A 288,358-nucleotide genomic window follows, 5' to 3' on the forward strand; every position below is an offset into this window, starting at 1 on the left:
GGAACTGGCTGAGCATCGGTCGGTGAGTGCTGAGAAGTTGTGTTGTGCATCACTTGGTTTCTCTTCTCCCTTCCCTTTGGATTTCACACCTCTTTCCCCTCCCTCCTTTTAATTATAGCTGCTGTTGTTGTTGTTATTATTATTATTATATTATCATTATTATTGATCTTTCACTTTTATTTCAATTATTAAATTGTTCTTATCTCAATCCTTGAGTTTTACATTCCTTTCCAATTCTCCTCCCTATCCATCTGGGTGAGGGAGGAGTGAGCAAACAGCTGTGCGGCACTTAATTACTGGCTGGGGTTAAACCATGACAGGGGTTTATTCCAAGCCTTGTGACTCAGTGGAATGGTCTCCCTTATTCTTTACCCTACTTTCTACATCTGTCCCATTAGACATAAACTGTTGACCAAATCAGAGACTAAGATTGGATCTAGCCATACCCAAACTTGGTGAGTTTAGAAAGCAAGAGGGTCCACGCCAAGCCTCGTGGGTCAAGAGATCTCCTTTACCCTCTTACACCTTTGATCTTTATAAACTATTTCTGTCTTGATGCTGACTTGACTTCAGCTTTCATTTACTTGTGTGCATTTACTTCATGTAATAATTAATAGAGTGAACCCTGCTGTTGAATCTTGCGCAGTTGCATTTCCACAAATTCATATTAAACCTATTTCACTCAAACTGGTCATAATTCTTTAAGCAACTTGAACTAAACCACTCTTTCTGTGACACAGAGCATGCTTTGTTACATCAGTTCCCTGCTGATGAAAAGTGTTACCTTGCAGGTGTCCTTAGCTGTTATGCACTCATTTCCTCTGCAGCCTCCAACAACTAACTTATCTTTGTAAAACTACAAACAAAACTCCCAGATTTCCCTCTGAGGAATTACCTGCTTATTCAGCGTTTATGGATTTTGAAAATCTGCAGAAGAAAAAAAATGCAAACTTTGCAAGATGTTTGACATTTATAATTATTGTAACTGCAAAACACAGCACATTATTTGTTCCAATAATAGGTCTCAGCAGCAATAAAGTGTATGCCTCTCCTCCACGTTTCAGTTGTGGGAAGTATTTTGACAGTTGGATCCACAGTGTGTAACTACATGTGGGCAGAGTTGTGTTTTCTTTTTGCTGCTGAAGAGAGGCTTTCAAGTTTCCCACAAATCTCGGGTGTATGAGCACATTTTTGTACTAGAAAACCTTCCTTACACTCTGTTGTGTTAAAGGGGATGGAGTAATGTAGCAGGAGATACACATACCCACCCCCCCACCCCCCCACCCTGCCTTCCAACTCTCCTCACCGAGGTGGGACATTAGGTGCGGCTAGGGTTAAATTCTAGGTGATGTCCAATATGTATATTAAGCGTCTGGATACGCTGATAGCAGTCTGCGCTGCCAGTCCAGTCGTGCTCATGAACTAGCACAGCCCCACTCTAGGATATGGTCGCGGTCAATGAGAAACTGTGACGACCAGCTACTACTAGCTATTAATAAAATTGCAGTTTTATTAGCAACAGATATACAGGTTCTTGGATTGCCGGTGATAGTGACTGTCTGCAAAAAGGCACATGCAAATAAAATGTTATCAAGTATAGAAAGCGCAGAAGAGTTACAAACAATACAGCCTGGCTACAAATATTAAAAAGGAACTCTCTAGACAGATTTCTAAGTCTCTGGAAGCAGCACCTAGTTTCAGTCTCACCCAAGGCGTCCCAAGGTGGGGAGAAGCAAGGCTTAGCCTGTTGGCCAGTCCCAGGAGTCTGTCTCGTTGGTATCTTCCCTTCACTTGTTCTCAGTGGTGTCTTCCCCACTTGTCCCCCCACTCATTCACTTTTTATACTTCTCTTTACTCTCAGGTGGAGCTTGAGTGACTCTAGCCATACATTCCTTTATTATGATTGGTGCAAAGTTCTCTCGCTTTCATTTAAAGATACAGGTCATTGTAAATTTACTGCCCATGCTCCCAGAGCGGGGGATTCACTCTCTTCGAGGGGGGCATTTGAGTATGAGGTCATGATCTCCCACTGCCACAATTATTTTACCCTAGCATCCTTGAGTTTTATCTCTTCAGCAGTTTGTTTTCTTTTAGCAGTTAGCATGCCCCTGTTAGAAAGCTTATCTCTTCTTTCAAGTGCTGAGGGGGCCTAGTTCCTGACCTTCTCTCACAGATAACGAGCCTCTTGCTTGGTCTTCACCACAAATTGTTAGCCCAGCAGCAGACATTTTCTCATGTGTTTGACAGCCGCTATGAGGCTTACCGGCTGTCTGGTACCACCACGCTCCCAGCCCTGCAGGGAGCACAGCACAGCCTGGCCACCGTGTCTCCACTCCGCTCCACTCTCCACTGCTCCTCTGGGATAGCAGGTGTGTGGCTTAGGGAACTGTGGTGGTATAGATTCTGTGTATGCCACCGTCCTGAAGGCAATAGCTGTATTTTACCCTAAAAAGCTTTCTGTAACACTATGCTTCTATTAGGACCCAATTTTTCTCTACTTCCCCTCCTCAGGGTGATTTTCCCACACACTCTCCTTCCCTTCGGAGGGAAGGAGGTTGTTGATATCCAGATTTGTACTCAGTAATATCGTCCTCTGGAAATGCTTCCTCTGCTCTTAGTGGGACACTGCAATGTCAAATACAGCTTACTGTCACAAAGCTGCAGCAGCTGGGACTGTAAGATAAAATTCCCTTCTAAGCCTCAAGCCAGCACGCAGCTTGCACACCCCTTGAATCGCTCAGGCCCCTTTGGAGGCTCGCAGCTCAGCCACTGAGCTTGTCTCAGGCGTTACCAAGGACAGGTTTCATCCATTTCTGGCATTAGCTGCTATAAATCATGACCACTGGAACAAGGAGAGCAACCTATCAACTGATAACGTTGCAATAAAACCTCTCTGACATACCTTCTTCTCTTGTTCGGGAACAGAGAGTAGGTCATGATCTGCACTGACATCCAGCACAGGCACCATCAAAACCAACTCCAAACCACCACCGCAGGAGCTGTGACAGCTCCTGTTGGTGCTCATGACCTAGAAACAGAAGTCAAACCTAAACCCAGTTCAGACCTAGAAGAAGCTGAAGGAAAGTATCCAAAGAATTCAGCAGCAGCTTAGAGAAATCCACCCTCAAGAAATCTTGCAAACCGCAGAAGTTTCTTTGTTTTGACTCTCTGTTTACTTGGAATCACAGGGTGCTTCACTTTTATGCTCCTCAGAGTACAGGCAGCTACTGTTCAAGGATTCATAGATAATGTTATAATTTCCATTCCCTTCTCTGAAAAGGGGCGATTCTAGAAAAAGAGATCCACTTTCCCCCCCACCCCAGTTTGCGGTTAGAGTAACTATAAATAATAGCTTTCACTGCAGTTTAGAGATCCTCGTGTCCTAACATCAAGTAGCTTGGTGGTTTCATGTGGTCTGGTTAAGTGGCCTACATTTCAAAGCTTTTCCAAACACTGCTGTGTTGGGAAGATCATGAGCTTAGACTTCCCCATAGTGGTTGAGCAATTGTGTTTTCCCTGCTGCAACTGAAAAAGGAGGAGAAGAGGGAAAATGGAATTTCAGTTAACTTTGTTAGTCAACTTCATCTTTTTGTTTATTTTTCTAAGCTACTTACGGTAGTTATTAATATGCAGACCTTATGGGTACTCACTTCTGAGTACTCATATACTAACTCACTCACAGGCTGAGTATAGCAGTCAAGGGAAAGAGTCACTCTTCATTTGTGGAATGGATTTTATGTGCCATTTCACAATATATATTTTTCCAAAGTTTTTCAGGGTTATCAGGTCTGTTTTAATCTTAATGTCTGCAAAAGACATCATATTATGCAGGTAAGGACTTAATTTATTTTAATAATTGATTTTTGAATGACACTCGGTAATGTGTTATCTGAATTGCTTGGTATTCAGGCTGTATTTTTTACAGGCCAGCCTATGTTTTGGCCCTTCCAGTTCAGCAGAGATTATGTCAATGATGGTATAACTGCGCTTGTCAACTTGGTGTAAGGGAACACATTAACACATGGCTGCTTAATTGCATGGTAAAGATTTTGTTCTGTGCTTCATTTCTGGTATAGGAGCAATTTGTTGTTATTCTTTCTGAGCCAAAATAAATATTCTTTTTGCAACAATGTTAAAATATAAGTTAAACTGTTTGATGTTGTATTTCCCACAAAGCAAACAGGTAGGTTGAAAAGTCTGTTGCGTCTGAAAAAGAAAAAAAATAATCTTTGTTGATATTTATGTTCCCAGCCAGCTTATGTTATCTATTAGACTCTACACCACCATCTGGCTGCATTAATGACTTGTGAAACGTGCCTTCTAGATGACAGACATCACAGTGTGACATTTTGTAAGACAAAGTTATCCATCTCCTGTGTTTCTTCTCAAGAAAGAAAACTGCTACTTCCTCGCCTTTCAAATGTTTCACAGAACTAACCTCGAACGAGAGTGAAAGTGTGGTCCCTCAACTGTTCTTAAAGGGAATCACATTTGAACAAGTAACTTGTGAAAAATAAGCACAACAAAGCTCCAGGACTAAAGAGACCTCTGTGTCCAGAGTCCATGTGACCTGGGTTAGCACTGGGGGGGTCATATTATTAAGTGACAACTGTGAAAGAGCTGCTGTGGTCTGGGATGCAAAGCACAGCTGAAGTTCAGCAGAGGGGTGTGCAGGCTGCACTAGCCGTGGTTCCCAAGCCCTTGATGGCTCGCGCTTTTAACCATGTTGTTGACATCCTCTTTGGTTAATACTGCAGGCCTCCGTGTGAGGCCACCTTCCCTCAGAAACCTTAAGTCACAGGATACTTGCTTCACTGGTGCTTTGTATTGTTGCCCGGCACACACAAAAAACCAACCCACTGTAGTTTTTTTCAAGTTTCATCTCTGTCCTTCAGCAGACAATCTCTGTGCCCAGCCTTGCTCTTATTTTCATCATACTGGTGAAGAAATAGAAGAAATTTTTGTTATTGTTTTCCCATTAACCAAAGTTTAAATTGCCTGCCTGGGTCCCGATGAAGTGACGCTGCACAACTTCAGAGGCCTTAAAGAAAAAAAAATCCATAATAAACTTGAAGCACTTTGCTCATATTAGCTGTCAGTGCATCAGTGCATCCAAGAATTTGAATTACAGCTGAATTTCTCTTTAATGTGTGTCCTACAGCACTGCACTAGGATTGAAGAAGCCTCTGTTACAAATCTAGCTCAGTCATCAGCCACATCTTTCCAGATTTCTGTTTCCCCTGCTAAATAGGGACAAAGGTAATGATAACTCTCAGAAAAAACCCAAACTTCTGGGACCTACTTAAAAACACCAGAGGGGTACTGGTTCTGGTTCCTGTGTATGTTACTATATGCATATTGCTACTGTACGCAAGTATGTTTTAATTAATATATTTGGAAAAACTCTTCTGAAGCCAGCATGAAAATATTGCCCTAAATAAATGGGCTAATGGAAGACCTGTAATGGAAACCTGACACACGACCTGAACTCTGTGCAGAACTCAGCAATTTCTGCACTGGTTCTGCACCTGAAAGCTCATCTAGCCAGGCTGTCTGATTTCCCATCACCGAAGCCTTGCCTTTTGCTCTGTTTTAAGTCAGGTTTCCATTTCTGCTGAGACCACTGCACCCTTCAGAGCAACGGGTCATCCTCAGGGTGCAAGTGCTTGCCAGCAGCAGCCAGGGAGAGCAAGAGTGTTTGTGAGGCTTCCCCGTAGGTTCTTACCTGTCAAGGCTTCGAGAGTGGCAACCATCCTTGCTGAAACTTCCCTTTAAACACATGTCTGCGTCGCCTGTTTTTGCTTCACCCATTTCTCCATCACTTTTTTCAGGGTGGACAACTGAATAAATCACATCATCTAGATCTACTATTAATTCTCACCTGGTCTCAGAAGCAGAACGGGACTTTTGATGCCTCATACAGATTCATGCTTCTCCCTAATAAGAGCTAAGGATCGTTTGTCACAGGAAGAAAAGATGCATCATCATCAATTTTTTTCCCTCTCCTCTGCTTTCCTTCCATACACTTCATGCTAGTCTAGAGGGATTACTTCCTGCGGGACCAAATCTATTATATCCCCCTCCGTATCAGACATGACCTTCTCGTGACCAGGCGTTCTTAAACAATGCTAAATTATGAACGACGGCTTCCTGACAGCAACAGCTCAGATCGAAATTTCGGCAAATGTCAGACATGAGGTCAGAATCTGTTTGAGTCCCCAAGGAAAAGGAACTCACCTAACAAGGGAAGTGCCTGCTTGCTTAAGAGATGTTCTTGGAGTCTGTGTGTATGTACATGTTCCACTGTTAATTTAATACGCATTTTATTTCCTTTTAAAATGGTGCATAATAAAATAGGACCCCTCCAGCCACAATATTTTTGGCATGACAGTTCTAATACATAATTGATACTCATCCAGCAAGTCCCTTACTCTACTGGGAAGCCTTTCTCTTTCTGAGTAAACCCCTTAATACCAGCACAGCTTGCTCCCATGAGGAAGGACAACTCACAGAGCTGCACAGGGGTTCGGTTTCACTGCGTCTTGTTCACAGGTGGTTTTCCCTATGGAAGCCTTCAGAGAGGCTGCTGAACCCATCTATCTCCATTAATGTATGTTCATATGTGCATTGTAAATTTTTTCTGTACAGCTTTACAGCTATTCTTCATAATTGATTTCTCAGTTTGGAAGAAGAATGCTTTATATTCAGAGCTTCTTTCTAGGCTCTGATGTTTTTCAGTAGTAACTGATGTAGTGGTCTGGGCTAGAAACGTTTTTTTTTACCTTTGTTACAACAGGACCCAATTGTGCTGAACATCAAACCCTTTAAGAACTGTAATAAACTTACTGTGATTTATGGATACATCTACTTCTATTGGATAAAACTATGCCAATTTTCTGAGTATCTGTATCATGGACATGAGAGGAAGACTTGGATGCACACTGTGATAGATGCTGATTTTGAAAGGGAGCTTCTTGTAGTGCACATGGCAGCAATGTCACCTGGAATTTCACTGTACTTCCTTTCTTCACCTCACTGGTGCTTGTACACATCCATGCCTTGCACGGGCACTTTTACATATATTAAAACATGCTAAAGATGTATCCTGAAGCCAGCGCTGTAGAACAGAAGTCTGGTCTTTATGGCTTTCCTAAAGATACTATAATGATGTACAGTAGTGATGGCAAAGTTGTCAAAAACTGCCTGTGCTCCTCCATTTTATGAGAAAAAACATTTTGGTTTTCTGTGCAAAACCAAAAAGCAAAGTGCCTATGGCTAATGGCTTGATACGTCTGTGTTACTCCTGCATGTTTTCGCTTATTCTTGTTCCACCTTGTTACCAGCTAATATCACGGTTGCATAAGAGGACATTTTGAAAGTCCTTTCAACACTGCTCATAAAAGAGGTTCTCTGTTTTAGAGAATGAAATCTGCCTTTCATCAGTAAGATCCTTTTTTCCTCTTTTATGCTTCTTCCTTGTGCATTCTGACTCCTCGCTGCAGCTGGAAGGATGACTGTAGATGTTGTCACAGTAATGATATTATTAGAGCATGACAGCTGAGGGGAAAAAAACGTGGCAAAATTTGTCATTTTTTTTTCTGAAGGCTAACTGGTACAGCCAGGTGAAAACAGATTAGCTTTTGGACACCATGCCTTTACAGAAATGTTAATTTGATGTTGTAGTTATAATTCTCCCCCTCCAATAGGATTATATAAAACTGCCTGTCATATCAGGGGCTTAAAATGCTTTATCAGTGAGAATACACATTTGTTGGTGGTTTTAGTGAAGCTGCAGAGTAAATCCTGATAGGGAGAAGCATTATAGGAATCTGCCAACAGGTCTTTGTATGGGCAAGAGCGTGTCCGTTCACAGAGGTGTTCATGCTGTTTACGTTACTCTTACAGAGTGAGGTTCAGATGCTAGTTTTTCAAACTGTGTCAATAGGAGGAATGCAGAGAAATCAGCCTGTTCAAAGCTAACCACACAAAAGCTGGCCTACAATAATATCTCAGACAGGTGACGATTTCTGAATGGTTTGCTGTTGTACATTTGGTCAAAACACATACCAAAGAAACACTGACTGTTCATAGTAGTGGCCAATAAGGACTGCCGTTCGACATGTAACACCAATTGGTTTGTTTTTTGGTGCTTTTTCTTCAGTTCCCTTCTGCGTTAGAAAAAAATCCAACCTTCACGTAGACTCTACTAACGGAGCATAAAATAGTTGCAGAACTGAGGGCACAGCATAAAACAAAGTATTTTAGTCAGGTGGTAACTGAGTGCATTTGGAAAGTAACAGATCTACCTTGTAGGTATATGGTGCAATAGTATTTTCATCAGCTGAAAGGACACCATAGCCTGAAAGCTGATCCCGGTGCCACTCCTCTGCCACTTCTGCAGAGCGGCAAGCGAGTAGGATGCCGAAGTGGAGGGGAAAGCCCTGTTATTTTGGAAGTGAGAGGGCTGGAAAGGTAGCAAAGACAAGGTATACAGGGGTGCATGCAGGAGTATAAGATTCTCCAGATGAAAGCAGGCAAAACCTGGATTTTTTGAAGGATGCAGCTCTGATCTTTGTGCGTGTTTTGGGCTAGGGGTAAAGGAGAGAGGAAGTCCTGCTTTACCACGCTTGGAAAAGGCCTTTGCCCTGGGCTTTCTCAGGCACAGCAGCGGTGCAGGGCAGCCGGGCAGGGTCTTGGCTTCTCCCACATGGGAAACACGAGGCTGGCGGAGCAGGTGGGCAGCTGGCACACAGATGCACCCACTGTAAGGGAAACTCTTGCTGTGGCTGTGGTGAATAAACAGGCAATAGAAAGTCAAAAAAGAGTTCTGCCAGTGCACTTTAGAGTGAAACCACAATGCTGTTTTCTTTCTGATCGGTGGACAGTCACGCTATTTCTTCTCAGTGTTTAAAGTGTGTGTTTTTCTGTGTTCTCCCTCATGGCTGTCCTCTGTGCTGCTTTTTAAAGGCACCTCTCAATAACATTTTTTGGTTTGTGGGTTTGTTTTTTTTTTGGTTTTTTTTTTTTTCTGTAGTAGGGCTGCATATGAACCATGCCCTGAATAAGTGGCCTTTCTAGCTGATGATCTTATGTGGGACTACAGTAACGGAGGCGAGATTAAATCTCATCACTCAGAAGAATTGTGCCTGAATTTCAGTTTTCTGCTTTGATTTAAAGACATGGATTGTTGATCACTACATCTCTATATCTTCTCAATGATTGCAAATTGCCACTGAAGTACTTAACTGTTTGCTTGTAAGCAAGATTCATGTTTGGCTGTTTATTCTTGCCTTCCTGAAGCTGTTATCCTCAGCAGAAAGCATCGATGCCCTTCTCTTCAGGGCTCACTGACAGAGGTAAAGGGCAGAGGCTGATAAAGCTGCCCAGAAACAGATTTGACTGTAGAGTGAAAGACCAAGGGTTTAAGCTGTACCTAGTGTACCTGTAATTTCCACCTGTACAAGAGCAGAGCAAGCCAGGCATTTTCAGTTCACCGAAACAAGTCAGCAGCAACGTAACAAGCTCTGCCTCATCTCTGTCTTGATCCACCTGGCTCCTTGTGGATAGCAGGCAAGACACAGGGATGGATTTACCACCACGACACTAGACAGACCATGGGCTGTTACAAATTCATTGAACAGCCTTGGGGGCTTCATGCTGAAATATATTCAGGAAAAAAAAAAAAAAAAAAAGAGAGGAAAGGCTTCAGAACACCTCACAGGTTCACAAAAAAAGATATCCCAAAAGTTTGTGTCTCATTGTACAAGAGCAAAGGCCCTTTATTAAAGGGATATTCCCTCTCTATTTTACTTTGGGAGGGATTACATTACTGAAGAGATTAACAAATAATTGTATCTGGTTTATTTCAATTAACTACAAGCAACTTAGACAGTGAAAGAATAACAGTCATTCCTACTTTCTCTTGCTCTTCTCCACTTTCTGGTTTCCTCTCGCAGCACTCTCCAAACTGGCCAGCTGCAACAAGGTCTTTTACCATCTCATACCAACACACTTTTCATACCAGTCCTTCTGCTGCCTTCTTTTAAGTCTCTCCTCATCCAGCACACACTTCTTCCTCCTCTCTCTTCCTCAGCTGCTCCCTCTTCATTGGCTGCCCAACCTTTTCACAGAACCAGCCACAGCTGCACCTTATCCACATCAGCCAACCCTCCGCCTCTGAAGCCAGCCCACAGCTGTATATTATCAATGCTAATTAACCCACCTTCATTACTCTATAGTTTCCCAAGCAGTACCGGGCCTCTGGTTTGTCTCTTCTCAGCTAAAGGTGAGCAAAAAGGCAGAAATTAACTTGGGATACAGTTTTGAACATTTCAATAGGGTTTTTTTGTTTTTTTTTTTACTTTTTATGAGTCTAGCTACTTATGTTTTGAATTAGTCTCAAGAGATCGAATGGTTCTGTTTGTTTTTAATAGCAGTGACTGAATAGATTTTGGTTTATTTTTGCTGTTTGTAAATAGCTTCCTCACCAAAGTGAAAATATTTATCCAGCTCAAAATACTTTTTTTTTGGCCAGAGGTTGGCTAAAATGCCTTGCTCAGTTATATTTCCCATTTTATTAGCAGAGAAGAGCTCTAATGCTCTAGACTGCTTTAGCATATCAGATAAGAAATAAACCGTTCCTTAAGCAATTACAAGTTTCTGATAACTTGTGTTCATTAGGCATCATCACGTTGATATTCCATTTGTCTGTACATTTCTACACAGCAACACATAATGAAAGAGAGAATGTTTTTCCTCCTCTAAAGTACCGAAAGTATGTGGAGATTGCCAAGTTTGTTCCTTACTGAGAACTAAGAAGTATCTCTTTGGGACCTCTAGCTGAAAATGCTGTATAAACAGCCAATTCATGATTATTTTATTGCTACCTTATGGTCAGGACACATGAAACCAACCATGTCAAACTTTCTTCTTGCTTTTCTTCCTTCACCCAAAATTTTTTCAATGCTTCCTTTAATCATTAGTACAGGGGAATTTCTGGACATTTCCCGAAAGTGCTGTGGAATCTGGGGTTGTCTATTTTCAAACTCGGAAGTTGTTTGACTGAATATCGAGCTGCTATGGTGAGGATCTGAACCCACAGATATTTTTCTGCTGCCCTTTGCTAGGTGACCAAGGGCAGCCTTCCATCACTGCGCTTCGGACAACTTCAGCAGATGAGCTCGGTGGTTCTTCCTTCCCCACCACCCGCCATAGTCCCGCCATAGTCAACCCCTCTCTGCAGGATGTGCTGTGCTGGCCCGCCTGGAGCAGGGCAGATGCTGTCCTGCACGGCTCTCAGCATCTCCTTGACACCTGGAGTCTCCCAAGCATTCAAAGCCATCCCTTGGTTACCACACAACCCAGAGGGCCCCTGAGGTAGCCAAGTCTCTGTGTGCTCCTGAGAGTCTGGAAAGTAGATGGCTACTAACTCCTCTTAGGGCTGCCCGGGAGTCCGCAGCGTTCTGCCGTGGGTCTGGGAATGCTGGACGCGAAGTGGTGGTGCCAGCCCAGGCTGAATTTGCCTTTTCTGCCACAGCCGGGGACCAGAGACCGGGCTCTGAGCGTGGGGACCCCCCCTGAGGTCCTCACCGGGAGATGAACAAGTCTTCCAGGTTTCAGCCCACCTGATTACGGCAGAGGGGAGTGAGTTTCTGCTGCCGCGACGGGGTCCCCTCTCTCCGCGGGTTCAGGCGGTCTGAGGGCCGTCATGGCGCCCCCCCCGCGGGGGGCTCCCGCTGGGCAGCCCCACCAGGTGTGCACGGCTCACGCTGCTGCTCCGTGCCCTGGGGGCGGTCTCTCTGCCCCTTCCCCACGCACTGGGCACCGCGACCACAGCCCCAACCGGGCTGGGACGCCCCCGCTCTGGCCGCAACCCGCCCCCGAGGTGCAGCCCCCGCGCATCTTCCTCCCGGACCCGGCGCCGCCGGCGCGGAGCCGCTGCTCGGCGGGCAGTGCTGCCGGCCGGGGCGCGCTCCTCTTCTGGGGTGTCCGTGCCCCGCCGCTGGCTGAATAATCCCAGACCTGCCTTTGCGGGGCGGCGGGCGCAGCGGCCCCGGCCCCCGGGCTCCTGACCGGGCCGCGGGGCTGCCGCGGGGGGACCCGCCAGGCGCGGGGCGGCGGGTGGGGACGGTGCGGAGAGGGAGGGGGCCGATGGCCGCCAGGGGGCGCTGGCGAGCGGCGCGGCCGCCGCCGGGGCTGGCGGCAGAAAGCGGGGCGCCGGCGGCGCTGCCCGCAGCGGCGAGCGCGGAGCGGGACCGACCGTCCCCGCTCCGTTCCGGCACGGCCGGTGCCTGCGGGTCGAGCGGGAGAGGCGGGGGGCGCGGGGCCGCAGCGGAGCCCCGCAGCAGCTTGCTGCTCCGGCCGCCCATCTCTCCCTCCCTGCCCCCCTCCTTCCCTCCCGCGGCGGCCGGGGGGCGGGCGGGCGGCCGGGGCACCCCGCATCAGGGGCGGGGTGGAAATTTACCGGGGCCGCCCGCAGCGCGGCGGCGAGCGGGGGAGAGCGCGCGGGCTCGGCGGGAGGCGGAGGGAGGGCGGGGAGCGGCGGAGCATCGTCTGGCGGGGAAAGCGAGGGACCAAATGACCGTGAGGAAGGGCGGCAGCCGCCACCGCCGAGAGAGCAGCCAGCCGCGGCGCAGCCCCAGCCCCGGCAGGAGACCCGACGCCCGCGGGGCCCGGCCCCCCCCCGGCCGGCGGGGCGGCGATGGCGGCGGGCGGCGGGCGGCGGGCGGGCCGCCGGGCTTAGGGCGCGGGCGGCGGCGGGGCTGAGGCGGGGCCCCCCCCCGCCCGCGGGCGCCGCATGGCGCGGGCCTGATGCCGGAGAGCGGCCCGGCGCGGCGGCGGCGCTGCGGGAGGAGGATGGCGGGGCTGGCGTGGAAGTGGCCGCGCACCCGCCTGCCCGTGGGGGCCAGCGCCCTGGGCGTCTTCGTCCTCTGCTGGCTCTACGTCTTCCCCGTCTACCGGCTGCCCGACGAGAAGGAGATCGTGCAGGGGGTGCTGCTGCAGCAGGGCAAGGCGTGGAGGAGGAACCAGACTGCGGTCGCCCTGTTCAGGTAGCGCCGTGCGCGGCTCAAGGGCGGCCGGGGGCGGGCGGCCGGGGGTGGGCAGCGGGCTCCGGGCGGCAGGAGCCCCGCCGGGCGCCCCCCACCCCGCCAAGCCCCAACTTCGTTTTCCCCGGCGCGACCCTTTGTGCTTTCGCAGCGAGCGAGGGGCAGGCAGGGCCCCTCTTGCCCAGCAAAACTTTTTTGGGTGGCTGTGCTGCGGGGGGGAGAAGGGCTGGCGCCGGGCATAGAGGCTGGTTTCTCCTCACAGGGCTGCGAGCCCGTCTGGGACGCCTTGCCGGGGGGGCTGAGGTCCCCGAGGCTGGCAGCAGCCTGCACAATGGGATGCTTCTCGCTTGCCGGGTAGCGGCTGCAGCGGCGGCCCCTCCGGTCGCTAACAAAGCGAGGGGCTCGGTGCTCGGGGCCCGGTGCCCGGCATCGCCCGGTGCCGGTGGCAGCCTGCGTGCCAGCCACAGCCGAGCTGGCGGATCTCCCTGGGGTGCGTAGGGGAAGGTTTGCCTGGATGTTAATTCGTGTCAGCATCCCCGCTCTCAGGAGCACTTTGGGAGCTGCGTGCTGGTTCCCGACTCTCTGCAGTTTATCAGAGAAAACACGTGAAAAGGCACCTTTTTCTCTGCGTTTCTTTTGACGTGGCTGGGAAATGGCGATAATCCTTGGAGCCCTTGTCACCTTCCACAGCTGCACAGGAGGGGAGGGGTGTTGCAGTCAGGGTGCCACATCTGCTGCTGGTGGAGAGCCAGGTCCCTGCAGGGGGGGGGGTGGTGGTGGTGGTGTGAGGATTTTCTGAATGACCCCGGCTTAAAAGCCTGTGCAGGGGGGACTTGCATCCCCTCGAAAATTTCTCACGTGTCTGGGTAAAATACAGACAATGGGAAGAGAGGCCCGTTTCCCTTCCTTTCCTGGAGGGAAGTTGGTTTTTCTCTCTATCCTTTAAGTAGCAAACGAAAGATCAGAGTGAGTGGCAATCAAAGTGCCTACAAAGAGGCCCTCTTTCTTTAGCAAATGCTAGAAAGAATTGGATCCAAATTCAAAGGGACTTCTTTTCCTTTTCTTTTTTTTTTTTTCTTTTTAAAGTGGTGTACAGCTTTATTTGATGTTATTCAATATTTTTTGAATGCAGCTCAACTTGTGTTTGTCATGAACTGGAGCTGGCTTGTGTTGTTTAATATCTTGTCTGCTGGGATAACAGGAACTTTACAGTTCTTCAAAAGCGCGTTCTTCCCTTAGCCCCTGGAGCTTGCAGGAAATAGGAGCAGTGAGAGGTGATAAGCGGCGTGTGTTGATGTCATCTCATCGGGTAGGCCTGGAAGAAGTTCTCCCTTAAATACAGAGCTAGCGATAAGGTACAGATGCAGGATCCTTTTCGAAAAACACTAACAAATACTAGAAACTAGGTTGATCTTCTCAGTTTCTAATTAATCTTAATCCTGTTATGCCACAGATCCTAATTTTTGGGGGTAGATGAATCCAGATTTTTTTAAAAAATTACCCTGATATGTGATGTAGGAAAGAGTTTGATGTATTGTTCATGTTTGTAAGCCAAATTTTGTTTGAAGATATTGCTGCTGCAGCTTTGGTTTAAAAACCAGTTTTTAGACCGTTTCCACCACATGGTTTAGTAACAAAAACTCTGCTGGCTCATTAACTATTCCACTTGCCCATATGTTTTTCCACTTCCTAAGCATAGCGATTATCTCAGAGATGCTATTGAAGAGAGTCTCTTGCAATGAAAGGAGCTATTATTTCTTGTCTGTGTCTCTCGATGAGTTGGTGCAGTGCTAAATACTATAAGCTTTAAATCAGTTTGCTTTAAAAAATAAAGTTTTGAAGAGGAAATGGACACTTGAGATACGTACTGAGTATACCATCATATTCAAATAATTGTGAAGTGGAACTCTATTTTTGTTGCTGCATAAATTTGCTTCCCTTAATACTGGTAGAAGGTTATGAAATTGAAGTCCATGTCAGGTAAGCTGCTGTATGTTGTGAGGTGATTAACAGAAACAATGTCTTGCTCTTTGCTACAGTCCTGCTGTCTCTGTGCAATAGCACTGTAAAAGCTCCGAGTTTTGGTTTCTACTGGAAGCTGCCTGTGAATGCGAGTCTCTGTTTTAATTGGGAAGGAGGTATAGAGCTTCACAGAAATCCTGCGTGCGGACTTGGAAGTAATATGGCTTTCCGTAATAGCCTAATATTAAGTGGGTTTTAATATATTATTAAGAATGACATTAATTGCCGTTCCCTCTAGCCCCCCTGCCACATTCTGGTTACCAAACAGTTTTGGTTTTACTCAGTTTTGGTGAATAAATTTGAATTTATGTATGCTAAAAATCTGTATGAGAAAGTGCAAACTTTCATATTACTGCTTTGTATATACTGCAGTGGCATTTGTGGTACTGTACAGGTGTTTGAATAGCCAGGTTCTTGCCACACAGAGGAAACATCTGATGGTTTTGTATCTTTCTCCTCCTATAAACTTACTGGACTGCTATCATTGAAGTAAGATTATTGTCCCTGAGTAATTAACTTGATCAAAACATACTTTTAAGCCTCAGAAGTGCTATTCCCCCTTTGCCTTCTGTACCTGGATCAAAGACAACTTCACTAAGTAATTTGGCAAGGTCAACGAAAATGTCTGGGGTAATTTGGGTTGAACCCTGGCAGCCGAGTGCCACTAACTCCTTGATCTCCACTGCTCTTTCCTCCTCCTCTCTGTACAGCCAGAAACTTCATGTAGAGACCTGGCCGATGTAAACTCTTGCTTATTCAAGAACCAAGGCTGTCCTGGTATTTGTGGGATGGTTTACATGAGGGTTTTGTGTTTGAATATGGAGGTGTGGAATTTGTTTTCAAACTGTAAATAGCCAAGGATTGCTGCTTTTGAGGTGTGTGTCGCCTTGCTGCAGCTGTAAGGATAGTTTATGGGAGTAACAAAATGAGCAGGATTAAGCCTTTGACTCCAGTGCGAGTCTGTGTTTAAAGCGTGCTCTCAGCCTTGACTCTGCGTACGTTGCTTCCGTGAGTAATTCAGGCATGATGAGCATTGAGTCCCGTGGCCAGCAGTGCAGTGGGTGTCTGTGCAAGAGCTGCCAGGGTTCTTGGGTGGAAGGACAGATCCTGAAATGCCTGAAGATACAACTGATGTGGTTAAAAGAGCTCTTGGTCCAAATCCTTTCCTCAGTTGGAACGTAGCTTCCTTTAAAGTCCTTGAATTCTGAGCACTGGGAGTTGAGCGTAGCCTACTAGCAGGCTATGGCTATTAGCATCCTTTACATTTCAGGACACTGGTGGCTGTGGGTAGTCAAACTCTCTGCTGTGGAAACATCTCCTCACTGATAAATACTGAATAATAGTCTGTCAGTCAGATGGTAAACTGCTCGATCCTGAGCTACAAAGTGGTCAGAATAGGAACGAGATGGTCAGTAGTGTTACTGATGGCTGGTATGTCTAATTTACCTACGATGTAACGGCTTGTCATCCTCTGAGATGGTTAATGTTATTGTGCCCTAATTGTTTTTACCGATTACATAGTGGTTTTTTTTTAAGGGCCTAGTGCTGCTTAAATTATTTTGCAAAAATGTTGTTAACTGTTGTTATTAGTGAAGTAAATGACATACAATAATACCTTTAGGGTGATTTTATTTAAAAAGATTGCAGTTGATTGAAGGCAGAGCTGGACCTTTTCGCCTGTTTTACAAGCTCCATACAACCGCAAATCCCAAGCAACTGTATGTTTATCTGACACTTGTCCTTCATTTGTTGCCCTGGGTGGACCTCCTCTGGGGAGTGAGTATGCTTGTGGGGGGCAGTGGGCTTTTGGCTCTCAGGACTCCCACCAAAAGGGTTTGATGGCAATTAGTGACTTAGGTTAGAGGTTCTTTGGGAAGAGATAGGACAGTCTCATCTGCAAGGCAACAAAAACACTGCCGTTGAGGTTCAGATTGTGTTCTTGCTTCTGCTGCAGCCCTTTTCTGTGATGGTGAAAAGTCACCCAGCGTTTATTCTGCGGATGGGTTGGTTGAGCTGGTGGCAGATGTCTCCTGTGAACTCACTGTTTGTGACCTGCCTCTAGTCCAAAGAATCTGCTACAACTTGGCTCTGCTCCCCAGTACTGTCCTCTCTGTCCCTAGAGCCAAACCCACCATGCCTATCTTGGCGGGTGGCTTCTCCACTCCTTTGTCGTCAGGTTTGACCTCTTGTCTATTTTCCAAGGACAGAGGGGAGAAGATACTGGCCTGAAGTCACACGACAGGGTCAGTGACTGAACTGGACGGAGTATCCAGGTGTGGTGGACTCTGGTGCTTGCAGTGTGGGTGTGGACGGACTGTGTGCCTCTTCTACTGTGAGCCTTTGCATGCCTTGAAAAAACAGTGCTGGAGGGGGTCTTCCCACTGTAACCTTCTCTGCCAGCTGTTAATGCCTGTACCTAGAGTACAATCACAACATGCGCTGAAGAACATCCTCTTGTGCAAACAATTTTTAATTCTCGTTTGTATTAACAGAGAACTAGAATTTCAGGTCACTTCCCTGTCTGGGTAAGACAAATGCTGTTGCCAAGTTAGGGAGAGTCTTTAGTTCAGATGGCTTTTTCTCCTCTTTTGATGTGAGCATTGCAAATTATATGAGTGTTGCAATCCTTACTGCAATATTTCAAGGCAAATCTGAGAAGAAACTTCATATTGCTCTGGTTGACTAGATAAAAGTTTTGCCCTGCTTAAACAGCTTTATCAGATACTGAATTATTCCTGATTCTTTCACTGAGATGTGTGAAAAGTGGAGTTAGAATTAGAGCTGGGAGATGCTGGGTTGGCTTAATTCTGTCTGTGTGGCCCATGAATCCCTGTCCTGAAGCCATCGGATATGCTCAAATGTTGTGCATTGGCAGTGGCCAAATCCAGCTCATTTTGCTCTCCTGAGCAGGTGTCACTGCTGCCTGACTGTGTTTGTAACTCTGTTACAACTGAAAAATGCCATTGAAAATGTTATTTGCTGCACTGGTGATAACTGCATATTTTTAATTTGTAGTACATTATCAGTGTCTCCAAGAGCAGGTTAAAGGTGAGAGGAAAGAAATGTTCTTACTCCATTTTATTATTTGGAGGCTGTAGCAAAGAAAGCAAGCTGTAGAGAGATCTGGCTCCATATCTTCAAGGTCTTTTGGTGTCTTTGGATACCTAAATTACATGAAAGAGTGAGAATTAGTTATCTGAGTTAATTCATGGCAACTTCGCAGATGAGGGCTGTGGTGGCACAATAGAAATTGACTTAAATTCCTGAGTTCCAGCTCATGGTATCCTCCTTCCTTGCCTCTATGTAAGATTTTCGTACAGACTTGGATTCCACCTTCCTCACGAAACAGACAGTCGAGATCCCTATTTCTAGTATCTGCTCTTGCAAAGTTTTGCATTGCTGCTTTCCTTTGAATTTTTAAAATCTCTGGTGCAGCCAGCATTTATGGGAGGGTGTAGCCAACTCCCTGAGGCTCTTTTCCTGTTAGCTGGGAGCATCCAAAGGCCCAGAGCCAGGCAGTGGGGAACAGGAGGAACAGAGACTTTGCTGGAATTTAGGTTACATGACTAGGGCCCTGAAATCTGGTATGTACATACAGAGACACTGCTGGATGTATGTATTTTCACATCTGTGCTTTCCCTTTTACTGCCTTATAGTGGATGGAATGGGCACTGAATCATGCAAACAATACAGTAACCCATGATTTATTCCTCTACTTGTAATTTTCATCCTCAGAGCAGCCAAGAATGTTGCTTCCATTTGATGTGTGGTCAGTGACATATATAAAAAGACCTATTTTTGAGGCTAGTTGCTACTAGATATATGCATGGAAAATGAATTGTCGTTCTCCTTTTAGTATTTATCTTCCTACGGTGAGGAGGAACCTCACTGAACTAAGGCGGCTGTTTGGACTGCAGTCTTCTGCTGTTCGAGTTTTTCAAGCACCAAAAAATACTTAGTTTTAAATCTTTGTATATATATTAATCTTTTTCTGTGTGCTGCATGTGGTTCCCAAAGTGCAAGAAAATTTCTCCTAATGTTAAATCATTTTAATATAGCTGCATGGAGTTAAATTCATACCGAAGCATGTTAATCTGTATTATGTAGCATTTGCAAACCTCAGTGGAGATTCAGGTTTTGTAGTGTCAAAATTTTTACATATGGAAGACCAGAGACAATTAGTCTCCTAAGTCTTGGAATCTAAACTGATTACATAAATAGAGGGTGGGGTGGGACATGTCACTGATAAGTCACTTAACCCTAGCAAAAACTTTGTAAAGTAATTATTATGGAAGCTCTGGGCTTCGTGAAGAAGCTGTGCGTGCTGCCTTGACCTTAGCGGTATTTGAAAATTTTAACAAGGTGAATTACGCTGTGGAGAACAATATCCTGGCTTTAACTAGGATTCTGGAGGTCAATTTCCCACTGCTCCCTTCAAGAAAAAGGTGAAGGCTGTGAAATTAGATTGTTATAAAACATTTATAAACATTATAAAACATTAGATGTTATAAAACGTTTTCTGGCCAGTAGAGTGGTGGTTGCTTTTTTGTTTGTTTGTTTTATTAAATCAACGGATTGAATTATTTTAACTTCCCATATTCCTTCTGCATGCAAAATGCCTTCCTGAATTTCTTGGTTTAGAGATTCTCTTTTCAAGTGGAGATGTGGCTACAATGAGGCTTTTAAAGCTTCAGGGAACAGCTGAAAAGAAATGGTTAACTTCTTTGTCGTCCATGTTTGCTGTGAGCTTAATTTAATTTCCTGAAAAAACATTTTGTTTATCTTTTTTTTTTTTTCCTTTTTTTTTTCTCCCCTCCACCTCTTCTTCAGGCTCTTCCCATTCTTAAGCTGCTTGACATCCTTCTCAGCTTTCAAGGGAGCCCCAGACTCTTTGGACGGCTCCTTCTGTGGTTCTGTAATGAGCATTCATAGCAGTGATGTAAAGAACTTGTGTGAAATTATTTACTCCTTTATCTCCCTCCCCTACTGAGTTGCCAGTCACCTTCTTCAGAGTCATGCAGCTCCCGCTGAACCTCAGGGCATCTGTCGTTTTCCCTCCTCGACATGCCAATTGTTGGCTATCAGCCTTTCCAGGTAAACTGCAGACTTTGCCTTAATGTAGCAGTGAGATAAAGTCTCTACTTATCAGGTTGCCTTTGCTCTGAGGATGCACAACCAACTTTAATTTAAAAGCTGCTGTATAGCTTGCCTATATTTTAAGGAGCGCTAGGAAAACAGATCAGTTACTTTGCTTGGTTTCTTGTGGGAAAAATTTGCTCTGCCTGTTCCTGGAATGACTGGAGTGGCCATGGCTGTAATAGATGATTAACGGCTTTGTATTTCCTGTCAAAGATGAAAGACAAACAAACAGAACACTATTTATTTTTTTTTTCCACTGTGAAAAGATTTTAATGTTTTCCTATGTGCTCTGTCTTGGCCAAATGTCAGCTCTGGTCATGCTATTTCATCTGCCTCCATGTCTGGAGTTTCTATCGTGTATGATGTTCTACTTGTGCTGTTGGTCCATCAGTGCGGTATGTCTCAGCGCAGAGTGACGAAGTATCTGCTGCTGTAGGCACTACTCAGAAGTGCCACAAGACTTGAGAGAACCAGTCCATAAGGCATTCAAACGTGCAATGAGGGGGTGATGCTGAATCCAGAACTCTCTCAGTGGAAGTTGGTAAGGCTTAGGCTTAAGGGCAAATGGGATGAAGGCTCCCAAGTTACTCGGCTCTGTCTGAATCTTTTTACTTTTGACTGTCAGGGGAGAGGATTCTGGTTCCCCAGATACTTTTGTACATTGCAGGAAATGGCATTATAAAGGGAGTTAAAGAAACTGTGTCTCCATGACATGGTTATCACTTGTAAGTGATCTTCAGGTCTAAGTCACCGCTGAAGTCAGTGGGGAATTCTGTGAATAATTACCACTCTGTACATAAATTATCATTTATATGGTGTCATAAGCTTGCAGAGAGATGTTCCATGCTCTGAAGGTTTTTCAGTCCACACTTGTGTAGTGAGATTTATCCCAGCTGCGTAGATTAGGAATTTTGATTAATGGAGTGGGTTTTCCCTCTGTTAGTACAATTTTTAATGTGAAGAAATACCCAGGCTTTTTGCTAGTGACAGGCTGCCTGAATGTTCTGTGGAAGAATGATCCAGATACTTCTGCTGAGGGTTTGGTGGGTGCTGGTCTTTGCTACTGGTACCTGGAGGTACCAGCTTACTACTTGTAAAGTGCTTAATGCTTTTGTGTAAATTTTTGTCTTCTTTCCGTGGCTTCCACTGAAGCGTTAATCTATTCAAAAGGGAGTGGAATAGCTCTTTATTCCACATGTAGTATTCACTTGAGAAATTAATCCCTGTTCCTGGATAGTAACTTACAGCTTTACTTTGTTTTCCCTAATGAGTTTCACTGTTAGCAATGCTTGTAGAGTCTTCTTTATTTCTAAATGATGATAAACTTTTAATTATTGATGGGTAAATATTTTCATTACATTTCACTCGCTTACATTTGTCACAAATTCTCCCCGGTATTTAAATGATGGTATGTTACCATTTGTAATAGGTTGTATGCTCTGTCTGGCACAGTATTTAAAAGCATGTGTGTGGGATCAGGCACGTGCCTTTGTAAGGTACAACACAGGAAAGGATTCCAAGAAGGTCAATGGGATCCCTGGGTGCATTAGGAGGATCACGGCCAGCAGGTCGAGGGAGGTGATCCTCACCCTCCACTCTGCCCTGGTCAGGCCACATCTGGAGTGCTGTGTTCCGTTCTGGGCTCCCCAGTTCAAGAGAGACGGGGAACGACTGGGCAGGGCCCAGCGGAGGGCTACCAGGATGATGAGGGGACTGGAGCAGCTCCCTGCTGAGGAACGGCTGAGAGAGCTGGGCCTGTGTAGCCAGGAGAAGGGAAGGCTGAGAGGGGACCTTACCAGTGCCTACAGATATCTCGAGGGCGAGTGTCCAGAGGATGGGGCCAGGCTCTTCTCAGAGGTGCCCAGGTGTGACAGAACAAGGGGCAACGGGTACAAACTGCCACATGGGAAGTTCTGCCTCAATATAGGGAAAAACTTCTTTACTTTGAGGTGACAGAGCGCTGGAACAGGCTGCCCAGAGAGGCTGTGGAGGCTCCTTCTCTGGAGAAACTCAAAACCCACCAGGATGTGACTCTGTGCAGCCTGCTCTAGGAGAACCTGCTTTAGCAGGGGTGTCAAACTAGATGATCTCCAGAGGTGCCTTCCAACTCTGACCATTCTGTGATTAATCATAATCTAAGGTTAATAAAGGAGCCAAAGAATTAATCTTCAGAGACTGGTGAAATTCAGATTCTCTACTTTTGACCACAATTTTTATGCCTCAGGTTAAGCAACTGTTTCCTTAACCATTGTCCTTCTCCTTTAGCTGCTCTTCTTTGTTCCCTATTCTTTGCATTTGTCTTATCTTCTACCTAAGTCCTGTCTGGGGACACAAAGGATGGCTATCACACAGCCTGTGTGCTGTTTGCTGCCGTCACCCTGCTCAGCTGCCTGGTACGTGCATTTTCCTCCCCCCTGCTCCCACAGCCAGGTCTGTCGTGAGTGTTCATTCTCTGTGATTGACTCTCAGCACCTACTGAACAATGCTGCCGGCCAGCAGTGTGCCCCTCGGCTTCGTGCCACCACAGCGCATTCGCTGGCAGCCCCCAAGCAGCAGCGTTCCCTAATGTTTCATGTGATTCCTCACGTGGCGTTGTGCGTTGGGCCCTACAGCATTGCCCTGTGTCTCAGACCCATGTGCCCCACAGCAGAGGGATCTTCTGGTCCCCTACACACTGGCCCCATGGCAGCACCTCCAGGTCATCCTCAGGTGGTCCTCAAGACTTTTGCTGCAGTCATGGGAGCCAGGGGATAAAAGGGTATTTGGTGAGTAGCCACTCAGAGCACAGTGAGAGCCGCTTGCGTGGAATGGGAGGAAATCAGGAGCTAAGGATTTGTTACTCTTTCTTCCTGAAGCATCTTTTCAGCTGGTCTTTATGTTCTCTCATGGTGAGCCTGACCCATGGGAGTCATTGACTTGGTGTGTTCAGTCTCTGGATCATGTGAAAGCTTGGTGGGAGCAAGACAGCTGGGAGCCCTAAGAAAGGTGGGAGCTGCAAGACCTGTCACACAAGGGCTCTGTCACTAGACTGCAGCAGTGAGTGCTGCAGTAGACATCCCTAGGTAATTAGAAGTGTGGTGTTTAGGCTGCAGTCTTTAGATTACCCGTGCTTGTTCATGGATGATTTACTGCCATCCACTCAGGCAACATGAGCTTATTTGTCTGAGCAAGGTTCACACTCTTTGCAGTCTCCCACATTGTGCCATTTACTACCTAATGACAATGTAAAAGGCATGAGAATAAACCCATATAGGGTATGGCCATAATATGGGATATAAAGAAAATGCAATATTCATGAGGCAATAGCGGAGGAGTGCTGTTGGATGAGATGAGAATGGGAATGATGGGGAGAAGTTGCTTGCTACAGCTTGCTTGAAGTTCCGTTGTAACCATGCACGCACAACCACATGCAGGGCTCCATGCCTCTCCTGGCCTCTCTCAGATGGCAGCCCTAGGGGGGGCAAACAGTGACAGAGCAACTTGTGTAACTATTAACCCTGAAAACGAGCGAACGGGAAGCAGACACAAAGGGCTGTGAAGCGGGGAAGGTGTTGGCTTGTTTCTTCTCCCAGCCTTTACGCACAGGAATGGGCAAGAGCAGTGCTGTGAGGGCAGTGAGGTGGTGCTGTTCTGAAGCACAGAGGATGCTTCCGTGTTACGTTACGTAGGATTCTTTGTGATGAATGTGACAGCCTGACATGGGTTAAAACTTTGCAGTTTTTTTTTCCCCAAACGTTTGCAGCAACTGGGGAGTCTAGGTTAGTGTGTGTGTTTTTGATGGGTATGATGAAGATAGCCATGTCTGGAGTATGTGAGTGAACTATCAAGATGCCTGTATTTCATGCTAATGCTTGAATAAGCCTGAGTGAGAAATACAGACTTGCATCGGTGGAGAGCTGTACGCTTCTGTGTGATCCAGATGTTTCTGTAGGGCAACAAGATTTCCAGAAAAGTCAGAAGAAAGAAAGTTTTTAAAAGTGAGGTGAGCTAATAGGGAGAATCTTCTATGAATTTAAGTTGTGTCTTGGGCAGGAAAAAGAGGAGAAAAATGCTTTTCGAGCAAGAAGGGGGAAAAACCCTAAAAAAAAAAAAAAAAAAAGGTTCTGTGTGATGCATAGAAAGACCATGGGCCGTGCTGGATCAGTTGATTGCAACCCAGGCTGAGTGAAAAGTAACTTTGAAAGAAATACATGCTGGATTTAATTTTTGTTTGGTTTTTACTAGACCTGCGTAATTTTTGTGATATTAATCAAGGAATACCAGTGGGATGAGAAATTTCAGTCTGTCTGTATACATCTGTCCTGCATTTCTGAAGAGTTATCTGTAAACCAGATAGCTCACCTGTAAGTCATGACAAAGTTTATACTTCACCCACAGCTACTTCTTGGTTACGTGGAGCTTAAAATTTATCACTGTGAGGGTCTAAATTGAGGAGTGTTAGGAGATCTTTGCCAAGAGCCATGATCCCAGGTGTTTTCAGGCTTTGGAGCTCTGAGGCTCAACAGTCCAAGGGATGTCCACCTGTGAAATTTCACCTGGCTTGGTGGCGGTTACTCCTCTCCCAGAGCAAAGCAGGAGCAAATGCTGAACTATGTATGTTTGAGGTTTGAACGATGTAGGGGCAGTTAGTATGACTTGGGGAATGCTACAAAGTCTGATATTGCCCATCCTTGTAATAGCTGTGCCAGCTCCTGCATTTAGGTGAATGTGTGACTGTCCTGAATTCATAGAATAAAAATGAAAAAGGAATATTTTAGTCCTCATAGCTGAAGTGAAGGGCTTGAAAAGATGACTGGTGGCTTGTGCCCCAAAAGGCAAATAAAAATCCATTGTGGGTTGTTTTCCAGATGCCTAATTTCTGTGCCTTAATCATAATTTTGGGGGCCTGACTCATGATTTTTAAATGCTAGGGATTGCTATAATGAGAATTACGTGTCAGCCTATAATTAGATGGATTTTTTTAACTAAGGAAACTGCAACAGTGAGGGGAATAGGAGAAACAAAACCAATCTGGGAATTTCTTTATAGGTCATATTATTAATTGAACATTTTGTCTTGGCACCCAGCAAGCATCTAGTACAAACACACTTGCTGAGCCTTATGGACAAATGCTGAACATCTCCAGGGTTTAGCATGCCCAGTTGGATGAAGCAGTAAAAATGCACATGAGATATTTATTCTTTCTGTCCCACTCCGCTCATTGCCTTTAAATGCTTAAGCCTATCCAGAAGGAAATGGCAGAGTGTGGAACTTGAGCTGGCTGATCCGAAAATGGTAACAACAACAAAAAAGTAAACCTATCATTAGAGAAATCATGTGTTTTGATAGTTCTGTTTAGACAACAAAACAAGTGAAAACACTTATCTAGTGTAGCTCAGTAAATACTAATGGGTCCAGCATGTGATAACATGTTTATTTTTGCCTTGGGTCTTTGATGAGTGAACATAGTGCTTCCTGTCATTTTGTTTTGTGCTTCACTTGTCAAACAGGCCATTGCTAGTGAAAGTCTTGTACTAAGAGGGTTGCGTTTGTTGTTCTTCCACACCTAATCTGTGGAAAAATGTGTTTGCTGGCCTTGGTAATTATACTGGCAGTCGGTTTTATATGTTTAGTACAAATTCTGCTTTCTCTTCTGCTGTGGAACAGCACATCTACATCATAGAGAAGAGCAAAGTTACCTCTGCTGGCATGGTGGCAGACAGGTTGGTAGGGGTTTCCAGTGGAGTGCATGCTTTCTTTGGAGCATAACCAGGAGCATGTGGGTAGTGTGCTTTCACTTGAAATCATGGGTCAGCTGAGATGAATATGAGCATGCTTAGGTGTGGCACTTAAGTTCTTTCCCAAATTTGACTTAATCGTTTGGTTTCAGGTGGTGTGTTGGTGTCGTGTGTGGCTGTGCAGCCTGTCTTGTGTGACTCTTACTCCTTTTCATTTAAAATAGATGACTTATTTTGCCTTAGTGAAAAAGAAATTCTAAAAGTACTGAGAAGTTGTTTCTACTCCTGAAATGCCCCCAGTCTACACGTATTTTTTACACAGTTTGGTAACTGATAAGAACAGATTAGCTTTCAACAAGTTTAATGATTAAATAGCTAGGCTTTGTCATTTCATTATCATCTTTTTGGGTCTAAACTAAATGGGTTGCATGTATCGATGTATCGGGGTGGGGGGGGAGTCTCCCAAAACACACTGGCTCTGGGCTAGGCATCAAGCACATGAATCCTAGAATCATTTAGGTTGGAAAAGACCTTTGAGATCCTCAAGTCCAACCATTAACCCAAGACTTCCAAGTCCATCACTAAACCATATCCCTAAGCACCACATCTATGCACTTTTTAAACACCTCCATGGATGGTGACTCCACCACCTCCCTGGGCAGCCTGTTCTAATGCATGACCACCCTTTTAGTGAAGAAGTTTTTTCTAATATCCAATCTAAACCTCCCCTGGCACAACTTGAGGATGTTTCCTCTTGTCTTGTCACTAGCTGTCTGGGAGAAGAGACTGACCGCCACCTGCCTACAATGTCCTCTCAGGTAGTTGTAGAGAGCTATAAGGTCCCCCCTGAGCTTCCTCCTCTCCAGGTTAAACAACTCCAGTTCTCTCAGCCGCTCCTCATCAGACTTGTGCTCCAGACTCAAGTCTTGAGTCAGATGAGACACCAGCCTCATCACCTGTCTCTGGACACGCTCCAGCACCTCTGCATCCCTCTTGTAGTGAGAGGCCCAAAATTGAACGCAGTATTTGAGGTGCAGCCTCACCAGTGCCAAGTACAGGGGGACAATCACTGCCCTAGTCCTGCTGGCCACATGACTTCAGATAGAAGCCAGGATGCTGGTGGCCTTCCTGGCTACACTGCTGGCTCATGTTCAGCCGGCTGTTGATCAACATCCCCAGGTCCTTTTCCAGCAGGCAGCTTCCCAGCCGCTCTTCCCCAAGCCTGTAGCATTGTGTGGGGCTGTTGTGACCCAAGTGCAGGACCTGGCACTTCTCCTTGTTGAACCTCATACAATTGTCCTTGGCCCATTGGTCCAGCCTGTCCAGATCCCTCTGCAGAGCCTTCCTACCCTCTCAGATCAACACTCCCCTCCAACTTGGTGTCATCTGCGAATGAAAAGTATTTTTAAACCAACTTTCAGGCAGTGTTCCTATCTTAAGATGCCTTGTTGAAGGACTAAGTAGGTTGAATGATTTATTTAATGAATTTTTACTTTTATCCTCATACTTAGCACATTCCTTGCATTAATTGGTTGGAGGTTTGTTAAGGATTTTTGCTTGCTCTTTTTAGCAGCATCTTTTAAATATTGATGCTGTAAAAGACCGTGAAACTTAAGAAAGTTGATTCACAGTGAAATGTACTTTGGGTAGTCTGGGCTTGTCCTTCCCCTGAGGAAGCTGGTATGCCTCCTCTCAAGAGTACTAACATTTCTTTCCTTGTATGTCAAAGTTTGTATGACATTGAGTGTCTCAATAGCAGACTTGCACTGGTCCACTCATTCATTTATTTTAAACTGAAGCAGTTAATGAAGACTCTACTCAAAAGTTATTCTCTACAACCAGCATTGCTGTGATGCCCTTTCTACTTGCCAGAGCCTCCTCTGAATGCTGGTGTCTGCTGCTGTTTTAGCAGGTCTTTGGTGGAGAGATCCAACACTGTCTTATGCCATATCTGCACCCTCCCAGTATTAGAAAGGGAAAGAACTGTTGCAGGTGTGCTGGTGGGGAGGTGCCCTTAGGGTTCCTTGCTTCCTTTCCCTTGTCATGCCCTCGCGTCCCTCCCTGCCTGGAGGCCAGGTAGGTACTGTGGGTACTGTCCCTTGAGAGCTTACTCGCAGGTGACATTGCAGGCGCGCCAGCTCAAGAGTAACTTGTGCCCTCGTGGTTTGGAAGCGGATTACCTTAATGCTTTGGATCAACTCCAAAACTATCTCAGCTGTCAGCAGCACCTCCTTCCACTTTAAAGAGTAAGTTCTCCTATAAATAGCAGTACTAATTAGGCTCTGTTTGTGTCCCACTTCCCTTGAGTCCTCTTGTCCCCTGTGCCATGACTGGGGCGAGAGGCAGCGGGTGCTGACTGAGCAGCTGGCTGTGCTTGGGCAGGGTGCACAGCTCTGCTGACGTGGGGCTCACAAAATTGGGTCTCCCTTCCACCCAAGTTTTCAGACTTACAGGATCTTAATCGTATATGATATTTTCCCTCTTCCCTGTTCAAATGTTGCTGAAGTTAACCAACAAGTTCAGAAGTCCGTGAGGTGGGCAGGATGGCTGTGTCAGCCTGTGCCTTCACTTAAGCTTTGTTTGCTGTGCCTATTTAAAATACACCCTTTTCTCCCCAGTGCCTTCAGAACTTGCTGGCTCTCTGGCTTCGTCAGCCTTTCTGGGCTGGGCCAGCTCAGCCCCTGCTCAGCAGGCAGCAGCATATCGTTTGTGACTAAGGGCAGGCAGCTTCCTGCAGCTGCCAGACCTCTGTCCTCCTCCCAGCTCCCTGCTGGGAGCCCAACTTGGACCAAACCATAAACCATTGTGAGCTGTCAAGCCAGGAGCAGACAAATTCATGTATTTTCAAGGACAAGAGTGTGCTCTTTCCTGTGCGTGACAAACTGCATACAATATTCCTTCTGCCCTCCCTGTGTTAGCCTTGTCCTGGTTGCTGGCTGTTTAAAGGGATGGGATGTCTTCATATATTCTTATTCTTTCTTAAAAAAGGAGTTTTCTATTCAGAATTGTGTCAGAATGCTCTTGTCAGATAAGAGAAAGGGGTTGTGGAGTAGGGTACTCTAGAAGGAAAGAAAATATATGTGCTTGGAGGGCAGGGTGGGAGGGAGTGATGGTAAGGTGGTGAGATAGTGGGGCCTTGAGGGCTGGAAGGGAGGTGGAAGACTGGTAGGGTTTAACACAATAGAGGCAAGTAGTTTGTAATAGCAGGAGTGGTGAAGGAGAAGAAACAATGTTTCTTCACTATTCTGTTATGTGAAGCAGTATAGCAGAGAAAGAAAGACTGTAGTTAGGAAATTTGAGAACAAATACGTGGATAAATCAGAAGGGCAATCAATTAAGAACGTTCGATGAAGTGGACAATTTAAGAACAGCTCAGTTAAGCAAGATAACCCAAGGAGGTAACAATTAATTAAAACAACTTGGGTTAAATGATAATCTCAGTTTAAGAAGATCAGGTATCAGATGGAAGCAGATCACTTGAATAAATGAAGGTTCAGTTTCAATGGCCTATGTGAGGTATAAGAGAAGCTATGAAATTGTAATAGTAGACAACATTTTCATGCCATAAGATAGGAGGAATGGGAATCATTTTGCTCTAGAGATGACTGTTTAAGTGGTGAGATTTGGAAGTAGAGTGATGAAATGTGTGGAGTACAGCCCACTCACTGCAGCTATCTCTGGTACCTGTCCTACTTAAGAGCTGTGGTAGGGAAAATGTCCATATGGTTAGCAATAAGACAGGAAAACAACATTTGTTGCTCTGTTTCTTTTTCATTCTGTGATTGCATGTTGCCAACTAGACAATCCACAGACTTGGCATCTAGTGAACTTTGTTTGCTGCGGTTTTGACTGTCCCAGTGGCACATGCTTGGGAGTGATGAATTACAATGGGCAATTCTTTGACCTCCCATATCTAAAACTGGAGTTGGTTACTACAGTTTTGGGGTGACACTTTAAAACAAAGGCACTCTTTATTCTGACTGGATGCCACCCAAAGCATTTTGCCAAGATGACTTCTCACTTGGTGTTCTAGTAGGGTCAGATACGTGATGGTCATTAAATTAATGCATAGATAACATGTATTTAGAAACAGGGACTCAAAACTGCACTGTGCTGAGGACATTCAGCTACTCCAGAATTCCTTGGCCACCCGCACTTGACTAGCTTTGATTCCAAACTGTGAAACAGCTCTGGGAAGGTGAGGGATTTGTGGGGGCAGGCATGGAGCTTCTATGCTTCTGGGTGGCAAATGCCAGCACCTTCTCCAGACTGATCTCACCAAGCAGGAGGCAGAGTGGAAAGCAGTGAAATTATGTGTCTCAGGTGTTCTCGCGCTCTCTCTCTCTCTCTGTGTTACTTGTTTTGCTACATTTTCATCATCCAGATTCTGCCTCAAATATATCTGCCTTCCAGTGGATGTGAAAATGCACCCTTTGGGGATCTGCAGGGCAGATTTGTGATAAATGTGCAGCATAAATCGATTGATAACAGACTTTTATTACAGTGCATAAGAACACAGAAATATCTTTAGTGGGACAGACTGCTAGATCAGGTCCATTTAGTTCAGTATCCTATCTCTGTCAAGGGTTGGCACCAAATGCTGCAGGGGAAGTCATGCGATAGATAGGGATATGTAGTATAATCTCCCAAATAAATCGGTGTCTCAGATTCTTTGAGTTACGAGGCTTACCCTTCATTACCTTAGTTTTAATACCTCATGCAAAATTACTGTTGTTAATTATAACAACTTTCATATTCTTGGTGCATACATAAACAATCAATCCCTTCTTAACCTTCATTATGCTTAATTTAGGAAATGCAGGTGTTCTCAGAATAGGTAGTTCTTAAATATATATGTCTCAGTCTTAGATTGGTGGTTAATCACTTTAAAGAATGTATTTCCTCTTTGGGTGGTATATTCTTTTTGTACTATTTTGCTTTTTTATCTGATTTATTTTTAGATTGTAACATTGTACCAGAAAACAAAATGTTATCACACTGTTGAAAACTAAGTATCTCATCTTCAGCCCTAACGTAAACAGTTTAGTTACTGTGGAAACTGAATTACTGGTCTTTAAAATTGTTCAGTTATTGCTTCTGAAATACAACTCTTCATTCTAAATAATTAACTGCTTGAATTTCTTGAGATGAGTAGCATAGACCAATTGAAAGACATTTCCATGATTAAATATAGCTCTATAACTTGTCACACATTCTTGAGCTGCAAGGTGAATTTTCAAGATGAGTTTGAGACCTAGAAAGCTGGCAATTGGACTGCCCGGTTGCTGGATGCTCTCAAATGCCGTGTGACTTTTCACCAGCTAGTTTCAGGCCTGGGAGCCCTGAATGTAATGAAAGGCTCAGTCAAAAGCTTTCCTATAAGCAGATGTTGGGTTAACTTCTGTGCAGCGCGTTTCCTGTGGGTATGGATGTGAAAGTGTTCTCATGCTGGGCACAGAGGCTAACATTTATCTGCCTGACAGGACACGTTTCTCATGTTCACTCAGTAGCCGGAAGAAAAACCGCAAACCCAGCAACTGTGTTGGAATCTGTTGTTGGTTCGTCGTGCCATCAGTCCTGTGCTACCCTGGCAAGCTGGAGAGGAAGGGGTCAGAAAGGGAGAGCATCCTGGGTGACTGTCTCTTTGGGCCAGGGGCTGCCTCTGCTCCATGTCTCTGCTGTGGCACCCTTGGGTTTGACACGTAGTTTCCACAATACTCATAAATGATTATGAGTTACTTCTAGTCCAACCTGATGCATTCAAGATCAATTGATAAATTATAGAATCTGCCGTTCCTCTTCCTCATTCCCCTCAGGATCTTCAGTGCCACTGTTTCATGGTCCGAGGCTTCCGTTGATTATCACATTCCCCACTAGTGATTCCATGTTAGTGAATAGTAGATCCAGCTGTAAGTTGACCCATCAATACCTGTATCAAAAATTATCCCCGACACACTTCAGAAATCTCCCAGGTTGCTTGCATCGCTTTGTGTTGCCCTTCCTGTAGATGTCAGGGAGATGCAAGTCTCCTCATGGACCAAGAGTCTGTGATCCAGAGACTTCCTTGAGTTGTTTAAAGGAGGTTTCAGTTACCAGCACTGTGCCTCACTCTTCTGGAACTGACAACGTGGATGCCTCTGTAGAAGTAAACTCAGGTTACTGATCTGGAGAGATGGGGAGTTGCTTAAGACCACCTGCAGCTGGAGTTGAAACAATAGAGTATGAGAGGCAGAAGGTGGATGGGAAATGAGAAGATGGTTCCTCCCTTGGGCAGAAGAGTGCTGCTGGCCAGTGGTTAAAGAGTGCCTCTGCTGTCTTGCAATGGTTTGTTCCCCATGGTGATGACCTGGTGTGAGATGAAGGTAGAAGGTCCGAGCAGATGCACTATACTTCAGCTTGCTGCCTGTTCACTATGGGAAGGGCCCTGGTTGTTGGAGCTCCAGCTGTGGAGAGTTTGCATAATTCTTTAGTAGTGGCACAGCTCCTCTTCCCCTTTCTTGTTCAGTGGGATCGCTTGGACATGCTACCCTGAGAGACTTTGCATGGCTGTGAGTTTTGTGTCTTGTTCGTAACTGCTGGCTTATAAATTCCCCTCTCAGCAATTTTCAGAACCTAGTTCCAGTATGTTTTATTATTTAGATTTCTTTGGGTTATGAGTAGTCTGTGAAAACTAGAGTGTGGCAGCTAATTAAATGCAGGATTTCAGCAGTCCTTCAAGCAACAATAGTTTTCTGTGATATGCGTGGCTGTATGTGTCAAGCGCTTCAGGTTTCGCTTTTATTTAGAATTTCATAATGCTGCACTATATACAATTCTTGCAGGCATTACAAGGTAGCACGTTTTGCATCGCCATAGTATGCCAGGCAGCCGTCTAAACAGCAACATTACTACCTGAACTTTAATGAATCATGTAGCTGGGTTTTTGGGAATAAAGAAATCTAAGAAAGATGGAAAACTCTCAACCAGTGGAGCAGAAAGAGGAGGAAAAGCAAAACCCCAGACTTGAATTCTGACAGGAGCGTTTCCCATAGCTGTAGGGAAGCTGTTTTGCAGCACTGGAACACTCAGGTTTCCCAAACCCGCCTGCTCAGCATGTGTGCCTGTGCAGAGGAGGTGCGATTGTGTGGCTGGAAGCAGGTGCTGCAGATGGCAGGAGAGGTAGATGGAAAATAAACATCTTGGCAGAGTTACGTAGGAGTCATAGCATGTAGTAATCTCTGCAGTTTTGCATTTGACAGACTTTTAGGAATTCTTCTCTCACGTTTAGTGTTCACTTGTTAAAGGCCACCAGCTTAGACAGAGGGGTAAAGTTGGATGTGTTGCTTTTTTTCCCCAGGACTTCAAACCTAAAAGAGCTCAGTACATAAATCACGTTTATCCCCAGGGAAGCTGTTTGTTTGCTGCAGGTAATGGGGTTTGTGCATTCCCAACTTATTCCTAGCAGCACAGAGCATAGCACAGCAAACTAGTTAGGATAGACTCAAACACGGTTCCTGTTTCCTCGCCTCTTCTTTTCCCACTGCCAAGCAACTGCCTGGTTTCTGCTTCTGCTACTTCTTCTATGCCTGTTTAGGTGACCTCCCCACCCGCAAGCCCCCAAACCCAAACCATTAAATGTTGTGGTGTGTTGTGAAACTCTGTGTTTGCAGTGTGTGCTGCCAAGTATCTGTTATTTAATGGTAATGATAAAATAGCGTGCAATGAGTTAGAAGCTAGAGTTGTAAATATGTGGTGACCTTGATGGCTGAAGCTGTTTGGATTATTCTAAGGACTGTTTCAGAGCCCTGCCAAGATGTAGTGATGTGCCTGTGAAATTCTGGGAGCTTTGGAAATATGAGTTTTGGAAGCTCTTCTTGCAGTGCTGTGTGAATATTTGTCCTGAAAGCTCAGGTTTATGTTCCCTGATTACACTAGCAAATTCTTTCTAGCTGGTTGGAGGAAGTGTTCAGGGGAATCCTGCCAGCCTTCTGACAGTTTGGAGTAGTTCAGATGATAAGCCTCTGTGTGTCCTTTGAAGGCAGCAGCTGATAGAGATGCAGAGTACATGTTTAGAGGAAACACGGAGTGCTTAGGTCCTGACTACTTAGGTCTAACCCAGGAAATTTGCTGTGTTTTGTACACCCTGGGGTCAAAGTGTACAGTTGTGGTGGTGAACAGTGCATTGGTGCTGTGACTCTAGCCAAAGGGACTTGGCTCAGGGTAGGTTGCCAGTGGAGGAGTGGTGTGACTCAGAAGATGTGAGTGGAAGGTGAGAAAATGTCAATTGGACTCTTCCTTACCTCCTGTTAGGTACTAGTCAGGTTGCTTTGCCGTAGTGAGCATTGGTGAGAGTGGAGGTCTGAGCACATTTTAAGTAATCACGAGACATGTTACATAGAGTTGTCAGTGAGCTGGCAGCATTGTTGAGAGCAAATGGCAGAACTTCTGCATCAGCACTTTATCCTTTCTAGTGAGGTGCTAGAGAGACCAATGTATATGGCAGTTTTTGTTACTGAGATATGTTCAGAAAAAAAAAAAAAAAATTTCCTGTGATTGTGTTCCTATTGTCTAGGCCAGGGGATAAGCAACAGATTTTAATGATGTATAGTCACCTATGGATATAGCAGGTAGAGGTTCATCACACTTATTTCAACTACCTAAAAGTTAGGTTTCTCTGTTAGTACTCCTACCGTAATTTCCTCCTGCTATAAATAATGAACAGGCAGAGGTCCTTGTGGATACTGACAGCTCTCTTCTGCCTTAGATACGTGTTGTAGGGTAGGGTAAGTGTTCTGTTTGTGGAAAATCTAGATGACCAACACAAAATAGATGCCTCACTGTGTGGTGGCTGGGCTTTGGTAGTATGAGCATTTTAAGAACTGAGACTTGAAGCACACCAGTAGACTGTTACCAGACTGTGAAATGGGGCTTCAACCACTAAGTGCTCCTGCATCATGAATCAATTAATACAACACACAACTGTCACTCAGCCACCAAGAATAGAAGTAGGAGAATTGCAAAAAGAAAAAAAGGCTTAGCGCTTGCTTCTGCTTTTACTTGACCAGAGTCAAGTAAATGAACAGCATCCCAGTTCTGCAGTGTACCCTGATGATCATCAATAAACTTGATTTCTTTATTTTCTTTTTTTCCCCTGGGCCTACAGCAGAGCAAGCTGTGAAGACAGAGAGGGTACATTGCCTCTTGTTCCTAGGACAGGTGTTTGGAGATGACTAGTGAAAGCATCTCAGCTGACCTTCCCTGCAAGAACAGATTCATTCCAACTCAGGGCCGGTGAGATCTTTTCTGATTTCAGTAAGTCTGTAGAACAGGCAATATCCAGAATTCAGATATGATGGAGTTAAAGATGAGTGCAAGATAATGCCATTTAACTTTTTTCTGCTGGTTCACCAGAGGAAAAGAGACTTAAAAAGATTTGGATTTAGAGCTTCTAATGAAAAGATGTTCCAAAGTGGATGTGCCTTTCCTTTATTTTAATCCACTTACCGCATTTAGCAAAGTATTTGCATCAATGAACCTGATTTTACAGCACCTGGTACTCGGGCAAGATTTAAAACACATTAGCAAAACTGCTTCAGAAATGAAGCTTGTAACCACAAACAGTGGAAATGCAAGTTCAGGTTATGTTTCAAGTTTTAATCTGTGATAATTTTACCGTTTGTTTTCATCTGTTAGAAGCCATCTGTCGGTACACAGAAGAATCACTGAACTCAGTTCAGAAATATCTCTGGATACTTGGCCAACTGAACATCAGCTGTTTTCAAAAGCGATGTTGATGGCTGGAGCAACTCGGGCTGTTAAGTGAAGTCCAGTGTCGGTGCTTGACAGTGCATTAAATCATGGCTTTCTTCCAAAATTGGACTATTACAGTTTAACTGGTATATAATTCTGGGTATACAGGGGCAACAAAGAACACAGTTTTGTCAATGTCCTTCTCTAGAAAGCTAAAGCATGGCATTATTTGGCATTTATTGGATTCCACTCCACCCACCCAGCCAGTAGGAAATGTGACCTCTATGACTGCAATCCTAATCTTAATTCCCCCCGCTTTTGTCTCACTGGGTGATTTCATCTAAACTAGAGAAATAGAAGTCTTCAAGGTAGTGAGTTCCTACAGGTTTCATGAAAAACAGCAGCTGCGTAGAAGAGAGGGATCAAAACTGAGGTTTCCTCTTTTGTTTGTCCTCCTGTTTGGCTGATCAGCTTGCCCTGCTAGCTGGCAGGGCGTCAGATGGATGCTTCCCAACCGGGCAAAACTCACTCTGTCTCCTAAACAACTGATAGTTCTGAGATGTGGGAAGCAGTTTCTGAAAAGTGGAAGAAACAAGTTTCTCTTCAGAATAGGGCTTCCTTCAGTTGTAGATCTATTCATATGTTTTTGATGGGTTAAAGCTTGCCCCCAAATGTGCAGCTTTTATGCCTTTGAAAATATATTCCTCTTTCATGCCTGTTCATGTGATACTTTTTACATATTCTTGTCTCCATTGCACATGTAGGCAATGGCTGCCTGGTCACCTACAGGTTTTTTTGCATCAAAAATCACTCTACTGACCAGTGGAGGATTATTCCTCCCCTCTTTATTTCTGTGGTCTCAGATCTTAGGCATTTCAAAATGTTTAAATCTGTGTAAAGGGGGAATTTTTTTTTTTTTTCTTTCTGGCCAGTTCACCTTCTGTGAAGGGGTATGACTTTAACTGATCAAATTAGTAAAAAGCTCCCTATGGACTTTCTTGGATTGGAGCGTGGGGGCACTGTTGTGAGGAGCGTTATATAATACTTTCCGGGCTTTTATCTGGGTTGCAGAAGCAGGTGGAGAAGTCACTGTAGTGTGATAATTGGCTGCTTAGATCTAGGTGGTATCTATCATCGCTCTAGATATTACAAGCACAAATGTAACATTAGAGCTGCTCGATTTATTTTTAGTAAATCTCCTTCTCCTGGAAGAATACAGCTATCCTGTGCCCTTGTTGAAGCCAAATGTTTCTTTGTGCTTGTAGCAGTGCAAAGCAAGGAGCAATTTTGCTGAAAGGAGTAAGGGAAGTGGTAAGAACAACTCGTTTCCTCCCCACCCTGCAGCTGCAGTGTCGTGTACTGTAACTTTCTGTCTGGGTTGATAGTTCTGCTATTTTGCAAGGCAGCGATTCATTAATTTAACCTCATCTCTGTGAAAGCTGCTCTCCTTCTGCCAGGTTTATAAGATTAAAAAAAGAATAGTGCATAAAGCAATTAATCTGTTCCACCTGCCCCACTCTGCTTTGGCTCTGAGTACTCTCTGACAAAACTTCCAGTTCATGCAGTTCTGCCATCTCGCCTTTCTGACAGCCCACTCTGAGGGCTCTATGAACAGAGCTGGAAGACCATCAGCTGAGGCTGCTGGCAAATAGCATCCTTCTGTGACATGCTGTAGACAGACAGAAGACCTACAGTCCCTCCCTCCCAGCTCACATTAGCTGGAGAAGCCTTGCTAGGCTTTCTAGGGTCTGGAGCAGCAGGTCTGGCTTTGTGGACTGGAGTTAAGCTACGAAACATAGATGTTGCCAGTTGCCATCTGAGGTAGTTGGTCTCTTTATGACCTCTTTGTGGAGAGGAAGTAGGTATCTGTTTAGTTTGAGATGAACCACACCCTAAAAGAAGCTGTCTCTCATAAAGAAGCCTCGGAGTGACTTGGATAGAGGTGTTTACATTTCAAATACTGTAAATGAAGTGCGATGAACCCTGTGTCTTCCCCAAGATGGGCCCTCAAACACAGCTGTCATATTAAGGGGCTGGTGGTGGTGTCGTTAGCTAAGTGAAGGAGCAGTCTGGTGCAGTACCGGGGAATTCCAGCGTTGTGTGAGATCATTTCTCTTGAGCTGCTGGCCAGAAACCATCAGCTCGTGCTCAGGTTCATCACTTCTCAAAGGAACGTGGCTGTTTGTTGCAGTTCCTAGGTGAGGTGACGAGTCACCGTTGTCTCTCCTGGATGTGGTTGGAGTTTCATTGGGAACAACACAGACAACCCAGAGGCATCCTGCTTTCCAGTAGATTTTAGTGCGAGCAACAGAGCAGCGCTATGGTGCTGGTTTTGCTATTACAGGTTACAACTTGTGGTTTCCTTTATATATAGCTCTTTATACATCTGATATGAGTCTCAGAACTTAGTCTGAATGCGTACTAAAACTCATACATTATAATTCATACATTATAATTTGTGTTTCAAAGCTTATAAGCAGGCTTTGTGCGTAGCAGTTTGAAGCAAGTTTGCATGAATCGAAATGTATTCTCTCTGAGAAGAGGCTGACAATTCTGTGTTTCAATAGGTTTCCAGATCAAATCTGCTTGGTTTGTAGGTAAAAGAATTGGCAGGAGGAAAGGTGAACTTAAGGCCTGTCAGATGTGCAGGCAGACTTCCATTCACTGAGAAATATGCTGATTTCTTCTAATTCATGAACATTGTTCAGTAACAAAGACAGTCCCTGGCAAATTTTGGGCTCATCCGTACTTCTACAATTTAAATGTTGCACGGTTCAGTCCTCCTTTGTACTTGCACTGCTAATGAAGATACGGAATAAATTGATGCGATGCTAGTAAAAGAATCATGTCTGTTTTCAGTGGTAGAAAAGTATATCCTTTCAATTACTTTTCTAAAAATGCAGGGTTTTGATCAAAGAGAGAAAGCATAATCAACTAAAGTAATTGTGTATCTTTATTACACTATCTGAGATTTGCTTTAAATTCAAAGGAGAAGCTGATAGAGATTAAATAATCTGAAATCATCTGAAGATTCAGAGGCTGATCTGAGCCACAGTTCAGTTTTGAGGGAACAGAATTTAGGTAAGTTTGGGGAATTCCACGGTGAATCATATAATACTGTTGCTACTGCTGTCTTCTGAAAATGGATAAAAGATTTAAGAACCTTGAAATTTTAAGTTTCACTATGTCTGTCCTTGTTTGGAAGGAGGGTAGAGGGGGAAAAAAAAAACATTTTCTGTGATACTATGAATGTTTCTGGAAAAAAGATATCACTTGTACGTTTCCCCAAAAAAACTCTCAAAACCAAAGGGGGGTGAGGAGGGGAAGAGTTGGACAAAATCAGTCACAGATTAGGGTGATATGCTGCCGTGGCTGACAGCTCAGATTTTGCCTGCTGCAAGGCAGCGAGGTTTGTTTGTACCAGGCCAGGGTAGCAAGGAAAGGGAAGCCCAACACACAGGAGATAAAAACTGTTATATATTTCTTTTGCAGCCTGGAAAACTTAACTGCTAATTGTACTGTGTAGACGGCACAAAATGTTTTGTTCAGTGATTTTAAAATGAATAATGAAAACCAACAGGTACAATATTTTCAGGTTAAATGAAATACTTTGTTTCCCTTTTGGGTGCCTAAAAAAGACCTGAAAGAAAGTGCTGAAGGAAAAAATACTGATGATGCAGAAAAGATGGAAGTGCTTGATTTGTAATTCCCCTCCCACCCCCACCTATTAATTTGGCAATTTGTAGCAAATTATCCAACAGTTTATAGTTAAAATTTCTTACTCACTTTAAAAAGTCACATACAGCTCTACTGCTAAGCTCATGAAGGTGGTTTCCATGAATTATCTTTATTCCAAGAAGTGTCTATGGTCTCTGCAACCTTTTTCCTTTCATGCAGGTTGCAGCACCAGGCAGTTCAGTACCTGATTTGCTTCTGCCTGTGACCTTTTTATTGTCCTGATATCTTTCCTCTCTTGAGGAAGATGGGGATATATTACATGATCCTTGTAAAACCAGACACCAAAATTGCTGCAGGAGGCATTGAAATCGGCCGAAAGTTCATAACAAGAAACAATATAATAATAAATGTGAAGAGAAAAACTGTCATGACTTTAGTTTTCATAAAAATCTTATCATATTGCAGAAAGCTTGGCAGTAATCAGACAATCAGTAATCAGCTAATCTTGCTGTTCTGCTCTGCCGTGTCCACTCTATTTATTTTTCATTGCATTTAAACTAATTCTTCAGGTTCAGGTAATTGGGGGATTTTCACAAATGAACTTGTGCAGAGCAACATATTCTTGATTTAGATGTTTTTGGCAAAGGTTTTAATTTTACTTAGAGCTTAAACTAGTACTGCTTTCCCAAAAAAAGAGTTTGGTATGATTTTGTGAATATCAAGAGGATTTGCATTGGTGGTTCTCTTATTCTTCTGGTACTTGTCCATGATGTTCTTAGGAGGGCAATTTTAAGGTCATATTCCCGAACAGTTGTGCTAAAGGTAGTTTTAAATTTCATCTCAGGTGGGGTGGAGTCTGCTGTAGAGAGGAGTGGTGCCAAAATACTTGACAAGGCTGAAGCCAGTATTTTATTTTGATGTGCAGGAATAAGACCATGTGGCTCTGTGTTTTGTGACCAGGAGTTCATTCAGTGTGTCCCTTAGCTTCTGACGGTTGCAGAAAGGTGACAGCCTCTCCCCTCCATCTCCCAAGTAAATTCATAGCAGTTGCTCGTGTTCTGCCCACAGCTTTGGTACAGGGGCAATTAAGTGTTTGAAGCAAGAGTCTGATGTGTGCGATATCTGCCCTGGTAAGAGAAGAACATTATATTCCACTTTCAGTTTCCATATTGCTGTCTTCTGCCCTGCTTAAGGCGCAGGCTATCATGCCTTGAACCACTTGAATACTAAGGTACTTTAAACACCATGAAAACCTCAAAGCCTCAGTGACTTCTTCAAGCTAACCCCCAGTTACAAGTAGTATATTGAGCTCTTTGGGAACGAGAAATTGTGACTGTGACCAAGCCCAACTAACCATGTTTTAACAGACTGTCGGAAGCCAAATGCCAACTGCAGCTACAAGCTCGTGTGACCATGCTGACTTTAATTGAATCAGTGACTTTACTGTTACTGAACGGGTTCTGTAGCCTTCTGTAGAGCCATAAAATTCTCAGGCTGCCAGCTTGGAGAAAAAAATGGCCACAAGTATAGTCATTATGTGGCTATATGAGAGGGCTGCCTTACAGCTGCTAGCATTAGCTACTGCCTACTGTTGGAGATGGGATATGGGTTAGCTTTTTTTACTGTTCTTGGATGGTGATGGTCATTGGATGGATGAATTCAGGATGTGTCCAGGTGTGAACTTGCTGATTAATTACTGATCCTCTGCATTTCTTTTATCAGTGATTTGCAAGACGACATTACAATATTGTTGGTAAATTTTCCAGATGAGAAAAGGAACAGGGTGGCAACTGATGCAGGCGACAGGCCCAGGAGAGAGAGCAGCCTGGGTTTCCTGCTGCGCTTCCTGATTCTCAATAGAGCCATATGTGAAATCTCACATTTAGCAAACCAGAGTGTAGGCTGCAGTTACAGATAGATGTCCCTATCCTGGGAAGCACTGGCAGTGAGAAGAGTGCTAAATATTTAATCAGTTAGATGTGCTTTGGCCTTGGATGTGGGATGCATGGGTAATACCAGAGAGGTCGTTTTGTCCCTGTAGCTGGCAGGGGTTGACTACTGTAGAAATGTTATTTCCAGGCTTGGAATATTTAGAGGGGAATTTTGAAAAAAAGGCAATAGCCACAGGAATGATGGAAAGGGTAAATAACTTTGTTCAAAAGTGAGAAATTCGGGAAACTCCAGGTCTTCCACTCATCAGAGGGGAGGCTGAAATCCGAGAAGCCAGGGATCTCTGAACTGGGTGGGGGGTGGTGGGGTGGTGGTGAAGAGGGGAACAGATAATTTAAAAAAATCAGTCAGAACCTGAAGGGACAAAAATTCAAGCTCTAAACTGAGTGCTGATCTTTTAAAGGCACAATTTTAACCATTAAGCAACAGTTGTGGTTTCTCCCCTGCCACCAAAACTTATTGCGAGAACATGTGGAAGTATTATTCTTGGGGAAACATTACACTTTGAAGACTAAATTTAGAGATTTTTCAGGAATAGATTTTAGACTCCTCATGATGGAAGTGGTCAGACCAGTTGCGTTTCAGAGCCACTGTTGATATTAATCACTAAAGTATTTCTGACAGGCATGTTAGCCCGGGGTCTCTGAAGCGTGCATGTGCTGGGATATAGGTGGTGATTTAGTTGAGGAGTCCCAGAGGCTCTTGATGGGTCCCCCTGCCTCTGCTCAGGGATATGTAGATGGAAGCAATTAAGCAATTGCACCGACATGGAGCTGTGCAAATCTTCCTTAATGAACCCAAGCAACCACCCATCCTCTGGATTTCAGCAGTGCCACAAATCCCTGGTTGTGGGTGATGGCCTGATGATTTTGGCCTGACACCAGCTGAAACTCCAAGGACAGATTCATTTTTTTCTCTGCGTGTTCAGATTCATGTGATCCCAAGGCAAAACATGAGCAGCTGAGGTGAACATGGACTGCAATGTAGAGAAAAGGAGGTTTGTGTTAGACCAAATGCCGAGTGTTGTGCTGTCAGCTCCTGGCTCTGATTCGTAGTCACCAGACAGAAGCTAGCATGATGACCAGCTAAATCCAGGCAGCTGAGCAGAGTCTGACGAAAACAGTTAGTTTGACCGATTATTTTTATCTCAAACTGGAACCTGAACCTCAAGTCATAATTTTAATGCTGCCATTAAAGCCAAACTGTAATGGAACAGTAATAGTAAGTTTAGTGTTACGTTGAGCAGTGGTTGAATCGGTGCCTTTGTTCCATGTGGGGACTGCTGGTACTTGCTGGGACCTGCAGAGCAGCATCAAGCTGTAGCCCCTCCTGTCCTCTCCCCCTCCTGTGTGTGCAGCATCATCCTTCATGGGGCACTGCCGTGCAGACCTCGATGGGGTCCTGCACAGTGCAAGGTTCATCAAGTGTGTGTGATGTGCTATAAAACTGCTGCCTCCTTGGGGCAGAAGAAGGGGTGTTGGTAGTGTTACCAGTGTCAGGGCACCGGTAGGTCTTAATAGCCCTGACCAGCCTCACCTTGGACCCTTACCCCTGTACCCCACATGCTGTGCCATGCCACACACTCTCTGCCCGTCGGTCCATTTATGATCAGGCTTAAGCCTTCAGTCCTCCTTCATGAAGTTGCCCTCCTGTTGCTGCTGCCTGACAAGTGGTTCCACTTCAACCTGATCTTTTCCTTATCCCCCTGGTATGGGTTTAAAAGGAAAAATCTGAGAGGAAGGACTTTGCTCCCCCTCGCTTTCACAGTGCTGGCAGCACTGATGTGCTCCATGTTGACCAGCATCACAAGACGGGCATGGCACAGAGAGCTGGAGAAGTGGTGGTGTGCTGGGGAGGCAGGACCTGTTCCACCTATGAAGAAGAGATATCTAAAGGGCTATAAACTCCTGACTGACAACCCATGCTGTGGAATTGCCCATTTCTGCTTTTAGATGTTATATTTGCCCATCTTAAGCCATATGGGATGTTTGAACTAGCTATTGAGTCATTATTGGCTGGGACTCAAGTCAAACCAGAGTGAGATTAAGTATTAACTGGCTGCAAACAGAAAAAAGTTCATTAAGGTGAAGAATAAGCAGTTTGGGATTTTTATGCAAGCTCTTTCACTGACGTTACGTATGAGTTTAGGTTTAGACTTCTCAAGGAGGTCTGGTTTCCTCTCTGCTTTTAGGTGGAGGAGGGTGCACCTATATGAGCTCTTTGATCAGAAGTGGGCTTTTGAGGCAAATCTCCTGATTGTCACAAGTTACTGCACTTCAGTAATGCACTTTTTGCTACAGCCACTCACAGGCTTTTTGTGGAATCAGACCAGAGTTAGTCTGCAGTAAATACCATGAAAAGAAGGTAATGTGGGTATAGGAACCTTGGCACCAACTATTCCACTCTGCTTCTTTCAATGTGCAATGTCTGCTGGTATAACCTGAACGAAGTGTACTGTGGGGATACAGCTCATGCCCCCAGACTGCTGCTCAGCTCCCGCCTGGCGCTTGAGCCGATGAGCGGAGCCACTTCAGTGCTAATGCTGCCCTGTGGTTAGTCACCTGCTTGGTGCCCAGTTCTGGCTGAATCTTAGAGGCCTGAAGTGAGAGTCTCAAAGTAACTTTTCTTCTGCTTCTGTCACAACTGGGGATTTGTCCCTTAAGTGCTATCAGGTCTGAGGGCCCCCAGTGCCTTTTCAATACCAATATTAAAGTTATTTAATTCCTCTCATACGTAGGTCTCCCCTGAATTGGAGATAACTTCGAGTCAAAGGTATATTTTTTATGTCCTGTGAGTGCAGAAATGCTTACAGTGAACTGAAATCCTTGGCTAAGAGCTGCTGCAGTTTTGCAAATTCATAACATTTTAGCTGTATGTTTTAATCTAGCTACTCCCTGATCCTGCAAAGTACCCTGCTTTAGATTCACCTTTGAATCCATTCTGCTTTGTAATGCATGTTTTCATATGGAGCTTTTCTCACTTTGGAACTTTGGGATTTGGATCAGAAAGAGAGACTGAATGATGTGAGACTTTTAAAAATTACTCTTTTCTGACAGAAAGCACATGTGAGTGCACAAGGTTTTTGTGCTAATATATACAGATGCATACTTGAACTAGTGATCTGCTTATCTGTGGACCTTCCAGGAGGTACTTGCTACTTTTCATAATATGTTTATCAACAAAGGATTTAGTGGGAACTGGAAAAATGCATTTTTGGGGAGGGAAAAGAGTAGGTATATATATCTAGCCTGATAGATGGCAGGGAGGGTGGGAGGAATCATACAAAGAGATACAAAGAGCTGTTCCCTAGCTCTTCAGTTTACCCTGGCTAAAGAAAGGGTCATTAATATGAAACATTCCCTAGATACTTTTCCACTGAGATGTCTGTTATTTTTGTGCTTTTTCCTCTGACCAAACTTCCAGAGAAGGTATGAGTTGCAAGATTTCACTTGGAAATTTTAGTTTTGTTATACAGTTGTATAAGAAACAACTATATGTAGAGTTGAGCTCCGGCTGGTCTTGGATTACATTATGTTTTCTTGAAAAAGTTGCCATGGGGATAGAAAATACAAAGAAAAGGAGAGGAAAGATAGGCAAAAATTATTTTCTTTCCACTTGACAGAGCGAGTGAAATATTTTTCCAAAGGCTGCATACTGGAGTTTGTGGACAGCCAGAAAAATCTCCACTCTCAAATCTTTCATTTGGAACAATATTTCATGACTGTCTGAAACTGCTTTGCAAAGGTTATTTGGTAAGAGGTTTCAAATTTTCTCTAGTCTGATTTTCACGGTTCTGTGATGAAGGCTTTATTTGGGCATCTACGGGAGGATGATGTGAAGCCTTTCTGTGGTGGATATAGGTAGAGCCATTGGTGTTTCTAGGAATGGAAATTGCCACTCTGGCTGACACATTGCTCTGTTCTGCTCAAAGAGTGACAAACGAGCTCTACAACAGGCAGTCTAAAGGAAAACACAGTTCCAGAATCACAGAAACAGAAGTGTGAAGGTGCCTAGAATGATCACCTGGTCCAGCCTTTTGTGGGAAATGAAGTCTAGCACCTTGTCCAACTTCATCTTGAAAACCTCCAGCGATGGGGACTCCACCACATCCCTGGGGAAGTTGTTCCAAGGGATGATTGTTCTCACTGTAAAAAATTTCTTTCTTATATCAGGATGAAACGTCTCCCAGTGCAGCTTGTACTCATTGCTCCTTGTCTTCTCTGTGTGGCTCCTTGTGAAGAGAGAGCCTCCATCCCCTTTATAACTGCCCTTCAAGTACTGGAAAACTGATGAAGTCCCCCTAAGTCTCATCTTCTCCAGGGAGAAAAGACTTAACTTTTTAAGTCTTTCCCCACAGGGCAGGTTTTCCAGCCCTTTGATTGTTGTTGTGGCCCTTCTGTGGACCCCCTCCAGTCTGTTTTGAGTCGTGGGGTCTAGAACTGAACACAGTTTTGTCCTACACTTCATTAGTTTGGGATTGACTTGCACACCAAAGCATGGCGATTTACATCTTTTCTGAAATACTTCTCTATACGGACGGAAGAGCGCAGGTATGTATGGAGAAAACACATGAGAACAAGTTATTGCTCGTAGCGCTTCAGCCTGAGCAGCAGCACGCTCTGCCCTTGTGAGCCCCTGTACCCTCACACTGGGGGGTCTGGGTATGTGGTGGAGCCTCATGCTCTGCAGTGCGGCACCATTGTCAAATGGACGACATGCTGAAATTTTGAGCCATGTAGCACCCTGTCATAAGCTTCTGATTTGAGTCTTCATAAAAATCCGTCACCTCTTTGGCTGCCTGTGGGGACAGAGCGGCTGCTCAGCCTGTTACAGGGGGAGAGCTTATCTTGCGGCTCCTTGTAGAAGCTGACTCTTGATTTAGAACAAAATGTGATACCCAGTTTCCTTGTGTAATTTGCTTCTTTTTAACAATTTAATCTCCCTGTGTGTACGGGCAAAGGATACACTCAGGATACACCTGCTTTAGGAGAAGAGTGCACCTCCTGCCATCAATCCTTGCATCCTTGCTGTCCTTTGAGAGCCTTCTTCCACGTGAGCAAGTGTCCCAGTGGCCTGGGGTGGTGGTGGTGGCAGCGCTGCCCTGGAGCTGGGCCAGAGCAAATAATTGAATTTCCCCAGTGGGGAAAGCTCACAAATAGCACTGGCACCGCCAGGTTTCCTCTTCTGCTAAGATTACAACAAGTCAGCTCTAGCGTTTTCATCAAGTTTTCAGTTGAAATACATATGGAAAATAGTGGCATAGTTGCAGAAAACTATTAACTGATGGCAAAATAAATTTTTGATAGGGGAAAACAATGATTTCTTTTTAAAAAATCAATTTTTAGAGAAGAAAACTAGCTGTAAAGCTTTAAAAAATGCTAAAAAAAATTTAAAATTTCTGTGAATGACTTAATGGTTTTGCATAAAATCTCCTCTTTCATACAGGAGAACATTTTAGTAGCCACTAATAACTGATGTTTTTCTGCCTGCCGCTTGCAACTCTTATGCAGCCACTTGAAATGGCATCAGTCTCTTTAGGATTCCCTTTAAAATAAATGAGAAATTTATGTAATAATGTATCAATGTACTGTAATGGCATAACTCTACAATGTATATTTTATATATGTCTATTTCTTATAAAAACTAATATGAGCGTGACCCTTCGTATAGAGAGCTAATCCCTTGCAGCTTCAGAATGACAGGATATTCCTGCCCTGCAGATGCCTAGAGTTTTTCATCATTCTGTATTTTAGGGAATTAATTGCTGAGTTTGCTGTGATACAGAATTTTTGCTCAGTATAACCTTCAACCACCTCACCAGCTCTCAAATTTCTGCTCGGGCTGAGTAATAAATGTTTTGGGGAAGTGAGCGTGTAAGAGGATATGCAGTTTCAATGAGGAAACAAGAAGCATAACATCCACACTATCTATCTGTCTGTCTCATACTGAGATGACTCAAATTGAACTTCAATTAGAAGTCAAACTCTAATACTGCTGTGAATATAGCACAAGGGTGTTTAGTATCTGGAGAGAGATGCCGTATTTTTTCCATACTAAGTTATGTAACTGGGGGGGGGTTAGGAGGCCTGCCCTTCATGAATAAGGTGTGGGATTGAATTTTCATATACCTTGGATTTAATTTTCAAAGGAGCTTCTCTGATTTCTTTACGTGTTGAAGGCCAGGTTTTTATTCATTTGAATGGGTTGTAAAGGATGGAGGTTTTTTTTTCTGAATCTTGGTTCTACCTCTATGCCACTCAAAAGTGAATGGAGGTTTGACATTTTTACTGTCTGTTTCTAAGGTTTTCTGAAACAAAATCAGGTTTTCTGACCTTTCTGTAAGTAAAAAAGGGTCACCCTATGTTCATCCACTGGCTGGGAAGATGAAGGGCTTGCTTTGGAGCATCTGAGAGTGGCAGATCTCAGGTGTGAAGGGTGGTTGTTGGAGAAGGCATGCCAAGGCTCCGATTAATTAGTGGCTCTTTATCTTTTGGTTGTCTTCACCAGGAAACTGCTGGAAGAATGCTGTGACCCCGGGCAGCTCTTTGCGATGACAAAGCTGAACTCCCCAATGGGAAAGAACCTCTGGTTTGATGGGGAATTTTTATATTCTGTCACTATTGACAATGCAACTTACTCTCTCTTCCCACAGGTTAGTAACCTTTTTCTTCTTTTCACTTTAAGTATTAATATACCATATGGTAACGTGGTACAAATGAATATGAATAGGCTGAATGCTCATCAAGAAATTGTATCTTCATTTCTCAATACAAACCAGTCTCCTCTTTTTTTACTTCTGTGTCCTGAAGATTATAAAACGTTTGTATGCATGTTATTTCTGTGGCCACTTTTCAGGTGTGTACATAAGGGATGAGACTGGGTGTTTTAAGTTCTGGCTGTTTTAAGAAGGCGATTTCTGCATTACAGTCAGTGATCACACTCACTGGGAGCTTGAGCCCTCATCTGGGATTGCTTCGGTTCAGATCTACTTAGCTAAGATGTGACAGTACTTTGTGTGAAGTTGTCCAAGTTACTTCCAAGTTAATTAAGTTTACTGATGGCAGGCAATGTGAGCGCAATAACAGAAGCCGACAACTTGACCTTGCCGATTCTTGCTGTGTTTTGAATATCAGAAGTGGTTTGTTGCTGTTCAGCAAAGGTGTTTTCTGTTAAGTGCAGGGTTTTTGAGTGCTGAGAATTTGTGATGCTGATCTAGGGTTCTTGTATTTTTAACTAATGTATGAACTGATGTTAAATAATCAATTGATTATATTGAATGTTGTATGTGGAAGGAGAGTTGTTTTATGTGGCTATGCATTTAAAGAAAGCTAGACATCTGGATGTATTAATTGATTTTTCTCAAATTAAAGGCATAGGTATTTATTAAGCCTCCCAGTCAATGGTGAGTCATTCGCATGAGGCTTTTCATTTGTTGCTGTTCCCCTTAAACGTGTAGCAGAGTTCTTAGCTGTTGAACTCATCCTGCAAACAAAACATCAAAAAGGTTATTAGTAGTTTCCAGATCTCAACAACAGACTTATGGCTTTTAATGAGTTTCAGTGGAGAAAGAGTGAGGGGAAGCTGCAGCACAGGGCAGAGGAGATGGGAACAGCTGCTTCCTGTGTTAAGACATCATCTGGAGGAGCTGTGTTACAGCTGCGCCTGGCTTAGGCTGCCAGCCTGCTGCCGTGTCACTCGGCTGTGCCTGGTGCAATGAAGTGGTTAATGGACCTCTGCTTCCCTCAAGCTGCTCCCCAGCTGCTGTGTCCCTGCAAGTGAGTAGATGCTGAAAGGTGCGTGGGGAGTCTTTTCCTGCAGTACAGCTGGAACAGGGCTGCCCAGCTGGAGTGAATTTCTCTTCCTGCCTTTGAGACTGGTAGGAAGTTTATGGTGTGTTGCAGAGCAGCAGCTGTAAATCTTTTTTATGATTATTAGTGTGAATTGTTGCTACAATATTGGAGAAAACTGAAATCCTTGGCAGAGCTGTGGACTTCAGACCACACAAAGATATTGGCAGCAACTGCTCAAAATATGTGTGTGCATCCTGTCCAGTGTTTCAGGAAAGCCCCACCTGAGCTGGCACAGGGAGGCCACTTATTTTGTGATGAATTTGGGATTTCAGATTTGATTATCTTGGGATTAAAAACTAGCACTCTGCTGGCCACAGTGGTGTCCTACCTCCTCTCACAGAAAAGAGACTCTGGGCACCTTCAGAGAGGTACATGCTGGGTAGAGAGGAATCACAGTGCAGTGATTCCCAGGCTCCCAAGCCCTATCTTCAAAGTTTATCAGCTGGTCAGATTGAGAGTGAGGATCTAGGAAGCCCTGGAGAGATGAACTGCTGAGGGACAACATAAGCTAAGGAGTTGGGACTTCAGGGTCCCTTAGGCTTGCCGAGCAGGCTGTGAAGAGGATGGCTGGATGCTGTTGTAGGGGTGGTGGTGGAAGGGGTTAATTTTTATGATGATCCAACCCTAGAACAATGCTACAAAGCAGCTTTAGGACGGGTGCCAGAAATGCTGTTCCGTTAATCAATTGATGGGCAGTTCATTTCTAACAAGTGCTACTCACTTCTGCTCCCTCTTTTCTTGCAAGTACCATTGCCTCTGACTTGATGTGTTACTCCTATGTATTTTGCCCAGAGGAATTTTGTAGACCTTTATCACATGAAATCCTGTTAGGCTTAAAAGCTTAGGAAGACTTATTTGCAGTAAATTCTTAAACAAAGTATTTTTCTACCTCTCTCTGTTTCAAAAAAAAATACTCACCTAAATTTTTCAGGCTTCTACTTTGAAGAATGGTGTCTATTAGCATGCTAGCAACCAGCAAGCAATTTTTGTGAAGATGAATATTCCTTTCAAAAGTATCCAGAAGCTTAAAACCACTCCTAAAATATGGGTTATACTCCGAAATTCTCAGGGGTTGTAACAGGAATGTAAAGGGCCACAGCTATGTTGATATAATTGAAGAAATATTTCCTTCAGAATAAATAAAAAAGGCTCTATCCCCATCAATCTGCTGGGCTTAAGCCATCTTGTGTTTGCAGAACATTTCTCAGTCCTGAACCAGTTATTGACCTAAAGGATAATGTAACTCAAAAGTAAATAGGAAACTTGCTGTATTTTATGGCATAGAATAAGCTGGCTATGCATCAATGGAAACATACAGAAACATTGTAAGTATGTCAGAACTTAATATGTAAAATGTCAGTTATTTTTGAATGTGAACAATACAAAATACAATATTTTTTCTTCTGAATAATCTGTAGATAAAGTTCTTAAAAGCTGGCTCAACGTTTTCTGATGAGGTGCTTTTTAAAAATGCTATTTCATCAAAATATAAATTTAGTATCTGTTCATTGATTTTTCAATTTTTCTTTGAAGTTAAAAGGTTAAAAGGTTTTGGTGGTGTTATAAAATTTCATTTTACCATTTTTTGAATGTAATATTTCAGCTGTTTTTTTTAATCAGCTCCATTGCCAGCTTTTTTTTTCCTCAGACTTTGCTTGATTATATCCTCCTCCAAGTTTTTGATTGGCTGAGGGAGAAACCTGCAAAAAAAAAAAAAAAAAAAAAAAAGCTTTTATGTGGCAATAGTAATTTAGTGTTTTGCTTCAGTCTATAAGAACAAAATTTGAAGTTGCAGTGTTTTGCATGAACCAGCAATTCCAGCTGCTGGAAGTTACTCCTCTTACTCTTCCCCTCCCATTTGCCCCCTGATTTCTAGAATTAAAATTTTTTGAAACAGAAATGAAATATTACACAGACTGCACCATCTTTCCCATCCTGTAGAGAAACTGCTCGTGGCTCATTGTCAGTTTTTGCTAGTGGCTAATGGTCAGGAGAAGATGCAGGGCAGGAGGTGGCTCATTACAGAAGGTGGCCTAACATGCAGTGAGGGTGGGCATCCCACCTGCATCTCATTTCCGAGCACGTACTATGGTGGCATTGCCTGGAGTTGTTGGCTGATGAAGTGTCATTTCAATTAAAATCAGATGTTTCTTGACAGCAGCTTTATTCTGTAACTTGCTGTGATCTACAGCATTATTTCCCACTCTTGGGAGGCAAAACGTGTAGACTCTGCATGTAACTGTAGGTGTAGCTTAATACTAACAAGAGGTTATTCCTATGGCTTTTGTAAAGGTTTTTGTGTAGACTTGAAGTTTCAATGTTAGCCCATAATTTTGATATGTGTCTGGTGGCCGTGAGAGTCCAGAGATGCCGGTGACCCTACTACAGCCGAGATCAGTGGCATGGTTGGGTAAAACTGCACAGCCGGGCTGCCATGTCTCAGGTTAACTTGTAAATATATTTCCTCTCCGTTGTGGTCCAACTGTTACACAGAATGTGGAACTGTGTATTGGTGAGCGTTCAGGAGTCCTGTCCCTGACAGGACAGACCTACACTCACCTTGCTCTTCAGTCTGGAAGTTTAGCCATGCACCTCTGGTCCTGCTGTGGTGGTGTACTGAGGCACAACAGAATGGCTAGTATTTTCCATCCCTTCCTGTCTGACTAGGATGGAAGAAAACAGGCTTCCACATACCCCCGCAGTAATTTTAGATGCTGTGAGTAAATGTGATGTAACCACAGGAACAGCTGGGGTGTAACTCAGAACCATGTGAGAGAAATGTGAAATAACATTCATCTGCTTTTGAGTTAGAGAATAAAACAAGGCAGTTTTAAACTGTTTCTGAACTAATTATTCGCTCATTCCTGTCTTTTTCATCCTCAGAGTTTCAAAAGCAAATTTCAGACTATCTTTACCATTAGAGGACCACCAGTATTTAGCTATTTATGCATATAATTGATTTGTGTTGTTTTTTTGGTAAAAGCTTATAGCAAGGAAGAACTGAGGTGAATTTCTGAGATCTCTTTTCCCCTTACCCCAGAAGGTTGAAGAAATAGTTAAATCAAATGAAACTTTTCACTTGGACTTGTAAAATATCATTTTGGAGGATAGAGGAGTGTATACATTTAATAAGAAATTTCAAATGTTAAGCTTCGACTTTTTAATTTGACAAAATAGAAGAACTCATTGAAGAATTTTCTGATTTTGTTGTATTTCACCTGAAGCAGTTAGACACATTTGGTACAAGTAAATTATTTCAAATTACTAAAATGTGATTCCCCAGCTGCTCAAATCCCTTCTAAAGTTTCACCTGCAAAGTGCTGTCAGCTAGAAGAATGGCCACTTGCAATGAGCTGCTCATGAATAGTCATCACAAATGGTGTCTGAGAAATCCAAAGGAAACAGCTTTGAGCCACAAATAAATTTGGGAAAGCTGGCAGCTGTTTCTGGATACCTCATGATCAGAAGAAAGGCATTATTTTCAAAATTATTAATTAGCATTTAAATTCTTGCCCTTAATATTAAGGCAGGAAAAAAGTTAATGGCTCTACTTGTAGGTGTAAGGTGGAGATATTCTCTGACATGTTCTGTGTTGTTGCGGTGGGTGTTGTATTGGGTAGCAGTGAATGATTTTATGATCGTGCTGTGTGATTTGTGGTTTTTATTCAGGGTACCTGTTAGATTCTGGGAGTTTGTTTAATTTTTCTTGGTTGCTCACAACATTACTCAGTTGGACAGAGATTTTATTGTGTCCTCCTATGCTGGTACTCTTGCTGTGTCGAAGCAAATTCCCTGGTCTTACAGTTTCAGCCTGCCGCTAGCAGAATAATTTGTAATTATTTCAGGGAAATAACTCAGATTTGGAAAGGGAGCTTGGTGTAGAGTCTACAGGCTTTTCTCCTTTTTGCGTGACAAAGATTATAGGAAAAACATACTCATTCTGAGGCAGAAAATGGCAGTTTGATTCAGGCAGGAGGCACTGGGAAGGGTTGGGTGGGAGTGCGGCTGCTGTGCCGATGCAGGCTGGAATGTGAAGGTACAGCTGTATGAGGAATGTGGACCCTGTTAAGAGGACAACGTTAACTTGCTTAGACAAACACTGTGTGTTGTTTGGACTGATTTTAGACCCTCATGGTCCAAAAAGTCTGTAAGAAATGGGAAGTGACCTGAAGTGAAGAAAGGCAGGGTTTGATGGACTGCAGTGTTGCCAGGAGGTATGAGTTATTGCCTTTGGTGTTGACTTTGGAAGAACACTGTTAATTTTTGCTTCCAATCTAACTTACTGAAGTAGTTTGTTCTCAGTAAAGCTATGTAATTAATAGCTGCTTGGAGAAATACATTGAAATATTCACTGTCATACATGTCATGATTTTTTTTTTTTCTTGATGTCTTGAGTAGGAGCATGAAGTGCCTCCAGACCTAACATTTATTGAGCAACTCTTATATTTATTTCCACTAATTCTACTGTCTAAATAGTATCTCCCTGACTTCTTTTGAGTTGCATTTAATTAGGATTTGGGGAACTTTCTTGGTGCTATCCCTTTTCTTCATTTGTTTCTCTTCTCTTATTTTTTTTTCTCTTCCTTCCCAAGCATACTGTAATGCAAACTATGTTCTTGATTGGGGCTACATATGTTTCTTCAAAATGAAAATGTAATAAACATTAATTATTGCAAACATGGAAAACGTTGTATACTAAAAGGTGAAGAGGTAGTTACATCTTGTGAAATGACATCTGCATGTTAGGAATGCAATTTATAAAAGATCTTCTGAATTATTCAAGCAATGGTATCATATAGTGCCTTTCATAAACTGAGATATGGAATACTGTCTGTAGTGACCTGATAAATTGTGCTCTTTTGGAGCACTAGTCTTCCCTTCAGTCCTGGATAATATCTCAAGCCATTGGCATCAGGTGATTGAGATAACTAAATATTAAGCCAGATTTTTTTAAGTGAAACCCTACCCTCACTTTGATTCCATAATGAGTAAGAGCTGTGTAATTGGACCATTTTGTGCAGCCTGTTAGCAAAGCTGGAATAGGCATCATCTGTTCTATCTGGTCAGTTAAGCAAAAGCTATAGTCCGTCTGAAACTACTCCCTATAGACAAGATGCAAACATACCTGATGGTGAAAATCAAATTTATGCTAAAAAAACTGACACGCAATGTGTATAGTTTGAAGTAATTAGCTAGCAGATGGGAAACATGCTCTTGTTGAAGTGAGTTAAAACAGACCAAGGAGTGGGTTTCTGTCCCTATTGAACATCAGATGTGTGCTTTGGTCTCTGGGCTTGCTGAAATGTCTTCAGCCAAGCTGCTCAGCCAGGCTGGCTTTGGTGAACCTGGTTTTCTCTAGTTTCTGTGATAACGCAAATGCCAAAGTGGCTTTATTGCAGTCAGTACAAATACATAAATAGATGCTGACCTTTCCAAATGTAACGGAGAGGAAGGGAAGGACTAGATCTGGCTGCAAAGTGTCAGTTTGGCCCACAGGCAGAAAGAAAGTAATGGCTGCCCTAACTCAACCTTTCTATTTCAAATCTAAAGTGACTGAGTGTCAATCACTCTCTTTCCTAGGTAACACAAGAGCTGATCCAAGCACAAACCCATGCCTTTGCTAGACAGACCCTTATGCCCCTGGGCATTCAAAAAAAAACCCCACATGTCAATGCCAACTCTGGGGTTTTGGGGCTAGGAGGATGCAGAAGAGCAAATGTGATCCAGGTTCTGCATTGTTATGGATACTGAGCAGTACTAAAAGAAGTATAAACCCCCGTGGGATTGTTGTCGAGCCACCTAAGACAGAAGGAGCATAGGGCATTTGCAAGAGAATAATTCAGCCATGAGGCTATTGCAACTTGGAGTGATTTTATGTTTGGAAAATGCTTCAGAGAGCATATTTTATTCATTTCTATTGGTACCCAGAGCTGTACAGTTACTGACGGGTAACACGTAAGCCTGTGCATAGAGCAGCTGCTGTGTGAAGAGGCCACGGTGGGGCTAGAAAGACTGGCAAGGCTGAGCGATGTGGTGGTGGTGCTGTCCCAGGGAGGGAGGGGACCCTGTGGAAGAGCAACTGCTAGCAGAGGCAGGGAGGATCTGGTGGCACTGCTCGCTTGTGCATGTTTCTACTCATTAGCTGCACAACCAAAATTTTCTACCTCAAGCAATGTTTTTGAGAGTACCTAGAAGTCACAACTACAGATGTTGTGCTGTGGGACTGTAAACTACAGGGCACAATGGCTGGAGCAAAAGAGGAGCTGGGCTACACAGGCAAAGCCTGCCAGAGAGGCCGGTCTACAGCCCTGGTAATTTTATGGGCTTTTTAGCCAGTCTTCAGCTCCTTTATGGGGACATGAACTTGCTGCTTTAGAAGCAAGAAATGTAAGCAGAAGAATAATTAAAGGAAGTGGTCACAGATGAGAAGCTGTAGGAACAGCAAACGCCTGATGACTACAAGTAACTACAGAGCACATGAGCTACTTGGCTGATGGTGTAAAAATAGAAATCAGGGTGGGTTCTAATCTGCCCAAAGGCAATAGTTAGATTTGTTTTGCTGGTTTTATTGTAGCTTTATATAACTGATAAGATGCTAAAAGGAGGTTCTCTCTCCACACAGGGTTTTACCTTCAGGTGCAAGGAGACCTTTGCTTTGGAAGTCAGTGTCTAAATCTTTAGTAAACTTTATCCTTTATATCCTGGCCACCTGTTAACATTTCTTATTATTTATGAATGTTGTTACTAAAAGTCATCTTGTTCAGTTTATGGACTTGTTGCTGTATACGTGACTATATATTTAAGTTATTCAGTGATCAGATTGCATTACATAAATTTGCTGTATTTGGTTGTTAGCTTTTTTTGTGAGTTACTTCTAAAACAGGTTTAATACCACTGCTGGCTTATTTGAGGCTTAGGTTTGGTTCTGTTTCATGCTTGGCAGTTACCACCTGGCAGAAGAATGAGTGGGAATTGATGAAATATTACATCTGTTTTGCATACAGTTTGGTTTCTTGATATGGGTCATGTAAATTTTACTGGAATGTGGCAGGATATCAGGTTAAGTTCAGAAAATACTTCATCTGGATCAAAGATGTGGCCCTCTTCTCCCAGGTGGAAGTGGGAAGTGTGGCTTAGCAGAACCTCTAGGCTTGAAGAAAGTTGGGGAAGGTTACCACAGAAGCTATTAAGAAGGGGTAGCATGGTTACAAATCTTGTAGGACGATTATATAGTGACTTTCAAGAGACCCTTTATGTCTTTTTAGTTAGAGGGGAGTGTAAGCCCAGCTTCACATTTAATGAGAAATCTGCTGCATTACAGTTCAGGAAAGGACTTATGGAGCCAGGCATGGTTGATTTAAAGTCCTTATAACCTGGTATGGTGTGGAGGGGAAGGACTGTGATTCTCTTCTGGAACAACTTTTATCATCTGAATGGCTCCCATGAAGCAGGCATTGGCTTCCAGATGACTTTTGGACATTGGGAAAATAACACAGTAGTGGTTTTCTTACATCAGGATGTACCGGATAAATCCTGTGATGCTGGACGTGCAGGTGAAGTACTGTTTAACTCGCTGTTGCTCAGATCAAGGATCCAGGCTGTTTTTTTCCTTCTTGATCAACAGAGCTTATGCTTTTTCAGAGTCTTTAATGAGAAATTTGACAATTAAATCTGTGCTGCAGATTGTCTGCTGGCCAGTAACTACCAATCTGAGGTGACTGTTTTGTGTGTGGTGGCTAGAGGGGTAGTCTGTAGCGGCAGGCAGGAGCAAGATAACTGAAAGCACTGGTGTTTTTCCAGCTGAAATGAGTCAGGACATGACATTTAACAGCCTTGTTAATTTGAACTTTTGTAGTATGACTGTGAATCCCAAATGCAGAAAGAAATAGTTCTTTCCAGTGTGGAGATGGTGTTTTTGTCATCTTTTTTAATACATTTTTTAAAGGCCATCTTGGACACTTCCATGAACCATGAGCATTTGGGGCTAGTGACAGCTGGCAGTGCTAGTCTAGGTATGTTGCAGATACTAGCAGCTTGCATATACGCATACCTGGCTTTGCAAGTGCTTTGAAGAAGGAATACTTAATGGCTTAGGCTCACTGGCTTTAGTCCAGTCCATCAATCCCAGGAAAATTGCTACAGGTGTTTGCAGGATATTTTCATCTAGGGTTTATTATTGCCAGCACAATTCTGCATATTTTCCTGGGTGAGCCCGTCATCTGAAACTGACATAGTCAGTTGTAAAACCCTATGAGCAGGGTTAGGGTGGAGGTTTGAGGTTCCTGCATGCCAGCATGGTGGTTGCAGTAGAGCTACCCTAATATTACCTCCTGGAAGCTCAATCTGTATTTTTCTCAGTGTGAAATATACTGGACTAATGGTCTCAATTTCAGAAAGTTCAGATGAAAGACACTGGGCTTCAGATGATCACTTGATCAGGAGGGATTTACCTGAATTATATCCCAAGTATTGCCTCTGAGAGACCTGAAATATTGGGAACTCTCAAGTCATGCAGATGCATTTGGGTACCTTTATTCTCTGGCATGGGCATTGCTTGATAGGTGAAGAACAAAAATTACACATGATGGAGGGGGCCTGGCTTCTCTTTTTGCCCAGAGAATATGCCTTTATTGGAAAGGGGACAGAGAAGTTTTCTTTATGAGTAAATTTTCTGTCTTAGTGTGAAGGAGCAAAGACTGTGATCTGAATAGCCTGATGTGAAAGAGCTCTTGGAGGTCAACAGTCTTAGTAATGGCGTAGCACCCTTGTCCACCTACTGCTGCTACTAGTCTTCCTAGCACGAGAGCTGTATGGTCAAGTGCGAACGAATGAGGGGCATAATTCCTCACATCCTGTGCTTTTAAAAGTGTGAGCTTAGGGTTTTGTTTCTAGATTCATAGAACAATTTGAGCACAGGTATATTACACTGAAATGCAAGTGCATTGCTGTCTCATGCTGATGGGGCTATATAGTGAGCCGTTCAGTCAGATAGGGATGAATGTACTCTGTAATGTCAATAGACCAATTTCTCATGTGTATAACATCTTCTTACTTATGGTTTTATGGCGTGTGACCAAAGTTTTGCAACCTATTCAAGTCCCATGGTAATGAAGCTTTCCTACATTGACCAAAGGAAAGAAGTCAGTGCGGTGAAGGTGATAGTGGTGATACTAATATTACTGCAGCCTTCGGTGGCATGCATGGGCAAGTGGCTCCCTCAGAGATCCCTCCTCGCTCACCTTTACTGTATCGTCTCACTGATTATTTTTTTTGTATCTAGTTAAGGACATGTCATAGGTCCCCGCATATGTCTGCCGGGAATGCCTAGCAGCCACACGTGGTGGTTGGGAGTATGCTTGTAGCACCGTCCTCCACCTGCTGTATGTGGGCCAGAAGCACCAGCTAGAAGAGAACAAGGGCTTCAGTTGCAGTCCCTCAATTGAATGACACAAAACCACAATCAACACCTGTTTTCACACAGTTCCCTTCGCACTCAGAAGGCAGCACAAAGAAATCCATTCAATCACACCACAATATCTAAAGGGACAACACTATTTATGATTTCATTTTTACAAAGCTAGGCTTTAGGGCCTTGCACCTTCATGTGGGGATTCACTAGACAGTGCTACACCAAAATAGAGGGGCACCATCAGTTCTTTCTGATGGTTCGTAGTGAAGCCTGTGCAAAGCCATTGTCTGGATGGGATGTTTAGAGGTCACTGCCCTGCTTTCCTCTGCCCCATGGCACACAGCTCTATCTGGGCTGTACCTGACTATTTATCTAATAACCTTTTACAGCTTTCAGTAATGGAAATTCCATAGCCCACTAGGCAGTCCATTCTAGTACTTTGCTGTCCTTATGTGTAGGATGTATTTCCTGATGTTTAACTTAAAATTCCCCCTTGGCTATAATTTAAGAAATTTTTTTTCTTATCTTTTCCACATATGACTGCTATCAAGTCTCCCCACAGTCTTTTTCTCTAGGCTAAACAACTGCAAATCTTTTAATCTGATCATTTTTTTCTAAACATTTGAACGTTTTTGTTTTTTCTGGTGGTCTGTAAGGAAGATACATGACAATTAACCATGTGGTGCTCTCAGAAACGTATCCTCAGACTTTTGCTTTGGGGATGGTACAAAACAACAACGCCATATCCTCTGAAAGGCTGAGCTCAATGGCACCTTTCTGCTTGAACAAGCTTGTATTTAGTGTTGCTGATTATTCCTGTAGCCAGGAGATCACTGGATGTTGCTACTAATGAGGCAAAGCTAGTGTCCCAACACACATGCTCATCTTTTCTCCCTGGTAATGTGCACTGAGGGCTGAACAGGGAACGGGGCTCTTCTCCTTTCCGGAGTAAGATCCCTGTGCTGTGATCACAGCTTTGACAGTCTGCTTCAGCTAATCTCACCCATCTCTCCACCTCAGTAAACTGAAAGTACTTTATGTAGATGGACAGTTGCCAGTGGTGAGCCCCCTCTCCAGGGTGCACGGTGAAGATTGCATGGGATTACTATTGTATGTCTTTATTTCTCAGTGTATAGAGCCAAGCTAAATTAGACCTGCCTCTAGGGCATGAAATAATACCAAACAACACTGTCTCTCTGTTGGTTATATTTTTAATGAGGTTGTGAATACGTCAGGAATGTAGAATGAGAATGTGTAGTATATTCTGGTTTTTAGGCTGGCTAGCCTATTTGTAGGCTAATTCATTAGTAGACATTCCTCCATCCAGATGATCTCCAGCCTTTTCCTCAATCTAAAACCCACTGCTTGCCTCACTTCCCTTCCCTTGCAGCAGTGCTTGGCGTATGCACAGCGTAGCTTGTTACTCAGGAGCAATGCTGCAAATTTAAGTGATGGGACTAGGCTCAACAGGAGACAGTTTAGGTGAAAGGAGGCAATAAATGCAAAGGCTACACAGATCTATTCTGCGATCCGCTATTGTGCCAGAAGAAGAAATGAGAAAGCCAAAGATAAATAATCCTTGGTATGAGTATGCTGCTCTTTATAACAATTCCCTCAAGCACTTTACAGTCATTCAAATCCAATGTGTGGTGTTACTGCACAGCTAAATCTATGCCTAGACTGGAGACAATTAAAATGAGGGTTTCTGCGCACGGAGTATGTGGGGAAGAAATACTGCAAAACCCTTTGCCTGTAGGTTAAACAGATAGAGATGCTGAACCACTATTCCTTTTGCTTCACAGACTAAACATTGAAAGAGACTTAGAGACCTTCTGTGATATTCTGGGCAGTATATGAGCACAGCAGACAGGAGCTCTTCTCCACCCGATGGCATTAAGCAAGGCCTTTGAAAAGTGAGACTAGTTCATTTAAGCTCACCAGCACTGCTTTCCTGACTCTGGTCTTGGCAGACTTTTTGCAGTTCCAGTTCCCCAGTTCAGGGTCTTTCCTTGAAGTGGTACCCAGTGCTGGCAACTTCTCATCCTAGCATGGCTGTGGCAGTGGCCAGCATGGTGGTTGCATTTGTCTTTTCAAGGCGGTCACTAAGCAGGGAAATGCAGGTGCTGGATTATTAAGCACCAAAAGAGCCATGATGGGGAAATGAGTAACAAGCATGCTGCAAAATAGGTCAAGTGAAGCCGCATTACACCAAAGTCAATAGCAATGTTCCAGTTGACTTCAGCATGGCCAGGATTTAGCCAACGGTACCTGCTTTCTGAGTACAGGTCTGCTAGCGACTCATAAATTTGTTTTTGTGGCTTCTTCCTGGGTAACAAGGAATGACTTTCTTTGTTTCTCTCATTTTTCAGCCTTTATTAACCTTTGTTTTCATGTAGTGAATGAGTTATTTATCTTTTTCATCTAGTCTGACTGCAGAATACTTGTTTATAACCTTTAAGAAACCCTGAGTGAAAAGGCAAGGCAAATTTGAAACAGCCACTCAGATGAGATAAAATGGAGTTTTTTGTCACTGCTCTTTGTTGTCCTCATCCCAGCTGACAGCATCCTTTCTGTTGCTCATGGCAATAAGCAGGGAATCATCTCTCACTTGATGCTTCTTGGAGTCCTTGCAAGCAGGCTGTGTGTACGTCTTGCAGAATCCTTGCATGCTTTTCTACTTCTCTGTCTTCTTCAATGAACTGATCTTACTCTAAGACTGTTATTTTTGCAGGCAAAGTTAGACTTTTTTGTATGCTGGTCCAAGTATGTATGAGGATGGCATGCCACAATGGTCAACATCACCGTATTAAAGTGAGGTCATCCACAATTCCATTGATTTTTATTTTTCATTTAGTTTTTTAAACAGAGATCCTTGGCGTGTGACCCAATGAAAGAAGTGAAATCCCTGGTGTCCTGGCTTCCTGATGTGGTAGTGAGAATCTTATTTTCTGCAGCTTTTTCTTGAGAGAGGATCAGATACTATCTTTTTCAGGTATGAATTTACCCCAGATTGCCATCAGGATGCCTGGATAGTCCCTGTGTTTTGGGATTTTCAAATTGGAAAAAAAACCCCAAACAACGTTGTAGAGAAAACCGATGCAGTGGTAACTAGCAATGGTGGTTTCTCTTTAAAGTTTGATATCTGGTCCCTCTGTGCACTTATACATCCGAATACTTCTCTGAAGCCTGCTGCCACGTAAAGCCTACAAAATAACTTTTCCAATGAAGATCAGAAACTTTCTTTTTGTGATTTAAAGGGTCTTCTTTCCTTAGAGAAGAAAAACAAAGAGGCAAAGTTAGAAAGTGTTCAGGGTTCTATTCCAATGTAAAGTAGATACTTCCTACTAGCTTCGTCGATAGCATTTTTATCCTGCAAGGAGCATAACTGTAGAACTCCTCATTCTCAGTAACTATGTATGCATGAGATAATACCTGGTTTTATTCTTTTAAGTATAAGCTTGCAGCCCTTCTTTCCATTTTTCCAAGCACTCCGATTTTGATAATAGAGAAGATGGACTAGTATGTACACTATACTATAGATGTGTTTGTGGTTAAACCTGTTACAGTAAGAGGGTGGGAGTAAATTGGTATTTTTCAAAACTCACTCGTTCCGGTGTACTTCTGTGTTGGCTTTTGCCAAAGAGAATCAGCATCCCTTTGGATCAATGTCCACTTCTCCGATAGAAAAGACCTTTGTTGTCTTTCCTGCTACACGGCACAAAGTTACTCCCAGACATGAGAAGCTGAGCCTTAGGTTTGACTCTGTTCAGAGGGAGCCTATTTAATAACTCCTTAATGTCTGAATAATTCAGCCTGTGTTTCTCCTGGGTTCCAGCCCAAGCACCCTGTGCTGAACCATTACTGAGAGCTCCCTGGTCTGCTGCAGGTTCTTTATCCTGCTTTCCTCACCATGTTTTCAGCTTTCTCCTGGGTTCCAGCCCAAGCACCCTGTGCTGAACCATTACTGAGAGCTCCCTGGTCTGCTGCAGGTTCTTTATCCTGCTTTCCTCACCATGTTTTCAGCTTTCTCCTGGGTTCCAGCCCAAGCACCCTGTGCTGAACCATTACTGAGAGCTCCCTGGTCTGCTGCAGGTTCTTTATCCTGCTTTCCTCACCATGTTTTCAGCTTTGGCTCTCAGTTCTCCCCTAGATAGTCTCCAGCCCTCCCCACCTGCTGCTGCTATTCTTCAATCTTTAGTAGTGTCACTTTCTAGTTGGCCTTTTAATCACAGTTAGGGGGTCAGTTGACTACCCCGTTAATGCTTTCTGGGCTGCTGTGTGGAGTTTGTGCAGCTTGTTGTAGACCTTTAGAGACAGAGAGTCATTGCAGCGATAAAGACGAGGAGCATGAATGTCATTGTGCACCTGTTTTGCAGCACTGTAATTCTTCTGGCTGCTCTACTTTATCCTGCTGTGGGGATCTGAATCCTGCATAAAGATGAGACAACTCTTTTCCATGTAAGTGCTACTCCAATAGTCCGATACTAGGGTAATTTGCACACCTGGAGTGAAATTCAAAGTGTTCTAGAAATGAATTACAGGTTTTCATGGTCATTTTTTCAGCTGTAAAATGATTGCTCGTGATTGGCGTCGGGTAGAAGTTGCAGTTGCTTTGCTGTTGCCTATTTCTTTGTTGTCTAGATATCTTTTTCCCCCCATAGTAATACTGTGTAATAATGTTCTCTTATTTTGATAGGTTTGTTATGGGTTTGAAGGTATAAGAACACTGATAAACAAACTCCTTAAGGAGGACTAGTATTTTTTCATTAAAGCAGGATAAGCTTAGTTTTTGTAGGGCACTCTTCCTCTGCAGTTCCCACAATACAGGTTTTGCTGTCGTTCTGTTTTACGGATGGGATACAAGCAGTTACCTGAGGTGATTAACAGAACCTAGAGCAGAACTCCAATTTCATGAACATATGTGATATAGATTATTTGTTTGGTTGCAATGTCTGAAGGAAACGGTGCACAATTCTTAGAGGTTTTAAGTGCTTGCATGAGGTTTTGGTTCATTCTTTATTTGTCTGATCTGAGCCACAGAGCTTTCAGTCTTGTTCAGTGAAGCTCAGTGGTGAAAGAGGACTTCAGAAGGCTCCCTGGCCTGAAAAGGTCTTTTTGTTTCAGATTGGTGGGCTTTAAGTTCATATCCTATACTTGATGCACTAACTTCTGAAATTTAACTGTCTAGTTGCTAAATTTCATCAAGCAACGTGAAGTCAAAACAGGCAGGGTGCTTACTGATCACAGGCAATATAAGGTGAAACAATGTTTCTGCACAAGGACTACACCTGCGCTCAGGAGTTTGGATTAGTTGGGGTTTACCTCACTGCAGCTGAGTGATGTTTTTCTTTTCTTTAATCCTCCATAGTTAGAATCCTGTTGCTCATACTTACTTTCTGAATTTTCCTGCAGCGGGAACTTCTCCATTTCAGCATTGCACTATTTTTGTCATGATGTTTTTCTTGCATGTCTTGCGTGTCTGAACATGCAGTAAGCCCTCTCCCCAAACCATTAATTAAGAGTATAGGCACATTAGGAATTTATTTCTTTTGCTCTCTCCATTTGTTTCTATGTGTTTTTTGGATCCCTTTAGATCACAAAACCACACTGATTCCATTCTCAATTAACATGTTATGACATTTGTCTATGACATTTTAAAGTGAGTTTGATGTTATTTTAATGCTCTACAGATCAGATATTTAGAAACCGTATAAAATTATTTTGTTAAACATCTCACCAGCGGGCCAAGCATGGCTCATTTTTGAAATCCCCTTAAAACTGGAGTAAATACAGAAAATATGAGGACGTGCAGCATTCCTAACTTAACAGCAATCCAAATCAGTCACTTAACAGCCCTTTTACCTGGAAAAGGAGTTTCTTCCATCTTCTGGCAAAGAGGTCAACGTCCCATTTCCAGTTGTGCTTTCAAGGAAGCTAAATACAGTATAACTTGCAAAAATGTGGCATGTATGTGCGTGGCTTTGAGTAGCCTTTCTGCCAGAATTCATGGAAGTTCTCTTTCAAAAAGCATTTTCTCTGAAATTATGCTTTCAGGGTCTTTTTCATTTCAATAACGTATACCTAACTACCGTTTACTAGCAGTGCACTCCAAGTTTCTGTCAGAAGGAATAAATTAAAAATGCAATTTTGCACTTTGTACAAAATTTGTCTTTTGGTTGCCTTATCTTTATGTTTTGCCTTCAACAGTTGTCTAGCTACTTATTCGAGGGAGAAAAAAATTGTGTCTGCAAAAATTATTACCTAAGTAAAAATTATTTTTTTACTTTGGTGGTGTGTTAAGAGCAATTTACATTGTGCATTGATATTCTTCTCACTCCTTTGGGACTTGACGGGAGTCATTTGCGATAGTTTCATTTGAACGGGAAAGAGGGAAGGAACAGAAAATAAATCAGTTATGGTAGAGGCTGTATTGCAGCCTGTAGGTTGTCTGGGATTTGGAATCCCCATTACCTGTGCTTGGAGTGCCATGGAAGGGCTGCTTGCAGATCAGATCCCAAGCATATGTATGATCTGATGATTCTTATTCTATTGGCCACACTTACTTAACATCTTTCTTCATGTATTTTGACACTGCAGGTACAAAGTGCTGCGTGCTATTTTCTCCAGTGCAGTAGGCTTAAAGGCAGCAGGAACCCTTATGACCTGGCCTGACCTCCTAACTCAAACTGTAGGGTGGCATCTAGTGATTTCTCAGTCTAGTGCAGTAGCGGTGCTTCAGCTGCAGCATGTTAGTGCTACAAGGCTGCAGTTACCAGGCTGCAGCGCAGTTACTGCTTCTGGATACAAAGGACTCCTTATGGTGGAGAATTTACCATACCCCAGTAATGAGTTCCAGTAAGTCATTGTTGCATCCAAAGTATATCTTGTTTCTACCATTCCCAGAAGTATAAATTTGTGTATAGAACTGCTGACTTTGCCCATCAAACTGTGTGCAATACCAAAATACATCACTACTTAAAATGTCAATTTTCAGAAAATTTGCTGCCTAGGTCTACAATGCAGACAAGACATAAAAAGTATTACCCTACCAAATAATTGCAATGCATGAACAATCCAAACAGAAATTAAATACAACACACTTCCTGATTGCAGAAATGCTAGCACTTTTCCTAAATTTAAAATTAACTGTAGAAATACAGATTTTTATGGAGAAAATATTTTAATTTCTATCCCTATGGCTGCTTGGGCTGTTAATGATTGCACTGTACTTTTGTGCTTTTGGTTCTTTAAAGCATCACTCTGGCTGTGGAAATGGATGTGAATTACATCAGTGTTTAGAGACAATGAAAGTCAGGATCTCTTGGGTGTCCAAACAGCTGTGTAGGGTATTACCTCATCTGCTGGGTCAACAATGAGAACTTGCTCTTCTCTAATGTTTATTGCAAAATCATTGCAATATTTTTTTCATTCATTTATGGAGCTTGTTTTAACTTGATTGTCATTTTCCCTATTTAATGCTTATTCCCAGCTGTTACAGTTTATTACAGCATTTTTGATATTAAACTCTCACTTTATAGGTATATGTGTGTGTATATGAATATAAAATTACATCATTCAGCACGTTGGAAGTAACTGACAAGCTACAACTGAGTATCTACCAATGAAATCTCTGTTGAAAACCCTCCATGTTACAGCTTGATATTTCTCCATAGGTACACATGCTTCTGGTTAGGCATTAGAGATTTTTTTTTTTATTTGACTAAAGTATGAGCTTTTGCATTAGAGGTCTTTCCTTAATATTAACCAGATCTACAGGGCTCAGACAAAATCCTTCTTTCTGTCTGCCTGTGTGTCTTCATTTTGGAATACTTTCTTGTGCATGGCAGCAGAGAGAAAGGGAGAAATGCTGAGTGCTGGCTGCCTGAAACCTTGCGTCTTGCTGTGTGGTGCTCCTGGAAAAGGTATCTCTTCACCTTTTACTGACCCAATATATGAATCTCCATGGAGCTATCCCCTGGGCCACCCAGTGGGAAGGTACAGAGAGGTGCTTGGGGGGAAGTTAGCTTACCATGAGATAGTGGATGTGACTGCATGCAATATTTGTGACAGGTTTCTGGGAGGCGAGGCTGCAGCCCTGGGTGGAATGGCATTTCATCGGTTTTCTGTGGGCATGAGACTGTAGTGGGAGTCACACTGTAGCTTCTTTCTCTCTCTAACAACCTGTGTGCTTATCAGGCAAGTGCACTTGGGACAAGAAGTCCTAAAGCAGTAGAGAATGACCAGCTTTTGTATATTGATGGTGCTGTAGTGGGGGAAGGTGATGCTGGGGATGAGTCTCATTCATAATATCTGAGGCTTGAGAGGTCTGAGGAAGTGTTTCACCTCAGCCTCTCAATGACCTGGGAGAGTATGGCTCCTACCCTGGAGCAGGTGGCTTTTGTTCTTGTTCTGTTGTGGGATGAGATCTCTGGATGTGCAGCAAGCTTGTAGCTCTGTGTAGAGTCCTGTTAGCCCTCAGTTACTGCAAGTTCAATGGAGCTGTATCATTTCTGTGATGTAGTGAATTTGGATGTCTGAATTTTAACTAAGAGTGGGAGAAGTGTTTTAAACAAAATACTGTAGCCTGTGACCCACTGCTTTGCCAAACTCAATGTGAAAGACTCGCCCATTTTGAATTCTAATGTAGAATCACTGCTAATTTATCTTTAGCGTGGTGGTGTAAAACAACCTCCTCTTCACTTCACTGCAATATTTGGAGTGCGGTATCTGTCAGTCAGTTGTATCTGCAAGTAGCCTCTTAACGCTTAATGAAATCTTGGTGAAAATTTTCACTGCTCAAATGAACGTTTTGCAACTGGACTTTGTTGCGAACAAAAAATGTAGGCTGTTAATTCAATAATATCCATAAAATTTTCAGCTGAATCTTGATATAATTTATGAAAGATTATGAATTTCACAGGCTTCAGAGGTTGCCATACAAAACCTCAATGAAGCTCAGTAGTTCTGATAAGTTTTCACTTTGGTATTTAACTCTGAAGTGAACCTGTGTGATCTTGAATGGAAATAAAAGAAGATAGTACATGTGTGAACTTCTGTACAGTAAGAGTGTTCCCTATTATCAGACTCTTCAGGCAGTTTCGTGTAGTTCTGTTACTCTGTTAGACATCCAAGGAGCTGAGGGAGTACCAGTGTCATGCTGGACCCTTATCTTTATTTCAAGGTTGGGTTTTCTGTCATCAAAGCTTGCAGGTCTTTCACTCCAGCTCAAGAAGGACCATCGCCTTTCCTAGCTTTTTACCATCCTCCCCACAAGAGGCCTCTGATTTAATAAACTTTTTATGGGCATCCAGAATACCTCTAAGCTAGTCTTTACAAAGATGACAGCCCAGTTAGTCTTATTTCACACCAAACAAGTGGTGTTAATCTGGGGGACAAGCATAGTGGATAAAAGAGGTAAAGTGTGGTGGTATCAGCAATGTTTTTGACAGGACATAGCGCAAGAGCCCTTCTTGTCACCTCCTCCTTTGCTTGCTCTTAGCCTCTTGCCCTCAAAACAAGTGCAATCTGTCTTTGGTAAAGATGCTTCTCGGAAAGTACTTGTCTCACTGTGACAGCATGAGGTGGGTCAGAAATGTGACTTTCACCTCTGGTTTTATGTGGTTGCAGGGTGCTAGTGCCACGGTGTATGCCATAGCCTCTAATGCCCAGGTGCTCTTCTGCGTTGGTCTGTTATGTTCTGGCATTTAGCTTCCTTACGCAGGTGAGCATGTAAAGGACTTGTGGTACAGTTAATCCAGCCATAGATTTCAACTGTACACCTAGCAGATGTACCAGACATGAAAAACCAGCTTTATTACGGTTGTTTTCCATATGCTAGGCCAACTTGTCTGTGTTGGTGGTAGAAACAAGGAAGGTAAATACCCAAATGGGCCATGCCTTGCTAAAGCAAAGGAGAAGCTGAGTAAAAAAGATGAGAAAAAGAAGGCTATGGCAATCCAAGACACTTTTTTTTTTTTTTTTTTTTTCCTGGCAGAAAGAGCACGGATTGATGTTGAGTGGCATGAGAATGCAATTAGGAGTAGAAAAGGGATGCTATTAAAAAGAATCTATTTAATCTACTTGTTCTCTGCATATTCTGAAGTCATTACTTTCTTATTTACTGGAGAAAAGCACAGTATTGTTAGCTTGCTTGTTACACTGGAATGGTCTAATAGTCTTTTGTTTCCAGGTATCATGAATGGCAGTGTCAGGAGACCAGCCCAAAATTGGAAGTTCTAAGTGGTCCACTTGTGCAGAATCTTTACTAGTGATGGTAAAAATAAAAAAAGGGAAAAGAATCTAATCTAACTCTCTAATCACAGATCATATTTTGAGAGATTATGTACCTAGGGGAAAAAGCATCATTTGAAAGTATGACATTTTTTAGCTAGATACAATTGAGAAGGAATATATTGTACAACATTCACGATGTCATTTTACAATTTTTTTTTCTAAGTCTGCCCTTTAAAGGCTATCCAGACATGAGTGGAGAGCAACACCACTTGAATATCTCTCTCTAATTGTCTGAGAGAGCACTAAAAATAAACTGTGGGAAGATGAAACTAGAGGACACAGTTACATGTACCGACAAAAGCCAACAACCAGCCTGTGCTGTCTTTTTCAATGAGATTCCTCATGTGAGTACAGGAAGCTAAAGGAAAAAGTAGAAGATTACGTTTGGGAAGTATCAAAATCAGATGAGTGAGTTTTCAGAGTGGAAGATCCTGGCAGTTCTTGCATGACTTCTGTCTTTGTAAAAGGATGAAAACTAGAACAGTACAATGAGCGTAAGAAGCAGAGTGGGGTTGTTTTCTTAGCCAGAGAAACAAGTCTGGCAAGGATATGTGTTTAAAGATGCTATATACAAGCTGTAGTCATCTGTCATGTTTGAATGTTGGTGTTACATGCTAGCAAGTACAGAAATTGGGTTCAGCACGGGGCTAAGTATTGACCTGCCATCCTACTGGGATCCCAGATGTTCTCCACTGACAAACTCAGAGTCATTTGCTCTTTTACTGCTGTCCTCTTCCAAGTCACAAGGCTCAAATGTTTACTGTTAAACTTCTCTTTCCAGCCTAGGGTTTGAAAAGGGCTGAAGCAGGCCCCAGAAACTTCTAGACCTCAGGTAGCTTGCTGGTCTGTAGTGTTTAGCATTCAGGGAGGACTCAGTCCAGTGCATCCTTGTTAATAGCTTCCTGCTGAGTGAGTCATCTTGATGTTCATCAGTTTGCCCTGGATTAGCTTTTGGTTTGGAAATAGCTTTTAGTGAAAAATAAGGTTAGATTTAGTTTAATAGCTGAAAATCTATGTCAGGCCTGGCTATATCTTAGAAAAGAAACAAAAAAACCCAAAAAGATATCTTAGTGGCTTCTCTGATTTCCATGGTCTTTTCTTTGGCTCGCAAGAGCGTTGCAGTTTATTAAAAACTTTTGGCATTTATCCTCTCCAAATTGCAACCTCTAACAGAGGACAACACATCTTTTTTTTTTTAACCTCTTGGCTCAGTGAATGTAATTATACCTCTAAGAGATTTTGTTATGGTTTTTGTTTCTGACCAAACAGAATGGAAAGTAGAAGATGAATGCCATGAACAAGATGTGCTGCAAAAGGGGCATCAGGAATACAGGGGTTGTGTTTGCTTAGTCTATCAGGGTAATCGGGTATGAAAAAGTATTGTGTGCTGTCTCACGGAGGCGCACAGTTCGTTCTGTAATTCTTCCAGTGAACACGGGACCCGAGGGCTGGCGATTGCCGCGATGCGCAGGGGACGCGCTCGGGCAGTGAGGGCGGGGGCGGCGGGTCGCGGCGGGCGGGGGCGCTGACCGGGGCGCTGACCAGGGTGCTGACCGCGGCTGCGCGCCGGTGCGCTCCGGCACAGCTGCTGACCGGGGGGCCGCGCTGCGGGGCTTCGCCCTTAGGCCGGGTTTGGTCCCCGGGGCCTGGCGTCCCCGCTTTGCTGTGCTCTCAGCAGAGGAGCTAGCCCCACACCAGCTTTTGTGTGGGCTTGCACAAATAACACTTTCTGGTGCCTTTTGGGGGAACCTATATCCTATGCAATGACACTTTTCCACATTTTAATGTTACATTACTGTTTTATAATTGATACAGAAACGATCATGGTTTGTTCAAATCAGTTTATGATGAGTTACTGAAATAAGTTGGTGAATTACTCTCATGCCTCTATGTCAAGATTTTAAGGAGTTTTGTGTTCATTACCGGAAAAAATAAATAGCTTACGGAAACTTTGTTGATTCTGTAATCATAACAGCTTTTCCCCTCTGCCTTCCTGGAATCCTAAACTTATAATTTCATAACCTTTAGATGTGTCATTACGTGGCATGGCATTTTCCTCTTAATGGCTTCCTTGTTCTGTAAACATTCCTTTTAAAAAATTTGGTAGTCACTCGTTATGCTTAGAGCCTATTATGCTGCTGACCACTTTTTGTATGTTTCAGCAAGGTCTTTTAAATGTGTCTCTACATTTCTGCAGAAATATGCCCTAAAGATAGTACTCTAAATGAAGACCTATACCCTTGCTTTACATGCAGTCTTTAAAATTCTTTGTGTTGCTTTCTTTGCATACTATTACTTACTTTTCAGCCCTTATGGGTCAACTTTTCTTGTGTTCTTAGTTAGAGGAGCCAACCTGCATGCCATCTAGGTTTGCAGATGAAGGACAGGGCAAAGACGTAAGATACAGATTGATGCAGGATCCTGACCTGGCCCAGATATAATGGCTCTTTGAAGCTGGGTACATTTAATGATTCCTCAAATTGTTTCTTATTTCTTAGTGTATTTTATGTATTTGGTTTTAATGTGTGGTATGGGAGGGGGAAAAAATGTGATTGCTCGCTTCTCTGGATTCATACCGTTGTTTCATCTAATTCAGTAATGCATTGAAATGAACCCACTCTATCTGCAAGATGACATTATATGTTGGATTTTTTTTTCAATGGTTCCGGGTAGCCCAATATCATAAGGTGTTTTCATCCAATCACTGCCCATAAATTATATTAAAAACCTTGAAACACCAGAGCCCATAAACGTTTCCAGGCTAACCTTTCTCTGTGGTGGTTCTCTTTGCTGTTTACCTACATTTACATAATTGGAATCAGAGAAAATGGTTTGATTTTTACCAAGAAAGATTGGCAAATAGATTTGCATCTATATTGTAAAATTTGTAATTTTCAAACTCTAAAATTTGTCATAAAATAAGTAGATATTTCCTCCTTATCTATAAGTGACGCTTTCTTAAGAGGCTTAATTTTTCTTATTAACAGAGAAGAAAAAAATAATCTGTAAGTATTAAAGAAAGTAAACAGAGCTTCCATGCTGCCAGAAACCAATCTCAGTATTTAAATTCCACTCAAACTCTAATTGCGAGTTTCCCAGAGACACCAATCCTTGCTAGGTGCCTTTGATGTCTTTTTAACTAGTGAATCTCAATAGATGGCATTGGTTCATTTCAACTATTTAGGGGTAAAGCAAAGACAAACATTTTTTGCTTAGTGGATCTATTCTTTGTAGAAGCTCATTTTTTTTAAAATACTAGCTAAATGGAAGTTTGTTGCTTTTAAGACAGACTAAAAAATAGAAGCCAAAGCTTTAAACTTCAGTATCTTTCACATGATAACTAAATCCATATTTTGGTGCCTGTATAAGCTGATTGATTTCCTTTGCTGCTGCTCCTTATTCATATCAGTGGGATCAGAGGGCCCTCAGGAATTCAGAGAGCCATTCCTTTTGTTTAATTGTTATTGCCCTTTATACAAGTAGAACTGCAAGCCCTTTATATTTTTATGAGCTGAAACAAACTTATTTATTGCTTATACTGTGTGCTACTAATAAGATTTTTGAGAACTTTGTGTTCGTATGGCTAAATAAGCTTTCTAGTAAATCAACCACATACACTCAGATGGGTCCCCTGACACCTTCAGAGTCCTCCTTTGTGCTGTCTTTCCTACCCCCACCCATGTTTGATGCCGACTGTTGTTGCTTTTCACATTTATTTGTATTCTGATCATGTGATTGCAGAAACATTCATCCTGCATCAGTTCTGCAGGATTAAGATTTCTCTGAAAATGCTTAGGAGCTGTGTGTTTGTGGACTGGTCCTGGCAATAACCTTGCACGTATGTGAAATTGTGTGGAGAAATCCTTTGTAAAGCTGGGAAAATAAGTTAGTAGTACTCCTTACCAAACAATAGTTGGTCTTGCAAAATTTCCAAATATTTTCCTATCTTTGCTGACTGTGTGTTGTCCAACGATCTCACAAGAGAGTAATTCAGCTTGAGAGTACGTTGTCTGCTTATTCCTACAGCAGGCATAAGTAAGCGGATACCTTGCAATTTTCACTATTCTGTTTTGGTTTCAGTTTGGTACCGTTCTTCCATTCTGAAATTGCTGAGGGAGAAAGTACAGTCAGAGCTGGAGGACTTTTTCACTGGGCAATCATATTATTTATTTTCTACCTACATTTGTCTAACTGGAATATAAAAGTCATTTACTTTAACAAAAACTTTTGTGCATAAAAATTAAAATGTGTGCCTATATACAGTAACTTGCTCAGCTAGGAAATTGCATGCTGCAGTGTAGGTGATGAAGTAAAAAGTTCATGCTGCATTTTCCCAGGCCTGAGAATAACCCATTAAACTTTCATAAAATAGTAACTGTTCTTGTTTAATAGACGTGGATGACTTTAGTTTTCCCCTCTGAAGTGATGATTTGTGCTTACCCTTGTTTCCATGAAGCATCCAGTCAAAACTCAAAAATGTTTCAATGTGCTTTTTTTGACTTAAGCTTAGAGCATTTTATCAATGCAGCCCTGTATATGGTTTCATATATTTAGCTTTTTCTTTCTGCTCAGACTTGAAGCAGATTAAGAAGGTAACAGTGAAGAAGTGGAGGATGGGCAAACCATTCAAAAGCAGCATCTGAAAGTTAGATCTCTAAGCCAAAAAGAGAAGGGGCTGCTGCTAAGCGTTCAGCACAGTATTAAATAACCACTGTGATACCTGGTGCATCTGCATGTCTCTCTGCCATTGCGTACCAGTTCACTGGGAGGTGAATTGCAAACTGGTGTGAAAATGCTGTACAATGCCAGGATTTAAGTCTGAGTTAGTTGAAATCTACGTGGGAGGGTGTTGTGTCCCTGCCTCCAAAGGTGCTGGCAAAGCAGAGCAGGGCTGAGAATCCCACAAAATGGAAGATGTTTTCTTTTAAGCTCATGGTGACAACTGGTGATGTCAGGTAAAAGGACGGATTTGCTGAATGTTTCTGTGGTTGTTGGCAGAGTTCAGTGATTTGACCTATGAATCAGTTTATCCTTATTGGACAGGATTAAAAAAGAAAAAGTGAAGTGAGTTATTCAAGTGTATGAGAAGGTGATTAGGGAAACCAACAGAGGCAGTTATTTACAAATTCTGATCAAGCTGTTTCTCAAGAGATTTGTACAATATTTTTCCATTTTGTACAGTTTACGTGGGGCTGGGTTGCTCCATGAACATCTAAATGCAGCTATTTCGAAGGCAGCTCACGCCCTTAAGGCCTCCAAATTGTGGAAATGTTGGAAGCTATAACACCTTCCAGAATAAGAGACACCCTCCCCACCCCCAGTATGCTCATTTCCTTTTTTTAATCAATGATGAAACAATATTTCCTTTTTATAATTTTTAATCCAAAGTTTGGGGTCCTAGTGCATTGCAGGCCATAAAGTTTGGATCCAGTAATCTTACAGAACTTTGGGATTTCCCACCCATTAGTCTCTCCCTTTCTTATAAGGGACAATTCCCTTCACATTCTCACAGTGTTTGTTGTTTAAAATAGTGTTATGATATACCATCAGTAATCTGTTTTCTAAAATAAATGGTTAAAACCTCCAAAGGTGATCTCCTGCTTCCCCCTGCACCACCCCCTGCCCACTGCCTAATCCCCACACTGTGCTATCGCTGTCCTGACTGGATAAAGGCTGATTCCATTGAATGAAATGCCACAGGAGCAATCTGAAATGTTCTTTTCATTCACGGCAAGTACTCACTTGCAGTGACTTCGTGCTGGGTGGAAACCTATTAGAAAGCACACCATTTTGAAGTTCCTGCTTAGAGTACAGCTTGAAATAAAAGTGACTGCCAGCTAGTTACTGGTACTCCGTGTTTTTTGTGAATATGCAGGTATGTTGCAGTGTTCTCTCTTTTGTGTGTGATTGCTCTGCAGTTAATATTCCATGTATCCTTTTGGATACAAGAGGGTTTCCTGCAGCATCAGGGCAATGCGTTCGCTCTCCTAAGTGGTCTTTTGCAGTTCTGTGTCCCTGTATAAATATTCCATGAGACATTAATCTCATGAAAAACAATAGCGTATGAATTACATACTTGTGAAGAGCACAAAGCTGATGTGAGCTTGAATGTTTAATTCTACTTCAGTCCTTGATAAAGGCACTGCTGTTGTGGGTGAGACATGCTTGCATGGTGTTACAGAGAAGCTTGCCCCACCTAGACCACTTCTCTTTTGTACGAGCAATGAGCTTCAGGTTTCAGAATGTGTTAGTTGGCAATGCCTCTATGGAGCAAGGAAACTAGTAAAAACCCTAAACTAAAGAATGTAGCTGGATGTCCACTGTAGGACATCTTTCTTGTTTCCTAGAGGGATTTCATGGTCACTATCATGGTTTCTCATTGCACTAATTGGTTTGTAATTGAATATCTGAGTGTGGTAGTATCTGAGTCCAGAATTGGAAAAAGCGTGCTAAGCTTATTTATTAACATTCGTAATTATAATACACAAAAAGGGCAGTGTGCTGCATACCTGGGATTAGTCTGGCAGGGGCTCCATTCTGATCCACAAAATGACTCTTAAGTATGCTTGTACCTGTCCCTCTGTTTCGTGACAGCATTGCCACAGAGGCCAGGTTTTTGGCTTGCTTCTTGCTTAATACATTATTTCACCTATTAGTGGAATATAGAAAATTTTGTACGAGTTACAGGTAACACATTTAGCAAGTCTCAATGGAACATATGTTGTGATTCTGACTGATTTTGCACAGGTGAAATACAGCTTTCAACAGTTTCACTAATGAGCTTCTGTAATACAGCTTTGCATGAACACAAAACAATTTAGGAGTTATATGGCAATCAGTAGCTCTGTCAGTGAAGCATCAGTATGGTTTCTTGATACGTTAAAATGCATGCATCTTCCAGCCCACAACATTCTCTTAAGATCTGTGATACAGAAATGATTTTCTCCCTTTCCAGCTCTCAGACACTTCCATGCTAATCCATGTCTCCTCTGTTTCTCTATACAAAAGTGAGTTCTAAATTATTGTTAAGATTTTAGATGCATTTCAGACTTTGTAGGGTTATTTCAATCAGAAACTTCAAACGGAAAGGCCAGGCTGAAAACAGGTTTAGGTTGTAAAATGTCTGAAGTTACGAATTATTACATGCAAGACCTTTGAAATAACAGTGTGCTCGATTTTAAAGGAAGTTTTCCTCAAAAAGAAGTCCATCTTCTATTTTCCAAAATTTTCAGTTTTCACTTTAAAAACCCTCAAACACTAATCCTAAGAATTTTCGTGGTGAAATGTGGTATGTAGGAAATATAGTTAGTGTAGGAAGTCGGCTGAAAAGTCCTCTCTTTCTCGGGAGCAGCAGCTCCTGCTGCCCTCTGGGATGTTCGTTACATTTCTGTTACTCCCTGTAGTTACTCCCTGGGCCCCTGTACCCAGGTCGGGGCAGGATGGGAGCAGCTGCGCAGAGAGGTGAGTGAAAGGCAAGGAACCACAGCCACCCTCGGCATTCCTGTACAGAGAATACGCAGTCCCTGACATCAGTGTTTTTTGGAGCTGGTTGCCATCAAGCTGTCATGTCTTGACAGCTCTGTAGGAGGAACAAAAGGCCCATCAGACCAAAGATGATTTGTAAACAATGAAGAAGGAGTGTTTGCCACCCCGCCATGTCTGACAGTGTAAAAAAACCAAGGCCGTGTTACCTGTGGCTGGCACACAGAGAGCTATCCTTTAAAGTGTCAGCTGCATCCTTACACAAAGGTGCAAGAAAATGTTTTAAGAGCTGAATTTGCCTTCTCATTGACTCTCGGGGTTTTGCTGGCTCCTTAGGAAAATCAGTAGAACACCACCCCTCTCATCGGGGTGCTGCTTTCTTAAAAGGGACAGTAAAATCACAGCACCTCTTGCAAATTCAAAATGCTTTTTTTTTTTTTTTAATTATCCTAACTTAATTTCTCAGTATTTTCAATGTTTTTGACATCTTCAGCTCTAAATCAGAGGCTGAATACTGTAATTTTTCCTGTTTTCCCAGTAAGAACGTGGTTGCTGATTAAAGTCTTTGGCAGGGAGTGGGCAGAAAATAGTGCATTAACAACCTAACAATGAAATCAAAGTGAATTAGAGCAGCATTAGCTAAAATAAATTATATTTTGTTAGTACTGTGTAATGTTCTTTTAACTGATGACAATGATTTATTTCTACTTAGATGAATGATGAAACTAATCAGTGAATTGCTGGGTAGATGCTTTGTTAAATTAGTCCTATATTCAACGGGGAGTCTTTAGTCTGTTGCTTTGTGTGCTTATTTGTCATTGAATTTGAGGGGGGTGTGCAAGTTCTTTCGTTTGCATGAATATCAACTAGAACATCTTCATTGATTATTATTAGAGTGTCACTGTTTTAAACCAGGGAAAATGAGACAACAGGGTCTTTCTGTCTTTGGTTTTGTTTGGAGATGCCTTTTAAAAACCACCTCATGCAATCCTTTTTAAAATTATTTGAAATGTAACTTCTAAAGGGAATTCATCTTGCCTATTTCCAGCATGCAGAGTGGTTTTAGTTAACAGTATTTGCAAATTCTGTGGTAATGATTCCTTAAAAATGGGGATGAGTTGGTCACTTTTTCATTTTCTCTCGTACACTAGATGAACTGACACTGTGCTATTTTTTTTCTAGTCCACCCACAAGACTCCAGCCGTTCGTTAAAATTTTATGAATGAAGAAAGCAACAAATATGTTGACAATGAGAATAACAGAGTTTCAGCAAGCTAATATTAACGTAAATGCTTTTGTTACAACTTTAAAGTCCAAAGCCAGCATTTGTTAGGCCAGCTTACAATTTTAAAGAGAAAAACAACTGAGCTTTTTGTGAGCATTTAGTATAAATGACAGCTGGGTCCCCACCATGTGAGAACTTACATGTTGTTAACCATGAATCGAGAATTTGCCTAGCAAAGAATCATGCTGTGGGTGGTAAAGAAGAAAAGCATGAGAAGGTTTTTCTAAGTCCTATGAAACATATTTTGCTGGTAATAGAAATCTAGAAGCAAACTTGGCAATACTGTATAGTATTATCTCCAAATAGCACCATCACCTTAAAAATATAACACTCTTGATTGAAAATTGCCTCTTACTTGAAATTGCAAGTAATGTCTAAGGCTATTTTACAAAAAAGTAAAGCCAGTTTAATTCTGGGGCAAGTTGTAGCATTCTTCCAACCCTTCAACCCCAACAACATTCAAAAAATCTGAAGGCACATTACCCACGCCATGAAAATACAACAAAATCACATGGCATGGAGAAACAAAACATTACTGGAGTCCCTTTTCAATGTTTTTTTTACCCTTAGAGGAAAAGAACTTCAGGTTTTGATAATTAATTAAATATTAAATTCAACCTTAAATCCATGGTGCATACCCTGAAAATCCATCAGTAGGAATAGCTAGAGGATGCAGGGAAACATCTTGAAGGTCCAGTAATGATTTGGAAAGCTAGTAACAAGCCGAGTAATTCTACTGCTGTTAGGGCTGCAACTACCTTTTGGTTAATTGTGTTGCAATTTTGCTTAAGCTGTTAGCACCTCTTGTTTTGGGCAGCCCAAAGGAAGCAATGAGCGGAGTGCTTATGGGTAGCCACAGAATGAAGCCCTCAGCATTTTAGCTTTGGAGAGCCTACGAGCACCTGTATCTGTGCTGTCCTGTGAGCACCCTTTGGGTGTGGGAGGGAGGCAAGTGTGCCATCGCACTAGTGTCCTGCACTGGGTCGGGTATGCTGCTGCCAACTTACAGGGTGGTGATTTCCTAACAATTTCAAAGCCCAGCAGCCTTTTCCTTTGAAAGAGGAAAAGGATAAATGCCTTTTGTAGAGAGAAAAAGGAGCCGTGCGTCATTGCTGCTTATGAGCAATGCTTGCGTTTAAGACTTGTGTGATTTGTGTATGGCCGGGCAGTTTGTTTGGACAAAGAGGCTCAAGGCAGAGTTCCTGAAATGCCACTGTGGTCTCAGAAGTAATACAGATCTGTGATTTAAATGTCTGAAGTACATGTGTGAGATAACAAATGCAGGTTTCTCTCAGGTCGTTCTAAGCAATTGCTCTTCATTAAGCTCAAAGCAGCTGAAAACCTACCAAGCAGCAGGAACGATTAAACCTTAGGCCTTTATAACATCCCCATCCCCCCCCCCCCCCCCCCCCCACACACACACACACACACACCCTGTTAGGGTACTGGAACCAGGTCTTTTGCATAATGTTTGTAGAGAGTTTGTAAGTATGATCCTCTGTGAATGCATCTGTCGAACATTTTAAACTACGCTGTGGCATGTGGACTGTCCATCGACTGTGCCACATGAATTTTCAGTACTTTGCTGGGTGAGGCAAGAGCTTCTGTGGGCTTTTGAGGGCATGCTGGCTTTTCACAGAGAACTCAGCTTGTTTTTCCTCTTACATCCATAGAGTGAGTGGATTTCTTCGCAGGTTAGGCAGGGGGACAAACACCATGGTGATCTTATCCGCCCCTTCTGCTTTTCTTTGGCTCCCTCAAATCACCCTGGCAACCCTGATCTTGTTTGTTTGTTTGTTTCTTGGACTCTCTGAAGGACAAGAGTTTCAAAGATTCCTGTGCTTTTGGAAACAAAAGTATACATGCAAGTGACAACTAATTTTATCATCTTTGAGCATAACAGGATATAAGCCTCCCTTGAAGGACTGCAAGTGCTCTCCAGCAATAGGCTTGAAGGTCTCAAAAAAAAGGCTGTCTGTAACTCACAGAATTTCAAAGCATTTAGGAACTCCTAAATGTTTATTTTGGGGGTCTAAAGCAACTTGACATGCACTAAAGCCACAGAATTTATGTGACTGTCCACAACTCTTAAACACTACAGTTAATGTTAATGGCTGCTGCCTTTGTCCATGATTTGTCACAACCTTGCCTTTATGCAACTAGCTGTCTTGGAAGGAGCTTTGATATATCTTGAATAAAAAAGGTACTCTTTATTTATAAAACATATCTCTCCTATGTTTCCTCTGATTTCTGTCCCCCTCCCCGGGCTTTTAGTGGATATGTGAGCTCTCATTTGGTCAGGGTCACCTCAGAGATGAGATGTCCTTTAAATTTCAAGATATACTCCTAGTTTAATAACTGTAAATTAGAAAATGTTCTTGAGAAGGAAGACGCAGGACAAGAATGCAGCTGCATGCTTAGCTCTTCTGTGCTATCACTGAGTTCCTAATGGTGGCTGGGCCTCAGGAAAATAAAATTTATTTTTCTGCATTAGCATATCTTAATCCAGAGTTAGGATAATCAAAATGCTGTAATGTTTTTCATTAGAAAGCAGGTTTTAGGTTCATACTAGCTGAATGGAATCTAGTTTGCTGAGAAAAGAAGATAAAGGAAATATATCTAAGAAAGAAAAGAAATACAGGGTTTGTGCTGTAATGTTGGGTCTGTTTTCTGGACCGTGAACACACAATGCAGTGTTAGACTTTGCTTTGTACATGTGAGGATGAGTGCTGCTGCCATTCTAACTTGTCCTCCCGGAGAGGAGAACTGTTTTGCAATGCTGCATCCTGTCGCCCTGGCATCTGTGTTCTCGGAGGCCTGTGCAGTAACTTCTGTCTCTACTGCAAAGTCAGGTTTTGACAGGTTTGATAAATGAAGAATCCCCACACATGTTTTTTTTTGCATAAGGAGAATATTAAGTCTTGTAATATAGACAAATTCCATTTTGTAACTAAATCACACTGCTTTAAATTCACATGTCTTTTCACGACTTCTTTTTTTCTTTTTTTCTTTTTTTTTTTTTTTTTTTTTTACTGTGCTGGTCTGCACTGGTGCATTGTGTCCCGTTTAAATAATTGTCCCAGCCTCACTAAAGGTGAATGACTTGGGGATGACAGGAAGATGTCCCACCCATAGTTTTGAGATCCTCTTGCATGAAGATGACTATACAGATCTGATTTGTTACAGTGCTTGATGCATAGGATAGCATAACAATTTGACCTTGCACTTCTATAACCTGCTAAGCACTACAAGAGCTCCTTAGTTAAAATGGTTCCTTTCTAATTTTAATTTACGCTGTGTTTGGGCAGCTGAGTGTTTAAGCAGCTGCTGTCAAGCTCTACATACCTTTGCCTCAGGCGTCAGAGTGACCTGTCCCAGTGACAAAACCATGGAGGGAGCCAGGGTGACTCCTGATTCCCGCTGCCCTTCTGTCATCACCTAGTTCATGTTCCTTCCTTCTGGTCTTCCCCAGAGCTGTCTTTTGTATATCAGTTAAGGAAGGTCAATTTCATGTTAGGTTTTTGGTGTTTTGTTTTGGTTTGTTTTTTTTCCCCGCCCCCCGGTTGTCTGTCTTCCCCTGTGTCCTTCCAGCTTGGCTAGAAGGTCACTGACTGCCTGGCTTGGTCAGTATCTGCATCAGGACTCGATGATTTTGGTTTTGCAGAAATATCACTATCTTCTTTATCACATTTGTTGCATCCTGTTTTGGGGAGTAGAGATAAGACCTATCCCACATCTATTTACCAGCTAATTTCTGTACTTTTTTTTTTTTTTCCCCTAGCTCCTAGTTCTCCCTTTTCTTTCATCACTTTGAGCCCTGCCAGCTCCCTGGGTTCTCAAGAATCGGCTGCTACAAAGATGTGTGTGTTCTCCTCTGTAAAACCGGTCCTTGTTTTGTGTTGCTAGGCTACTCCCTTCCAGCTGCCACTGAAGAAATGCTCCGTGGTGGGAAACGGTGGGATCCTGAAAAGGAGCGGCTGCGGCAAACAAATAGATCAAGCAGATTTTGTCATGCGGTAAGACAGAAACCTCAATGACACATTGTCTCCCCTTCCCCCTGCTAAGTTGTGGACTTTTCAAAGCTATTCAGTTGTGATTAATCAACTATAATTTGTTGTTCCCCTCCTGCCCTTTGCAGGGTGCTTTACACAAGCAATTTGGGTAAAAGTGTGAGGAGAGGCAAAAAAGAGTTCTGACTGGCTTCTGCAAATGGGTGTAGTGTGGGGACAACCTGTGGGTGGATGGGTTAAGGTTGTGACAGATTGTGCCGTGTCACAGAGAGGTACTGAAGAGCTGCTTTTCTCTTTAGTTATGCAGTGTTAGGCAGGGTCTCATCCTGCACTGGGTTCTGTCCTCTGGAACTCTAAATGCTGTCATATGGAACCCACTGAATTCAAGATGAGTAGGTACTGATTTCTGAGGCAAGGCTTAAGAAATAGGTTGGAACAAGCTAAAATGTTCCTGTGTTTGTCTTCCCTGAAGGTTGATTTCTGGTTGACTGTCTGAGGAAAGGCTGAACCTCTTTCCTTGATTTGGGGTTCCTCGCATTTCCTTTCCCTCCAGTCTTTCTGAAGTTATAAGAACCTGTCAAGGGGGATGTTGAACCAGCTACTGCTTTCGTGATTGAATTTGACACTTTCTAGGTCTGCATTCTTTAAGGAAGAAAGGCAGAAATTAGTTCCTCCCTGTTAAACATGAAGAAGAAAAATATTCTGGGGGAGAAACTGGAGGAATGCTCCCAAGAGATGAGAAATTGAGTTTCTTTGGGTTTTGAGATGGATGCATAATGAACACCCACTTTAGCAAGAAGACTTTAGCAAGTCTCCTTATTAGATCCTGATGGCTTATTATGAAGCCATGCAAATTGCTGCAAACGAAACAATATTACTGTAACTTCTGGTTTGCACCTCGAAGACCAAAAATGCCTTCAACATTAAAGCAAAGAAATACAACAAACTAAAGGCAGAGGGAAACATATGCTTAGAGCATTCACAAAAGAGAAGATGTAAGGCACAGGGGGAGAGAGGCAGCGTGCTGATTGCCATTACTGCAAAACTCTTTAGGTGTTCCACAGACTAAATATAAGAAACTGCCGGGTATATACCATGGTAATATTATCTAGATGCAATGGGAAATTGAAATGCTGCAGGAGCAATCAGTTACAAAAACAATACAAACTTTTTTTTAAAAAAAAGATGCAGCAGTTGTAGCTTGATCAGAAAAATCCTTTTCTCTCCAGGGAGGGTAACGCAACCATTATCTGTACAGAACTTATTTTGAATTGGAAATAAGTGATAGGGAGAATCCTGTAAAAATCCCAGCAGCTGCCTGCAGGCTGCATTGTATTAGTGATGTGCAGTCATATTCATGGAAAATGTTTCAGTTCTTTTGGGTTAGAAACTAATACACCACTGGGAGAAAATATTTTTATAGCAGGCAGAAGACAGGATTCAGTTGATCTTTTCTAAATCTGATTTCTATAATCTGAGAGCTGAGAAAGAAAGAACACAATAGTGACTTGCATAACATCTTTCATTTTTTTTAAAGTAATTTCTGTAATATCTTTCAAGTATATCCACAGTGTGAAACTTCATCCCAGGTTTTGCCTTTGTTCTTTTCTTCCATTCACATTTTTTTTAATTTAATTTACATGTATTTCCGTAAGCTCTATCATATGATTGCAGTCATCTTCTCTGATATCTTGTAATCACTAAGGTTAATTAATGAGTTTAAACTCCTCTCATTGCTGAGCATCTTCTACAAACACAGTTATACCAACACAGAGATTAAAAGAGCAGCAGTTCTCAGCCCCTAAGGCAACTGCAATGAAAAAGGTGCGTGGCATATGGTCTACATATTTAGGTACTGTGGTTATAATGGGCTTTTCTGATACCTGGCTGGTTTTCAAAGTTGTAATCCTTATTTCTAAGGAAAAAAAAAAAAAAATTCCCCCCTCCCTTCCTGCTAACATTTATTTCAAGAGACAAGTGTTGGGCACTAAACCCTAAGCAATGATTTTGTCTGGATTTGACAGAAGAGACACATTTTCTTGGCATTAGTTTTTGAAGACATATTTCTACATCTCATGATTCTCCCATTCCTCCAACCGCTTTCCATGGCTTTGCTGTGGTTTGTGTGTCTCCCAGAGAGAGGGTTTCTCTCTGCAAAATAGCAGGGGATTGTGGGGACTTCTTTCAGCAGTTTGCTGGTGAATTTATTCCAAAACTAGAAGCAACTTGTCACTATTTCAAGTTGACTTGTAGCTGTCCTGGTTTAGGGAGGCCAAGTTGTTTTCCTTTAATCACACTGTGCAGTGCCATCTAGCCATACCAGCCCAGGTGGAGCTGAGGAGGTTAAATATGGTGGCACTTTGAGGTTTGTAGACAAGTCCAGAGAAACGTGGCTTTCAGCTGCATTATGCAATTACTGTCTTGACGTTGGCCAAGGTGCCACAAAGGAACAAAAATGAATGTTTGCATTTGCACGTTAAATTCGTATTACTCCCTAGGGTTTAGTATATGTGCTTATATAACGTTCTAAAATAGGTAGATAGTCGTATAGCATCTACCAAGTGCGTGTGTGTCAGGCAAGTTGCCTGGATTCTCTCCACCTGTGGGCCATGGACTGCTGTCTGAGCCAAACCCAGAAGAGCCATTTCTGCCTGGTGAGGCTTGAGGGATCCCTCTCGTTTTACCCTTGCAGCTCTTTCTACCTATTGAGTTGTAAGGTCCCAGATGTCGTAAAGGCGCACACAGACCACTGTGCTTGTTGATAATTTTTTTCCCCTAACTACAGGCTGGGTCTAAGTCATATTGATGTTCTATATATGAAGACTTTTCCAGTTAGGCTCATGTAAAGAATACTGGCCTGAAACACTGTCCTGGTACTTCCTTCTTTCCTGCACACTCACATACTTACTCCTTAGTACCCGGAGCAAGAGTAAGATAACTAAAAAGATGTTTCCTAGGATGAGTCTTTTGCTTCTTGGTGTGTTCCTCACCTGCACAACACTCGCCACTCTGCTGACCTGTTCAAGAAAATGATCTGAAAGGCCAAGAAGTTTTTGTTGACCAACTGATTTCTTGCAGAGTTTCTTCTGGATGCTCAGACCATTTTTTTGTATTTCATGCAGAACAAGGTAGGAATGAGACTTACTGATGAAAGGAATTAGATGTGTTTAAACACTACATCTGGGACATGTGAAAGAAATTTCATTGTTGAGATGTAAGATGATAAAAACTAGGGAGACATCTTCGTCTTTCATAGTGCTTTTAAATAAACTTCATCACACAATGGCATCTTAAAAACTTGCCCTGTGAGTTTGTGTTTATTCAAATCTGAGAGCATTAAACTGTAGTCTGCCAGGGGTCACCTAGGCCTGAGGCAAATCACCTATATGTCTTGCTTCACAAATATTTGTTTGACCTGCCATTGAAAACTGCTACTGAAAGCATTTCTACAACCTCTCCAAATAGTATTAGTCTCATTAATTTGCATCCTACCGAGTGCAGGTTCAGGAAGCAACCTATTGCTGTGTTTATTCATTTATCTGTTTATTTACTTACTTGATTTTGTTTCATGTAAACCTTTCTCTATTTTTTTTTTTTTTTTTTTTTTTTAAGCGTTATCATTCTTCACGTCTGGGAATTAAACTTCCTCTATGCTTCCAGTTTTTGGCTTTGTTTTTCTTCTCAATGATTTGTGTTTTCTGAAACCTCTTATTTTGATTCCTCTTTTCTGGCTTCTTTTTAAGTTGTTTAGCTTCTCTTAAATTGTGGTAGACCAAGCTAAAAGCTGTTTCCTAACTGACATCTCAATACGTTGTGCGCATCTTAACAAGTAGGGTCATGAAAAGGAGAAAAAAATTTTTATTTTTCTCAGTGAATGTGATTGAATTCATCTGTGTTCCCTACAGGTGGGACTTCACTGTCTTTCTCCTTAGCATTTCCTGATGGCATGAATTTAAGAATATGGTTTTGAGAGCTGGTATTTGCATGCAAATGCATGCAGATATAACATTACTGTGTTTTTTTCCTAGGGAATGTGGGATGTTTTGCATTAAGAAAAATTGCAGAGAGTATACCATGTGCACACAAGTGCCCTCACTGGGCACTAACATTGCACAAAACTGTAACGCATGGAGGTGCAACCGGGAATTTGCACATCCTTGCTTGCTGCACTGCACTGACACAAGTGCCTGGATCCCTTCTCCAAACACTGCAGAGGTCAATGAAAATGCCAACAGAGGCAGTGACTGCTGTGGAATAAAGGACATCCCTTGTGACAAGGCTGGTTTTCCCAGCACGGCGGAAGCATATGGCAACGTGTAATGCAACAACAGCCTGACAGTTTCTGCAGTAGCCCCTGGAAACTGCAATAAAAAACGGAACCATAGCTCGCTTCCCCAGCTCCTGCCTCTCACCAGTGCAGGAAATGGGCCTCTGAATTATTAAGATAAAAAAAATCAGATAAGCAACTCGTTGTTGGCCTCAAGGGTTTCATGACTGATGTCAGCTGCCTGGAGGATGCCTGCAGAAGTGGAGTGCTACAGAGAGTTTAATACAGAAGACGGTGAGAAAAATGACATAGCCCTTCACAGGTGTGACGCACAGCAAAGGAAGCCATGTCTCCCTGGTAATGAGACGAGAAGTCATGAACATAAAAAACTCTCTGTGCCTCTGCCTGCCCTCTTCCAGTGCTGGGGCCTCGTCCTCTCTGGAGGGTGGTTGTCTGCAGAGCTTAAAGCAACCAGGGGCTGCTGGACCCCTTCTTTAGGGTTGGTGTTTGCTCAGCACACGCTCTAGGTGGGAGCAGGAAGAGCAGGAGCTGTCACTCCAGCGTGCTCCTCGTCTTTCCTTACCTCGTGTGCGCTGTCTCCATGCCGTGCTTTTCCAGCACGCTGCAGAAAACCACTGAAACCAGCATGTGCAAATGGGGATGTCTTCATTCCATGGTTGAACTTAAAAATTGGAGGGCAAATTTGGTTATGGTAGAGCCCAAACTTTTTTTTTAACTTCCTTAGTTTTTAAAAAAAAAGCCCAACAAAACCCCCAAACCCCAAAACATAAAAAAAAATAAAAGCCTTTTTCTGAAAAAATTCCAAATTCTACTTCTCTCTGAGAATCGTGGTATCAATTTTGCCTTTTAAGCATTAAAAATATTGTTCATATCTTTGATTTTAAATGTTGGACAAATTTGAAATGAAAAATGTTTTGAAACCAGTTTTTGATGTAATCTCTATATATTTAGTAGATTTCTCCTGACTGCAATTTTTGGAGCAGTGCATAGGCTTGGATACTGTTTGAATGTATTTAAATCTTTATCTACAGCACCTTCCTCCTTCTTCTAGGTGTTGACTATGGAGCGTTTAGGGCTGTTAGTTGTCTGGAAGTTTCTCTCTACTTCCATTTTCTGGAGTTTTGGCTTTCCAAAGTAAATTTTCTCAGTCACTTTCTCTTTATTACGTTATCACCTGGCCTACCAGAACAAGTCTGTGAGCAGAACTGAGATGCACATATTTAAATAGTCACTTAAAATTTTTTCTCTGTGTTTTCTTGGTATGTTCTGTGTGCTGAAGATACCCTGCAATGTATTGTTAAAAAAACCAGTTGCCCATTGTTTGCAAGATGTGGAATGCTTGTAATACCAGAGTGGTAACACTCTGGAGCCTGATGCTGGTAAACAAGACAGAACAGAGTGAAAAACAGAACTTCAAAAGAGTTTGGAAAAAGAAGTATTTGCTATAGATAAAAACAGCCTCTTCCACAGCCTCTCAGCCTGTTGGAATAGCTAGTCCTCTGTCTGTTTTTGCTTAGCAGTTAAAGTTATCCCTGCAAAAGGTTTTATTTCTACATTTCCCCACAATGTGGAACAAAAATGTCCTATTGCGATTATAGATGCAGTACAGGGGAACTTCTGTAGCTTGGTCTAGTATTTATACAGCACTTTTACATTTTTGGACAGCTTGCTTTTTTTTTTTTTTTTTTTAAATCCAAACAACCAACCAAACAACAGCCCACCTGAAAACGTGCAAATTAGAAAAGACTGAGGTTGAAGCCTGTCAGTCCTGAATGTCATTTAAAATCTTGACTGTCTTCCTGTGCACAGGTGCAACCTTCCTCCTCTGTCCAGTGAATACAGCAAGGACGTTGGATTGAAAACCCAGCTGGTGACTGCCAATCCCAGTATCATTCAGAAAAGGTAGAGAGCACATTGTTCTTTCTCTGGTCGGGGGAAACAAAAAGAAAAATGCTTCTTCTGTGCTGTAAATGTTGGTGCATTGGTGTTACGTTCTTAACAGCTCTCTGATCCTGGAAAAGGATCTGGAAAAGATGATATAGGCAATGTTTTGGTGTTGGGTGAAATGATTCAAGACTAAACCCCTGGTGCTTTCACTGTAAGCAGGGAAACTAAGGGAGGCTGGCTATTATAGAGTTATTTCGTCTACCAGACTCTCCTCAGTGCTTCCAGCTCCCTCCCTTGACTGTGTGCTGGGCACAGGCCAGAGGTGCTTTGGCTGCTCCCAAGCCAGGCACGTACAGATGGGTGGCCCCGCCACTCTGCTGGTCAGGCCAGCTGGCTGCTGCATCCCACAGTTAATGAAGATGCTAATTTGAGTTTCTCTTTGCTGATAACCTCTGGGTCCTTACTGTCGTTGTATTAGTTGTTTGATATTGACTTACAGGTACGAATGTGGTCAGGATGGAACTGATTGGCAGGTTGTGGTCATACAAGCCTCGCTTTCTGAGGAAACTGGGACAACTTTTGGTTGTTTATTAGAGTTGGTTGAAATTTTACAAATGTCAGTAGCTGATGAGAGAGGGGAAGAGGGAGAAAAAAAAGTCAAAGCCATCTCTTTGATTTTTGCCTTGCTGAATTTTAAGTTATGTTATGTTATGTGTTATGTTATTTGTTTATCGCCTGGAATGAGGTAGGCTGTTCTCGGGCAGAATGAGGTCTGGTAGAAACCTGCCATGTTCACTGGAAAACACAGGAGAAAAGGCATAAACCAAGATGATGAACAGGAAATGATTAGGCATAAAGAAATGTATAATGTGGGTACTGGGAGGTGAAGGACTGCGAAAGGAAGCAAAACAAGGAAATAAAATGAATAATAGAAAGCCAGGTGTTTTAGGAAGAAGAAAGGCACAGACTTGGAAATGGGTGTTTGATGGTATTTAAATGTAATATTTTTCCTCTCTATCAGTAATTGAAGGGTTCTCTAGTTTTGTGTGTGGAAAAGATGACAGTCTTTGACAAAGTAGAAAAGAGAGGGCGAGCAAGAGGGAAATGGAGTAGTAATCAGCTTCAAGAGCTGATTCCAGGCAGAGTGTCTGAACAGCAGAAGGCACAGAAATGCTTGTGGGATCAGATCAAAGCAAACCAAGCAGAACTGGCAGAGGATGGCACCAGGTGCCTGGTGAGAAGAGGGGACTGCTCAGGGCAGCGGACCTGAATATGGGGATTCTGAAAATCTTGTGGGATGTAGATAGCTGATGAAATTGATCTAAGAAGTGGGATGAAATGGCCAGAGCATCCCATCAAGGAAAGATCAGTTTGGCCATGGCATTTTGGAAACAGGAAGCTTACGAAGGATTTTACAGTTATCAAGGGAGAGGATTATTAAACTGATGGATATTTATTTTGCACCCTGCCCTCCATTAAGGCCTAGAGTGGAAATCTCACTGCACTTAGTGGTTTTGAACAGAAAAGGAAAAAGAGTTTTAGTGATGCTATAGGGAGACTGTGGAGCTACACTAGAGAGGCTGCGGAGTTATCCAGCAAGAGGGAAGGGAAGGAGCGAGCAGATGGTTGAAGAAGCAGATGGAGAGAGTGAGATGCTACTTTGTGAGAGAGGGATATCACAAGGAGGAGTGGAGGGGGAGGGATATGAAAAAAGAGAAAGGGAAGAAGGAATAGATGGGGAACAGGAAACAGGATTGTGTTCAATGTCAGTTTTCAAAGTGAGCGGATAAAAAACTGGGATGCAAGACCTTTGATGAGAAAGTACTGTGGGATACATATGCATGTGTATTGATTAGGTGGAGATATACAACCAGTAACTGAGAATGACACAGAGAACAAATTCATAGCACTGAAAATTGGCAGAAACCTCTGAGGCTTGGAGGTTTTGAGAGGTCTGATGCATTGCTTCCTTTGCCTGGTCAGGAAGAGACTTTTTAAATTTTTTTCAAATAACGTTTTACTGGTGTTTCCTGTATGCTGTCCAAACTCATAATTTTACCTCCTGTGTGTTGTTAGAGTTGGAAAAAAGGTTAAATCTTGAAAGTTAAAATAGAAAAAAAGACTGCTACTCTGTCAACATAGATATTGATTATATGGAAATAAGATTTTTAAGGAATTAAGGCTGCTTGTAAGTCCAGACTTTCATGAAATTCAAGGACATTCAGATTGGTGACTGATATGTATCTGTTTCTAAGATATAAGTTAACCAGCTTCACATAATGGGATTATTCATTATCATTCTTCTCCTGACCTCTTGTCCTTACTTTAAGTAGGTTGATATTGATGAGGCTTGACATCTCAATTATCTCTCAAGTATTTTATGGCAGATCTAGTGAATTGGTCCTGCAACACCATTCATGGCTTCTAAAAGATTTATCCTTATCAGATAATTTATGATAGGGCAAAGTTTTCATACCAGGGACATTGGAGGCAATTTTCTGTGTTATTGTAAAACTAGAATTATTGCTTTAAGAAAACTAAATTGTTGGCACTAATTATTGCAGAGTAATATCTGAGCTACCACTGACAGGCTGAGGGAGTTGGGGTTGTTCAGCCTGGAGACAAGAAGGCTCTGGGGAGACCTTATAGTGGCCTTCCAGTACCTAAAGGGGGCCTACAAGAAAGCTGGAGAAGGACTTTTTATGAAGACATGTCATGATAGGACATGGGGGAAGGGCTTTAAACTGAAAGAAGGTGGATTTAGATTAGGTATTAGAAAAAAAGTCTTTACTGTGGCGGTGGTGAGGCACTGGAACAGGTTGCCCAGAGAAGTTGTAGATGCTTCGTCCCTGGAAGTGTTCAAGGCCAGGTTGGATGGAGCTTTTGAGCAACCCGGTCTAGTGAAAGGTGTCCTGGCCGTGGCAGAGGGGGGTTGGAACTAGGTGATCTTTAAGGTCACTTCCAGCCCAAACCATTCTATGACTTACAGCCTTAGGATGGGAGAGTCCAGATTTTAATCTGGGAGTACGCTGACTTTAGAGATACCTTCTAAATGTTGCCTTTTGCAAAACTTATTGATCAAGTTCCTGCTCTGTTCTCAGCAGGAGATGTGACTGTGCAGGCAGCACAGTTTACACTTGTAAAATGTCATGCTCAGTCCTCATTTGGATTTGAAAAATGATGAGAAATTTCCTACCCTGACTTTGCTTCATATGAAACAGTAGTACTGACAATAGAAGTATTATGATAGACATTGCCCTGGCTGACTGAGGGGACACATGATGACTGCCCCAGTTTCTTTTTTTTTTTTTTTTGTGTGTGTGTCTGAAATATTTCATGGGCCTCCCCGTTCACTTAATATTGGAACTCATAGTCCTTTGAGTCTGTGTAAAACTCCTATTTCCACTTTGTATTCAAAACATACTTCTCTGTCAAACCCTGGTTTGAGGCTGCAATTGGGATTGAAATGTTGCTACTCCTGGGGCCACTGCAACCTCTCCCACCCTCTGCCCCCCAGTACTGTTGAGGAACTGCAAAAAGGTTGGTATCTTTGATATTTCCAGTTCATTCCCCTACCACCCTAGACAGCTTGGCCTTATCTATAGGGAACCACTTTGTAGGCAGAAGATTATTCTATATTTGTCCTGGCTTTTACTTTCTTTCCATGAGTAGCTGCTGCAAATCCCTGCTAGAAAAGCAGCAGTGCAGTAGTGAGACCTGCGATGTGCCCACAGCCATTATTAGACTGGGAAAAATCAAGGTTACGTAATTTACGCTGATTGATTCTATATTCTGAACGCTTGTCTACAGCTGTGGAGAGGGACTAGCCGGTGGATCATGTGTGAACATAAAAATGCTTAAATAGGTAGTGATGACTTTCCAACAATGGTGTAAGATTTTTGATGAAGAAAGGCAAAGAGTTACTAATTGGGATGTGGTTATCGTGTTTCTGAAGTCACTGGCTCTGGGCTGTTTAAGAGAAGCAAATTCTAGCAATTTCTTACCGTCTTCAACAAAGATTGCAAATGTTATATAATACTACTCTTCTGCCTAAACTTTTAATTAATTCTGCAAACAAATGCTGTTTACAGCAATCCTTCTTTCTAGGCGTCGTGTCTGCTTACTCTGTCTAACCCATGCACATATATATCACCATTAATGTGGATATAATAGTCGAAATAGGTGGTTTCCAGGGATTCAGTAAGTTTCAGATTGACTGATGTTTCTTGGCGAGTATATTATCCATGAGCTGTGTGAGTGTTTCTGACTTGTGTAGAAATCATCTCAGAGTATGGCACGACAACTATGGTAGCATTCTTTATACGCCGTAATTCAGCATTAGTATAACTGACAGAAGCTGTGGAGGTATACAACCTTCCAACACTGTCTTTGAGATGTAAGCCAATAACTGGTTGAATTGTGTGAAGCTTTCCCCCCTCCTCCTCGCAGGGTGCTCTATTTTCCCAGCACTGACGGTGCTGGAAGGAAGGCGTGATGCTCTCTGGGGAGAGCAGGCAGCTGTGCGGCTGCTCTCGGCTTGAGGAGCAGATAGCAAAGGGGGACTCGGGGTCACAACCCCTGCTGTATGATGAGTAATTAGATCTGCTCCTTGCCTTGGAGAAACCCCTCCCTGCCTCTGCCTCGCCTCTGAAAGGAGAGCTCAGACTCCTCTTCTACCTGAGCCCTCCATGCTGCAAAGCATGTCAGCCGGGGCAGAGCGGGGACTGATGCTGCTGGTCTAGCAGGAGAGGAGAGCCCTTCTGCTGAAGCAAAGAGCCAAGGTGCCCTTCCCCACCTCCGACTCTCCTCTGTGCCTGCTGCAGCACCATGCAAGTCCCTGAGCATGGGAGCTCTGTGCATGCAGAGGCTGCCGAGCTGGCCTCCAGGGCAGAGCTGGGCTGCCCTGCTTGGTATCTTTCCCCCTCTCCACCAAAGTCCGCTTGGATGAGGACCGGGTCATTCCTGTATGTGTTTAGGGCTTTGGAGGTTACCATAATTTGATTTATTGTGAAATATCTGTGCTGTCAGAGGCAGGGTTAGAGGGGAGGTGATGTGTGTTCCTGCTACTGCAGGAACTACTCGAGCATGATGTGTTGCTTTGAACACAGCATTGGGTGAAGGGTTAGTTGAGGTGGTATCAATCTTCATTCTTGGGAGTGTGGATTTTTAAAGCCTTCATAGTGGAGCGTCTCAACAGTTGTATAATAATGCCAATGGAAACAGTCTGACTGAAACTTGGATAACCCGATTTAGGATCAGCCATTGCACTTTGTGGCTCAGAATGAACTTCCATCACTGAATATGAACAGGTTTTTTTTCAGTAAATTAATTCACTTACTTGATCTCTGTGATGTTTGACAAGATTTTGCTGCATCCAGTTTCCTGCACTTAAGCAAAATGAAGGAATGAGACTAAAGGCTAACAAACGCAATGATTCTGCCTCTGAGCTTTGAAATGTCAGTTAAATATCCCTGTTGTTTATTAGGTTCCCACAAAATTTGAGTGGGATTACATTTGCTTTCCAGTTCTCCCTGCATCTTAGAGCCAGCTAATAATCTTTCCTGGATTCAGTCCTGAAAACATCTTTGAATCCAATTGACTTAAGCCGTTAAGAATAAAAGCATGGAACTGAGGCAATTATTTAATTTGATAAAAGCTTCCTTGATCTTTGATTAAACAAATGTACAATATAAAGCCTGTTGCTGACACTCATGAAAATGGTACATGAGAATTCCTCTTGACTCTGTCTCCATGTAAAAACTGTATATTCTGTATTCTCTTCCTAGGTAGTTACATTTTAATTTGGTAATTGTAAAAGATCAGGAGAAAAAAAAAAACCCACCCAAAACCTCCTACACATAAAATAAGTTATTGAAGGAAAATCCCTCTTGTTGATCCTGTCCTTTCTTTAGGAGTCAGGTGATGGGAAGATCTTTCCCTGTAAAGTCTTTTAATCACTAGATTTTAAATATTTCACATTGAGGTTTTTCTGTCATTCCTGGTCTTGGAATATGTCTTAGATTATTAAATTGAGAAGTACTCCAAAGTTATAAGTCTCATTGTTTTCATTCACACTGCAAAACTGCCCTTTTGTGTTCTTCTGCAAGAGTCTGTGAACATCTATGCGAACAGCAATGGGATAAATTTTCTGGGAAACGCTTCTTTAGAGGTAAGACTACAGTAAGCCCTTCTGTATATGGAGGTTGCTTGGGTGTCCCATTTGTTGGTAATAATTTTTTTTCTCTCCTCTAAAACAAAGTTCCTTTAAAAGCTTTAAATTTGTTAACAACTGAAGCCTTAGTTTCTCTCTATGAGGAACACCTATTTTTGCCCTCATTTGAACAGAAAAGGAAGCGAAAGTGCAGTGATGGAGGGGACTTCCCAGTGTTACCACCAGGCCAAAGACAGAGCCAGGAAAACAAATCCAGAATTTCTGATTGGCTTTTGTGATTTATTAGCTGATGAGCAGAAATATGTAGAGTTGTAACGAAGCCATGCTGTGATTAGGACAGCTTGATGGTATTATAGCCATGCTTTGACCCCTTTTAAATCAATGGTTTTTACTCTCTTACCTGCCTCCTCTCTCCTTAATTTCCAGTGTAGACAGGATAATAATCTATTTTAAAGTCAGAAAAGTATATAAAATATTAAAACATATTTAATATATTTTGTATTTTCCTTTCCTTTTTACAGACGAGATTTAGATTATTTTTCCCTTGAAAAGTTGCAGAGTCTGACTGCAAAGACATACTTCTCAGTGATCTAGAATTCCTAACCTATGTAGGGAGACTTATGTGGAAGAGTCTTCTGCAGTCAAATCGAACGTTCCCAAATAATTTAATTCATTTGAATTAAATACCATATGTACAGCTCCAATTTTAAAGTCAGCTTTCGAAATCATAGCAGTAGATCAGTCACACTAAAAAGCATCTATCTTCCCACTACAGATGGAGAGCCAATACCAGCTAGAGTGGCACTGCAAGCACATTAGTGCTAGAATTCAAAGGTATGATGAAAATTTTAACTAAATGGAATGCTACCCAGAAAGAGCAAATGTAAAGTCCTCCATGTGGGGAGGAATATGAAAAAGAATGGGGGAGTTTATTGGCTCTTTGGTGGCATTTCTGCTGAAAAGAAGCATGTGGTGTTAGGTCAGTGACTGAGCACAAATAGGCAATGTCCTACTACTAAGATAACAGCAGATGCTGTGTTGGGTTATCTAAATAAGTGTAATGCATGAAGAGATATATTTAAGCTCAGCTATGGCCTCAGCTGGGGTATTCTACTCTGTTTTGCCACCATGTATTCAAAAAAGTCCCAAATTCCAAAAATGGAATGTTAACTGCAAAGTGCAGCAAAAAGCAGGAAGAAAGACATCTGTGAAGCTTAAGCCCCGAGGAAAGGACTGCTGGATCTAGAGGTGTCTCAAAATGTACCAGTGGCTTCAAAGAGAAATGTCAGTTGCTGCTGATGAGATGAGAAACAGTGGGCTGAAATTTCGGGTTAGGAAAATGAGAACTGAGAGAAGGGAGAAGGAAACACCAAGGAGAGCTGTAACAGTTTCCGGGGGGTACAGTTAACTATGGTGTGGAGTGAGTATGATACCTCCTCAGCAAAAGTAATTGCTAGATATTAGGAAGGACTTTCCAGAGATCTTCTATAAAAGTCACCATGTTACAGCAATTTAAGAGGATGAAATGGGAACTTATAATTGAAATGTTGTGAAATCATAGTTTGATGCTTTCTCTTAAATAAAAATACATGTTTTATTAGTGTTTATCACAAAGCAGAGATAGAAGATACCAGGATTAAAATGATACATTTGGATTTCTGATTGATGTGTCCTCAAATTTCAATTCTAATTGTGTTTACTGTTGAATTGGAGAGGAAAAGGTTTCATTATCTTACATGCGCATTCTTACATCTCCTACCTTAAACTGGGATTTTGATGATAGTCCTAGTTATCTCTATTGTGAATGGCATTTTAATTGCAAATCTTTGCCTTACCAAAATCACCAGTGCTTGCCCATATGTGCTGATATTCATTAACACATTGTCTCACACATTTTCATTTTCTTGGCAAGCCACTGCAGAAAGATTGTTTGCTTTTTGGGTTCTTCCCCCCCGGTGTCTTCTTAAGAACACTGTATTGAAGAGTCTGCCAGCAGTACCAAGCAAAGACAACCAGCTGTCTGACTTTCCATTATTAGGTTTTTGAAATGGGAGAGCTATATATGTCCTTGAGGAAATAATGCTTTTAATTAGGGTGACTGTTTTTCATCCTTATAGTGATGCAGTACGACTTGATATGAGAGCTTCTAAATCGTACTGCCAGTATACGGAATAGCATACCCACGTGCCTCATGTTTAAGTATGTGAGCAGTATCTTCAAAGTCAATGGAATAACTTACACGTGTTTTGCTAGATCAGGCAATTTAGTGTCTTGTACGGGCAACCCAAGTTTTTTCAAGGTAACATCCACAAAGTTTTTCAAATGCGTAATCCATGTTCAGGTAACTAACCTTTCTTTGCAGTTGTTGGTTTTAACCCAGATTTTTCTACCACTATCCCATCTCTTGGATTTTTTCAGATATTGATTGGAAAGCAAATATACATTTTATATATTTAATCTGAAAGGCTGCAAAAAATGAGAACACAGAAAATTCTCTGCAGTCTCTCAGGTTGTGACATTCCCACTTTTTCTTTTGTTCCTGTCTCTAAAAAATAACTTCCACTGTTAGCAGCATCTGCAGCCATGTGATTCCATAAACTTCAAAGGAAGCCTCCAAATTCAGGACATGGTCATAGGAGTGTGTAAGAATTATCCTTATGGGCTTAGCCACAGACCAAAAGCTTCAGGTTAAGCATAGATGTCAAAGAGGGAGAGAGGTTAATTAGTATCTATTTTCTCATTAAACAGTGGAGGAGATTGCTGGGAATGAGATAATCTATCTGAGAAGACTGGTGGGTTTTATTCCTCTGCTAACCTCTGCTGATTTGTGTAGACTTGTGAGACCCCAATGCTGCCCATCTTGGGTGGTAGGTTATTCAACAATCTTCAGTCAGGTCAGGAAGGTAAGTTAGGAAACCAGTTGCTAGGTTGGTCAGCAAGAGCTTGTGCCTTTGAAACCTCCTCCCTGTTTCTATTTTTGCGCTCTCAACTGGGGAAGACAAGATCTGGCCAGTCACTCTCACACAGAATTTGTTATAATGAATGCTAAAGTATTCGGGATGTTTTTCTGCTGACATGGTTTTCATAGACATTATTTCCATTCATATAATGTCTGGAAGGATTTGCTTGTTTGTTACCAAAAGCAATGTTTTTTCTCAATAAAAACTTTAGGACGTTATTTCAATGTGAATTTCAGCGAAAAGACGAAATCAGTAGAACTTAGAATAGACATTGAAGGAAAGGTTGAATGGAGAGAGAATCACCAATGTGGAGTCCTATAGGAGAGCAGATTCTCTCCTAGTGTAAATCACTGAGGCTGTCACTGCAGCACTTTACATCCACCACAAACCTGACTTGTATTTCTTTTTGTCCTTGGGGAGTGTTGGCTCTTGTGCTCACATAGCCTTCGGCTGGGCTTGCTTTCCAAGACAAAAAAATCCCAGAGCGCGTGGATGAGACAACGTTGTCTTCACAGTCTGCTCTGGAGTCCGGGCAGCCTTCTCTGCCAGCCCTCAGTGCTGGAAGTGTAGCTTGTAGGCAGGTTGATTTGTTGGAAAGCACCAATACTAAAAGGCTGCTCATAGAAGCAAGGCCAGATGCTGATGCTTCATAGCTAAGCCATTTGGTGTAGTTTTTAACTGGGGAGTTTTCATCTCTAGGTAGGTACCAGTGCTAGTTCTGTTCTAGCTGGCTAGCACCCTAGATGACAGCCAGTGTCGAAATTAGAACACCTTTTTGACCCCAAATGGGTATTTCTCATAACTGGCATAGTGCCAGCATGTGTAGGTATCTTGGCACCATCATCTTACTGACATTTGGTGGGTAAACTTAGCAAGTGGCCAAAGTGCACTTTACCGATCATGAAGATAGTCTCACAGAAACCCCTATACTACTCCTAAACAGTCACACCTAAGGAAAATCCTGTTACATCCCTGGGAAATATAAAGATTTTTGACATGTGCTGTTTTTCAAACTGTTATGCTCCCGCTAAAGGGGATGTGCAGTTTAAAAATCTAGGAGTGTAAGGTTGTGACTCATGAAATATTTTTTTATAAGCAAAACCTGAGCTGATTAAAAGGACAGTTGGCTTGAGTTAGAACAACACCTGCAAGGCCATACTCTGATATCATTGAGCATACTAACATCTGAGAGACTAATACGCTGAAAGAAAGAGGAGGATGTAGGCTAGAGCAAGCATTTATGTTAAGAAAGGGTTCAGAACAGAAGTGAGAATGGAGAATAAAGAAGTTGAGGACTTTTAGGCAAACCAGACGTTAGAAGGATCTGGAGAAATTTTTTTCAAGCATTTGTAAGTATATAGCCAGAGCAGTATCAGAACCACTACGGAAGGATGTTTGGGACTAATTTTCCACATGTGCTCAGCGAATGGTAAAAAAGGAAGAGCAGTACTTGTATTAAAAGAGTGGGGAAAAAATGAAGGACAGAAGGAATTGGTTATTCTGACATTTAGTACATGGAGAATGGAAATAGTTAAACACTGCAGGAAGTAATCTAGATGTTCAGAAGGCGTTTCAGAGGAGGTAACAAAGAAGTTAAATGTCATCATAACTGAGGAAAAAGTATCATCAGGAATTAAAACCTATTTTCAAAGTCAAGGTATGGAAGTCTTATTTTTCAAGTCTGCCTCAGAAAGTTATGAGCTGCTTCTGATACTAATTGATTTATGTTCTGTAAGAAGTCTTGAAAACTGTAAATAGCTTAATTCTGACAACTCTGGAATGTGTTTCTAAACTTGGAGACAGGGGGAGAGGGTGAAGAAAGCATCCAGCAGCTCTACCCACAGACTCATTACTGTTCATTAAGAGGTCTTTGGAAGAAATGTTCTGATTTTATTCTAGAGATGTCTGTGTTTCTTTCAGCCTGCATACAAATGAATGAACAATTGGGTAACTATGTATATGGAAAACGGGTAGAATATTTATGGAAGCCAGCATTTTAAAATGACATAGCAGGGATAAAAAGACAGATGCTTTTTTTTTTTTTTACCAAAATGGCCCTGCCTTTGTATTTCTCTTATGAGTTAGTTAAATTTGTGAATAAACATAAACTTAAAACTGACGGATTTAGATAATGTATGACCAAGCCATGGTCTGTTCTGGGAAAGCCCTTTGGACACCTTCCAGGAGGAGCAATATGGACAACAAGGGTTATACAGCAGGTAGCTACCTCTTTATTCATCACACCTAGAAAGAGTTTTACTTGCTTTGTTGGTCCAGGAGCATGTCCAGTATCTTCTAAAAAGCAACAGTAGTTTGTTTGTAGCTATATTAGTTTAGGGATACAAAATGTAAGGTCTGTAGGGAAAGAGAATATCTGATAACAATATAGCCAAGCATTTAAGCATGCAGAAGCCTTTCCACAAAGCATAAACAAGAAAATGTACCAAATTGAACACCAACCATTCTGAGAATTATTTTTGTTTTTTTACAGTTAATCAGCTGATCTAAGACACTATCTCTCCCATATAATCTTGCCTTGTTTATCTGCTGGGGAGGTAAAGGCATAGGGCTTCTTTCAGTTCTGTGCTCCATCCATACCCAGGCAGTGTAGCACCAGTGATCTCTCAAGTGTTGACCCCAGAGCCAGCACAGTCAATGAAGCCATGCCCACATTGCAGTGAAAGAGCTGCTTCCAAAGCAGGTGGAAGTCGGGGTGTTGGCTCTGTTCTTCTGGCAGCCTAGGGCTTTTCCTTCATAAGTGCTTTTAGTAGTGCAAGCTTGATTTGGTCCAGAGGACACATTTCAGTGGCACCTGAAGTTGGACTCACAGATTTATACCACATAAGAAAGGCAAGCCTAGTTTTGAAGATGGTCCTGGAGTAGCCAACAGGAGACAGTGACTAATGGTTGTAGAGTTCCTTGAAGGGTTTCCCTGGGCCTTGGGGGGGAGAGATTCTGTGGTGCAGAGGGACTGAAAGAAAGTATAATGTGTGGTCTACAGTGGCATCGGTTCATCTGCGTCTTCCACCAGAGAGCTTAGCAGCAGCAAGTCCTCTGCAAGAGGGCAGAGGACTTTGTAAACCTAGAAAACTGTTTTATCCATTTATGGATTCGTTTTTTGACTAAGCTAGAAATACCTTGCAAGGATAACATGTCTACTGCTTCTCTGCTTGGCCACAAGGTGAATGGGAGTTGCATTTATTCTGGACTGTTAGGAAAGATGGGGCTAGAGGAGAGCAAGAAAGTGATTAGGACCAAAGGCTGCAGTGTAAACTGAGAAATGCTCTGAACGTGGCACCAGCCATCTGACTGGGCAGGGATTCCCCTAAGGTACTTCATTTGCCTTCTTGTCCTTTCCCCATGTGGAAACTAGGGAATGTACCCATGTGCTTGAACTAAACCACAAAAACTTCCTCTGATTTCCATCAGCCCATAAGACACACCAAGGGATAGTGTGACAATTTGACCTCTATCTCCTATCAGTTTTGTCATCCCTGTAAGACTGAAAGTTTTCAGTGCATTTACTTGCATGATTTGGAGATCCCTGCCCCACAGTGCTAAATGTTGTCTGAATAAAAGACAAAATATGGAACAGGACAGCTCCAAAGAGCTTGTGGTGGAAGTGAAGGACAAAGCATAACAATGCAGAGATACGGACACGTTCAACAAAGCCATATGGTTTGGCATGACTAGTAGCAGCCTCTGCATTGCCTGAATGCTCTTTTTTTCATAAAGCCACTTGGCCATTGCATAGGCTGGATTCAGTTTCTTACCTTTCACTATGCCATTCTTACGAACAAAACATGCTCCTCTTCGGACATAAGGCAAGAAATAAGAGGGGCCTCTTTGAATTCGATGCCATTTCTGAAGCAAAAAACCTTACATTAATGGAAGCCTTATCTTGAGTGCTTCAGAGCAACTTCCACCAAAGTCCATAGATACCATGGTTTCTTGCAGTCTGGCTGGTCTGAACACAACATTCACTTTTTCTTGTTTGAGATTGCATTTAAATAGCGATTTCACTGTTACTCATGTACACTGAGAGATCTAAAGTCAAGTCTATGACATCATAGTAAACAATTAGGGCTTGAATACCTGGGAAATAATTATAAAGTAAGCTCAGGCCTGCATGAGCTTAAATTTGATCATTTAGAATAGAAAGCTAGATCAGAGTGTGTAGACAGCTTGTAATGTTGAACTGTACTGTTAACAGCTAATAAAAGATGGAGCTGTAAACTGTGGGTATAAAAGAACTCCAGTAGAGTAATTTTAACACTCTCCCTTGAGTATGTGAATATACAATTGTAAGATCTGGCATTGCTGATTTTGGCATGCTGTTTATGCGTTTGAATAACTTGTGTACTTCCCACTGAAGCAGGCAGGCTCCTAAAATCAGACAATTAAGGTTCTGACTCTGAGTCAAATTGCACACTAAAGTAAAGTGAAGTTTCACGTGAGTTTTGAAACAATACACAAGAGATTTCTCAAGTTCTTAGAATAAGAAATTTTAACCACTTTATGAACTTTTTCTACAAGAAATATTGTAATTCTTTTCAAATTCATTTGTCCCAGCCCTTCTAATTGGCTTATCTATAGGGGTGTGGATTCTTTGTGCTTGAAAAGGGAAAGGAAATTAATTTTTCAGGATAGAATGTTCCACTGTGACTTTTCTACTTTTTTTGCTTTATCTAGAAGGACAGCAAACAATATGCAAAGTACATTTATTCTTGAATTTTGAATTCATTTATTTCATTACATGCTGGGAGAATGTTGATTCTTGTATCATAATTATTACTTCTGCTATTGTTGGCAGGGTTTACCTGCAAATAAGACTGTTTCTGCCTGGGTTTATGCCTAGAGCAATGTTTCAAATCAATAGCAATAATGAATATAGACTGTTCTCAGAAATACTCTTGGCTTAATTTTTCGGTGTCATGCTTGTTTTATGCAGCAGATTGGCATTAGTGAGTAATGCTGGTATGAAGCACAGTGTAGGAGAGAGAGCAGAGTCCATCACTGGTTTCTATGGCGAAAGTTTCTGCAGCCTAAAACATTTGTGACTTAAATCAAAATTCCCTTCCTGATTCTGGTCAAACTCTTATCAGCTTCAGTCTCTGCTATCTTGCGCTGTCTCATAATGAAGTACTGTAGTACTGTAATACAGTAATGTAGACTTACACCAGATGGTTTTATTTACTATCCAGCTAAAAGAGGCACCAATCTAATGTTACCTTTTCCAACTCCATTTCAGGCAGAGATTTGGCTGAGTTCTGTGGGTAGTTTTTTTACATACTCACGTCTAAGCATGTAATTTGTAAAATTCTACTTACTCTCTGGAGAGACTGAATGGATGCAGATTTTCGTAGCTAAGGTTACGTGCCCCAGTCTTTGCAATGCTGCAAATTTACAATCAAAAAACCCACCATCTTGGCAGAGTTGAGTTTAAATCTTTTTTCATAGCTAAGCTTGATCAGGATTCACAGAATCACAGAATGATTGAGGTTGCAAGGGACCCTGGAGGTCAGACAGACAGTGTCCAGTTGGGTTTTGATTATCTCCAGGAATGGAGATACCACCACCTCTCCAGGCCACCTGTTCCAGTGTTTGACCACCCTGACAGAAAAAAAAGCTTTTCCCTGTTTTTAAACAGAATTTCCTGGTTTTGCATGCCAGATGCCTGTGTCACTTGAGTTGTCTGGTTTGATAGGTCTGCTTAGATGTACATAGCTGAGAATGCTATCAGTAGTTGCTAGAGCCTGAGCTGAAGCTCTGTGGTATACCCACATCTTCTGTATAATGCCATTTTAATCTTTTTTCTCCTTTCTCTCTATTCCTAGCTAGTAGCTTGTTCTTTGTACTTGCTTTTCCACTTTGCATGCTAACGTATATTAAGGTGGCATTTTCCTTGTCACTGATACCTTAGGTCATGTACTCTTTTAGAGATTCTTTTAAAAATTGAAATTAGTTTAATGCATGTAGAAATACTCATAGCGCTTCTTCCACTCACTCCCAATGTCAATATTAAAGACTGAGCTGAGCTAGCTGGCTTGTGAAGCAGCGAGTTGAGTGGCACTTCTCTGCTGTGTCCTAACTGGAGGTAAATCAAAACTAACTAGAAAGGAAAAACGGCCAAAAGGAGTGAAAGAGAAAGCCTAATAAGCAGGATAAAAGGGTGAAACGTGTCTTAGTTATTTTTTTCTTTTTATAAAGGTCAGTTCAGTAACTGGAGGATCTGCTTACACTATACAAGGTAAAAGGGGGTGTTTCTTAGATTCATTAGACTGATTAAACTATTTGACTTGGATCTTGTTGTGGTTGCTTTTCAGATATTTCTATGAAAGGTTGCTTTTCAGATATTTCTGACCAATTTATGTCCTACTGTCCATTGTGTTTATCCCAGACTAATCTCTGGGGAAAACAACACTCCAAGAAGTAGCCAGATTTGTGTCCTGACAGCAGACTGCTTGAGCAGTAGTCAGGGCAAGAAAATGGTAAGAGTTAAGCCTCATTTTTTAAGAAAGTAAATGAGTTATAAAACAAAAGAAGAAACAGCACAATCAAACATACTGTTGGTTAATAGCAGCTGCAGTGTTCAGTTTTGTGAGACCTGGGCCTTAAAACAGAAGGTGCAGATTTAGTCAGGTGTAGATCAGAGGTTGCCAGTTACAATACAGTGAAGACCTTGCATCAGCACCAGGTTTGTGGTAGACTCCTGTTATTTGTGGAAGACAGGAAGGATGAATGGCCAGGGGAAAAGCCTTGTAAATCTGAATCAGGTTAGGGGCTAAGGCGGAGTAACACTGAGCTTGTTTACTGATCAGAAAATGATCATGCTGCATGGCCTTTTCATGGATATAAAGCAAAGCTGTGGGAGCCAGGAAAGCTCGTTACACTAAATGATTCATTACAGGAGATGGGCAGCTCATCATCTGCTCATGCTCTTCCCATCAGCCTTAAAAGGGTCAAGTAAGTTCATTTTACTCTGAGGTGACCCGGCTGGGGTTTCAGCAGGGATGTGCTGCATGGATGGGCATCCCAGGAGTCCTGGTCATGCTCTGTCCTCAGGTCACACCCCGTGCTCTGTCCAGCTGTATGTCATTTGGTCGTGCTGATTTTCACTGTGCTCTCATCTAGACCAGTAGAAGTTAATGTAAGTGCCAAACCGGTTTGGATCACTAAATGCAAGCTGCTTGGCATGAAGGTGTCTGGAATACCGCTAACAAGTAAAACGGGAGGCAGTTCAGAGCTGCAGTTCCTTCACGGGTTCTCTGTTGGCTGAAGTCCACTCGTGCCTTGTCCCAGTCTCCCAGTGAATGACGGCTGAAGCTGTTCTCATCCTTCTGTGTCGGGCAGGAAGGAGCCTTCAGAAAAGCTGCTGGGTGTGGGTGGTACTAGAGCATGTGTGATAGCCAGCTGCAAGGTTTACAGTTGGCCGTCAGGAAGGGTTTCTGGCTGTTGATCGTGAACTGTAATGGAGAGAGAGAACCAAAAGGCTTCTCTGTGGGGTGTGATATGAAAGATTTGATCTCCATCCAACTTCAGAAGGTGGCTTTTTTGTAAATGGAATAAGTTTAAGTCAAGCTGCTGTTTACAGGCTGTTGTGAAGATGAAGCATTTTGCAAAGCAGAAGAAAAGTCGTTGTCCCTCATTTTTGGATAGGGTAACAGAAACACGAGGGAGCCATCACAGGCCACCACTGAATCGGCATGAGGTCCGGAGCAGCGTGCTCCTGGCTCTTTGCCAAGCCTCCAGTCCTAGGTATTTGCTGAGGTACCTGGGGTGAAGAGCAGACGTACGTTCTTGGCTGCTCATACCATCTCTTCCATGAGCATTAAATCTGCATAAAGAGATTAATGGGACTTGCCAGAGGACCTGTCTCTGCCTACAAAGTTCACACACTGTCAGAATATTGCGGGGTTTGGTTCTCATCTCTGATGCTTCTTCCTCGGGTACAGAGGTGTTCATCAAGTGGCAAACACTGTCAAAGGAATTCTCCTCTGACATGGACTGGCAGGACCCTGAGCATCCTACTTTCCTACAGAGCAGATGTTGTCCCGCTGTTGTTCAGGGACGTGTCCCTTTCCATTAGTTTTCCACAACCACTGAGCAGCTGCAGCACAGGAAAAGCCTTCAACACCCTCCTCTTATTTCTCTTAGTGTTCCTGGATGTTGCTGGGTCAGCTCTGTCCTGGAGTACTATTTATTGTTCCTCTCATTTTGCCCTTTGCAATCTTTCCTGAAAATGTGTCTCTGTGAAATGAAGCCTTAAATAACCACCATTAACAACAGTCCTGGAAAACCAAGGAAAAAATACTAAATTCATCAGTGATGGTGGTGAATATTTTTTTTCCTTTGTGTGCTTACTAGTTGCAAAGGATAATTCTGTCCTATAGAGTGAACTGTCTTGTAAGAGACTGATTCCACCTTCACATGGAGAAAGGCATGCATGTGTGACAACCTCCAAATACCGTTTTGTTGTCTTCAGGTGTCTCTACTAAGGATCTGCTAGCTGTGTTAAGCCAATGGAGGCATGGCAGCTGAAGCCCTGACCCAGAGTTTTCAGTACGAATGTTGCTTGTTTTGCACTGTTCAGAAATGGTTCCCGTTCCCTGAAGGTGACCTACTGTTCGCAGTTGCAGGGACACGGTAGCGGTGAGGGCGGGAGAAGGGAAGCACCATTTCTGTTGTGTGCTACCTTTCTAATATCAGGAAAGATAACTTTAGCTTCACACTCATATGAGAAATAGGCTGTAATGATACTCTCTGGTGAAGAAAGGGTTGATTTTTAGAGTGGATGTTTGTGGAGATCCTGGTGACCTTGGTTACAACTCAACATCCTCTGCTTAAAACTGGGGTGATGCTGCTTTTGCCTTTGTAGCAGGATGAAGTTCTTAAGTGAGTTGAGCTGTGATATTAGGTAATTTCATTCCCATTTTCTATTTTGTACTTTATACTACTCTTTAATCTGGCTTTATATTTAAAGCAGTGTTGTCTAGCTGGGGGTATGCGTGGGGGTTGAATCTAGCCTTTGGAAAGCTTCTGTCCAGTCTATGTCCCTTTCTGTAGAGGTGTTGGGGAATGGCTGGTCAAGTAGAGAACAGTTCTTCAGGGCCTCCTCCCAGCCTGACGAAGCAAAAATCACTGCTGCTGCTGAAGCCAGGGAGGCATGGAGCGGCTGACAGCTACTGCATGGTACAGACAAGGTGGAGGAAGAGAGTGCTGTGCGGGTGGTAGGTAGATACAGAGGTTTGAATCCTAGATCTGTTCCTCATCTTTCTTGTCTTAATGTTTTCTCCTTTCCTCGCTGAAGACGTAGCACAGTAAATGTGTAACACCAGCTCTGTGTGGTTGGAAGCAAAGCTGTGGCAGTGTTGGCAATGCTAATCTGTCTGATGGATGTAAGGGCAATGTGTGCCCCTAACAAGGAATGTGTTCCCTCTGTATTGCATCCTCACTAGTCATGGACTAGTCCTTCAGCCTGGCAAGGACTCCTCTGTGAATTGCTCAGAAGGTTCTTTGCGACTTCCTTTTGCACAGTTTGCCAGAAGTTTTGAGTTGTGCAAAGTGACTGAGCGGTTGCGTGCATAGACTGCAATCATGAAGTGCAAGCTGTTCAGGCAGCTCTGACAGCAGCCTGAAGAAAGAGGACGTCCTAGTACGTGATGAACTGTCTGCTTTCAGGATGGTGGCTCACTAATAGAGCTGGGCATATGTTGTCACCATTTTTCTGTGCATATCTTTTAACTTGCAGAGATTTTTTTTTTCAGACCTAGGTTTTTCTTCCCTTTTTACATTTGCTCACATCAGATAAGTACATTTCTTCATAAAATGTTTGCCGAATCTGTAAATTTGCCCTGAATTCTGTGGGATATCAAGGGGAGAAAGAAAAAGGGTGGTTAAATAAAGAAATCTAAGAGCAAACTTTATAAGGTAGGAAACCTTTGGCTATCTCCCATCTTGCAGCAGCTTTGGACTTTATGCTGAGTGAGAACGACTTGAATGTGATGTGTTCAAGGCTCATAAGAAACTGTTCGTGAATTGCACAACACAAGTCATTTCAACAAATAAATAATTTTCAGTAGCTTTATTGTGCGTGCATGGACCACTCTGGACTGTTTAGTAGCCCTCTCAGAAACTGTGGTGTTGGTTTATTTGCTCTGCCACATTCACTTAGCTCTGAGTCATCCTGAGTCGAGGCAGAGATTATCTATGAGTCTCTTCTTTGTATTTAAATTATATTAAGCAGTCTGCTTCATGCCATATAAGTCTCGACTCACAGATCTGGCTGGTTTAACAATGCAGGCACAGCTGGAGTTACAGATAATGGCTAACATCCTCAGCTGGGGTATTATATCCATATAATTCTAGCGAAGCCAACGGAGCTACACTAATTCTCACCATCTGAACAGTTACAGTTTTTGCAATTGCTCGCTCTTTCAGCTGCCAAAGCTTATGTTTGGGCCTTTGTGCTTCTCCAACAGAACTTAATGATATCCCTTGTGTGTGAATAGGGCAGAGCGCCCTATAAACAACAGGTTTTCTTGCAAATGACTGAGTGTTAATGCTGGGAGGTGCTTTTGCCTTTCTTCAAAATTGAGGTGTATGCAACACTTCTGGACGGCCAGATCTAGGTTATTTGTGAGGTACTTGTGATTTTTACTATGCTTTGCATTTGTAATGAAGGTAGCACTGAACTGAGGCTCGTTATTTAAATTAGCAATTCATATGACCATTTCATACTGTAAGCCTTAATCAGAGGCAGATTCTTCAGTTCCTTTACCATTTAAATTATTTACACTTTTGTATTTGCTTTCCAGATGTCCACAATGAGAATTACAGAATTCTGTAACAAACAAATCTATAGTTCTTAAAGACACAGGCCAATAATTTCTGAATATTTTTCAAATGGCGTTTTACCCTAGCCCTTGGGAAAATTTTCAGTACAGAAAATAACACTCCAGAATTATTTGTGGGTTTGACCAAATGTATTAAAAGGAGTAGGACTGGAGTAATGTGGACAAATGAAACACTGGTTTGGATGAAACTTAATAACCTTGCATTTCCATGTGACAAAATACAAAGCTTACTATTGTAAGTGCAGTTGTTACTTGGGACAGCTGTACAGCTTCAGATCCCACTGTGCTGCAAATCATCTCACCTAACTGTGGGTATCACAAAATCCAGGGTTTCCTCAGGCTCCTGCAGTTAACGGAGAGGGAGAGGAGGGCCTTGTGAAGATGAACTGCCCTCTGAAGGTGCTTACTGCTCTGAGCTGGCCATGGGGGTAGTTAAAAGGTCCTGCTTAGATTGAAATGTGTCTTAGCCCTCCTTCAAAACCAATCCTCTCCAGTCTGTGGAGGAGAAGCTGCCTTACCTGGTGAGCAATGTTTGCAGCTGCTGGATTGCACTTTAAAAAGCATCTCTGATAACTAGCAGCAGCTTTCAGTTTAGAAAGTTATTCCATATAACAAATTTTGATTTGTTACTGTTGTGCAGTAGACTTGATGTGGGTCTTATCTGTTTGCTAATGAACGTTACTGCAAAGAGACTGAAACAAGCTGCACGTACCATTTGAGGAAATGGTAAAATATACCCAACTGTCTTTCCCTCTCTTATATGTGTACGTAGACATGCGTGTATGAATATATATATATATACACATATATATAAAAATCAAGAATTACTTCTGATAGTCTAATTTTAGAGCTGTGGAAATAGCTCATTATTTTGTTAGCTGGAAGGTTCAAAGAAAGTGAAATAATTATTTTGAGTTGTACGAAAAATTTTTGAGGGATCAGACTTCAGTATTTGATTTTGGTTTGAAGCACTAAAAGTATTTGAGAAAAATGAAATCTGAAATATAATTTGAAGGAAGACCTGACTATTCTGTTTAGAACATATGGAAATGTTTTGGTACTTTTCCCCTCCAGCTCTTATTGTGAGATGATTTGCATCTAAGCATTTTGGATAGAAAGCTCCATCAAAAACATTGCCTAATTCCCATCAGTTAAAGTCAGCAAGCAGAATAACTCTGAATCAGACTGTTAGTAGCCTTTTATTCTCATAGTAGCATTTTATGTCTCAAATCAGTTACTCTGAATATGCAATTACGTAATTAAAAGCAGAATTTGCATTTGTTTTCTAGGAAACTGAAAGTTATTAAGAACCAGAAGCTACTGATCATTAGCTGAAATTGTAATTTCACATTGGTTTTATTCAATGATGAACTACAAAATGACTGGAAGCACCCTTCTAGCCATGATTAATGTTAATAGCAGTCCTAGTGTTTTCAAAAGGCTATCACTCCCAATTCCTGTATATTTTCTGGTGCCTATGCCTTTAAATTCTTGTGATTCCTTTAGAAAGTGTAATTGGATATTTTTATTGTGTATAGCAAGGAAGGCTGTCTAATATTTTGAAACATGACATTTTGATGGCAACCCATAAAAGAGCAGTCTGCTTTTGGCCACCGAAACACTAACATTCATTTTTCTAGGAATCAGCCAGCCCATAATGCACATGGCAGAAGTAGTCTATTGTATACAAAAAATGGCTATATTATCCCATTTTTAATGTACTGTAATGCACGTGCAGACTCCCACAAAAGTTTTAAGCTGCAGTATACATTCTTCTAATAGCTTAATGCTATGACTAAGGAGATAGACTCTAGGAAAGCAGTCTTTGTTTTTAGGTAGGATTTTGCAGTCTTGCAGAAGGAGGAGTGCCTCCTGTTTTGGGCTAATATTTTTTGATTGTTGTACATGTAGCAGTTACAGCATTGGACCGATAAAACCGAGAAGCAGCCCTGTGACTCTAGCGACAATATAAATGGTGTTGCCCATTGCAGTTTCTGAATTTCTCCTGCAACTGAAGTTAATTGCCAATATATTTTTCACCTTCAGAGGCAGTCTCTGGTATAGATACAGGTATTGTCTATTCTGCACCTTGCTGCAGCTCAGCCCCGTGACCAGTTTCTCTGCATTTTTGCACAATGCTGCTGCTTGATTTCATTTTTGCCAGGGGACACTTTGAGCAGCTTGAACATGAGGCAAAGCTCTTTAACCTTACCTGTATTTAAATGGCCATGGTGGGTGCAGTTTCACAGCTGCAGTTTCACAGCTTCAGTGGCAGTGAGAACAGTTTAACTGATTTTAAAGTGAGAGAAAAGATACAAATCTTTTAGCCCAGCACTGAGAACTGAAAATGGCACCTGGCAGTTGTAGGCTCAGACTGAGCACACGTGTGAAGCCCGAGAGCTGGTGGCTGAGGTGACAGACAGCTCACATGTGGCAACAGTGTCTGCTATTTCACCCTGTTTTAGCAGAAGTGAAGCCTGAATTTATATCCTCCTTGTAGGAGATAAGGAGATCCTAATCTCCACCAGCTGGTTATTGAGTTCTGCCGTGAACTAAGAAAATCAGTTTTTCCCTGTTTACTTACCATTCTAATGAATTAAAATTAAGCTAATAATATTTGATGTTTCAAAAAAATGCTGATTAAGAGATAATCAACTAATTTATGAATGATGAATTATTCCCTCACATAAAAGGGTCTTTACATCACTTGGTGAAATCCCTCAGAGTGGATATTCTTCAGGTAAACTTTAAATTTCTGGCCCCTTTGCATAGACTCACAGGCTTAAACACAAGGGCCGCCTTATGCCTTAGGCGTGTATTTACATAGGCAATACTGGAGGTGGATTTGTTAAGATTTACCTGTGCCCCATCCCTAGCTGCTTGCTACTGGGTTTTGATTTGAGATGGAATTTGTGGAATTTGGTGCGTGTTCCCTGGCTGTAGCTCAATGCACCTCTGAGTGTGGTGTTAGCAAAGTTACTGAGCTTGGCATTGAAGCAGCCCTCACAAGTTTAATTTTACTGACTCTCCTTGGAGGTAGTAACCCCTAGCAGGAGGCAGGAACAAACAGTTGGGAGAACAGGTCATTACATTTTAAATCATCACAATGAATGTGAGTCAAAGCCTGGAGCAATTCTGCAAATCCATCCAACTTGTTCTGTTTGGCTTTCTACTGTGTATTGTAACATGCCTTTTAAATAGGCATCCTTTTTTCTTGTCCTTGCTGTAAGATATCGGACCTAGGAGTGTTGCTCTTGTGTGGCTGACAGTCATTCACATCTGCCAGCATCGGTGTCTCTTAATGTCGTAACTAAGTTACCCACATAATTCAGAAAAAAAAGTCACCCCTGAAGTGCATTAAAAAGTGAAAAATAAGAAGTGATTTGTGATGGGTATACACTCCTTAGAAAAAAACCAACACAGAGGTATGGGGGATTTATGGTTGTTCAGCATATGATAGGACAGTTGGAGTAAGCCATGCTGTGGTATCTGGAGGGAATATTATAGTCCACAATTTTGAATGCTCCACAGAGAGCATCTCTGTTTTTTGGTAAGTGGTATCAGCCTGTTTGTCTCAGCAGTGCAAAAGCTTAGATGCTCTTGCTCCCAGTTCTCTGATGTAGAATGTGGGGGAGAGCTTACAATAAAGCTTTTTTAAACCAGCAAAAGTGGGAACTTGATCCCTGAATTACACAACAGCCGTGCTAGCTAAAAATGGATAGGAAGCAGCTGTTTTCAATATCAAGGGTTTTCTCCCCAGATAACCAAAAATGTTCTTTTCACAGAACTGAAAAGATATTTTTTTTTATTGTTGCAATGACAAGCTGAGACAAACACATGTTCACAGTGCTTCAGGACTGGAAGAGGACTAGAGGTCCTTGATAATTTCCTTCTCTGTTACAAACAGCCATTTCTTCCCCCAGCCCTAGGCCAGTGTAATAACGTCTGGCACATTTAGCAGAGTCACAGCCAAAGGGCTGTGTGTGTCTGACTTCCTTCTGGCGGTAGATCTGCTCCCCGGAAAAGAAGTATTTTGAGCAGTGGTTCAATGATGAAAGTGAAAGGGGTAAAACTGCTTGGCCCTTTACGTGTTCTTCTGCACTCACTTTTCCTTTATCACAGTACAAATTAAATGAAAGAAGTTCTATAAATGCGTGCTCAAGAGATCTGAGAGTGAAGGCTGTTGTTTGAAATCCCAAAGATGATCCTCACTGATCTTTGACTCATTAGACTTTGGTTCCCGTTGGATATTGCCTCCTGGAAAGCAAAGGCAAAAATACCCTTGGGTCCACAGCTAATAAGGCAGGTTCCTTCTTGTTCTTGGAGGCCTGGTTTCAAGGCAGTCAGTGCAAGCAGTTGATGCGAACACTATGTTGTTGCTGTGTGTTATTTTTCTAGGAAGAGCCACCTGTGTATTACTGTACTGCGGTGGATGTCAAAAGATAAATGAAGAAGGGGAAGAGGAGGCACTGGGAAACGGGCTTGTGGTGACGTCTGAGAGGTCACGAGATGGTGTTGGGAGGCAAAGAAGAAAGGCAGATATAGGAGAGAGGCAGCCAGAAATATTGTGCAGTGTAGGAACTTGCTACAAAATAATTCATCAGGAAACATGAGATTTTACTTTGTACTATAACTCAATTGGCAAGGGTCCTCTGGAGAGGTTTGTGGGCTAGGGAGCATGTTACTGAACTGTCTCAGTTTAATTATTATTTTACTAGTGCTCCCATAAGCAAAATAAATGCTTTTGTTGTCACAATTGCAACTCCCATTTCCAACTGAATGAGATGTGAGAAATAAGATAAGACTATTTATTTATGTGTTTATAAATACAAGTCCTGCAGAATTAGGCATTTGAGGTAATTGTTAGGTTTGCTTTTTCTTCCCCAGAGCTCTCCTCTGCAGCAGTCAAATGGTTATTCCAGAATCTTAAACCTCCAGGAGCCCATCACTTGTTTGAAAGTGGATGCAGCCGTGAGTTGCAGCACTACCTGTGGTATGAGCCCCCTCGTTAACCTGAAATGCTGAATGAAGTTGTTCGTACATTTGAAATGGGAAATGGGAGCAGCCCTAGCAGGTTCACTCCCGTTTGTTCATCAGGACCTGAAACCTTTAACAAAACACCAAAAATCAGCCTGTCCTCGTCAGCCTAGCTACAAAATAATTTGCAAAGATGTATCCTTATCAGCCTAATGGTAGGGGACATCCTCAGCCTGCCTGACCTTTGATGAGGAAAACCCCTCACAATCAGTCATGAGGAAGGTATTGAAAGGTTTTTGTGATGTAGAGGAATAGTGGTTAGAGCAAAGAGGGGAATTAATTGTTACTTTGCAGTTAAAACTGTTCAGAAAAGCTCCATAGTGCTGATGAGGAGGTGAATTCTCTCTCTCTCTCTGGTCTTTGGTTTGCTTGGTTTCTGTCTGGCGTGAGAGGCAGGGCAGGCAGCGTGAGAGGCAGGGCAGGCAGCGTGAGAGGCAGGGCAGGCAGCCCACTCCTGCACTTGCAGCTGTGGCTTCTCTCACAGACGTGGCGAAGGGACTTCCAGGATTGTCAGGAGCAGCTCCAATGGATTTTTTTTTCCCCCTCTCTTTTTTTTTTTTTTTTTTTTTAATTTCTTGCTAAACTCTGCTGTTATCAGGAACCACCTGCTTCCACTGAACAGCAGCTCTCCTTGGGTGACAAAATGAATTAAAAATTGCAGGTGGGTCCTATTTGTTTCATATCAGAAGCAATTGAATGCAGTCAGGTATTTTTTCTTTTCTTCCTTGTTCCTGCCCTTTAAATCAGTGTTTAAAAACAATGCAATGAGCCCATCAGCAGCTCTGCTTCTCCTTTGGTTTGTCATTCCACTTGCCTTGTCCTTGGTGATGACCTGTCAATCACCTGTTACCTCCTTCTATTTTTAAGTAGCTTGCCAGAGGAGTTTGCCTGGTTATGCTTTTTCTTTTCCTTATATTGTGTTTAAAACACACTGACTACCCTTCCCTGAGAGGTTTTATTCCCTCTATGCATTTCTCTTGGCTTCTCTTCCTTGTGGCTGTATGGGCCCCTCCTCTGAGGAGCTGAGCACATCCTTTAACATGCCAGGTGCTTCCTTCCTCCTCATCTGTCTTTTCTCTTTCTCACCCCACCGAAAATTTCAAAGAGATTAATGGCAGTAGAGAATGTGTGACAACACAGTCTGGGCCAGGTCTTCACTTGTAATTCTTAAGCCACATTATCCTGGCACATATACAAACACATCCACACACAAAAGGCAGAGCCACAGTTGGGGTAAAATGGTCATGCTACACACTTGGGTTGCTGAAGAAGCTCTGATAGGAAAAGCTCTTTGCAAAGTCTCCTAAAAGCCATTGTTTTCACATGTCTCTCTAGTTGCAGTATTTTGGAGGGTTTAATTCCTTTGTGTAGTCACTGCTTTGGCTTTTGTTTTTGCTGGGTCAGCGAAAGAGTATAGAAATACCTGACGTGCCTCATATTCTGTGAGGCTGTATGAGTGGTGTTTCTTCTGTATTATCTGCTATCTGGTCTATAAGATTGCTTTGTTTGCGTTCCTAAACTGTAACCTTTTCATTGCAGAGGCATATTTTTTTTATTGCAGAGTTGGGGGCATACTATATGAACCATTTCGGGCACTGCTTATTGAGTGTGATGATAGTGATAAAACTAGGAAAAAAGGAGGGAAAAATTTGTAGTTAATCATGAACAGTGTTTATAGAATCATAGGCACCAGCACATCCTTTTCTTAAGCTGTCAGCTGACTGACCCTGTAGTTCTGCTTAATGAAATAGGTGGCTGGGTGATGGAGCTGGCTGTTCAGTGTTGGGTCAGCATGTGGTTTGTAGGGACAGTGGTGGCCTCCAGGGTCTAATGTTCATCACTGCTAGGAGAGAGAGAGAAAAGATTTTGCTGACAGATGCTGGCAAAGCATAAAAAGGTTCAGAGAAACCCTGCCATGTTTGGTGCCTTTGGGCGCGAACCATTGCTTGGGAAAGGCAATGGCGAGATTTTTGAAAGGTGTTTATACTTACATGTAAACTGGAGTCATTTTAGGTCATCTTTGTCCTTCTCACCCTCTCATAAACAGAACTCAACCTGTGATTGTCTTGTGGTTTGCACATTGTTAGTTTTAAAAATTTAGTTCCACATCATCGCTTTTTGGTGTTTTATTGGGAATTCCCTCACTCTGCTTTTATGCTGCATGTCACAAAGCATCTTTTCTGTGGCTCTGACTCAGTCTGTTGCTAGGTGGTCTGTGTAACCTTTGCATCCTTTTTGTCTCTGCCTTTTGCTTGTCTCGTTTTATTACAACCCCAGCTTTGCACCAAAGGCATGATTAACCATTTAAATAGCCTGCATCTGCTAGCTGATGTCAGTCCATGCAGCTACCTCATTTCATAATATGCTCCAAGTGCTCCAAGGTAGAGAAGATTTTGCACAGTGCAATTTTTTTGCAGATTGAGGACAGTGTGTTAAACAGATTAAGCGATGTGTTAACAATGAAAAAGCAAGAGGATGGGCTGTCTGCTGGGCAACACATTGCCCTGGGGAGTTAAAAACTGGCATGATGCTATTATACCTGATCTTTGACCACCTGTGCTTGTGCTGTACAAGCAGCCTTTCAGGCTGTGCTGATGGGGCTTTGTTTTTATTCATGATCACAGCTGCAGTGTTTTCACTCCGCTGATGGTGAAATTGTTTGTTTTCATCATTCCTGTTGCTTTCAGCATGATAGGCATCTCCACATATGTCCTTTCAATATTTATTTATGTGTCTAAGTAGTTAAAGGCAAAGGAGGTTTTTTGAGTAGTCATCCTTCAGGGGTTCTGGCTCATTTCTTGCACAGGATCTAGTAAGGCTGATGACCATTGTTGACTCCAACAGGCTTGGAGAGGTTCCCAGAGATTCCTCTTCTCTTCCTCTACTCCTTCCCCTGGCAAGCGTGCATGTTTTGAAATGCTGCTGCTGGACTAATTATGCCGTAATTGAGAAAAATCCTGGAGCAACTCCCCCGAAGTCAGACATGACATCAGCAGTGTTTCTGGGGCAGTGAGCGTTTGATCCATTGTTCCTGTCCCACAGCACACTCCCCTAGTGCCGAATCGGCACGGTGTACCTACATCAAACGCATGACATTTTTCAATAGGAGGTGCAGCCTCAGCACTTCAGGCACAGCACAGGGATTTGGATGTAGTCAGTGTTTGCACTGGCCGATGTTTTGTCATTTTCAATAATTCTCTTGTCTAACCAGTGTGTTCAGTGTAAGATCCCAGAATTAGATAGGGCATTATTCTTTGCTGGCAAGCAGATTACTTGTTATAACGTGTTCAGGGTGCGCTGCTGGTGCATAATATGTCAATCCATCACCCCCTAAATTTACAAGGAGAAATGCAATCTCTCAAGCTAAGCTTGAGAGTATATATAAGCTGAGTATATTATCTCAAAAGTACATTCACCTGGGATATATATCAAGGTGATATTGAATTAATCTGTTAGGTTTAGATAACTTCATTCCAGTACATTTTTTGGTGTGACAATGATGCAGCTGGATAATGTCCACTTCTGTCAAGTGATGACAGCCTCACTTTCCAGACAATTCTCACCACACTTGATTTGTGCCATGTGTTCCTGTATGCTGAAGGCAATAGGAATTTCTTTTTGGGCTCTGGGAGTGGGATCAGACCCTTTAGTTTGAAAGAACTTGTCTCTCTTCTTCAATGGCATCTGTTTCTAGAGTGTGTTGGGGTTTTCTGTGTTTCACCATCTCTGAGCTGTTTGTTTTTACATGCATTTTAATGTCTGTTTCTGGCTGTTTTCCCTTGGTCTTGTTTTAGCTTTCTCTGTCTCCCATTGAGCTGATGAGGCATGGGTTTTATGTGTGCTTTTTCTCTCAGTCACATTGAAGATACAACATGCTTCTCACCATAGAGCCAGCATGGGTGAACTTGCACCTGGGATCAGCGGTTCGGGTTACAAGGACTGCTTGCTCATTAACATTCGATGCTTATACTCTGTTTATCACAATTGTACATATGATTTACACCAGCAACAATCTTAATGCAAAATCTGCTTTTAAAGGTGTTTCAAGTCTGCATGCAGTTTCTGCTTCTTGTTCACAGAAATTACAAGAGCCTGTGAGGAAGCCTGTTACCTCTCGAGTATCTCAGCATGTTTTGCTGGCCTTCCTCCTCATTACCCTTCTTCATCATCACCCACAGTGTGCATGCTGAGAGGCTTGACCTGGCTATCACAGCATCTGTTACTTAGGGCAGCAGTGTTTTGTTTCAGAGCATGCTTTCCTCCTGGTGTGTTTGTACATGGAGTAGGGCAGCTGTGTCCAAATCACTGGCCAGTCTTGGCTCCTTCTTGCTCTGATTTTCTTAGTCCAGCACTCTTCTGGGGCTCCCCATGCCCAGTATCCCTGGAGGTTAAGCCACATATGGTTTTTCTTAATGTTTTCTTTGAATATGTTTGTGGTTTGGAGAGGGTGGGTGGGCAAGGGCAAAAGAGGTTTGATTTTTGATCTGAGCTCTAAAGCTGTGTTCATTGTTGGTCAGGGAATACGTGTCTTTCTGGTGCTTGTGGTTATAAAGCATTAATCATAATCATCATGACCATAATTTTGAATGTAGGTATCTTGAAAAGATTTCCAGAACCTGGATTATTATTGCCCTTCACAGTATAGGAAGTAGCATTGCAATCCATACCTTTGTTTTTTATTATTATTATAAACAGCTCCCATGCCTTGATGGTGGGGCTGCATTGTCTGGATAGCTCTGGGGTACATTTTCCGGAGGAATAATATATTCATTGAAAAATACAATTTACTAAATTTTGGACCTTCCAAAGCTGTTTACAGGTTTTTCTGAAGACAATAGTAGTTTATTCAATAAAAAAAAATAGTTCATTTTGACATTTTCCAAATGGTCTGCAATGAAGATAACCAAACGTCCAGAAGCAGTCATAAAAAAAGAAAAAGTCCAAGCATAAACACAAAAAAGGATGGCAGCCAGGAGATCTCAGGTCAGGAAATGATTCTGTATTGTGGAACACAAGATCCCTCTCTGGCATGTATTGGTGATGCACCTGTAGACAAGCATGACATGCGGGGTAACAAATGCAGATGAAGCCTGCATTATATTGGCTTAAGTAAAAAGAAGAGAATAAAATGAAACATTTTCTTCTTTTCTTTCCAAGGCAAGAAAAGTATTCTTCCTGTGTTAGGAGCGACCACCTCCCCCCACAGCTGTGGCTGGGACCCTCCTGCCATGGCTGTTGGGGCCCAGGGTCTCCGCCTGGGCTGCAGGGACGTGGCTGCTGCTGTCCTGTGTGCAGGTTCTCACGCTCCCTCGTACCCTCATCGGTTAGCTGACTGACCAGGTTTGGTTTTCCTTGCTGCCTCCTGCATTATCTGTTGGTCAAGTTTGTGTTCCTCTATGGTCTTGTGTATCAATTTATCCTTTTTTTACTATCCCTTTTTTTAGAATATTATTTTTTTTATTTATAAGAGATCCTTGACCAGATACCCTTAAATAAGCAGATAATCTCCTTCTACATACCCTTACATTTCCTATTTTTCTCCTAATTTGTCTAGGAACTAAAAAGCAATTTTAAAAATAAATAAAACCCTTCAGGGTATTTTCTTTATAGAAACTTTAAAGAAGAAAAAGCTTTTATAAAATTGGTTGTTGAAGTATTTAGTGAAGGAGTATAGAAGAACCAGATGGATGTATATTAAGAGAGAGAGGAGCACAGGCAAGGTAGAAAGATTTATGCAATTGTTCCAGCAACACCAGAAAAAAAGAGGTAGCAGCTGAACACACGAACACAACAGATTGGAGTAGAAAGAGGAAATAATATTTTATGCTGACTAAGATAATCAAAGGTCCTGGAAGAAACATCCTAAAGACTGACATGAGTGGAAAGAATGTTGAAGTATGTGCTGGAAATCAGTGCTATCTGCCAAGAAACCTTTCTACTCACCTCACAGGAACCTTTCTGTACCTCTAAACACAAAGCTCATGATGAATTGTTTCTTTTGTATTTGCTACTTAAGCTAGCCTCCAGGATACTCAGTTTGTTCTCTGCCTTGGTGAACTCATCCAGATTTACTATCAAGTGCAGGTGGCATTCATGTGTGCCTAATCCTGTCTTTCAGATCATGTCTCCTGTCTTTGCCCATTAGATTCTTTCACTGCTTCATCACAGTAGGAAATTGAAAAATCCTTTGATGAAAGCATCCTGCTATCTCCAGCACATGGAGAGTGATACAAAACTGTTGGCAATCTGGTTTTTATCCTCTTCTGGTATTCTGCAAAGAAGTATAATAGATTTCAGCTGAGCTCAGATCCATTGCCCAGAAACAGCCAAATGGGAGGTGGGTGCAACCCTTACTAAGAAATCAAGCTGATGATGTGTAAGAAAAAGTCATAAGAAAAGTCAGCTTACTCCCTCTCTGTCTTGGCTTCTAAAAACTAACAGGAATAAAAAGCAGTAAAAAGTTACTTTTCCTTAAAGAGAGTAGTTATATTTACAAAAATAATAAATTACAATTTCTGTACATGCTTTTGGGTAAAACTTTTATTTTTAAGCCAACAAATAGTCTCTGGATTTTTGTCTTTACATTTTATACCAGAAAACACACTTGTCTGTAAAAGGGAAGGAACAGTATAGCTTCCCACATGAATCTCTCCAGCTAAGTTAGACAAATGCAAACTTAAAGATTGAGTTTCTATATCATGTGTGGCTTTGGGGAAAAAGTTGAACAACTGAAATTAGTTCTGACTGTATTATTTGGATAACATAAATGCCACAGGCTGCTTTCATACTAAGTTCAGTCACTCTCTTTTTGAGGAAGTTTGTTTTAATCAGCTTTTCATGGCAGTTTTCTGCCATTTCGTTTGGAATGTATTACAGGCAAGAACTTCTACAGAGTAAGTTAAGTGAGAGATGTGCTACTCTCATACCTAATTTGTACTCCTTGCCTCCTCTTGTTTTGTTTTCTCTAGCAGTCATGCTTTTTTAATTTGTGATTTGAAAGAGTAAATAGTGAAAGCACAGTGATTTTCAAGGTACAAGGGGCGCTTTGGTAGGTTAAAGCTGATACGCTGGTATTTTTCATCTCTGTTTCATTGCTTTTCCACAATAGCTGGTTTGTTGGAAAAGGAAACGGAAACCTGCCAAAAGCTGTCATTGTGCTGAGAGGGAACCAAGTGGTACTTCTGAAATATAAAGCAAGATGGAGAAAATCAAGCTGTCAGTACCTATAGTGCACTTCAACAGGGCAGAAAATAACTTGGTTCTCATGGAGGAAAACCTGCTCCAGAATGAATTCAAATCTACATGTTTTATTTTAGTAGCAGTTAAAAAATAATACCAGTTTCAAGTGACTGAGAATAGAGGGAGGTGGAACAATAGATTGAATATTTTTTTATTTACCGCTATAGCAGATTCCTGGCGTGTGGGTTGCAGGGGGAATTTTCCTAGGATGCTAGCTAAAAAACCCTTAGCAAAATTCTCTCTTCAGCTTTAATTGATTTCTTAGCTAATGTGTACTTCACTAACGCCAATCACTAATCTTCCATCAAACACACAAATACCAGTGCAGATGCTTAAAAGTTTTATGCCACTGAAATATGAGGATTTGTGGAAGGAAAATGAGAAAGTAACTTCTTCCGTTATGGCTGTAATAAGCTATTCTTAGGTACTAGATTTCTTGGTGAGTTATGGTTTAGCTGTGAATGCTCAAGGCTGATGTTAGAGAGATATAAATATGGAGCCTTCTAATACAAATAAAAAAAAAAAAAGTTATTTGGTGGGAACTTTATTTAAAATGTTGTATTTTTAGAAGTATAAAACTGATAACGTAACTTTTTAAACAGTGAGTTTCTGAGTTTGAGTATTGTGATCCTAGAATTATATTCTTTATTGTCATTGGTTTTCAAACATGACATTTTTTTATTCTTTTTTAAATGACGTTTTTATGTGGACAGTATGGGCTGCTAATCTATCATTTATATCAGAAAATATGTCATGATGTGAAGTTTCAGAATGTTGCAGAAGAAGGCTGGGTTTTCTTCATGATTCAGGACAGCAAATCAGAAGGTAGCTATTTGAATCTTGCAGGAACTTTCCCAAAGGAAATGAAATTTGGGATGATGACAAGCAGGGGATTATAAGTGGGAGATTGGACGCATATGGAATTTGAAAGCATGTGAAAGCCTATAACACCATACTCAGCATAAACATAAAAATAAAGTAAAAAACTGTTGACAGAGCACAGATTGTGCTGTAAAGGGTATTATACAATGCTTTGTCCTCTCCCTCGAGAGTGGGGAATACATTACCGTGATCCTTCAAAGAGAGGCACTTACCTACTGTCCTTCCTCCCTGAGATAACAGCTTGGTACACACAGGCCGAGCGAGGCCAGTGCTTTGCCCCTGCCGCAGCCTTTGGTGGCCTTGCCATGGTTTTTGTCCTGCCGGTAATATCTGGAGCATGAAGTTTACTCCCAGTTTTGGATGTGAACCTGGCAGGAAAGCAAAGCACTGCCCTTGGCGGGCTCAGCTCAGTAAGCCCACGTCTGTGCTGTAACTGCATGATCGTGAACCTTTCACCAGCGTGGGGAATCACAGCAGAAAAGTGTTCAGGGCTTTGCTTTTAATTCCCTCTAAGATCCCTGACTAGCTTGTATAGGCACTGCTCAGATCCCCATTGATTGTTCCTGGCTAGTGAAGCTATGCAGCCTAAAGACAGGTCTGCTGGCTGCCTCCCTGTGCTGCTCTAGGCTCTCAGTTGTAGTCCCAGAGGTGGCCTGTGGCAGTGGCAACATGTGGCTTGTTCCACATCTCTCTTCATCACTGGTGCACGTCCCTTATCTGATGTATAGTGGAGACATAGCTACACCTGTAAACAGAGAGGCTAGGGACCAAGCCAGAGATTGGCTTATGAGGACATTGATTGAATCCCTGTAGCGTGTTTGTCTTAGAGAGAACTAGCTGGAGCACCAGGAATGGAGTCAAAGGGTGTGCTGTGGGCAATCAGGAACCTAGCACTTCTGCTGGCTTTGAGGTCCTTTTTAATTTAACAGGGACAATAAATTTCTCAGCACTATTACAGCACTGTGTCCCCAGCAGTTACAAGGTATGGTTGTACAAAATTGTCATCCTGAAAATGGATGCTTGCGCAAGTTCTTGCTGTTCTCTCTGGTAGGAGAATTTTTAGAACAAGGCTTAGAGGGTGAAGATGATGTGGCTCTACTTAGTGGCCTGTACAATTGACTTTGTATGTCTCAATTTGTGCAGATCTGAACCATTCAGTGTTACAAACGGAGACCACTGAGTCTGGAACCATGCTGGGTGGGTTTTGAGAGCTGGAGACTGGGTGTGCTGAGCTGGAAAGGAGAAATAGTTTAAAGAAAGTGTTGGGAGAAAACTGATCTCTGCATCTGGGCTGAGCAAGAAGGTTTTTCTCCATGTCATTAGTGTGAACTGTGAGTCTGCTTACAGATTTTGCAGTGTGAGTCACAGATGGCTTTTTAAGATCATCTGTGAGCTTTTTTTTATAGCAAATATCATCATAGTTTAGAGGCAGGAGGACACTGGTGATGTCCCTGATTTCTTCTGCCTCCCACCACCCCCCACCAAGGTCTGACAGTTGTAGCATTTGATTCTTTATCACAGGTTTTATGTTAGTTACATGACATTATGAAATATTTCAGTGCTGCTGGAAGCTCCTAAAGAGCCTTCTGAAGTCAGCATCTCTTACACTGCTGACACTGCAGGATTTCCAGCAAGCTCTTTACTCTGTGTCTTCTCCATTCCTCCTTGGGTTTCCTTCTGGCATCACACCTCTGCCAGAACATCTGCAGCATCTGCAGAACATCTGACTCAGCCACAGCAGGAACTGTAAACCCAGGTGATCTCTCCGGCCCTTTGTTTCTGCACCTTTGTTCCCCTGTCTGTCAGGGAAATTTGTACATGTTGCTACATGCAATTGAAGTTAGATTGTGCTGAAAAAATACCGCTGTGAGGCTGTCCCAGGAGGCCTGGTGGTTGGTATAGTGTAGCTGAACTAGGTCATGCATCTGCCCTCTGTGTACCTAGTACTCCAGCACTTGGGACTGCAGAGAACGGTGTTAAGATAAGTAAACCAGAGAATGAGCTGGCATGTATTGGCTGAACTGTTTTTGCCAACTGGCTTTCTTGAAAGGAAATTCATTAGGTACACTAGTATGCCCTCATGCAAATTGTTTATGCTTTTGACATGCTCCTAGGTCCATTAAGCTGGAAATGGAACTGGGAACGGCTGCTGAAATAGAATGCGCAGGACTTTTCTGCCAGAGCATTGGTGCAGTGTACTTGGGTGTTTTTTCTCACTTCATGCTCTAGCACAGTTGCTGCCATCCCTCGTTTCTCCTGGTATATTAAATATCCAAAGTTCAGGAATGCAAATGCGTATGCTGAATTAATCACCTCCGTAGCCCTGTGCATCCAGATAATATAATTGTCTTCAGCTGTATGTTCACAGTGTGCTTCTTGAATAATGCAGTGTAGTGGTGGTTTCTGAAAAATTAAATACCTGGCATATAATACCATAAAGACTGACCTATACGCTCATTTGATCAACCATAAATCCATTGATATCAGGGGAAATGTGTCAATTTAAAGCATCAAGACAAGACCTTAATGATCATATTTCTACTCCATTTTAAGGTATATTCAGAATAAAGGAATCTTTTAAAATACAGCATTTCTTAGGCTGCCGGTTTTAACATTAAAAATGTGGGGGGAGGTAGAAGAAATGGTCTAACTTTTATAACAAGTAGGACCAGTCTGAAAAAGACTTGGTATTACAAGCAAAGTGCTAGAATTGCTGGAGCACGTAAGGTTGCTAACTAGCCTGGTAAAGCAAAGCACCACTGTGGCTGGCTAGGGTAGCAGATTAGGGAAGGGAAATTTTGGCCTTGAGACAAATTCAGACAAAAATGTGTTGCTTGTTTAAAGTGCATTTGTTTTCCAAATCATTATTTGGATAAAGCCTCTAGATAAAAACCTCAGCCGTAGCTCCCAAAGGTTGCACAAAACCATACAAGCTATTCTGGCCTCTGTCTGTAAAACAAGAGGTTGAATTTCACCACTTGTACTGTTTGACTAGCTGCTTTGGGAATATGTGTACTGAGCTCCTAGGGGTGTAAAGGTATACCAGCCAAAACAAGTGATTAGTGAATGATCCTCCCGGCATTTCAAAACTTTCTGGGAGTGTAACTGCTTCCCCAGGGGGGAGTTTATGGCTGTGATTGTTGTTTGACCCATGTGATTCATAGCCAACTTCAGGTTCTTCAGAACTGCTGACAGCCTTGACATTTACAGCTACTTTCAAACCTATAATTTTGCCTTATCTGAAAAATACATTGGCCTTCTCAAATGGATGCCCTTTAGGTATTCTGCTTTCCTGTTTCTGAGCTGTGCTGTAGACCTCAGACCATACCTTCTGCCTCACTCCAAAATACCCTTTAGCCTGGTTGTTAGGTCACAGTCTAAAGGTTTTTTTCAAGTAATGTGTTACTGTTGCTTCAGGGAGACAAGCCACTGATGGTAGCTTTTTTCCTGTTTGATTATTCACTAATACTATAAAATAATGGCTTAATCTGTGTGCACATCTTTGGTGTTTATTGTAATCGCATAAAGCATGTGGGAGTTATTTAGTGTTAATGTGATTGTCAGAAGTCCTTTGAAAGAATTTCTACTGTAATTCAGTATTAATTACTCTGAGCATTAAAGAAAAAGAGCTTATTTTTTGTGCTGCCTGAACCTGAAAGAAACCTTGATTCTGTAGGAGATGGCAGCTTGCTGTCCTTAATCATTTGAATGTGACCATCTGTAAAGGCTGGTGTTCTTTGGGTTTTGGAGAGAAGAAGTAGCTCAAAGGAGTACAAACCCAGGAGTTTATAGTTTGATCATAGTTTCACATACAGCACTTGTGCTAAGATGCTTACCGTCTACCCCACAACCCATGTGATATCAGCGAGTTACCTTAGTCTAAGTCCTATTGCAGTAGTGTTTTGGCATCTTCATGGAGGGAATTGGTGCAAAGACTTGAGTCAAACAAGAAGAAATGAGGCTAGGGCTGGATGCTTTTCTTTTTTCCTTTTTTTTTTTTTTTCTTTCTTCTTTTCCTGACTAAAACTTCCAGATAATATAGTATCAATTGTACCCAAGCAATTTACAAAACAGGCTGAGCAGTTTCCACTGAACAGCATAGAGCTCTGTTCAGAAAACTGGCCAAGGTAGATACCATATTTTGAGAAGCAAGTAGTCACCTCTGTCAGTGAAGCTGTGGTAGGCCCAAGTTCAGTTACCTTTTCTGTGTGAGGGGACTTAAACTTCTCTTTCATCTAGTAGGAGGCAGTCCTAACTACCAGCAAAGCGGCATGCTGGGCTGATACAGCCACTGTCACCTATGGTATTGTTCCAGTTTGTGTGACTGAAGAGGGAAGGCCTGAAGGCTGGGTGACTGCACCATCAATTTAGATGGTAACCCTCTTCTTGTCTTCCTTTCTGATCTAATGAGTATTGTATGTCCAGTAAAATTAGGTTTAATAAGAGGATTGACACTCTGCTGGTATCTGAGATTACATTGCCCAGGTGAGCATCTTGCCAATGTTGTCTTCTGGAATCAAGCTCCATCCAGTTCTGACAATTTATCATTATTGACTGTTCCCTAAGATAGGGAGCAAAAGAGAAAGGTTTTCTAGCCTGGTATTTCAGAATGTGAGAAGGTGGGACCACATCTGAGTTACAGTGTATCATATAAAACAAGAGGCATAGCACCTCTAGATGTGTGACTTGGGAAGAAAACCAACTACAGTTACAAAGCTGCTCCTATATAACACAGTATCAATGCCACTGACCCTTCTCTGGCATTTGGAAACAAAGGAAAATAGGGAATTGAATGTTTTGCTCCACTTTCCTCAGCCAGTGTATAGAGGGCTGTGCTCGGTGACGTGCACTGCCTTTCAGAAGTATTACTTTGTCCTAGCAAACAGCATTTATTTCCTGCTACCTTAAAAGAAAGGTTTGGTTTTTACATTTTTTACACTGTCTCCTTAGAATGAAAATAATGGGGGGGAAAAAAGGTGAAGGAACTTAAGCACTTTCACAGGTATCAAAACAGTTGAAGAGATTAGCAAATCTCCAGCATGTTTAGCTATCTGTACTTTATTATTGTTATTATTTTTGGTTGAGAGTGTTCTAGCTATAGTAATTTAAATTGAGTACAGGCTGTACTAACAGTTGAGGAGAAAGCTTGGCACTTTAATCATGTTGAAAAGAAGTTTAAGTGGCATTCTCATCCTTAAACACCATACATCTTGGAAAAGGTATCTGAATAATCTCAAAATAGTGGACTCTTCTAAGGGTACCGTACTGGAAGCACAGTGCTAGGAGCATCAATTAACCCTTAAGAAAATGTAAAAGGAAGTTGACAGCACTGAAGGGCAAAGAAAAGGGTGGTAAATGGAAACAGAAACATCCCACCAAAAGCTGAAGTTGTTTCCAAAAGGAATATTTTATCTATGCAGTGGGCAGAAAAAGTTTCCAAAAAGAACTAACTAGAGCAGTGGAAAGCTAATGCTCCTTTCAGCAACAGCACAAGCCAAAATAGAGCAAGAAACAACCCCCCTCCCCTATCACTTGCCACGTATGTATGGCCAGTTGATGACCAGGTATAAAAGAAGTGCTCAGAGAAGACACAGGGAGGCTGAATGAATTATTTGCATCTGTGTTCCCTGTGGAAGAAACTGAGAACATTCCCTGTGCCCATGAGGAGACTCAGCAGACTGAAACTGAGGTAATTATTTGAGATTTTTTGGTATACGTACAGGATGGATGTGAATGTATTGGTAGGACTGGACTCACCCATGAGTGCTGAAGAACAGTAGTGTGTATTTCCTCACCTAAAACTGTTTTGGTACTTGAAGACTGGAAGGTACTAAAAATGGGATTAGTGTTTAAAAATAGCTCAAATTAAAACTAGTTCAAGTAGATCTGTGAGCTTGACACCTCTACCAGTTGAATTGGTAGAGACTACATTATAAGGTAATATTAGTAAACATCTGGATAAACTTGGGTGCTCATGTGAAAAGTCAGCACTGTTGAGTCCAAGGGAAATTTTACCTTGTGAAGCTTCTGGAGTTCTTTGAATAGATGCATGTGGATGAGAGTAATCTATATCCAGTAGATAAACCTGTTTGAATTTTTTAAAGGCTTTTGACAAAGGGATGAAGGTAATCATGACCTAAGAGGGAAGGTAAAATAATTGGTTAGAAGGGTGCAGGGAATGAGATTAAGCAAATTAAGATTCACTGGGGTTACTGCATTGGCAAACTACACCAGTAGTTAGTTAGCTTCTGCTAATCCAACTTCTCCAGAGCAATTTATCACCTCTTCTGCTTATTCTCAGGTGGCCGCTAGTTCACTGCACAACTGCAGTGCTCATTGCCCTAGGGATGTAAACAGGTGAGGTTGCCCAGAGGGAGCAGCTAATAGATCAAATACAGAGATCTTCTGCATATTTTAGAGTTGTGTGAAGTGATTTTATGCCATTTAAAAATTGTAGATTCACCACATATCCCTATGGGCTCTGAACAAGTGGTTTTGTTATCAGGCTTTTGGTTGACAGTGTTGTTTAACAGGCATCTGAGCTCCAGCTGCAGGCCATGTGGCATGATCTAGGATGTCACCACTATACTATACTATCACATGTTCTACAGTTTAAGAAAGGTGCTCATATACGTAAATAAGAGCATATTCTAGTTACAGTTGTTGCCATAATGCCTGTTGAAGCATCTGCTGTTTTAAATAATCTCTTTTCAGTCTGCACTTTTTGTAGCACAGAGCATCTTTAAAAAGGAAACACATTCAATTCAAACATTGCTGTTTTCTCTCTTTGTCCAGTTCTCTTTGGAAAGAGAAAACTCAAAAGGCTTAGCAAAAGTATTCTCAGTTATGAATAGGTCCTTCGTGGGTGTAATCATTTGGTATATTATACTTGAGTTACAAAGCATGTAAGGCCAGCATGAACAGACATGAAAGCATAACGTTATTAGCTTTGTGTTTGCTGCAGCTCTATCACAGGCAGCGATCTACAGAGACCTGTGTCTGGACAGTAGTTGGTTAAAAGACCTAGACGTGCAGGAGATACTGCATGGTTCAGTTCCTGTTTGGTTGCTGTGCCAAAGATACAAGAGACTGGCTTAGGGAACTTGTGTTAATCAAAAGTAAATCTCCAGAAGACTATATCTGGTCTTTGTTGCAGTTCTTCTTCCCGTTAAAACCTGAGTAAATGTGTGATCTGGTTATGTTTTTACTCACAGGCTCGCTCTGGCATGTAGCCTGGTGAAATTAAATGCTAAAGATATCAGACTTAGTTCTGTGTTTTTGGGGGGATTTTTTCCTAGCTGATTTCTTTGGTTCTCTATTTTCTCATCCTCCAGACTTACAGCTGTAAGAGCTGTGAAGTATTCAGAAGATTTACAAATACTAGGCAGCAATTTCATTTTGACAATACAAGTAGTTTACAGCCATGCTGTTCTGCCTATCCTTTTATATTATTTCCACTTGTGTGTGACTTCAGCAGCCACAATCTTCAAAGAGTCAAACTAAGATGAACAGCTCATCTGAAAGCTAAGATTCAAGCTGTCAGATAACAGAGAGGATTGATGTTTAGCTCTGCTGGTTTTGGAAAGAGTAGCTATTAAAAGCACATTCTAATTTGAGTTGGCAGAATAAGGATCACACACAGTCCCAAAATACCAGTGAACACTGATTTTAATATTTCATTGCTTTGGTGTATAGGATATCTCTGTGTTACATTGAAAAACAGAGAGTCAGCTTTCCCCTGGCACTATATATAGTATTCCTAGGGTGACAGCAGAAGAGCAGTAATGAGTGGCAGTTTAACCCCCACCTCCCCCTAATTAATTCTGAATTAAGTCATAAAAGGAACCTACCTCTTCATGGGGATCAGAGCCCACCTCTGCCATATCTAACTGAACTTTCTGAGTGCATCACGTTATTCTGAAGGTCATGTGCTAAGGACAGGGTGCCACTAAGAAACAGGCTGGCAGAGAAAGATGTAGTCTGCAGTCACTGTGAAAGGAGCGTGTTTCCTTGCTTTTTGGCCTTTGGAGCTGATGGTGGGAGTAACCAGAATCCCTGACCTCGAAAATGCCATTGAAAAGGTGTACAAAAAGGACAATGTGGCTGATTTGCCTTTAATCTTTGGGACCAGAGATGAGAGGAAAGCACAGGCCCTTTGAGGTTGGAAGCCCCCATCCATACGAAGGAGGCGGCAGGGTGGGTCGCTGCAGGCTGCGCGTAAGGGATGAGCTGAAGTGAGTTTCGGAGTCAGCTGTACCCTGAGAGGAGCGAGTGTCTCTGCTGAGTCTGAACAAAAGATTTGCTGTCTTTGGATCCATCAAGAGCGGTCAGGTGGGAAGAGAGGAGAGCAAAGGGAAAGGAAAAGATGGGAATAGCATCACCCCACCTGTGCCACAAGCTCTCAGCTGGGTCATCATGGTGCCTGTAGAGGGACTGTGGAGAACAGGGGAGAATCCCTCATGCTGAAGCTGGTTGAAATGAGATTAGACAGAGCCTTGGGGTTCTACCACAGGAATAAAAGCCTCCTGCATTGATGGAGAATGTTTGGCATCTGTAATTTTATTGGATTAATGATCAGTCTTTATGATTGATCATGTTACTTCATACCTTTCCTAATCACTCTGAAGTTTATTGTGGGTCTGAATTTTTTTGCCTAAGGTTCTGAGCATGCTTACAGTGAGATCAGAGTTGGTTTTGCCATTGACTTCAGTGGGACTATAATTGAATCTTAAGTCAGGTAGCTATCCTTAGGCTAAGTAAACAGTGTCTTGTGTAGTTGGGGAAGCTGGCGTAGAACAGGAAAGGGGGTCAATTTATAGTACTTCAGGTGCTTGTTTCTGGCTGCCTGTGTTGACAAGTAGAATAGTCTGCCTTGCCCCTAATGCATGGTAAAAGTGCCTATTTGGAGAGCAAGCACATGGAAACTAGTGTGCTGTTAATTGAGAAACAGTCTGTGTTTTAGTAAGCCCCAAAGGGGCAGACATTCCAGAAGTGCGTGATATGAATGAGAGCATAGGGCATTAAGGAGGGCACCGCTATCTGAAAGCATAAAAGCACTCTGAGAAATGAGTGCAGTAAAACTCCTCTGTCACAGCAGTGGAGGTTCAGATGTGTGGTTGCAAGCTGACTTGTTGTGACCCCAGCTGTAAGCATATTCCAGCAGCTGCAGCAAGCTGCTAAATCATTCTTGGCTAATGATGACATCACATTATCTAAATAATTTTTGTAAGGTTATCCTTTGCCACAGGGATAATGCATAAATCTCCTCCTCTATTCCTTTGAGCTCTATTTGTCTTTATTTTAAAATAGTACAGTTTTATATAATTTATATAAAATAATACATATATTTATATAATTTTAATATATAAATATATATTTTATATATATTTACATAAAATAGTACAAATAGTTCTTTGGCATCTGAGCTGTTCCCCTCATTGCTCGATTCCCCACCTCCCCCGATAAGTCAACTTGTAATTAATCCAGAATACTGAACTTGTGACTTTGCAGATGCCAACACAGTGACTGGGATATCATCACAGGCATGAGATAGTCACTCGCTGGAGACTCAAGAAAATGCTGCCATTATTATCTGCAAGTGGGTTAGTGCAATGTCACTGCAGCAAATTCTTTGTGGTTACTCAAGTCATCTCTTAGTACCTAAGAGAAGTCCAGTCCCTGAATATCTGCTAAAGAACATCAATAAGAACATTAAAAACAGATTAAAAACAAACCCCAAGACACTTACTGTTCTTAAGTCTTTGGTTGTACTGTCATGACAGCGTACTGTCGCAGTTTTCTCTCAAATGCATTTTTTTTCTTTGGAAAAGTAGAGCAGAGCATTTGAGGCAACTCCACAGCTGATATCAGGGAAATGATTTCTCTAATATCTGTGCAGCTGTACCTACACGTGCCTGCTGAAACTTGTGCTTTTTAAGTTGATCCATCATATGGACCTGACAGCAAAAATGTGTTGCTGATGATTTTATTTGCTCGCTGTCCATTAATGAGTGTAGTGGAAGTAAGGTGCCTGGGCTGAACGTGCTATGTATGGTCTGCTTTCATCAGCGTTCAAAGTCATTGGTGCCTCTCTGGGCTGCCGTCAAGCTGCCAGGACGCATTACTGCAAATTACTGAGCAACTTGTGTAGTCTTCAGGTGCTGCTCAGGGCTTGGGAGATTCCACATCCATTTTTATCTAAATGCTGGCAACCCGCCATGTGTTTGTGTGAGCTTGACTGCAGAAGGTCAGAGGATGACCCTGAAAGCAGTTCAGCTGTTTCTTGCTCAGAGCTGAGCTGGGGTGATAATGCTGCCTGAGATACCCTCTTGCATGAGGGGCTGGATCATTTGATGTGTTTATTCTGAAGCTCAGTGAGCGGGCAGTTGCTGCACAGCTTCTAGGCAGTGCCACTGAGAGTACTGAATGTTCAAAGCACGTCAGGTAGAGGTGAGTACTAACTAGGAACCAGCAGCTTCTCACTCAAAGGAGGCTGGGTGAGGACCAGCATGAGGGAAGGCATTTGTGGCCATCTAGATGCGAGGACTGCACCAGGCTGGTGGCATCCACGCCAAGCAGGAAAAATCCACATCATCGTGCATGTGTGAGCACTACAGAGCTGGTCAGCTGCAGAGGAAAAGCCCTCCTGGTCTTTCTGTCAGACATGGAGTAGCCTCCTCTCTGTCTGCTGGGTCAGATGTGGTGTGCTACCCTCAAAGCCAGTGCTGGAATTGGATTGACCACAGGAATCCCTGTCTGCATTGGGAATTAAAGGAAAATACGCTTGAGCTTCTAGTACCATTTCTAGAAACTTCCTGACCAACAGCACTTATCCCCAGATTTCTCAACCTCTAGCCAGCCTGTGGAATGTCAGAAAGCTGGACAGGGCTCCTATTTTTACAAACGAGGAACAGAAAATTTCATTTGCTTCTCATATCTCCTGTCACAAGGAGCGCAAGATGGGCAGCAGCTTTTTGGCTTCTATGCCATCAGACCAGCTGTAATTAGCGTGTTTTATGTTTCTATATGGGCTCGTGGCCACCTGTATAATGTCCAGTTGTTGAACTGGGCATGATGTGATCCAGATCATTTGAATGAGGCACGGGTTTCCAGGAGGTGATCATGTTCCTGAAGGACAGTTTGCAGTAGCATGACAAATTCTGCCTCTGCTGCGTCAAGTTCATTATCCATTACTGGTTTTCCAGGTGAGCAGTGATGAAGTACAAATGACAAGAAATCTGAGGGCAATCAAGAGAGACCTCAGGGCCGTGGGGTGACTGGTTGAGGGAAGCACAAGCAGTGTTTTCTATCCTGCCAGCTTCAGGGAATGACAGTGCATGTAGTCAGAAGATCACACGGATCTATATGTGGCTCTGGGCCTGGTGTCACCAGCTAAATTTTGGGGGTTTTGATCATGGTTCAGTTTACACAGCACCAGGCCTGCTGGCCACAGATGGGGTTCACCTGTCTCAAAGTGGGAAAAGGATCCTAGGTCAGGAGTTAGTAGGGCTTTTTGAGAGAGCCTTAATTACATTTGAAGGGAGAAGGTAATAAAGCCAGCCTCACTAGAGATGACCCTGGGGCTGGCATGCCACGGTTGGAGGCGAGATTGACAGCACAGCTGAAGTGTGTCTGCGCCAGTGCCTGAAGCATGGGCAGCAAACAGGAGGAGCTTGGAAGCCACTGTGCAGCAGGAGGCTGTGATGTAGCTGCTGTCACAGAAACATGGTGGGGTAACTCACATGACTGGAGTGCTGCAAGGGGTGGCTACAAACTCTTCAGAAGGGATGGGCAAGGCAGGAGACGCGGTGGGGTAGCCCTGTGTGCTGGCAAGTGTTTGGACTGCCTAGAGCTTAATGATGGTAACAACACGGTCAAATATTTCTGGGTAAGATAAGGCAGATATCCTGGTGGGAGTCTATTATGGACACCCAACCAGGATGAAGAAACAGATGAAACATTCTGCAAGCAACTGAGAGAAATCTCAAGATCGCTAGCCCTTGTTCTCATGGGAGACTTCCTAGATGTCCACTGGAAATACAACACAGCGCAGAGGAAACAGTCTGGGATATTGTAGGCAGGTGGGGATAAGTCTCTTGTCCCAGACAGCTAGTGACAGGACAAGAGGAAACATCCTCAAGTTGTGCCAGGGGAGGTTTAGATTGGATATTAGGAAAGATTTCTACACTGAAAGGGTGGTCAAGCATTGGGACAGTCTGCCTAGGGAGGTGGTGGAAACCATCGCTGGAGGTGTTTAAAAAGTGCGTAGATGTGGTGCTTAGGGACATGGTTTAGTGATGGACTTGGCAGTGCTGGGTTAACAGTTGGACTTGATGATTTTAAAGGTCTTTTCCTACCTAAATGACTTTGTGATTCTATGCCCTTCCCATGCACTGCTGTCATGGCAGTGACGTTCGCTTCTCATTACTTCAAGGCATTTGGGGAGATTCACCTAGAAGAATTGTAAACACGTTGTGACATGATAACAAATGAATATTCAGAGACAGTCCCTGGCCCTCTGTGACTGTGTCTGATTGATTTTCCCGTATTCATGTTAGAGCTGCACAGTGCTTTTCTGTGAATGGTAAATTTGCTGAAAAATGCAGTTTTAGAATAACCACATCTATTTGCCATCTGAAGTGAAATTTGTTAACTAGCTGTAAGTGGGGAAGGACGTGGTGCAACTGGCTGCCACAAGTGCCAGGGGACCTGTCTCTGCCTTTCCCTCAGCCAGGGTGCTAGGACCCTATCACATCAGGCTGTGGGCTCCAGTTTGCTTTACTGTGAAAGGAAGATTGAACCTGCATCACCCACCTCCCAGTGGATATCCCAAATTACGGGGAGGGTGGGTGTCTGAAAGCCTGCTTCTGATCTTGTTCTGCTTTATTAGGGTTAATAGAACAGGATTTGGGTACTGAGGCTCTGAGTGTCTAGGTGAATACTGAAAGTACTAAGCTAGGGATTTTTTATTTTTTTTACCCTCAGTGACTGTTCCCTGATGAAAATGGAACAAGTTTGACAGGATGGACCCAGCTCCTGTACTTGATAATCTGACGGGTTTTTCTGCTACTCCTTTGGAAGAGAGGGTGTAAAGCCTGTTGTGGGGAACACTTACTTAAAGGTCTGATAGCAATGGGAGTGAGAGGACCCACATGAGAAGGTATAGCCAGACAATTTCTGCCAGGGCACCTTGGTCTTGGCTAGCCTGTATTCAGCTGTGTCTTGGCTATTTCTACACAAAAGAATACCAAATGCAAAAAGTTAGGAAATAGTTTATATTGTTTTATTTTTTATGTTCATGTTGAATTGCTTGCTTGCTTGCTTGGAGGGCAGTGGCTTTGTCTACATTAGCAAATCGCACCATACAGTAGAAGCAGATCCGCAGAGCAAAACAGTAATGAAGACCCGGGCAGATTTCAGGGGCGTTGTTCAGAATAAAGCTTTATTCTAATCCCACACGAAGGAAATTTTGAAAGAAATGTGTAGCAAATCAGGAGGCCAAATATTGCGTGTTGAAATGTCAATAAAACCTTTTAATTTATTAGGAATATTTCAAGTTTTCTTAGAAAACAGAATTTTAAAAACTGGCATATATTCATGAGGCATTTTGAGGCTGTTGAAGCCGTATTTTTCTATTGGCAATTGTTTCAGCTGAAATTTTATTTGGTGCTTCTTGAGGTCATCTGTCATCCTACTTAAACCTGTGTATGTTGCTCTGTGTGTGTGATTCTTGTTACTGTTTCAGAGAGGTCTGTACATAAAATTGTCTTCATAACCATTTAAAAAAGGTATTCTTGTACCTATCTCTGTGCCTGCACCAGAGAAAGGAAAAAAGATCCAGTACTGTCTTAACTTTCTTGTTCTGACTCCTCTGCTGCGTGACTATGAACTCAGTCTTGACACATTTACCTTAGCTGCAGAAAATTGAGAGAGAGGCAGTAACAAGGGCAAGACAGACACTTGGGAGCCGAGGAAGAACATTAGGGATCACATGTGGGAGAGCAATCCAGCCGCAATGAAAGGAGTGCATGTGAGGCTTGTGCAGAAGTGGCTTTTAATGCAGTAAACTTCACCTGCATGAGGAAGGTTATAGATATACTGTCATGTGGCAAAGGTGGGGAGGGCCTACTGGTGCTCTGAAGGTTGAGTGAACTCTGGAAAGAAAGTGTATTATCAAGAGTAAATCAAAGTGACTTTCTCATGCAAAGGTACCCTCCAATGCACTCAACACCCCAGGACAACAAGCACGCCCATTACTTAACAACTTTGTGGTTTAGGTATTGTATTTTACCATGACTCTGGCTGGCCTCCATATCAGCTTATCCGGGATACTTAAATATTTTACTGAAACGTGATTTGTTTAGTGTCAGACATCAAGACAGGTCAAACACCAGTGCAGGTTATGGTGTGTGTGAGTGGCCTAGGATTTCCTGCCAGATGTCTCATTCATCTTGGCATATCCAGAAGCATATGGCAAGGAAAAGTTATAGTCTTGACAGGATACTGGTTTTGGAGTAGTACGTAAGTCTTAACATCAGGGATAAAATAGACATCAGCAAATAGCTATTGGCAATTTACCAAATTGTAACCCAATGTTTTCATATCAAGGGGTAAGAAAACTATCATATTAGGGAAATAATCTGTACATATGTGTTGCCCTCCTCGTAGTTACCAACTAGCCTCTCCTTTAACTTGCACGCTACAAGTACCAGCTGCCTTTAAACCTACTCAGTGTGTCAATTGTGCCATCTTAAACACCAATTCTGAATATTGTTTGGTGCCTGTTGCTACATTTTTGTGGTGCCACTTATCCTAAACAATTCATTGATTTGTTTTATTGTTTGTGACAAAGTACGTTCTTTGAGTTTCTCTCAGTTCCAAAACGAGAATTAACTGCTATTGTAGCGCAACTTAAATCACTGTACAGGTGTAACAAAACCAACTCTTACAAGTTTTAGAAGTCCAAAGTTTCTATTTAAGTATTTTTTGGTTTTGCTTGGTCAACATGTAACTTGGATTCTTTTTTAGTATGCTTTTAAGAAACAAGAATAACACGGATATTAAAATTTCTTTTAGAGATTTCTGTGCCTGAAAACATGAGTTGTTTTTTGGACAAATGAAAAATGTCACCACTAAAAAGGCTTTATTTTCAGGAGTACTGTCACTGTTCGTTCAAGGTTTTTTTGTTAGATTAAATCAGAAATGTTTTGGGTTTTGGAGCTAGCAGGATACTAGATAGTTTTCAACAGTATTCAGGTTTATGTTTTCAGAAGAGGGGCAGTGTCAGACAGTCAGAAGTTTGTCTGAACTTTCTCTGAGCTCAGGAAAGGTGTCCAGTTAACTGTGAATATGGGTATGAAGAGCAGTTTTTAGCTATATTTTGAAGTAACTGGGAAAACCTATGTGTCACCAACTTGTTTTTCTCCATTGTTTTGCAGGTTTCAGAATTTGCTGTGGTCTCGAAAAGCATTTGTGGACAGTGTGAAGGTGTATAACCACAGCTACATCTACATGCCAGCCTTCTCCATGAAGACTGGGACAGGACCCTCCCTACGTGTCTATTACACCTTGGAGGACTTCAGTGCCAAGCAAACAGTCCTTTTTGCCAACCCCAATTTCCTGCGTGACATTGGCAAATTCTGGAAAACCAAAGGTATCCATGCCAAACGGCTTTCCACAGGACTTTTCCTAGTCAGTGCCGCCCTTGGTCTGTGTGAAGAAGTAACGATTTATGGCTTCTGGCCGTTCTCAGTGGACCTGCACGGGAAGTTTATTAGCCATCATTACTATGACAATGTGTTGCCCGATTCTGGATTCCACGCCATGCCAGAGGAATTTCTACAGCTCTGGTTTCTTCATAAAAGTGGTGTACTGAGAATGCAGCTAGAACCATGTGAGGACCCTTTAATCCAGTCTTCTGCCTGAGGATCGTAGTAGTTGGTTTGGGAAATCCAACAGTTTTTAATTTCCATGCTCTCCAACAGAGAGTTCTGTTTTTCTGTTGATTCTTTTTAAAGGGAAAATAATCGTGGATCTGCATGGACCATAAAAATGCTACTTGAAGGCCAAATGGAATACGTCCTTAATGTATAGTGCTTTGTGGAACTGGGGTTGGGGGAAGCAAATCTCTACATCAAGTCCATTCAGCAGATTTGTGAAAATAATATCAGAAGCAGCACAGCTGAACTTTCCAGGGAACGTTTTTAAATGACCGATGTAAAAAGGGCATTAAGGCTCAGAGAGACACAGGGCCACCCACAAGCTTTTGCTGACAGTGCCAAATATGACTGTCTGTTCAAAAATCCATTTCATTCCAGTTTGGCAGAGCTTTCCTTTTCCTTTTTTTTTTTTTTTCCCCCCCTCTGTTTGAGGGGGGATTTGTGTGTAGGCAAGCATGTGTGTGTTGTTGACTTTCTTTGTTTCTTTCCTTTTTCTTTCCCCACCCCCACTCCCCCTTTTTTTTTCTTTTCCTTTTTTCCCAATGGAAGGAAAAGGAAAGGCTTAAAAGCCCCAGGAGCTGAGTACCATCAGCTCTTCTGAAGACTCTTGGGAGAGTGAAGGGTGCTAAGAATCTGGTTAGAAGAATGTCCTAGGAATGCCCTCCTATTGAGTATGGATGGACTTACCTGTTGTAGGTTCTATCAGGATAGTTTAGGTCATTGCACTGATAGCTATGCTAATGCTGTACTGTGGGCAAGAGCTGGTTAAGGCAAATTGGTCTGAAAATAAAACGTGTGTTACAAAACCAGTAGGGAAGGGCAGCCTGGTTTCAGCTGACCTGCTGCAAAATTTCCACAGGGCTTTTGTAGTAGGGATGGTTCCTGACCTGTTTTGCTGTCCAGCCTTAGGGATCAATTCTGTATTCATTTGGACTCCAGATGTTCATTGACTGTCAAGGGGATTTGAGGTGTTCAGTGGAATGCAGAATGAGGTTCTTCATTTGCTTATAGCAGATAAACTGCAGAAATGAATGTAAGTGCCGTTTTAAATGAGTTGAAGCTTAAAAAATCCTTTCTCTTTGTGTGACTAGCTCTTCTGCTTGGATTGTAACGTTAGCCTTAAAGACTTGTACTTTTCTCACAAGATTGTCACTGGTTAAAGATAGTCTGAAAAATAAAACAGCCTTTGGGAGCACTGAAAAGCTGCTTAGCCAGCAAGAAAAAAAAAAAAAGAAAAAAAGAAAGCGGCAGGCCCTTACGTAAGGCAGCCTCTCTCCTCACAGTGGGCGAATTATGTCAGTGTGTGCGTTGCACGCACGCTGCTCCGGCCGGCGCAGCGCCTGAAGGACTGTTTTATTTTGGGTTATTACTTGGGCAGCAGATGGTCCTATCACCATGTAAATGAGAAATCTTTTTGTTTGTTTGCTTTGGTTTAGCATTGTAGGACAAGAAGAGAATACCAGCTCAGTGCACAGTGCAATTTCAGCTGTAAGATGTTTTCGCCATTAACTTTAAAAACATATATCAGTGTTCTCTTTTGTATCCTTCCATCATTAGTAGCTGAAATTCTAGTCAAAGTGTTGAAAAAACAAAACTGTCATCAGTTTTCCACAACAACTTCCTGTGCTACCTGTTTTAGCTCCAAAGTGCTAGTATTTTAGGGGATGTGTCCTATCGTATGTTGACATCTCTCTTTGTGGACTACCAGCTGCAAGTTATATAGATATAATTAAAAAGGGGGAAAAAAAAAGCAAAATCCATGGCTTTTCTTTAAATATGAATAATTCAACTATTTGTGGAGGACATTGGCAAAAAAAGTTTGGCTTTTAAACCTATGTTTCATAATAAAATCTTCTACCTAAATATGGATATTCCAAGCATAAAGTGGGCACTGTTCCACAGGATTACAGGACAGTGCTGAACTGTAACATGGAGATTTGGATTAAATAACATTCTAGAGATTGTTCTGAAAAAACCTGAATGTGCTTCTATAACCCATTGTACCTCTGTCCATGTTTTTGTTAAAAGTACAGTCAACACACTGATGGAACGTCACTTGATAATTCGTTCCCTTTCATTATATTTGTTTTATCTATGATGTGGGTACTCAATGAGGAAGGATCTGAACGTAAAATATTTTCTTTACTGCTTGTTATGGCAGAATTCTACTGAACTGCCTTTCTTGGAGAAGAAGAGATGCCTGTACCATTTTTATTGTACACATCAAGCTTTGCACATTTAGTGCTTTAAAGATAATACTATCTGTGAGAACAGTAGCTGAAATATGATGTGCTAGAATTGGCACTTCAGCAATTCCTTGGGGGTGGGAGGGAATGAGGAGAGCAGGGGGGAATTGCCTCTTTGCTGGTCATTTTTTTTTGTATTTTTACCAATACTTGGGAATTTAGTTCTGAACCTCTCTGACAGCTCTCCAGCCCTTTGGTAATCCTTTTTTCCATGTCTTGGGAAAATAAATGGATTAGAAGAACAAGAGAAAACCATGTATTTTTGTGGGAAAACTTTTTGCAATGTTTCACAATGTCTGGCTTTTTGATGTTCAACCAGTGTTCTGGGTATCTGAAGATGATGTATTTGATGTGTTCCTCACCTCTGTAAGCCTAAGGCAGACCAAACTTGTAGCCTGTGGTCTTTGTGAGTCCCTTCTGATGTCTGCAGTCCTGATGTTTGCAAGGAGATAGCTTCCAAAAAATAATGGTGGTAGAAGAGACACAGGCTGTGTGTGATGTGTGCTTGAAGTTGGAGAAATTGGTAAATCTGGGTCTATTCACATTTATGTACAGTGAATATAACTTCATCTTACAAAGACAACCACATTTGATAGGGAAGTAAAGGCTTCAAGGATAAGTAATTTTCTATAACTTCCAGAAAACTGGCAGCTGAGGAAAGAAGAGAAATTAAAAGTAATGCCCCTTTTAAGAGCAAAATCTCTTTCAACTGGCTGACTTGTCAGTCCATGCAGACACTGACCAGCAATCAGCCTTTTTTCCAGCAAGTAAAAAGAGACAGAGGCAAGTACTGCAAGTGTTTAATGGAAAGAGCAGTCACACACACACAATAATAAGAAAAGCAGCTGGGAACGTGAGAGTGGCAGCTGCCTGACAGAAATGGAGTAAATATGCTCCGTCCATGCTGCTGCTCAGCATAAGGTTTGCCTTGTCTAAATCTAGCAGGGGTGTCTGTCCATGTATAGGATCATTGATGTGAAATATGGCATTGCAAGCAAGGGAATGAAGTTGTATCCTCCTTTGGGTGAGAGGTCACACCACGGGATAGGACCATACTCCTGCTAAAAGGAAGGCACAGGCAAATCCAGGAGGCTAACTGTAAACGTTAACCGTGAGAAATCAGTGTCTTGCAGCGATGGCAAACTTTGTTCAGCGTGGTTATATCCATCCAGCATTTACCTGTTGATTAATTCCAGTCCATTGATGGCAGTGCCCTTAATCAGATCTCATTGCTTCCGTTCTTATATTAAAGTTAATTGAAATCTTAATGATGCTTATTTTGTTAGTGAGATTCCCTACTCTAGCTTCACTATTTCTACTGCCAGACCCTGAATTTCTCTGTTAGAGTAGCTAAAGCTGCACAAGTCTTTGCCAGGTTGAAAGCTACTGCAATTCATCTTCAATAAAACTAGTTCAGACTGGTTGAATGATTTGTTAATGTTCCTAGGTATTAATTTTATCATAGAGGTGACAAGGTACAGAAGTGCTGGAATCAGTGGTCTGCACAGGAAGTATTGCCCCATATTTGTAATGAGAATAAATTCCTTTACACGAGCTGTGCATGGAAGATATTCAGTACTAAAATCACTCTAAATGTGATCCTTTTGGGACTATATTTTTGAGTAAATCAAGACCAATTTTTGAACTTGTGCCAAAACTATGTAAAATTTCTCTTTCCTGTTGATTATGAAGCTTTTGGAGCTCCTTCTAAAACAGACAAGCTAAACAGAAGCCAGGAAACAAAAATCATAGGGAAGGTGTGCATGTGCTCATGAGAATAAAAGCATTTATGATTTTGGCACAGACCTTGCTGTAATGCTGTAAGGACTCTTATTCATGAATGTTGTTTTTTTATATTTTTGCTGAAATGAAGATTCCAGATTAGGGGAGAACGAGCCACAGATGTCAAAGGTCCAAGCCTCTGTTACAGCTTAACTTTTGTAGAATATAGAAATACTGACCGTTTTTCAACTTTCACATTTTTGTTAGCTTCATCAAAATGGTGTCATAACATACACTGCTGAATTTGCACCTCTGTGGGACCTGAAACTAAGCAAAGCATCTGATTTTTTTTAAATTGAACATCTGAACTATGGTAGTTATGTAAAACCCTTCCTCTATACATCTTCATGGAAACTGGTTTAGTGTCTGGCTCACCCTTGCCTGTAATTAACAAGAACAGAAGTGTGAAAACTTTCAGCTAGAACTGAGGATAATGAAGGAGGTAAATGCTATCTCATAATTTGCTGCCTGCTTTGGTTCTTTTATTCAGCTCAATAGATTAGTAATTGTTGGAAGGAGTCCAGGTTATGTGAAGGACAGGCAGTTCTTGAAGAGTTGGGTGATCTGGAAAAAAAGGAAGATCGAATCAGTGGTGTAACAAATTGGAGTGTAGCAATTCTTTGTAAAGATTCCCAGTTCAAAGTAAGTGCAGGACATTTTAATCTGGTAGTGACTGTGAAAAATGAACTACCTGTGACCTACTGATGGTTATCTGCAGGATGGCAGCAAAGCAAAATTTTATGTGGAGGAGAAACTGATTAAACAAAGGGAAGTACAATGGAACAAAGAATGATGATGAATCTGTCTGTCCCTTCTGTCCTGCCACTCCCCCCAAAACACATATATAAAATGGACTAACTAGCTATTATCCTGAGTCACTGTCTCCATCATGAAATGGTATGGTGGGATTTCCATTAGTTGACACGTCCTAGTAAATAACATTCATCAGACTTTGTCCAGAAATGCCTATTCCCTGGCTCAATGCCTGGGGAGTGCTCCGGGGGCTGTGACTGTCTTGGTGTGCTATGACCTCCCTAATGGGACCTGCTCCTAATGTCATGTGGTTCCGTCATATCTCCGTCTGGGATCCCTCTAGGATCATCTTCTATCTGTGCCCCACAAAGTCATCCCAAAGGATCTCTCTGCTCTGTCCTTCCTGATGACCGTCTTCATTGGGTTAGAAGTGTGATTTAGAAAATCAGCCATATTGTAGCTAATATACTTTGTGATTTTGAACCTCTTTTCTTCTGAAATGTTGATAAAACTAACAAGAGTTAACTGCAAATCAAAAATACGACTTCAGTTAGGTGTTGGTAATTCCATCACTGAGGAAGAGAGAGGATGGAATGAGGCTGCATTTTCCAAAGCAATTCTTGTAAAATAACTTCTGGTTCTTTGAATTCCCAGATTTTGTCACTTGGAATCTATCAGATATTTGACTTTTTGGTAGTTTTTGAACAGAACAATTAGTAAAAGGCTTATTGGCCTTTTTGTTAAATATTAGCAAACTCATTTTCCTAAGTGTAACACAAATACCCAACAGGAGACTTAACCTATCCTCCCTAGCTGGTATTTCTTTGGCAGCAATGGGAACTGAAACAGCTATTTATTCCTCCCTGATTATTCATTTTCTTCAGGTTTTATTACGGTAGGTTGAGCCCTAGTGTATTCAGCCTCTTCAGCTTAATGTGTATACTTAAAAATGACTCTCACTCTGTCTCTTCAGCTGTTAAAAAAAAAAAAAAAGGGGCAGGGGGAAAGTGTTGTTAATTGAAAATGGTTGCATAGGTTCTCTACAATCAGGAGAGACAGACACCTCTGGATGGTGATCCATAGTTTTCCTGAACTTGGGCTGCATTCAGAGGTCTCCACAGGGCTGTGAAAACACTCCAGCAGAGTCTGTAAGGCTGAGCTCTGCAGGACAGAGCAGAAACTTAAGCTTTTTCCTTAGTGGTACAGTTTATTCGTTAGCATGCGGCTGTGGTTTTTTCAGGCACGCACCGATGCTGCCCTAACTGGTGCTCAGGCATGTATGGGGCAGGGGATGCAGCTCAGTGATGTGCTCCTGGGTTGCAGACCAGCTCCTAGGTGATTACCCATAGTGGAGTTATCCCTCTCCTGCTTCACAGTCAAAAGTGCTGGGCTTACTGCAAATGATGGCAGCTCATCTCTTTGGAGACCAGCCTGCTTCTTGTCCTGAAACACTTTCGATCCCTGGCAAGTCTCAGAAGGGCCCATTAAAACTGCATCTTAAAATAATGCACATGTACGTCTTGCTGCTATTGAGTTGGTCAGCTTTCTGTTGAGCTGAGTATTTACCCTCTCGGGGTCTCTCTAAAGCAAGTGAACTTTTAGCGCTCAGACCACCTGGAATTTATTGTGTTACTTGTCTTCTCCTTCCAAGTTAAACTCTTTTTTTTCTTTCAGAGTGGATTTAGTTATTGTGAGTGAATCCGAAGTGAGTGTAAGAAAGCAATGCCACAAGTAATTGTTGGCTGGGTTTATGAACGAGCTAGTGTTCAATAAAACACTTAAGTACCTTTTGAATAGTTTCTGTTGATTTCTAATGGTATATTCAATGAATTGTTTTGCTCAGATGGGGCCCATAGCAAAGATGAGTTACATGATTTTCTGTTTATTGGAAGGGGGCAATTACAGATGCATAATATATTTTAAGCTAAATTATTACCAAGAAGCTAGGGAATCTACATATTCTGCAAGAAGCTTTGTTATTATGTGATTACCTTGGTAGTAAAGGAAACATTTTCACTGAAAATATATGCACAGAGAAAAAGAGATTTTGATTACAACAGCGTAATCTGAGCACTGAGACCCAGATTTGAGTCCCTGCTTGGTTGTCTTTGACCAGGATCTCAGTGTGCTGTGAAGTGCTATAATCACAACATCTTTTTCTTCTCTGCATGTATTAATTTTTGTAGAAAATGCTTGAACACTTTTTTTATAATCCTTACGTGCACTGAAAATAAACACTTCTTTTTCCAAGACCACAAGTTTTCTTTTCGGATACCCGTAGCTTCTAGCATGCAAAGCAAAACTGACAGAAGATGTCCAGTTTTCAGGAGAATGCTGTTTTGGAGTAATCTGGCAGGGCTCCTACAAACACGTGAGTTGATTGCTGCCTCTTGAGCTGTAGAGTTTCAGCAGATGATACAGGCTGTGCTGCACTGAAAATAAAAAAGGTATTTTAGCTGCAGCTCTGCCTGCTTGATGTCTCCCATATACTGAGTGTTATTCTTAGTTCTGCGAGGGCTCTTCAAGCATGGACTTTGATCCTGAAGGTCATAATGTTGACTAATTTTAAAGGACTGGACTTTGAATGTAGTGAAAACTGAAATGAGCATTGAAACGACTGGAAATAAGTCCTTTAGTGTATCATTTTGTCACCCTGCATGGTTTAGCCTGTTCCAAAACATATCTGAAAGCCATACTGAATATGAGACTTGTATATATGAGGAGGTCACCGGAAGGTGAATGCCTGATGCTGCATAGGGCAAGGACTTTAAAAAAAAACACTGTGTTTTTTATTTATATCAATAATGAAATCCCCATTGAGCCAATATTGGATTAGGTCAGCATTCAGTGCTCTTGAAACTCCTACCTCATAAGCATTTCAAAGAATTGTTCTACGCACAGACAGAAACAGTGGCTTTTTCTTTTGTTCATGCTCTTCGCCTTGCATTGAAAATGGAATGAAATATCAATCAGAACTCTTATTTACCCTTTTTAGAAGTCTCTGTAGGTTACCTAAATAATATATAGGCACACAATTATATAAATATAAACAAAATATTTGATAGCCTGAAATTTATAGTCAAACATTGATTGGTATCTTGAAGAATTACTTTGCAATTATTTGGTGGGGGAAAAAAAAAAAGGCACAAATTTTACATGTGAAAAAAGATCCCGTTTTTTCACCTCCTGAAATACATCAATAACTGAACAAGCCCTATGTGAGAGATATGTGAGGGTTTTGCCTGTATTTCAAGTTACTCTGCACTTTTACCTTTGTATTCAAGTCCATAGTTCTGCAAAGCTTCCAATTTTAGACTATTCCGTGTGGTGTCCTTAGATAAAAAATTAAGTATTATCCTCCAAATGTAGTCAAAAAAGAAAGAAAACCAAACTCAGGACAGAGGTTTAGATCTTCTGAGGTTTCTTACTGTACATATGCTACCATTTAGTAGTTGTGTCTAAAGAACTAGACAAAGATCAGAAAGGAGATAAATCTGCAGAATGGCACAGTCTTGTAAAGATAAAGGGATGCAGCATGTGTTTGCATGCTTGGCTGAATTGGGACCTGAAGTTATTAGCAGATGTTAGGTCTCTATTCTTCCACTCTTTCGGTTCTTGTCATACTGGGGTGAAACGTGCTGTGTTGTTTATAATTTCTGCACTCCAGTGAACTTTCCTCTGGTCTCTAAACCGAAAACCGTAACAGAGACGCCACTTCAGGTTTATTAATACTGAGTGCAAGCAAGCTTGGTTGCAGTATTTCACATCTTCCTACTACTAATTACTGTATTAACTCAGAATTAAAATGAAGGCTACCTTATTTCCAGTATGTCTTACCCCAGAATGTTGGAAATCTTTCATCCTGCAGTGATTTCTCTGTCAGGTGAATGGAGTTTATATTTAGCTTAGATGTTTTGAGAGTTGGTTAAGTCATGCTTGGGAAGTAAAGTGAAAAAACCCAGAAATTTTACAAAATACAAAGGTTTATATGTTTTGAACAGTGAAAACAAGAAAACGAACAAACATTTATCTGACTGAATTTATGCTGTTAAAATCCAGCCTCATTGTTAGTAAGTACAATAAGGACTTCAGATAATGCATAGATTGCAGGAAAGTGAAAAGCCATGAATTTTAATGGGAAAAGAAGGTTTTCTTCTGTCTGCCTGCCCTTAAATTTATAAGCCAAATTCTCTGCTGTCTTTTACTGTTCTGATTCCCATCAAATTAGTAGAATTGCCTAGATTTTTAACCAGCTGTCTGCTCTCAATCCTGAGGGAATTCATCCTATGAAAATTGTAGATTAAGGTATTTTCAAGCAAAGACAGATTATTCTACCTAGTTAAAGGTTCCTATTCTGTAAGCTACTGATCTTTTTCCATAAGTATAGATCACGAGTAGTTTGTGCTGTTCATTGGTTGTTTTTGTAAGGCAGATAACTGCATTTCAAACATCTGCTGTAGTAAGGCGTCAGTCTGAAATCAAATCATAATCTAAGTCATGTCCTTGTTTCAGCAAGTTGCATAGAAGTGATCTGTCAAGTACATTGTGTCAGCCAATTGAAAATGAAAAAAGGATTTTTCTACAGTGTGAAGCCTCACCACTGACTGACTGTATCTAGGAGTTAGATAACCTCAAGTAATTTACTGTCCATGATGGATCTGATGCCTGCTAATATTTCCACTCATTGTCAAATAATTTTGTTAGAATTTATTGATGTAATGATATGATCTTCCCCCCCCTGCTATTTGACTGCAATTTTTCTTTTCTGATAGTTTTTGCAGGGAAGAAATCTTTCTTTATTCTCTTTTTTTTTTTTTCAATGACACTATATATCTAAGGTTCAGTTCTAGTCTCAGGTGCTGGCTGTCTTAAAAATGTTGGTCTTATGGTTCTTTGCTGTTTTGTGCACAGTTTCATAACACTGCTTATGATGATCAACAATGAAGTCTTGACAAATTAACGTCCTCTTAACAATTAAAAGTTTTGAGAACTGAAAATTCTTCTGGCTTTCATAAAACCCAGCCTGGCTGTGTCTTTGGGTTTTAACCTAAATAGCATGCAGTCAAGTTTTGGATCTTTGCAGTATCTTAGTGCACTCATAGTCAATCAGTCAATAAAATATAAATTAATTTCGCATGGCCTGTAACTACCATGGTGATAAAAATATTTTTTATTTTCATTTTATGTCTCATGGAAGTTACAAGCTCAGACAAGAATAGAAACAACTTGAATCAGTATCTGTCACTGTCTTCTTGTTTTTGGTACATGTATTCTTTCCATTGACCTCATTATTTTTCATTTTTTCTTTTGTTTGCATCTTGGTGGATATCTCTCAGGTCTTTTTCCAATGCATAAGTTATTGCTACATGCAACATGCAGAAATTGCATTTAGTAAAGTTTCTGTTCCTCTGGAGAATTTACTGGTAGTCTGCATTTTAAATGAAGGGGGGTTTGTCCTCTTCTTGAGGGAGAACTGTTTGGGTGAGAAAGCAAGGCATGAAAAACCACTGCCTGGGTTTGGACTGGCTTGCGCTGAGTACCTGTGCTGGGGGCGGAGGGCAACCCCTGGCTCCTGAACCTCTTGGGGCTTTGGGAGATTCTCAGGGGTGCTGCCAGGATGAAGCACGCAGTGTGGTCCCAGCCCTTGCTTGGTGGGGGCTGAGCAGGAGCCACTGCCATCTGCTGCGTCCTCCCTCCCCAGGAGGTGGCATGGGGCCCCTGGTGCTCTGACATGGCCAGCCTTGCTGACCCTGCTGGGAAGGATAGTTTTGAATCTGAGAAGTAGTCTCTTAGCTGGAAACTCATGGAGCCATGGTTATGTCATCCTCTGCCCTGCCTTTCCCCCTCCTGAGCAGCTAGCTCATCACTAGAGCTGGGTGCTGGAAGCTCCCCTTGGCCGAGTGGCTCCACGCTGCAGCCTCCCAGCACCACAGCAGAGCTGAGACATCTGCTGAGGGATGAGCCAGCAAGTGTCTGGGCCCCCGTGGAAGCAGAAGAAACTTCAAGTGCAACAGCTATAGCAGTCCAATAGCAACAAGGCTCTTTTTCTTTTGTTGTGGAAGGGAAGACAGTACAAAGCATTTTCATGCCATGCTTTAGCCACTTACAGGTCAAGATCAAGCAGTCTCAATGTGCAAACAGTTTGCTGTAAATTCTGATTTTTCACTCTGAGCATATGGCAGAAATGTCTCCTATTTTTATTTAGAAACTTAGATATTTTTTAAAGGTGTATTTAAGAACAATTATGAGTATCTTAAGTTGGCAACTGAAATCTTGTAGAGTCATTTTCATCTCCAGCTCTGGCAGTTCAAGGGGACACAGCAATCCTGCCTTCCTGGTGGAAGTCCTTTAAGGATTCTAAACCTTTCTGTTTCTTATGCATATCAGACACCTTGCTTTAACCTGTGTCAGTGCTGGTTCCATCTGGCTATTTCTGAAAGCTCAAGAGAAAAGCAAACAAAGAAAGATATGAAGGAAATTAAAGGTGTGTTGCTGTGATATTTTTGTGGAGTGGTACGTTGTTTTGACAATGAACTGTGAAACAGCATGCAGATGACGATGAATGTAAAAGAGTGCATGTGTTTTTATTTGAATATCATGTCCATGTATGTACAGAGTATGAGCTCTGTAGTGTAAAAATACTGAAAAGAGACGTGAAATGGAAAGAAAGTGTTTCTGGCAGTTTTTGCAGTGACCCACATCCTCTTGTCTATCTCCCTTTTCACGACCAGACTCAGATTCTGGTAACATAAGCTTTACCATTAAGATGGTGATAAACAAACTGCTCTCTTCCTGAAGTTAAATATGCTTCCTTCCAGCATGGTAAGGGGAAATCTATTTGCATTTCCAGCAGATCAGACTTCCCAGGCATGGGCTTATAGGCCTGCACTGGCTGGGAGATCAGTCGGGCTTACTGGTGGTGTCATACCATGTTTCCTGCCCATGGAATTCAATAGTCTGTTCCTGTGCCAGGAAATAAGCAACTGTGGTTTGGTGTGGTGCTGCTTGCTTATGGCTGGAAGCTGAAGTGCAAGCTAAAATGCCAGGAGGTCCCTTCCATTTCTTGTAGGCACAGACATGCACACAACTCAAGGAAGGAGTTTTGAGCTTGACTAGAACAGAAATGGACCAAGCAAAGTTTTTTCAAAATTAATAATTTTGCATTTACCTGACTGAGGTATTCATGAGAAATCAGTGATGTCAGGAAGGAGTGACACTTTTTCCCTTATCCCCAAGTTGCAGCAATCCTGAAATACCTGCCCAGCCACAGGGGACCAGGGAACCCACAGCTGGCTCATCACTGGGGTAATACCAACTGCCTGGTGTTTTGCTTTTGGAACAAAACAGGTGATTTGAGGGCAAGTAGCCCAGTAAGTATTCCTTGAAGGATCACGATTGGCTTCTGCTTGTCTCCACCTGTAGCTGCAAGGTCCCTGCTCTCTCACTTTCCCTGTCGTACCATCTGCACATATCAGACCTCCTACTTTGACCCGACCCTGCAAGGCTGGCTATGAGAGAGGGCAAGACTTGCTCTTGGTGGAGTGCTCAAGCAAGTGATGCTTGCATCAGTGGTAAAACATACCATACCGTAAATGTATGTTTGGAAGGAGCTCAGTGTTTGGTTAAAACAAGCTGACTTGGGATCCGTCTGTAGTTTATAGTAATGCTGGTGTACAATTGTCCAGGCAGGATAGATGCAAGGTGTCTCCTATCTCTTTAGGGACTGGGCATAACTGCCTTTTTTGCTCTTTCACACAATATTTACAAAGGAGCAATGTGATGTGGGATGTCAGTGTTAGCTGGTGAATTTTGCCCTCGCGTAATTCTAGTACTTTTATTTGCGTTCCTTCTTATCTTGCCCAGTTTATTGAAAAATGTGATGGTAATGTGGTAGTTCAATGTCTTGAGATGGTTTTAAAGTAGATAAGCAAACCATTATGCCTCTGAGGTTGCATAATTCCATGGATTTGTCTTACCTCCAGTGACTGGCATGTAATATTTATTGTATCATTTATGATGTATGTAAGCTTTACAGGCTGGATGTTGTGTCAAAATGATGTGAGCACTTGGGTAAACATCTCCTTGAATCACCATCATTTTGGCACGCTCAGGGGCGAAGGTGCTTTTGTGGACTGTGTTAAACATCACAAAGTGTGTTGTTGTTTAGAGTCTTGTGATTAGGGCTTCGATCTAAATCTCTCCAATGTAGCAAATGTTTGCTGTTGGCTAACACTGTTACAAGGACTAAGGGTTTGTCTTTCTTTGCTGGGCAATAATGTATTTTCTAATATGTCAGTAGAATTTGTTCATTTTCAAGTAGTGTGCAGCGCTCCTTTTAAGAATGTCTCTTTTTCAGATGGTTTCATGGTGACTGTACCCCAAAATGTCTAGATGTTTCTCAATAGCAAAAATTGCTTTGTTATTGAATGTATTATTTATTAACAGTATCTTGTTGTCTTTTTCTAGTTGCATTTTACAAAATATGCCACAAGCATCTCATGTGATTTTTATAAGGAAAGTCTTATTTATAATATTCATGCAAGTGGACAGAAACAAATCTGAATTTTATAGTAGTCCATGCCTTTTTTCATAGCTGCAGAGTCTTAATGAGCATGATCAGAAGGGACAGGCTCATTGTTTTGATTAATTTTGATGGAATTTTTCAAAGGTAACTATTATGTTATTTATAATTTGGATTTAATTATCTTAACAAATAAATATCTCCATTTTAAGAAATGAAAATAGTATCTGTGGGGCTTCTTTTTCTTCTCTTTTCCCCATTCTCTAACAGTATCTCCAAACAATCAAAGTCATCTCCTCTTCCTCTTTATGTTGTCCTGTATGGTCTATTGTCATGTCAAGATTTACATCCATTGTCCTCATCTGGTATTTCTGGTTATTCTGCTTACTCATTTCCTTTTCTTTGTAGTTTAGTCAGTGAGACAAATTTATTTACAGTGTTAGTCTGAGAATTAACCTGGGGCTGAACCTGTACATTTTTGCCCTCCCAGAACAACCCAGAAACACAAGTTTGGGTGCATATAGGAATCCCAAGGAGACACCAGCATTTTGTCAGAGGTTCCCATGCTGCACTTGAATCAGCGTAACTGAATCCTGCTTGCTTGGAATGGATGTTCCAGCGCTCAGTCTAATACCCACATTAGAGGCCTTGAGTACATTTTCTAAAACAAATGATGATTCTAGTGTCTGAAGATCTGATTGACCTAGCTTATACGTCTTCAGATTTTTAAGTCAGATTTTCCAAGCGCAGATTTTTTGTGTACAAGCCTCTTCAAGATAGCTGGAGTTTGACACTGAGTTCTTTTTGAGATTAAGAAAAGGTCCTCTCTCCCTTAAGCTTCCCCATGCCACTTCCCTTTAAAAACAATGGAAGATATAGGATTAAATGGACCTGGCCATTCCAGGGACAGGAGGAGTAGGGTTCCCTGGCCTGGTAGATACAAAACAGCAAGCATCTCTTTCTGTCTTCATTGGAAGACTTATCCATAGCAAATATAGTTCTTTGCCAAGGGAAGAGGGGAAGACTGAAGCTCCCTTTCCTTTAGCCACGATTGTTGTTTTTCAGAAAACTGCTTATTGAAGATGAGTGAGAGATCACTTAACTTCCAGTTTATTCATGTGTGGGCAGATATGAATTGCTGAAGCCAGATGAGGACAAAGTCCTAGTGATTATGTTTATACTATAAATCCTCAGGTGATGCTTTAACTTTCCTTGGCTCTCTAACACTTTTATTTCCTTTCGCTAAATGCATTTTCCTACCCAGTAAGTAGATGAGAGTTCCTTGTTCTTCTCATTTAATGTTTCTTAATTTTCAGAATATACCATTTCCATCTAGGTCACTCACTAGATTTCTTCCTGTTGCAATGAGGAACAAATGTCAATGGAGGCTCACAAAATGAGAACTCCCTGCCTCCAAGGACTTCTGCCAAGTGAGTGGTCCATGGGTGGAAGCTTCTGCACAGGGTCTGTCTGTTGTGGTCTTGCTTGTATAGTGCACATTGGCAATGCTGCCTTGGATAGTGGGAAACCTAGGTCAAATCTCTGAGTCCTTGAAGCTAAACTTCACTTTTAGCTTATTAACTGCTACTTGAAAGCTATGTCTTGCAGATACTCTTAGATTTTTTTCCCACTGGAAAGGAATCGTACCTTGGCTATATCACTGACTCCCAGTTTGGGTGGGGTTTTTTTAGCCCTATGCCTCTTCTTCCTAGTCCTTTAACCTTGATAAGCTTTTATTGATTCCTTGTATGAAAATGTTCTGTGGAAAGGCAAAATGTCAGCAGTATCAGTGCCTCAGACTCCCTCCATCTGGCTTTGACAGGAGATGCTTGGCTGTCATAGGGAAGGTTGTTGCTGGGGAAGAGAAACCTACCCAATGCAGGAAATTCTCTTGGTATCTCACTTGAAATCCTCCTCTACCCAGATTTCCAGTCCTCTGCTACATACACAGCTTGGACAGCTTGGTGAGGGTGTTACTTAAGCACCTTGGCTTCTGCGTATCTGTTTCCTTTACGCGCTTTCCCAGTTCTTATCTTCATGGCATTTTAGCAGAAGTGTTACACATCTTCTATTGCTTGATCTGGATGTCTGGCAGAAGATACACTCCTAAATGATAAAACAGCTATCAGTGAGAACTGCAGTGTAAGTATTGTGGCATTAATGAGTATAGTTTTAAGAGAGATGTTCCTGTCTGGTGCAATTGTGCCTAAATGTTCAGATTTATGAAGTTGTTGCATCAGGCTTTTGCACAGGGATCTACCAGTTGGCTGTGGCATATTTGCTTAAGCCTGTTCAGCAACAAAGACATTTTAGCCTCCATCAGGTTGCAGGTGATGTACAGCATGTACTGTCTTCCTAATGTGACCACAAAAGTGGTTTATGTGTAACATGAGTAACAACTTCAAGTAGAGGTTTTCAGGAGAAGACACATAGGACTTAGGAGAAAAGGTTTACTTGCGATTTCTGCTACAGACTGCCTGCTTAACCCCCTCAAACTGATTAACCACTTTATGTCAAATTGCTGCTGTCTGTCAATGAGGACTAATTCTTCCCAGTCTCATAGGTGGTAAGGTAAAATTTTTTAATGCATTTTTAAAAATGCTAGCAGAGAGAATTGGAGTCTTGAAAGAAATGAGATACCCTGCCTACAGGTCATCCAGTTGAATGCTAGTTACAGGTCACCATGACATTTTGCTTTGCCATAACTGGTTAGAGAATACTTTAAGTGTACCACAACCATGAGAAGTTGCATTATCTCCATCTTGATTAAACTGATACATCATAAAGCATCTTCCTGTATCACCTATTCAGTGTGGTAATTAACTTCCCATCAGTAGTGCAGCAATTTATCTATCTATCAAGCCAAAGGCCTTGAATCTTCTCTCCTCCAGACTAAGACTCCCTAGACTTTTAGTTGTTGTTTTTAATGAAAGCCATCCAGTAACTCATTATCCCTGTTGCTCTTCCCTGCAGTCTTCCTGGTCCTACTTCTTTCACGAGGTTTCTTCTCACTGTTTTCAGTGGTTGTCAAATCAGACGTTACTCATCTCCAGCTTTTAGCCTTTTCCCTGATAACCTCAAGATCTGCAAGTCTGGTGGGGTTAGCAACTGAAACTGAAATTTAGAATGAGAACATTTTTGCCCTTGTGTTTTCTTTAACGTAAATGTTCAGTTTAATTTCTGTATGCATCCTGGATTTTGATGGCAAGGCTTAAGATACCTAAAATAGACTTTTGACTAAAGAGAGATTTAAAAGGAAACCCTATCCGTCTGGCTATTTTTTAGAAAGAATATTAAGACACAATTACTTTCTGTGAAAAGATCTGCATGGGCTTCTTTTCTAAAGAGGAAAAAGAATGAGTTTTGTTACCCTGAAAGATATTGTGAGATGGAATGAATCATTGGCTCTGGTCCACTCTGCTACAGACTCCTTTCATTTTGTAGGCATTTAACAGGAATAAGACTATGATGTGTTTTAGTCCCTCTTGACCCAATTTGATCCAGCTTTCAAAAAGACCACTGTAGTATTTTCAGTATCTTGATCTGTCAGTTCATCCACTTTGTAATTTTTCATTAATATGCACCCATAAATGAGCGAAAAACTAGGGTTTTCTTAATCAGTGCCAGCAATGTAGATAACCTGCAAAATGGTTAAAGAATAGTCAAGCACATGTATATACTGCCAAAGAAAATTTCAGTACTGCAAAAAAGATTCCAGATAATTTTCAGGCAAGATAAATGCATAGATTTCTTGGAACTTTGTATTCACTATTTAGAATTAAAACTGTGATACTTACAGATGTACCTGTTGAAATTAATCTATACCCATGGTTGTTACACAAAAATATTTCATAAGACATAGAGTACTTTCTCAAAAAAGGGAACATTCTTTTGCTGTGTTATGCAGGCTTACTAGAAGAAAAACATTATAGATGATGAGGAATAACTATTCAGAATCCCTGTTTTAGAAATTATCTGTCATGATACTAAAAATAAAATACAGCTGTGTATGCCAAATCATCATCAGACTCTGTGTGTGGTGTTTAAATTTAAAAAATATTTTAAAATAAAACAAAGTACTTGAAGATCAAGTGAGTGTAACATTTTCTAATAAGGAGATGAGACTGAAAATATGCATGGGAGGGACAGCACAAAGTTCAAAATAGTTCTATCACAGAATGGTCATGGTTGGAAGGGACCTCTGGAGAGCTGATAGACCAAACCCCTGCTAAAGCAGGTTCACCTACAGCAGGCTGCACAGAATTACATCCAGGCAGGTTGTGAATGTCTCCAGAGAAGGAGCCTCCACAGCCTCTCTGGGCAGCCTGTCCCAGCGCTCTGTCACCCTCAAAGTAAAGAGTTTTTCCTCATATTCAGAGGGAACCTCCCGTGTGGCAGTTTGTGCCCATTGCCCCTTGTCCTGTCGCACCTGGGCATCTCTGAGAAGAGCCTGGCCCCATCCTCTGGACACTCGCCCTCGAGATATCTGTAGGCACTGGTAAGGTCCCCTCTCAGCCTTCCCTTCTCCTGGCTACACAGGCCCAGCTCTCTCAGCCGTTCCTCAGCAGGGAGCTGCTCCAGTCCCCTCATCATCCTGGTAGCCCTCCGCTGGGCCCTGCCCAGTCGTTCCCTGTCTCTCTTGAACTGGGGAGCCCAGAACTGGACACAGCACTCCAGGTGTGGCCTGACCAGGGCAGAGTGGAGGGTGAGGATCTCCTCCCTCGACCTGCTGGCCACGCTCCTCCTAATGCACCCCAGGATCCCATTGGCATTCGTGGCCACACGGGCACACAGCTGGCTCGAGGGGAACTTGCTGCCCACCGCAGCTCCCAGGGCCTTCTCCTCAGAGCTGCCTCCCAGCAGGGCAGCCCCAGCCTGTACAGGGGTCAGGGGCTGTTCCTTCCCAGGTGCAGGACCCTACACTTGCCATCACTGAGCTTCATGAATTTCCTCTCTGCCAGACTCTCCAGCCTGTCCGGGTCTTGCTGAACAGCAGCACAGCCTTCTGGTGATTCAGCCACTCCTCCCAGTTTTGTATCATGAGCAATCACATTATCTTTTACAATCCTATGCCATAACTGAACATTTTTATCTGGAGTTAATGTGATTTTCAGACTCCCTTTTAGAATCTACAAATTAGAATCTCAAAAATTGTTTTATTCAAGTTATTGAAAACAAGATTTAATTTGAAAGCTTCAGCAGTTTGAACATGTATTGTTAGCAAAAGCAATTTAAAAAATCTGATAACCCATCTGCGGTAGATCAGGCGCTTTGCCATTCAGTGTTAACCACCTCCTTTCCTTATATTCCCCATCTCCAAATCCACCATTCATTGCCACTGCAAACACTTACTGGCTACCGATAAATTATTGATGAGAGAAACCACCTTTGGTGACATACCAGACATGTCCAGGGACAGGGAAAGAGTGATAAAAATATGAAAGGAAATAATGAGTGGCAGTGATATGGCCTTAGGTTCATTGAGTGACATGGCACTTTTGGCTTAGATTGCATGTGGCCTGTCACATGTGGTTTAGCTTCTGGAATTATGAACTGTCTGGATGAATAATTGTTAAAGATATCAGCCAGCAGCAAAGTTCATGGCTGATAGAAAAAGACAAATGCAAAGTTTTTCATGTGGGACAGACTCCAGCAGGCCAGGGTGCAGTCTTTGTAGCAAGAGGACCTGGGCTGCAGTGGACAGCAAGTTGAGCATTAAGTCAACAGCATGCACTTGCGATGATAACCACCAATGATATAGCGTAGCCAGGAGGTTGAGGTAGGGGATTTTTCCCATGTGAGATGATTGTGAGTCTGCATCTGGAAGTGCTACAGCTGATGCTGGCTACCCTGGTATGACAGAGATGCTGAAAAATTGTGGTGATTCCAGAGAAAGGTGGTATGGCCATGGGGAGGGAGCACAGGGCACCCAAAGAGAGCTGGGGCAGCTGCCTCTCTGTTCAGCTTGAACAGAAGTCCACAGAGGCAGCTTATGGTGCTCTTCAGCTTCCTGCTGGGAGAGCGAGAGGCAGCAGATCTGTGCTCCTCTCAAAGGTAAACAGTGAAAGGATGAGAGGTAACAGCCACAGGTTGCAGAAAGAGAACATCCTCTTAAGTATGAGGGAAAAAATTTGCTGTGATGATTGTTGGACACTAGACCAGGCACCCTGGCAGGCTGTGGGGTCTCTACCCTTGGACAAGGCCCAAGCAACCTGACCAAGCCCTCTGGATATCCCTTCCAAGATGAACTATGCTGTAGGTAGTAAGGATGTCAATAATACTGCTGTGTGACAATGTGGGTCCCAGAGGGCCAATCCTAAAACTTGTCTGGATGTAGGATGCTACTACAAGATGTGAAGCTCTGTTCCTTTACCCCTGTGACATGGGACTGCCAAGAGATGGGCTTGCATTTTTTTTTCCATGAACTGCAGGAGACTAGGGCAATTACATCATACAAGTACCATTAAAAGAGAGGGCAGGATGTCTTCCTGAATCTCTTTTCCATTCCAGATCTTATGTAAGAGCATTCTTGATACTGCTGGCCCTTCTACTTGGAAACAAACTAGCTGATGAGACTGCTGCTATTTCTTCAGTGGGGTGGTTCAACAGCCTAAGGGACATCACTGTTTCCTTTTGCAAGTCCAAATTTTCTTTTGCTCAAGCCTGACATGGAGGACAACCAGGTGGCATACAGGTGTGTATCTCCTCTGTGGGCAGCAGACAGTACAGGCTGGTGGGACAGTGCCAGGGTAGCTGGGACTGAGTGGGGGCAGAGCATCTCCCCTCAGGTTTCTATGGGGTTGGGGTGCTGGTGGGTGAGGGATGGTTTTCCCTTTGCCTTCCAGATCCTTTCCCACTCCCATCTGCTCTGGCCAACCCTTCTCCGTCTGACCTTTCATCTTCCCCAATTTTTTGAGCACACCACATTGTGATGCCTTTTCCTGCATTTAATCTCCTGCCTCTTGCTCCCTCCCACTTCCTTCTGGTCTCAACCTTCGATCTCCCTTCTGGGCCCTGCCATTTGTGGTGCTCCCTGCCCACTCCCCACACTGGTCACAGGCTTCACGTCCTCTCAGCTCCCCACTTGTTTCTACTTGGATCCCTACAGGCATTGCTAAAACTGCTGCTCTGCATTAAAGATATCTGACAGACCAAAGCAGATGCTGTAAGGAAAAATGCCACAAAAGTAGCCTGGAGGAAGCAAATACTTCTTCATCAGTGCATATTTTGATGGTATGAACTCTAGAAAGCTCAAGGCAACTGCACTGAATAAAAAAGAAGTATAAAGAACTATTTATTCAGTGTACAAAGAAGAGATTCCTGTTCAGAAAAAAAAAAAAAAAGTTTGTAACAGTGCAGGTGCACAAGGGAAGTGGAAGAAGCTTGAAGCTGAACATTGCACAGTCAAAATAATTGTATTTTCTAATTCTGAAGTGCTTGACCTCATAATTGGCTGCGCTTTGGAGGAAGTTCTTTCAGATATAATTTCATGTATAGTTCCTCAGACATTCATGTTAGCAATTTTGAATACTTGTTGGTGAGGGAGGAAGAACAAGCTGGAGTAAATGCATAACTTTAGCTTGATGTAATCCACTGACCGTATCTAGACAAACTTTCACAAGTACTTCTATTTCTTCATCTGTAAGAAAGTCCTGAATCTAGTCTGAGTGTTAGTATCAAAGCATTTTGCTCTGCTCTGACAGTCTGTCTTCAGATGGAAATAGAAAAGAGAGAGAGAGTCAGACAGAGCAAACTGGAGCAGGCAGCCACAAGCATATGAGGGTGCTAAGGAAGTGAGGGCAAATAAGACTAATTTTGGTCCTCACGCTGCACTATTGAGTTTGTCCAGATTTGGAGAAGCCTTTTCAGCTCAGTGGATCCTGCGGTGGCCCTTGAGATTGCCCAGCTGGAATCAGTGAGCAGAACTAAGCATCTCTTGGGTGCAGTGCATGTCTTAAGCTAGATCAGATGAGCTACACCCTTGAAATGCTTATTCCTTTCTTTATTACCAGGGCAAGTCTTTGGGCTTCAGAAGGTCTGTGTTAAATTCTTACCTCCAGAAGATCCATGTTGAATTCTTACCTCTGGTGCTGAAAAGGTCACTTTGTGCCTCTGTTTCCTACCTGTAAAATTCTTCCCTTCCTTTAGATTTAGCCCGGTAGTCTTACATTTTCATCCAGAATCTTTAGGTAAAACCACAATACAAATAATATTGTGTGATAAAACAACATAATTGTAGTATAGCATAATATAATGGAGAATCTTGTCCCTTTGATTTTCTTCCTTTCATGCTTTTACTGCTTCTGAAAGCAGTTTATCTGTTTAAGGTACAGAACTAATTTTCAACATTGTAGCGTACAGTGCATCAAAATCAACACTTAGAGTGCTCCCATTGCACACACACTAGTGCCTTATCTTCTAATACTTGATTCATATTCATACGATTGAAAATGAGCGCTTATCCAGTGAAAAACAGCAATGGAATTGCCAGAAATTGCAGAAATTGAATATGACATCTTGGGATGCAATCTGCTCCTTTCTTCTTCCAAATATTATAAAAACTAGCCACCCAAAGAAACCCAACCCACACGTTCTATATTTCAGAATATATTGCTCTCAGTTCTATCCTATAATAATGGTTGGCACTATGTAGCCTGAGCTTAGAAACACCACTTAGTTCAACTTCTTCACAGGCACTTGACAGTTTAGTAACTGGGACCAATAGCACTCCAGCTGATTTTTGCAGTCCTGCTGTCTCTCTCCCAGTCAATTGCTATCAGTAGAAATGAAGTATATTGAAGTATTAGTGGTCATGAAGTGTCACTGCTAGCTGCTGTGATGCCATCCCCAACGTAAAGTTAGCAAATAGCCAACACTGGGTTGAACTGACTTTAACTCAACATGTTCTGTTATTGATCACAGTCGTTATAGTAGACTACTTTGAAGCTATCAAGCTGTTGGATGGAAAGTTGCATGAGGGTGCTCTCTCCATTTGTCTTGTCAGCATGCTGTACTTCCCAGAGGGTCTGGAGATTTCTGATGGAGCCCCCCAAAAGTCCATGGCTGTGGCTGGGAGAGCACAGGAGAGCATATGCATGTGGGCTCCTCTAGCATATGCCCCTCATCATTTGTATTAAGGTCCATTTGGTCGAGGGTCACAGCTCAGATTCATCTTCTTGATTTGGATGTTGGCGTCTTTCTAAGATAGTATCTTTCCTAACATTGTTCAGCCGGTATTCTAGGGACTCCCCCACTGTTAATAACAAATTCTATTGCTTTTTCCAGTACAAGTCATATATCACACTGTGAAATATTTTGGAGTAGGGAAGCTCCCCGATGACATGTTAGGATCTTTGTGGTAGAAGACAAATGGATGTCTAAACCCATCCTTTTTGCTCTTTGTCTATTCTTTTTATTAGTGATGCTTTTCTGGACACCCAAGGCCTAGCATATTGAGAACTATTGCTCTGAGCTTTTGACGGATATGCTGGAAAGGCTTTTGTCCTTGTCTTTTGGAAACAGCCCTGTGACACTGGGTGTGTTTAGGGTGACACTGGGTCCTGTCATGTCAAAGGACTTGACAAGTCTATACTCTCCTGCCCCACAACAGCCAGTCCACACTTCATCTTTCCTGAGATAGGGCTTCCTTAGGAGTTGTCTCTCCATTTTCCTGCAAGCAGTAAACACAAAGAGGACAAAATCATGACAAAATGGACACACTGGTTTCTTAGTGTCATCTTGCTTATTTTAAAAGGATGCACCTGAATTTCTGCCTCTTTGAACACCGTGGAAACAGCCTCAGCTGACAGTTTCCTCCTCAGAAAGCTCCCCATGTGTGTTCCCCACGTCTTTGTATTTAAGCTGCTCTTTTCCTTCAATCCTTTCAACAGTGTGAGGATGGGGAGGGAAAGAAGCTGCTGCTGCTGCTGGAGATCTCGTGTTCTCAAACCCTGATGTCTGATTTCCATTCCTTGCCTTCTGCACAAAGATTCAGGTGTCTTCTGTCTCATGCATGGGCAAACCAGACATTCAGACACAGAAGTACTGCTCCTCAATGGCTTTGTAGAGCTTTACTGCATTTGTGTGCCTCATTGCAAAATCTCCAAAATAATTCCAAATTAAGGTCTTCATATAAGGCATGCAAGAAATGGCCATAAAAGAGAAAAGCAATACAGTTTCTGATTTAATGCTGCCATATGTCTATGCTACACCGTGCATTGCTCCACTTTATCCTAACCCTCTGTAACTCTGAATAACATCATCCCTGAACAAGTCAGGGATATAAGTCATGTACACCAGTGTACCATGCTACCATGCAGTGGGGAGAGAAAGGGAAGTACAGAAAATCAACACTATTAAAAGGATGCTTTTGCAGATGATGCCAGTGTCATACTTCTGGCAAATACTGGTATTCATCCATAATCCAGATGGGTATTATCTACTGCATAAGCCTGTTATGAAACTTAATATTTATAAAAGCGTGTGCAATTCTGAGTTCATAGATCCCCTGGGCTTAATTCTGCAATCCCTGCTGGCACCAGGCAGAGCTCAGAACAGATGTATTTAGAAAGTGGAAACAAATATTACGCAACATTTTCCACAAATGCCTGGCACGGGGTGGCCATCTCCAGTATTTACTCACAGCAACACAAACCCATTGAACAGGATGGGTTAGATGATCTAAAATACTCTGTGCAAAGTGGCAGAAGGAAGCTTTGTAAATAAAAATTATTATTATTTGGTGTCACAATTTATGTCTGTGAACTGGTGTGTGTCCTCTGCTAGGGCATCCCTAAAGCAGAGTATTTGATAGAGATGTCACAGGCACCCTCACTGGCACAGCTCCACTGCTCCCCAATGCCCAGCTGCTCTCGGAACCATGTCAACACCCAGGGGGTGGTTTACAGGTCCCATTGGTGTGCTCCTCTGTGCTACAAGGCACAGCAGTAATCTAATACAGAAAGGGTATTAAAATTCCCTCTCATGAGTAGAGAGTTTTTCTTCTCTGGGCATAACCAGGAAAAGAGAAGAGTGCCATAAACTGTACAGAGAAAAGTGAGGGTCTATCCCAGCCCTGAGCTTTGCTCACCGTGCAGCTGTGCAAATGTTTTGCCACAGCCCCAGGGAGGGATGGAAGGTGGAGCACATGGTGGGACCAGTGGGGTTATGCAGAGTGCGGTTGGACCAGGCTGTGCATAGTACAACATGGCACAAGGTTTGCAGTATGAAGCCTGGAAGTATCAATGCAGAACACTTTAATAGGAGGTGGTATGCACAGAAATTACAGTGCTGCCTTCACCAAGCCAGAGATCTTTCTTGGCTGTTTTCCCCATTTCAAGGCCAGTGCTCTTAGCACTTCAGGTAAATGCTATATACACAAGGATAGTTTGGGAAGCAACCTTGAGACCAAGCAGTCTCAATGTGTGGTTTTGAGTCTGCCCCTGTTGAACCAGTTATATTTTTATAACGCTATTTGCCTTCAAAAGATTGATCCTGCTTTTGTGTCTGCTATTGGAGGTTGTTTAGACTCACTGGCATTACTGCTACCACTCCAACAAAGAGACTGCAGGTCTGTAAGGTCTGGAAAGGGTCAAGAAAAAGGGGAATCCATTGGGAGATGGGATTCCCTGTCCCATGGGAGATGGGATTCCCTGGCCACAGGACTGTCCTGTGTGCACACATAGGAATCATATGTGTCATAATACACTTGGAGAACTTCAGTGGGCAGGGATACAGGCTGGACACCTGAAAAGAAGTAAAGCAGATCTCTTCCTTTTCTCTTAAGTACCTCAAGAAAAGCCTCAAAATTCTGAACAACATGCCGCTAAGTAAGCTGTGAAGCCCTCGGGTAAAAGGGCATTGTTCAATCATACTTTAGACTCCAAGAAGCAGAAGTCTCTGTAGCCAGCAGGGCAATGTCTGCAGGCTAGTGAAGATGAAATTCATGTAGGGTGTTAAAGAAACAGTCATATCCAGCATAAAATTGGTAGTGGAATAGATTTGATTAGCAGGCAATGTTTGGGAAGGTAGCTGCACTACAGAGTTGAGCCAGAGGGGATATAAATAAAAAGGAGTTCTGCAAGTCCAGTAGCCACAGCTGGTTGACTTTTTTATCCATTTTTTTGCCTCAACTAGCTGATTTTCTGGCCTAAAATACTCTTTGCTTGATTCAAGTTCAAACCAGATACTAAATTCTCTTTCAACTGTTGAAATGTTGAGAAACCAGCAACTGATGGCAATTGCTTGGGCAGTTTCCTGCTGCTGGCCCACTCCGTACAAGCAAGAGCCTCACGTTGACGCTGCACCAGCAATGCTCTGGCAGTATGGAAACAATTCAGGCAAGACCTTTAGATCTGTGTTTCTTCTCTTCTTTTTGTTTATCTTTTAATTTTATTTTAGTATTATTTAATTGCCCTGCTATTTATGTGTGGATGTGCACATTCATTTAGCAGAACCAACTACATTCTGCCTCAGTCTCACTTTGAAAGGACTGGATTTTCAAAGCTCTCACTGGCCTCCTGTCCCCAGGCTGCCTTTTATGTACATTCCCAGATGTGTCTCTGCCTTCAAAATGCTGAATTTGAGTCCAGTTAAAGCTAAATGTTTCAGCAAACAAAGCTTCTGGAGGAAAAGGTGGACATGTTCCTCACATAAAGGAATAAGTGGACCTCTTTTTGCAGCTTGCTTATGTTGCCTAAACTCCCAAATTACCAATCTGACTTGGTGTTTAGCTGTATGTTAAACAAGTCTGTGCACAAAGCTTATGCCAAGCTGACTCTCTAAAGTTGTTAAAAGTAACGAACGACGGGACTTCTAATCAAGGAAGTCAGCCTTGGGAAGGATGGGAAACAAAGAATGGATGGTGAAAAGAACACCGTTATCCTAAATTACACAGAAAAGAAGCCTCCAAGTGAGGAAGTTCTGGCTGTTAAGAGGACACGAGTTGATGAAGTGTTGCAATTCCCATAAACTTGGTTGAAAGTAGAACAAAGGTAATTGTGGCAGTGGGAGATCATGACTTCTGACTCAAATAGCCTCCCCAAAAGAGGGCAAACCCCCATGCGGGGAGCATGTGTAATGAGTAAAAAACCTCAGTAGTGCTATTTGAGGATGCATACTAGTCTGCATTAGAAGTGGGAAACGTAACCAATCCTATACATGAATGAAAATGAGTATATAATACACTATGAATGTGCAAGTACTCTGCTGTATGTGATGCGTACCCTGGAGTAACTTGGTGTGTACATTGGGTAGAGCAATCCTCTGTGCATCCAGCACTGTAAATAAAGAGAATATCTGCTTCCTAATGTTGCCTTGGTGTTAAAAGGATTACTCCCGATTTCGGTGACAGTTTTGGTGATGCAGATGGGACCCTGCTTTTGAATCTTGATTGATCTGTGGCATCGCAGGACCTCCAGCCAGCATTGAGGGATTCCTGGGGAGAACCTCTGATCCCTGAACTGAAGAGCTCTGAGCAAGAGCCCTGGGAAAGCAAAGGTATTCTTTTATTTAAAAGGGTGGCTACCTGCCTGTAAGGTGCAGTAAAAGCCTCACAGGGTTGGATATTAAGGTACTTAAGGAAAGGATTTGATCCTATCTGGAAAAAAGTCTGTAAGGCATTTGGGTTCGGAATAAAAGGAAACCTTTGGCCAAAAGGGTGGGTTAGAGTCCCACTGAAGGTAATATAGGGGTTCGAGTTGCCTTTTGGGTAAAGTGTCTGACTGTTTTGTGTGAAGTTCTTGCTCCTGTGTTTTGTGTTTCTGTTGCAACTTTGGTTATTTTTCTTTGTGAAGTAATTGTTTTTGTGTTTTGTGTTGCTGCTGTACCTTTTATAATATAATGGGTAATAAACCCTCGGTGGAAGGGGGGATTCTGAAAAGATCTCCCCCAGGATGTATATTGAAACATTGGGGAAAACTGGGGGGGGACCTCCTCACCTGAAAACAGCTTATAGAGTATTGTAACAACTGGTGGCCAATGTATGCTCTCAAAGATCAGGAAAAATGGCCAAGGAATGGAACTCAAAGATATAATGTTATATTACAATTGATGTTATTTTGTAGACAGGAGGGTAAATGGGATGAAGTATCACTTAGAGAGCAGGACATTTACTATCTTGTAACTTGCCTGAGCAATGTATTTTCTCTGCTTCATTTTAAGAAATATGATTGTTGAAGCCTGTCTCAAGAGATAATGCAATTAGTAAGAATGTGTTCATATTTTAATCCATTTCCGATAGTTCACAAGCTTTTTGCCATCCAATTAATGAAACAGAATATGAACCAGAATTTCTGATTTCAGATTGATTGTGAACCATATAAATCTGATGTCTAAAGGGAACATTCTCTTCTGCGTTAAAGAAACTTGTGGACAGATGTTTGGATTTAAAGAGAAGAGTAGCAGGATTTCTGGAAAATTTACACAGGATTAATAAAAACGTAAACTGAGTTCAAGCTCAGTTCATCAAAAATCTGAAGACAAAAGAATTAGAAACTTTACTTCATTTTGATCTGAAAAGAGCAGAAATGAAACTGCCCAGAAATATATATTGAGAAATCTTGATAGTAATTTACATTTCTGTTAAAAGTGTTGGGAAGTATCAGCATCCCTGTAAGCCTTTAATATTGCTGTCAGGCTCAGAGTATTGTTTGTAAAAGGTTAGTATACATTTACCCATTCAAAGACAGATGTCCAGACTGTACTCAAGTGCTACCTGAGCAGCATTGGAGAAGCACGTATGAAATAAAAATCATTAGCAGAATTAGAGTTGAAAGTTATTGATACTCTCTTCACATGCTCTTTTTCAGATGTGAGAATCTGAATACTAAATACCTAATCTTAACTTTTTGTTACGTCAACAAAAGACTAAGGTCTGGATTTTCAAAAGGATGGTTTAGCTAAATTCTGGGCTGTTTCCAAATTCAGCCTGAGGCGTTTCTTGGACCTGGTGTCCAGCAGCTGCCTGCTTTACTCTTTCTAAGAACTGTGCTGCTCTGGGACAGGCTCTTCCACTTAAACTTGCAAAAATTGATCCTTCAAAAATCACTAAAAATACAACTGGCTGTGGGGGTGATTTTTTAATTTTGTTTTCCTGAAAGAAATAAATATCCCTTACAGAGCTTTCTTATCATTCTGCAAGAGCTAGGTATATTAGCAAACACAAGGGTCTAGGAGAGCAAATCCCATGGAACTGATTAATGTAACCATTATCCACAGCTATTGACACTGGCTGACATCTCAATACTGGGGCGGGGTTTGTGTAACACTTAGAGGGCCATGCAAAAAGCTTTTTGTATAAACACATGTGAGGCTATTTGGTGGCTGAATAACGACATGATTGTAGCAGTAAATGCCAGAGTAAGAGCATTTATTTCAGCAGGGGGAGATGGATCTGAATGTAGTATAACAGAGTGGCTCCTGGTGTTTTGGGTTGTCCTCTGTGGACTCCCATGCTAGAGAAATGAAGATGAGTTATGATCTGCTGTTTGTCATTGCTGGAGACTTTATGGCTGCATCTCTGCTAGTAAACTCTGTGGTGCCTGGGCTGGCTCCCAGGCACAGGAACACATTTATACTAGTCAGCTGTCAGCATGATCCCATGCCTTTGCCAGCTGGGGGTCTCCCAAATGCTTGCCAGACACAGTTTAGGCATTAGGACAACCCAGGGACCATTCCCAAAAACACGTTGTATGCCAGTCTCTTGTTTTAGACAGAGTTTATTAATTAAAGATGTGGGCAAGACTGGCACAGGGCCCAAAGAAATCACTGGGCATAATTTATTGGTATAGGTGTAGTGTCTAAGTCCATTTGTTGAAAGAATGTTTTGGAAATGGATAATGCCTTTAGTTGCTGTTTTGAAAATGTGAAGAAAATTGTTGCCAGTAGCTACTGTAGACAAAAGCAAGCCAAAAGCATCTGCGAAGTGCTCATATTCTTCTGGATCTGGATTTGGGAACTGGGTCATCTATAAAATGAGGTGAAGTAGTTTGGGGTCTGTGTAGGAGGAAAGAGTGGTAGATTGGTTGGGGTTTTCTTATGTTTAGCTTCCAAGCTGACTTTTGACATCCCCATGATATGATGTGGAGCACCTCAATATCAATCCTGAGGGCTGACTCAGTACCTGCACAGGCCTGAAGCCCAGGCTCCAAAGCATGGGCTTCCCACAGCTCGTGGGCTCTCTATTTGTGGACCTAAGACACAGTAAGGTAGTGCTGGGAGTCTGGGAGCAGATTAGGCTGTGCAGCCATACATACTGTGTCTAACTAGATGATAATACCTCAAATTCCTGCTACCTCAAATTAAAACCCAATTGCTACTATGGTCTGTGGTATATATTGGCAGGTATCTCAATAGCGGTATCAGAGCTAACAAAATGCAGAAAGTGCCTTCTTAAGCCCTGGGTGCACTGCAGCAAGCACGGCCCTTTCGCCTGCCCATGCATGTCAGCCTGGTGGTAGCACTAGGGGGGTTAGAGACAAGGTGGTGAGACCCACCAGCGTGGGGTGGAAGCGCTTCTCCCTCTAACAGATGTGGGGACAACATGATGGGGCATGAAGCACTCTGTTTGTCTAGTTTGAACTGGGTCAGTGCAGAGCTTATTCATGTCCCCCTGCCTTACCTCTGTCAGTGAACAAGAGGTTTTAGCAGCTTTTAAATGGCCTGCCAAGGGGGTTCCAGGGCAGAGCATAGGGCATAAAGCTATTTGCAAAATGCACACTAGTCACTGACTCCAATGTGTAAACAAGTGATTAAAAAAAGAACTGTCACAAGAGAGAAGCTCTTTCTGCAGCAATTAAGATGACCTCCTCAGAGCCATTAGATATCCAAGGAATGCATAGGCATTCATCTAACGTGTCCTGATAGATGAAGGTAATTTCTTGCAGTGTGTAGTTGTTACTAAAGCTGATAGTCTGTTTTGGTGTAGTTGGGATATCGTGGGTTTCCTAGAGCAGTGGTGCTGTTCACACTCACGGCAGCAGCCAAGAAGCAGCTCCTACAGTCCATGTATTTGCAGACATGGAAATTACAGTTAGAGATGCTCTGAGAAGGGACATGGGTAAAAGTCTGAAAGAAAAGACACCACCAGTAAATCCTGTTCTATCTGGGGTAATGTGTACTAGACTAAGGGGAGGAAGAGCATTAGTGAAATTCATGGAGTAATTAATGGACACGTGTGCTATCTTGATTTGGAGTAAGGCATGTTTTGGCTAATTAGTGACATTATTTTTTTCTTGAAAAACAGATTGGAAATCTCAGGAGGGTAAGCCTTTGGGTAAAAGTTCAAAGGTATCTTAGCTGGAGCAAAGCAATAGTGTAAGGACCCATCCTCTGTGGCTGGCTGGGATCTCAGCTCAGACTGTGTTTTGGTCAGTATCTGAAGCTTGGGGCAAGCTCAAAGGGAGGGAGCCGATTGTGACGGAGATTGTTTCCTAGTGACTGGCTTGGAAATGTCAAACTGTTGAAAACAACACATAAATTTCAGTGCCTCAGAAATATTTTTTGCAAAACAAGGTAAAATGTGTAGCAGGATGTTTTTATTCTCATGAGGACCTCAGAGGAAAATTAGTGGAAGTGATTTTTTTTACTTGATTTTAACAAACTTTGGAGGTAGTGAAAGAGGAGCTGAAAACTCCTTGTACTCATTTGCTTTTTTTAAAGTCATGTTGCTGTGGAACCAAGATGGTCTATCTTGATCTATCTCTGATTTAGTCTAATTCTTTACAGTTTATTTTTTATGTAGATAGTGTCTCTTTAATTTTTGGTTTGCTATTTTCTTCCTTTTTTAAAAAAAAATATTTTTTTTAATCCACTTCAGGTGAGGCTTATGTTTCAATAATTTTTTTCCCTCTTTTCTGTAAAAATGCCAGAACAGCAGCCATGGAGCACTGGTCTGAAGGCAGCAGAAAAGCCTAGGCTGTACGCTGCTCTGACAACCTGATTGTCTTAGCAGAACCACAGCCAGTGCTTGCCTTTGCTGCCGAGAGCGCAAACTTGTGCTGTTGGCAGCTTCTCCCATGACATTTAACAGGGTGGACAGTTGCTTGCTGGAAACTGTGCTGGTGCCTCCAGTCCAGTTCAGAGCAGCTCTCTGGAAACCCCATCTGGTAGCAATTGCTTTTGGTCGGAACTGTCTCCCAGGCTGCTGCTGCAGTCAGGCTTGATGACTATGTGCAGCTGGCGCTGTGAAGGTCCACAGGTGCACGTTGCACAGGAGGCCACCGATGCGTCAGCACAATCTAGTTTTGCACTAGAAACAGTAGATTCTATGGTTTCTGACACTAATAGGTTGCCTTCTGCAGTATTTCCACCACGCCTGGTTTGCAGATTCATATTTCTGATACTATACCTGTCCAAATGCATCTAGTGCAGTTGCTGCTCTCAGTCCACTTTTAGAATGCTTTCTTTTAACTATTGATGATTTTTGTTTCATTTTCCCATATTTAAGACTTTTCAATGTGATTTACTTTTCCAGTTTTATTTCACTTGCCTATGGATTTTTTTGGGGTCACTCATATTTATGTTTTACGTATCCCAATCCACATTAAGCCTATTCTGTTCATAACATCTATTTGCAACATGTCATGACTGTGGGTAGTACTAGAATGATTTATTTTGTGACCAGACTGCAATTTGCCTTCTTCCAGTTTCTAAATTAGCTGCCACCTTTAATAAAGTTAAATGTTTCTTAGCATAAAAATAAAATATCTCCATGTCTACTCACCTCTGGGTTATCTGCAGTTTCATTTCCCCACAGCCTCTCTCTTCACCACGATGCTCCCAAGGAAACACTGCCCTCCGACGTCGCAGATGGGATGAATTTTTCTGGTCTGAATCCAAACTCAGCAGCTGTGCTCAGCCAGGTCATTTTTTTTCAGCTGTTTAGAGCACAGACGTTGACTTGGTGAAAACTGCCTGGACATTGTTCAAAGCTGGTGAGCCCTGTTGTGGCTCTTGTCATGTGCCAGCCGCTGGTACTCTCTCCAGAACCTGTTCCCATGCAAAGTGGCGGTAATCTTGCCAGCGAGAACATGGCTTTCTGGGGAGCATTTGCCAACACCAGCATCTTCTGCCAGCAACAAGCACCTTACGTGGGACTGTGGCAGGAGCAGAAAAAGGTGAATCAGAGCAACCTGCCTCTGCTCCAAAAGAGTCCTTAAATGCAGACATGTGAGTGAAAGGGTTTTGTGCTTTAAAAGGGCAATTAAGCCTTTGTGTTTTCTTCCTTGGTTATGCTGGGTTGGCAAAAGTGGAGAAAAAAATAGCAGAAGACTTATTTTGGTTTAACCTCAGTACAGCCTAGTGAAATCAAAGCTACCCCCATGTCCAAATTGCTTTTGGTTACTGTAGGCGATTGCAAGGTTATTCTGCTGAGGCTGAAACCTTTTCTCTCTCATAGGAGCAGTGCAACAGAATCTACACAGCAATGACCTTACGCAGCATTTATTCTGCTCTCCCCTCTAAAAGGCAGTTCTGAATTCGTGAAAGCTGCTATAGAGCAGCCTCATGAAGAAAGTGGCAATTAGGGATCCCGGGGCTGTTCCGCTGGCTTTCTGTAAACATGAAGATGTTCAGTGCCATCCTCATGTTCCACATGTGTGGTAAGCATAACATCAGGCAAAGAGGAAATGTCCTTACTGAGGGTGGAGGCATTAGAGTGGTCAGGATCCTACACAAAACCCAGCACAGTTGTCCCTGTCCCCCCAACCTTCATCCCAATGCTGAGCCCTGGGGTATTCGTTTCAGTCAAGGCAAGGCGATGGTGCCAACCACCACATTGGCCATGACTTGCAGCAAGTTGGGCTGAATTAGGAAAAACTGAGCATCCACCCAGCTGTCGAGGGCAGCCTGAAACTACCACCAAAACTGCTGCTGCTTGCTCTCTGTCAGTGAAGGCATCTATCTGCCCCAAAACAAAGTGCTCCCCGAGCTCTTCTCTTGCAGGCACCCCCTGCTCAGAAAAACCATGCCTTTATACACAGTAGCACCTCTGTGGGAGAAGTGCTGCTTCCAGAAAGGCTGGTGGCCCCATGGGACCCCATCTATGCTGTATTTTGGGAGCTGCAAAGTACTTTGAGGCTCTAGAAACAATTTAGAAAGGAAAGTCATTATTATTTTCATGGCATTGCTGGCAAGATGACAGAAGCACCTAGTTCTTAGTTTCTAACAAACAGTGATATATATTGCAGGCTAGATGCTGTACCTTTACATGCTCTGTTCTGTAGCCGAGAGACAACTTTCAACCGAATAAATTTCTACAGCTCCCTGGAGTCTTGCCTTACATGCTTTTTCTCCCTCCCCCTCCACTCCCATAGCGCCCCCACCAGCCACCCCCCATTCCTCTCTCCTTTCTTAATGTCTCAAGACCTACCTAAGATGGAGAGGAGCTTTTGTGGTTTCCTTTCCAGAATGATCTGACACATACATTTAATCTTGTATACCAAGACAATCTCCAACATAGGTGCTTGAATCTCTTCTGGTTCATTGTGCATTGTTTGGAAAGAGATCTGAGGTAAAATAAAATCGTCCCCTGACTCTCATCCTGAAATATGGGTGTCTGCATAGGGATTTTTGCCTGTAGACCTAGACCACATCTACTGGCAATGTTTTGCTGGGATATATGGAGTCTGGATTCCCTTTTTGCTCCTTAGAGCGATTCACAATGAAAGAGTTACCACAGCCATGCCAAGTGACATTTTCAAGCCTCAGAATTTGTTCTTCAGGAAAGTGAGATCTCCCCTTCTCCCACCACCAGTACCAAATCCCTTTGCTCTCAGTCTGCACTCTCCTGTGTGACTACACCAGCAGATCCCTTTGTGGGCAAGGAGGGCCAGCCCACCCCCATCTTCCTGCCTGCTTCTGTAGTCCCTACACAGAGGTAATTTTTGATTTGGCAAAGTATTAAATTTTTCTGACTCAGAAATCTGCAGAGAAATTGGACTGTCAGCAGGTAATTTTATAGCTCTTGGGTTTCTTTGCTGTAGCTGTAAATAACAGAAGTAGATTTCTGTCCTCTCTGAGGATTTCTGAAAGCTCAAATGATAGAAGTTGAGGTGGTAAATCCTGCTTGTATGTATTATCACGTAATACTGAAAAATAGATTAAACTAATATATTACAATTAAATCAGAAATCTAATAAGCAGAGCCTGTGTACAAAATATGGGGCTGTAGATTAACTGGGGAAGCTTGCAAAAATGCTTACTCTTTATAACTGTCATGGCAGGATGACTTGGGGATGGTGTTTACTTAAAAAGAAAATAAATCTTCTAGATGCTTGGTCTCCAGAACTATGAATCAACCAGCATATCAATCTAACCCATTTTTGAGAATCAACTCACAAGTTAAGAACTTGGGCACCTTAATCCCCCTATAACAAAGTAATATATATTTTAAGAAGTCTTGAAAAGGGCTGACTTATTTTAACGTGTTGAGCCAATTGCTTTTAAAGGCTGTGTCCTTCACATGTGAAAGCAATGGGACTCTGGCTCTGTGTTCATTCGGCACATCATCTGTATCTTTTTCCTTTTGTGCCTGCTAACAGAAAAGTTCTACAAGTGCTGACCTGAGACCTGACAATATCTGACATGATCAAAGAGCAAGAGCACAGCAGGTTGCACAGCCCTTTGGGGGAGGGGAGGCAGCTGCTGGAGGAAAAACGCATCAGGAGGCTCACAAGAACACCTCACGTACAAGGGGAATGTGGTGGCCACAGCAGTCTTTGGCATGATTCTCCTTGACCACTCACCTACGTTAGGAAGTCAAGAAAGTCATGATCCTTCCCTCTCCCACCCATGCACCCTAACCCACAGTCCCACCTGGGTATGGACGGTGTGTGCAGGCAGCCTGCAAAGGAAAGGCTGTGCTCAGCTTCTGCTTGTCTTCATCCTCTGCACGCCATACCCTGGGCAAGGATGAGTGATCTCCTGGTGTCATACAGGTGATGGAAAAGGACCTTCATACAGGTGTTTGTATCTCCAGTCACAGCTGTTTCTTAATTAGGAAGTGTGCTCTTCTCTCCTGGGCGGCTCTAAACACAGCATGGGGAACTACACCACCACGTTAGCCATGCTACCTCACTCAGAGTTTTCCCAAAGAGAAGACTGAATTCTTCTGACTAAATCCCACAAACCTTATTAGGATGACTCTTACTAATGTGTTGCTGAAGAGACAATTACATACAGGGGGGAAAATTATGTGCTCAGTTTGACTGAGCCATTGTAAGAACCAAAGTCAATGCTGAGATAAAAATTCAGCATCAATTTACATGCACCTTCATCATTGTGAAACAGCCTGTGAAACCTCAGCAGCTGAAAGCAAGCTGATCACCTGGTTATGGAGTGTGCTCTTCTGCTTTCCTGTGCAATTGCTACGCTCTAAAGTAGATGCAGGGAAGCCTCAGTGAGTAATTTCACTAAGTAATTACTCCAGGGTCACAGAAATGGTCTTCACACCTCATCTTGGGAAACTGTGATTATAAGAGGACAAATGTTTTTATGGTGTTACTAGGTGTACTAGTATAGACAAACATCATAGGTTGGAAAGCAGCATGTAAGCAATTTTATATTTTTTTAGTATGGATGGGACATTCTGTTCAAGAATTTATATATTCACACACACAGTCATGGTATATTCATACAGAGTCAGCGATGAAGCAAAGCGAAATGACACATTCTGATTTGGCTTGTTTAAGTGTCCCCATGGTGGGCATTTGGCTACTACTTTTGGCTACCCAGGCTCTCTTGAATGCTCTCTCTTTTCCATGCAGTGTGAATCTTCATGTAAAACACATAATTTAGGGAGCAATTAGTCAGCTGTGCAAGACTGACTACTGGGATATTCAAAAATAGGAAACTTTTGCAACTGTCAAACAGTTGACAGCAATTGTCTAAATGGGTAAATTACAATTCTTTTGGCAATTTGTATTAGTTTGGCCTAGAGCAATGCAGATGTTTTGCTACTGTGAAAAGCAGACGCTTGGAGATGGGAACAACTAGCACAAATTAATTGTCATTTCCAGTGCAAAACATACTTGGGAAAGATATCAAACATTCAACTAACACTACCCAACAAAGCATGAAATCCCTCATGCCGATGTTACTCCAGCTGTATGTGCCCTAGGTCTAATATAGTATTGTTACTATAGATTTTCTTCATCCTGTTGTTACCTTTCTGCCTTCTCCCAGATAATAGCTTTTTCATTGGTTTATGTTCTGATTAGCTGGTCATTGGACAGACCTGCAGGAGGAGGCAAGCTAATCAGATGGTGAAACCCCCAGCTTCTTCCCTGAGCCGTGATAATGTGCTCAGATGTCCCCCAGAAGACAGCAGGCAGTAGGATGATAAGGCTTCCTACTTCCCTTCCTTGTTAATCGCTGTGGAAGCATGGGATCTAATCTTTGCAGCAGTAATTATAGTTGAAGTAGGAAAATTTCCAAATTAGAAACTTCTTTACGAAAGCTCTCCTTTAGTGAGAATATAACAACAATTCCATGACTTTACATGTCAGGGGAACGCATACAGCGCTGAAGAAAAACTGAGTTGTTGGTTCAGGTGATTATCGCTGTGTGGCAATTCTGGTGATTCAGGAGACAACGTCCAGCCAATCTGTCTTTCTTTTCATGAACAAGCTTGCATAAGGCTGCGAGGAATTAACCACTAGTGATTTCACAATTAAAAACAAAACCAAAAAAAGTCTGGTAGTCGGTGGGAAATTACAGCCGGCTCTCAGAGGTCTTCCTCAAATCTCTGGTAGCTGAATTTTTTGGGAGAATAAAATGTACATATGCTATAGTGCAGCAGGACAGGGGTATGCCAGAGTGGGCTGGCACGAATCGTAAGGATGCTTCCAGTGGCCATTGAAAGGGACCTGAGCCAGGGGACAGAAATATAGTCTGGTGACATTGTTCTCAGATTAAAAACACTCTAGAAAAAAAAAATCTACTTCTGACTAAATAACTCATTTTCCTGTAGTTTTAAAAGAGAATTACAGAAGGCGTGCTGCTTTCCACCACCTAGACATGTCCTGAAACTCAGTAGAAAACCTTAACCTGAAATGATCTGGACTGAGCACTGCTTATTTAACTTATTAATGATTTTTCAGGTATGTTCTTTGAAGATGGCTGTGATAAGAAAGAGAAAAAGAAATATTCCTAGATCAGTAGAAAAATAGCACTTGAAAGGATGATGTAGAGTCAAAGTATCATGGTAGAGTGATTGTGCTGGGTTTTTTTCCTAAGTATTTTCTGATACCACTTCCCAATTTTTTTCTCTTTCTCTGCATGGTGAGATCTTGCACCATCTCCTTAGTGCTTTCCTGTGGAAAAACCTTCTGAGAAGTTCCCTCCCACCTCCCACACCCCTTGATGTGCTTTGGTAGAACTTTTTCTGATTTTTTTGTGCTCCTAAAATACAATTATAGCACAATAGTACTACTTGCTATTAATGTTATTCAACAGGTGCTGAGATAATTTCTTCTTTCTGTTAGAAACTGGAAGGAATTTACTGTGATAGAAATATAAAAGATAAGAGTGCTAAGTTTGTTTTCCCGTCATTCTTCTATTCTTATTTGTATGGACTTCATTTAAAGTCTTCTTCACCAGCCTTTCTAGTGGAACTGCTCCATATTGCCACCATATTGTCACATTGCTTTCTTTTGGCAATGCCATTATGTGCTTGTCCACAGCTGAAACTGAGATGTGGTACGACCCATGTGACAAATTCTTTTTTAACAGGAAAGCTTGTGCATTTTCAGTATTGCTTGGGCATCTTGCTTGCTCGTGGTGCCCAAGGTGCAAAAGAGAGGCAATGGGCAAGATGAAGCATGATGAAGTCCTGATGAAATACCAGTAGGTGGGATATATGTGTTGCTGATGCATCCTTGGTGTAAAGCCAGAGCTGCACTGTGATGTTCAAATAGTGAGTAAAAATAAAACCTAGATACTGCACTGCCCTCGTGATTAGTGCGCCTCTTTGCAAGAACCAGCTTTTTCTAAAATAAAAGTAATGATATAATTATTCTAACACCAATATATGAGTTGCCTTCTAATCCAAATTAAAGCAAGGGAAGAGAGAGGTATCTAATTATTGCGCATACAAATCTTGCTTTCAACACTTCAGATTTGGAAGACCAATTTAAGTGCAAATGGCTGCAAGCTGTAGGTCTAATTTAGTGATAGTACAAACTACTTAAAAGGAAAAAATAGAGAGCAGATGAATCATTGTCCTCAGTGTACGAAAGTACATTTAATGTTTCAGTGAAATTATTGTTTTATCATAACTTTAAATAATTTTGCTTTAACTAAAAAAATGTCTTCCATGCTGTTTTATACAAGTTATTAGGCAACAGTTATTGGAAACCACAGAAGGGTGAGAAATTAATTGTTAGTTTTAAAAACTTTCCTAAGACTTGTAACAGATGTAATATTATGACTATGCCAGGTTATTTTAAAGTTTGATCATATTGTAAGAGATTTCATAGCTCAAAAGGTGAAAGGATTGTTTCCATAGGTCTCAAACATCTGAGCCATTAGAGATGTGTGTGGTACATATGAAATTTGTTACGGGAGTAAGTTTTGTATGGATGTAACGGGGCATGAAGTCTTTCATATCTCTGGAGGACCAAAGTGTTGCCTTTACTTTGTAATCAAAAGTACTTGATGTGTGATTCAAAAACATTGTGTTGCACAGAAGCAGAATATTTCAATTGTGATACAGACAGGAGGCTTTGATGTAGGAAAAGAAACTTCAGTCAGTGCAAATGAGCAGCCTTCACAATTTTAAAGATATGATAATAGAATGATTGTACCAATGCTTGGCAAACACTAACCCTGAAACTCTGTTTCTGAAAGGGGGACAAAGAAGTCAACATGTGTTTCAAGTGTGGGTTGCTGATATTTAGGCAGGTGGGTCTCTTCTGTGCCTACACAGGTCCAAGACATTCATTGGTTAAAGCACATCCCATTGCTGTTTTAATTTATCAGTAGTTTATTATGCATGGCTACTTATATAACTCAGTTTTCAAAGTTAAGACAATGAGAATGAAAGGAAAATAAGGAAATTCAGACCAAAATTCAGAAAACGTAATTTCAGTTTTCCCCTGCAGTAATGTTCACCCATTGATCCCCACCCCCACCCCCCAAACTAAGTGATTTTGATAAAAACCTTCACTTTTTCCAAAGAAGAAAAAACCCAATCTCACCAAACCCCAAACATATTTAAAAACAAGTTTCCCCTACTTTAGAATTGTGTGCAGAAAAGGAAAGCATTCAGTATTACCTTGTCTCTTACAGTGTAACAGCTCAGAGGACTAACCCTGTGGTACGAATTTTTGGTCCCATTAAATGAATGGTGAAATCAATAGTAAAATTGTATCCATTAAGAGTGATTAACAGAACACTAGCAGAGTGTATCAACGGGGATGTTCCTCTTCATGTCAAAATGTAGAAAGTTGAGGATCTTAATGCCCAGAGACAGGTAGTATACAGTCCTTTCTAAACACATGGGAGAAGATCATTTTTCAGCTGTATAGCAAAGTGACCTGTAATTCTTACTGGTTCAACTATAGGAAGCTTTGGCTAATCTTGTTACTTCTTGTTCATAAACTATTCATCTGAAATCTGTAGAGAATCATATTAAAATAGAAGTGCAGTTCCTATGAACACTGGCATTTCCTGGACAGCATGTTATATGGCATTTGAAGACCTCAGGAAAGAGAACATAATTGAATATCCAAGGGTCATGTTTTTTGACATGCTGCTGCTGGAACTGTCTCAACAGATGACAATTGTAACAATAAACAGAAGATGAATTTCATCTAGACATGACAGATATTGTCAGAACCAGAGCAAATCAAAGCTGGAGAAAGAATAAAGTCACAGGAATAAGCAGTAACAGCAAGTGCATGTGTAGGTATTTAAGAAGCAAGTTTCTTTTCAAACGAAGGGACAGATAACATAAACAGGAATTATATATGCCTGACATACCCACATCCCACCACACACTCCAATGCAGCCCCAAGATCTAGCTGCTGAATTTTCTTATTTCTTAAATAAAAACAAACAAACAACACCAAAAAAACCCCACAAACCAAAAAACCCACCAACTCTTATGACCTGGAAATAGTAATAATAATATATTCTGGCTTTACAATGTTTTTCAACTAATCTGATGTCCTGAATAACATGGGGCAAAATTTTGTCTAGTAGAGGTCTGACTCAAACTAAATAACATGTTTAGCTAACTTTCCCCATCCAGAGAGGCATTCAGGACTGTCAGGAAATTATTTATTTTAATGATTTTGCTGCTATCTCCAGTGTTTTCTTTCTAGTTGGTAGTTACCTTTATTGAAAATGTTTGTGAAGTTTTGTCCTCTTTCTAATTTGAAGTTTTCTGGTTTTTATTTCTAGCTATCGGTTCTTATTCTGCCTTTTCTAAACAGAATTACTGAGGCTAAAAATATGGTGATGTCAAAGATGAAAGCAGTATCTGGAAAACTCTCTCCTTTTCCAATGTTGAGTTCTAAACAAATTCACTGATTGCTTCAAGGTTCAATTCTGTTAAATATGGATGTAATACCAAAAATTAAAATCCTGTCAGTTTTATACTACTAAACAGCCTCTTACCAGAAATAAGATGCATAAAATATGTAGACAGGTCTGAAACTATATCTCAAGCTCTTTAATAAAAAAAAAAAAAAAAGAAAGACAGAAATGTTGGGGAATTAGGAGTTTATCAATTAACTGACCTCTGAAAGAACAATGATTTTGCAGAAAAGGAGAGATGGAAGAATATGGTCCCCATTTCACACTATAAAATGGGTTTTATATGTATAAAACTGATGGAGAATCACAAATCAAAAGAAAATGTATGACATGTTGGGGAAAAAAATCCTGTTTATCTATACTATCCCTCTGATAAAAGTTCTGTTAACAGCTGAATGACAAATGAATCCTTTGAGATGAAGAAAATTGATTTGTCCTATACATATTTTGGGCTAGATCCAAAAAGAGATTTAATCACCGCACTGAACTTGTGCTGGCCCCATTTACCCTCAGACAATATACCTAGTGCTACTCACACATGCATATTAATCAGCTCTGAAGCACTTGGGTACCTTAGTTCACATTACTAAGCAGTAAAAGCTTCTCTGTTTTTACTGTCATTGCAGACATGCATCACACAGCATTCTGCCTCTTTCCAAATCCCCAGGGAGCTCCAATATGCTCCTAGCCAAGGCAGAGCACTTCCCCAAGAGCAGGAACAGCCCCAGGGAAAGCACTACTACACACACTTGCAACAGAGATCTTGGCTCTGCTAAGTGCAGGTGAGAATAACTATCCCCAAGGACCATACCAGCAATAACTCTCTGCTTGGTGTTGCTTTCAAGTGTTACCTGCCCCCATTTCCACCATTTTTCCAGAAGGCAGTAGGATCCACAGATGCATCATCAATTAAAAAGGCCAAACTTCAAAACGCCTTCCTCAGACTGCCTGCAGACCCACCTTGCTGACTTCCTATGTTCTACCTAGTAAAGTTTAGACCTAAGTCCTAATAATGGGCTTTTACCCTGCTGGTATTTTAGTGTGCTTCCCTAATGCTGATTGACAAGGGTGTGTATGGAGCCTGCTGAGGGTCACAAGCAGTAACAGCTGGATGAGGGAAGGTGGCAATGCTAACAGCAGCAGGGAGGCAGAAGGACATGAGAACAAGGGTCGTGATGACTAGGGACTGACAAAGCTAGGCAGGCATTGCCTCCGCCTCCCCTTGAAAAGTTGCAATAACTCTGTTATCACCTTGAAGAAGGTCTTCTAACCTTGCTGGAGTAGCAGTCTCCGGGTAAGAGTGATGTGGCTAACAGGCTAGTCATTTAGCTAGAGTGGCACAGCTGTTTGGCATCTCTTTGCAGCATGCATCAAAGTAATGTGTTTTAATGACCCACCATCAGGAACTTCCCTAATGGAGACAAGCAGGGAAGGAGTGCAAGGTAGGAAACAAATCATCACAGATGCACTGATGTGGCTAAGAATGACAGTGGCATAAGTTCACTTATTATTGTTAGTTGCCTTGCCAATATGTGCTTGTCTGAACCTAGCACAAGAAGAACAGCTTGTGCAGGTGCGTCTTAATCCACAAGATAACTCGGGGAGCACTGATCAGTGTAAGCAGTAGGTTTCCTCCAAACATGCTACTGGCCAAGCTGGATTGCTGTGTTTGTGTGTGTTGCTGATACAGTGCCTTGTTTTATTCATGGGTTGGTTTTTCGTTTGCTGGTTTCTTTGTGAGCGTGATGATGGATACAAAAGGTCATAAATCATAAGCTTTGTGCTTGATAGCAAGAATTGCAGTCCAAAATCTTTTTCTTTTTTAAAAAAAAACAGAAGTGAGTAGTTTTAGGGAAGGAACCTGAAGAGACTATCTAATATTTTCTGCTATGCCAAGGTCTGATTAAGTCTGATCTGAACTATACTTAGGTACTTTTAGGTAACTTTAGAAAATCTGCTGAAGGAGGCAGTCTCCACAGTCACCTCTGCTAATCTATTCTGGGGATTTACTATTTTCATGATTAGAAAGTTATTTTTAATAATGACTACCCCAAATCTCCCTTGTTGTAATGTAAACTCATTGCTTCTAAACCTTTATGAGCTCTGGACTTGGAGACCCAATCGTCCTCTCATTTGCTGCAGTTGTATTTTGTGTATTTAAACATTGCCATTTCTCCCTTCTGTTGTTTCTTCTTTGACCAAAAAGCCCCAATTTCTGGCTGAAACGATGCTGCATTTTAAGGTATATTTGCTGGCAGGGATCAAAGCACAGGAGACTGTCATGACTGAGATGCACCTTCATTATTCTCAGTGAGTTTCAATTATCAACTGTCCAGCTAGAAAAGGGCAAAAGTTATGCAAATGGTGGGCACGTTTTTTTGTAGCATATAACTGTGTTCAACAAAAATTAGCCTAAAATCCTACAGAGCTGGAAAGAGAATTATCTCTTTGATCCCTGTTATCTTTCACCACCTGCAGAATTCTCTAGGAGAGGTTAAATCTTTCTGCATATGATAAGTCAAATTCTGTATTGACTCTCAGTGAGACTAAAGCTCTTGCTGTTAGCTAGGGTTTTGGAAATGTCATCTTTTGTCTTCTGATTCTTAGTTATGAAAGGCGCTAATGGTATTTCTCAGTTTCCTGGGGTTGTAGAGCAGTCAGACCGGACAGGCTACCAGGTGTTGCGGTGGGGAGGGATGCTAAAGACCTGGATCCCACATCACTAGCCTTGTCAAAAACAGAACGCCAGCAACATCATGTTCAAATTGTTTTGGACCTTGGCAACGCTGGGTTTAGTGTTCTCTCTTTTTACCAAATGACCCACTGTCTGCAAAGTCAAAACTATAAAAAAGGAATAAAGAAGTCAAGAATGGAGGGAAGAACTGTGAAAAATGGAACCAGATGCAATGGCATTCCCACAGGTACAAATGGTTCCTTTTTACATTATATTATTTTTGATGATTAACAAATACGCAAAGGTCTGTGGCCCTGAATTGTTAACCTCACTGGTTTGCAAAATTAAATGTGAAATCTTGTATGTCCTCTTAGATTTGGGATTTGCCTATTTCTATATGTGTTGGAAGAGACTAGATGCTGTAGGAAAAGCCCCTTACGATCTTCAGGTTTAGGTGTAACTACCTCCAGCAACACTCAAACCTATAAAATGATGATAAATGTGAAAGGCAGCAGGACCTCCTGCTCTCTGTGTTTTGGTGACAGGTCCCCTCACTCCTTGTTTCAAAGATGCATTCTCCTTTTCATGTGTGTGTTTGCACTCACTAACTCTTTCCAACCAGTTCCTGGTCAGCAGCAGCGGCAGGATGGGCACTGCTGACACCAGGCTGCAGGTTCTGCCCACCCTGGGAGGACAAGGGTGCTGGAGGCATCTGCAGGCAAACTAGATTTCTGGATCCTGAAATTGGTGTCCCTAGGAGGCCCCTCTCTCCAGGAGGTGCAACATGAAGCCAATGCCAGTAAAACCTCTGCTACTTCTGTGAAAACAGTCACAGGAATAACCACTATAACTAGAGTGCATGGATAGATACACTTTTTTATGTAAGAAGACTTCAGCTCATTTACAAATGAGGTCCAAGCCTAATTTGCCAGTGTATTGAGGGGCAGTAAAATCTGAGCAGAGTGGCAGTAAATTCTCCCAAATAGATGTGTATTTATTTAGCTTTAAGTACCTTCATGGTTCCTGGTTTCATAACCTCCCTTAGCTACTTATTCTAATGGCTATAAATTTTTTTATCTTGTTTAACCTAAATTTTCACAAGTGCAGTTTCAGCTCGTTACTGCTTGCTCTACCTTCAGTGCTAATGAGGGAATTTTTTATTCTGGTCGTCTTTAAAGCATCTTTTTGTCCATTAGTAAAATGTTAATGTCCCCTCTCAGTTTTCTTCTCCTCTGCTGAAAATCATCAATCCTTGACATTGCTGGGCCTTTTCCAGGTACTTTGTTTCTCTACTTGAAGTCTTTAATCTGTCTGTCTTCAAGCAAAGCACCTGGATTGTGAGTGCAGTGCTCCCTATGGAGAGCCAGTCAGTACCACAGAGAAGCATCTCCTCCCTTGGTTCGCAAGCACTGCTCCTCCAGGCAGCAGAGCAGGGCTCTTGTGTCTCATGTGACAGCGTTAACCTGCCTGTAGGTATCCACTGGGATAACGGGATCCTGCTGTGGGACAGTTTGCCATCTGCTGATCCAAAAGTGCTTAATAGATGACTGGTTCTGATCACAAGTATAGGTTGTTTTCTTGTGTCAAGTTAAGAAAGGGTGTTTCCTCAAATCCTTTATATTTGATCAGCCTGTCAGTTTCCCAAGAAAGATGAGATCCTTGTGTCCTACAAGCCTGTCTGCTACTTGCGTTTTGACAGCCCCCTGTATCAGAGGGTGGTTCGACTGATCTATTCAGGGACCCCCGCTGACAGCATCACTGAGTCAGATCCCTTAGAACAACTACTCAGATCTCTGGAGATTATACAAAATGAATTTCAGCTGAAGATTTATTATACAAACTGCAAGTTTGTGACAGAATAAAGTTTGAAGATTGTTGATCATAATACACTGACTGCAAAGCAAGCATGAAACAATACACTTAACAGCTAGCAGGAGTGAGTTATAAAGTTCTTACCCAACAGGCATCCCTATGGGGGAGCAGACAGGTTAAGCCCGTCGAATGATCCCAGAAGTTACGATGGAGTCCTCCCTCCCCTCATTTGTTCACTTTTTATACTTCATAGTACATTGCGTATTCCTTTATCATACACAAGATTGGTTTCAAATTTCTCCCTTCTAACATAAATTAGTACACACAGTCAGACAGCACTACTGAAGTTCTCTGCTACCTACACATGCTCCTCAAATGGGGGTTTGCCCTCTTTCAGGGGGGCTATTTGAGTCGGAGGTCACGATCTCCCACTACCATGGTTATCTTTGTCCTATTTTCAACTAATTTTTCTATTGATGTCGGTGGACTGCAACACCTTATCAGCCTGTCTCCTCTTACAGCCAGATCTCTCCTCACTTGAAGGCTTCTTTCTGCATAACTTAGGTAATGGTGTTCTTTGCACTGTCTGTTATTTATTTCACACCCTTCCCAAGGCTGACTCCCTTGATCAGAAGCTCTTCCATTCATAATGACTTTTAGAGAATGGGTCAGCTTAACCAAGCTTTATGCACAGATTTGTATATAGTTAAACACTGAATCAGAGTGTGGTAACTTGGGAATTTAGACAACAGTTCCTCCCCTTTTGGACTTACTTCAGTCTGGAACCAGTCCATTTTCTTTACACTTAGGTGGAGCTTGAGTGACTCTAGTGATACATATTGTTGTTACTGATCAGTATCACATGCCAAGTCAGGCGCAGCAGTACCCTGGAGGTGGGTAGCTTTGGGATGGAGGTGTGCATCGGTATTACAGTGAGATTATTTCATCTGAGGAAGGTAATTTCACCACAATAGTTGGCTCAGCAGCAGACATCTTCTCATAGATTCTTCATGTGACAACTGCTATCCAGCTTACCAGCCATGCGGTACCATCAAGTTCCCATTCCTGCAAGGAGTACAACAGAGTACAACTCCACTCTCCATTACGGCTATCGGCATGTGCTGAGCTGGCAGGGTGTGTTGCTTAGGGAGCCGTGGTAGATTCTGTGCATGCCAGCCATCCTGAAAGTGACAGCTGTATTTTACCCTAAAAGCTTTCCGTAATACTAAGTTTCTATTATGTTCCAGTTTTCTCTAATTCCCCCTGCCCCTCCCCGCCAAGTAATTTTCCCACATCTCATTTCACTGGTGTAAATTTCTGAGGTTGAAAGAACAGAGATTTTGTCCAGAGCTCAAAGATGTAAATCAGGCTATCTTTAATTCCTCGAATAAGGGTGAACTGGGCTCCAGAGTGGTGACATCCCTGGGGTTGAATACCCGACCTCTACGCTCCTGCATGGCACACAAAGGACATCATGGTGACCCACAGACTGGCCACAGGAGTTTCCTGGGGACATGGTGCAGGGCTCTTTGGGGAGCAGGCAGGAGGTGAACATCTAGGGCAGAGCCAAAAGGCAACTGAAGGAGCATAGTTGTGGCAGCTGGTACATTGCATATCATCAAAATGGATTGAAAAGCACCATTACCACACCTTTTAAGATTGGCAGAATGACATGAGAGACCATTATTAGAGCGGCCTGCAGCTGGGAGACCTTTGCTTTGAAGAGGAGTAAAGGTGGGATGAGAATACAGTGGCTTTGCAAATCCACACTGTGGGCCACATTTCCAGCTGGTACCACTCAGCTTTTATCTTCAGATACGTACATGAGCTGAAGATTTTGGACAATATATAAATCTGTTTGTGCATGTACATATATTCGGTTCATATTATATGCCTTAATCATGCTGCTTAAGATCTCTCTTTTATAATATCTTCATTTCACCAGAATTTTTCATCTCATCAGATTGCTGTCTTTACAGCAGTTGCTACTAAAAAGCAGCATTATGCTAAACTGTTAAAAGCTTCCACGGTGCTGTACCCTCTTTATAACCTGGTCCAGCCCTGGACTCTTGGCATATTATCTCTGCGTATAATTTTCAGCTCATCGTGCTTTGTCCTTTGGGAAAGGACTGCTATTAGAACCAGAAAAGTAGCAGTGCAAGTTATTTATTTTCCATTCCTGGTAATGACTCACTGTTAGTTAATGAATTGGAAAAAGTACATGAAATTAATGGAGTAAAGTGTTGTCTAACTGTAAAGCAGGGGATGCTGTTCCCAGCTCTGTGACTCCTCCCCAGGTAAAGGTCAGGGACTTGCTGACTTTGGGCATGTTTTTCTTTGTACTCTGTTTCCTAGCTGAAAAATAGCACCCTTAATCCCATTGCCTGTGGGATCAGAAGAGATTTGCAAATGCAAAGAGAGCAATCAGGCATTTAGCATCTATTGCAAACTAACAGGTGCCTAATTCACACTTGTCCTTTAAAGAAACCCTCTCTTAATTACTATCACAGTGCTTGGTAATCCTGGGATAAAGCTTCTGTTTATTAAAGGATAAACCAGAATTATGAATCCTAGCTCTGTGAGCTGCTGGGCACCCAATTGTGTACAGTTTTTGACTAGGACACTTCAGATCTGCTTCTATTTGCAGCTCTGCTAATAACCTACTACAGGGCACTGAGCAAGCCACATTCCCTTCCTACTGCCATCTGGTAATGGGCTTCTGATGAAGTAACAGCTGATATCAATATTGTGATATTGACCTCTCCGAGTTCTATAGATAACAAATGCTATTTCAAATTTAGCAGGCATTATGATTATTTGTTTTCCTCAGCACAGTGGCATTACACTGTGTTTGCAGTTTATCAGCTTTTGGCTTTATTAAAGCTTACTGTGTCCATTCAGATCTAAAAATGAGATGCCTATGTATTACTTATTTTGACAACAGCTAAGTAGAGCTAGAAAAATTAATTACTTTACTAAGTATTAGCCCTTTTTACACAATTGCACCTACATGTTCTACTTAGAATATACGATTTTTTGGGGAATACTGTTGCAGCTGTGACATGTAGAGGTAAGTGAATTAAGGTTCATTGGGAAAGAGATTGCCTCTTGGCACGGACTGTACCATATGAATCTGGGAAGCAACACTGCCAGCAGAATGGCTGACTGAGCAAGGAGCAGTGTGCTGAAGTCCAGGTTCCCTCATGTGACTAGTAATGTGCTGCTTCCCTAGCTGTATGGTTCTTCTCATAGATACTAGTGGGCAAGGATCAGTTTAATGAAAAAGCAAAAAAGAAAAGATGAAACTGTTCTGGAAGGCTTAGCTGAGAAATAAGGTTCTTAGCAGATGTAGAGTGTCTTCTCCTGGAAACAATCCTGCAAAGCTGGTTTGAAGTACATAAACAAGGTTGCCTGTGGAAACTAATGGTATATCTGAAATCAGATAATGAAATGTGGTGGGTTGATTTTTTTTTCTTCCCCACATTTTTTCCCTTATCGTTGCTGGATGGGCAGGAACAACAAAGGAGACCTTCTGAAGTGGTTGGGAAATATGGCTATGTCCAGAACTTGGATACAAGTTGCAACAAAACCCCTTCCAGATTGGAAAAAGAAGTGATGGAGACCCAGCTAAAAATGTGAAGTCAGGAAATGTCTTTACTAGAACCTACTACCAGGTTTTGAAGCATCCTTTTGACCAGTAATACTGGCTTCATTTGTGTGCTCTACGTTACAGCCTCTCAAAAGGCCTTGGGGTCGTGCCCTGAAAGCAGAACTGCTCTGCCTTCTGTGCGTGTTCTGATTTTTATTTATTTTTTAAAATTAAGTTTCCAGTTTTTATTCAATAAAGTTTGGCTTGAATTTCAAAGCCTTTTGACCTTTCTTAGATGGCTCATTCTAGTTAAGTTCAACCCACAGCTGATTCAGAGTATGTCACAGCCCCAAAGGGCACCTTCCCCCAGTCTGTCCTCATCTCCTTAAATTGTCATTGTCCTCCTGGATTTTGTCTAGGACACATGAGAGTGTCCTAGTCTGTGCTACCGTTTGTGGTATGCTGCTCTAACATGCCAGAAAACAGGGTTAGCAGAAACTGGAAACCCAGCTTCCCAAAGGAAGTTTCATGTAGACAGAATTATGAGAAAGAAAAGAGAAAAATCTGTAATATCAGGCTACACACACACACATTCATCTTGTGCACATGCTGCCTCGCTGTTCCAAGTGACTATTTTCTAAGACATTTCAAAGCATCAGGCTAAAAGAACAGGATACATTTGATGTTGGATCATTTTGTACTAATGATGACATTACCTGATGAGAGAAAACACTGCTGAAACTCTATTCATTGACATTTAGCAATGTCTAATAAACAGGAGTTAAAAAGAAGGTGTGAAACACTACTTGTATTCAGCATGATAATTGCAAGTGGGAGTGTGATCTTTCTTCCCTTAAGTCAATAAGAAAGCTATGATTAACTTAGCTTATACCCAATACTATTTTTATTTACTTAATTGGCTTCTTCTAGATAGCTTTTCATGAAGCATGCCTGGGAAGTGCATTTAGAAAGCACTCCAGCTCTGCAGAAACCGCTTTTCTGTTCCCCAGTGGCACCAATTTTGACAGAAGACAGAAATAGATGTGGGAGCTGGCACTCAGAAGTTGTGGGAAAAGCTGAATAACACCCACCCAAGGGTGATAGATTTTGAGAAATTTTGCTTGAGGACACAGCTTATCTAGACCTAAAGGTATCGGAATTTGAGGTCTGGACCAACTCCAGAGAATAACCACATTCTGTTCTCTGCACGGGAAAAAGCTTAGTCTGTGTTTATCAGCAAAATGTTTTTTGTATGTCAAGATTATTGTAGTGCATGAAAGAAAAGTGATCATGTCATATCTGCAGTCCCACCTGCCCTTTCCAAAGTACCTTATGGAAGTGTCAGGGTGGCAGACAACATCTCAACTCCATTGTATTTTCTGGGGTCATATGTCTTCTTAACAGACTAGCAAGGTATTTTATCACTGACTCTGCAATACTTTTGTTCAGACCTCACATGTGAAAAAGAAAGCATCCAGAGCATCCAGTGGTATCTGGAAATAAGTAAGCACTGACTGAAAATGGGAAAACCCAGCAATGGAAATTAATATTAATTGTCAGATTGATCAAATTATTAGGAAGGTATCGGACATGTTAGCAGTAAATGTCTACAGATGTGTGTTTCAGAGGATCAGTAATACAAAATATTTTGAAGTCTAGGTGGAAAATGCATCCCTTGTGAGTGTAGCAGAACTGTGATTTTCAAAACCACGTTAGTATTCACCTTCTAAGTTTAAAGCTGTGGAGTGACTTGAGGGCCATTTCAGGCAATGTTAGGATGATAGAGAAGCTTGCAACAAAAATGAGTATGAGGTGGGCAGTGATAGGTGTCTGCTGTATATTAGGATTACTGTAAGTCAGTATAGCAGTCAGCAGGATTTTCCAGTAGGATCTCGTTATGTTTTGAAGAAGTACGCAATGCCCTTCCTTTCCACACACTTCCTTCCCACAGGTTGCTGGGTGGTTTTTTACCTACCAGAATTTAAAATATATGACACTTGCTGTTTCCATTTTTCTCTGACTCAGTTGACATTGACAACTGTGTCAACGAAATATTTCAGGAAGGAATGGGCCCCTTGATTTAAAAAGGTTCACAATGGTATAACCTGAGAGGGAAAAAATGGGATAAAAATTGTGTGTCAACAAAAGTAGGTCTGGAAGTATGGTTTAAAAATTATGGTGATTATGCAAGAAGAAAAGCCTGTTAAAGGGGTAAGAGATGTAAGCTATCAGAGCCCTAACAGCCAGTTGTGGATCATCTTTTGTACATTGAGCTTCACTTGAAGGTTGAGGTTGGGAGTATTCAGATAGGAGAGGAAAGTGCAGGGGATTTCTTCTGATGAGCTGCAGCACATTTCTCACCGGGAGAAGGTTGCAAAGGTCTCTGTCATGTTTCTGGTGGGGAAGAGTGAGGTGGTGACCCCCATTTGAGGGTCCATAGCAGTTGGCCCTGGATCTGCTCCCCCCAAGACAGACTCAGCCCAGCTCCTTCCCTCCTTTGCCATGTGGCAACATTATCTCTCGTGCAGGGCCCTGAGGGGCTGGGGAGGAGGGCTGGCACGTAGCCTCGGGTCTCACCACAGCATTGGGATGGCACCTGTGCAGCTCACAGGAGACCTGGGGCCTGGGAAGCCCAGGCAGAGATCCACACCCAGATGTAGAGCTGCAGTCTGGGCTTGAGAAGGTGGCTAGAAAAGGGGGCAGGAAGGCAACCACAAGCCTAAACTGTACCTTTGCCCTGGCTGAACGGAGTGTAGCAACTTGCTGGCTTTGTCTTTCCAGATTTGCTTTCAAAAAGCCCCGAACTGGGTCTACTGAATCATGCGTAGAACATCTGGTTTTTTAATATGTAACTTTCGGGAAGACTGTATGCTACTCCCAGGTTTTTGTATTGTTTTGTTTTGTTTTGTGAAAATACCAAGATATTGGATGTTTTGCACTGGAAACAAAAAGTGGCTTGTTTGTCTACTACTGAGCTTTCTTAATTATTTAAGGTATGAAACACTCATTATCTAGATTCCAGCTAACTGGGTTTTTCCATCACACTGCACCACTGAAATGGTTACATAATATTAATAGATGCTTTACATAACATTTCTGAAATACTAAAAAATGAGCATATTTTATAGTTACCATCAGAGGTTTCGGTAGTTCTAATAAATAATGATAATGGTGACCTGGAAAAATTTACTCTTCACCGAAGTTTCTAATTCCTGGCTGGTTTAACAAACTGCAGTAGCATAGATTGTGTGATATAAACGTTGAGTAAATTATCACATGTAAAAAGCTGTCCATCACCTGTATTTCTAATGCTACCTATAGATTTTATTGCTTTCTGAGATGAATCATTTAAGTACTGACTTTATATTCAAAGATCGGTAACTGGAGTGTGTAATGAAGCCCAAGAATGTCTTTTTAGATGACAAATATACTGATATTTGTAACTGATGATGTGTGAATGTAAGCTTGTGAGTTGACACCAAGCTCATATCACTCGCAGTTAGTCTTTCCATTGTAGTCATTTACTCAGCCCAAGTGAAAAAGGTACTGCAAACATCAGTGAAAGCAGACTAAATAGAAAAATACGTGGATTGTTGGATGTGTAAAGTTGGAAATGTCAGATTCTTGATTATCATTTTGTCATCAGCTGTATATGAGAAGGATTTTCAAACCACCTGTTTCTGTAGATTTTCTTCACGATCTGAGTCACCAGTCAGCTACTCCTGCTTAGGATAAACTGGTGTCATTCTCATTGTCTCCTTCTCTGGAGATGTTCAACCCCCGCCCCGCACCCACCACCACCCCCAGGATGTGATTCTGTGCAACCTGCTCTAGGTGAACCTGCTTTAGCAGGTGGTTGGACTAGATGATCTCCAGAGGTCCCTTCCAACCCTGACCATTCTGTAATACTGTAATTATTTTGCTATATATTTATTTTCAGTAATTTGTGATTTGCATTTTTTTCCTGATTTAGCTATTCACTTTGAGACCAATCAATATTCCTTAATAATTGTATAGACTCTTGTTGCAGCTCCTGCTGTTCAGGATACCTCGATCTTCCTACATAAGCAATGCAAACCATCTTGTTGATCACATCAGTATAGATCAATAGTTGCCAGAACTCTTTTCTTGGTGATACATTTATTACTATGAAATTCTGTTGGCCACATAGTAGCTATTTGTACATATTGCCATTTTAGACATATAAGTAAACCAGCTTTATAAAAGCTGAAGGGCCCCCATTATATCAAGACAGATAATTTTCTGTATTTTGGTCACAATCTTGTACTTCTGAATGGATGGACTCTCCAGTGAGCTCTGGGCTCTGTGTCAGTGCAGAGATGTGCGTGGGCAGGTTACACGTGTCTCTGCTGCTGGTGGACAGCTTGGCAGCAGCTAGCAGGCATTTGTAGAATGTTGCACTATGTTTTCTTCTATTCCATTGGAAATGAATAATTTTCAGTGTTAGTAAACATGGATACCTCAGCAGGGAACTTTCAGTTTGTAATAATTTTCTCATAATACAACCAATACTATATAGCCTGTGAGAGCAAGTTTGGATTTTCATTATCCATCCAGTCTGAGAATCCACGTGTCAGTTTCTATAGGCCAAAACCCCATGCAAGACACTCATACATTTAGGATGTATATTTACATGATACACATTTAAACATCAATAGAGCTTGAATACTCTTAGCTACTCTAGAATTGAAACTCCAATGAATTCTGATGATGAACTTAAGTGTGTCATCAATATGTTTTGCCAAAAAAGGATTTTCTTGAGATCTCAATGTTAGCCATTTTTGCATTGTAATGAAGAATTTTTGAAGAAGAAAGAAAGATTAATAATAAAAAAAAAGAAAGATAAAAGGAAAAGAACGTAGGATATCATCACACTACAGGCTACAGGATAAGGGACTCCTTAAAAATTATTTAATCTGTGTTTCAGATTACTCAGACCGGAGGCTTGAACTTCAGACTCCCTTATTGCAGCAGTGATGTGCAGGAAGGGGTAATCAGCTAGTGTCAGGATCCTGCATGCATGGGAGAGGAAAATAACTCTCTTGATACTCTAGACACTGGTTTTGTACCCTGTGTGAGCTGTCCAGGGCAGGGTAGCCTGGCTCTGCTCTTCACTAACCAGTCCCACCTCAACTTTTCTTCTACCTGACCCTTCTGTGGATCTGGGCCACTACTTTCTCTGCAGTTGCTCTACAAAGAGAGGATGAGCAGAGGTTGGGGGATCAGTCTTGCCACCTCTCCTCTTACTTTCTGCATGGGTGCTCTTCCTCCTTCAAGCAGGAGGAGAGCAGGGCTGCTATGTGGGGCCAAGGGGCTCAGACAGTGCTATGCTGGTGGAGGGGCACCAAGGCCCACCTGGACGTGGAGTGGGGTCTGCAGGATGACTCCGTTCCAGAGAGGTCATATCTGGCAGGCATGAGGATAGCAGGGCAATGGGGATAAAAACATGCTACCCATTGCCGCTGTCCCCTGGAATGGCAATAGGCGGTTGTCTAGAGGTTTAATAGCACTATACCTAGCAATGTGATGTTTCTTGGTATTAGTCTCTTGAAAAAATACACCTATCATGACAATCCCTTGAAAATGGCCTAGTGCTGATACTACTGGTGCTAGCAAAGTGGCTGAGGACCTGAATGTTTGCCCCTCTTTCATATTTTTATGAGAAATTTTATTCTGTTCTTATTTTGTTGGCAAGCTTCTGACTAATTTTGTTCAGCACATAACCAATGTTCAGGCTGTGGATCCACACATAAGAGAGAAGCTTGGCATCTTGTTTTTTTCCATCCATTCAGAAAACACTTGTTTTTATATAAAGGTCTTAGGCTTCTTTTTTCCCTGGTTTGGAAAATGCTGAGTCCCTTGATCTTTGGGTCTGGTTGCTGTGGGCTTTAGTGCCAGCAGCAGTTTGCTGGATTAGGTTTTTCTTGTCTGCCTGGAAACCAGAATCCACTGTGGGGATATTGCAAGCTGCTCTTTCACATGTTAAATACTCCATCCCAGACAGCAGAACCGGTGCTTGCTAGATACTGCTAATAACTTAGTTTGGCAATTAGCTGGATGGCGTCAACATAGTTTGGGCAAGGAGCATCAGTGGAAAGGTGCAGTGCACCTTTTCACCTGTGCATGGAAAGCATCCATTTCTCTCGTGGAAAGGCAGCTGGTTTTCATTCCTTCTGTGCAGGAGGCACCTCCTCTCAGGCACAATGCTGCTTTGATGTCTGATTTGACAAGAAGATATTTTCTCAGGGCAAGGTAGTAGGGCATCAGGTCCCGGTAAGTTTGATATAAAACAGGGTGTGAGAGGGTAATAGTTGCAAGTCAGACAACAAAATGTTCAAGAGTTGAACAGTGAAGGCAGGGGCAGTCGTATGATCACAGGATTTCCCTATCTTTACATCCCTACCCACTGCCAGCATGACAGCTTCTCTCAATGAATTCCCTTGTAGCACAGTAAACTGTTTGTCTGTTTATTTTGCTGCAATTCTGTATTTTCTTAAACAAGCTGATGCCAAATTGTGCATCTACTTGATAAATGCATGTTGTGACGACTGTTATTTAACATTTGCTGTTCCTCTGTGTATTTGAGTGGGCTATGTGATTTACTAGCAAGGTATTTTTAATTTACTTTATAACCACTTCCTTGTCAGGTTTTGTCTGAACCAGCTGCTAAATTCTTATTTTATATCTATGTTGACTTAATCTTTTCTTCAGGGAAGAAATTACTGTACATAATGATAGACAATTACTGTGACATGCCCCTTTGCATGAATATCTCAACTGCTTTCTGTTTCTTTGTATCACATATTTAATCTAGGCTTTTTATTCTGAATTTCCTCATCTTGTGTCTGTTCCCTGTTTTGTATTACTTGGTTGTCCAAGTGTTCTGATTTGACTTCTTTGTCTTCCCTGTTTGCAGATGAATATGTTCCCTTAATTCATGTGCTCTCTTGTGTTTTGCTTCTGAGGAGTTGTCTGCCGCCTTTATTGCTCTAACTCATCTTTGAATTTTTATTTCCCTAACTCAACCATTAACTGCCTTATCTTGGGGGATGTTTGAGTGAAGTAAGGTTGAAGCTAATATTCTTGTGAACACCATTACAGACTTGACGTAAGTTAATTACTATTATCTACTTTGTTCACATTCTTGCATTTTCAAAAGCATTTGGCTATTTATACACCTATTGCTTATTCAGAAAAAATAGGGGTTTTTACAGTTTTTTAAGACAAATTTTAAACCAGTGTACATTGAAAACTATGACTTTGCTGACATCTAATTTTTTCTGCATGGAGACTTGCTGACCTGAATGACTCATCAGCCTGCTGGCTTTATTCATATCTAATGTCTTTGGGTAAAATTTTCAAGCTGAGTTAGAAGCCCAGTTCCTGTTCATTTTCATTTGGGGTAGGGAGGGGGGAATGTTGGAGGCTTGTGAGAAGCAGCCATTTCTCAAGCCCTGAATTCCTAGGTGGCTGGTACAAAGTAATTTTTCAACATCTGTTGGGGTTTATGAATGGAAGACTTTGAAAAACAAAGTTGTTGCTGCCACACAGGTTTGTGTACTATCACACTTGGGAGAAGCTGGGGTTGAGGACTTCTCTGTCTCCTTCTGCGCTTCCCTTCTTCTTTGTTTCTTATTTACCAAGTGTTTGGCCAGTTTCCTGGACAACGAAAGTACAATCCTTTGAAATTGATTTTTCTGAGTCACATGGATGAAGGCTTCTATGTTACCTCTAGTCTGCCTACGTTACCCCTACTCAGTCTTCTAAACCTGATTTCCAACACTCTTCAGCCTTAATAACAATGCTCTAGGACCAATATTAGTAATTTATTTAATATAGCATTTCTTGGGAACATTCATAACTCATTCATCCTGGATGTCATTGAGAAAGGCAGCATATAGACTACCAGACAAGGCAATGAGCTGGCACTGGGGACCTTTGCTCTCCTCTATCACTGGCCTGTAGTTCAACCTCCCCATCTTTATCTTTGTTTCTTCTCTCTCCCTCTGTCTGGTTTGTTTGTTTAGACAATAAACTTCTTTTTTTTTATGTCTCAGGTTCTTTCATGCTTCAGTTTTACAGTGCCTACATCAATTACAATCACAGATGGAGCCCCCAGGTGCAGTTGTAATACAAATCTTTAAGAAGAATAATCTGGTTACAGCTGATTTTAATATCTATTGCTTCTGAAGGAAAGGATAATCCCCAGAAATAAAAAAGCAAGCACTGCACACAATGCCTCCAATTCCGTGAGTTTTTTATTCTATTTTTTTCTTCTCTCCCATTTGTCCCCCTAAGAATAAGAGAACCTCTTCGGGGCCCTTATGAGGCAACATTTTCTGTTCATCCCTTCCATTTCATAGTTTATTCAACTCCATGTTCCAGCCAGATGAAGCCTGAGGAGGATACTTCTAAAAGCTCACCTCCTAAATTCCTGTTATAGTCAACAACAGATCAGAGCTGGGCTTTAATTGCTTTGAATTGCCCCCAGAGAGGATCTTGTTATGATGGAGGAAGCCAGGAGAGTTTGCTTCCCTAAGCTAGAGGTAGCTCTGGGAAATAACTTCTTAAGATTAAAGAACTGTATTTTCTGCAAAGTCTGTAAAGATTTTTTTGTTGTCACTTTTATTAATGGGCAATTCCCTAACCTGAAAACATGATCAAAGAAGTTAAAGTTTAAATTAGTACTCACTCTCTTTCAGCCACTGATTTAGGACTTACAAGTCAGTTTTTCCTTTTTATATTACCTTGCTGTGCACATTAGATCAGGGTGATAGCCTTTGCTTGCACTGACTTTACTGCAATATAGGTGAAGTTTTTAACTGCCTTGTTCACCTGTGTTCATCTAAATCCTCTGGAGAGACTGATTCAGCACTCTGAAGATAATAGAAAACCTCCCGATTCCTTCACAGGGCTTTTGCCAAGGCTCTCTTTAAATGAGATCAACAGTGAGGGATTTAATAAACCTACAATACCCCTTGCTTCAGTGTCAACGGTGTAATACCTTGCCCAGTGTTGTGCAGTTCTCTGCAAGCCTTTTTGTTTCCACACTTACGCTTTCTGGCCTTTAGGAAACATTCATCACCTGCAGCACAAGTTGAATAAGGACATCAGTGCTGCACACAGAAAATCCCTTGCTAATGACATGGAATTCGAGGCAGAGGAGTTCGGGGCTTGCAGCAGCAGTTTTCCTTGGCAGAGCTTATCCTGAGCTGACAGTCCTGCTCTGATGAAAGGGGTAGTTGTGCCACCACATCTTTATGTTCTCATGTATGATACCCATGGGTGGGTGGTGTGCCTCCCCAGAGGAGGCTGCAAGAAGGCAGGTGGTGGCAGCAGCAGCAGCAATGTTTTTCAACATGTGTCATCCCCAACTTATCATTAAGCTCAGTTTCTTTTTCCTTCTTATTAACTGGATCTATCTAATGCTTGGTGAACCTTGGCCTCAAATGAATCAGTAGTGCAGCCACAGCCCTAAGCAAGGACCATTATATAAGTAAATATTGTTAAAATCTATCTTTGAAAATAAATATAAATTGGACGCAGCATCCTGAATGAGTTTTTCAAATAACATGGCTATTTTCAGGCCCTTTCTAACTGTACTGGCTCCTTCTGTACCAGTGTTTCACAGCTGTTTTAATTTTTTTTTGCCCTTCTACTCCATTTATGTGTTTCCATTTGAGATTATAAAATGGGAAGATAGTCCTGCCTATGAATTTTAGGATTATGCCTGATGCTAAAACTCAGTTCTGTTTTACAAGAGACCAGATCTGAGGGCTCTGTTAACATGTTCTGCACAGAAGTGCAGGACACTAGAATTTTCTACCCTAAAAATGCTAATGCATGGAGAGTAAGAAAGCACAAAGAAGTGAGTTTTTGGTTTGTCTATGGAGCCTAAATAAGGCTCCCCTCCCTGCCCTCGCTCTACCCAAGCCTCTTCCTGTAGTTGGCACTATATTATTTTCTTCATAAAAGAAAACCAATAATTTTAAAGATATTTGGTTTAGTAGACCAACATGTTTTTGTTCTATTTCTTGGTATTTTGTTGAATAATCATTACTGAGCTCTTCCAGCTACTAAATTTAGGCAAACTGTGGGGCAAAAAAATAAAAGGAAAAATTAAAATCCTTTGTCAAGAAGTCTGAAAATGGAAACACTGACTTTCTCACTCCTTTTTCTCTTCCATCATGCCCATTCCTTCAAATAGAAGTCCTTCTTAGCTAGAAGTGTTGAGTTCGTCTGTAGCTGCAGTTGAAGCAATTCCGATGAACGTCATGTAGCCTTTTCCCCAGGATTTTGGAGCAACACAAATGTTCCATGCCTTATCAGTAAGGAAAGAATAAAAAAGGCAATTTTTATACCTGATGAGTTGTTCTTCCCTCTCTGTCACGTGGTCTTACTGTTTTGACACCACTCTCTCCTAAAGTATCGAACACACAGCCACAGGAGACCAAAGGTCTCCGCGATGTGTTAAAAATGCTTCCACCGCTGTTCACTTGGAGGCAGGAATATGTCTGGGAAGGCGGCTGCCCTGCTTGGGGTCTTGGGTCTTGATTTGAGTCCTAGCTGTGCTGATGTGCACACTGACTTGTTCTCTGGCTTCTTTATAGAGTCACTTATTTGTCCATGTGGAGTGGCACTGACGGCAATGGATTCACATTTTCACATGCTGCCTGTATCTTAAAACTGCAGAAGTTTTATCAGACCCATGTGCCCTGTTCCCAAAGCTTCATTTGCAGCTCAGTCCGCTTACTCCCTCTGCCTTTCTCCGTGCTGTTTCACCTTCCCACAAAGCCTGCCCGTTCTTCCTGGAACAGACTTTTGGAAAGAGGTATCTGGCTTATAAACAGTGGCACGTGCCCATTGAACGCTTCTGTTTGCCAGACCTGCCTGTTTCCTGTGTGGGAGCCCCTGCTCTGTATACATGTTCACCTATACAAAAGCAAAGATGAACCTTCCTACAGATTTTGTATGTTCCTGTTTTCCTCTTCCGTGGGAGATGCAACTGCTAAAGCTTCCAGAAATCTGCTGTGGGAGTTGTTTCTGGCATGCAGGCCATCACTAGTATGACCCCTGCTTTCAAAGTCACATTAAAAGTCTTAGGGAAAGGTCTCTTCATATCACTTTCTAGAAGGGGAGGCGGGCCACCAGCATCACAAAAAGCATTTTAAACATGGTAGTACTTTGCTTTGGAAGAGCTTTGCACTCCTTTGATTGCATTATTGCCAGAAGATTGCATGAGTGTCCTTTGAAGTGTGGTTAAAAACCCTTTTAATTTTGCAGCACTGTTGATGTGAATAAACATTAACCTGTAGCTCTTCAGTGGGAGCATTTTCCCCTGAACGTTGGCAAGCTGACCATTTCAGTTGAGTCTAAACGTAGCTTCCTTTCTTTTCTCTAATGTTCCCTGGTAGCTTTTTTGAGTTCTTGTCTGGTAGTTAGTTTGTGATGCAGGGCTTGCAGTGCTTTGTCTCGTAGTCTTTTGCAGGCTTGTTTGAAATACCCTGGTACATTTGGTACATGTAATTTAGGAGATGGTCAGCCTTTTTAATAAAAGAAGAAATGCCTTTCTTCCAATACATTTAAGAGAATGTGCTACATGCTTTTGTTTCTGCAGAGTTTACTGACACCAAGATTAGATGAAGTCTGGTGGCTTCCCCAGGGTGTTGTGCAAATACGTTTTATTTCAACTCACAGGATTTTTCTCAATTGAAGCCAGACATTTTGTGTTGTGTTTTCTCTGGGAAGAAAGCAGAAAGTAATTCTAGGAGATACCACTTAATCACACCAGCAAAACATCCCTTGCAAGTTCTCTCGAAATGCTGAAGAGCCATAAGAAAGAATTAATCAGCTGGTTGCTAGCTGGATCCTGCAGACAAATGTCATGCTCATGGGTCTTGGGTAGGAGATAAGGAGAAAGTGAGATCTCAAACACACAGTGCTCACATCTGGAATGTGGCTCTGGGACCATATTCTTCCATAACAGGCCAAACTAGCACCTTTGGTGGATGTACAAAACAGGGACTTTGAGAAGGATTGGAGGCTTCGATAGAATAAAGGTCAAATTTATTGGACTACCCTAAAAGCCTTCGTTCTTCTCTGTGATACAGGCCATTTCATGTATTCCCTGTCAGGGCAGGGACAGTGAGGCAAATTCAGGTCCTGGTGGTGCTAGGCTGGCAGAGAGATGAACTGCTCCAAATTCACACCACTGCTACTATTGTGAGAATCTTAGTCTCCATTTTGAATTGAAGAATTTGGAAAATAGCACATAAGTTTGTTAGAAAGGACTCTTTCTGTGGTTTAGCTGTCAGTAATATTTACTTCTTTTCCTAAGCAAAGATCTTTGTAAAAAAGGTCTATGTTTAGTCAATCTCTACGTCCATAGTCAAAGGCTAGACCTGGACAGCTTGTGATCTTGTGGTCCATTGAGTAAATATGCACTCATGAAATGCTTAAATGCACATTTACAGAAGCTTAGACAGATCTGACTCCAGGAGACTGTAGCTGCTGTGGACGAAATGTTAGGCTGTCAGGCTTCTGGCAGCCCAGTGACACGTTAGGCACCTGCTCTGCACCATTGCTTTCTACCAAGCATGTTCTCAGACAACAGCAAAATGCTGTTTTTGAAGTGGCAACTAGCAGGCAAGTGGAAAGAATGTGATGTGCAGAAGCGTTACCCTTTCATCTGCTTGTAGAGATGCCCAAAACTTTTCATTTTGAAACCCTGAGGAGACTCACCAGGTTTAGGACCTCGGTCAAACACAGTCTGGGTTAGCTGAGTGAATTATAGTTGCACAAACACGGCTTTCTCCACTTTCTACATGAAACTAGATACAACAAAATGTCCTGAAATAGACCTGAGTCTTGGCTGCACCTCCACGGGAACCTCAATATGCATGCCTGCACCTATCAGAGTCAAACAACAAACACTCCTTATGTCACATGGGTAACAGTATTTGCACTTCTCCATTTCATCTTGTGCTGAAACATCCTTGGAGGCTTTGGGATAAATTCTTGCACCCCTAGCTTGCTAATAAGAGGCAGTAATCAAGGGGGATAACCTTGGTTTCAAGTAGAACTACTATTTAGAGTTGTATCACTGGGTGCTACTGTGGCATCATGTTTACCCTCTGTGTTTATAGCAGACTTCAGTTAACTGGAAGGAAAAATATCCATGATTTATCAGTGGAACAAATCAAGATTGCTTTCTTGACTTCGGTAAATAACCTAATATTCATCAGCTGATTTTCTAGTTTAACTGCTTTGTGTGACTGTACATGTACTGATAGGGATTGACTTATTGACAGAGCTATCTCACACACTTTCTTTAAAGAGCTTTAATAATTCATTTCAACCGACTTCCTTAGCATGTTGATCTGTGCTGTACAGCACATGTCACAATCCTTTATCTCAAGAGCTGGTAAATAGGAAGATAGACCTTTTAAATACGAACTAAAATCAGGTCAGAGAGGACAAAGAGGTGTGAAGCTTTCTAGTCTGATTGTCACTGACAGTGCAATGTCATTCCCTGAAAAAATGGACGCATTCCCTGTATGCATGGATGAGGGTGTATATATATATATATGTATATACACACATACACACACATTCGATTATGAAATATATATATTTCCTCTTTCTATGGAGAATATTTTGTCCTACTTTTTTTTAAATGAACACTAACAAGAGATGGTCCACAAAAGACAATCCACTGTTATTTATGTTGCTAATGCCTGCAATGTTCGTGGTAAAATAGAGTGAATACATTAAAATTTAATTATTCAGCAGCATCTGCTGGTGTCCTTAGAAATACTGCAGCACATTTCTGGTAAATGTTTCTTCACTACCCTGAATTTTTTGCTACCTAACCCATCAGTCAGGAGATTACAATATAAGGAAAGGAAAAAACATATTTTCTTTTAATAGCCATCAATTTATTTTTTTCATTAGGCTTACATTCCTCTCTAATGGATCTCTGCCTCTCCAGGGAGCAGCAAACCAACCACAGAGGATCTTGGTCCCATCTGTGCAGTAACAATTAGAAGCATTTTAACTCAGTGTGCAAAGGGATGAAATTACATTATTCATGAAATGATCCCTTGCAGCTGTCTGGCGTTACCTCAGTTTGCCTCATGGATTTGTCACTCACTCATTTTCAATAAGTGGCAGCTATTAGCAGCTCCATGGCCACCTCCACTTGTCTTAGCTCTTGCCCTAGAGTCAAGGAAGCACCACCAGTTTTAACAACAACTTGGAGTTTTAAAAATCACCTGTGATATGCAGGTTGGTAGTTTCATTCTGTCACAGTCAAAATCTCCACTGACACCACTGAGGACAAGTAAGGCTGCTCTTCCATTAGCTGTTTTCTTGCATTATTAGAGAGCTCCTAATAAGGCCAGCTTGCTGTGCTAGTTTAAATTCTGGTTTGGATGTTGCATGGCTGTGAAATGAAACATCTCAGCACGTCATCAAAGAAGAGAGATAGGCGTAAAGGATGTGGTTTGGCTTACACACCAATGCAAAGACATGAGTTAAAGCAAGTACTTCTCTTGGAGCTTTCTGTGGGTTACCAAAATGCAGGGTCAGGCTGATGTCATCAGCTGATGACAGTAATGACATGGAGCTTTGGCTCCGTGTACCTACTAAGTGAATAGAAGAGCCAAGCTGTCATGGCAACAGACCTCTTGTTTTGCTCACTTAATATCACTCCTTCCTTCCTCTTCTGCGGAGAAAGCAGAGCAATGGAGGGACCCTATTTCCAGGTCATATTTACGGTACAAGTTGCCCCTTGCCACAGCTGGTGTGCAGGGTACCAGGAATGGAAAGAGTTGCAATTTGTTAGACAAATTGTGATTTGCAAGCTGCTCACTCGGGTCCCCTCCACCTCTAGATTAGTTAATCTCTGAAAAGGGCTACCCTATCAGCATAACATTCACATCGATTTGTACGGCAGCAAGCCAGGATTATCCTCAGCAGGAGGACATGTGTGTGATACTATATGTTATGTTGTCTTCCTGTTCTACAGATACAGAAATGAGTAACTGCTTCTGCCAGTGTAACAGTTCTTTGTTGCTGGTGGCTAGAAAGGAAAGAATAAGCCTGTATTGTGTTGTACCTTTCAGAAAGGTAATAGGATGAGTGTTAGCTCTAGCTTTCAGCCACACTTGCACTAATCGCATGTTGACAAATATTTTATCTATCTTTGAACTTGAAAAAGCTGGAGGTCATAAAACAAGAAAAGAAAGCATTCAGTTAGAGATAATAGGAAAAAAATCTGTGGTGCAGAGTCCATTTTATGGCCTTGGTGACTTCTCAAAACAGAAAAACCTGTACTTATCTGAGTTGTTTTCTTAAAGAATTCTGGATAGCAAGCATGAAACAAGAAAGATGCTAGTTAAGATCCTCTCTGAAATCATTTAAATGTACCCTAAATTGTTTTTCCCATTGAAACTCAGCCAGACAATGAGACTAGACTGATTTCTTCCCATGCAGACATCTAAGTTGTTATGGAGCAATGTTTCCTGAGAAATGACTGAATGCAGGGGCCGCTAATTAGCCTTTCAGCCTGCTACAAAGCTCAGCTGTCTCTCTCTGCACCCTCTTGTTTCAGGTTGTCATTAAGAATGAATTGTGCTGACAAGGGCATCCTCATTATGACAAGGCAAAGTTTCTTCGCAAGGAAATGCCATTCATTCCATGGAGTTGGAAAGCAAATCTTGTCCAATGACTAAATGACTGATCTGGAACAATTAAAAAGGAGGGAAGTGATCATATAGGTAATAGGGTTTCTAAAGAAATTAAGCAAGGAAACCCCCATATTGTTGATGCATAATGAAATAAATTAATCAGAAGAGTAAATACCACTAAAGGCTCAAGTATATATACTGCAGCGAGCCACTTCTGAGTGTTTTCCCTTCATGTCTTTTCTGTACGTGCCAAGCCTCTGTAGGATGAGATCTTAAGCACTCAATGAGTTGAGCTAATTTGGGTAGGAAGTCCGGAGCACTCATATCTCTCAGTTGCACAATAAATGAAGTATGTAAAGGAAAGGAGTATTTTGCTTAGGGGAAAAAAAAAAAAGAATCTTGTTAGTCCAATTCTGCTAGTCCTTTAGACTTTGCTCAAAAATGAGCTGCTTCAAACGTACTGCAGCTTTTCCCTTTTTCCTTTTGGCTCTCCAGTGCAGTTTGTGAGTCTCCAGGTCAGGCATCAGGACCGAAGCATTAGGGGGAGTTTGAGAAGACAGAAGTGATTTAAGTACCAACAGAATGGACCAACTTTCCCCTCCGGCCACCACACCACCTCTACTCTTTTGTCATACAGAGGGCAAACCTTCCCCTGAGATTTATCATCCTGCTAATTAAGCACCAGCTGCAACCTTCCATGTAATTTCATCTGCTAGTGGCATGTGCGCTGTTTGGAGAGCTGCAAATTCCCTAGTCATCATGTTTACCAGGATTTGACCTTGCTCCCTCTTATGCTAAGAGCAATATATATATAAAACACACCCATCGAAGCCAGACACTTTTACCTTAATATTCTGGTGAACCTTAATTGTGTATGTGATTCGTTTTGCTTAAGGCAAATAAGTAATTATTGTACAGGGCTGAAATATCAGCTGCTCCATAAACATAGATCATGTAGTTGCAAAGAATTTTATTGACATCGATAGATTCCCAGGTTTAGTTATTTGGAAGTTTTGCTACATAAAATGTATTCCAGATAATATGACTACAGGTAATTGTACTATAGCTAGTAAGGTGCTTTCCCTAGCTGGATATTTAAGGAACACTCCAAATTGAAATATATCCATATAAGGTTTATTAAATGTCTGGTATTTTATTTCCCTAGTGTAATTTTCCCTTTTTTTTCATTGTTTAATATGTTAAGCTAAATTAATTGCTGTCCTGCTTCTTGCTGATAGACATCCAAATCAGGATGACATTTTTCTAAATCCAACTGCACGCATGTCTAAGCTGTGCAATGCAAGGCAATGCAGAGATAACAAAGTCACTTGTGAATTAATATGGTCACACCAGTACAACAATTTTCCTAAGCTGTCTAATTAGCCTGGGCACAGCACCACAGCAAGGTGCCTCCACGGCCATTGCTAGTGCCTCTGTACCCAAATATACAACACAGCTGGGATCAGGCTTGCAAAGCGCCATCACATGTAGCTGTGTATCATCCCTCAACACACTGAAAAAACAGAGGGCAGTTCATAAAACAATGACAGACTGACTTCAGGGCTTGAAAATCTGCATTATACTGGCAGATTTAGAAAGTGCTTTAGCTTATCAGAGAGAGCATGAGGACGTAAGTTGGATGTGGTCTGAAACAAAAGTATTTTGCTTTAGAGAAAATTATGGAAAAATTAAGATCCAGGTGAAGGTAAGGGGGCGTTCACCTTTCCAGATGTAGATTTCTACAGTACAGAAATATACTTGGGGCTATATATCTTGGAGTTCAGGTACAGAGACAATATATCTCTAATATACCTGAACTAGAACTCCTTTTAGCCAATGGGAGAAAAATAAGTGACTTGTCTAGGTTACTCTTCAGCTGATCTGTAAGAGGTCAGCTGAACTGTGCTTTGGCAATGCCTATTTTTTCCACTGTCTATAAAAAGTGTCTAGGTCAGGCGTAGGTGTCTAGAACTGAGAAAGAACAGTTTTGCTCACAACATACATTTTAAAACAATATGGGTCACTATGAATTGGAACAACATGCAGTGGGAAAGGGACAGGTTTTTACACAGTTTGCCATCTTTAAATCAAGATCAGGTACTCTTTTTAAAGATACGGTCTTACCTAACTTGAGCTTGGCATAGGAATTACTAGGTAAGATGTCTTAGATGCTGACATACAGCTGTGACCTTACAGTCCTGTCTCTCCAAAAATAATCAGCAGCCATAAAGGATCATGTAAATGCAGAGTGATGAAGAATCCTGACAAGTCCTTGTACTTTAGCACTGGGTTTCTTCTATGTCAAAACTTCACCCTGAAAGGGTTTAATGCCATTGACTTTGCTATTAAGAGGTGATGTAAACAATCAGAAGGTTTTGGCACGTTGCAGATCATGTCTGCATATGACACAAAATTGATTCAGCCATCTGAAAGCTGATTGAAAGATGGGGAGCCAAAACCCCATTTTAAGTGTCTAGCAGAGTTGAATTGAAGTTAGTAATGATACAATGCACCACGAGGAAGAGGTCCGCCAAAGCTCTGCCACTTGAAGTTAAGTTGTTTTTTAGAGTATCACAGCTAATTTTCTTACTGACTGGTGAGTCCAGTCAATTAAACCTGAGGTTTCTTTTGCTGCCCACTCTGCTGGAGAATAGTACGCAACAAAACACTCCCATTGCCCCCAAAAGGAAGGTTCAAGTCTAGTGTTGGAGGAAATATTGTTCTTTATTCACCTAAAGACTGTGAGAATCCATGTTTCTATAAAAGGGTGAGCTGTTGGGGAAAAAGTTGTTAAAGTAACTTCAAATAATTTAATTGCCAATAACTTTAAATAATTTCACTGATGATTATAAAATTATGGAAGGTTTTATGGATGCCTGGATTTGCATGTGCAATACACTAATTGTGCCAACTTTTCAGTATACCAAATTGAAACTAGTCATCTTTACTTTACTGTCCTCATATAAATGTAGAAGTCAGTGCAATCAGAAGTAAATTGTTTTCCAGGATTTTCTGCTTTTAAAACCTAAATGATGCTAGCAAAGCAAGAAAAAAGACCATAAATTTAAAATATTGTTTTATCTTCACTAAGCACAAAGTACTCCCTGCATGCAGTTTAATCAAACAACATGAAAATAAATTCTAAGTCAGTAGAGACATGCCAATAAAAATGTCTCAGCTGCTAAATCCTAACCAACTGATGAATTTAGTGTCTTGCTAGAAAAGATATAAAAAAATACAGCTTATATTTTTGGTTAAGCTTCTTTTTACAATTTGCAGTCAATTTATATGTCCACATGTAATATCCTGGAATACAGAGGTAAAAACATACTGCCAGAATGTTCATTTAACTTTGGAAAAGCTGATAATGCTTCCTGATCAATAGCAATTCACTGATTCAACTAAGTGTAAATGTCACTCCCGAAAATAGGGTGGTAGTCCCTGTGAGGAGTTTAGGTCAGTAAGTTGCTACCTCTCACAAATGCACTTTTCTTGAAAGATGCAGGAAAAAAAACCCATGAATGTGACTGTACAACCACAAGCTAAGTGGTGTAGGAGATGAGTTAACTGGCAACAGATCTAAACTCTTACTTCACTGTAAAATTATTTCTCAAGTGAAGGCCGTTTGTCAAAGAGAAGGTTCTTCTCAGCCCTGCTTTTACACATCTCAGCCCTGCCCCATGCCACACACTCAGCCTGAGCTGGCAATTGCTGTGGGGGGTGGCAAGTGGAAATGATTAGGTCTGGCAACTGGAATATTTTGGTAAAAGTAGGAGTCGTCTCAGGTTCTTTTAGATTGACAGGCATGATATTGCAGTTTCAGGTATAATTACATCCATCATTAAAGAAGAGAAGGCAGTTGCTGCTTCATAACATACATGAGCTTCAGTAACTACTGCAGCATCCTAGATGGCTCTTCAATCTCTCAGCCAGAGGTCACTGGAACTAACAATCCAGTCCCAAAATATTAGTGGGAGTCATCTGATGGCTGAACACGTACTTTGTCAGCACAGGTCTGTGTGAGCATTTGGTGCTGGTGTTACTCTCCTACACGGGCTGAGGGTTTACACTTCAGTAAGCAAAGCGATTGATTGTTCTGACTTGGATACTGATCCTCATCTGACACAACTGCCCAGGGTGTGTGGATGAGGACTTGGGATTCCCTCAGCCACACTCAGAGGAACTCCCTTGGAATAGTGCACGTATGCTTAAAGCCAGGCACTGCTGCCAGTGAAGTGAAGGTGGGAGTAAAAGGAAAGAGGGTCTGGTAAGAAAACAGGATTTTTTACTCCCCGCCCCCCCCCCCCCCCCCCTTAAAGATCTCATTTCTTGCGAACATTAGTGACTTGTATATTTGGAAGAAGGAACTGTTACAAAACTAAAAGGATATATCGTTGGGGTAAAGCACAAGGAGTCAGACTTTTAACACTGCCTCCTTTTCCAGGCCTGCCAGTGTTGGGAAGTCCTACCGGCCACACACCACAGGAAGGTGTAGCCCTTGGTACACTTTCAGAAATGTTGCCTTATGCTATTGCCACCATGAGGCTGCAGCAGAGAAGAGCATCCATGAGTAGCTTAGAAGCAATGTGTACATCAAAGCTGGGGCTTAAAAAGGAGCTCGCCTGAACTCCATACCCTAGGATTTTCTACATGATACGTGGCATGGGAGAGAAACACAGGATTGGTACAAAGGGTATTCTACGTGTCACAATTACGTACAGAATGCAGCTGGGTTTTTTTATTATGTGAAAAAACAAAACTGAAATGTCAACATGTATGCATGCAGACCAGTTTCCTCTTAGCCGGCACCAGTTTCCTCTCTGGTCCTTTCATGTGTAGCAAGAGGAAGGCAGAATTAGTAAAAATGTTTAGCAGATCCTTCTTGATGTTGCTTTGTAATAGTAAGGCATATGTTGTAGTATCACAAGATATTTATTGGATGTTAGTGAGCCACTGTGCCTCAGACTATGAACTCTTAGGTTTGAGTTATTAAAGGGTTATACTGGGCAATGTTATTTTACCTTCTGGCCATCCATCCTCCAGCATTGCTCAGGATCTTGTTTAAATGCCATACAAATTAAATGCCCTCTGCTTAAAACCTTTGGTTAAAATGACAAGCAAAAGTATTAATCATAATGATAAAAAAACTAGGTTTCTGTAAAAAACATTTGGGATAATTGTCAGAGGGAAAAGCTTTTAACTAACACTTTTTCTCAACCGCTTGTCTTCCACCATTGTGTAAACGCATTTGATAGTCTCAGTTTCACTCAATACGTCCAAGCACATGGGGTTTCTTGTGGTATCATAAATATGGACAGTCTGTGGGAGAGATTTAAAAGCTAATAGGTTCCACACATCCAAAGTGCAGCCTGGCTTCTGCATGCCCAGGAATAGCTTCATGCCCAGGCTGCTCAAATGGTGTGGTGACAACACAGAGAGGTAGGTGGATTGGGACTGAGGTTTACAATGCAGATCACAACAATCTGTTGATCGCCTTTTCCTTTAGAGTCTGAGAAAATGCACAACTGCAAACTGGGTTGCCAAATAGGCCCATGGGTTGCAAGTACCATGGCTTCATTTAAAATGTTTTGGGTCTGGCATCCTGACTCCATGTTGGGGTGCATGAGAGGATTTTCTAGCTAGGAATGCTGGAGCAGCTCAGAGAAGCCTGGGGATTTCTTTCCCCTCTAGCTCATCTACGCAAAATTTCAGAGGGCCTTTTTCAATGGGCACTTGTCACGACTGTCCACTAATTCATGTCATGCTTTTAAAAAGCATCCAAGCTCAGACACATCATTTAGACGATGCAGATTCCCCCTATGGATAAATCTAAAAGTTAAAAGAGGATGTCTAATTTATGTGAAGAAAGTAATTTTTTAATGGCTTTCCAAGCTATAAATCTAATGGGGTGAAAGCTTTGTTTCAGTCACTTTTGAAAGATTCTCAGACTTTATGACCTGTGTGCCTTCCTATCGGAAATTGTTTTGGAGCTGTGGCTGCTCTCTTGAATTTGTGAGGAGAACAAGAAGGTTGGAGGTTTTGCCAAATCTCAACTACACAGATCAATAGTATATATTTGGTGCTGTTCTGTAGGATTATTTTTTCCAGCTTGTAGACTGCTTTGTTAGTGTGATGGATGCAGTATGAGACTTGCGGATGAGGGAACCTAAGATAGCTGCCAGCTCTCACTTCTGAAGCATTTATGCAATTTGGAGGCTGCTGTGATGACTGATATATATGCCATGCAGTGGAACAATATCTTCCTTGCTATTGACTAGCGAGAACATTGACATTTGTTGGTTTCTAGAGTGGTTGCTGTTTAATGTCCTTATTTTCTAAAGTTGCCAAAATTTACCATACATAGCATCTGACTTGTATCAAGCTTTATCTAAGGGTTATTTTGTGTGGAAAGAACATGCTAGCAAGCTTTTGTCCATTTTGTGAAAGCGTAGGGTCCACTGTGTGCTTAAGGTAGGGTTTTGAGAGGTTATAAAAGCAATGGGATTTGAAATTCAGTAGGACTTGGATGTCATATTCTAATAGGTTCATTTGAAATTCCAACTCCAGGAACTTGGCAAGATGTAATGAGCTTCTGTTTACTGCAATAGTGAGTCTTGGTGGTAGTTGTATCGCTGGGAAGGCCCCAGTTCAGGACAGAAGCAAGCATACGCTTGACTGCACATGTGTAGCCATTTTCACTTCATTAAGTAAACATGCGTGCAAGAGCTTTCCCAATAGAAATGCTTTCTCTAGTGGGGTTTTGTTTTAGGACTTCTTGGCAAGTCGGAAAAATATGAATATTGCTTAACATATGGAGGTGTCATAAGGCTTATTTAATGAAGAACAAAGACCTGCTGTGTTGGAAAAAACTGCAAAGGAATTCTAGTTTTAGAGTTTGTTTTCTGTATGTTCAAAGTATACTGTATGAATTGCAGGTTTTCTCTAGATCCCATTATTTTTATTAACTTTGCTTTTTTTTTAATCATATCTTTAGACAAAACACCATTTCTGGGTGAATTTTTTCATATTTTCCCAAAATCGTTAGAATCAAGAGCAGTCTGAATGTGCTAGTTTGGTTTTTTTTTTAAAAAAAAAAAGCACCCCGCTCAAAATGCAATGGCAGAGAACAACTGTCCATTTTACCTTGTTATACAAGAAACAAGAGTTCACCCAATGAACTTATGCCAGTTTAAAACAAATCAAGTATATTTTTCACAGAGCTTGCAGTCAAACTACCAACTTCAGTTTTAGGATATTGGGAGGCCAAAAATCTAACAAAGTTCAAAAAAAAGCCAGAAAGAGTATAGGAGAAAGCTCTGAAAGTGGTTAATAAACACAGTCATAGCGCAATCCTAAATGACTGACTGCCAGAATTTTGGAATATATAGCAGTGACAGGACCCTTCTTTACATGCCTTCCTTGTTAAAGAGGGGATGCTGGGCTATGCGGGCACTTTACTGGACCTAGCACAGGAGATCAGGTATTCCCAGGAATTTCATATGCTGGAATAAAGCAGAAACAGAAGCAGAATGGGTAAATAATTGAGAAGGACCTGGGAGCTGCGGTGGGCAGCAAGTTGCCGATGTCCCAGCAGTGTGCCTGTGTGGCCAAGAAGGCCCATGGATCCCCGGGTGCATTAGGAGGATCACGGCCAGCAGGTCGAGGGAGGTGATCCTCCCCCTCTATTCTGCCCTGGTCAGGCCACATCTGGAGTGCTGTGTTCCATTCTGGGCTCCCCAGTTCAAGAGAGACAGGGAACGACTGGGCAGGGCCCAGCGGAGGGCTACCAGGATGATGAGGGGACTGGAGCAGCTCCCTGCTGAGGAACGGCTGAGAGAGCTGGGCCTGTGTAGCCAGGAGAAGGGAAGGCTGAGAGGGGACCTTACCAGTGCCTACAGATATCTCGAGGGCGAGTGTCCAGAGGATGGGGCCAGGCTCTTCTCAGAGGTGCCCAGGTGTGACAGGACAAGGGGCAACGGGCACAAACTGCCACATGGGAAGTTCTGCCTCAATATAGGGAAAAACTTCTTTACTTTGAGGGTGACAGAGCGCTGGGACAGGCTGCCCAGAGAGGCTGTGGAGGCTCCTTCTCTGGAGAAACTCAAAACCTGCCTGGACACAATTCTGTGCAACTTGCTGTAGGTGAACCTGCTTTAGCAGGGGTTTGCTCTAGATGATCTCCAGAGGTCCCTTCCAACCCTGACCGTTCTGTGATTCTGTATGGGCATCTGAAACTCGGGACAACCAGAGCTAGTCCTCTGTCCTCCCTTACTCCCTCACCTTCCAGGTTCACTGGTACACCTTCTGCTTGAATTTAGGCACAGATGCTCTAAAAGACTTTATTTACCAAACTGCTAGTGCCCAAACTCCTTTGATGCTGTGGGTGACAAATGTAATTTTATACTATGTCTCTATCTGTAAAGTGAGGACTTTCTTACTTTCCCAGTCTTGGGGGGTAAATATGTTTTTAACATTTCAGAAGCACTGGGACATTACTGTAATAGCAGAGAGATAAATACTTTATAAGAGGTAGCTGTGTAATAGACTGCTCTATTAAAAATCTGTGAAGTGAATCGTCAGATGTTGTTAGCCGCCCACCTCCACTGAAGTTGAACTGATGATCTGGGTCCTTTAAATTCATGTTTTAAATTACTATCTAAGCATCAAGTTGTCATGTCTCACTGCATCCTGCACATTGCACCACTGTCAAAGAAATGTCCCCCCTTGTGTTCTGTGCAAGAAGAAAAAAGGCAAACCCATATATTTTCTATATAATTCTTTGTCTAGATTCACATATGCTGAACATGTCACTGCATATTAGAAAGGCGAAAGCCCAAACAGAACTCAGGCTGGACACTGCCATAAAGGGTAAACAAAAAACGTTTTTACAAATACATTAAAAACAAAAGGAGGGCCAAGGATGATCTGCATCCGTTATTGGATGTGGGGGGAACATTGCCACAAAGGGTGAGGGAAAGGCTGAGGCATTTAATGCTGTCTTTGCCTCAGTCTTTAATAGCAAGACTAGTTACCCTCTGGATACTCAGCCCCCTGAGCTGGAAGACAGGGATGAGGAGTAGATGAATGAAGTCCCCACAGTCCAGGAGGAAACAGTTACTGACCTGCTGCTCCACTTAGACACACACAAGCCTATGGGGTCAGGTGGGATCCACCCAAGGGTAGTGAGGGGGCTGGCGGAGGAGCTGCCAAGCCACTCTCCATCATTTATCAACAGTCCTGGCTAACTGGGGAGGTCCCAGAGGACTGGACATTAACCAATGTAGTGCCCATCTACAGGAACAGCCAGAAGGAGGATCTGGGAAACTACAGGCCTGTCAGCCTGACCTCGGAGCCGGGGAAGGTTATGGAGCAGATCACCCTGAGTGCCATCATGTATCACATGCAGGACTACCAGGGGATCAGGCCCAGCCAGCGTGAGTTTATGAAGGGCAGGTCCTGCATTACGAACCTGATCTCCTTCTATGACAAGATGACCTGCCTAGCGGATCAGGGAAAGGCTGTGGATGTTGTCTACCTGGACCTTAGTAAAGCCTTTGACACTGTCTCCCACAGCATCGTCCTGGAGAAACTGGCTGCTCACAGCTTGGGCAGGTGTGCTCCTTGCTGGGTAAAAAGCTGTCTGGGTGGCTGGGCCCAAGAGTGGTAGTAAGTGGAGTTACATCTGGCTGGCGGCTGGTCACAAGTGGCATTCCCCAGGGCTCAGTACTGGGGCCAGTTCTGTTTAATATCTTTATCAATGATCTGGAATTGGGGATCGAGTGCACCCTCAGTAAGTTTGCAGATGACTCCAAGTTGGAGGGGAGTGTTGATCTGCTTGAGGGTAGGAAGGCTCTGCAGAGGGATATGGACAGGCTGGACTGATGGGCTGAGGACAGTTGTATGAGGCTCAACAAGGAAAAGTGCCGGGTCCTGCACTTGGGTCACAACAGCCCCACACAATGCTACAGGCTTGGGGAAGAGCGGCTGGGAAGCTGCCTGCTGGAAAAGGACCTGGGGATATTGGTCAACAGCTGGCTGAACATGAGCCAGCAGTGTGCCCAGGTGGCCAAGAAGGCCACCAGCATCCTGGCTTCTATCTGAAATCATGTGGCCAGCAGGACTAGGGGAGTGATTGTCCCCCTGTACTCAGCACTGGTGAGGCTGCATCTCAAATACTGTGTTCAGTTTTGGGCCCCTCGCTTCAAGATGGACGCAGAGGTGCTGGAGAGTGTCCAGAGAAGGGCAGTGAAGCTGGTGAAGGGTCTGGAGCACAAGTCTGATGAGGAGCGGCTGAGAGAACTGGGGTTGTTTAACCTGGAGAGGAGGAGGCTCAGGGGGGACCTTATAGCTCTCTACACCTGAGAGGACGTTGTAGGCAGGTGGGGATAAATCTCTTCCCCCAGACAGCTAGTGACAAGACAAGAGGAAACATCCTCAAGTTGTGCCAGGGGAGGTTTAGATTGGATATTAGGAAAAATTTCTTCGCTGAAAGGGTGGTCAAGCATTGGAACAGGCTGCCTAGGGAGGTGGTGGAATCACCATCCCTGGAGGTGTTTAAAAAACACTTAGATGCCGTGCTTAGGGACATGATTTAGTGATGGACTTGGCAGTGCTGGGTTAATGGTTGGACTTGATGATCTTAAAGGTCTTTTCCAATCTAAATGATTCTATGATTACATGATTCTGTATTACTAGGAGGCAGGATGACTGAATGGGATGAGTAAGAATTACAGTCAGCAAGTTAGAGAGCAGGAAAGTCAATATACAGCATTCATATGCCTCAGTACCAGCTGGATTGTTGAGGGGAAGCCAGAATTTGACCCACCTCCTCCTGTTTTAAACAATATGTGTGGGTTACACACTTGTCTGTGTTATATATCCAGATACAACAATATCAAACCAGATCAGCATGGATTTAAGCCAAAAATCTGGTTCCTTATTCTTCTGGCACAGAAGTGACTATTCAGTTACAAGATCTTAAATTCACACATTTGCATACCTAATAGTCTTACTCATAAGAAAGGCAAGAATTAATACAAGCCTAATTTGCCTCTCCTTCAGAGCAGATGCTCCTTCAGATTTATGTACTGAATTATTCATATCACAGTGAGTTGAGCTCTATCATTCTTTGTGTTAGAAAATTTCCATAGTGGACAACATACTGCATGTATAAAACTACATCACTTCGTAACAGCTGATTATCTGGTCTGAAGTCTCTGGGGATTTCTGCAACTGCTCTATGTCCATAGCAAGACTACAAATTATTTTTTTCTCACTCGGTTTGAAATTCAATGTCACATGCATATTGCTTATAAGCCCTCTTCAGATGTTAAGGGATCTGTACATTTTTTTAGGAGCTTTTTGTTCTGTATTTGAGATCCAATATTAAATTAATGGTGGTTCTAAACTTTTAGATGTGAAGTACTCTGGCTTATAACTTAGGATTTCCTCACTGATGCATCAAAAAAAATTTCTCGGAGACATCCAGGGCACTGTATAGGCAGGTAAACATGTATGATAAAGATGCACTTCCATAAATCCAAACACTGGGAACTATAACCTCACACTAATCCATTTTCAGGGTTTTTTTTAGTTGTTTCATCTATAGTTGGAGTGTTCTGTGATATACAGTTATCATACGTTTTACTTAGGTAGCTTATGAAATCATTATTCACCATTTATATAGTACCATAAATTTGCCATCACAAAGCAAAGCACATTTACTGTGCAGGTGTACTCCTGCATTTTGTAATGTAGCATTCTGGGTCAGCTGGATAATTCTGAATATGTCAACATACAAATGTACAGTCACCAAAGACCTGGAAGACATTCAAATGGCTAAAATGCTGCGCTGTCCTCTGTGTAGTCAGGTGTCAAGAACTTTGGTATTCTTAATGTGCCCTGTCTTAAACACAAGATGCTGAAGGAAGCACAGATTTGTCTCTGCAATGGTTTTAGATGAGGTAGTATTTACCAGTTTTACAAATTATTGTTTGTGTGTTTATCATAATTGGTATTAATCTTAAGGCACAATGAATAAGTAGAGTTCAGGGTCTCTCAGCCACCCACATTTGGTCAGTGTGAGGCTGTTCTACCTGCATAACTAAGCTGGACGCTGAGGTAAGGCAACCCCGGTGAATGTGGGCATGTGTGCTAGAAATCCTACATGCTTTATAGAAAAATTATTTTTAGTATGTTTGAAAATTACGGCAAGTGGGCTTGAAATCAGTATTTTCCTACCTGAACGCTCCAGTAGTTTGAAATTATACCTGCTAAAGGTCCTGCAGTGGCCAAATTGTTATATAATTTCCATATATAAAATTGTCACACATTTATAGGCAGTTGTAACAGGGGTGTCCTAGGATTAGATGAAAGTGCTTAAATGTGTCATATAGATATTGAACTACTTACTGCAATGGTAAGTTGATAAAAATCAGTAATTACAGTTCTGTGGACAAGAATTCTCTGCTCCAACAGCACTGGAAAGCTTCCATTTCAATTTTGCTATTTCACTTGAGACCACAGTATTGCAAAACTGAGTTTACTTGTCCTGAAAACATTTCTGTCTTCTTTCTGTCTGCTTGTCTGTCTTTCTGATTTCTGCCTCTCTCTCAGCAGCATGGGTGAATAATTCCAAAGTGTAAGACCTATTTTGGAGATGTGAGGAGCTGATTTTTCAAACCTTAGCTGTTAGGAAGCTTTAAAGGCTCAAACATACCCTGCAAAGGATAAATGGCCAGAATCGGGAATGGGGAGGCAGGGTCAGCCCTGTACCTGTGCTCTAGGGCACAATAGCATTTCTGTTGCTAGTACTGTCAAGACACTGTCCTTCAGCTTAATTCACTGCTTTTAAATCATTGTGATTATTTTGCTTAATATAATTTTTTCCTTTGTGAGTAATATTATTTCCTATTCAACAGTCCCTTGCGAAGGCACCAGTGTCTTAATGTGCTTCTATTAGGCACTCAGCTTCTGCAGCTTTCCAGTGGGAACAGCACTTTATAATTTATGGATGTGCTTTCTGAAATAATAACTCAAAATTACATTATGCTTTATTTAATCTTTTTTAATTGGCATCTCAGAGGCTTTGCTGGAGTCTGGGTGCAGATTTCCACTTGCCATTGGATTATAATTTATTTTTTATTTTACTATTAACTACTGCATGCAGAGAAAAGCACACTCTTTGACAACAGTCCTTGCATGAAGATTCTTAATTAAATTGTTCTCAGCATGTTGTAAAAATTGCAAGGTTTTGGAGAAATGAAGTGCATGGATAATGTGGCATTTTACATGACAGCTTTGCATTGCAGCAGGATTTCACAGCACTTTCTTTGCCTCCAACATAAAATATTGCTAAAGGAAATTACCTAAAAATTGCATATAGTTTTTCTTCTGTTAAGTTTTAATTGCTTCTCTTTCTTAAAGATTTTTAAATAGGCTTCTTACCATTGATGTTAGGGTATATACAACATTTATTCATGCATACAAAATAGATCTAGGATATAGATAAATTCCAAGCTCATACATACAAATACCCATTGATCCATGACTCCAGCTGCTTAATTAAAATAGGAAACAACCACAACTTTTCAACTGGAAAAGGAAAGAAATAAATGGAAAATAAGTCACATTTATCAGACACACTTTGGATTTTTGATGAGTTCTATCCATGATGCATTTTACCCACAAGTACCTCTGTTCCTTTTATGTGTGTGTGTACACACGCCACAGAAAAAAAACCCTGCTGACAAAAGAGAAAGAAGATTTTAGGATTATTCCTCACCCCAGAATATAACACCTCCAGGCTCCTCCCATTTCAGCTGACTTCACCACTTGCATTTTTGTGTGAAAAGATTGAATCTCCATAACTCAACAGGCACCTTTTCCTCCTAGCTTCTTCCTGTCATCGTTGGTTTTGTGGCAGATGCACCGGGTGACAGTGAGAGCCGGGGCATTTGCAGGGTTGCTGGGGACCGGCTGATGCCGAACACATGCAGGTGCTGTTTGGTGTGCACAGGAGGCTTGGTACACCCAGGTCTGCCTGGGGGTGCTCTGATTTTATGGTCAGCCTGCTGAGGTTCTGCAGTCATTTGGGCAGAGGAGACATCATTTGGATGTAATTTTCTCCATTAATCAAGTGCTCACAGCTCCCTTCCTGCTGGTTTCCTGACCCTGGACCACTCTGGGACGCAAAGCGTAGGGTTCCCCTTTGCCAATGAAGATCAGTTTGGGCTATTACGAGGCTTTTGCAACACCTTTTCCTCCTTTGGCCAAGCTTGTTTGTTCTCCATTTCAGATGACTCCAGCACAGAAGGGTGCTTCTCTACCACACTGCTTTGAAACAAAAGAGAAACCACAGCTTGCTAAGTGCAGTGCAGCTTGCTTTAAGAACTAATGCCAAAGAAAAAAAGACATTAAGGAAATAAGGGGAAAGGGAGAGCAATGGGAAATAATGTGTGAGGGCAGACACCACCACTCTGATTAATGCTGATGGTTTTGAAACCAAAAGAATCAGTTTTATTCAAACGACTCCCAGTGTTATCTGGATGAAAGTGCAGACTGTAGCCTGCAGGGTATCTCCTCTTCTGTCCCCTTCTGCAAAGAAATGCCTCCTGTCTTTTGTGCACTAAGAGTAGCTCTCCAGAGCATGCAGCAAAGAAATAGGTCACTTGCACCAAGATGACCGGTTTCCTTCCTGGCCAGAAGAAGTCCATATCTGCCTGCTGGGCTGGCCGTGGGCACAGCCTGGACATGAAATGCACATGAATAGGAAAGAGTTTCCCGAAATAGTTCCTTCTCCTTTCTTTCTCCATCAGGAAGGTCTGTGTGCTGAAATGCTGCACACTTTTTTTCTTGCAGAGATCAGTTAGAGCACAGATTCCCAGTGGTGACCAAGCTGCCAGAAGAGGTCTGTCCCCCACCACAGCCCACCCACACTCTTCCCTTGCCCAGGTGCTATCCCGATCCCAGCCTCTCACTCCCCATGTGGTCCCTTCACCTCTTCCAAGGCAGCTTTTCCTGGGGTACATGGCAAGGCTAGCTCAGAAATTATCATAGTGAAAGCATCACTTGCTTCTCCTCAGGAAGCTTATTTTCTGAACTTAGATCCCTCACCTCTGCGTTCACAGCACTGCGCTACAACTAGAGGCAAAAAGTGTGCCATGTGGGGCAGGAGCAAGGTGCCAGCCACTCTTCGGGTGGTTTATACACTAAATAAAACCTCATATACTCCCTATTGTGGGAAAGTGTTAGAGGGATATTTTCTGGCCTGCAAAGGAGAGCAGTTTCATCAGCACTTCCCTCCCTTGTCCCCAACCTTCCCATGTGAGCCCCTGTGGGGGAAACCACAAGTCACAGTTTCGAAAGCTTTTCCCACACTCTGGTGCCCATACCATCCAGGGGGACTGTGGGAGGGAAAATTAACAGTGACTCCTTTAGAGGTTCCTGGGACATGCTGTGCTGGTGGAGGAGAGTGTTAGCTGTCCCTCCTCTCATCTACGTGATGTTGCTGCAAGCCTTGCATGGGCTCTGGCACCTCCTTCAGGGACTCTGGTGGGTGTGTATTCAGGTGAGCCTTCCCACTCACTCTGTACTGAGAGGAAGGTTGACTTCTGCTCTTGCATGGGCTGCAAAGAGAGTAGCAACACAATCCAACTTAATGATACACAGTTCTTGGCAGAGCACAGCCCATAACCAAGTCTTGCTTTTCAGGAACTGCCTGTGAATTTAGCGCTTGCAAGGAAGCCCTGACTGCAGTCCTTGCAAAGTAAGGGCTCTACTTATCCCTCGCACATTTACTGTGTGTGTAGCATCCCTGTATGCAGATGTCTCCCCTGCAGTGTGACTGGTGCGGCAGACTGCCAGGAGGTGTCCAAGGGAGGTCGTGACATACAGCCACAGTGAAAAGAAGATCTATATTAGCAACAACTTACAAGAAAGTTGTGTTCATAGTCAGGCCATGGTGTCTTACTATGTGTCATAGCATGTGCAGCCCCAGGTGGGTTTCCTAAACAGCATTGGAAAGCAGGGCACAAGAAGCTTACTCCAGCTTTGAGTTAAGATGTTTGCTTGCATCTGGCCTGCCAATCCACCTAGCCCTGTACTTCTTGTAGTCACTCCGTGAGAGTGAAATAAGACAGTAACAGATGCATGTTTTTACAGGTATGAGCCATTATGATATGACATATATGTGCCTACAGGACTAAACAAATGCTACATGAAGGTCAAAGCCTCTGAGAAACACAGATAATTGTAAACTAGAAAAATCTCTTACTTCTTGTTGCATACTCCGGTGATTGACAAGCATTCATTCCTCTGTCTGTCCTGCATACTAGGTATAACCATTATTTATCTCTACGAAGAAGATTTTGTGCCAGTATAGCACATCTGGATGCAACTTGAAGTGCTCACATAGTCTCAAGGGAACATGAAACAAATTCCAGCCAGCTACTATTTGCAATAAGCTCAGTATAAATCAGAAACAAATTATCTCTGTTTTATTTTGCACAGAAGGGGATACGTTCCCCAGCCTTCAATATTGAGGTCTCTGGTCAGCTGCTAAAACATTGTGGCATAGATATTTGATACAGAAAAATGAATCTGTAACAACTTACAGAAGCATTCTGTAGGCTGCACACCTCTCTCCTGTTTCTCTATTGAGAAAGCCTTATCCCTACAAGTAAAAAACACTTCCCCCACCCCCCATTGTAATTGCTTACTTTCAGATGAAAGCTCTCCGTTAAAAAACATGAAGATCCAGATATGCCCTGTTACTGCTTCTCTGTGGTAAGCTCTTCAAAAAAAGCCATTAGGACCTTTATAAATTTAAGTAATCTGTAAGAACAGCTCTCTACATTATTCCTGCAACAAAGTTTTCTCTTCAGTGTGTAAGAGTATGTGGGAGTTGGTTCCTGCAGGGAGGTAAAGAAAACCCCTGCAATCTCAGGAACTTGCTGGAAAATTCCAACCAAAGATTTCAGAACAAGATTTAATTGGTTGTTTTCAATTATTGCAAAGAATAGGTCAGAAATACAATCATTGTAACCCAAAAGAGGAGCAAAATAGCAGATTTGCTAGCTCCCAAGCTTCTTTATATGAATGTCTTGCTCCTTAAACTCTCTGTCTTGATTTGTAGTAGCTATGTATTGGTATAACTTTGCTCATCTTGAACAGTTTCCAAGCAGAGCCCTTGAAACCCAAGGAGCTGGCCTGGATCCTTTACTTGCATAAATCTGTGTTACCCCACGTATGTGTCAACAGGGAAAAGCCTGGATCCAACCCTGTTTTGGTTCTTTTTTTGTCTATGGCAATCAGTGTGTGAAAGAAGCATGGGAGTGCTTCAGTTTTCAAGCCAACATTACCTTGATAAAGTAGGTATCCATATTCACAGTGTGGATTTGGTCCTGTTCAGGATAATGGCCTTCTGACTCACTGTTGTCCTTGTGTATTAACAAGTTAATTTTTCTGACTAGAGTGGGGTCATGCTGGATGCTGTGCACAGAAAGGCTAATTCACCTCATGTAGGCACCTGACTCAGGGAACTGGTTTGAACAAATGGAGGGAGACTTACCTTTCCATCAGTTAAAGGAAGGGAAGTTTCCACTGAGCAAGAACATTAAAGAACCACCAATCTCACTTGAGGCTTAACCTGACAACTGATGTTCATTCAAGCACCCATCCACATACACTTCAATTTAGATTTCAGATTAATTTTAGAGCCACTTGTTCATTAATATACTAGATAATTAACTTTGCTGTTAGCTATTTTCATTTCTCAGCAGAATAATCAGATATCTCTTCCCTACTAAATCAAACCTGCCTGCAATATATCAGAATGAATAAGACCATCTATTTAATTTTCCAGGCATTAAATAATTAAAGCTTCCTTGAAGGAAGGGGAGGACAGTGTGTTACTACCACTGGTGAACAGATATGGCAGAGATATACTTTCTTTAGGGAAACACACAGAGGGTGAAATATCTCCTATCCATGTATGCCACAGTTTATCTCTATGCTTTGCATTTATTACTAATGAACACTACTAATTAACTATGCTAAAATACCTCTCAGGGGAGTGCTACATATCTGAAGTGTGATATTGTCAAGTGGATCATTTCAGGGTACTTGGAGCTGCTGCCTGTCCACAGGAAAGCACTCTGCTTTCAGAAACGTTCAGCCTCTGCCTAGCAGAATTACGACTCAGGGTAGCTAAGCGTGTGTATGTGTACAAGTACATTTCTTTCAGATTCAGTAACTAGTGTAGGGATAAAAACCTATTTCATATTATGAAACCTTGTGAATAAGCCATCCTACCTTCTGTTACAGGTGTAACTGCAATTGCACAGCTCCTAGGAATCCTCTTCATTATGACTTTGTGGTAGCCTACAGATTGCATGGTAGAGTATGCTTTCCATTTAAGCTGAGTGGTGTACATGTGATTTATAAAAAGTAATAGATGATAACACTGTTTGTCTTGGGTAAAAATACCAAAGAGCAAGGACAATATGATCCTGTTGATACCTGCTCTCCAGCAAGCCTGACACATCAGAGGCTGGACAGGAGAAGATGTTCTTAGAATCTGCTATGTAGAATATTATGTTCCAAAGGTAAAAAAGCTGGGGAAAATTGGCTTCTCTGGCTGTGATGGTGTTTAGGAATTTTATCGGTCTCTGTTGCAGAGAGATCTAGATACAGGAGTATTATGAAGATACATCAAAGCTTTTCCACTTGAGTTGTTGCAGTTTCAGAAATTCCCCGGTTTGGTAATTCACACTTGATAAATTGGGTTCTAAATCTCTTTAATCAATATCCAGAGAATTTTGCCAGCACAGCCAACAGCCTTTTATTCCTGTTAGTGGCAAGAAGCAGATACTGTTCCCAGCCTTTCCACACACACAGGTGGAGCTGCAGGGCAGCTGTGCAACACCTGTGTGGCGAGTCCCAGTCCCAGTATGTTGCTGGGGGTTTCGGTCTCCACCACTTCGAAAGGGCAGCCTCCAGAAGTGCTTCCTGAGCTGCCTCCCTCCACAGATGAAGTGACACATTTTACTGTCTAGTGGCAAGGTTGGGCACGGAGGGTCCTTAGCACTCAAAAAGGCAACTTCCAGCAGTGCCCCGTGCCTATACATCATGGCTTGCTGTCTGAGAAGTCGTCAAATATGGTATTAAAGGTAGTTTTTGAGCACACCCCATAATAAAATTTGGACATATCTGTTATGAATTCAGGCCGTCATGCTATCATAGCCTTGGTCATGCATGAGTGAGGGCTGATCTCTATATTTGTACCAGTGCATTATCCTCCTTGTCATCATGGTTATTAATCTTACATGTAATTCCTTGATATCCTTACAGACATTTTGTTTTAATCTAGGTGAACAGTCTGTAGCATCACCATTTTAATCCACAGCATATATTTTAATACATTAGCTGATGACCCCGATAGCAGGGTGGAAGAAAATAGGATTGGATCACCACAATTAGTGGGGAAAACATCTCAGTGACATTCATATGAATTATTCAGTTTACTTCATAATTCACAAAGTTACAATCCTTTTATTATATGACATAGCCAATGCATCAGAGACTATGGAAAAGATAAGTTATAGCTGAAACATGAAGCTTTATTAATACCATTGCTTTCCATCAACATTCTTTGAAATCCATCCTGACTTTTTAAGAGATCATAATACTTAATCTTTTCCCGTCCTTCCCTCAGGAGAGTTACTTCAGTAGTAGATCTTTATACACTGTAAAATAAGTTTGCCAAACACAGGAAAAGCATTAGCTTTCCAGGTCAAGCTTCATCTTCCCTTGCACACATATTTTTCATTCATGTCTAAGGATAGACAGGCTTATGTATCATTGCACTGCAGGGGAAGAGTTATTTATTCAATGGTTCATGGATTTGCCAGTATCAGAATGACCCAACACTGCATTTACATCTCTATCACGGTGATAACATTGTGTGATACAGTGGATGTGGAGTACAATTTGTCAGTGGTTTTGTGTGCTTATAGAGCATATTAATAGCAAAATCTCTTGCTAAGTGATTTCCTTTTGATACATAAAAGATTAATTTGGGGACAACTGTATATAACAAGCACTGGGTTAAACTATAGCACTGTTGTATACAATACTCAACTGCGGGATCTGCATAGGCTTTTATTCATTATATTTCTTATTAGCAGGAAAAGAAATGAAAATTTAGTACATAGTTGAACATTTATTTTTAAGGATCATGTAGCTCAGCAAGTGTCCATCAACCATCTGAGCTCCCACAACTGGTGATGTATATACTTTCAGTCTAATCAAAAAAAGTAAATGCATTGGTTCAAGCTATGTTTTTAATCTTGTGTGCATATACTGACTGTCACTAACCATTTAGTTATTCTGGTTTTTATGAAGGCATATTTGTTTTGCCACCTATGAAACCTTAGAAATCCTGCTTCTGTTTTCAAGTAAAGAGGAGAATTTCAGTTTCTAATACATGTTAATGTCTAACATAAGTCCTTACTTACTGCACTTAAAAGGAGAATACCAAAGGAAAGTTGTCCTTTCCCAACACAGGAGAAGCTCCATTGCTGGTAGGAGGTTTGTTATGTCCCTTCTCTATCAGGTGACATTCAGTCACTGTGCATGTGTTGTTGCAACTACACCACAGGAGCAGATTGCTTTGCCAGTCTGTATTGTTCTCACATTGAAACACTCAATAAAAAAGATGATGGTATATGTTCATAGATGTATAGATCTAAGCATTTAAAGCATCACCATATTGCCAACTTAACTACTTTTTAGCCTAATTTAAAAATAAAAGTTCTTCTTTGTTTAAGATTTCATAACATCTTTATTTTTTTTTTGTTGCTGTCTTCCTTATCTTTCTACCTTGTACTTTTCTCTGTTTTTCCATTTCTTCCCCTCCACTGTCCATACCACTTATAAGGAAAGAGACTGCGCAAAGCCCAGGCTGAGGTGGGAGTAGTCAGTGAGGAGCATGACTCCAGAAGCTCAGGCGCCCTCAGCCCTATCATTCCATTCACAGCCTTGAATCCACTCACTTCTGCAAACAAACAGTCTGAGCGAAAAAAAATCAAGGAAGCAGCTATGGTGGCTGAGAGACTTCAGGTTGCAGAAGTCAAATATTTGAAGAATTTGCTGTTACAACTAAAACCATTGAGAAAAGAAAACCGCTCAATGACTCATAGTTCCTGGGCCCACCAGAACACACCTGTTAAATGATTCTCTGTACAACAAATCCTGTCCAGTGGAGACACCATGGTACATTTTCATTTAATTTATAGTGGTTGAACACTTTTTCCTAAAGCTCTGTACCCTGTGGTTTCCTCACAGAAAAATGCGCTTCCTGCAGTCCATCAAGCAGCTAAAATGGTTTGTAACAGCCCTCATTGATGGCAGCTATTAAGGCATTACTCATTTCTTTTCCCCTTCAGTACTTCATACAGTAAATGGCACATCTATTTACTTCATGCAGACAGCATTTTAGGGAAATGGAGATGCTTTGACATGTTTTCCTTGTGGTGTTTTTTTTCCTGACCATAGATTAGTCTCAGGCTGCTGAAGTACAGTATCCTGATACAAAGGCTCTGCACTTCAGATTGCAAAATAAGCATTCTCAATGCAAGTAAATGACTAGATGACATACCACAAGTATGTGTCTCTGTGAATTTCAGTTTCAATTTGTATAAGTGTTTGACTCCTGAGCTTAAAGTGTATTCTTGCAGCTACGCTCCCTGTAAACAGTTTTGTCAACACCATTCTAAACTTCGTACGTGAGCTGGCCAGGAATTGAAAGAGCCCAGTAAAAAGCAGGTGGTAGGAAGACTGAGGCACTTGGCAGCTGATGCAGACAGAAGAAAAAGAGAGGGTCAGGGCATGTTAGGAATATCCTTAGACTTACAGGAAATCAAGATCAGATGGGTTCCAGGAGGATAAATGGCCAGAGGTTCAGGTTCCTCATAGGGTACTTCAGTTTTAGGGCTATAACTGCCTGGATCCAATATATAGTCTTGAAGAAAGCAAGGAAGGATCTACCTCTATGCTTTTGTAATACAAGCTTGTCAATGTTTTCTTGGCAATGGGCTCTTGGCTTATCCCTTTTATTTCCAGTTTTCATAGTAACTGCAGCTGCTGAGGATTATTGCAGATGCTGTAACAAATTGATAAACACTGTGGATGAAGCTCCCCAGTGGGAAAGTTCAGGATGCTTGGCTTATTTATTGAAGATATATCTGTTGGCTATAGCAGCTGCATCCTTGCACAGTAATTGCATTCCAATTTTAACTGTACTGAGTCTCCTTAATTGTTAGTCAGATGGGGTAATCCTAAATGCAAAAATATGGTGGATCACATGGATATGCAGAACATGTCTACAGTTTCTTAGAGTCATGGACCTTATGCAGAAAAAAAATGAGGCTCAGTAATTTAAAGGCCATTTCAAAATGTGTGAGCTTTGCTTCTGAGCATTCATTGACTGAAGCAATAAAAGAACATGCCAGATTTTGATCATTCAGTAGGCACTGGTTTTGAATAAAAAGTCCATTTGTTCTGATTTTGGCTTCTTGAACAAGTAGCCATGCACAGAAGCTCAGTTTTGAAGCTGAAGATGGTACAATGCTCTTTTCCTGACATTTCTCCCTTGCAGAAAATTATAGCTTTCAAACAGGTAGGTCAAGCTGCACCTCAGACTATAAACAGGTCTTTAACTCCAAACAAGTCAGTCCCCCTCCTGCCAGCTTCTTAATTTCCTGCGGTAGCAAATGCCTTCCCACACAGTGTTCTTCCTGGCTGGTTTTCAATTAGTCTTCTCTGGCTACCCAACTGTTAGTGCAATGGAGAGAAAGAGTCCTTCAGTCATTAATGAGGAAAACCACTCCATAAATAAAACAGCCAGGGCTTAGTTTTCTGGAAAAAAAGCAGAAAAGGCAGCCGTGAATCATAGTCAGACATGGAAAGTATTTTGCATGTTGAAAAAAGTCAAAGCGCTGTAATCATCTCACCCAACAAGAGGACAGAGCAGAATATCTGATTAACGAACTCCAGTGTTACATGAAAATTTACTACAGGAAGGCAAGAAGAAGAGGGGGAATGGACTGAACTGAAACCACAGGGGAAATGCTGATTTCCTGTATGTTATTAGCAAAGTGGGAATTAAGCCTTCCTTGTAACCTTAAATCTTGGGATGTTTTTTTTCTGAAGAAAATATGCTGATTTTAGAATTCTAATCTATGCCTGTTATTTATCGTTGGGTTTCCATACTATCCTGAAGCACACAATTTCTTTGCAGGGATAACTTTCTTTTCTTCAGAAGAAATAAAAGCAACTATTTAACTTCCTGTCATCTGTCATGCTACCACTATTTCTTATCCTCCTTACAGATACCCACATATTCAGCTCCCTTTCCTACAAAACACAGGGGAAAACAGCCATGGCTGGGTTGTCACAAGAGGAAAAATGTACTGCACATACCCAAGCTCACGTAACAGGCTTCAGTGGTGTCACTTGACTTTTCTATTGCAATTTAGACTTATTCGTACCTGAAGAAGGGCCACATACTTAGTGAAACGAAGAAGTAAAGTTACAGAGAAGCAACTATGGCAGTCCCACAGGGATGCATTAGATTAACTTTTGCCATTAGTCCGGAAAATTATGATGATGTTGCTTTTCCTAGGAGCACAGAAAGAAACTCCAACTTCAAAACAGCAGTTAACTGGGTACATCAACTAGATTTTATGATTGAGTTGTATGTGTCAAATGGCAGCAGGTAAAAGTGGAGTTTATTTCTCTGTTGATGCAAGATGATACGATTGTTTTCATATCTATGCAGCACCCACCGCTCAGCACAGCCCTCCTTAATCTGTGATCACTTGTTCTGTCCCTCATTAAACTAGATGCCTCTGCAGTTCACCCTTATGTAGGACACAGTCTTTTGACTTCACTCTATTTATACATCACTTACAACACAGAAAGTAAAGGGCCTTCTGAACGAGAGGGATTGATTGGAAATATGTTATCTTTCCTGCGTTCTGATGTGGCTGGTTCAAGGTCCCACTTGCTGGTAGCAGTAAGCCAACCTTGCTTCTTCAGGGAAACTGTTCACAGGGATTTCTAAACACAGAGGAAAATTAGCAGCTTTCCAGTCAAGGGTGGCTATGCTCCAGCTTGTCTGGAACTGTTCAGCATCTAAAACCAGATACCAGAGTTTCCTGTAATTTCATATGGATGTAGATTTCTCCTCTGTCCCTTTCTCACAGCTCTGGGAATTTCTCTCTCCCACCTCTGCAGGAGAAGAGTAGGAGGTAGAGGGCTGGCATCCTATATGGGGTCATATAATTTGACACTACATGTTTCTCTCATTACATGGCCTGACACAGGGAGCGCTGGGGTTTTTAAGCAAATATTAGGTTGCCCTATGCTAGCTGTCCCTCCTTTATAGCATAAACTGCAGCCTTTCCCTCTGTATTTCCACCAATATATGGAAATAATCTTACCTCCTAGGCAAGAGAACCCTGTTGCACTTCAACTAATATCAGTTAAATTCAAATGTATCTTTCAGAAAGCCATCACATGAAAATTTAAGGATTAAGTGAGGATGAGTTTTTCCTTTCAGCTGGTGCCTGTATTAGCTTGCTTTACGAAAGAGTTGCTACTTCTCATTTGTAGTTTGGCTTCTGGCTCCTGTATACTTTTACAACCTGTGATCACCTAAAGAGCTTTTAAGATTAGCTGTTCCCTGTACAAGTTCATACAGACGTTGATTGAGGATGCTTGTTCTGAAGGACTAGGACTCCTCCATCTATTAGCTGGTGAGATGGTAGGTGGGTGTGTAGGAGGACGGAGAGGTAGAGCTAGAGACCAGCCAGAACTAGCACGCTCGTGGGCCCTGCGCTCCTCCAGGAGCCTCTGCAGCCTCCTGCCGACTGCCCTCAGAGAACCAAGTCACGGACACAGACCTCCAGAAGTTAGAAGTAACGTGAATGCTTTTCAATACACTTTTTTGGCCCTCTAAATTTTGTGAATTTAAAGCAAGGGGAATGAAAAAAACAGGAAAGACCCACCATGTGTTCCAGACTTCAGCCTGTGGCTCTGTTCAGGGAAAGTTTGATAGATGCACTATTGAAGACAGGCCAGAACCTCAGAAAACTTTAATCCAGAAGTACAACGTTCATTAAAATCAGCTTTGATTTGACTGGGAGTTCTCTGTTTTAATGCTGGTCCATTTTACCTGTTTTCTGAGCGTGATAAATTGCAGCAAGATTTTCTTGCCACCAGCTCTGAACCTAATAGTTAAGACTGGTTGAACCACTGAATAATTTACTTGATGGATTTCATACTATTTTTGAAAGATTTGTCTCTGAAAGTTGTTTTTCACTTTCCATATAGCTCTGTGAACTAAGTGCTAGAGGAGTTCCTGACAAATTTGTTGGAAGTAAAGGCAATAACTGTTAGCAAACAGCCTTCAAAGAAACATATGTTCATCCATTTTAGTCCTGCCTGTGTTATAGTTCTAAAATCAAAATGTATTTTCACTGGAGAAGAACCCACTGTTAAATCAGTCAGTGGACTGTAACAGGATAGTGCCATCCAAGAAGATGTATTTTGTAAAAAGTGGACACCTTTGGCTCCTTTGAGGATAATTGGCTTGGCTGTTTCAAACAAGTCATATGGCTCTTCTGGGAAGAAACATGTATTAAGTGAAAGGCCAGTTTGAATAGTTTAAGGATGATTCCTCCTTCCATGGAATCATAATTTTCCATCTTACATTAATAGTTTTACAACCTACCTTAATGAAGCAGGTAGCTCAGAGAATTATTGTATGTTTCCCTCCAACTGCATGAAATGTAATGCATCGGTGGAGAGAAACTTAGTGTCTCCACCACCGCAAAATAAGGTCAACGTTTCCATCCTCCTAGAAAGACAGATGGTTCCCACAGCAGAGGATTATTTTTATGTGGTGGTGAAGAATAGAGGTGTAAACATCTAAAGTTTTCAACAACACTGAGAAGATTGTCCACCCAGGGAGAGTAGTGTGGGAAAGGAGAACAGTCTAGTTCCCATCAATGTTGTATCTCCCACATGTCCTGATGCTTCATTTATTCCAGTTCCAGAATAAAAACAAGTAGTGGGGTTTCCAAGGCAATTATTATTGTTTTTTATCCTCATATCCATCTTGTAGTGTGTAGAAATGATAGTTTCTCTGTTTCATTTATGTCTCTTCTGATTACTGCTCTCATACATTGGTATTGCTCTCCTTCTCCTCTGCCAACACACAATTACTTATCTACTTACTCAGAGACTGCATGACTGACTCAACAGATAGTGCCATCCCTTCTGGGAACATGTACAGAACACGTGCAACAACTCAGATGTCCCCAAAATTACAAATGTGCATATATAAACACATTGTCAGGTGGGGAATCAGAGACTATGGAGTACAGAACTCATCTGTCTAGAATGAGATATGTGCCTTCCTCTATTAAACATGCAGCAGATGGAGTGAGGAATGCAAAAGCCTGCTGAAGGGATGGTTGGGCATGTCCAGAGGCAGACATTTACATGCCTGGGAAAAACTGATGACAGAAACTTCTGTGCAAAAAACTGGAGGCACGTCAGTGCCTGAAATGGGACTTCTTCCCCTAAATCTACATAGACATCCCATTCTAGAGTCTTACCCCAAATCCTGTAGCAATGTCATGGTAAATAGTGGAACAGAATTCAGATTTTCTGGGATCCAGGCCAGGTAATTTGACCATATTATTTATGTATATTGTTTCCTTCCTATCCACTTTAAGTTTGGTTTTGTTCACACAGTAATAGGGCTCCTTTGTTTCATGCTTTCATTTCAAGATTAAAGCCATTCATTTATGTCCACAAATTAAATCCAGAACTGATATTTAATCTGCAGATATAATGCAGGATTTCCTCATATCCTAAAGACTTCTTCACTTCTGGAATGGAATATTGTTCCTTTTAAGAATCTGTAGTAATTAATACAGGCAGACAGTGTTCCTGGTTGGTTCAGAAGCCAACAACAACATGGTGATATCGTGTTTTGTCCAGAAACAGTAGAGCAATTCCTGAGAAAACATTTTTTGCCAATTCATTTAGGTACCTTTTTCCCCCCTCTTTCTCCTCTCATTTCTTTTAGTAGAATAGCCAATACCAAGCTTGTTACAAGACTCTTCATCTTCTCAAAAGTACTGAAAGGATGTGGACACAGGCCATGTTTGTTTTTACCTAGAGAAAGTGATGTCCTCGGCATTTTCCCCACAATAAGTGGATTGCTTTCCTAGTTGGGGTCTTTAACTCTCCCTCCTAATGACTCAGTTATAAATGTATCACCTTTCATGAGGCTACCCAGGATAGACAAACATAGCTAATTGTAGGATTTGGGAACTTAATGCTGTTCCCATGAAGACCATACACCTGGCTTCCATGGCAGCTGGTCCTGCTTTTGAGAAATCATTGCCTTTGGATTATCTTTAATCTCTTTGAGACAGCAGCTAACTTTGAAGGAATATGGCTCTATTTGTGTAAGGAATATGCCACTAGTTTTCAACTTTTACACCGTACTGTGCTGTGGTAGAATCACATTTCTGTACCTCTTGTATCTGGATCACCAAACAATGCAAGCTATGAACTGGTGCTTAGCCAGTGCTCCAAACAGAGGTACTGGAATATCTTATTTTGACCTGGAAACGTGGTAGACTAGGACACAGTTCTGGATAACAAGTTTTCCCCAGACTTTTCAAGCCAATGTATTTGCAGCAAGCTAATTAAAAGTTTCAATGAGCAATCATGTAAGAAATCTCCTGAAAGCTGAAGTTATGTTCCTTTAGCCCTGGAGCACAAATAATATAATGTGATTCTGTGACTGATCACAACCCTGAAGTACATCCTGGATGTCTCATTTTTAAATACATTTATAATAGGTGCAAAATTTAATTTCATACACATCCACAAATATAATTCAAATATGAAATCAAATGTGCAGATATTGTACTAAAAGAAGAACACAAAATTAACTGGTATAACTATCCTTTACTGTTCACTCTTTTCTTACATGCTGCAGACTCTGAAGCAAATTAGGACCTGAAACACAAGCTCCTGTTACCATGCCTTAAGCACAAGATTACCCTCTTTTTTCATGTATTGTAAAAATCATGTCATTAGCTACTTATTCCCACTTACAGAAAAGCAAGAAAAATTCTTCAGGGGTTTTAAGCTAGTCAAGAAGAAGATATAAGAACCATTTCTTGATGTAAGGGATTAATTTATAATAATGTGGCTAAGACAAAGTCTCTTCATAGAATCATATAATGATTGGGTTGGAAGGGACCTTAAAGATCATCTAGTTCTGAGCCCTCTGCCACGGGCAGGACACCTGCCACTAGACCAGGTTGCTCAGAGCCCCATCCAGCCTGGCCTTGAACACTTCCAGGGATGGGGCAATCACAGCTGCTCTGGGAAACCTGTTCCAGTGCCTCACCACCCTCACAGTAAAGAAATTCTTCCCAATATCTAATATAAATTTACCCTGTTTCAGTTCAAAGCCCTTCCCCTTGTCCTGTCACTATGTGATCTTGTAAAAAGTCCCTCTCTGGCTTTCTTGTAGGCTCCCTTCAGGAAGGCCATTATAAAGTCTCCCCAGAACCTTTTCTTCAGGCTAAACAACCCCAGCTCTCTCAGCCTGTCTTCACCGGCCCTCTGATCATCTTCGTGGCCCTCTTCTGGACTTGCTCCAGGAGGTCTGTGTTCTTTGTATGTTGGGGGCCCCAGAGCACTCCAGGTGGGGTCTCACCAGAGTGGAGCAGAGGGGGATAATCACTTCCCTCGACCTGTTGGTCATGCTTCTTTTGATGCAGCCCAAGATCAGGTTGAATTTCTGGGTTGCAAGTGCACATTTCCAGGTCATGTTGAGCTTTTTGTCCACCAACACTCCCAAGTCTTTCTTCTCAGGGCTGTTCTCAATCCATTCTTCACGCAGCCTGTATTTGTGCTTGGGACTGCCCCTGTCCACATGCAGGATCTTGCACCTGGCCTTGTTGAACTTGATGAGGTTCACACAGCCCCACCTCTCAAGCCTGTCAAGGTCCTTTTGGATGGCATCCCCTCCCTCCAGTGTGTCTATTGCACCACACAGCTTGGTGTTCAGCAAACTTGCTGAGGGTGCACTCAAACCCAATGCCCATGGCGGCGAGAAAGATGTTAAACAGTCCTAGTCCCAATGCCAACCCCTGAGGAATGCCACTTGAAATCGGTCTCCACTTGGACATTAAGGCGTTGCAATAACCAAGGACAGCAGCTGCTGTAGACAAAGTCATACTCCTTTCAACAGATTCACAGACAGAAGAAGGCAGATTTTGTTTATCAAACAGTTTTATCAAAGGTGATGGGATGAGCATTGTTTGTGCACTTCTCTGTCAAATTGGCCACTTAAAAAAAAAAAAAAAAAAAAAGAACACATTTTTCAGTTATAAATGCTCACTAGCAGTCAGCCGGAACAGCATATGCTTAATGAGTTAATGACCTGCCATCGTGAAATACCTCTTTGGTCCAGGACCTTGCACCAGTGTCTGTTTACAGAGCAGTCTGTTGTTTGCAGGATTTATAACTAGGAGTACTCTTGTGGCATAGGGCATCATTCAGCATGACACAAGAAGTTCTTGTCATAATATTTGTCAAAGACATGACTGAGGACTTCTTTTTGCCCTTAGTGTGTGGTTACTTTTGTGTCTTCCTGCAGTAATGTCCCATTTATAAATAACTGCCTGTATAAGGAACAGCTGTATCTTCTTCTCAGAAGTGAATTAACTGCAAAGGGTAAAGTATAAAGAGGCTTCACTGTGTTGTTCAAATGTGTTCTGGCACAATGGGAAGGCCTCACTGTAATTATCTGACCCAACAGAGTTTTCTGTGACAGAAATGTCCTTATCTGGACTGATCCCCAATTTTCTATTCTGGCCAGTAAAGAGAAATTATCATTTCTGGGGCACAATTTATCTCGGTCTGTTGTTGACTTCTAAATTAAGTGAACTGCTTCCTTAAATGTCTGTGTCTTTCCATGGACAAAGTCAGATGAAAGCAACTACGTCAGACCTCCTCTGTACATACCTTGCAGACTAGCTCCCTGTTATCACAGATGGATATTAGCAAGTGAGCTCATAGGGCCCCTCGGGGGGACACTAAAGTTGGGTAAGATGAACCCCAGCGCACCTGGCTGTTTGTTCCTGTGTTTTCAGAAGCATTTGCAAACTGTCTTGTCTGCTTTTCATCTATACTTTGGCTTCTTCTTACCTTGGCCTGACTTTAGCTAAAGATGATATTCACGTAACTGATTTATGTCAAATAAATGCATCCTTTGCCAGACATTGAAAAAAACTGCAAGAGAATGAATGACAGGATTATCCCTTGGCTCACTGACAACCGAACTCTGTAAAGCATTAGAAATATAACAAGCACTTATAAGCAGCTTCAGGCTCCTTTTTTTCCTTTCTCTCCTCTCCACTCAATTATTTTGTTAGGGTTCTATCCTGTGTCTTACCAGATCAATAGTACATCTAGCTAAATTACACATAGAGCTCTATAAGGAGTCAGAAAAAGAGAAGGGAGCTACGACTGCAAAACTCTCACCCTGTTATCAAAACAACTTCCACCTCCCAAATTAACTTCTCAAATTCAACTTTATCTGTCTGTGAAAACATATAACACGTTGCTGTTAACAACTGCTTTGAAAAGAATAGTACCTGATCCTTCTGTAATGGCTTTTGACTCGAGATTGCACAGGAGGTCTGTACCGACATCCCTGCCCCACCTCTGCTGTGCAGAGGGAAGGCCATGGTCACCCAGCCACTGCTGGATCAAGAACTGAACTCAGGAGTCCTGAACATTAGCTCAGTACACAACCCACAGCCTGAAAAATGCCAAAACTGTCTATGTGAAATTTGCTATTATTTTGCTTAGGGATTACACAGAAGATATTTTGAAAGAAAATTTTAAATGCTCAGTGGAATTCCTGCTAAAACCTTGGTTTCTCCAAGCAGCACTCCTTTCTTTGCAGGAGTCATATAGACATGAAAAAGAAATTTCCTCAACTTTTCTGACACTTGCTGGATGCCTCATAGCACAAACAATGAGGTTCACTGTCGATGCAGAAATCTGCTCTGTGGGCAGCCTGGGAAGATTTCTAAGGGGTAAAACAGCTGTCTCAGAAAATCATTAAGCTTTTGTGTAGGGAGCAGCCATGGCAAGACAATGTGTTTGCAAAAGCCCAGCCTTCACAGTTTCTGCCTGTGGGCTCAAGTGGGAGGAAACTGATTGTCATTCACATCTGATCTCAGCTGAGCTGCTTTCTGAGAGGAACTTCTCAATGACAGGTAGCTTGGGAAACAAGGATGCCATGCAAAGTGTTGGGATATCAGCAACATATTCTATGCATGCTTATGCCTTTGGATGCCCAATGGAATAATTCAACTGGCCTGATAGTTTTCTGGCTCATTTATTAATGGAGTCAATCAATAGCATTTTCCAGTGCAACTTAGTTGAGAAGGAATCTTTGCACAAGTACTGGGCTGAAATTATGCATTCAGGTAGAAATAATACAGTATAATAGATACATTTTCATCTGATGAAAATGTGTGCTAAGACTCATGTTATGTCACTAATGTATTAGACAGCTGTCTTTCACAGTTACTCTAGCGCATGGCTGGTCACCTCTTGTCCCCGTGCTGCCATGCTGTGATCCAGGTGATAAATCTGAAAGCACATATATATATGGTGGGGGAAGCTGTGCTGTGATTTAAGTGCAGCATTGAGGCACATAAGAAACTGGCTCATCTTGCAGACATGGAGCTGGCACACCGCTCTGTGCTGAGATGGTTCTTGGGGGTGAGCAGTGAGTGCACGCACCATGAACTGTGGTCAATGGAAAGGGAATTTATCCTCTTTCTGGAGGGGAGAGAGAGGCCTGTCCTGGGTGGAGGAAGGCCACTCTTCAGCAATAAAAGCTTTGGGGAACTGGATGCATTCTCAGGTCAGAGCAGATCGCCTACGCATGTTAGCAGTATCGAGGACAATAAGAAGATTTTGACAAAATAATGAAATGTCTGTTAGAATTATGTTTAGCCAAGCAGCAAAATGTTTTTTACGGAGAGAAACTGAATAGCCATGCCCCCAAAACTGAAGCAGTCTCCAGCATAGTAACCTCATTTTGCCAGAATCCCTTTTCCTCTTTCAAATAGCAGATGGAAAAGAAACCAGGGTATGTTTGTACTACTGCTCAAATTTGTGAATCAAAAAATAGCCGGAAACAAAGAATTTAAATTCCTTTATTCAAAACGAGCAATGGGAGTTGTCCTATGGAGCTGAAATATGCTTTTCCCCTCCACAATTCACTTTGAAAACTTTAATGCTGCCTCAAATTAAAATATTGAGTTCTGCTCTGCTTTGGGAAGAATGTAGTGTTTATGCCTCTGGGGGTCCTGAAGAAAAATTGCTTGGTATTGTGGTTTAACCCATGGAGCAAGCTGCTTGCTCACTCCCCCACCTCCCCTGGTGAGACGGGAAAGAGAATTAAAAAAAAAAAAAAAAGAAAAAAAAGAAGTAAACCCCATAGATTGAGATAAGAACAGTTTAATAACTGAAATAAAGTAAAATATACTACTACTACTAATAATAATGGTAATGGAAAGGGAGATAACAAAAAGAGAAAGATAAATAAAACTCAAGGAAAAAAAAACCCAGCAAGCCAACGAAACACGCAACGCACAACACAATTGCTCACCACCTACTGACTGATGCCCAGCCAGTCCCCAAGCAGCAATTGGGCCCCCCTGGCCAACTCCCCCCAGTTTATATACTGAGCATGACATTCTATGGTATGGAATATCCCTTTGACCAGGCCAGGCCAGCTCTCCTAGCCGTGTCCCCTCCCAGCTCCCGTGCCCCTCCAGTCCTCTCACTAGCAGGGCCTGAGAAGCTAAATAGTCCTTGACTTAGTATAAACACTACCCGGCAACAACTAAAAACATCAGTGTGTTGTCAACATTACTCTTATACTAAATCCATGACACAGCACTGTACCAGCTACTAGGAAGAAAATTAACCCTGTCCTAGCCAAAACTAGGACACTTGGGTAGGCTTTACATTATTTTGCAGTAACTGGGGCTGATGTGAATATGTCAATATAACAGAAGTCTAAGAAATATAACCCACCACAATTATATTGACTTTGGAGTAACTTCTCCCAACATTTAATATGGGTTTTTTTTCCAATTTTCTACCTATTAAGCTAGAAAGTTTCACTTTAAACACCTCTAAGCCTTTGAGCACAGCTTCAAAGTCCACCCTGGAAGCTAGCTCAGGATAAGCTGAGCTTGTAAGTAAATTCACAGCCCAGCTGAGTCAACATTAGCTTATCCAAATAGGCAAGCCCGCAGGCAGAGCTCCATTGTAGACACAGGAAGTGATGGGCTTCATTTCAAGTCTCCATCAGGCCACCAAACCCAGGCTTCTAATTGCCGCAGCCCAGCCCAGCTGGCTGGGTGGCAGAAGTTCAGGGAGTGCTGGATCCTCAGATCCTTACCAGAAACATGAATGTCCCCAAGGAATCCACTTGTCACCTCTACCTGTAAAACCTGCTCTTCATTCAGTTTGTTACTAGTTCATGCTGCAGCACCCAAACCTTTGGTTACTAAAGCAAACACAAGCATTGGAGATATGATTCCCTTCAGCAGTAGCAAGATAATACTTTTTGTTCTGCAGGGTGCCTGAGCGATCATTTCGGCATGCCTGATTCTGCAGCATGGATGCTTGCACAACTAGTTCTTTCAGTTGCAGTCTTTATACACTTCAAGATGTCTTCATTAAAAATAATCAGTTATGGGCATATGTAGTACAGTTTTACACATTTTAGTTATAGGATGCATATACAATTATTCACCACAAGCTTCCTGTTCTCCTTCCACAGCCTTTGAGATGCAACATCCTCATAGCATAACTAATGCTTTCATTAGTTTACAATTAGATTACAATCTAGCCACACATCTCTCTTTGTTACAGGGTTATTTATTTTGTTAGGCTCTAAAAATCTTCCCTCTCATAGTTGTATTCCTTTAGTGATAAATAATCAGTCACTCAAAATGTCTATTTATATCCCTGGGGCTGCTGACTTCATCCTGTGCCTATATTTCAAAACCTCCCCTATCCTCTTGTGAGACTTGAGTCCATACATTATTATTTTAGGATCATTGATAGTTCAGCCTACATGGCAATGACCACTTAAAAAATTTAATCTTTTGGTGTTTGGTATTAATACCTGCAGCAGTACCACTAGCACATTATTAAAATTGCTTTACAACAATGCATAATGTACAGTCACTCTTCTGAAGTGGCTGATAAAGCTAGAAAATTCTTACCAGCCTGTCACCTGCTGTTCTGCAGCTGCTAGCCAGTTTTCATGTTGCAATGCTTCTCCTGTGACCGTCCACCCACTCACTTCTGACAAGTGAGATTGCAGAACCACCGGGTCTGGCTTCGAGTTTCTGCACTCCTCTCCTTTCATGTCAGTCATTTTGGATGTTCTCCTTTTGCTTACGCATTTTTGTACATGTTATCCCACTTCCCATTTTCCACATCACACCTTTCCCCTCATCCCACACCCCGCAATTTTCTTTCCCTTTTGAGCCACTATCTTGATTACTAAAACAGTAATTTGGTTTGGAGACTGTGGTGTCCTTGCTGCTGACTGTGTAACTGGGTTATTTGTTTCTCAAGACTGGCATCTTCAGTGCTCTCTCACATAGGTTTATAGATTCGTTTCTGCACAAGGTAAAATAAAGGTTGCAATAAGCTGTTGAAGATGTAGCAGTGGGATGTGGGCAAGCTGCCAATATTTGCTGCTCAGGAATCAATATTTTTTTGATTCCATTTAGTTCACTTTGTAATCAGTCTGAATAGACAAATAAATATTTTTCCTCTGGGCCCATAGTCAGCAAGATGAGAATCATTAAAATACTCCATGCAGTGCTTCTGCAGAGAGAATGTTGCTGGAGGGTGACATTTTCCATACTTCCAAAGGCTGTATGAAAATTTTAAGCTGAAGGTATTGTCCTGATGAATATTAAACGCCTCACCTGAATATAAATTTCCATTTTCTTCTGACCAAACCTCAATTGTAATTTTATCTTCTCTTGCAAATGGCCTGATCGCTACCAAACAGTTCCTCATTTGAGGAAATCCTCCAGAGCTTTGCTCCATATGACCATAACCTTGTTCAGCAATTCATAACTGGTATTATAGACTGATGGCATCCTGAAACCTGTCTCACTGTCAGCCCAGGGCAGCTGGTTTCAGTCAGTGTCCACAACGCGGGGATGAGGTTTGCAAGTTGTATTGCAGATGGGAGGGAGTTGTGATGCCCCTTTAGCTGCTCTGAGGCCACCAGAAGGCATTGCCCTCCCAAAAACCTCTCCAAGGTGAGAGCTGGGGAGGGAAGAGTCTTTTCCGGCCATCACGATACCACCAAGATGCTCTGTCCCTCAGAAATTGGTTTACTGTAGGAGGAGTACATCTCGGATCACTTTCAATTCCCTTCACAAAGCTGAGCAATGCACACTGTCATTGCAGGTACTTCTCTTGCAATGTTCCTTGAAAAAAAAATTCATCTTTTCATAATGTTTTATCTTGAGGTGACTACTAAACCTACCAGTTTTCCAGCTGTATGTAGGGGCTGACCTGGGGGTTAATTGACTCAAATGCAAATGAGTCAAATATTTCCTGTAGTTTTTGCTTGGGCAGTGAATAGATAAAGGTGAGAAGAAAGAGGATTTCATTTTCTCTTCATTTGAAAATAGCCCTTTTCACAATAACAGATTTAAAAAAATAATATCCTTTTCCTCAAAACTACTACTGTGATGTAATTTTCCCGACAATTTAAAACCCCTGACCTAGTTAAATTTTTTGTCAGAAAAATAAATGCTCATATCTTCATAAAGTATGTTTTATTTACAGTAGTTCGTTTGACAACTGCAAAAGGAAATGGACCCCTCTATAATTTTGACTTTACTATTTTTTCTTTTCTAAATGGAGGAAAATCCCACTGTACTTTAGTTTATGAGACTAATATGACTGTGGCCATAGATACAGTTAAATCGCCTGTATTTTTCCTTTCATTCCTCACTGTAATGTCACTACTACCCTCACTTATGAAATTTTACATAATGCACAGCTACCTGAAACAGCTGTATAAATAGGTATTTTAACTGCTGCAGGGCTAATGGCACCCGGCTGTAATTCCTTTGCTTACAATAACTTACCTCCAGCAGTGGTTTTGCACAAATAACACACCTGACATTTGTGCCCACAAGTGCTCTATCTACCTACAGAGATGATGTTTCAATTAGAAATTTCTAGCAGGTCAACCAAAGAGAAGTATATGAAAACAGAGTAAAGTATCCACATTGTTAGATCCAGCTGTTGGAGTTCTCAGTGGGGGGCTTAGCTGCACATATCTGCTGTTTGGTAATGTTACGGGGAATCACACATCTGTCTTCCCTCGTATCACTGACATTGTACTCCCCTATGGCTAGAGCGGAGCAGATCTCAGAAATTTTATTTTCATGGCATTTTGCAAGCCTTCTGAGCATGTTGTGTGCTGCAAGCATTCCTCTCGCCCACCTCCATCTGCTCTCCCTTTTCCTTATACATCTCCTAAACCCTCTGCCACTTTTATACCCTCTGCCATTTGTATATCACAGCTGCACATAGCAGCTCCAATTGCAATTGGAATTGTCTGGTGTTACACACTGCACATAGAATAAAGATACTATTTTCAAAAAGTACTATATAAATAGACAAAACATTTACATGAAAGGCAGAGATTGATGGCAAATCCAGATTTGCTGCTCTTTAATGCAATCTACCTATCTGATTAGGTTAGTTCTTCCTCACAGCTATAGTCTCCCGCAGGTCATTCTCCTTTCCTAGGTATTTCTGTTTCATGTCTGTTTTCACGTTCTTTCTTCTCTCTGCACACATCACCTACCAGTAACATTTTTATCCAGTTGTTATTCTAGTACCTTTTTTCTTTATTTTCCATATCTTTCCCTAATGCATCCATTACCATTATGACGCTTTCTTCATTTCTACCACTCAACATATCCTCTCCCAGTCTTCATTATGGCTCAGTCCTAAGAAAAAATAGATAAGCATATATATGTAAAAGCCTTATCCAATGGGGTTAGGAAAATCTGTTGGCCTTCCCTTGATGGAACCCAGCAGCAGCACTTTTTGGGAACTGGAGCTGTGGTCAATTTTCTTCTGTTTGGGAGAAACATTTTCTCTTTCAGTAGGTTTCTCTTCTCTTTAGCCTGAACACAAAAGCTGCAGTGATGGCAACAGGGGGCAACAAACTAAAACCAAGAAACAGGTTTTTAATTGGGATTTAACAATTATGCTGTGTTTTAAGGAGTAATGGGCCAGTTCCAAAGCCCTTGGTTAGTCAAATAAATAATGAAGTCAAAAGAAAATAACAGACTAAGACATGAGATGCTTGCAGTAAGAGCCACAAAAACTGGCCAACGTACATTAGCCTTTTCCTCTTGTGTGAAGGTGGGTCTTGGCAAAGTGTCTGTGAAATAATTGTTTTAAAACACTGCTGCCAATGCATTCTGGTTGCTGCGGTGGTTGTTCTGTATTTCTCACGTTAGCTTTGCCTTGGGTATACTAGAGAAGGGAGTGGGAATGTTATGATGGGCAGAGGGTGAAGACTGAAATAGATGGAAGTAAGGTGGGCACTGGGGTCTGTCTTATCCCCATCCTCAGGCTAAATTTCATTTATGGTCTGGACTGAGTATTTTTATAAAGTGCATAAAACCTCCATTAATGCACTTCCTGGCACCTTTAATAGGTAACTACCTGGATAATGGAAACTGATGCATCTGATTTTTTATAGTTTTGTGTTTTGGGGTTTTTTTTTGCATTTTCTTGGAACACAATCCTTACTAAAATACCTGCCTGTTTAAAGATTACATTTCTCTTTCTTTTCTCAGTGGAAATTCTTTGTTAAACAGACTTTTGAAGGTCAAGAAGGATTTGATCTATAAATATTGGAAAAGCCAAAGTATAGATGCCAAATTCTTAAGCAACAAATCTGACTAGAAAACAAAACAAAACCACACCCAAAATGACTGAACAGCTTAATGTGTTAGTAATGGATTTGTACATTCCAACCAGTGGCTGAAACCCAGTGCAGGTTAATAACAAGGGAAGTTCTACCCTTCTGTCAGTGCTCTCTAGGGTTGCTGTTATGAGACTTCACTTAGTGAAGACACCTGGGCACTAATCCCTTTAAGACTCCATGCATTTTTAATGTTTCATCATGAAATCCACTGTGTATGTCCCACCTGTGACTTTTTCTGCTGTTACCTCACTACACCTTAGTTCATCTAATTTAAGCAAGCTCAACTACCCTGTGACAGCATCCTGCACCTCTGAGCTGTGTGAAATAGCACTGGTGGGATTGCACAGCCATGGAGAGAATTACAGACACCCACAGACTTCTCTGGGACCAGGCAAGCTCTAAAATGACAAAATGAGCAACAACATCACCAACAGAGAAAAAAACCACACATACTTTCCAACAAGGTTGTGCACAGATTGATTAGATAATGGCCCAGATTCCAAATACCCTCATTTCTCACCAAGTTCAGTGTTTACAAAGCACTGTGAGTACCATTTGTGCTAAGTACTGCGAGTACATACCTGTCACAGCTGGGGATGTTGTTAAGTGAAGTGATCAGACAGAACTGCTGGAGATGTTAACGGAACTGAGCAGATAATTGAAGACATTTTTTTTTCTGCTAGAAAATACCACCTCATCAAAACCCAAGCAGTCTACAGAAACATGTACTTTCTGGTATAAATGCCCTCAGAATGTAAGAGTGGCTGACCTACTCAATGTAAAGATCTGGACCATTTTTTATGGAACTGAAAAAGAGATTTTGCTTTATTCAATGTTACTTTGAATATCATGCCTGGCCCAGCCGTTGGTAAGCGACTGACTGGGGTTTGCATTTTTTTGCAGAGAAAAATTTGTAATGGTTCATTTTTTTGAAAGGATATTGAAAAAACACCAGGGTAAGAATTATGTCTTTTTTTCACTAAATAAATAGTTTGTTTTCTGTGCAGACCTTATTATTACCTAGAACTCAAATGCTAGATTCTTTCCTGAAAGAAAGGTTAGAAGCTTTGAAAAATTTCTACTGGAAATCAGACCCCCTTCAGTTAACACTTGGTAAGCCAAAGTGATCCTTCATCACTCATGCATTTCAACAGTAATTCTTACAAGGGAGAGGACTGCAGAAAGGAGGTGTAATGAAGACATTTCATGCTGGCTCAGTTGCGTGTCCTTGGCTGTTTTGTACTCTTTCTAATGATTTTCAACATAGTATATGTTATTCTGTGGGAGGAAACTATGCCCATTTGGACTGAGCACCCAAGGGACTGGACTGCCTGAGCCAGCTAATGATATGAGATGGTCTCCAAATAAAGGAAGAACAAATCTATATTTACATTGAACCAGATGAATACACGAGGGTCTTTTTATTTCAACAGGCTTTGGAAGATGCTTCTGCTTTGGAAATATGTCTAATACAGTTGATCAGTCCGCGTTTTAAAAAGCTTTTATTGTACTTCAGAGAAGCAAGAAAACAAAAAGAGCCCCCTGGAACACAAGCAAGCAAGCAAACAAACAAAAATTCATAGCAGAATAACTTTCCAGAGCAAGGTATCTGGATTTCTGAGTCTGATCTCACTGTGGTGCCTTTTGCTCTATTATGCCAGAAGTAGTAACTCAGATTAAAAAAAAGTATTTTTACTTTCTGAGATTTAATTGTTATTAATTTTTTTTCCAAATGTACCCACTTACCCAAATATGAAACATGTTTCTCTTAGCTCCCTGTAAATGTCAACCAGGGCAATTATCCTAAGCTTGCATTGATGGTGATGTTTCACGTGTAAGGAGACTAATCTAAGCCTGCCAGACTCTGCATCTAGGAGCATTTACAGCTGTCAGATCTAATGAAAGTCAAGTGATTGATCTTCTAGATAGCAGCTGCAGCATCCTCCATAAACTAATTTAATATGAGACCGTGGCAAATCCATAGAAATAATGTTTTGTTGATGCTCATTTTACCTCCAGTTTTCACTTTGGTTTGTTTAAACACAATGGGCCAAGGGAAGATAATAAGGTTGTAGAAGCAGATGTGAGAGGAGAATTTGTCCCAACAGGTGCAACACTATTCAGAAGGAGCTGGAGTAGATTGGACATTCAGAGAATCTCATCTATTTTGAGGATTTTGTGTTCCCCCCATCCCCAAGTTGCAAATATCCTGAGAGTGTTTTGGCAGTTTGTGTCATGCATAATAGATGCTGCAAATAATTGTATTGTTAGTAGATTGTGGATTCAATGCTCCTGTAACTCCTGAAAATATCCCTAGTAAAAATATCTTGTTATTTGTCTTGTCATGAAGCTGCTCTCAGTATTGGTTTATTAATATATCCATTATAGCAAATCATCTGTCAGGCTGCAGATGCATTTAAGACTTTCCTGTGATGTGGTCTGAACTGCTTCCTGCGCATGCCAGAGTGTAGGTGATAAACTATAAATAATCAGCCCAGACAACAGGGCTTAGGTTCTGTATGAGACACAGGTCCTAAAAGTATCTTGTTCTTTTCAAGCACAAAACCATCCTGCCTGTGACCCTTTATCACTGTGGAGCATCATTCATATTATTAATGTGTGACAAGAAGGCAATTTAAAGATCAATTCTAAGCATTTTAAATCCTTCATTCACTTGAAATTTACTTGCAAATTAATGGCTTGTAGACTAAAGCTAATGAGCCCAAAATGGGGTCATTTAAATTAGGAGTTTCTCCAATACAATCCTTCTGTTTGAAAAATGAGACAAAGTATTTGTTACTGTCCTGTGTTATTGTCCTGTGTTTTTATAGCTGTTCCCAAATCTAAGACATCCATAATTTTCTTCCTTGCTCCATTGTTAACACTACACATCTGGGGAATGCCAATATCGTGACATTCAAAATGAGTGAAGCTGTCTAGATATGTCTGTGCAAATTGCTCACATACCAATATGCTCTCCTGCATATGTGCGGGAAGTATTTTAAGATGGTTCTGAGAAGGCTGTTTTCCGTGTGATTTGAATAGTCCAAAGGGCTACATTGTGTTATCAAATCTAAACTGCACTTTAAAAAAGTGTGATAAAAAAAAAATGAAGGCATAAGCTGCCCTGTCAGTATTGTCTGAGAGGTTAAGAAATGCTGTCAGGTGCAGATGCCTTCAATTATGTAAAACTTGAAGTACATTTTAAAGAATAAAAATTGCACCAGTGAACTTTTATTGGCCAAGGGTTCAGGAGAAGAGTAGCTGGAGATTATGAGAACTGCAGCTAACCAGAAGCAGAGGGTGGAAGAGAAGAGGTATGGTGAGCTTGATGTGGACATGGGAGTGACAGGAAAGATACTGGTGGATCTGAAAGGGGGTTCGTGCATGAGCTGGTGGGGAAGGTCTCAGGCGTGAGAAAGTGACAGGAAGCATCTCTCCAAGGGACACACACACACACGGATAAACCATTCTTCTCTGTTCCTCTGCTGATCAGGAAACTGGAGGTCTCCTGGCTAGAAAGTGGACAGCCTGATCCATTTTCATTGCCCCCAGCACACGTGCTGGTGTCTAGAGAAGCCCACAGCCTGCATGTGGGAAATCGGACTGCAGATGGGGGGAGACGTTTACCTACTCTGAACCTGCTCATACGTAAATAGGCTGGGGGACTTAGCCCTGGGGTCTTGGACACCTCATCAAGACCTCCAGACAAGTCATAATTGTCTTGTATGTCTTTGTGTCTTGCATCTTTCATGACCTCCCTCACAGGGGAAAGAGTACAAAGTCCTTTATCTTTCAGAGGTGTTGAGTGGAGAGTGATAGTCAGCTGAAGGAGAGATGCAGCAGCTAGTAAGGGCCTGGTTTGATGTCCTTTAATAAGCTGCTGGCTGTGATGTGCCAGTCAGCAAAGATCAGCTTTTGTTTTTTATATCTACTACTAGTACTGATAGCTCAATAGCACATAACGGCAAGGGAGCGGTGGAAGCAGTGCTGTAAGGGCGAGGAAGGGGAGAAGTGCATGATGAGGGAAAATTCCTGTAGAAGAGAGAAGTGCCATTGTCCCCCAGTTAGGTACCAGGCTACCTGCTGATACGCCTGTCAAGATCTGAGAGTATTGACCAAGGCTGTATCTATATGGATACATGCAGCTAGACCTGCGCTCAGCCTGCCATGGCTGTAACCTGCACCAGCACAGAGCAGACCTGGTTCAGCAGCACAGGCACGGCAGAGCTCAGGTCCCTTTGCACAGACCCATCCTCCTCTTTCCCTGAGAGCAGACAAGGCTTGAGGGAAGAGGCCCTGTGATTCCCCCCCAGTGTGTGCCAGTTGGCTTGAGGCAAGCCGGTTTGCTGCTCCTTGTGCTGCTCCCTGTGGCGACGCAGGTCTAGGCGGACTGAAAAACACTGTCTTCGTGGCTGGGTTCGGACAAAATGGCCTTTACTGTTTATACAAATTACTTATATATCTTAGACAGTCCATGTGTCAGACCCTGATAGGTTTTTGTGTTCTTCCTCTTGCTTACTATTTGCTGTTGCTGTAGGTGCGGTTCTTCGTTCCATCCTGTTTACATACCTGACAGTTTGTGGTTGTCTTTAAGGTACATGACTAAGTCTTTGAAGTCAACTAACTTGTCTGCAGACCGGCTGCAAACCCCAACAGCTCCTCACCTGAGGCTGAGACTGAAATGCAAAGCTCAAGTCTACCAACATACTATAAGACAGCTACCAGCGGCAGGTAGTCATAATAAACCTTGTCAACCAGATAAAAGGGCACCTTCGAACTACAGGGAGAGCTTTATATGCTCAGCTTCAGAAGACAAACGTCTGTTTATGAATCTTAGACTGACTAGATCTGGTACTTATATTATTTGGTATTTATATTATTATCTAAAACGATGATCTTCACATACCAGAGCTCAAAATGGAGAGATTAGGAACTGCATTGAAGCCCCAACGTTTACCACACCTTAATTTATATATCTATGAAAGAAGGAATATCTATTGCACTGTTTGCTGCTGGTCAGTAGAAATATGCCTTAATGGTAGAACTGGCCTTTGTTCGCTAAGTGTATAAATAAATACCATAAATCTAATTTAGTGTTTATTTAGAAATTAATTCAGATCAATCAAAATATTATCTACTCATTTAAAACCAAACAGTGGCACAATGCCCAGCACAAAAAGTACACCTCAAAAATTAATAAGCATTAATTCTGCATTAAGGTGCATGATGCTGACTGGTTGCATTATTTTTCTGCTGCACTTCTCTTTCACATTTCATCAAAAGAGCTACAAAGGTAATTGAAAAGTAGCTTGAAGATTTTAATATAGCTTCATCAAATGAGAGTGATGTAGTCATTGCTTATTGTGCTGCCTGATAATGAGGGCGGACCTCTGATGCTAATTCTTTCTCTGTCAGCAGGATAAATCACTTTACAAGCTTAAAGAAAAGAAACAGACCTAATAACTGTGTAAGATGTTTGCACAGAACATAAATATTCATTTGAAGAGCTCTGATTTTATGAATAAAAGAAAACCCAGATTACATTTACATATATTCATATATTAATTTCTGCATTCTAAAGTCATATCTTTCATATATGTGTGTGACACCTGCATATACATTTAAAGAAGTCATGCACATAACTATTTCACTTTATATATAGCAATTAATAACTGTTGCAAAGTAACATTCTTGCCATTGGTAACATTTATTATTTTAATTTATATCTTCAAAAAAAATATTTTCCCATCAGTCAGACCTAGTAATAAAAAATCCAGATTCTGCCATCCGTGCATAAACATCCTGCTCCCACTAATCTCAATGTTACTCGCTATTTTCTGAATACGAATGAGCCTAGAGTTACCGTCACACCAGAAAGGAAGAAGCATTTCTTAATTAAGTATATGGATTTGACGCAAACGCTGGATACGTTTGAAACCTTGAAGAAATATGAGCCTGTATTTTGATATTTATATTTCCTATCTGTATTTTACTTTGATTGTTTTAGGAGTTTGACTGCAAATCCAATGTGCGGAATAAACAGTACATTCTCTCCCTTTCATTAACTTTCCTTTTTATCCCTCAGCCAGATACTTTTTCTTCTTTTTGTATAATAATAACAGGAAGTTACAAGTATAAGAAATAATTATCTGAAAATGCATGAAATTGAGGGCAATTTTGTGAAAAGCAGCTGGAATTCTAGATCTTTAATGCTGGCAGTAATTAGCTCGATTCTGCATTTAACCTGTTGGTCTTCAGCAGCATTTGCTTTTCTTCAGAGAAAAATAAAATAGCTCATGAAGCTATTACTAAGCTGACAGCATGAGAGAATTTTGAAAAAAAATGCTGATTAACATGCATCTGAAGAAATTATGCACTCTGTCAATTAATAAAGGTGCTGTTGTTGTGAGTGGCAGTTACTGAAGCTGGCTAGCCCCGATGCAACGTGGAACCTAGTGAGTCAACAAGTAGAACAAAAAACCCACAAAAACCTAAGAGATCATCCTGCATTACATCTAAATCACAGACTTTACTATATCTTATGGCAAGATAACACTGAAACCAGAGAGACAGCCGACATGAAATGTTAAGCCTAGGGACTTGGATGACATCTAGGAGGTCTTAATGTAGATCCACGAATTTGAAAATTGATGTGGATATTGGCCCAGCAGTCTTTACAGGTTTTCAGCCTCGTTAATCTGGATTGGATTCTAATTTTTTAATCACGTAAAACAAGGATAACTATTTCAGCTAAGTTACATCATAGTTTTGGTGATGTGGTTACATATAATATATGATTGTTACATATAATATATGTTCTTCAATAACATTCTAAAAGTTACAAAGACCTTGGAGGCCTTACCCAACATTTTCAGGGCTGAAAATGATCATATATTAGTGGTGATGGGGAAGAATCTCCCCTCTGCATCAGTTAACTTTTGGGATTTTCTGGTAGTCTCATAAATTGCAGGGAAGGGTAGTTGCTAGTGAAAACAAAAACTGACCTAAGTGGAATAGTATTTGGATTTGGGGTGCCTGTTCTTTTATTGCATATTGAGGTGGAAATTTTACATGGAAGATCCAACACAGAAAGATACGGTCTTTCACCAGGAGTTATCCCATCAAAATCTTAACTCCATTTATTTTACTGAAGTTTTACATTTACATTATGTTGCTATCCACAGAACACTATATATATAAAGACAACATTCACCAAATGAAAATATCTACTTTGGATTTACACAAAAGAAGATTGTGTTTCAACAGTGGTCCTACCACTCCATTCTGAAATACAGAACCACAGAGCAATCCAGGTAGGAAGGAAACTGGGGAGAGCATCTATTTCCATCCCTGCTCAGAGCAACCAAAGTGCCAAGTCAGATTGGTTTGCTCAGGATCTTGTCCGCTCTAGTGTTGAATCATTTTGAGGATGGAGAAATCACAGCTGCTCTGGGAAACCTATTCCAATGTTGACTACTCCCACGGTGAAAAATTTTTCCTAGTATCTAACTGGAATCTCCCTTGTCGCAGCTTGTGTTTGTTGCCACACATCCTGTTGCTGGGCACATCTTCAGAAGAGTTTCGCTCCTCCTTCTCTACAAGCACCCACGAGGTAGTAGCATTAAGGACTCGACCTCCAGACTACAGTGACCCAGGTCTCCCAGCTTCTCCTTGTATGTTGTGTGCTTCAGCCCCAGCCAGCTTGGTAGTCCTCCGCTGGACTTACCCTAGTTTCCAATACCTCTCTTGTACTAGGCAATCCAAAACTGGACTCCAGACATATCCTCAGAAGTGCTCCACAGAGGGAAATAATCACTACATTTAGGTTGCTGGCTACACCTTCTCTTATACAGCCCAACATGCAGTTCATCACCGCAAGGGAGCACTTGTGACTCATTTTCATATCTGAATAAAGACCATATCCAGGCTTGTCTTCAGCATTACATTCAAGTGTAGTTTATTGTCTATGTTTTGCACAGAACAATGTTCACCCCACCAACATAACAAGTTAGCTGAATAGAAAACAGGTCTCTTTGCAAACCCTGGATCTTCAGCAATGTGACTGTGTCAGCCTCGGCACGATGCCTTTGAGAACTTGTTTGAATTGTCTTGGTGACACATAGACCCTTTAAGAGAGGGCTGTGCACAGAGTTCCAACAAAGTGAAGAGACTCCATACCCTGTAAGCAGATAAGAAGCCCAAATACAAATTATTTTTCTTCTCTTTTGAGAGAAAAAGTTGTAGTAACTTGTACGCACACAATAACGACTGCAAATGGTGTCTACATGTATATGTCCTGTAAATATAGAATAATAAATGGAAGTAGAATCTAATAACTAAAGTTGTTAATTGATTTGATTCGACCAATGTCCTTACACAATTTTGAACATTTTTTAGACATGAGCTGTTAAACCTGCAGGTTACAACCATGACCATGTCAACTCAGAGAGGAGCTAAACCGGTCTTTAAACTTGCTTTCCAGTTTTGTGAATCCAGCAGGAACCTGATCACACCTGGGATATCTGAGTGTGACAGAGATTTAGCCCCTGTCCCTGGGCAATCAGCAGATCACTCTCCACAGCATTCTGCTGCCTACATCCTCCTCCTTTGTCTTTGCTTTGCGCAAGTGTTATGATGGAAATAAATCCCAAAGAGACTGGAACTCATTCAGTCTCCTGCACTGTATGTTGTAAGTCTTGGTTGTAATACTTTCTCTTAGGATGATGGTTTGTATGGAAAATCCATGTAAGATAAAGGGGTTTAAGCCATTTATATTTCAGCACCTCCCAGAAAGGTGATAGAAAAATCAACGTAGAGTGATTTGTGGTTATTCACATTTGGAAAAATTCCTTTCCTAAGTTAGCAGTAAGACACAGGTATGACAGTGACAGTAACTATCTACTGGGATAGAAATGGCTGAAGTGACTTCTCTGTTGTTTTGAATGAAGACTTCAAGTAAGTCTAGATGGAAAATACACCTGTGTGCAACAGGCTGTTGAGATCTGACCAGATACAGCTGGATGAAACTGTATCATGTGTCAGGCTTGTGGTTTGACTACAGGATCTCTGGAGATATTTGTACCTTCAAGTCTGTAAAACAAAATAATACCTCATGTGTTGGGAGGAAAGAGTTAGAAGTTGTGCTCCATCTCAGGAAAAGGTCTGGGCAGCTGTAAAACCTGGTTTGAAATTTCCTTTAGAACCACAGAAAAAGTTGGGGTTTTTTCCTCCATCCAATATTACGACTAAAACACTTTGTGGTAGACAATGACTGATTTGTTCTTCCCTTGTTCTGAGCCATGTCCTGACTCTGCCAGAGAGGACGAGTGTGCAGTAGGAATTCTTTGCTTACAGAAAAAAGCAAAAAAATTTTCCTGTATAAAATGTCTGTGCTTAAATTGTTCATATAACACATGAACATACAAAAAACCTCTCATAACAACAGAGAAGAAATATAAAAATTTGCAGAATATTACACGGCCACTGCAGAATACAAAATCAGAGAATCGGCATTAAACACATTTCATTTATCCAGTCTGGATCTGGCCTGTGTTTCAACTCCTATTCCTATTACAATGACAGAAAGTTGTTATAAATCACACCCAAGTGACATCTTCTTGGACTCTGGAATCAATTTGTCTGTCCAGGAGTGACTAGCAGTTCTGGAGATGCTTGGGCTGTACTGCCTCTGGCTGGGAAGGAGTTAGCTTTCTTCATGGTGCTGTTTCCTCTCTACCACCTTCTAATTTTCCTGTACCATTTTATAGTTCATGTCTAGTCATTTGTGACTGAATAAAAGACCTTAAAGGACCTTAAAATAAGGGACCTTAAGTTAAGCTAGGACCTTAAAATGAGCCAGGACCAAGGCAGTGCAGTTCCACTGCATAGGAAGGCAGAAGTGGAGGGGGTCATCCCAAAAGGGGGGCTGTGGGGCTCAGCTCTCTGCTATGGGAAGGAGTCTGCAGGTGTGGGTGGGACAGAAGAATGTGTTTGTAACTTGGGGTGGTGGGGGCTGCCACCCAAACCTCTCCTGGGCATGAGGAAACAACCCCACCCCTCCACCATGTCACAGAATCATTGAATCATACAACGTCAAAAGATAACAAGCCCTTGGTAACCTGACACGCCACGTTTGTGTTTATCACAGACTCCTCTCGGCTGCTGTGGAGGTGACCCTTCTTAACAACAAGATGTTTCCTCTGACCTTTCCCCTGCAGATAGGAGCCATGCTGCAATGTGAGGTCTGTACTGCTGATATGGGTCCTGCAGCCCAGCCACTATCAGGTCTCCATGTCAATGTCCTGAAGGGTGCTGCCAGCTGGCAGGGTGCAGACCCAGAGCCCACGGGTCAGCCTCCTTAGGTCAGGGAGAGGTAACGCTGAGGCTGGCATGGGTTAATCGCTGCTTTACTTTCTCCTGGGAGAAAAAAGGTGCTCACAGAGTTGTCACAGGGGGCTGGCTGGAGAGATAGCAAAACCAGAGGTGTGTGCTCCTGGCCACCAGACTTCTTGCTGCACCTTAGCTGGCCATTGGCTGTCGTGAGAACTGGGCAAATGAGACAAGGTGCAATGGGGCTACCAGCTGTCCTGTGTGAGACTCTCTGTGAGCTCTGTGTGCAGTTCGGGGACCTGGTGGCCTCCATTCCCTGGTAGCCAAGGTTGGCTCCCCTCTGGCATTTGCATGAAGCCAAGGTTTCCAGTCAGTTCCCTCAAATGCAAACTGCATCATCTTTTACCTCAAGATCACCCTACCCATTTGGGCTGGACCCACCAGAGAGCTGGCACAGAGCACAGCAGGCTGCCTGCTGGACACTGCCTCGCTGGGCGTATGGACGCAAGTGCTCCTCTTCCCCTTGGCACACTCCCGATGGCTGTGGCCCACCAGCCTTCCCAGGGGTGGTTGTGGTGAGCTGGACTGCTGGTTCCCCCAGCTGCTGGATTTAAAGGCAGTGTGCAAACCGACAGGATAGCATTTCCCATCAGACACTGCCCTGATTTTTCTGTGTGCAGTGATGCTCCACAGGGTATAGATCTCTGAAGGACATATAGCTGCAAAGGCTTTTTTTGCTGGAATTATGTGGCTCCCTATAGAATACTTTGGTCTATTATTGCATGTGTGCTTCAAAAAATCAGACAAATTCTATGCAGTTATGACAAGTCAAAGCAGGGTGTTACCATTTCAAGCCACTAGTGAAGTTACTAGCTTCATTTGAAGTGCTAGTGCACTAGCAATAACAGGGTAACTTAGTTTCTGTCATTTAATTCTATCCCAGTAAGCCTGTATTTTAGACATGACAATAAAGATAAGCAGAAAAGAAACCAGGCCTGCAAGACCTCTCTTCTCACCCTGGGGACCTGGGAATGTTCACGGGCAACCCCACCTGGACAGCCAAGCACTTGCTGGCTGAGCCCTCCTGCACGTACGCAGCTTCATCTTTTTTACCCCAATGAAGGTTTAAATCCTTGTTTGCTTTTCCCTTTTTGCCACCCGCCCCCCACCCCTTCATGTCTCCATTATGTATGTTTCGTGCCTTGAAGGTACCATCATGTGCAGCTGCAGGGCAGGAGCTGGGGCCATGGCATTTGCCTGCCAGCTCTCCAAAGGGCACAGCTCTGCTGGCAGCACTGGGACTGCTGTGACTAGCTGTATCAGTTGTGGATCTGGCACAAAATATCCTCAGGCAATGGTTTGTCGTGAGAGGAATAAAAGGTGGTCAAGGAACTTCACAATCTGACATGCCGTAAATGCAACATGACTGCACATAGGGTTGACTTCCTTCACAGTATACCTAAATGCAGATGTAGCTGCTGCAGATAGGCATGCCTATGAAATCAGAGACTTCTGAAATTGGAGTTCTTAAATCACAGTACTCCGTTAGTATTGAACTATGGGACAATGAGGGGAGGCTTCTCTGCAAGAGCTTAGGCGCTGCAAGAAAGCCTGCCAGGTAGAGGGCTGCTGCTGGAAGTGTAAAGCAATGCAATGCCCATCCCAGTGAAGCGGCTGTGACTGTTGCACTACCTGATAGCTGGGACCAGCTCAGGGTGCGCCGATAGGCAGTTACTGCAGCTCAGCTGAGTTGATCTATCATGGGCAGCCCTACATCTACCCTGCAACTGAGGGGCTTTTAGAACCACATAGAAGGCCAGGGTTAGGTTCCTAAACGGTTGACACCTGGGCACTGAGGTGCCCTGCCTTCCCGATCAGTCTGAGCCCTCAGGCTGTATTTAACATTTTGCAGGCTGTCTTTATTATATAGTCATTGCCTACAAACTTGGAAGAGACACTTCAGTTGTAACATTAAAATAAATAGGGAAGTAATTCTGCACTGAGAGGAAAGGTTGGACAGAGTGATCCCTACAGAAAAGTCTGTGGGGTTCAGATCATTGTGGAGGCACGGAAAAGAAGGTGGAGCTATGGAAGGGGTGACAGGCTCACCAGTAACAGTGGATTTCATGGCTGAACTTCCTTACTGGAGATCAGTCTTGCACACTTTGTACCAACAACTGTTTGATATTCTGCACTGAAATAGTCTTGAAAGATGTCACTCCTTCATCACTGTTGCAGAGCCTGTGTACAAATTTTACATAGATGCACAAGGATGATCTTTATGGACATAACTTCTACTAATTTCAGGTGGCTGGTGTATCTGGTAGAGAATTAGAGCAACAAAATCTTATGACCAGCTGTGTCAGTTTTACCTCTCCATTCATTAGCCAATATGACAAGTCTGAATATTTCACAGCTTTAGGGCATTTCAAAAGATGAGAAACCTGATGCTTGACAGTGCTAACTAAACACATTCAGAACCCTGTGGACGTACATCCAACTTCTGACGTGTGTAACCAACATATAGGACTTCATCTGCATGTTTTCCCCACTGTCACTATTTCTTTTAGTACGTGCTGCCTGAGATGCATTTGGAGGGGAAAGGTATTGTGATTGGTCTCAGTTAGGAAATCTTCAGTTGAAGGAGATGCACCTGGTTCTGTCTTTTATCAAGCAGAGAAGAGAATGGTGAGCCTGAAGTGGAGGTGGCAGGGTAGAGGCAGGAACAGAACAGTCAAATTTTTTGAGTCTTCTACAGCAAGAAAGACGTTATTCACCCAGACAAGGATATAGACGGGAGAAGGTAAGTCAGACATAGAGGCAAAAAGAGCTGGACTGAAGAAGCCCAGGAGTGCAGTGTCTAGCTACCAAGTTGTATTTTCCTCAAACCCCAAGTTTAATATTGCTCTCTTGCTAGTAATTGTCTGTGAAACCTGCTGGTAAAATGTGCACTCCATCTGTACCAGTAGTAGAGCCAGAGAGCAGGACAAGGACAACCTGATGCTGGGAGAAGCTCCTCAGAGCCTGTGGCAGAGATTGAGGCAATAAATATAGGTATCCTTTGGTATTAGCTTGCCATGCCTGTGTTCATCCAGGTCAAAATGCATCAATTGTAGTCTACATTCAGTGTTGTAATACTGATAAAGGAGAAAATGAAAGCTAGATGGAGGATTTGGCAGGGCATCCTTTAAACTCACGTTCTCTTTGTATAATGTAGCTATAATGATATACTTTAGCTGCTAATGTAGTGTAGTTTTTATGATAACTTTTTCTTGCAAAGTGCTGAATACTCTTTTTCCTTAAGTCACTGCATTTCAGGATACTGTAGCCTTGCTGGGGTGGGCCCTGTTTTCCAAGTATAGACATCATTTTAGAAGCAATTTCAGTTTGATTCCTCTGGATTAACATGCTGAAAAGAGAAGCTAGTATAAAAAGCAATTGACATGAGTTAAGAGAATTGGAATTTTCTTTGCTACTGTATTGCTTCTGTTTTACACCTTAGTTATTTCCTTTGTGAATGATTAATTAAGGTCCAAGTGATAAGATTAGGCAAATGTGCTGACTCAAAACGTAATAGGGATGCAGGAAGAAATGAAAGGGAAAAGACATAGTAAATATTCAATGCATTTGCAATAAGATTATTTTTGCTAGGTCAAGGTAATACAGTTTTATTAGCTTGTGCTAAATGCACGTCTGGAATGATGACTTCAAAATAAACCTTAGAAACCTCTGTATTCAGACTAATGCAGATGTTCAGAACAACACAGAGACAGGTGTCTTTATGACTCCAAACATACTTGGTACACCTGAAGTAACTGAAGTGAAATCTGTTGACAGAGGATAGATTTTTAGAAGATTTATACCTTACGATACGAAGCGATAGCTTAGGTCTTCAGACTGGGAGCAGGAGAAAAATATTGAGCTCCTCACCACTAAGAGATCTCCCAACTCCTAGCTGGGCATCAGTATCCAGGTGTTTCTTGTACCCTCACTGACTCACTTTACGTACTGGAAAGATTCCCTCACCTTCTGTCATGCCTAATGATAGGAAACATCTCTCCAGAGCATATTTTCCATGATCATCATCCCCACCTGGTCCTGGAATTCAGAGTTTACTGATAGCACAGGGCACATTTTGCAGGTGATAACTGTTTAAGGGCAACTTTATAGGCAACACAGGTGAGATCTAGACTTGCTGACTTCTCCTTGACTGATAGGCTGGCACTACTGGGGAAAAAAAAAAAAAAGTAAAAAAAAAAAAAAAAATAAAAGGGTGGGGAGGGGAAGGGAAATCAATGCTATATTGCCAGCTTTCCTGGAGGCTGAATTAGAAAGAAGTAAGTACAGAAGCAGGTAACTGTCCTTACTCCTTGTGAATAATCTTGACTGCTCAGATGTTTCTTGGAAGGGCATCTCTAATCATTAACTTCTTACCAGGGGTCATGGGAGGTCATTTGGCAGTCAGCTCCCATGACCAAAACCTAGGTTATTATTTATGATAAAAAAAATGTACTGGGAGTTTGGTAAGCTTGGGAAATTCCTGAAAGACTGCTTTATTTTAAAACAAGATTTGCAAGCAGGCTTTCAAGTGGAGTTGAAAATACTGAAGGGCCTCAGCTGAATATATTGTAGGAGGTTTTTAATAGGAATAGTGAGGCCACTGGATTTTTGAGGAAAAGAATGTAAAAAGGAATACATTAATTTATGGCCATTGAAAGGAAAATTGAAAATATTAAGCGTTCAAAAATGTTTTGATTCAGAACAGAACTATTTATTTTACTGTCGTGCGTTCACATTGCTTAAGGTCACTTTAAATGAGAGTTTTCAGTTTGAAAAACACTAACGATTTGCATAGAATGACATTTTTTCAAAACATCCATTTCAAAACAGGTAATTAAATGAGAACTACCTCTTTCCTGCAAGCAACTTTTATTTTGATGAATCCACATATTCTGTGGACAGATTTAAAAATCTGCAACCACTTCTAGTCATGAAACATGCAGGATTCAAACCAATGTTAAATATCTATTTTAAATTTGCAATTTCTATTGTTTGTACTCCTCTTAGACAGCTTGAAAAATGATTGTACCACTAAGTGCCTCTGTTTTTAAGATGCCTCAGGCTGAAATTCCAAGGTGTTAAAAAACCTAGACCCTTAACATCACAAAACTCAAGTATTTGCAATCGATTTGCACTTTTGAAAATTAGGCTATTGTGTATTTGGTAAAATGAAATCAATAATATTTCATTCACGTAAAACAAAACATTGGGTTTGTATTCATAAAAAGTATTTTAAGATGTAGCTTTTTCCTTGGAAGCTAAAAGAGCTTCCAACAAAATATATTATAGAATAATCATATTAAGTATATTTTAAGACAACATATACTGTTCATTCTTGTAATTTTCCACATTTTGACTATCACCTCAGTACTTTATCTGGAGAGCTAATAAATGACAAATGACATGCATTTTCCATTACTCTGCATTTCAGTTATTTATCATGTTACCGCTAATAATTGAGTTGCCTTTATAAACTACCTTGAAAAATCTGATAGGACTCCATGGCGTGTAGCAAAGTATATAAGCATGAGGTTTCTATTGCTGGGTCTCAATTTGTCAGTTCAAATCATCTGACTTAGAAGTAACTCTTAAATCCTCATCATTTCACTGTTATCTGATTTGCAGGAATCCAAGACTTAAGCAACCATGTCCAGCCCCAGTGAGGCAGAACTCATTCACATGTTTAAGGGGATTGCCTTTACTACCAGGTCTTCTCCAGAACTTTTAAACTCCTTGGATACTTTTGATGCTAGAGAAGATGACATCCTTTTGGTTTCCTATCCTAAATCTGGTAAGTTCTACAGTTACGTGTTAATTGCAAGAATCTCAATTGTTTATTTCATGTTCTCTGCTTAAACTAGTTGGTAAATGTTTGTGTACAAGACATTGTACGCAGAAAGGATGAGAATCTATTATTCTGTCAGTAAGTGTTCAAATTACAAAAAAATATGGGTCATTTATCTAAATTTTGATTCTTTAATTGAAAATAATCTCAGGTGTCATATCAGAAAACAAATAAATATTTCTTTCTTTTAAGCAAAATCTGTACTTGAAGGATTTTCCTGAGGACTTCCCACATTCAATTATGAGCAAGCTGAGAGTTACATTAAGTTATTTGTATGCCTCTTGGCTGTAGATTTATTTATTCCTTATTCCCTCTTCCCCTGCCTCACTTGCACACAGAAGTACACACCAAAGAGGAAGCTCAACCTGGACTTTCCTAATACGCAGACTTAAGTTACTATGAGGAAACCCCTCCCGGTTATTATGAAATAAATAATAGTATAACCACTTCTCAGCTGACGAGTAGTTTGTCTAATGAGATTGTTTTGATATCAATTATTAGCACTTCTCACAAAGTTACTTTGTACTTCAGCTACAGGCCTAATTTTTCCAGTATTTATACATTTGAAGCCAATGCGATTATTCAGTTATGTAAAGTTTCTTGAGTCTGGGGGATTAGAAGTATTGCTTGTGCACTAGCAAGCTGTTCCCACATGCGAAATGCATATTGCACATATTTTCTCAGTAACAAATCTTCCTTTTTTTTTCTTTTTTGTTTCCTCAAAATTACTTTTTTGCAGGCACTCATTGGCTTGCAGGAGTTATAACAAAGCTTTATAATACTCAAATAACACTAACCTCTCCCATTGAATTTGGTGACATTTCCACACTGGAGGAGCTGAATAAACTCTCATCAAAGAGAATCATCCCAACGCACTTGGACTACAACATGTTACCTCCAAATTTTAAGACTAAAAAATGCAAGGTAAGGCAAAAAGATATAAAAGCAGTGAGATATGTTAAGTGTCTATTAGGAATCTGTTTTGTCTTGTTGAGCCTTAATAATTTTCAAGTGCTTTACAGCTTCCAGAAGTGGTTTGCTGTGGGTTTTGGAGACACAGCTGACCAGCAGTCGAAGGCAGTGTGAGCAGGGACTGGGTTCTGCTCCTGCCCCACTGCTCCCACAGGGTGATCTGTATATGGGACATCACACAAAATAGGACATGAACATCTTATAATCAGAAATATATCATTAAGGATAGGGGGTGTTCTCATGGCCCTATTTCCTACTGGCTAGAGCACTGGCTTAGAAAATAGTTATCCTGGGTACTTGTATGCTGTTCTGAGAGTGAGGGTATTCTGCTCCTCCTGTTGAAGCTTTCTAAAGACCTATAAAAAGATATTGGGCAAACACAGGAGAACTGAAATGTGGGGGGCAGATTCAGATCACAGTTTGGAGTTCCTCCCATTCTAATGTGGGAGATGTTTAAAAAATAAGCTCTGGGTCTCAGATTTTATATTAAAAGTTAAAAATTTCAGAATTACTTGGATACAGACTTTTAGACCAAAGCTAATCTGAATGAAAGCCAAAAATTTTTTGCAACTGTTCCATGAATGTTAATTAGTAAATTATTTCATATGTTAGATATATGAGATTGTATGCCAGCTCATGAGTTAAAATGAACACAGATTTTTTTCATAAAACTTTAAGATTACACAGCTCTAGCAAACACACCTCTGTCCACATAGAATTGTTTACTAACCACTACTGACTCCTGCCTAAGAAGAGACAAGTATATTTCTATTTTAATGGCATGGTCACCAAAAGAGGAATCCTAAAGGAAAGGGTTTTGATGGTGCAAACTGCCTCTGGAAACACTATGTTTATTTACATGCAGAGCTCCTGTAAAATAAACAAAGGGCATGATCGTTAAAATCATACCATCTTCATTTACAGATGATCTACATCAGCAGAAATCCAAAGGATACTGCAGTTTCCATGTATTATTACTACAGAGATAACCCAGCCCTTCCCACTATAGACACCTGGACTGCTTTCTTTGACTTGTTCTTAAAAGGAGATGGTAAGAATAAATGTTATGTTTTCTCCTTGCAGTTTGCATTAACTTATTTTGCACAGGAGGAGTTAAGAAACGTGAACTGTGTGAAAACTCCTTAATGAACTCCTTATTCATATGGTTTTGGTTGGGTTATTTTTTTTCAGGATAAATTCTAATGCCAAACCAAACAACAGCAAATAATAGGATACTATCTTCAGCCCTGCAAGGAGACATGTTGATAAACAGCAGCATTCTTTCAGCACAACTGCTCTTTGCGAGGTTTTTTTTCTGTTTTTTGACATATCTGTTAAAAAACACATTCCCACGGACAAGTTGCTGATTTCATTTCTTCCCACAAACACTCTGAAACCCCTGACAACTTGTTGGTTCTGATGCGGATTGGCCTGTCTTAAAACTTTTCCAGCCTTGTCTTGTGAACCGCACTAATAGACTGCTTCCCACCAGGAATCCATGTTTGAACTGTGATAGAGGAGGTATGTGCGTGCAGCTCCTCCCGCGCTGACGCGGGGCAGGGGGGCTCAGCGCAGCCAGCTCCTGCCCTGGGCCAGCAGGCTGGTGGGGCACACGCTCGGTTTGAAGGTGCTTAGCCAGCCCCACGTGGCTCGCTGCCGTGCCAAAGCGCGGACAACGGGGTACACGGGGGGGACTGGCCCCAGGCTGCGCTGAGAGCTGTGCTCGCAGGTGTAGTGCCCCCTCCACTCCTGAAAACGGCTTTGGGCGACCCTTCAAAAGGAGTCCAGCTGCTTTCATAAAGCCCTCCCGTACGCACCCTGCCTTGTGTGCTGTCTTAGTAGAGGGGTCCAAAGAGCAAGGACAAGAGTGAGATTTTTATGAGTGGCCGTGGTGGCATGGAAGCTGACAACAGGACCATGTTCCAGCTATCCACTCCCATTTTTAGTGTTTTATTACTCCTTTGAGGACATGTGTTCCTGCTAATACAACCACAGTGATGATAACGGCAACAATGATAGATTGGCTTGAAAACTTTGTCAGAAATGTGCCATTGCAGTCATCGTGGGTTTACATCACAGCTCCAGAAGTCAATTTGTCTACTGGCTTGTGGGGGCTCGGGTTCAGATCTTGTGTTTCTACTTCAGAGCAGCCCTAAGGCACATACTCCTGCAATTTGCAGGCGCTTGGCTTGTTTAGTATCAACTCTGAACATAAGGAGGGGGGTGTGGAAGAAAAGACGATTATATTAAATTTTAAAAGCATCTCCTATTTTTCTGTAAATCAGTAGCCACCTTCTATTTTCTGTGTGCTTATACACGGCATAAAACAATAACTACATTGGTTACAGTAGAAATTTATGTAAGAGTGATGGAGAGAGAGGTTGTCATTTTTGCTGCTCATAGAAACATATGAAGGTGGTGCTGCTTGATTCAGCTCCTGTAGTCCTGTTCCAGAGTTAATCTCCATTCAGAACAAGGGTGAGGACACAGAGATAACTGTGATGCTGTCCTTGGAGTCTCTGAGGCTGTGTGCTGTACCCCTGGAGCCAAGAGAGCTATTCTATGCTATCGTTGGCTACATCCCCAGTGTGGGTGACCAGCAGAGCAGGATTTAATTGCACACTGTGGTGCACACATGCCTTGCATGTGTGATGTTAAGATGGTGCCTTACATATAGGGGACAACTACAGACTGCAGCTTTCAGCAAAATACTTAATGATAACTCAAACTTTGCAACCAAAATGATACCCATTACAATATTATACTTTTCTAGTGGCTGTTACAAAGAAAAGTCACAGTTCTGGAGAATGCTGGCTGTGACTGCTCTGTCCAGGCTTTTTCTTGTAGCCCTACAAGAGGCTTTCAACTCAGCTTTCAACAGAGTCCATCTTTTTCAACCAGAAGGGTCACAATTTTGTTTTTTTAAAGGAAAGCTGCAATTTAGCTGTCTTCCCATGGTTCAGCAAAAGGAGCATTCAGATAAAACAAGTACTACGAGTCAACTAAAAAACCACTAAGTTATCTATGTCATTGCCTGAATGATGTATTTGCGTAACTTCCTTACATAATTCTTTGACGTTTAAAAATAATACTGGTTCCACTCTGTTTGGACACAACAGCTAACAACAGTGTGTTCCATTTAACAGACTCCTTATTTCATTTCCTAGTGAAGTGATCATATATCTGACCGTAGGCATGCAGACATTTGCTAGGATGGTCACATCTTGTTAGGCCAACACGTTTTCCTTCACTTATGGCTTTTCCTTAATTTGGAGCCTGTTTCCACTACAGAATCATATCTCGCAATAGGATCTGCATCTCTCATATGAAAATGAAGTCCAATAAGAATGGTAACCTCTTTGGATTGTAAGTTTGAGTCTCTTCACAATAAGAATTTAATGTTTTAGAGGAACACAGGGTGTATATTATGAAGGGATCGTTCCCTTAAATGTGTGAAGTACCATCAGAGTTATTTATGAATAACTTTTTTATGAATCTTACATGGGTTTTCTTTTCAGTTGTGTGTGGATCCTGGTTTGATCATTTCCTAAGTTGGGAAGAACATGAAAATGACGAAAACATCCTCTTTTTGTTCTATGAAGACATGAAGAAGGTAAATACACTCTCTGCTCTTATTTCAGAATGCATTACTTGTCATTTAATATTCTCTTTGATATTTTAACCATATTTTAAGGAAAAAGGATAAAGAAGGAAAATGTGAACGTATGTCTTTGGGCGTATTTTATATTTGCATAGAACTTCATATTAGTGAACTAATTCTGCACAAGTTTTATAAATACCAAATCCTGTGGGAGTTGCATTTCATAGATGCAGGAGTGGGACACGTATTACATGATTTTCCCCAGGCAACAGGAAGAATTTTAAGTTCCTCATTCTTGATCCTATGGAAAGACCAACCACAGACATCTGCTGAGGGCCACACATTCACCTGCTATACCCAACATTTCAGGTGAAATTTTCAAAATGATGTAAGACAACAGAACTACTCATGGTCAGAGGGCTTGTGCTCCCAATAAACAAGTAAATTAAAGGCTGGAGGGGTAGGAAGAAAGTTTTGATGAAAAGAAACTGTTATTCAAAAACTGCTTTGCTATTCTTAAAGTCAAATACCAACATACCTGTCGGAGAATGAATTTTTGGGTGAATAGAAAGTATTTTCTAGTGTTTCCATTAAAATATTTTTGTCCATTTTTGAGGGAGAAAAAAAAATCCACCATGAGTGGCACATGAACAAACTATTTTGGATCCTGAGTCACTTGTTGCATCTCTAAATACAGCATCTCCCACGTAATAAGCTACTTACACAGAAGCTGAGCTTTGAGTATTTCTCTATTCCCAGTGAAATAGTTCTGGGAGATTGCACACTTTACCTGAACTGGGAGAAAAACCATCAATGTAACTGTATTTGGTAACACATATCCACTCATTTCGGTGAGTATGAGTAAGAGGAGAATCAGGTTTACTGTACCTATAATCTACACAGTCCTATTACATGTTTAGCTTTGCTTGAAAGCAAATAAAACCATTACAAACTTGGTGTGTAATAAAAAGGATCACTTTTGGATCAGCTAGATGTCTGGTGATCAGCTCAGAAATATTAAAGCTTTGGTTTTCTTGTACCTCAGGATCTTGCTAAGATTGTAAAGGAAATCAGTTTATTCCTGGGTTTAAACATCAGTGACAATGACATCCAAGACATCTGCAAGAAGTCCTCGTTCTCAGAGATGAAAAGTGACACGGAGAAGGAGAACAGCGATCCCAGTCACACCGTTTGTGCGCTGACATCCGATAGGAAGCTCATTTTCCGAAAAGGTAAGTTCCCTGGCCTGGGCTTAACACAGCAGCTGGCGTGGGAACCCAGCAGTCCAGGGCTTTCACAGGCTGTAGTGACGCTTCGGGTCAGCCCAGCAAGCAATGACAGGATCCTTCAATTTGAAGCCATTGTAAAAATCACTGAGTTCTCTGGTTGCAAATGCTGATTTAACTAGAGAAGCACAGAGGTGTCTGAACAACAGCTTGACTAATATTGCTCTGTGGGAGCTTTTGAGCTAAAAGGAAAGGTTCATGACACATTATTCCTAATCTGTCTTTTTTTATCTAAAAGTTGACCACTCCAGTCTTTTACAACGTGTCCCCTCTGATATTACCTGCAAAGGTCACTTAGTTTACTGGAATGAGAAAGAGCGAGACCCGTTTCTTCCGAAGAAGACTGCTTGTAGCCTTTATCCTCTGTACCACCTCTTATCTTATGGAAATGTTCCTGAAAAAGGAATATGCTGACAATGACAACAAAAGAATGGATGACTTGGTCACCCGATGGCCTCATAGGTAGCCTTCAGACCTTGGCTAAGCTGGAATCTGTGGTAAAATCTTCAACAGTGCTTAGCTCAGATTTGACTTTAAAATACCTGCAGGAGCTGTTTTCTTGCTCCTAGCATTTGAGAAGCTTTCCCAGATTTGGATAATACGTAAATCAAAACCATCATGTTTAGATGGATTTTGATTATTTTTAACTGATTTTTGAACCATAATTGATAGTTTAAAACTAAGAGTTGTTTCCACTTTTATTAATCAAAAGAGTCACAAATAAATGTACCATAGGGGAACCATATATTTTGCTGATTCAGAATGTTTTTACCCATGAGCTGAAGCACATCCCAGAATAGTAGTCAGTAAAAAAACCCAAAAAACCAACTCAAACAAAAAAACCCAAACCCACAGAACCTCAGATACACTTTTCTAAGTCAGTGAACTCTGAGAAAGATGTGTTGAAAAATCTGAAAAATCCCAACTGTTTCATTTCAAAGTAGTTTGTTTGCAAATCCTGGGGTTTTAGCTAATTTCAGCTAATTTGCAGCTGATTTCAGATGGTTTACAGAAGATTGATATGTATATATTATTCTTCAGGCTCTCTTTTCTTGTCCTTGCTGTCTGGAATACCATTTTAGCCAGCAGTTTTGGGATGCAGGGTCTTTAGAGGATGCACGAGGGGAAACTGTGAGCATTGTCTCATTGAAAGATGTCAGTTTGAAAAAAAATAAAAATAGTGGGTAACAGCTGAAACACTTTACTGAACACAAGTGTGCGTGGTCACTCAGAAGTAGTTAACTGCCCACTTAAGCAGTGGGAGGGACATCTCATCCGCAGAAAGCCCTGGAGATTAGTAGGAGTGGGTGGGATTCATCTATTGGGTCATTCTGGGCTCCCTTCTTAGGAGTCATCTTTAGTCAGCAGAGACATATGGCTGCTTTTGGAGCACCATTAATGAATTGATGGGGTTTAGATGTTGACTAGGATGAGACGGGTTTCAGCCAGCAAGTAACCATTTCCTCTACTGCCTGTGAAAGAGCCCAGGTGGAGACCTTTAACTAAGGTGCAGCAAGGTTGCCTCTCTGCTGAGGTAACTGGGCTCTTGGAACCCTGCTGCTCTTCATGTACCACTTAGTGTTGGTGGTGCTAACCAAGTCTGAGGCTGAGGGTTTAGCAGCCTTTATGGATGATGATCCCGCTGCTTCCATCAGTCTCACCAGAGCAATAAACCAGTAACTTACGATCATGACCTACCGCAGAGACTATAGTTAATGTATTAATAATTTGTGCAAACTGCAACGTTAACAAAACTGGGCTGCCTTTAAATAATTTTCTGCGCTATATGTTGCTAGTCTCACTGTTCTTTTTCTGCTCCTGCTCTCCTAGGTGCTGTTGGTGACTGGAAGAACCATTTCACTCCAAAACAGAATCAAAGGTTTGAGGAGATATTCAACGAGAAAATGAAACACAGCAAAATGGCAAAAAGTCTCACCTATGAGTTTTGACTCCATGTGAAGAACAATAGCCAGTTATCAACAAACATAGAGCAAATGGTGGTAAATCCTGCATGGGGGCTCCCATTCAGTTTATAATCCTCCCAATAGGAAGGATATTGGGGATAGGAAAATTCTTACACAATGCCAGAGCTGAGTGCAGTTTTCAGCAGGCAGATGAATATGGTTTTACAGAGTCAGGTGTCAGACCCATTTTTCTACAAGCAAATCTACTTTATAATTTATTTATTTTTTTGCTCTAGAGGGATAGGAATGGACGACTTAAATTTGATTTAGGAATTTTACTCAAGACATTAAGGAAAAAACAAACCTGTAAGAATCTGAATACATACAAAGTCTAGAAACACATCATAAGAAAACAACCAAAGGTTTGACCCCAGAATCGCTCCCTCCCAGATCTACCATGATTTGGAAAGTGCCTAGCTTATCAGACTTTGTTATTGATACTTAAGTTGAAAACTGCAGCTGTACATTTGAAGATCTGGTTTGTTTATGAAATGTTTTTGTTTTGTTTTGTTTTCCCCCCAATATGTAGTTCTTTGCTGTAACTTATTTCTGGGTTAGGTACTGTATTGTGTTTGTGTTTTAAGTGCAACTGATGTAAATCCATATAAATTTCTGCACCATATGCTGGAGAACTATAAATGCTTTGGGGTTTTTTTCCATTTGACTTTCTTCCTGTAAAATGCTTGTTTCCACTGTTTGGATGAGAACCATTTCACTTCACAGTCCTTGTGCGATAGTTCCACATCAACAGTTCCACTGTGGTAAACAAATTATAACTCCGAGACAGTTTAATCTGAACACAACTTATTTATTTACCCTGTCCTGGTAAGACAGATTTTCCAAGCATCAGTTGTCTGTGTTCACATCTGAGGGAGTGTTCTATGAACCCAGCGAAGATTTTTCTTCTGATTTACTCCATGATGTGTCTTCTGTCCTCACCTTCAATTTGCTTAGTAGACTGGCTTTAAGGACTTCTCCCCAAACTAGTTCTCCCCCAATTCCAAGGCATCAGCAGGCAGAAAAGACAGCAAAAACTGATAGAAAAGAAACTCAGGCAGACAAGCACGATTACTCTGCTTTGACTCCTCTGTGCTCTGAAGGTACACACCTGTAAGGCAAGCTCATCCTCTGGCTGTGCTGTTTCTGAAAAGCTGAGGTATGGCTTCATGCACAGTCAACACAAACGCTGTCTCTGGCCACACGTTTCACACTTGCCACACAGCTCTTTCATGTCATACCTTGCTTGTGCAAGCTGACATCAACACCTACCAATTTTGCATCTGCACAAATGATACAGAACTGATGTGCTGAAGAGATCAGTGAGAGAAAAGCCTGTTCAGATGGCAGTCCCTTGCCATTTACCAATTCAACACAAAGGAGATGATGCTGCTGAGCCCTTTTATGCAAATGACCCATTTGAAAACCAGAAGTCTGTCTGTATTGCTTTAGCCTTCTGACACTAAAAATCACTCACTCTCCCTCTAAAATACCACAACCCCCTGTTGCCTTCCTTTCCAGTATCATTCTCCCACTATTAGTAAAAGGCAAGAGATCAGCCAATGAAGACGTGTTTTGCTTGAAGACTTTTTTTTTTTTTCCTAGTCCTTTAAGTATGGAAAAAAACCCAAAGGGTCCTTGGGCAAACAAAGTTTGCAAGCAAGTTTATTAACTGCATTAAGAAGTCTTTAGACAAGCTTCACACAGTGCAGCCACACCTGAGGTAGAGTGCAGGAGATGGCTGGCTGTAATACCCTGAGAAAACAAGCAGCTCCTGCTAGGAAAACTAAAGGGAGCAGGTCCACCCCAGGCACTGACAGCCCAGTGCACCTGCAGGCAGCACAGCAAAACTCACCGACGCCAGAGGTCCAGAAAGCTAGGCTGGGCACTGCCGATAAAGGATGGCAGCATGTGATGCTAGCTACTAGCAACCAGTGTCTTCCAGCAGTTACTACACCTACAGTTTCTTTCATTGTCTTTTCTCTTGCTGTCCCCACTGTGCTGCAACTCCCCCTCCCTTCCTATGACTAGCAGAGAGATTACAACTGAATTTTTCAAAGAACTGTCAATCTGGCTCCACAAGTCATTTTGGCAGGTCATGGAGATGTTAAAACATTTCCAAAACTCCCATAGTAAGTTGTAAAAATGTCTCTTCCCCTCTCTGTTTTCTTTCTTTGTTCTCTGGCAGTTAAAACTTTTGGAGAGAAATTTCAGCCCTGCAAAATATAAAAATACTAGTCCAAAATGTACCTAGACCACAGCATTCTAGGCTTGGAAGAAACAACACCCTGTGCAATCTATTACCTATAAATGATTACAATACTGCTTTCCTATTCAGGTAAGACATTCCACCTTCCTGAGTAAGGGCACTTCTCAAGATTGATTTAATTAGAGAGGACAGCATTAAACATTTATGCCATCACAGCTGAGACAGGAGGCTTCTATTCGCTCTCGTTGAAGTTAGCCTGCTTTGCTTGCTACCAGACGCATCTGGCCTTTGGGTCAGATGAAAAAGAGAACAAGAGCATGTGGAGTGCCAGAACTTCTGTGAGAGTAACACATGAATTCCAGTCTCGCTTCAGGGACCTCTCCCCTGAAAACATCACAACTATCTTCTAAAGCAGCTCCCAGGGAAGAAAAAAAGGTGCTCAGGTAAGCATCCTAGCAACCTGACTTCAAGCCGCATTAGTTCTGATACAATGAGTTTGATGCCTAAAGCAGTTTCTTGGAGGAAAACGATGACTAGTGAAAAAAATCTCTCCGAATAGCTTCGGGAATGCCTTCTAGAAGGTGCGAGTCTGGAGAAGTGAGGGGGGAATAGCAGGCAGGGGAAGGAATCTGAGCCAGGTCTGGTACTCTTTGAAGCCAGGAGTCGTACAGGAAAATAGAGAAGACATAGGGGCAGAGGATCAATTGGTTGATTTCTGCACTGGGTCTAAGTAGAGCAGAGATGCTCTGGGGATCAAGACAAGACTTTACTTGTAAAGTAAACATGGAAGACCAGAGGGAATTTCCATGGGGCTCAGCTTCATCATCAACTGATGAAAGGAAAGACGGTCACTGACCAAAGCGCCAAGGGCACGCCTGCTACAAAGAGCCAGTGGGGATGGGACAGGAAGAATCACGCCTGACAGAAAGGGCCGAGTGCAGGGGGTGAAGGCGATTGCTGAAAGACCATGCTCAGAAAGGGGGAAAAGGACTGAGTGGCCATATCACTGTCACCAGTTCCAGCCTCACAAGTGACCACAATCCACCTTCTTTGAAAGGACCAGCAACCACGAGAGACAATTCTGCAGCAATTTCTCTGTCAGACAGTCCTCCCCTTTTCCTCAATCTGCTTACCTGTCCTGCATACCACAGAGGATGAACTGGAGAAAAGGACAGCGAAAGATGGTGGGGGTGTGTGGTGAGCCAATGCCCTTTCCGGGCTCCCACAGAAGAGATGTCCTTGGCCAAGCAGAGAGGAGCAGCAGCATCTTGCAGCCCCAGCAGGGAGCCAGCGGGAGCACCCAACAGCTGCTTGCGTGAAAAACCCAGCAACAGAAGAGCATAAAGTCACAAATTACATTACTGTGCCTCCTTTTGGCCTTTTCCAAAATGGTCCTGCAGGCCAAGGCTAAGCGGAGAAACAGCTGTCTCTGAAATGACTGGCAACCCCACAGCACCAGAGACAGGTCTGCTCTGGTGCAGGCTCTGCAGCCATCCAGGCTTTCTGCCAGCAGAAAGGGAACCAGCTCTGCCTCCGAAAGGAACAGAAATGTTTGTTCTTCACTGACATCTACTGACTGCAGTGCTTTAACTGCAAAGCTCTGCACAAGAATTAGGCATTCATTTTTGCAGGATGCCGCAGGGCTCAAAAGTAGAAGCAGGGTCGGAAGGGAGTATCAGTCACGGGTCGGAGGGGAGCAGGTCTGTCTCTGGGTACCACAGGACTGCTTATGAAGTCCTCCATTTTTGACTGCCAGTGTCTGCAAGGATGTTCCTGGGAATGATCAATGTGCACCACTGAGAATCCACTAGCAGCTACAGTAGAGACAATGATAAGACAGGTGATGGCATTCATGTGTAAGCAAATATTGACACCTGGCAGTAATAAAAGTTTTCCTCTTCTGGCTGCAAGGCTTTTCTCTAAAACCAAGGATAACTGTGGTTTGTTGTTCTTGTGCCATTTGTGACTTTGGTAAAGCACTCAGACCTAATCCAACAGCCACACAGGTATCACTGTGCTGCTCAAACTGCAGTTAGTTGCCTAACTAAGAGGTACGAGGAATTAATCAGCCTACAACATTGCCTACTGGCTAAATTAAGGATTTACCTACAATAATAATAAAGAAAAGGTACAGCTGGACTTCAGTGGCAGGTGACTGAAGTGCAATAGAAAGATAGTTCATGTTTCTCTGTGCTATCCAAGCTCAGACACCAGTGACAGCAGCTTAATTGAAGCAGCCCAGGCTTGAGCTCCCCTACTTCTCAGCAGGGACATCGGTGCAGATGCAGTGCAAGGCAGATCCAGTTAGCTCACTCTTCTCTACATTGCCATGCACTGCCTGTAATTTTACCTTGAAAACCCCTACAATCTCTTGGCTTTCATTATAAATCAAATATGTGCTTCCCTTAAAATTTGAACAACATAAACTTGGGGAGCCTCGCTCTTATGAGCTGCAAGGTGCTCAATGACACAATAGTAAAAATCTGGCAGCGTATGAAGTACACAAGAGCAAGAAGTAAAAAGCAGCATGGCTTGCAGACAGCCCACGGGTTTTTTTTTACAGTGAGAGGACTAGGGCTTGTCTGCGAGTCATCAGAACTACTGCCCAAAAAACCCGTTCATACTCCAGTCTGGTGCAAGTGTAGCTTCAGCTCCCTTAAGAGAACACGTGGCAGCCTTCATGGAATTGACTGAATCCAAAGACAGATCATGATAAACATTCTGAAGAAATATTTAAGTCCATTAACTCAAATGAATAGGGGTTTGTTTATATTTGTCTAGATCAGATTACTTCATCCCATTCTCCAGCTTTTTAGACCAGCCTTCACCTAATCAGTTACAACACTTCAGTTGGGCATCAGTGATCAAAACGATCAGTGACTGGTGACACAGCCCCTTCCAACTCGAGGCCGTGCTGCTGTGGACAAGACATAACCTGGAAAAAAAGGTGGCAGAATAAAAGATAGTCAAACTCTTACATAGACTGTACAGGCAACAAAAAGTTGTGCAACCACAGCCTTAGTTAAAAGTTACATCCCTGGAGCGACCATCTTCACATTTCATTTTAATACCAGTGGCCATACTACCTCAGATATACGTCAATTTAGTCCAGAAACTTGTCTGCAAGAGTATGTGAACAAACAGGCCAAGCACAGGATATTCTCTCCACTATTCTCCCAACCTCCAAACACAGTTTGTCCAAGAATTTTCTAAGCAATTTACTGTTAGTACCTAGTATCTATCTTATTATCACTTGGGTATTTCCCACACAAGAAGCAGGAGGAAGAAACCAAGGTTCAGAACCAGAGGAACCATATTGGGTGTCAGACTCATGGAACACATGGCCAAAGGCTGTTTTAAGTGTGCTGAAGTTTGTTAAATGTCCATGAGCCTCATCCAGCTTTGGAAATCCATGAGCTGCAAATGTTTTGAGGCCACAGGAAAACTGGAAAGCACTGCCAAATACAACGTGGCAAATTTATATTCCTCTGGCATCTGCTTTTGGTTACTGCTAGTTTCTTCAGTGGTCTTTCCCTAGCTCCTGTCCCTCTTAGCTTTACAGGTATCTTAACACAACTCCCTTCAGTCATCCTTCTTCCAAAGTGCAGAATTCTTACTTGGCTATTGCTCACACTGAACCCGATTCCTTCCTTTCATCATCCATGTTACTTTCCCACAAACCTTTTGAGTGCTACCACCTTCTTAACATGTAAGAAACAAAACACACAGCATTTCAGATACGTGCAAATGACCGATTTATACAGTGGAATAATTACTTTTATCCTTTTTGTTCTATGCGCTTTTCCTAATAATCCCTAAAATTAAGTTTGGTCTTTTAACTGCTAGCACACGGTATTTTTCTGGATTGTAACCGCTCAATAGAAATGGATATTCTTTATATATGACATTAGGATTGTTTTCCTGTTAAGCTCATTTATTTTATATACATCTCTACTCAGTTTCATCAACCCTGCTCCTTACTAACCTGAATGAATTGGTAGCATTGCCTCCACATTGCTCACTGCTCGTTCCCTTTAACACCTTTTCATAAACAATTAAAAAATCCTTCTATCTGTGAAAAGAAAACAATGCAACCCTTTCAGGGGAAGTGGTCTGTAAAGCGACAGAGGTGTGGGAGCCAGCATAACAGGACTGCTCCTAAATGTTTCTCCTTCCTCCAGTATCTCTAGCACTGCGAAAGCTCTACTAAACCAAAGCCACATACATACAAATGCATCTAGGATCAGAACCGGGGACAGATAAAACTGTCTGAGAGCAAGAGAGAGACAAACCTATCGTCCAAGGATTTTTCAAACAAGTACCTTAGTGACAAGTTTTTCTAACTCATTTATGCATCTGGTTAATGCATAACAGTGTTTTTCTTTCACTGGATGTACCTTATTATTGCTCTTAAAATGCTGGCATTAAGGATAATTAGTCCTGCTGGGTGTAACTAGACTCATTTGGAGTTACTTCTGGAAACAGGAAATAGTGTTTTAAGAGAATACTAATAGAAAATATAATTAAAACAAAACATTCCCACATGGACTCTTGAAAAACCTAGTCAACTAATGTGTGCTTAACGTTTAAAAGTATTAAGAATCTGAAATCATTAATTATTATAAAATATCTCTGACCTCAAAAGGTTGAGTTCTGTACGATTCTTATTGATTTGAAATGAACTAAGGTCAGAACACATTGGATCACCCTACAGGAAATAGCACAGAACTGGAGAGAAATATATATTGAATAAGAAAAAGATCAGCTGAAAATTAATGGAGCCAGAAGTAGGTAAGGGGCTAACCCCTACCCCTTGGGCCAAAGTTGGAAAATGTAGAGACAGTATGTTACTGTCTGTCCTTCTCCCCTCCCCTCAACTCCTCTGGCAAGAGCCACCAAACAGCCAAAACCAGTAGAGATCTCAAGGCCCAACCAAAATGGGAATTCTCTCTGAGAATATCCTGTCAAATAATTCTCAGTATGTTCTGCTCAATTTACAAGATTATTCTTCTACAGAAATACTGGGCTTGCTTTGACAGCTCAGAAGACAGAGATACGAATCATACCTTTTCACAAACACAGGCACAAAGCACGCAGCACTGTGAAACCAGCTATTTGAAAACATGGAACACAGGCAAGTGTAGAAGTTTATTTAAGAGAGTATAAACACACACAAAAAACACTCAAGATTTGCCTCCAAGACCAGATTAAGATGAAGATTTTGAGTAACTGACTGTGTGTGCATGTGATTAACTTCAACATTAAATTTGATCACCTTCATCAGGTATAATCCATTTGTGTGGCACATGAACTTGGAAGTATATGATTTACAGTATACAAATTCATCAGAAATCACCCCATAACCATCCTCTCCTCAAAAGACTAAAGAAAACTGTTTATTTCAAATTTCAGGTAATCAGCTATTTTTTCATAATAGCTTATTACAAATTATTACATAGTATAATTTTTCCAGTTTCAAAAAATTATGATAAGACAGCCCACATTATTGAATACTTTTTTTGGAATATACTAGGCAATTTAAAGTTAAAAAAAGAAAAAAGTGCTCAAATGGCCGGAAGAGATTATTCCAAGATTAGCCCACTGTAACAAAAATGACCACTGAAATCTAGTCTGAGCGAACCACACACCTCTAATGAAAGCCAATCATGGTGCCAGGATATGTACTGAAATAACAGGCATTAGCAAAAGATACTACCCTTTTGAAGCTTGCCCAAGACCTGGGATTTCTCCTTTAAGGTGACTATCAGAATTACCCTCACTGTCTCTGCCTCCATGACCCCTAAATCCTTCGTATGATTAAAAATCTTCTATAAAATCAAGAGGAGTAATTAAGACATCCCTCATGCTACTCTAATTGATAGTTAGGCTTTCCCTTGCAGTGCAGGCAATACAAATCTGAACATTTCAGGCAGCAGATTGTGCATCCCCCATATCCTCAAACAGGCTTTATTTTGTAAATGGTCTCTAGAGCTCTTTTATTCTTCATATATGCTGAATGTAAGATTATACCACATTTTTCTAAACAAGAATTTGTCAAAGTGAAAACAATTATATATCAGCTACCATTTCTTTCCGCTCATTACCAACATTTATACAAAAGTGTTTCTGCATTTACTTTTGATACATATAGAAATTTTGGGTAGAGACCCAATGTATATGCAGCACATTCGGCAAGCAGCTGAAACATAAGAAGAGTTCTTGATTCAAACAATATGCTACAAACAGTACTGCCAACTCATATTTCTATAATTGCACATATTTGCATTTTTGCCTTCCCCAAGATAAAAGGACTGGCTATCAAGTTCATCATGGTCACACTGTTTAAAGCTATCTGTTCACACGAAACTGTTCTTGAAATTGAAGTCAACAAGTTACGTGATGATGACAAGGCAAAGTAACACAGAACTTGGCCAATTCTAAGTGACGTTATCAAACCTGAATTGTTCATCCAGTCTGGACTTCTGAAGCTTTACCACACAGTTTATACAACTGAAGTAATACACCTACCTATATCAAAGTCCACAGTTCTGTCCAAAATGTGGCTTTCCTATTACCAAAGTCCATGGTATTTATTCAGCGCAGAAGTCTAAAACCTCACTGAAAAGAAATACTTAAATAATAACTTAAAGCAATTAGTACAGTAAACTATTCACCTGTTAACCTTGCTACTGTGGACAGGTGGTGAAAGAATTTCAGTTTAAAATTTTATGTTGCAAAAGGAAGTAAACACAAAGTTAATCACAGGGCAATGTATCAGGTGATATTATATTGGGAGTGTCTATTTGGCAGAGAAACAATATAAAATGACAAGTTATTATTATTCACCTTAGTAGTAATTGCCTGTGTACCATGGGTATTTTTTATTTTTTACCATAACCCAAGACAGAACTTGACTTGCTGATAAGTACTGGGACTGAAAACTGAGGCATATTTTTAGTCTCAGTTCTAAAAATTTTTACAGATACCAAGTTCTTTAAACAAGATGTGGTAAATTGTATTTGCCATAAATACAAACATACATATACACCACCTTTAAATTAACATGCTACAAATAGCCTGAACATTTGTTTTATATAAACCCACAATCATCAACACTTTGGGTTGTTGGGTTTTTTTAAACAGCAGTTACTTTTCCATACAATAAACATTAAAGATTTTTTTTTCTCTCTCATTAACAGTTGTAATAAAGCCTTCACAGAAAGAAACAGAGTTTCTGCAAAGGAAAGATCTCAAAGTTCATGCAAAATTTAACTTCAAATTTGGCAAAGCATTTGGGTTAATTTAATCACTTCAATAAAACCCAATACAAACAGATTCAAAGAGGCACAATTCCAACTATCTTTTAATTATTTATGAGCTAAAAATCGAACACATGCTTAAGTGCTTTTCTTAACTAATAGTAGTATTAATTGATTTTACAGTAACTGACCTATCTTTTTAAAATATAGGAAGAAGTTTGAGAGTTATTTTACACCTGACCTCTCCAGCATATGTAAAACTCTTCTATACTAGGAACAAATCCTGTACAAAGCAAGCACACAACTACATCATCATGTTGACATATGATAGAGGAAACGTAAACAAAACGAGCAAAACTGACAATTTTTTTTTTAAATGTGAATTACAAATCTGCATGTGATGCAAAATCATTGATCCCTGAAAATATTCAGATTGTGAAATAAAGGCACACCATTCCTGTAAGACAGCTGTAATGATTAGAAGTAGATTTACAGGACACCACCTTTTGCAGCATTCCTTCCATTGCACTTAAATGGCTTTTTAAATAATCATTAATATGGTTGTGATTATCAGCACACAATCATGAGTATCAAAGTGGGACCTTAAATTAGAGCAAAACATCTTTTTAGTTCTAATGCAATGTAAAAATTGAAAGATAAGCCATCTTTTGGGGTACAGACTTACTGAGGAGACAAAGGGAGGAAGAAAAGCAGGACTGACCAACTGTGCTACTTTTTTTTCATTAGTTCCTTATTTCCTCTCCTGCTGTTCTCATTTCCCCCTGTTTCCTTTCCTGCTGAACTCATTTCTTCCATTTGCTTTCTTGCAGAGTTCACTTTTTCTAACAACAGGAATATGTGTTCTGCAAACTCCCGGACAGCTCCACAGCCACCATTGCTTTTACAGATATAACCAGCAGCTTTCTGAGCAATTGCACAAGCATCAGCAGGCACACCACTCATGCCAGCTTTCTTCAGGCATTCCACATCAGAGTCTTCATTTCCTATCAAGAAAGATGACAGACAAGGCAAAACATCACAGAGGGGAAAGAGCGAGCAAGCTCAGTATTTTCCTTTGTACATATTAATGTACTTTTTAAAATTTGTATTCTTGCCATAATTTTCACCTCAGCAGCTCAACAGCACCTTGCACATGTGAGTCAGTTCTCAGAAAATGTTAGTGATACCTGTAAATGGTGATCACACTTCACACAATCTTCAGCCAAGAGAATGGTTCTTTTAAGAGTAGTAACATTATTTGAGCAACTGAATAAACATTTGCAGGACTATACACTTAATCTGTCACTGAAAGTTTTCTACAGAATCATAGGGCTTTCAGTTTTAATTCTATCCATTTCTTGTTTCCATTTCAGAATATAATCTATACAATTTCAATCTGAAAAGAACTAGAATAAGTTCAAAATTGTGAGCTGTAACTGTATGCTTGTGTAATATCAAAAGCTTTCCTAAATCTCACTATAAAAGCAGCTAAGACTTCCCTTATCAAAGCAGGCACTGATTCATCAATGCCTTTAATATTCAGATTGTACCCTAACAAGCCTTAAAATACGTACCTGCTTTTGGTAATTCTGTGCTGTGATTTGCATGTAAATGCCATTAAATTTAGTGTATTAACAAATGTAGCACTATGAAATTTATATTTGTGTACATTATACGAAATTTTATTAAAACAAAAAAAAAAAAAAAAGAATTTACCTAAGTAAGCAACTTCTTTCCAGCTCAAACCCATGTCTTTTTGCCAGTCCTCCAGGACCTGTAATTTATTTGTTGCACTAACTTTTGCTATACATCCCAGCTGCATGGCTGACAGCGTTTTTGAACAATCTCTTTCAGAGATGAGTCGAACCTATTAAAATAAAGTTAGAATAAGTTCTACATACAATGAAATAAGACATGCAAGTTAATCTGTTTAACAAAACAGTGTAAGTTTTGCTCATAGAAGCTCTCTCAGATATTGGAAAAACATTGAATAACTGATTTCTTCAATCAAAACTCAGAGCAGAAGTGCTCAGCATCCAAAACCACATTACAGTCTTGATTTCCAAAGTTTCACTTTGGGAAAGTGAAGCATCATTTCATAGGCTTCCCTGAGGTTCAAAACAAGAAATTTACATTAGTCTTTTTAAATGCAACATGTACCAAATAAAATACTGGACATCACAGTACAGCTGCATGCTGACTATCTAGTGCAATATAATCTAATTAAGACACAGTAGGGAATAAGAGAATTCCCAAGGAAGATTTCTGTAATATTTGCGGAAGTAGGATATTATGAAGTATTTTCCTTGACTCTACCTAACAACATCATTTTATTTAGAGTAGATTTCAGAGCATCAACAGAACACTAGAGATCGAAGTAGCACAGCACGTTAATCTCTGAAGTTCATTCAGAATTTGAAAATTCAGAAACAACGCACAACTAAGCTAACACCAGATTACTGCAGCAGTATTTTTTAAAATCTCAGACACAACACCTCCACATTTTCTGTCCAAGCTGCGGACAAGTTTACCTTCCCTAATTGCTTTTCAACACTAAAAAATACTTGGCACCAATATTAAGTACAGAACAGGAGGTGCACAAAGCAAGAGTATATCAGCATCATATAGCAGAAATACATGAAGTGCAGCACAAAGACCAGGAGATTTTTAATGAAAGATTCTAAGTCACAGCAAGTATGAAAATGAGCTCCCACTGGCAGCAAAACAATGATTACAAGCTTGCTGCCCCAAGGCAGCAACAGCTGCACTGAAGTATGTCATGAATGTTTTGTGTAACCTGTTTTACGTATATATATATATGAAAAAATTAATCCTACAATAGAGACTCCAAAAACATATCCGGAGAAGTCTACTTGGGGTATAGCTGCCTTTGTCTTATCCACGCCTATCTCTGTCAACAACAGAACTGAGTTAAGGTTGTTGAAGGCAGCCTAAATCTGTACTTAGTACTTATCCCCCAAAACACTCTTCTAGCTATATCAAAGGTAGCAGCATAGACAGAAAATAGCCAGGAGGCTAATTTTACATAAATGCAAGCAAAGGTTCAGATCACCTGAATTTAATAGCAATAATAATAATAATAACGATAATGCAAGTAGCCATGTTACAATCTGTGTTGTTTCAGTTTTTCATTTACACTGAATTCTTACAACTTCAAAGCATGGAAGATATGCTTAGAACAATTATGCAGACAAAAGTGTTTGGGATTTGATTTCCCCTCTTTGCAACAATCATGGGTGATCTAGGATGGACCAACTAATTTGCCTGGGTATTTCTTCCTCTTCTATAGCTAAGAGGTAACAACATATCCCTGCTTGGTAAAGCTGACTTCTAATTAATGAGTGTCTAGACTACACAGAACAATATAACTGGTGCTAGCAAAATAGCTACAGAATTTCTTTCCACATTTTTCCAAGACAAAAAGAGAAAGATGCCACAGCTACTGTAAACACTCAAAACAATTTTATTTTCCTCTAAGGGATCAGAGAACAACATTTGTCCCTACCCTGAACCAATGTATTACGCTGCTTGATCATTAGTACTCTTAAGCAACTTCAACTTACATGCTGCAGGGTTTTAGAATCTTTGAATGTTCAGGCTACATCAAACATAAAGCTTCACACTTCATAACAACACTTACCTGGATTCCTCTTTTCTTTAATAGATCAATACCAACAATATCTCTATAATCGTAGGAGACCATTTCCTTTCGATCTTCTGTCACATAAATGCGACCATTTGTCAGGCATCCATCGATACTGCAAACCAACAGCTTCACCTCTTTTAATGGCTCTTTGCCAAAATATCCAAAGCTAGATAAAGAAGTTATCTTTTTAGGTTCAAAGTCTTCACACACTCCAAAACCAAGTATTTTAACTATAACTGTGATCTTCAGACAGAAGAATCAGCTTTGAAATATTTTTTCTAATGTCTTTTCTCATCATCATCACCCTCCAACTATATTCTCCCTCTTCAAAGAAAAAAAAAAACAGATCAACCTGAAAGACAGCTACGTTGTCCATTTAAAAATTAGGATGAGATTTGCTTCCTAAGAGGTTATGCTCTGTAGCATTGACCTAGGGCAAAACCAAAACAAAGTGAAAGACAAAAAAGGCACAGAAAACATACTACATTCCCATCCATTATTTCCTTAGAGAGGGGCAGAGTAGCTGCAAAGAAAAGGCAGCTGGCAAGATGTAATCAGCTCATGCCTTCTATGTGAACACTCTTAGTGAAGTACATCAGTAAATATGGTCCAGACCTGGAAGCTTAGGACAAGTCAGCTGGAAAAGCCAGAGATGATGCTAACACACTGCTAGGGTATGGTGGGGCATAGACTTTTCCCCAAGCTGAACTATAAAAAAACCAAAAACAAACACTACATACACACCCCCAAAATAAACCATATAGCACATTCAGATGATTTCAGATAGGAAAAAATGAATTACCTTTTATCTTGATTACTTACATGACATACATTATGAATTCACATTCACTCTGAAACAATGAGCAACACCAAAGAAATAAAATAATGAAAAGTGCTTTTACCTCAGTACTCTCTGCTCTGCGATAGGCCAATCAATGTCTATATCAATATCCACACTGTGCTCCGCACGCATTTCATAGTAGGCCATTTTACCACCCTAAGTAAAATAGAACTCATTAAAATTTTCTGCTTGGGTTAATACATATACAAAACTGTACAATTTAGGACCACGTAGTGAAAGCTGAGTATCTGGTTACACAGTGGTCACAATAGCTTATATAGAAGTGTGAACCATCAATAATGATGATTTTGCCAGTGACACAGAACCAAGCATTTAAAGGAACTTTTTATAAGTAGCGGTTAATAAGTATTTTCATTATACAACTAGATCAAGTGTGCAAGAAAGATTTTACACATTATAGTCATTACATTACACTAGGTCTCAATACAGTTCAATAGTAATACTTTTAAGTATTACTTAAGTATTTCCTTAGTATTGAGTATGATTAATTTTTTTTGTTTACTATCTACACAAAGACTTAACTGCAATTGGAGAAATATCCACCACAACCCCATGTAATTTTAAAAAAATTAAAAGCGCTGATCCTCAGAGAGCTATTAGCCCAACCTTCATAAAATGTAGAATTCCACACAACCGTACTATCCAGATCCATTCTTGCAAGTCCACACAGAACCTGTTGGCACTGCATGGGTCTGTGCAAACTACAGAGACCTAAAACTAGTATCTCAGCATTAGTGAGATATTTGGAAAAGAGAAAAGAACCTGGTATTCTTAATGTACCTAGTAAGGTATTCCTGTTAGAAATATGGAAATATCTACATTGGGCTTTTTTTCAGTTCTGCTAACAAATACTGGAAACAATATGTAAGATGCAGAACGTGTTTTGCATGAGAAAACTAAGAGACTATGCTTGTAGACAAAATGAAAGCTCAAGTAAATACATTTGTTCTGCATTATTACATTGGGATATAAACATCAGGAAGGGAAAAAGACTGTTTAAGTTACAGTATAAAAATTGGCATGAGACTAAATTGGCCAAGAACACAAGTTTATACATTATATGAGAAGCCTATGACACTGCATGAAGGTCAGTTTCACACCCTTAGTAACACTAAAATGAATTCACTTACATCCTGCTGAACTGATGTGAAACTCAGTATTGTATTGTTTTAGGCTTAAGCCTACATATTGCTCAAAATTATTTGCATAAATTAATTGCAAATTCACTGTGGAGGATGCTATTACCAGAACTGCCCTAGCTACAACTAGCCCTGTTAGGTTACAAATAATAAGCAAACTGTCCTGAGGTCAAAGTGCTGTTACTTCATACTGACTACATCCGAAATAGAACTATATTACTGAATTCAGAACCCTCTATAACAAAAGTAAAAGACATATTATTCTAAAGAGCATGAAGAACATAAGTACTAACCTGCAAGTAGCCTTTCTCAATCAAATGTCTCTTGGCAAAATAAAACGAGCCATTTTCATACAGCTCCCCAGGCCAATCTTGCCTCCGGTACCGTTTTGCTGGATTCAGGTTTTGAGGCTCTGTCATTTTGTTTTCTGTTAACAGAGAAAAATTACAAAATAAGTTTTCCAGAATCCCTGTTTGAGTGACTTAACTTTCTTTAAACAGCTGTCTGTTGAAAAATTACAGACACAATGCAAGTCAACTTCTTTCGTTATTGTCTCTCATTGCTTAGCTTTACAAAGAATCACTGAATTGCTTCTCATTCTTAAAACTGTGGATAACAAACTGGAGAACTGCCTGCATTTCTAGCAGAGGAAAAGGAAATTTTTTATTCCAACTTTAAAAAAAAAACAACCACACACAACCCCCCCAAAAAACAGAGGTCATCTGCTCCAAAACTGGCTACTAAAAGGAGTAGGGGGGACACTCTCCTAAATTGTCCTTGCCAATGCAAAAGAAACACTACACACTTCCCGTACTCCATCTCCTAGTACACAATAGGAAGAGGTTTAACTCCCAGTGAGGGCGAATGCAAAAACTGCATTCAGCTACCTATGTCTAAAACCAGGAATGCCCCAAATGAACTCAAGAGAGCTAAGAGGACCAATCTGAAATCTGGAAGGTGAAAAAAACCAGCATATAAGAGGAAATTTTGCCTGTGAAAACATCTTGGCACTTTCCCAAAATACTTCCTATTTAAGGATACACATTCAACTACTTACAAAAAGTTAACATAATCAGTGTTCACAAATAAACAAACAAGTGTCTTTGAATAAATATGATCCCAGAAGATCCCATATTGCTATCAATGCCAGTAGCAAATGCAGCAGAAACTGATCCAGGGACCAGAGACTTCTGTCCTTATGCCACCTAAATTCACATGCACAAAGCAGCTAAAATTCACCAAGTCTCACAATCTAGTAACCATGAAAAAGTTAGAGGGCATTCTTAAACAACCAAAACATCCTGATGCTTTACTATATACACACATCTTGTATTTCATAAATACACTAGAGCTTTCTGCTCAATGAAGTAAACATTTCCAGTCAGAGAGACACCTTTCGCTTTCAGAGTGCACCAATATTAAACCTTAACACAGAAGGAAAACAGAAATATACATGAAAAGATACAAAATTCTTTTAATGTAGCCAGCACTTTAAAGCCGTCTGGGGGGGGGAAGGGGAGAAAAAGAAAAAGGAGTACAATATTAAACTGTATAATGCTCCTGCAAATCACTGTCACCTGAAACACAGCACTCCTGAAAGGCCATTTCCTTATTTCCTTTTACCCTTAAGCTGCTAACGTTTGCACAATGTGATCCTTGTTCTTCTCACATATACTCCTTGCAATTGAACGATTCTTTATCTCTTCCACATTAAAATATTTTAGATGTCATTTTATACTAAAGAATTATCTGCTCTTTTAGGTGGGCCTTGAGGCTTTTTTTATTTTAATAATCACCCTATAGAGACTAGGTGGTACACAATCACTTCAGAAAGCCATGTGGTCCATCAAAATGAGATCTAGTTTTTCACAGATGTCCATTCTAGCATCTCAAGATGCAAAGTGGACCTTCACTTGGTTACCTAAAGCGCAACCCACAGAATCCTAAACTGCCATCCACGATTTTGACACTTCCCTTCTACTTTACGAAGAAACTGTCATGTTATTTTTCCTCTTATGAGAAGCAATGAGAACGTGGAAGTTAGCATCTTATTCTAAACACTGGCCAAACTTTTATTGCAACTTATCTCTAAAAAATCTACAAAGTTTCATTTATTTTGCATGCTCCTTTACAGCATGATGCTTTGTAAACTCCTGAAAAATTTTTCACCAGAAACAATTCATATCTCAACAGAATAATTTTAATGTCTGAGTAGCACACACATTTTTAAAAAATAAAAATAGCAATGTGACAGTATCTGAGCTAACCATTTTTAGAAAAAGCAGCAAACATTTCTGCTTTTATCACAAAGATATCAACAAAGATAACTGCGTAAAAGCTCTTTGTACAAGGGCAAAAGGTACTTCTATAGCTACAACAAGGTACAATCTTTATTTGTAAGTAGAGTTCAGTCTTCAGTCATCTTGGCAACTGTAGCCAAGAGGCATATTTTCTCTAGGAAAAAATAGTCATGTTCTTCTGTATGAGCTAATTAACATGAGTTCAGTCCTCATGACTCAAAGGCAGTTTGCAATTTGACATAAGTCAGCAGCCAAATTAGCAGGTTTGAAACAAACCTTAAGTCTCCAGGCTAACAGGTTGCCATCCAACCTTCATTAAGACTTTACCTCACACTATTTGTCATTCGTTAGGTACTGCATAGTAAGAACAAACACTTTTCTAGTTAAAACAGGACCTCAGTGTCATGTGTATATACACATGAACACCCATCAAGCAGAAGTTAACACGTAAATTTTTGGGAGTCATATTTGGAGCCTACACAACGTAATAACATTTTAATTTTCAATACCCTATCATTTCTACAAAACAATTACAGAAAGACTGAGAAATGATCAGTAATGCCAAAACAGCACTACTTGAAAGGAATTTCTAAGCCTTCTCAGATCCCTCCAAGAACTCAGTCCCTGCCTCTGATATCACTTCCTAATGTAACTACCGTGTGTATGAAAATAAATCACTGGAAAAAAACTTTTAAGTATAACTGTAACCAGAAACAGCTAAATATTACCTCCTTTTTTTACCTCGCTCCATCTAAATTGATGCCGTCTCACAACAGAGAAGACAGAATCAAACCCCTCCTTCTGGATCAGCTCTGCCACTTTTACAAGATCACTGGGATGTAAACAGGGAGACGTTGCTTGAATATTTCCTACAATATCAACCTCTAAAGAAAAACAAAGAGTTATGAAACAATGAGTATTTTTAATACACACAACTGCAAAGTGTGGTGTGAATGCAGGCCACAAAAAAAAGGGAGGGGGGATCGGGATCTTTCTAGCTTTTATTTACAAAAGGCTTTGCTTCTTTTTCTAGATAATAAGTGGCTTTACTTATTCTTCTAAATAGTATGTGCATTATCCCTCTGGGGCTACAACATAAAAGCTCAGCATATTTCATTACTGATTTACCATGATGATGACTAAGAAACTCGGTGATAGCTTCTAGAGAAGTTGAGGAGTCCTGAGAAACTTCGGGGCTTCTGCGATGAACTTGAGCACCAAACTGCTTTGCAACCTTCTCAATTTCATCATGATCTGTAGAAACCCATACACTGTTGGCAGACAGTGACAAAAATTAATATAAAGAATAAATCCCAGCATTGTTGACTTGCCTGCCGTAACCTAACCTGAACAACACCATGGCTTATGTAGGTACTACACCTTGATAGGAACTAGCTCTTATATTTGCATTAGTAAAACTATCCCTGTCAGTCCAACAAGCAGCCTTTAACAATAGGGATAAAACACACACATTCGCTAGGCTGTAAAATCTCAAGCTTGGGTTGTATTTCAGTTTAATACTGTGGGGTGCTTGATCTACCTTCCATATAGGAAGCTTAAGCAACATAAAATTCAGAAGTGTTACCAGAAAAATCCAGTGTCAGCACACCACAATTTGTTAGGCATGGGCTAACAGATCAATGAATTATGAATGGGTTGAATGAGGCATTCATCACTTAAGAGTTCAGAAACAAGGCTGACAACAGGTAGCCCTGCCACGCAGAAGATTAGCTTATCCTGCAAGTGTTTTAAAATGTATTAGGCTCCAAACAATTCCAGACAAAGAGCTGTTTGAGTTACAATCACATATGTTTTGGCACAGAAAAACCTTCAATACTGGTAAAGCAAGATTGCTCAGGGATAATAAACGTTTACAAAAGGAAGAGCTGAGTCTGAGTACTCATGTGAGGATAAACACTGGCTGAGCACTGTGAGGCCACTCCCTACATCATTGTGACAAAAAAGCATGAGATATAAAAACAAGAACTATGAAAAACAACCCTTCTCTCAGCCACGCTGGCATTCTCAGTGTGCTACACATAGCAAATGGTGCTTTAGTTAAGTTTTTTCACCCAAGACATCATGGGATCATCAGAATAAAAATATGTATGACAGTGACAGCAACATCAAGTCACACCCATGTGAACAAATGCAAAAGAGGTATTTTCCATAAACTGCTTCAGGCTGGTTACCTTAGGTGTACACTCCCCACTCAACTAACAGAGCTTTCTTATGTAACATGAACCCTGTCGGCACAGCCGTTTCAAAGGTGACAAGAAAAACCTAGCACACTTCCATCTAATGCACCTGTTATGCCTCAAAATTAGGCTGCATAACCCTAACTGGCTTCCTGTTGCGTAAATTCAGATGCCAAATAGAAAATGAGGAGGTTGCTCAAACCACCATATCCACCACAGGTCATTAAGCAATATGGATTCACATGCATTAAGTAATTATCAGTAATCTAGGTCAGAAATGGTTTTGACTGCTTCTTTATTAAAAATAAAACCAAGTCAGCAATGCTTCCTCTATTTTTCAGAAACAGTAAAAAAGATTTTCCAGACAGATAATGGTACAGCAGCTATGAGATACAGAAGGCTCACGCTTACTTCCAGCCCTGAATGTAGTTAGGCGACATTTCCACTTGACTATATCAAGCCCCTGCTCAGAACATAATGGAGTAGGTTAGCACTGGGAACCTGCACCTCAGTATGCTACATACTAAGGGCACAGTAACCACACACTGGTTGTAATTAAGTTGATCAATATGTACGTAGAAAATTCTCCGTTCTGCTCTGGCAGAAAAAAGAAATTTGTAACGTACATATTCTCAACACTAACAACATACTTGTTTTTATCTAGCTCTAATTATTGCTACCAAAGCTTTGTGCACTTTCCCATAAACTGAGCTTCTGTTCTGTGTTGCATGGGCACACAGTTATTTCCTTCCGTTCAACATTTGTGAGATTGCCTCTGACACGCTGTGTTCAGCTGTGGCCTCCCTGATACAAGAAAGAAAAACTGGAGAAAGCCCATCAGAGAACCAGCATGCTGACTGGGGCCTGGGAGCACATGCACGCCAGGAAACACTGGAAGAGCCATCTCGATTCAGTCTTATGAAGAGAAGGCGATGGAGTGACTTCGTTGCTGTCTTCAAGTACCTGGTGGGCAGGTAGAAAGATGAAAAACTTTTCCTGGGCGAGTCCAGTAACAGGACAGAGACACATGCCGCAAGAACAGAAGTACCAATTAGATAAAAACCAATTTTTCAACCATGAAGGGTATCAATCCCTGGAACAAGTGCCCAGAAAGGCCGTGGGGTCTCCATCCTTGGTCTCATGCATGCGGTCCCAAGCAACCCTAGCCAGCCCAGCTTTGCACAGCGGCTGGGACCCGATGACCACCAACCCAAGTCATCCCGTGGTTCTGTGATTCCCAGGCCCAGCACTTTCATTTAACGCAGCTATCTTAATAAAGTAAAAATGGCAATGCTTACTGGCAAACATTGTCAACTAGTGGCTCCGCACCACGAATCTGCACGACTTTAGTGTCAAATGACTCTGTTGTAAGACTTTGATTCCTTCAGGCCTTCGCAGCCCTCCCTCACCAGGAAGGCCCGGCAGGACTGGTGGCAGGGTGCGGTTTGCTCGGCAAGCCCCGCCGGGCCCTTCGCCTGGTGCCGCGCTGCCGGCACCCCTCGCCTTCGGTGAGGGCCTCCCGCCACACACCGCCTCCCCCAGCAACCCAGCGGGGCCGTTCCAGCGAGGCCAACGCGGCCCTGCGGGGGCCCAGCCGCTCCCAGCTCGGCCGCGGCTCCGGCCCCAAGCCTCGCAGCCTGCCAGGGAGAAGCCAGCTGGGAGGGCAGGGCTGCCCCGGCAGCCTGCAGCGGGCAGGAGCCGCTCCCCACAGCCCTCCCCGCTCCGCGGCCGCTCGGCACGCCCGCCCCGGGGCTGGGGACCGGGTCCCCCGCTCTGCCCGTCCCGGCGCGCAGCCCCCGCACCCGGGGCGGGAGGGGAGAGGGGGCAGGCGGCGCATGCGCACCTGTGGAAGACGCCGGCGTCGATGGCGGCGCGCAGCACCCAGCCGATGAGCGGCACCCCCGCCAGCAGCTTGATGTTCTTCAGCGGGATCCCCTTGCTGCCGCCGCGCGCCAGCACCAGCGCGGCCAGGTGGGCGCGCGAGCCCCCCGCGCCCGCCTCCATGCCGCTCCCCTGCCGCCCCCCCGCCGCCCGGCCGCGCGCCCGCCCCCGCGCCGAACGTGCATGCTGGGAAGCGTAGTCCTCCTGCTCCCCCTGCTGCCCCTCCTCCCCCCGGGCGGGGCGCCGGCTCTGCCGCTCCTACCTACTGGAAGGGCTGGGGCGGGAGTGTCGCGGGTGGAGGTCGTTGGTGGAGGGCAGCGGTCTGGCACCCGGGGGGCACCTCAGTTCTGGGGAGGTGGGGGTGAGGCGCCCTGCCTCCCGCCTCTGACGAGCGGGCGCCTTTTTGGCACGGGTACCAGCTAAGCCCTGTCCTGGGCGGGCGCGCCCTGTCTTCGGAGGTGACGCTCTCAAGGCGGCGTGCAGGGTCCCTGACGCCCTGCGCCGGGAATGTGGTCGGGTATCTCCTTCATACTTTATGCACGTAAAAATAGGCTCGTCAGAGGTGCCGCTGCGTTTCCTGTCGGCACATACGGCGTGGCTTTAAGTTGGTCAGCACTGGTACGAGGCGCTGAGCAGGCACTGCAGCCTGTATCGGGAGAGCTGCACAAGCGCCAGGCGACGGCATTCGGTAGTATTTTTAGTCGACCACCAGCATAAATCCTCAGAACTTCAGGGGAGTCTCCTGCCTCCCGCCGTTCCCGCCTGAGGAATCCCGCCAGAGGGCAGAGCAGCCCCACCGCAGCAGCTCTGCCGGGGAGGGAAGCCTTCCCTCAGCTTCCCGGCTGTTCTCCGCCTCCTGTAAACTGTATTAAAGCATAAAAACACTTCATGTTCAGTTACAGGAATTTACTTAGAGAAACCGGATGGACAAAATAAAGTAATGCAGTGTAAGGCTGCACCGGAATTTGGGCTTTATGTAATGCGGAAATGGAAAGTAGAGGCCGCTGAACGGCATCCCAGTCAGCCGTGGAGACCGTAATGTAAATGTATCACATGCCGTTCACTGGAGTCATCCTCAAGTTATTTAGGATGTGTTGGGGAGCAGAGGTCCTTATCCACCACTGCCAAAGGAAACGCTCCCAGTTATGTTCAGCTGTAGGCAGGCATTTAAGAGGAATAATCACAGGGGTGTGGGTCTGTGCCTGTGTCTGTGTGTCTGCGTTTTTGAAGTGGACCTCTATTCAAAGAAACCCAGCAGAGATAGACAGCTTGCTCTTCTACTCTGCAGATCAAGGCAGCACTTTTCAGGCCTCTTTTTTTCAGATGACATTAAAACCAGTAGCCATAAGCTGCTAAGCACCATATCTCTTGTAGGCCACTTCCCATGCACTTAATTTGAAATTTTTTTAACTGTAGAGCTTCAAGCCTTTGTCCCATCTAAGTTCTTACCTGTTTAGCACTATGCTTCTGTCAGAGGTTGCTGTGCCTACAGCACACTGGGTTCAACAAAACATGTGCCTGACTGTGAAGTCTGGTGGTCTTGCTGAGAGCTGCCAACTCTGCTGTATGGGCAGGAATCTCCAGGAGGGTCTAAAGAAAAGTGTTGCCAGGGCTAACTTCGTAACCTGGCACAACTTAGTTCCTAACTGTCAATCCTTTTAGATATAGGTATGACAAAAAGGAATATCAAATGCCTGCCAAACTTCTGAAAAAGCACAACAGCTACGTGGTGCACTTCTGCTGCAAACAAAGGTCCTTTTTGTTGAGAAGATTACAAGTCCTTTTGAGGTCAGTTTTATGGACTGACTTTAAATCACACGATCTTCTGCAGTTCTCTGAGAAATTCCTTTAAAGTAACCAGAGATGGCATCTGTATAGCATATTACATTACAAAGGAGATATATAAGGCTTTAACAACTGAAAATGAGAAATCATATTTTCAGAGTTTCTTAGGCAATTGTTAAAGTATTCAACATACCTACCTTTTAAGTAGCAGTGGATTAAAAACATCTGTATTTTGATTCAGCACATTGTGAAAATTGGATGATTTATCAATAATATTATTTAGCTATATAAATCAGTTCAGTATTTTCTCATAGTCCAGAAATATCCTAAGCAGGGAGCTGAGTTTAGATTCAACTTTCATTTACAGAGAAAAGAAATTATATTAGAAGATCTGGCATACATCATAGATCTAGATGGGGTTCATCCAGTAAGAATATTTTTACAAGTCTGTGCATAATTAAAACCTGCTTAATTTTTTTTTTCCTCTTCACATCAAAAGCAAATCTTTCACTCATAGGGCTGAAATGGTCCTGGGGCAAGTATCTTAAATATCTTTGTTCTTCTTCATAGATATGTTTCTAACCCAGTCCTAAAGACTATCAGTAATGTTGACTGCATAACCTGTCCAGGCAATCTAGAGATTCATATGATAGCAAAACTCCCCCTAATCTTTACTGAATCTTCTTTTCAGTAGTATAAGTCCATTAATTCCTGTATTATCCAAAACAAACCTAGAGAATAGGTTATTTCCTGTTGTTCTTCAGCAAGCATATGTGTATTTGAAAACAGGCACCATCTCAACTCTTAGACTTTTCCTTTTGAGGACCATACCCATTCATTCAGTCTTTCTCCTAGTTCAAATCTTCCAGACCTCCAATCATCATCATTATTCTCATCTGGACTGCATATAATGTGGTACTCAAAATTAAACAAGAATATTGCAAGCGAACAAAGCAGAGGGATTACTACTTCACATAACTTGAAGGTTATGCTCTCATTTATACCTCTGTCTATAATTTACCTATTCTTGCACAATATTGACATAATTGAGGCAGTGGTTCACATGACATGAGATTTGTTTCTGCATGAGCTGGTATATACGCAGGTAATTCCAGCCTCTGTCATTGCATCAGACTATCTACCCAAATGCAGTATTCCTGTGGCAACCGGATCTGTTCCCACCTTAAAATATTTTCATGTAAAGCACATTCCTCGACTTTATCTGTGTGGATGCTATGTGAGAACTTCTCAAGAGTTTTACTAAGCTTATGATATACAGTATTGACTCCTTCTTCCTCCATCCACTGGCGTGGTTTT

The 288,358-nt window shown here is 41.7% G+C and overlaps 3 protein-coding genes across 4 annotated transcripts; 2 read left to right on the forward strand and 1 right to left on the reverse strand.

The window, feature by feature from the left end:
• Positions 1 to 12,557: 12,557 nt before the first annotated feature.
• ST8SIA1 (ST8 alpha-N-acetyl-neuraminide alpha-2,8-sialyltransferase 1) lies at positions 12,558 to 154,192 on the forward strand. 2 transcript variants are annotated; one of them, XM_055807669.1, is made up of 5 exons: positions 12,558 to 13,049; positions 47,789 to 47,933; positions 81,507 to 81,616; positions 87,708 to 87,800; positions 136,369 to 154,192. In XM_055807669.1, exons 1-5 carry the CDS (start codon positions 12,811 to 12,813, stop codon positions 136,853 to 136,855), a joined length of 1,074 nt encoding a protein of 357 aa, XP_055663644.1. In that variant the 5' UTR covers positions 12,558 to 12,810; the 3' UTR covers positions 136,856 to 154,192. The 2 variants fall into 2 exon arrangements, with proteins under 2 accessions (XP_055663644.1, XP_055663645.1); XM_055807670.1 differs by lacking the exon at positions 12,558 to 13,049 and adding an exon at positions 47,236 to 47,385.
• A 101,515-nt stretch (positions 154,193 to 255,707) lies between these two features.
• On the forward strand, positions 255,708 to 271,235 carry LOC101922435 (sulfotransferase 6B1-like). Its single transcript, XM_005240137.3, has 6 exons — positions 255,708 to 255,867; positions 256,661 to 256,845; positions 257,818 to 257,944; positions 260,412 to 260,506; positions 261,540 to 261,726; positions 263,611 to 271,235. Exons 1-6 carry the CDS (start codon positions 255,723 to 255,725, stop codon positions 263,727 to 263,729), a joined length of 858 nt encoding a protein of 285 aa, XP_005240194.1. The 5' UTR covers positions 255,708 to 255,722; the 3' UTR covers positions 263,730 to 271,235.
• An 86-nt stretch (positions 271,236 to 271,321) lies between these two features.
• CMAS (cytidine monophosphate N-acetylneuraminic acid synthetase) lies at positions 271,322 to 285,415 on the reverse strand. Its single transcript, XM_055808332.1, has 8 exons — positions 285,219 to 285,415; positions 282,306 to 282,448; positions 281,906 to 282,061; positions 279,171 to 279,304; positions 277,779 to 277,873; positions 276,871 to 277,042; positions 274,926 to 275,076; positions 271,322 to 274,213 (listed from the first exon to the last, which is right to left on the reverse strand). The coding sequence occupies exons 1-8, from the start codon at positions 285,377 to 285,379 to the stop codon at positions 273,939 to 273,941; spliced, it is 1,287 nt and encodes a 428-aa protein (XP_055664307.1). The 5' UTR covers positions 285,380 to 285,415; the 3' UTR covers positions 271,322 to 273,938.
• Between the last annotated feature and the right edge of the window lie 2,943 nt (positions 285,416 to 288,358).

This window comes from Falco peregrinus, chromosome 6 (genome assembly GCF_023634155.1).
Source record: "Falco peregrinus isolate bFalPer1 chromosome 6, bFalPer1.pri, whole genome shotgun sequence".
In the NCBI taxonomy this organism is placed as follows: domain Eukaryota; kingdom Metazoa; phylum Chordata; class Aves; order Falconiformes; family Falconidae; genus Falco; species Falco peregrinus.

Excerpts from the sequence above, each read along its gene's own strand:
- CMAS (XM_055808332.1), bottom strand. The coding sequence starts at position 285,379 with ATGGAGGCGGGCGCGGGGGGCTCGCGCGCCCACCTGGCCGCGCTGGTG. Across the intron at positions 282,449-285,218 it reads GACGCCGGCGTCTTCCACAG|TGTATGGGTTTCTACAGATC; the intron begins GTGCGCATGCGC and ends GTCTGCCAACAG. Across the intron at positions 275,077-276,870 it reads TAAAGAAAAGAGGAATCCAG|GTTCGACTCATCTCTGAAAG; the intron begins GTAAGTGTTGTT and ends TTATTTTAATAG.
- ST8SIA1 (XM_055807669.1), top strand. The coding sequence starts at position 12,811 with ATGCCGGAGAGCGGCCCGGCGCGGCGGCGGCGCTGCGGGAGGAGGATG. Across the intron at positions 47,934-81,506 it reads CTTACTCTCTCTTCCCACAG|GCTACTCCCTTCCAGCTGCC; the intron begins GTTAGTAACCTT and ends TTGTGTTGCTAG. Across the intron at positions 81,617-87,707 it reads CAAGCAGATTTTGTCATGCG|GTGCAACCTTCCTCCTCTGT; the intron begins GTAAGACAGAAA and ends TCCTGTGCACAG.
- LOC101922435 (XM_005240137.3), top strand. The coding sequence starts at position 255,723 with ATGTCCAGCCCCAGTGAGGCAGAACTCATTCACATGTTTAAGGGGATT. Across the intron at positions 255,868-256,660 it reads GGTTTCCTATCCTAAATCTG|GCACTCATTGGCTTGCAGGA; the intron begins GTAAGTTCTACA and ends ACTTTTTTGCAG. Across the intron at positions 260,507-261,539 it reads TCTATGAAGACATGAAGAAG|GATCTTGCTAAGATTGTAAA; the intron begins GTAAATACACTC and ends CTTGTACCTCAG.